Source organism: Cucumis melo, chromosome 11 (assembly GCF_025177605.1).
Source record: "Cucumis melo cultivar AY chromosome 11, USDA_Cmelo_AY_1.0, whole genome shotgun sequence".
In the NCBI taxonomy this organism is placed as follows: Eukaryota; Viridiplantae; Streptophyta; class Magnoliopsida; order Cucurbitales; family Cucurbitaceae; genus Cucumis; species Cucumis melo.
The window spans coordinates 27,844,482-28,131,950 of record NC_066867.1 but is presented as its reverse complement, the minus strand read 5'-3'; the positions used below and the strand labels follow the sequence as shown (position 1 = coordinate 28,131,950).

The following is a 287,469-nucleotide window of genomic DNA, read 5'->3' as shown; positions in this document are numbered from 1 at the left end:
TGGCAGTACGAACTATGTCCCCACTATCTGTGGCATGTCCTGGACGTTTCCGCTTAGACCCACTTGAAACATTTCTACGTTCACTGACCCTAGCGGTTCTTGTTTCCATCAAATCATCAGGCGACATGTTCAATCCCGGACTGTACGTTGGCGGAAAGTCCGTATCTGGCATAGCATCAGCAGCAAATGCGTCATACCCAGGAGGATCGTTTGACCCAATGTCCGCAAAACTCTCAGCCCGACCTCCTGTTGCACGATCTTTGCCAAACACGTACGACAGTTCGTCATAGTGGATAAACGACTTATTAAGGAGGCCTTTCGCCGCCGGATGACTCTGTATAAGTGCAATAATAAATTTTTAGTCCATGTATTCAAATAATCAAACAAGTGTTCAAATATCTAGTAACGCACCTTTACCCAATCGTCAAAGACTTCTTTCTCAGCGACGATGCATTTTTTTTCATCATTCCACCCAAAACCACTACAGTTTGGGCCACGCATCTCCGCAAGTGCGTGAAACATTCTCTTCATCAATTTGATTCGACTATCGATGGTTGAAGCATGGATATTAGAACCTGGGATCTTGAACGCCATCATTCTCGCCAGCTGATTTAAGTACCCGGGACGAAAGGTCCCATTGTCGGACCTCCACCCACCAGCATTTACCAACTCCACGAGGCACTCCACGAGGCCTGCCTCTTCCTCTTTAGTCCAAGTATGTTTAGGTAGTCTCGATGAACTTGTCATGCTAGACATAAAACGCAAAACATATTAGTTTCATTAAGTTCCGTATGATTAGATAACATACATACAATTAATTTCATAGTACAATGAACTCCTGCTGAAAAACAGTTTGGCAGTAAGTTAATTGGTTAACCAATACATTCAAAATAATCATGTTACAAAAACTGCGACATTTTAATTTTTCTATTGGTTACGCAACTCCCATTCAGTAAACATTTCTTCTGCAAGGTTGTCCCTCCATTGACTCCAGTCATTCGACGTCTCTATGTAATGTATGTCATCCGCGGCAGTAGTCGCGTGGGTGGAATCAACCTCATCTATGTTGTCTTCTATATCAAAGTTTGTCATCTCCCTATTGATAAGGTTGTGGAGGAGACAACATGCGAGTATTGTGCGACATTGAACTTCTACAGGATAGTATGACTTTCCCCGCAGTATCGCCTATCGACCCTTCAAGACACCGAATGCTCTTTCGATTACATTACGAGCAGAAGAATGTTTCATATTGAAGAACTCTTTGGACGTTGAAGGTGCATTTTCAAGGCCACGCCATTCTTGTAAGTGATAGCGTTGCCCTCTGTATGGTGCCAGGAAACCCTCCGCATTTGGGTACCCGGCATCAACCAAGTAGTAATAGCCTGTAATCACAATGCACGATTAAAATGTCGCAGTTGTTACTTCTAAAATTCCATTCATAGGTACAATGCCCTTGTTACTTACCCTTGGGCACCTTAAGCCTATTAGGTCTTGAAAGGGCATCACGGAGGATGCGTGAGTCCGCAGCTGATCCTTCCCAACCGGCAAGTACGTAAACAAAATCTCCTTTCGTGTCACACACGCCAAGTACATTTGTGGCCACCTCCCCCTTGCGTGTTCTATACCTAGCCCGGTCACTTGCTGGAACGTTGACTTTTATGTACGTGCCATCTAATGCACCTAGGCAATTCTGCACCGCATAACTAAAAATTATTGAGAAGAACTAACGTCGTTGTGTTGGAAGTACGTAGTTCGAGACAAATGTGTACCTCAAACCACCTCCATCTTTGATCTGTGTATTCATTAGGCACTGGTTGTGGTTTTTTCAACAGCTCGTCATGAAGTCGAATGACAGCCAACAAGACCATGTTGAAATGGCGGGAAATTGTCTCGCCCGACCGCATGAACTCTCGTTGAATGACACGATTTTTCACATCGTGCGCAAGAATATGGAGGAACATTGCTACCATCTCCTCAACATCGACGACTTCCGTCGACGTTAGTCCAGCAATGGTCCTCAGTAGGTGACACAGAATGGCGAAACATCTTCGGTCCATTCTCGTACTTTGGCGACAGACAAGGTCTGACCCATGAATCATGCGAAAGTAAGCTAACTGTCTAATCCTATGCCTAGTTTCATACGGGATGTGCGTTATCCTCTTCGTATCGTTCTTCAAAAGCTCCAACATTAGTAACAACTGTCGTTGGGATGCTATGAACGCATTTACAATAGACGCCAACTCATGTTCATCCATTATAAATTATAGATTCACACCCTGTTCGAAAATAATCCTAAGAACGTGTTAATTTGAAATGTTGTTAACGTAATCACCTACTACCAATCTAGGTTTTGAAATTTTGGAAATATCTTCAAAGGTAAACTAACTTAATATGTTTACAAATTAAGTAATTGACTTGTACTACTTTTTTGAAAATACGTTCCTAGAAACTTCATTACGTATATTTGGAAACCCATTTTTTTAAACTAATTATGTGTTCGTCCATTAGAAATGCATTTAGAAGCGACACAAATGCGAAAATATGTTTTGAAATTTTATTTAATTTCAAATTAATTGTAAATAGTTTGTAAAATTATGTTTATAAATATACATTTTTTTTACATTAATTATGGGAGTTTAAACTAATTTTTGTTTCTTAAAAAATAATAATAATAATAATAATAAACATAATTTATTTGAATGACATAAAAAAAAAAGGTGCTATTTGTAAATTAATTGAGAGATTTTGTAAAATTGGTTTATAAATTAATTGAGAGATTTTGTAAAATTGGTTTATAAATAGAATTTCTTTACATTATGTTTATAAATATACATTTTTTTTACATTAATAATGGGAGTTTAAACTAATTTTTGTTTCTTAAAAAATAATAATAACAACAATAAACATAATTTATTTGAATGACAAAAAAAAGGTGCTATTTGTAAATTAATTGAGAGATTTTGTAAAATTGGTTTATAAATTAATGGAGAAATTTTGTAAAATTGGTTTAAAAATAGAATTTCTTTACATTATGTTTATAAATATACATTTTTTAGGAGTTTGTAAAATATATTTGCCATTACTTTGTTGTAAAATAATTGAAGGAGTTTCTAAATTAAATTTTTTGTAAACCAAAATGTTTGTAAATTAACTAGGGAAGCTAGTAATTTTGTAACCCACTACATCTTACATAAAATAAAGTTAGTTCAAAAATATTATTTTGAATTCTATTTCCATTTAACATTACCACCCAAATTACATACATGAATATCTCAATAATATTGTTGAAACATCTTCGTTTATTTAATTTTCTATAGCTCACTATGTTATTATTATTCATTTACATATACAATCAACTTTTCTTAAATAATAATGTTAATTAATTTTGATGTAATGACTATCAAATTCATCGATAGTAAGAAAAATTCATACATACGGGCAGTGGCAAGTTTTGTTAATTTCAAAACAGTAGCTAACATACATACGGGCAGTGGCAAATATAGTATGGAAAGAAATTAATAAAGAATACTATAATTTAACATACGAAGAAAAATACAATTTATAACATATAATGCGAAGTGTTTGATACAAGAAACAGAAATGAATAATAAAGAAAGAAAAGAATTCATTACAGGACATATACATAAACTTCATAAATGAATGAGGTTTAAAGCCGTTGTACCTCAATTACGAATTCTTTAAGTAGGACAACCTGAAGATTTACACAACCAACCAACATTGTCATTACATATGCGTGACCGTAAAGATTATGTATTGTAAAAAATAAACGAAAAAACGCATATGAAACATACCTTAAAAAGAAACCAAAGCTTACAAATCCATGGGACCGTACCAAAAAAAAAGTGTTAGTACATAATGTATGGGAAAGAAAGTTGCCTCAGAGTTAATAAATACCATCAAAGACGTTCAAGAGAACGCATTTATGGTACAATTTAGTGCGGTGGACTTCGTAACATCACATGTAAAACACAAGCAACCAACGAGACATAAAATAGAGATCAACATGTTCATAAAAACGTCGGGAGTGTGAGAATACAGTGCGCAAAGGGAAAAAACCATAGGGAGAAAACAGACTACAACACCAAAAAGAGGCCATAGGGAGAAATCAAACTACAACAACCATATTTGTTTTGTAAAAAAAAATTGAGTACGAAAAATTTCAAGCACATAGCAAAAGTGGCAATTGTAAAAAACAAACAAGTGTGGTTTTAAAAGTTAGATTAAAGATTATTCAATCGTAAAGTAGTGAAAACAGTGGCTAAAGTGGCAAATGTAATGAAAAGCAATTAGAGGAAACAAATCTTATGAACATACCAAAGGGGACTGCAAAGTATAAGAAAACGGGAAGAGAATGGGGCATGTAATGCTGTGAGAACATCCAAATATATAGTAATAAATAGGTATACAAGAATTAATTTAGTCAAAGAAGAATCCCATAAAATAGGGGATTTGAGAAAAGCAGTCAAACCCTGTACACAACACAAGTACACAGGCAGCAAAAATGAAATTCAATGGAACAAATGAAATTTAAACTAAGAAGTTGTAAAAGAAATCCAGAGTTCCAACATAAATCATGACAGAGGAAGGAAAAATGAAATGAAATTTAACAACTTGTAAAAGAAATCCAGAGTTCCAACATAAATGATGACAGAGGAAACAAAAATCAAATGAAATCCAGAATTGAACATCAATAACACAATTGATCACAAAGATCAACAACAAAGAAATCCAGAATTTATTACATATGAACATCAACAACAACAGTCGGATGATGGTTAACAAAGTTGACAAACAAAGATTTAAAACAAAATGAACAGAATCAGTAATATATAATTGAACTCATCACTGGCAATATGAAGAACAAATGAATGCATAATCGACTGAAAATAAGAATAAACATGGAAACATGAAATCAGAACCACCACCACAATCCTCATCATAGGCACGTCATACCTTTGGTGCACACCGATAACCACTGCCATGCTCCCATGCCCCTACTCGAGTTCCTTTCCTTGATTTAGTGTAGAATCAATGACAACATACCCCTTCGGTTAAAGAAAAAAAGTGCAGTAAACTGGTTATACGATCGGCAAGAGTGGGGAGCGGCAATGGTTTGTTCGATGGACGAAATGGTATGAAAAAATGGAGAGAGGATGAGAAGCGTTTCGGAGGTCACGCACTTTCGTGGCAACCGATCAACGAAACAAAAAATAGAGAGGATGAGAAGCGTTTCGGAGGTCACGGACATTCGTCGCAACCGATCAACGAAACGCAAAATAGAGAGGGTGAGAGGCGTTTCAGGGAGATTAGGGTAAAATAATGGAACACGAACAGATCGTTTCGGGTAGAGGATAAGAGGAGCAAATGCGTTTCGGAGGTCACGAATCGGTGAAATATAGCAAACTTTCTCAACAAAATGGAGATAATCGAAGATAGGTAAAATCAACTTCAAGAGGAAGAGGAAGGGAGAAGAGATAGGTAAAATGGAGATAATCGAAGATAACGCGACGAAAAGGGAACGGAAAACACAGGGAAATCGACGGAAAGCGGCCGGAAAATAGTAGGGTTAACAGAGGCAGTCGGCGGCTGAATAGTAGGATAAAATAGGGGATATGAGGATTAGGGTTTTCCTAATACCCTTTTGCCATAACACTTGGGCCAAACAAGGTTTGGCCCAAATTTCTTTTCCTTTTCCCCCCATACCCGAGGCCCAAACACACCCTAAGTTTCAAAATGTTACAATTTTACTCTCTAATACTTGAGTTTTTATTCAATTTGATCTATAGATTTTATTATTTACATTTTTACCCTCAATCTTTCGCTAATCACTTATAATTGTTTTTAATGTTAATGTATGTTAATAATTTAAAATAATTAAACGAATTATTATTTATTAAATTTCACTATTTTCCATCTTTTTTAAATTAAAGTTAATGTTTTCTTTACAATTTCTTTAAATTAATTTTATACACCGACATTAATATTTAGAATATTTAATGAAAATTTAAAGTTAAAAATGTAAAAATCTCTAAATACAAAACTTAAATCTTAAGGATAAAATTGTTACCAGATACTTAGAAATTAAATTAAAATTAAAACAAAAACTTGAGGACAAAACATAGAAACAAAATAAAAATTACTTCCAAGTTTTTTTCCCACTCTTTTTAACTTTTGAAATTTTGTTTGCACAATATTTTTTTTCTTTTCCTTTAAGGAATAATATATATACTGACAAAAGAACTCCAAATTCAAAAATACGATGATCTCACCAGCAAGAACTTAGCTCAACTGACACATATATTTACGTAATTAGGACGACAATACAAAGTAGATGATCTCAATTATATTATGTACATGGAATAAATAATGATTTTAAAGAATGTTGAAGGTATTGAGTTGATTATTATAGTCTATGGTTGTTATGATTTGTGAGTTATAATAATTTGTATTTAAACATACAAATATATCAGCTTGAGTTATAATAATCTATGTTTGATATAAAACTATTTTAGTTTTGGTCTAAAATATTAAAGGACAAATATCAATTTATACCCTTGAATTTTTTGAGTTGTATCAATTTAAACCTTAAATTTAGGGGATGAATCAATTATTTAAACCTTAAACTTTGGGGGTTAAATCAATTTAAACCTTAAACTAATAGTTGTATCAATTTAATTCCTAAACTTTAGGGGTTGAATCAATTTAAACCATAAATTAATAATTGTATTAATTTAAACCTTAAACTTTTCATAAATGTATCAATTTAAAATTCCGAATTTTCATACTTTCATCAATTTAAATCCCCAACTTTCATAAATCTTGAATCCTAAACTGTAGTAGTATAACTTCCATAAGTGCATGCAAATCTAAAATATAATTGAAGAGTTTAAATTGATATATTTGTATAAGTTTAAGGTCTAAATTGATATAGTTGTAAAAGTTTAAGGTTTAATTCGATACAAAATTTTAAAAATTTATGGTATAAATTAAAATTTTCCAATATTAAATATTGTAACAAACAAGAAAATAATATTAAATTAAGTAATATCGTAGTTAACTATAAATTATCACAAATAAAGATAGTAATTTTGTTTGCCATAACTCATTCCACCCATTTGAAGTCAGAACCAAACACCATCTTAATTTCCTAGATAGTCAGTAAACATTTATTACTTCTCATTTTAGGACATCAACTACCACTCAAATTGTGTATATATATTGGAAACAATTTCAAAACTCAAATCTATATTTTAAATACATTGCAAAATTTTAGAGAGGTAATGGAAAGAGAATTCCAAGTTGTTACTCTAATTTAATTGTTAAATGACAAATGGTGTGTTTCTATAAGATCAATAATCATAGTAAAGTCAACAAGTATTTATATAAATGGTTGCTATATATTATAAGTTAAAATTTAATTATTTATTATTCTGTCGTAGGGAAAGAGGAATGATGTTGACATCTCAATCTTCCACTACTAATAGTTTGGCTTTAGGCACTCAATGGGTTCTTTCATCCACAGCCGTTCTTATTATTATTTATATTTTAGCTTAAATTTTCGAATAAATTCTACATTACATTAGATGTGACATTCAAATTTTATATTTTACTTTCTAGAAAACTTAAAAGATATTTGGGATATTCCAACAATGGTTGATTAAATAATTTTGATAAAATATTACGAGTTCTATAATTTTTTTTTCAAAGAATAATAAGGGATACACCGTTCTTTTGAGGAGTCATTTTGGAAAATTACAAAACCACCTATCTTTTTTAGTTTTAGCAAATGACATTTTTTTACATGTGTATAATGTTTTATAAAATATCAAAATAATTATTTTATCTCTACATTATAATTAATATATATTATTATTTATGAGCCTTTAATTATTTTTCGATGTGGTAAAGATAGAGAAACCCATATCTTGAAACTCAACTAATTGATTCAACATTTTAACAATTTTATTCAATCTTGCTAATCGCAAAATAAACAAATTATTATTTTGAACTTCGAATCTCAACCATTAATTTGTCTACCAATTAGCCCTACTTGAATTCAAAATAACAAGATTATTAGTTTTCAAAATTGGAAATTCAACGATAGATTTTATATCAAAATAACATTAATTAATCTCAAAATAACAAAATTATTATTTTGAATTTGGAAGAATCTCAACGATTGATTTTATTTCAAAATATGGAATTTCAAAATAACCAAATTATTATCTATTTTATCAATTTTCTTTTTTCTTGCCCTTTTTGTTTAAGTGAGAATTCACCTATTTGTTTCTCAACATTTCTTATTAAATTCAAATTAATTTATTCTAAAAATATAGTATTGTGTGTGTATATATATATATAATTAGTTCAGTACTATTAATTCGCATAATGGTAGAAATGAATTAAAACCAAAAAACTATAACATTGATTATGTTTAAAAAGACTTTTAAACCAAGGTTCATTTAATTGAATAACATTAATTAAATTATAATTTCTATAAGTATTGGTTTGATGTCTATAATTGGATGTTCATGTGTTGAAAGAAATAACATACAACTAATATGATTTCAAAATGTCACACATTCATGGTATTTTATACAATATCAAAATACTCACGCGAACTGTAATTATTTTAATATATGTGTTTTTATCAAAAGTCTCTCTATACACTGTAATTAATTTCAACGTGTTAATAAGGTATACAATCACTATCATAACCTCTTCCTAGATTAAAACAACTTTATTCATATTTTTTATTTCAAAATAACCATAGTATTATATTTTTTTATTGGCTAAATTTCTAACTCTTTTTTTTTATTTCGAATAACCTTGAATCCTTCGACCTTAATAATTTAGAAATTAAAATTAGTTATGAATATTTTGAATTTTTGCAAATTCTTATTTATCGTATATTTTTTTCATTTTGTAAAAAAAAAAAAAAAGCAATCTTACTATTTTTCAAAATGACTTTACTATTTTTCTAACCAAACATGCACAACTTTACTATTGTTAAAATGGATAGAATTTGAAAAATAATAATTTTGAAATGGTTAGGAAAAAATTATTATGTTGATAGTTAAAGTTAAAATTAATTTAATATATAATAATATTTTTCGTTTTTAGGGTTTAGTTTGAATGAGGTGCTAAAATAAAGGTGATTATTGTAATACCTTGAAAAATTAAAGGTAAGCTACCTGCCTTTTGCGACTTTTTGACTTCTCTTCCCCCCCCTTTTTTTCTATTAACAAATGATATTTTACTAAATTGCCTTTTTATATTCCACAGTTTCTTTCTTCATTATTATTTTAATACCAAAATTTTCTTTTTATTGTATTTGGAATTTTAAATTTAGTAATGAACAAATGGGGATTTGAAACTTCCGCCAAAAGTAGGAAACAACGGAAACGCGTATTCCCACGATTCCTTAATGGAAAATATTTCTTCATTCATCCATAACTCCTTATTATCATATTTTAATAAAAATTATATTACTTGAGTATATTCTATGATTTATTAAGGTTATTGTCTTTCTCTTTTCCCAGTTCTAGAAGTATTTCGTCATTCGTGTATGTTTATCTACCCTTTTTAAATATTCTTGTACTGTTAACATCAGAATTTATTTTATCTTTTATTGACGTTCATATGAACCAATAGGTGATAAAAAAATTAAGAATAGTAAAATGTGGAAATATCTAATTTGAATAATTCAAAACTTAGTTTACGTATTTTTTTTATGAATGTATTCATTATGTTTAGATTTAAGAATTAAGAGTGAAAATATTGTAAACATTCTGGTACTCTAGAAATAATTTTGGCAATTTTCTACACATGTTATCATTACTATTGATATTGTGATTATAGTAGAGAGCGCAAAGAAATATGTATCTCTTTTAAAATGAAAATAAGGAGTAAATAGACCAAAAGCTATTCACCGAAATGTCATTGTTGCCCTACATTCCTCCCTTTGCGGGAGAATCGGATTTGACAATTCCATGATTGCGGAATTCACTACCGAAAGATTCTAATCTTCTTATAAAGAAAGCTATTTAATGGAACTACACAAGAAAACCAACGGACTCAATTTGATGTGATCGCTACTTTACAATCCTTTTCAAGAGAAAAAACAAAGGAAACTACCCATTCTTAGATAAATCTAGAGCCTTTACACTTGAATTTGTCTATTTTGACATTCAGCCGTCTATTTTAGCCAAACCTTCTCCATAAGGATATTATCTATTTATTTATATAGCCCAAAAAGCTAAAAAATAAGAAACAAGGTTGATTGAAGCAGAGGGAAACTCACCAAAATTATTTCTTTTCAATGAAAACTCGTAAAAGTTGATCCAATTGATTCGGTAATCTTACAAATATCTAACGAAAGTTGAGAAAGCCTTACAAAAAAGCACATTCACATAACAGAGTGTTACCATCATCTTTGTTATTGTCTCGCTGTTTCCGATGAATGTGCGCCTTACCGCCAGAAGCTAGTGTTGATGATGACTATCTTAACGTCCTACAAAAGGAAGATGAGAATTCTCAGAAATTAAATGGTAAGGCCTTGTGGAGCAGCGACGGGTGCCTTGGGTTTGGGCTTTTCAACTACAATGGCCTGTGTGGTTAAGACCATTCCAGCAACTGAAGCAGCATTCTGCAAGGCACATCTGGTGACCTTGGCTGGGTCAATAACACCGGCCTCCACTAGATTCTCGTACTTGTCTGTCATTGCATTGTAACCGATTTCCCAGTCACTCGACTTAATCTTCTCCACTACTACTTCCCCTTCAATTCCAGCATTTTGGGCAATTAAGGATGCTGGTGCTACCAATGCCTGCATACAAAAGGATATAAGTTAACAACAAACTCTAATGCCTTCGTTAAATCATAGACCCAAAAAGGTGAAGACAATTTTAATATCATCTCATTAAACATTCCTCATTTGTTGAAACATGTAGAAGAAGACCTAAAAACCATTGGTAATCAAATATAAATTGAGGAGAATAATGACCGACCCAAGAACACAAAACTCTTCCGTTACTTGTGAGAGCTTAAAATAGGTAGAAAACCTGACCAGTAAAAATCTGTATTAGCTGGAAAAAGAATAACATTGCAAGGTTTGATGATTGAACCAAGGATTTCCATCCATAGCAATCGAATGCGGGTAAATTAATGCTATATAATTTAACCTTCAACTAGTGAAATGCTTAGTCCTTAGATATTATGACAATGAAAGGTCAACACAGCACGACCAGTAATCTCTACTAAGAGACCGAAGAGACAGCTCAATAAGATTGAGATGGTTACCTTTTGGACGATATCGGCACCTAGCTTCTCTTCTGCATCTTCAAGCTTGTCCTTGATTGCAGGAACTAGGGTTGAGAGATGGACCAGAGCAGCACCACCACCAGGGACAATCCCTTCCTCTATGGCAGCGAAAGTTGCATTCTTTGCATCTTCAATACGGAGCTTCCTGTCTTCAAGTTCGGTCTCCGTGGCAGCTCCTACCTTAATGACGGCAACACCACCAGATAATTTGGCAATTCTTTCAGCCAGTTTCTCTGTGTCATAAACAGAATCCGTCTCAGCCAATTCCTTCTTTAGCTGTGCAATCCTTGCTTGTAGCTCGTCTTTTGAAGCAGCATCAGCAATGATGGTGGTAGTGTCCTTAGAGATGGTCACTTTACGGGCCAAACCAAGCTGTTCGATTGTGGTGTTTTCTACGAGCAATCCAAGATCATTGGCTTGAAACTCGGCACCTAAAGAATAGCATAACAAGGAAAATGTTAGCTGTTCTCTGCACATCAACATATAAACAGACAGGATTAATAAAAATAACTGCCCCTCGTGAAACACTGATTAAATAATGGAACTTAACATAGTTGGATGAGACAGAGAATCAATGTATACAAAGTCGAATAACCTAAGCATGTAATTGCCCAAAATAACTTGAGTACCTGTCAAAATGGCAATGTCTTGAAGCATGGCCTTTCTCCTTTCCCCAAAGCCTGGAGCTTTAATGGCAGCAACATTTAGAATACCCCGCAACTTGTTCACAACAAGGGTAGCCAAAGCCTCACCAGTAACATCCTCTGCGATGATAAGCAAAGGAGCTCTCAATTGTGTGGTCTTTTCCAATATAGGGATTATATCCTTTATAGCTGAAATTTTCTGATCTGTAATCAATACTCGTGCATTCTCAAATTCAGCAATTAACTTTTCAGGGTTTGTGACAAACTGAGGAGAAATATAGCCTCTGTCGATCTGCAACATAGAAAAAAAGTTGAAGATAATAGTGTCAAGTCAATGCACTTTGAATTGACTTGGATTTAGACTACGAAAGATATTATAGCAAAGAGACAACAGTACACACCGCCATCCCTTCTTCAACTTCGACAGTGGTCTCAAAGGAAGAGGATGACTCAATGGATAAGACACCATCAGGTCCTACTTTCCCAATAGCATCGGCAATCATTAACCCTATAAGCTCGTCATTTCCAGCAGAAATAGAAGCAACGGCTGCACAAAATAAAAACAAAACATGAATCATAAGTAGTCGAAAAAACATATCGGTGAGCAAAAATGTTCCAAATTAAGGCAATTCGGGATATGGAAAGCAATCAATACCTTTGATATCATCTCTTCCTTCTATAGCCCTGGCCTTCTTCTCAAGCTCTTCAATCAATCCTTGAACGGTCTTGTCAATTCCTCTCTTCAATGATACTGGATTTGCTCCAGATGTAACATTGAGAAGGCCTAGTTTAATAATTTCCCTAGCGAGGACCGAGGCAGTTGTCGTCCCATCACCAGCAGAATCATTAGTTTTACTTGCGACCTTCATGACATATAGAATACTTGTCAACGCAATGTAAGAACTAATAAGACTTCAATAATCGATAGATGAGAAAATTTTGCTTCATAACAAAGTATAAAAAACCAACCTCTCTAATTAAAGCTGCACCAGCATTTTCCATGGGATCAGGTAACTCAATTGCCCGAGCAATTGTCACACCATCATTTACCACTTTGGGACTACCAAACTCATCCAACACCACATTCCTCCCTTCAAATACAAAATATCACAACAAGATTGAGAATTATGTGAAGAACCCAAATTTCTCAACATAACCATAACACGAATCTATAAATGTGATGAATATATCCTGTAGGGATTTCAATATTAGAACAACATCCAATACTAACCAATTCATAAATAAATATAAACAGAAAGTTACCCCTAGGTCCAAGAGTCAAACCAACTGCATTAGCAAGCTTATCAATCCCAGACTGAAGTGCAGTTCTAGAACTCTGGTCGAATGCTATCTCCTTTGCAGTGGCTCTCACAACAAATCTACTACCAGCCTGTCTGTAATTTACTCTGTTGTTCTGCGTTTGATTCACCTTTCTCAAGCTCTGCAACATTAGAAAAACGCAACGTAAGCTACTGGAAACGATATATTAGTATTCTCAGCCGCTCTCAGCTAACTCCACAAAATCTCTACCTAACATACAATCCCAACTACTACAATCTAGATATCATCATTTCCAAAGAGGAATTGTGAAAAATACAAGGAAGAAATGAGGGGGTTATAAGTGAAGTACCTTGTGAGAAGAACATAGAATAGAAGCGGAAGAAAGAGCATTGGCAGACGCCATGTTCAGGCAACAGAGGTCGTAAGTCGGAAGTGGGAGGTCGGAGGGGTTTTAGTTCCGGTAGAGCGTTGGTGAAGGTTTGTTGGGATAAGGTAAGCAAAGAGCTGAATGTAAGAGTTTAGGGTTTGATTTTTATTGTGGGATTGGAGGTTCCAGAAGATTCTTCTTCTTCCAGAACCGTTGAGGCTATTCCAGGATTTGTTTGTTTTGTGTTTCATTGGTTTACGGCCCAAATGCGATTTCAACACGAAAATGCAAATGTTTTGTGATGGCGCTGTTTAAGCTTTCAATTCTCTCTTCATGCTAACATGCGCCTTTGTAAGTCTCAATTTGGGCCTATTGGGCTTTGGGTTCCTTTCGTTGAAATTCATTTCGGCCTTACATAATATAGGCCCCATTGGGCTTTCGATTCGTTTTGCCAAAATCTATTTGAGCTCAATATAATGGCCTGACCCATTAGGTCATTGATTGAGATTGTTAGTCTGTTTAGAACTATAGCAATGAAGTGAACATTGTTTTGTAGCTTCAATTAATTAATTAATTATTACCATTATTTCAACGTCCTAATTTATTACCATATTTTATACTCTTATTGTTCATTTATTTTATTTTTTTTTACGATATTTACTATTTTCTTTCCCAACTAACATAATTTATATTTCAAACATGTACTATTATTCTTCAAATTAAAATAGTCTATACCCCACAAAAAATTATTATAATTCAATACTTATAATAATCAACTCATTGTCCCAAACACTCATTTAGATTTTGTAAAAGGTTATATTTACGTTCAAAATAATAATAATAAATTACTCAAGAATCTTGTAAATCCTTTTTTTTTTTTTAATTTAAAGATTAAATTGTAGATTTTAGAACTTAAAAATAATTAAACTCAAAAGTGAAAAGTAATTTTCTCATTATTTATTTTTGTATAAATGAATGGAAGATGAAAGGAAGAAGGGAAAAAGATTAAAAAATAAAAAAATAAATAAAAATAAACTTAAGTTTAAACAGTGATATCTTATCATTTCAACTAGTGGATTGACCAACAAACAGGATCACTCCACTGCTTGCAACATTGATGTTTCATGAAAGGAGCTAAGCATAATTTTTTATAATTCAAATATGGAATGAAATCAATCCCTTTTTAGGTCTCAACATTGAAGTAGCCTTTTGACAAATTCATTCATCTTTTTGTTCATATATCTTACTCTAAATATGAATTTTTTGAGTGACTTGAACCATCAAATTCTCGTTTTTCGAACTTATCACACTTTATGTTTTGTTTCTTTTTGTTTATTTTTATATTAGTTCACATTTTAAAGAGTTGCATGGATAAATTGATATCATATTTAACTAAAAGAGATCTCAAATATATGAAAGCATTGTTAACCTATCTCTTATACGAACAAGTTGCACCTTCTCTTTTCATAGCTCAATAATAGCAATTTCAAAGTTAAACATACTTTTGTTGAAGGAACCAATTTTATGTTAGATGCAAACTTCTAAAATTCTTTTGGATACATGTGGTTGAGACAATACATTGAAAGATCAAAGAATGCTTGAGTCATCTGAGTTGATTCCATATTTTGGATTATGAGCCTAAGGTGTTAGAATTGTTATGTTGCGAACAAATGAGATTTGTAATGTTTTTTAGTAATCATTTTGTTTAAAAATTAAACTTACTTTTCAGCTCTTTATTTTACCCATTTTATTTTTTAAAAAAAAATATTTGAAAATCAGTATTCCAATTTTAGAAGAAAATGTTTGAAAATTAGTTTTCCGAAAACAACTTTTTTAATTAAAAAAAGAATCAACATTGTCTTTTTTATAACAAATGTAAGGTGGTGAATATTTGAATTTTGAAACGTAAATGAATGCCGATCTTAGAAGTTACCTATTAAGTTGTATTACGAGTTTGTAACTTGGCGCTCATAATATTTTAAACCAATAAAAAAAATCCAAACTAATGTTGACATATAAAGACACAAATACCAAATTAAAACCGTTTGTTTCCAAGTGAAAGCAACCCTAATTAACACTTCATGCAAGTGATTTCATATTTGGAGAGTAGGTTTCAGCCAAGAAAGATCCTTCGAAGAACAACTCATACATTCCATTTCTTCCACTCCCTTTTTTGGTAACAAAATTACTATCACCAACCTGCCTAACAAAGTACTCTCAACCAAATCAATTCCCTTAATTACATTTTCTATCATTTCAATTTGTATTAACATCTATTACACTTTCAATCCATCACTATATATCCTAAGAAAAGAACTGTGCTTTATCATACATATATGCACTACATTAGCGTTACCCAAACCAAGAAGCATTTAAGTTTTTTCATACCACATTACTCCAAAATCAAAATTCTAGAAAAGGTAAGACCAAGAATTTGAACAAGAAAAACTCAAACTTTGTAAGGTAGCATTAACCTAGAACAATTATAAACCTTTCGATTATCGCTAGCACGTGCGAACACACACACGCATATGCCGATTTATATATAAACCCTAAAAGGACAGTTCATTTAATCATAATGTTTGGAATACTTCTCTTAAAGGATTCATGGGTTCAAAGAACATGAGAGTAAAAAAGCCTACATCTAACTCTCCAAGAAATGCACCAAAACTCAATTCACCAATTGCCTCAGAGTCTAAGCTCATCCCTTCCAAAGCTCCAAAAGATCGCCATGCCAAGGTTCATGGGCGCGATCGACGTATCCGTCTTCCACCATTGTGTGCTGCTCGTGTGTTTCAGCTAACTCGTGAGCTCGGAAACAAAACAGATGGTCAGACGGTAGAGTGGCTGTTGAAGAAGGCTGAGCCATCCATTATTGCCTTAACTGGTAAAAATATTGCTTCTGCTACCCTAGATTTGCCTGGCTGCAGCAAGCCTTTTGATCCATCTTCATCAAACATTAATTCTACTACTACAAGTTATTTTGAAGAAGAAACTCTTGGTGGAAACAACTATGCATTCCCAACGGTTAATGAATGCATACCTTTGCCAAATTATGAATTCGATTTGGTCTCGGATTTTGATATGGAACTTTTTGCTCATCACATTGCTACACTTCAAGAAGTGGCAGAAAACTCTGAGCAAGAAACCGAGGACGGCGATGACTGAAGATTTAGATTAATGGCAGTTTATGACATGTAATCGATAGAAATAATGGTATCTCTCTATATATGGCCAAGATGATAGAAATGGAGAAGTATGAACGTTATATTTGCTAGTGAAAAAGGAAAGTAACTAATAATCAAAGAATGAAAGAAAACTTGTTATGTTCTTTGTTATCAAAGGAAAGGAATTCAATTTATAGGCAGCTGGGCCATTTTGGTCGATGCCTAACCGTCCAAATCATATTATTGCTTGCCTGTCCTTATATGGCCTTGCAACACTTGCAAATTTACCAAGAACTCGTTCCATAGTTTCTTCCATCTTCATCTACGACTGTACGTTGAAGCCGCATTCATCTTGAATGCTAGCAACTACATTTGAGTCTCGAGGTACGAGTAAAAACTGCTAGTTATGGTATTATCCTCATTCTTTTCGATATACCAGGTTCTTTATTTTATTTTCTAATTTTTTTTATGATATCATCCTTATTACACTCTTATGGATCCAATTAGGAGTGAAATGTCCATACAACTTAGTGAAGACTGTTATTAGCAATATCTGAAAAATTGCTGTGTGCCGTCATTCCAGATGCTCGTTTTGAAGCATCCACCATCTATTGTTCCTCGTCTCAAACATGGTTACATCTGGAGAAAACCACATAATGAACAAAGTTCTATTGGCTTTACAAACCGTGTGGTACACGAGAAAGAGTCAAATTTCCATACAGATATAATCTTAAGAGTTAACAAATACCTGCAAGAATTACAAAACTTGTAAGATTGGCCTTATCCGAATACTAGGGAGAGAAATAAGAAGAGAAGAGGAGAAAGCAAACAATTGATGATGTCTGTTTTTCATGCCAAATTAATTCATCTAAAGTTTATCAACCACCATTAGTCAGTCATAAGAACAACATTTTAATTATTGTGAAGATTTTATTGGATAAATATGTAAGATGTGATTGAAGAGGTTAAGCACTACATCTTGCCGGCTTCATCACAAGCCCACGAATTCCTTGTTGAATTCTGATAAGTGTTTGTTTATTAACACAAGAAAGCTTTAAAACCTCCAAAATATTGGTTTAAATATACTTTTGCCCTTGTACTTTGGGCTAAATAGCCCAATAACTTCTGGAGAAGGGCTGCCTCCTCACAAAGAGAGGAATTGAACATGGTTCGTTTTGGTTCATGTAGTTTCCACTTTCATTCATTGTGGTCATGTACTTTTAATAAGTAGTCATTTTGGTTCTTTGTTTTTCATTTTTACCTCTTTTTTCAGTAGAAATTTTAGCATGACACTAAATTTACAAAATTACGTAAAACATAGTTCCATCGTGTATAAAATTAAAGTAAGGTTAAAATTTTGCAAATAGGGATTAAAATGACCATTTTCAAAAGTATGTACAATACCAAAACGGGCATGTTGAAATTACGAGGACTAAAATGAATAAAATGTGGAAGCATGATAGACCAAAATGAACTGAAGTGGCCAAAGTAGTATTGAAACCTACTTCAAAATGCAATTGGCAAAGTAGTAATGAAACCTATTAAACCTATCTTAAGATGCTATCAGTGCGAAAAAAACAAAATCTTGCTTAACAAAAAACATGGAATTAGGGAAGACAAATTCGTTGGGAAAGAAACGGGATTAAGACCTCATCAATTCCACCATTTTTGATGAAGACCCTCTAATATTTGAAAGATAAATCATCATATGGTTAAGAAGAGGTGACGGATCCGACAATTTAAGCATTCTATTGCAATTGATGAAGAAGTAAATGAAACAGTAAATTATAAACGAATGAATAATGGGAACTCACCTCCTTCGGGATATATTGAGTTATAGTGCACTTCAGCCCAAAAGCTCAAGCAAATAACTGCAAGTTATATCTCTAATTAGAAAATACTTTTAGTAATACTATCAAAACCTTAAGTATCAACAATATAATCCTTATTGCTGGCATCTACAAAATCCTTCCTAAAATTTTGGGTAACATATTGAAGATTTACTTCCCACTATCATTTTGGTGTGCTTATACTTTATAGAAACTGACAAATTATTGATCTTATCAGGAAGCACATGAATCTCTTATTACATCAACATATATGAGAAAGACATCATCTGGAGTGGGAAATATCATATTCATATTAGGGAGCATGGCTCATAATAATTGGAAGAGAGAATTAATGTCTGAGAAAGAAGTTGGCGAAAAATGCAGATCGAGTTGCAATGATTATGGAATTTGGAGAAAACTTTGCAGCATCGTGCTCCAAAATGTTGCAAGGATGTAGGTTGCCTCGGAAGATACACAAAAGGCCATCTTTGTTGGTCAATCAATTTATGGGAAACAGCCATATTACGTAGGAGAGGACCCAAATTTGTGGTTGTTTTGAGCAAAGAGGGGTTTTAAGGTTCACGGATTATTGGAGGCTGAAAAAACTATTGGAGGCAGAGCAGTGATTAGCTTTACTGCCAATGCTTTCACATTATATGAATGGATAGAAACTAGGAAAGACTATGTTAACCAGCTGAAACCTCAAGCAAAACGTTTCATTTAAGACCATTAAGGATGGGGTGTACGTGAGAATATTTTAGAGAATTACATAAGGAATGTGATCATCAGAAACTATTTGAAGTGTCACTGTGTCAGTAGCATCAGTGTCAGGGTTACAAAAGGAGGTATAAAAGAGTACCTTCTAAATGGGTTAAAACTCACCATTTAAGCCAAGGTCCACATGATCCCCCATCCCAACCTGCAGTCTTGAGTCTTTTGACAATCATTACACATGTTGGGAGAATTTAAAGATGACTAATCCTAAATTTCCTTTGAATGCAATGCCCATCCACCCGTTCAAGATTCTTTTGTTGGGCTTCAACCAAACTTCAAACAGGTTTGAACTGTGTGCCTATTTGATTATTAGACGCGATAATCTTGCAAAATTAGATGACCAAGTGAATAATGAACCTCAACTAAAATTAAGATGGACTTGGTAACTAATCTTGAATAAGGTGGCAGAGAATTGTAACTTTGAGAATTTTGAAGAACTGCAAGATATTCATTCGAGCTAGCTGCCTAGGTGGAATCAATTCTGCTGGTATGTTTCTGTTGAGAAAGCAATTGAGAGCAATTTCTCCAATTGGCATCTTTTTCGAGAGAGTGAGGTTGATGAGGATCATATTCTTCCTTTGGGGCCCTTTCACTAGCTATTTTCAATATAAAAATCTCACAATTTCGGTTTTTCAGTTTGTTGTCCTGAACTTCCATTATAAAAGTTTGAACACAAGATTCCCTACTCTCATACTATTAAATCACCATTGAATCCAAAAATTTAAACTAAAGAGTTAAAGTCTACTCTTATATCAAATCAATACTTCAACATTATATATTCTCACTACTAAAGGTCCAAGGTCAACTAGCATTTTTGTATTTAAGATAATCCACAATTGTACCGGTTGAAACTTGAGAGTTCATTAGACGATGGAAAATCTTGCTCGGAGAATCTCATTTATTAATTATTCAATGATATATTATTAAATATCAGAAAAACAAAACAACGTAAAGAAGAATGTACCTCTTTTGGATCTTTCAATATTAGGAAGGATCTCAATGTAGCAGGTATCTTTGAATGATGTAATCATGAAAATTTTAACACCATACTGCACCACCGTAAAACCATATGTTAGAACATAATGAACTCATTATTTACGTTGCTCTCTTGCCAGAAATGGTTGCAAGTACGAGGGTATAGAAGCTAAAGCAGTTCTTAGTTATACATTCGTTTAGTTGCAGCATTGTTTGTATAAAACATAGGCTAAATAATGCTTTATAAAGTAGCCAAGTAGCATTAACACAATAGCTTGTGGACCAGGCATACCGTATCAGCAGCAGCCTGCAAAGTGACATGATCGCCCCATTCCCCACTCCTGTGATCAACCCAAAGAAATTCCACGACCAAAGAGTCCAGTTAGATGTCTTACCAATCAAACAGTCAAGGGAAACAAATCGTGAAATGTTCAAATAAGTACTTGGACATCTTCTCCAGATAGTCAGTATAGGCCATGGGAACATATCCTTCATATATCTCTGGATATGACTTCAGCTGAGAGAGAGTTAAAATAGTCATTATTGAAGAAACTTCAACACTACAAAAGAAAAGGCCATAAAAGTATAGCACAAAAAAAAGAGTCAAAAGCAACATTTAGATACAAATATGCCAAACCTGAGTAACAACTTGCTCCCTCACAAATTTATGGTGCTCAGATGTTCGATAAATTTGATCTGATAGAGCACGAAACTGGAACCAAAATGAAAATAAGAATGCATGTCTAAGAAAGCTCACTTAGAGCCTTCAAATGTAAAAAACAGGTATTAAAGTAACCGAAGGTAATTCAAATAACGAAGGTAACAGCTTGAGCTGAAACTAAAGATCTCTAAAATATTGAAATAGCTACAATCCTTAATACTATAAACAAAACAAACACTTGCACTTGTGACACCATAGCTGACAGAGCTTCAGATGATAAAGTAGGACAAGCTAACCTGGCAGTTACCATCTCCTTGCACTTTTAACTCGATCAAATAATATAGCTGCAGTCTAAGGAGGGGAGGGGAGGGGGCAGATTAGTTCCGAACGATAGCACCAAATTGTAGCATGATATATTCTTGCCAAGCTACGACAAATAACTCTAGCAGCTATCCAAAACTATAGATGAGCGTGTGTGAGAGTGAGCCGGGGACAGGCAAGAAAAGGGGTGTCAGACAAACAGAGAAACACCACCTGTCCAATAGCCTTTGATGATCTAAAGCTTCTTCATCAACAGAAGGAATTTCTCCATTAATTCTTGGAATGTGCTACAAAAACTCAAAATAAGTGCTAAAAATATTGAATATATTCATTGGACAAAATAAGTGCTAAAAACATTGAGTATATTCATTGGACCGTTTTAAGTAGTCAGAAAAGCAGAAGTCATAATATGAACCATCCCAATCACCCTATATATACATGCATCATCTTAAGTTTCCCCTTTCAATTTATCAATTACACTATGACCATAGTTTAAGAGCCTCGGCCTAAGAGCTCTTGACTAGAATATAACCCATAAAAGAAAAAACCAAAAAGAAAGAAAGAGAGAAAAGGAAGTGCAAACTTCAACTTGCAGCGTCAGTAATTTAAACCACTAACTGCAGTCTAGCCTTTTTACAATGAAAAGAAGAATGTTGAACAGAGGTAAAAATATTTTAACGCATACAAACAACTTGAAAAAGGAAATCAGATTTTAACAGAAGGGCTCAAGTTCGACAGACAAACATGAGAAACAGAAGAGATTTCCAGTAATTGATCAACAAAAGGAAGGATCCTCCCAGAAATACAACTAACGGGAAAATCACCACCCTCGGCAGAAGAAACAAGCACAGTTTATATAGCACTCAAGAAAATAAGAGCTACATTCAATGCATAACTTACAGGAATTGAGATCATCTGATTCAATCTTTTTCCCACTTCTCCATCAAGGGTATACTCATCAGTCAGCTCTAAAGAGTATGACCAGTCATCCCCACTGTAGGATGTCGTGTCGGGCATAGTACATGAACTATAATCTTCCTCTTCCAGATCATTATTGTGCTCTGAAAAACATAATTAATTTTAACATAGAAAACAGAAGCTAAGCGTTGAACCTTGAATGTGTTCTACATTAAAATTATAAATTTTGTGTCACATACCGGAACCATAGGCATTAATGGACAGACTAAACCAATCTTGTGGACACGTGGGAAGTTGTACATTTTCTGTTCCTTGATCAAAGGATACTGGCTCTGCGACTGCAAGTTGTGAGAGTTCTTGGAGAGTTTGAGCAATAAGCTCATTGTTTTCTATGGTGCATGCCTTGTCATAATTATCTACATCAAGGCATTGTCCTTGATAGTATTGTATCTCATCATGAATGTTCCCACAATACCCGTAATTAGAAAATGGGTTTCCATCAAAGAGTTCAAGGCCCCATCGAACAACATCGGGATCTTGCTCGTGTGTAATCATCTCCAAATAAAAACTCCTATTTCAGGATATGCTAGTTGAATTACACAATCAAAACAAAATCAAATGAGAAATACTTCCCTCACTAATTCCCTCCCTCCAATAATTCAATGAACGTAATTTTCCAGCATCCAACACTTAGGATATACCTATAATGAGCACTCGAAAGTGCATAAGGAGATTTCCCTAATGGAAGGCAGAGAAATACAAAGTCATCCTTCGGTTTGTTGGAGCAGAAATTTTAAGGTAGCCTTTAACCTGCAGGAAGTCATCGTTAATATTCCATGCCAAAAGCAAATGAAATAACTAAAATCCAATCTACAAACACAGATGAAACTCGTTTATCCAACTCCAACTATCAAGCAATTCAATTAATGATTTGAAGATGGTGAATAATGCGTAGGTGAAGAGTGACATAATCTCCACCATTCTTAACAATCTATACGCTTCGAATATTCACTGAAAAAACAAATTAAATAAAAAACCATTCTAGGATAACATCTATAACAGCTAGAAATAAACAAATACTCCAACACCTTCATACATTGTGAAATGACAAACAGAATCGAAACAGCAAGCCAAAGTTCAAAGAAATTCATCAGTAAGAATTAGGAGAGTCAAAATTAACCAAATAACGAAAAATAAACTGAAGTAAACTAATCAACAACTGATAAGAACAACGAATACGAATGCAAAACCTTTTTTACAAAAAAAAAAAAAGCGATAAGAGATAATAGAAGTAACACAGTCACTGTATCGTGTTCCGAAGCAAATTGAGGCATGAATGACCTTCAGGTGCTTTGATTTGAAGGTCAGAGTGAGTTGTAGTCGATTGCAGAAGGAAAGGCATTAGTGATAGCTCCACATTTTGTTAGGAAGCAAAGATTGTTGTATATGCATTCGATGGAAACCGCAAAAAATAGAGAAGCTTACTAGCCGGAGGATTCGGGTGATTGCAAATTAAGAGTATGAGATAGAGTGATGAAAGTAGAGAGAAATGGACAGCATTGCACATTCACCTTGGATTGGATCGAGATACAACAAAGATGCTCCAAGTTCCATCGCTGCAGGGAGAGTATGCTTCGCGGAGTGGAATACAAAAAAATAAAAAATAAAAAATGTTATGTATATATTGTATTATATACATATACACACACAACGTTGAACGCGGGTCGTAAATGCCACGTAGATAAGACCAGCGGTCAAAAGGGAAAAAATAGTTTACATATGCTTGAAATTTATTCCGTTTTAGTCTTTATACCGGAGGTTTTGCTTCTTCTTTTAGAATTAAATTTCTTTTTCTCAATTTCTTGACACTCACATTTAAAGTATTGTTTTTATGATTATTTTTAAACCTATCCATATATCCTAATGTATTTAGGATGGACAACAATGGACCAATATCATAATAGACAAAGTCAATGGTTTAACCATAACCTATCACATATATATATATAATGATACTTTGTTATATTTATTGATATTTTTTTTAGATTTTTGTCACTTAAAATAATTGTCAGATTTTTAATTAAGATTTAGGCGTGAAATTGAGTCTATAAAAAGAATTGGTTTTTTTAAGAAAAAAGGTTTGTAAAGAAAAAAAATCAAATATTTTTACTTTTTATTGTTTTTCATAAATATCAAATTGTTGCTTAGTTAATTTTTATCAAAAATTAGTTAAATAATAACAATAATTTGTATGCATCAAAATATACGATAATAATGTTAACGTATAAGATAAGTAATTAAAATTAGACATTAAATGGTACATTAACTACATATGAACAAAAAATACCAACCAACATCAAATGGGTGTTTGTTGATTTTTAAAATAAATTATTTTATAAAAAAATTAGAACGAAGGACGAATATTCAAAATAACTTCTAAACAAAACTTAAGAGATGTTTAGCATAAGGGTTATCAGTATTAGGTTGGGTTATGGTAACTCGAATCTTGTTTTGGAAAAAGGTTATCATAATCTTTGTTTTAGGGTTATCATAACTCTATTTCCTCTCTCTCCTTCTTCTTAATTGGTCTTCAACTTCCACATGGTGATAAGCACACATGTCCTCTGGAGTACCCCTAATGAAATTCAAAATAATTTCACGTTCTCTCTCAAATACGGGTATTTCCAATATCAGTAGCAGTGTCAACAACAACAAGTAGATCATTGTCGGAGAGTTTCGATATGACTAACATAATCCAAGACACATGCTTATCACCAACAATCCGAATGAGGTTCGAATTGTTGCAATCAGTCCAGTAAATGGTCAACCTAGAGACAGAAAGTTATGAATTTGGAAAAAGTAAGTTGGATGCAGTTTACAAATTCTTGAAACGACGATGAAACTGGGTTCATATATTATATGAACTCCATAATGGATATCTGTTTTTCTTTTTTATGTAGCCCTTACGTTTTAGTGTAGCGTTCGGGTATTAAGAAGATATGGTAGACTAGGGCGAAGGAAGAAGATGTATATGTCATAATCTTATAAATCTAATCTTAGGAAGGTAAAATTAATGATTTTTCATAAATAATTTAGAAAATAAAAATGTTAAAAATTAAGAGAATATAAACTTAATTTATTAATTTTTTTGGTAAATAATTTAGAAAACAAAAAATGATGTTGATTATTTCCTATGTTGTTTCCTCTTAACAATATCCTTTCCTCCATTCTTTCTTCAAATTTTCATTTTGACTGTGAATATTGTTTTCCACACGTTGCTTCCCATCGAATCTTTTAATTTAGTTTCCTTTAATTCCGATATTTTTATCCTAGATAATTAATATTTGCATTATATTTGGCATTATTTTAAAGAGACTTAATTTTGAATTTAAACTTAATTAATTTACCAAAATAATTATTTCCATTATATTTGTCATGATTTTAGGGAAGGATTGGTATCTACGTGCCTAAAAATGTTGAATTTTGAATTTAAATTTAACTAATTTATCAAATATAATTATTTTCATTATATTTGCCATGATTTTAGGAAAGATTACTATCTACGTGTGTACAAAAATAGAATCTTTTAAATTATTTTTCGTTAATTTCTTAATGTTTATCCTAATAATTAATTATTGCATTATCTTTGCCATGATTGTAGGGAATGATTCAATTTTGAATGTATAATTCCAAAAAAGAAAAAATTGAATATTTAAAATTCTTTTTCGTTAATTTCTTAATTTTTATCCTAATAATTAATTATTGTATTATATAATTTTGGATCTATACTTCGAAAAATAAAAAAATTAAATATTTGAAGTTATTTTTCTTTAATTTGTTGATTTTTATCGGATAATTAGGGGATATTGAAACCAATTGAATATATTTTGTTTGATTTTTTTATCTCAACAAATACACTGTATTTATATACGAACAATTGTAATTTGAGGTAATTTCGGGCCAAAAAAAGTAGAAAATATTTATGGCAGTTAGGTTTGCCATAAAAAAAAGTAAAATTTGCTATTTTTCTATTTTGTATTCCTATATTTGCTATTTTCATGGATGCCTCTTTCAACAATTGATTACTCTAAATCCAATCATGTGCCCAAAACTATCTACTATTTATTACGGCCAAAAGTACTCCATTTTAAAATGTAGCAAAATTTTATATCTATCACCGATATAAGTCAGTGATAAACACTTTTACGTAAATTTATTTACAGATTCTGATAGAATTCTTTCAAATATTTATTATTATTAAAATATCAAATTTTGTTATATTTTATAAACATTTTCAAAAGTTTTCTCATTTATAATCCTTTTATAAAACACGTGCACGTTTTAGTTTTTCAACTTTAAGTTTGATATCTATTTAATGTTTTGGTTTTACAATATTGTAACTCTATTAGAACAAATTTCATGATTTATAATTTTAATCTCAAGTTTTCAATATATACATTTAATTTGAATAATAAATACTAATGTCTACCGATTAATTTAAAGTTTAATTTATAATTTAACTTTATACTTATTTTAAATCAACTCATACACCTTTGACACTAAATGTTAAAAGGAGTATCTACTTAAAAAAAATTAAAATTTTATATTTAACAAAAGAAATGATCAAAAATAAAATATTTGACAAAAATATTTATATGTTATAAAAAGATCAAATGTGATGAATTTTTCCTTTTAGTGATTTTGTTGGATGGATTATAAATAATTTGTTAACTTTTTAAAAACCTAACAGTGATAAATTTTTGAAATATAGTAACTAAAATTAAAACTACAGTCAATATTTAAGATTTAAAAATGTAACATCTATGATTGAAGGGCGAAACAAAGACTAGAACTCGAGATTGGAGACAATATATATACGTGCGCGTTGTATACATTATTTCAAAGACGGCATCCATTATTAGTTGACTTTTAACTTGTCAACACTTAAATTTCAACACGTTTATATATATGTTATCTATATTTTATTCCATTTACTTCACAATTATGGATAATTGTTGTCTTCTATTCATTGTGTTTTATAACTATGTGGTGACGCTTTCAATTCCACGTTTTCACTAAACTATTATCATAAAAACAATATTTCATGATTATACTATAAAACCCTAACATTATTTACAACAATAAGCGTCCTGATAATTTTATAAATTAAATATAGTTAAATAACAACATACATTGATTTATAAATAATATTATTGAGGAATTGTGTTTCTCTTACTTGACTTTGTTTACAACTTAATTTAGGTTTCTTGATGGGAAGAATAAACTATTTAACGAAATAATGAAATAATCAATATCTTAGGTTATATTTATAGTACCACTCATTATGCTCTTTAATTAGGACATTATCTTTTAATTTAATAAGCTTATTAATAATAGGTCCATAAATAATACATAATGCAATTGGATCACATTAATAATAATATATTTAAAAATAAATCTAACAAATATCAAATAGACAATTTTCCAAACTTCTTAATTATCTCCAATTTTCTTTTTCTTTAAATTTTCTTTAATGTACTCTCAACATTCACTAAATGTGTTTGTTTATAAGTACTTTACCATAGACATCAATGATGTATAAGTATGAGATACATAAGTAATATACTTCTACGTGAGCTAATAGGAGTTTGATAATTGTTGTCTTTAAAACATTAAATTTGGACGTCTACCTTACATCTAATTGAAAATATTTACAATAAATTTGAGTCTTATATTTTTTTAATTAGTCTAAGTTTTTCCTACTCAAAATTGATTGAAAAATTAATATTGTATTAATAGTATAGTTGACATTGTCTAACGTGAATCAACTATGATAGTTTGATGAGCCTTTAATTTTTTTGACTTTAGTAAAAAATAATATCTTATTGTAGTGTTCAATAATAAAAGCTAAACTAATTAATTATCATATGTAACAATATAGAGTGATCGACTTAAACAATGTAAGTTTTTTTTCTCTGATCACATACTAGTACGAAACTAAATAGTGTAAACCAGCAACGACGGTCGTTACGTCAATTACGATAATTGACATTAATTATTATTTTTTACCACTACTATTTATTTATTTTATCTTTTACACAAACACAATCTGTTTTATAAATCTCAAAAAGTATTTAAAAAAAAAACAAAAAGATCTTGGTTATTATTATTGCTTATATGAAATTATTAAAAGAAACAAATTGCATGTAACATGTGCTAACGAATTATTTATTTATCTTTTAAACACAATTTTCAATTTAATTAACAAAATTGTTGAAAATAAATAAAAATATAATAAAATATAATATTTAATTATGAATTAGGTTCACTATATTTTATTAATAGTTTGATTTATTTTAAAAATAATAGATCATTTTAAACCAAAATGAATAATTAATATGAAAACAGACAAGTATATATGGTTGACTTAGGTAACTTTCTAATAATTGAACCTTACAAAATCATAAATATAGCTGTGGATATCCTCCCCAATACTTTTCATACATAGAAGGTAGAAGTCTAGTGTGGGTATCTGTTATTTTAATTGATTTTTTACAGAGTCAACTTTGATGATGAATGCAATGACGTGATTATGTAACATTTAACATGGAGGGTTCAAGGTTACATTATATCAATATCAAGTTTGTTCAATTGGGAGTAGAGAGAATAAATGTTCACCAGATGGGGCCGGAGACAATTACCTCTTAAATTATGTATATATAATCTAAATTTAAATGATCTAATTTAGACATACTCACCATTTTGATTATTAAACATTCAGAGTTGAAACTTGAATATGATACTTATATAACAATAATGACATAATCCCAGTTGCAATAATATATATAGATTATATCAAAATTGGGTTGCAAGGAGAGAATTAATTATACCTTAAATTTTCCTCACAATTGGTATGTTGTTTGCACATTTGTTTGGATTAAGATGGTTGAACCGAAAGTGATAATATTCTTTTATGTAGGTATGAATGTGAATTTGTACCATAAATATGAAACGACATTGTATGATCAACTATAGGTACATATTTGAATGAAGAATCATATTTCTTTAATTTTCTAATTGTATTTTGGATTAAAATGATATATCTTTTTCCATGTATCGAAACCACAGTCGAAGATATATGAAATATACGAATTTAATTTTAATTTTCTTTTTTCTTGCTATGTAATGCATTCATTAGACTAATGAAGTAAAAGGATGCAAACAATGCACGATAATGGGATCTATGCATATCTCCATCTAAGGTACAAATAATTCTTTTCCACATTTTGGACTTAAAATGGAGAATTTGACAAGAAAGATGAAAATATCTATCGAGGAGCAAGTGACATTGACAAGTTGGCAAGGTTTACCAAATTATCAGACCAAATTTTTGACTCTATATACAACTTGGAAATCTTGTTTGCCACGTGGGCCATATTAGGCCGCTTAGCTGGATCCACGTCGACACATCGAATAGCCAATCGAGTAATCTTTTCCGCGACGCGTATCGGAAATGAGTCCTTAAGCCTACGGTCTACCCACTTTCTCAACCTCCCTTCCACGTCATCACCACCACCACCTTCTTCGATTACCGCCATGGCACTCTCAACCAAAGAAACCCTAACGAAATTCCCTTTCCTTCTATCAAATTCGAACTTCACGGGCTCTTCACCAGTCAACAGCTCTAAGATCACGACGCCAAATGCATACACGTCCGTCATCGGCGTTGCTACGCCGCTGGATTTGTACTCCGGCGCCATGTATCCTCTAACCCCTTTTATCTGTACTTTCTTCGATTTCAGCCGCAGTTGCTTCTCTTTCAACTCCATTTTCTTCTTTGAGTTTTCGAAAATTTCGCTAGAAGGTTTTTCAATTCTTTTATTCCAATCATCCTCATTACAGAGTTGCGCTACACCAAAATGACAAATTCTCGCGTTAAACGAAGGCTCTGTTACTATAATACTGCTACTCTTTATGTGATTATGCGTTAAACTGATGTTGATTCCTGATTTGTTATGGATGTAATCGAGTCCGTGTGCCAAATCTGTAGCGACTTGCATTCTGGAAATCCAACTGGATAAAACAGTGAAATTAGGGGTTTTGGAGCTTCTCAAACAATCGGAGAGCTTAGCTCCATTTACGAAATTGTAAACCAAATAGAGATAATCGGCAGAGATAGAAATGCCGAGGAGTTGAATTATACTGGTATGGTGACACAGACAGATCTTGTAGAAGCGATCTTTAAACTGTTGAAGGCCGATTTGAGGCTGGAACTTGCGTTGGAAGATGATGACATCCTTGCCATGAAGTGTGCAGCGCCAGGAGGGAGTGGAAGATGCGGTGGAGATTCGGTTGGTGAGGAAATTGTTGGTGGCGGCGATGATTTCAGAGAAATCGAAGACGTGAGGAGATTCGGGGAGAGATTCATGGAGGGTGGAGAAGGAGGTGGTTGAAGAAGAAATGGAAGGGAAGTTGTTAGTGTTAAATAATGCGGAATTATTCTTGGAAGGGGAAGATGATTTTCCATTGAAGAGTTTAGAAGGAGAGAAGGGAGGGGTTGGATCAATCTCTGCAACATCGAGCGCCATTGTTGGTTGGTTATACACATAAAAGGAATGAGGAAGAAGACGATAGTGAAGCCCTTTTCTCGTAGGAACGAATTACTCGTAAGGTATGTTCTACAATTTGGTACCTTCATTTTTATATAAAAGTTGCATGCATCATTCTTCAACTTCAAACCATTATGAATAATAAAATAACTAAATTAAAGTCTAATGTTTTGTTACGTGATAAATTATTTTATTTCTAATTATATTAATTATTTTTGGGTGATGCAAAAAGATTTGTGATCAACTTCTTTTGCATTGCAATTTGAAATTTATTTTAAGAAAATTATCCTTATGATCAAATTCTTTTCTCTAAATTGTTTCAAAAGATTTTTCAAAGTATAAAACTTGAAATTTGTATGTTATATAATACACACTTCAAAATAAATCATTTCTTATCTTAATAATATTATTGGTACTTATAAGGGTAATTATAATATGTAGAATAATTATTAAGTATGTAACAATATTTTTAAAAAATTGCAAATATAGCAAAGTCTATCAGTAATAAAGTCTATCGTTATGGTTTATCAGTGATAGACCAACATTTGCTACATGGTTTATTAGTGATAGATTCCTATCATTGATAGATTTTGACAAGTTTTGCTATATTTGCAATTTTTTTTAAAATGTTGCTGTATACTTAATTATTTTGAATATAATTGCTACATTTGCAATTATCCCTGATTATAATGACAATTTTCTGAATAAAGATGAAGTAAATAACAATATTTTAAAAAAATTGCTAATATAACAAAGTTTGTTATGATAGACTTTTAATAAACTCTTATCATTTATTAATAGACTAATATTTGCAATATAATGTATCACTAATATTTGCAATAAAATCTATAAGTTATATACTCTATTATTTATAAATTTTAACAGATTTTACCATGTTTGTAACTTTTTTAAAATGTTATATATTTACTCATTTTGAATCTAATTTATATATTTGTAATTATTACTAATATTATTTTGCATTTTAAGTTCTCCCGGTTCAACTGGAACAAAGTATTTATGGGCCACTCCACTTCTTAGAAACTTCTAATTTGTCAACCACAAATTTAGATTTTTGTACTTTACAGTTTGTGTAATCTCTAATCTGTAAAATCTTCAAAATTATAAATTTAATTGGCGAAGAGTTTTTCTTTTTTTAAACTTATGAGTTTACTAAATATAAAAATGAAAATTTAAGTTTCCATTTGACGTAAAATTTAAATTCATATGGATTAATTTAAAAAATTTGTTAGAATATCAATTCGAAGATATAAAAATTTCGAATGGTAAACATATTAAACTATGTTTAAAATTTTGAAAAACAAATAGATAGAAATTTTAAATTTAAAAGAGTTGAACTTGTAATTTAACAAACTTATATAATTTAAATGCATCCATCCATTAGAAGCTGGAAGGAGATTTTGTCTACAATAAAATAAACAACTATCACTTTAATAAATAAACAAATAAATGAAATAACTTGTACGGCTGTTTTGTGACTGTAACATATCCATTTTGACTAAAAAACAAAATTTATATATATATAAAAAAAAAATAGAATGAAAGAAAAAGTTAAACTGAAAGCTACAAATATATAAAATCAATTTAGATAATTCAACTTAACAACGAAGATTATGAGTGAAACAATTTTGATCACTTATTAGTAACCATTTTTAACATAAAAGTATCTGAGTAACATTGTTATTTTCCCTAACGACTATCCACTCGATTGATAATATTTTATCTAATGTTTACTTTTAATTGAGATCTTAGTTGTTTAGATTTTTAATTGGTTCAAAAAATAAAAAGTAAGAATTAAAGTGATTCTCCTTGTAAAACTCTCCTAAAAACAAACAGAACTTTCTTGATCATTGTAGAGTTCGGGCTAAAGCTTCAGAGTCCGGCAACACAAAATATATGGGCCGAGCCCGGGGCTTGGACAAAGCGGCCCATATAATTGGGGTAAGGTGAACAAAACTTCTTTTTTCAAAGTTAAAAGAAAAATGTGTCAAATTAATAATTTAGTCAAAGAAACTTTATTAGATAATCTACTTTAATCGTTTTTAGTTTTTAAAAATTAAAGTTTTACTCTCCCAAGTTTTTACTTTTGAAGTACAGGAATTCTAAAAATAAAAATAAGTTTTTAAAACTATTTATTTTCGTTTCTAGAATTTGGCTTTGTTTGTTTTTTAAAAATATTAGTAAGAGTATATTATAAAGAAAAATATATAGAATCAATTTTCTTTTTTAAGAATATTTTTCTTAGAAAAATCAAATGGTTACAAACGTGGAAATTTACAATAGTTTAGTCAGTGTGGAAAAACAACGTCAAATTTAAGTGTCATAACAAATTAATCTTTATAGTTTGCAAATGAATTTTGATTCTTAATTAGTTTACCAATTCATTAAATCATAATAGTAATTTTCACAATAGAGCTAAATTCAACTAAATATTAAAAAAACTAAATTGTTTAAGTCTACATTATTTAAATTTTAAAATAAATAAGTTGAGTGAAACATAATATTGTAAATCAAATTTTTAGCGACATATGCATACGATAGAAACAACTATATATTATTGTTATTAAATTTATATTGGAACTTATGTGTATTCGATAAATTAACTATTAGATAATTATCTTTTATATTTTCTATACACGCTATATATTTTTTCATTGTGTATTTAGATTATAGTTAAATTATAATATATGAAAAAATGTAAGAAAAAAAATACAAAAAACAAGAAAAAAATGTTATCAAACAAATTTTCTGTTTTTGTTTCTTTTTTAAGAAACAAAAATAGTTAACAAACTTGTTGCTTCTGTTTTAAATAAAGGGAGAATGTGATACAAGAAACAAAAAATATGGAACATAAAACAAAAACGTTTTCAAATGAATCCTTATTTGTTGAAAAATAATAACATGTGGTTTCATTAGTTTTGATTAAAAGCAATAGAAAAAGGTTTACAATATGAAATTTGTATAAATAAACAAGTTTCAATAAGGAGGTTTACCTAATTTAAAGTTGTGTTTTGTGTTTTAAATTAGGAGGTTTACCTAATTTAAAGGAAAAGAGAAAGAAATATTGCCTTTGTGTTATTTAGAATTTAGGGTCAAGGGTGATGTATGAATGAAGAGCAAAGAGGAGGACAAGTGGCCTCCAACTTGTCTTTGATAAAAAAGTTTGAATAAAAAGTTGTGTTTGATTAACCTTTTCCTTTGTTTAATTTTTTAAATCACTCAAACTGTTCGATAATCACTATTAAAAAATGATTTTTAAGTATTTAATAGTTGAAGGATGTTTGGATTGAATTAATAAAAATAGGGTTTTTGAATAAATTCATTTTATTTAAATATATTTGATAAAAGTTGTTTAAAATACATTCTAAAAAGATATTTTTATAATTTCTTTTTAAAATGGCCTTTTTGTTTTTAAATAATTGAATACTCTAAAAATGTATTTCAAAATAATCTCTTAGTCTATCTCTAATTAGTATATAATACATAAAATTAATAAAATACCCTCAACTAGTATTCTACCTTACTTTCCCCAATGAAATTAAAATGTTTTTAAATTATTAGTGCATAGTGTTTAATAATTAACAGTCCAACTATAATAATTTGACATTCAAAAGACTCTAATGTAAAAACATAAATAAAAAAAGAATTGGAAGGAAATGTAACCAAACACAGAGTATTTTTAGTCTAAACAATATTTATAAAAAGATATCGAAATAAAAATTACTTTTGTTAAAAAAACACTTTTTCCCACCAATCCAAACTCAATTTTTTTTGTTCCAAACATTTTCAATAAAAGTTAACAAGTTGAAAAAGGTGGAATATGCCCATCAAATAAATTGATAATTTGATCTCTCACCCCAACGGAAAATTAGAATTAGAGAAGATTAAAAAAAGTTTTGCAATCACTCCCATTCCCATTCCCATTCCCATTCCCATATTCCGATTGCCATTACGTTGATTGTATTGTGAAGTCAAAGGGTTGCTGGAGGATCAGTAGAGTTAGCTACAGAAAATGGGTATTCCAAAAATGTAGTTCACAATTATTTAACCATTTTCCCGTAAAACCCATAAGATATTTTCAAGAAAAACAATTAAATACAAAAAAGAATGGGGGAAAAAAAAAAAAAAAAAGGAAAAACAGACCACTCTTATTATTATTTGGTAATATTCTGATATGAAATTTATGTTCACAATGTTGTGTGTGTTCAAAGTTGAGTAGATGATGTTGATTACACATTCTGTCATACCCTCAATGAATGTGGCCGCCAAAGCCAAAGAGTTTCACACGCAACAAAACCGTTCCAAACATAAATGCAAAAAGAAACTTAGGTCTCCATAACTATTTTGCTTTTTTATCTTTTGATTTTCTAAAAATTAAGTATATTTCTTTTTAATTACTTATAATGGTTCGAGTTAAAAGAATGCAGTTTTAAGTCAAACTTAAACAGCAAAAATAACTTCTTTTTATTTCTAATGTTTTTAAAGTTGTATTAGGTAATAGGTTTGTTTTTAGTTTTTGAAAATTTTGCTTTTATCTTTTTTATATTCTTATTATACACCATTTTGAATTCTTAGCTACATTTTGTAAGCATTTTTCCTTTTATTTTTCAAATTTTTACGTAGCTCTTATACACGTCCGTAACAAGTACATCTACTCTAGTAATGAAAGTAGTTATAAATTTAATTTTCGAGAACTAGAAAAAAGAAAACGAAATGGTTACTACTGGTTGGGTTTTATTTTATTAACCCAAAATACCCAGGCTCACTGTACTGTGAATGGAGGGAAATAGAGCAGCTACATTGATAGACGCTTTACCACAGTACATGTAAACTTCAGTTTTTATCAGTTTGTTTATGTGAATTTGATCACTTCTCTTTCATTTCTGGTTTACATTACACAAGAAAATCTCAGAGCTAAGAAAATCTTTCTTCTCTTTTGCTCTCAGATGCTCGGTGTAGAACGTGATGAAGGAGAATAACACAGATTCAAAAAATAATATATATATATCAAAGAACGGATTAAAGGGAGAAAGAAAGCAGAGAAATTTAAGTGGTTCGGCCAAAAATGGCTACATCCACTGTGCAAGGGGTTTTTCTTTTGATCTCTTTATTGCCTTTAAATCTTGAGAGAATTAATACAAAGTCAAAAAACTCACTCTCTTCTAATTTCTTTTTATAGGCAGAAATAAAAAAGGATAGGAAACTGATGAGAGTTACAACTGAAAAAGGTTTTTTTTTTGGTATCAAGCCTTCTGTACAAATTTTGGATTGGTTTCTCTGCAAAGAATATTGATAAATATAGATATAATGAAGCAATGATTTTTAAGGATGAAATTAAGCTTTATAGACTTATTTTTAAAAAACGCAAAAAAAAAAAAAAAAAAAAAAAAGACCAATTAGGCATTTGGTAATCAACATTTTATTTTTTATTTTAGTTTCTAGATATTCCTTCGTCTAAATTTCTTGTTTTATTATTTATTTTTTTTACAATTTCAAAATCAAAGCTAAAATTTTGAAAATAAAAAAAAGTAGTTTCAAAATTTTTTTAAATATTAGCTAAGAATTTAAATATTTATTGGTCCAATAGATTTCGTCACCCAAATTTAAACTAAATGATTAATCGAAACAATCTACACAATAATTAATTTTAGTGGTCAACTCTGTCGAACCACATTCACGTATGCTGAATTTCTTAAGAAAATTATTTCAACTCAAAGTAATGGAGAGAAAGGGGTTTGTGATAGATGATTGGGAGCTAAGTAAATTGCATCGAAATAAAGGTGACAAATGAAAGTTGTAAATCAATGAAAAGCAATCTAGCTTGGGATGTTGTAACAAACTTTCACTATTCAAAGAATTTAATCCAAAAAGCCAATTAGGTTGTCCTAAACATAATCAACCGGTGCAAGAGATTTGATAAAAAACATACAAAATTCAATTCATACTAATTTGTATTAAGATCAAGGCTTAAATTAGGTCGAGAGTCTAATTTTCAATTGCCTAATTTAAATGATCATTTAGAACAATATAAAGTTTATAAGTGACAATACTGAATCTAAATAAATTAGTTATAGCTAACTTATTGTTTCTCGTAATATGTGTACAACTCCACCGTGCTAATTGAACATCAATTGAAAACATTATCGTAGAATCTAGACGTGTCGACAATATAAAAAGTTAAAATTAAAATAAAATATTTTTATTTTCATTTAAAAAGGTGGAACCATTTTGTTGTCGAAACAAATTGTTTGATTCTTAATATATTTAGGTCAAAATATGGGTTACAGGCTTATAGCTAACGTCAGATACATTATTAACTCTCAAGAGTTTCTTTATACTTTTGTTTCCTTTTTTTGTTGCAGCAGTATGTTTAAATCAAAGAGACGTGGCCATATTTTCTACCATATCATCTTCTTCTTCTGTATATTTGGTTTTTGATTTAATTCCTCTCTTTGTTGAATGGACGACTTTTCTACTGTTCACCATTTTGGATTCCATTCTTAGACATTTTTCCTTTTTCTTTTTTTCTCTTTGGAAACAGAAGATAAAGGAAGTCAAAATCAACTTCTCTACTGGAATATCTATGATGGTTGAAATCTAACCCTCACTGTAGAGGATAGTTTTTATTCTTTGAAGTTGTTTAAGACAGACAAATAAGAATGATGTTTATCCAGTTTTAATAATTACATCGAAAAATATCAAATTCAACATATGCCAAATTTGAATTAATATTAATCATACGTGTGGCAATAAGAATAGACTCTACGAAACTCAAACAAGATAAAAGTCAAAAGAATCGAATAAAGAATGGTGTATCGAGGACCTCACATTATAAAAACAAGGATACATCTTATCGATTCACTTTTTTCATTACTAATTGATTTTGAGATGTAGTTAAAAGTTTATCAAATGATTTGAAAAATCATTTTCGAGGAAACTTAGTTTCCTAGTAAGGATGTCGGACTGGTAGGAAATTTTGAAATACTTGAATTTATATATGTGCTAATTCTGAATTATTAAATGTGAATTTGTGATTTGTAGTTAAAACTTAAGTGATATGATTCTCAAGTGGTTGACGGTGCTCTTGACATTGAACGAGGATGATATTTTTGTATAAGTATTTCGGACCAAAGTAACAGGGACATATATATATTCCTGGTTATGGGTAGGTGTTACTCCTTTAATTTGAGTTGTTTGGATCATTGTCTGAGGAACAAATCATTTTTAGCGTTGCCTTAATGAGCTGTCTAATCGAACAATGTGTTCACAAATGACAAAGAAATCCTGAGATAGGATCAAATTAGAGAACTAGAAAACCGTTCTGAGGATATATTTCAAACTATGATGACATGCAGAGATTGATGAGTAAATATGCTTCTAGTTGATCGAGTGTCATAGTTTGATGTTATAGAATTTGGATTATTTTTGTGTGTAATTTTATAATAAGCTTACTTTCATCCATGTCATTGCTTAATTTTTCTATTTCATTCTTATACTTTGTAATTCAATGTAAAACAAGTAGATGAATTAATAAAAACATTTTGAGATTTGTCAATAAATGCGCTAAAAGGTTTTGCGTGAGGAATTTCGAACGATCTATATAATTGTTTAAATAAGTTTTTTTATGAAAACTTTAAAAAAAACCATTTGATAATAAATAATTTCGATGAATAGTTTGACAGTTATGGAAGGTATGTCATCATTGAAAAATAATAATTTTTTGAAGGTTAGTAAACCTTTGAAAATTGTTAATAAACTTCGATTTTTTTTTTTGACGGACCTATTTCGACACTTTTCAAAAGTTTAGATAACCTTTGAAAAAAGATATACCAATAATCTATTAAATATTTTTTCGAAGATTATGACTTTAAAAAAATGGTCGATTTTCTTGTAGTGCAACCAATCCAGCCAAAAATCCTAGTCAGATGAGGAATAGGAGAAGAGACGGAACCTATAAATAAGATAGAGAGGGACATGGATAAAGTAAGTTCTCTAACTATCAAATATTTTATTCTCTATTCAACCTTCTAACTTAAACATCTGAATGATTATGGCTTACATCGTATCAGTGTCTAGGTTTCTTTTTGTTTACATGTGAGCTCTATTCTCCTAAAATACAAATTTCTCATCGCATCTTGTTTGATCTAGTCATCAACATATATGATAAACAAATGTTATAGATTTTTTAAAAATGAAATTTATTTAATCTATTGAAAATAAACTAAGTTATAGATTTTTCTAAAATGAAATGGATGTGGAAAATATTATACTTGCTAATTTTACATGTATCTCTAATTTTTAATCAATAGTTATTGGAAACAAACTTTAAAATATATATCCTAACAGTTATTACGAGGGCTGAAGAAAGCAAAAATAATAAATTTTATGTATTCTAAAGTGGAATTAATTCTGTTTTTCTTTCCCTTTCCATTGATGTGATCATTTACGTGTTTCGAGTCATAAAAGAACTAATTAATAACAAATAAAGACAAGAGAGAGGTGACCAGATGAGAGTAGATATTATTGACAAATTCCACTCGAGGGCCACATAGCAAAAAAATGTTGACGAAGGACCAAACAAAAATTTGGTGCCATTATAAAAGACCCAACAATAACATTTTTGATTCATATATATCAGCAGAACAAACAATAAAAAAAAGAGCATTTCTCATTGATCACTTCATCAATCTACCTAGCTTTTGAACTTATTAATGGCCAAGTTGGGATGGTTGGTTGTTTCTCTTTCTCTTTTTGTACTTGTTACCGATCTTTGCGAAGCAATCTCTTCTTGTAATGGCCCATGTAAGACCCTAAATGACTGCGATGGGCAATTGATTTGCATCAGAGGTAAATGCGACGATGATCCTGATGTGGGTAGTCATGTGTGTTCAAACGGAGGCGGTGGAGGGGGATCTTCCCCACCATCAGGCAATAGTTGTCAACCTTTTAGCCACAAAGTTTGTAAGGGAACATCACATCCGCAGTACAAGTGCTCGCCTCCAGTGACTTCCTCGACTAGAGCTATTCTTACAAACAACGACTTCAGCCAAGGTGGTGACGGTGGAGGTCCGTCAGAGTGTGACGATAAATTCCATAGTAACTCTGAATTAATAGTGGCATTGTCTACAGGTTGGTATAATAGAGGTTCGAGGTGTGGAAAGAAGATCAAAATTACTGCGAGAAATGGAAAGTCTGTGTTGGCTAAGGTGGTAGATGAGTGTGATTCGATAAACGGATGTGATACAGAACATGCTCAACAACCACCTTGCCGAAATAATATCGTAGATGCCTCAAATGCTGTATGGGATGCTTTGGGACTTGACATAGATGTAGGTGAAGAGCCTATTAATTGGTCTGATGTTAATTAGCAGCAACAACCGTACTACTAGTAATAACAACAATAATAATAGTATGAAAGGATACAAATAAAAACAACTTTTGTCTCATCATCTCATGCGGTTGTAATTGTAACATCTGCTTGCATCTTTTCTCAAGAAAGTCGCCTTTTCTTTTTCATTTGTTTTTTGTTTTTTATCCTTTCATTTATGCTCTGATTTATATTCTATAGCATAAGTAACTCTAATATATCTTAAATTATCAAACTGAAGGATAAGATTAACTGCATAGAGATATCTTTTCATACTTTTTTTACTTTTTCTTCTGCTTATTTATTTATTTTCAAAATATTTTACTCTTTTTAACTAACTTTATGGGTTCTAGATCAAAGATTAAAAGATAGACGTAATCTTTTAATACTATATAATATTTATTCAGATTAAAAAGTTACATTTGGTTTCATTAAAAAGTGAACAGAGTCATAACGATAGAGACCGACCAAAGTAAGCTTTTTCTAAAAGTTTACGAAATTAAAATAGTTATTTTAAAAAGTTTAAAAGAAGAAAAGAATATGATTTAAACTATATATTAAATTTATACAATTAAATTTTATATAATAGACATCGATAGAATCTACGACGATTGCTATTTCTAATAACTAAGTGATTATGAAATTCAAGGCTAACGTCATAATATACTTTTAAGAGTCTTTGAAGATTTCAAAGTTTATGTTTCTATCCTCTTTCTTCATTTGAATTGATTATTACAAGACAGTTACTTCATCTACTATAGTTGTAATATTATTATGAGATAGTCCACATCATAAATCTAATTTTTTAAACAAAAAAAAAAAAAACTATAAAATGAGGTATAGTCATTAATTAGTTGCATTGTGAGGGATGCTAATTAATCTTTATTTAAATAATCTGATATAAGCGCTTTTAGTTTCTCTCTTCTTCTTACTCAAAGAATTTTATTTATTTATTTATTTTTGCTCTTAATGATATATATATATATATATATATATATATATATATATATATATATATATATATATGTGGTGGAAAGAACTCTCAATTTTCTTGACCACATTATCATTTGAGAACTTTCTAATTTCCATGGGCTGGATAGTTTTGCATGAAAAACAATATCTCTAATTTATATCTATTAATAATTATGTGAGGTATAAATTCTTAGAACAATTATTACAAGAGAACTACTTTGTAATAATCTAAAAATAAGCATGATTTCAAAAATCAAAAACCAATATCCAATTTGATTATAGCCTTTACAAATTAAGTTATAAACACTACTTCAATAGATCAGTTGTGTTTATATAAGTCTTTTAAAAGAACTTTATTTTAATTTGACAATTTAAATAGGAATTAAGTTCTTTTAATAAATATGAAAATTATAATTGAAAATTTGAAAGAAAAGCATACAAACCAAAGGATTATTTTTAGATATGACAAAATGAATCAAATATTTATAAATATAGTAAAATTTTACTGTTTATCAACAATATATATACTATGATAGACTACTATCCGTGTCACTTATAGATACAAAATTGCCTATAGTGATTTGATTTATCGATGATAGATATTTTTAACAGTTTTGTCCTTTATAATAATTTTTTTTTAAAAATAAAATCATACTTAAAAAAAAGTATAACAAAAAATGATCGAGAATAATAATTGTGTGTTTTGACATAGAGTTGTTGATAAATACATTTGACACGGCACAATTGTTATTATTATTTGTTCTTAATCGTTTTTAAATTATGATTCCAAGGATTCTTCCGAATCTAAATAATAACAAAAGTAAAGACAAGATGGCCAAACAAGAAGAACCAAACGCATACAATATTTGATGATAAATTTCCCTGGAGGATGAAAAAGCTACATTTCAGAACGTTGGAAAGACCAAACAAATAATTAATGGTCCCATTATATAAAGGCCAATACTCCTTCATTTTTTGTTCATATCACTTCTGGAAAGTTTAGAAAGTATTTGTTCTTCCCCATGGCAAAATTGGCTTGCTTGGTCTCTTTTTTCTTTTTGGTTCTTTCTCTTCTAAGCCTTTCTCAAGCAATCTCTTTATGCAGTGGGCCATGTCAAACGTTGAACGATTGTCAAGGTCAATTGATTTGTATAAATGGCCAATGTAGTGATGATCCTGATGTTGGAACTCGCATTTGTTCAAGCGGCAGTGGTAGCGGAGGAGATGGAGGAAAATTTCCACCATCTTCAAGTGATGGTTGTGAGGCATTTGGAAAATTACATTGTAAAGGCAAATCGTTCCCCCAATTCAAGTGCTCCCCTAGAGTGACTTCCTCAACCCGAGCTATCCTTACAAATAATGACTTTAGTAAAGGTGGCGATGGAGGAGATCCATCTGAGTGTGATGGAAAGTTCCATCATAACTCTCAACCTATAGTGGCATTGTCCACAGGTTGGTACAATAGAGGATCTAGATGTGGACAGAAAATTAGAATTACAGCTAGAAATGGACGGTCGGTTTTGGCTAAGGTGGTGGACGAGTGTGATTCAATTAACGGATGCGACAAGGCACATGCTCACCAACCGCCATGTCGAAACAATATTGTGGATGGTTCAAATGGAGTGTGGCATGCTTTGGGACTTGATATAAATGTAGGTGAAGAACCTGTCATCTGGTCCGATGCTTGATTGAACAATGATACTATATTTAAATTTTCTAAGTACTTTTAAATTTAAAAAACAAAATAATCCAGTAAGGATCTGAGTATAAAAATATATATAACTAGTCTTTCATTATCATTAATCTCTTACAAGGAAGAATTAATATAGTTGGTCTCAATACACCAACTTAATTGAGATTGTATAAGTTATTTCCGATATAGTTAATCGGAACCTAAAATTATATCAAGTTATGGTTTGTTTCATTTAAACCAGGTATTAGTAGACCTATACTAAAAGTTCTTGCATCTATCTATTTGGAATCCATTCCAATTATTCTAAAAAAGAAACAAAAATATTTAAGATGAAATGAAAAAAATACAAAGAAAAAATTATGATCTGATAAGTAGTTAATTGAAACACAACTTGGTGGATTATAAAATAGTGGGCGCAAACCAGGTCACAACCAAGAATATATTTCTTCTTTAGTAATCTTTTTATATGTTATGTTTCCAAAATCAAACAATACTGACCAATATACGAAGAAGCCTTGCCTCTAGAATTTGGTTGTAACGTTCCGAGAAATAAGATAATTTTGAAGTTAATTATCTTAGTTTTGTTTAATTAGATTTAATTTATTGGGGTTATTTTGAATTCATTTAATAAGAAGTATTTGATTTTGTGAGAATTGAAATTAATTTAATATTTGTTGGATGAATATTTAATTACGTTAGAGGTTTTGGCATGTACTGTTTGTTGAGATTTTGATTAAATAGTAGGTTAAGAGGATTAAGTGAAGTCGTGGATTTTTACTGTTGTTGAAGTTGAATTAAATAATTATGGATGTTATTTAATTAATTTGTAGAGTGGAAATTTTGTTGGAGATTTGATAATTATATGTATATGTGGACATATATATAATTATGGGAAATGAAAAGATAATTATATTTGTTGAAATATAATTATTTAAGGAAAAGATAATTTGATTTTAGAGAAAAGATATTTTTAGGAGAAAAAGGAAAATAATTATATTTTTGGTAAATATAATTATTTATAAAAGGATATATATTTTCGAGAAAGATAAATAATAATTAATTATGGTGGAAGATAATTAATTATTATTTATAAAAGGATATATATTTTCGAGAAAGATAAATAATAATTAATTATGGTGGAAGATAATTAATTATTTGGAAGAAAGATAAATAATAATTAATTATTGTGGAAGATAATTAATTATTTTGGAGGAAGATAAATAATAATTAATTATTGTGGAAGATAATTAATTATTTTGGAGAAAGATAAATAATAATTAATTATGGTGGAAGATAATTAATTATTTGGAAGAAAGATAAATAATAATTAATTATTGTGGAAGATAATTAATTATTTGGAAGAAAGATAAATAATAATTAATTATTGTGAAAGAAAATTAATTATTTTGGAGAAAGATAAATAATAATTAATTATTGTGGAAGATAATTAATTATTTGGAAGAAAGATAAATAATAATTAATTATTGTGGAAGATAATTAATTATTTGGAGGAAGATAAATAATAATTAACTATTGTGGAAGATAATTAATTATTTTGGGAAAAGATAATGGAAATAAAGATATATGTATATTTTGATATTATATATATATCCTAAAAGGAAAAGGAAAAGGAAAAGGAAAAGGAAATAATAATAATAAATATTATTGTTATTATTTGGGTTTATAAATAGCATTGAAATGCTTAAGTTGAAAAGAAAAGGAAAAAGAGAAAGGTTCTTCATCTTCTTCACTAAGATAATCTTCTGCCGCTGCCGCATCACAAGTTTTAGCTATGATTGGTTCCTTTGGCAAAGCTTGAAGAATTGATGAATTTTCTCGTCAAGGTTTAGACAATTTTTCAACCTCAATTTGGTTAAGTTTGAATCTGCTTTAATTGGGAAATTACTATCAGCAAAGAAATATTTTTAGATAATCTTCAAGTAAGAGATTCTCCTACTAGACCTTCGAACTGAATTTAAAAGATCACATGTAATTATGATTATGCATTGATAGTAGCTAAAATGCATAACTTGATACTATTGATAATGACTGTTATTATATTGATGATTGACGATGATGACTGATATGTTTATGATGTTCATGATACATGATATATTAATCACATGAATAAGAACGTTATGATTAATATTCATGTCATGTTATGATGTTTATGATGATGTTACTGTTGGAATTTGTGTCCTAAAACTCGTACTTTGTTATTTGGTTCAATATAATTTATTATGAATGCTATAATCATAAGACCAATAAATTAAGGTCCCGAGCCTATTTACTAGTTTGTCATATATACTTGAACTTTATGTAGAGACATAAACATGAATTAAGTTCAAGTTAATAGCCCAAATGGTATGAATAAGGTTGGGTAATTATTCTAGATAAACACTATGGATGCGGTCCGCTCCGTAGTAAGTACAAATGATGTAATCCTGAATCGTTCATATAGAGACATGAGAGTGGGGGCGTCCTATGTAAATGGTTTGCATAAGACTGGAACCACGAAGTAGTCATTTTTAGTTGTAACACTGTAAACTATAAACTGACTATTTCATTTATGATGACCTAGGTAACTTGATCTTAATCTTGAGCTAAATATGAACTTCTGTTCATTTGGTAGTATTCTTAGATCTGCATAGGTGAGGGCAGCTCAACATCGCTGGCTTAATAAGCCTCCCATTTTAGGGATAAGATCGAGTAGATAACTAGTGACATAGGGTGCAAGATGGAATTCTCTTCTACCCACTTTTGGGATAGTAGATAGGTTGTTCCCTTAAGAACTGAATCCAGGTCTTGAACAAGGGGCCTCATCTTCTCATTGACCCGAGAAAGATTCAGGTTTATAGGTTGGACCTTAAACCAATTGTTCAATGGTGGATCAGTGGGTCTTAAGGAACAATATGTAGTCTCGGAGGTAAAACGGTATTTTGATCCAGCCGAGATTATGAACAACCTGTGAAGGATCGACTTACTTATCATGGTTATATCAGGTGGACAGAAATATATCTATAGTGAGGGAAGTGCAACTAAAAGTCTTTAGTGGAATGACTCTTTAGTTAACGAATGTTGATTAACTTTGGTCTAAAAGAGTTTAGCCAGTTAATCTCGAATCGTTGGAGCCCATGATCTATAGGTCCATTAAGTTCCCTACTAGCTTATATGGATTCAACTAAGAACAAGTATGTTGAAGTAATTCGAATTGTTCGAATTAAGAAAAGAGAGAAACCGACAAATATATTAGATATAAGTCGGTAGATATAAACTTTAAGCTTTGTGTTTAAATATGTATATAGATTCATATTTAAAAGCTTGAAAAGTTTAGAAACGGTCAAAGTTGTAAAAGTCAACATGTTGACTTTTAACTTTGAACTTTGACCGGATTTATATTCAAATATGATTTGAATTTTAGAAAAATGAATATAGATTAATACTCGGGAGATTAGAATTAGTCAAAACGGGAAAATTAGTAAAAAGTCAAAAAGTTGACTTTTGACTAAGAAAAGTCAAAGTTTGACTTTGACTTAAGTTGGTTAAATGACCAAAATGCCCCTTTGACTAATTACTTTATTAATTAACGGTTAATGGAAAATGTGGCAAATTATTATGAATTTGAAGCCATTAATTTATTAAAGAGTTAATGAATTGATTAGGTGTTGATAAGATATGAAATAATTTACATGCAATTTGCATGTAAATTTCATATAAAACTTCTCATTACCGAATGAGAAAAAGAATGAAGATTTCTCTGAAAAACACCTAAATGATTCACTCCCCATCTCTCTCTAAAAAAATTCTCTTTGCAAACTGAGTCCCACAATTCTGTTCTTGGTCCTGAGCATAGTAGGTCAGCTTGATGGTTGTCCTTGTTCGTGATATTCAGGCAAAGAAGCGTTGGATTAAAGAAGAAGTTCAGAACTACAAAGGTAAGAACATCGTTTACCTTTTTGGTTTTTCGTTTAAGTCCATCGCATAGTAGATGCATGTTAACTTCTAAATCTTTTAGATGCATATAGAGTAAAGCATGATCCTTTAAATTCCGCTTCTGCATATCTTTAGTGCTTTGTTTTTTCCATCAGTTACATGCTTTGGATTGTGGTGTGTCTGTTAACTTTGTCTGTTAAGCTTTTTACCTCACATGTATTGTGGTCCTATCTATAGGGTCACTCGCACGACTAGGGGTGTACCTATGGGATCAATCGCACGATTTAGGGGTGTACCTACGGATCACATGCATGGTTAGGGGACAGTTATATTGTGTTTACGGGGTCATTCGCAGGACTAGGGGTGTTCTGACTGGACCACTCGCACGATTAGGGGTATACTATGTATTACATATATGTTTATGGAGTGTGTACCTGCGATCACTCGCACGACTAGGGGTGTTCCTACGGAATCACTCGCACGATTTAGGAGTGTTCATACGGTCTCACTCACTCAAGTGTGCTCCATTGGACACACAACGTTATGGTTATGTTTCTAACGGAAAGTTAACAGATCACCTAGCGGGACTAGTAGTGGGTCCCTTACTGAGTATATTTATATACTCACTCTTTCCTATGTTTAATATTTCAGGCTAAGGTAAAGAACTTAAGAAGCTGACGAGCGACAACGAGGGTTTCGTGGCATGCCATATGGGGACACAGTTCAGCTTCCGCACTCATTTATATGTTTTTAAGTATTTTTAAAATTTAACCATTTTACTTAAAAATTTTATCCTATTTATTTTTTTAGTTCTTTAAAATTGTTAAAACCCGCGAGTCACGTTTTCAAATTATTTTTGTTAATTTTTAAAATCTTATGTTTTTTGTGAACGTCTTGATATTAATTTTATAAAGATTTTAGTTATTCTCTTTTCCAAAATGTGTCTTTTGATGTTTATCTTTTGAGTAATAACCTTAACTTAGTTTAAAAGTTTGGATCGTTACATTAGTATTGAGATCACATCTCTTGGAAATATAGTTTCAAAATTCTGAATTCGAAATATATTCTTTTTGTTTGAAAAATATATACATATTCTTTAAAATAATGTCAATTGTCGAAATGATGATATCTTCTACCATCTATGATAAGAAGTCATGCAAATTATTATTGAACTAAGCTCGTTTTGACATATACATGAATTGGATTGAAATAAAATTTTTTGTCTATGAATTTTAGTTTGTAATATTCTAGTTCTATTAGATTAACATCTAATGATCTTTAAGATCTTACATTATTAAGTTAACTTTAAATTTTTTTATAAAAAATATTATTTGAGTTTGATGGATGAAGTTTTATTTTAAAATTGGTTTTAAAAATGAAATAAATTGTATATCTTTTAAAGACAATTTTTTTTTCAACTTTTTCAACGTAGAGTAGTGATTTTTTCTTTACAAAATGAAAATTATCCGAACATATACAATAACAATGTCCAAAAAGTACGTGTATTGTTCACTAAACCAACGATGGAGAAATCAAAGATGTTGAAAAAATGGAGAATTAATGCCACTGCCTAAGACAAATGAACACCTAATTAGTAATTTAGATGGGATTTTTTTTGGAGTACATATATAGAAACTATACGAAATTAAATTCTAGAAATTACGTAATTACTACTTTCATGACAGAAGAAAAACCAAAATTAAATGTCATTTTTCTTGAATTTTTTGATATAAATTAAACAACGTTTTAGTGTCTTAAGCTGTTATATATATATATATATAGGATATTTTGCATGTGTGCATGCATGTCAATTATTGCCCAAATCTATATCTATAAAGAAAAGCATAGACTTAGTCAATATCAAACACAAAAATGACATTTTAAAAATTTACGAGATAATCTCAATGTTCAAAAACTAAACCAAACACAAAAACTTGATATAGTAATTCAAAGGTTAAACCAGCTTATAACTTAACCTAAAACTAATTAATCTTTTTAAGTCAATAGATAATGGATATTGTTAGAGAATAACATATCTTCACATGTATAATAACATATCTTCACATGTATACCTTTATAATAGTATGATATAATTGTCTACTTTTTTGTATAAACCATCTTCTTAATTTTTAGTTTCGCACTAAATGTCTCGTACCATCGAAGATAGTTACCTTTTCTTATAAACTCATGATCACCATTCACTTATCTAGCCAATATGAAACTTTGATTATATATAATAACAATTTAAAGAAAAGGTATATATTATACCCACGCTTGTCTTTACATGACCCACTCTTATCATTTAACAATAGAAAACCTATAGAATGATGATAGATTAAAGTAATGATATATATAAATATAACAAATCAAAGAAAGTTATTCTCAAGAAGGGAAAAAAAAAAGACTATCTTATCTAATTGAGATTCAATTTAATTTAGATTCCCTAGAAGAAAAAGGGATCCAACGCTATAATGATTTCCAAATTCGATTAAAAAATGAAAGTAAGACAAACTTAACACCAAATTATTGGTAAGTGTTGCCACGCATGATGTGTAATTAAGTGTTGCCACGCATGATGTGTAATAGGTGCACCTTGTATGGGCAGTTCTTAATATGATTATTTGTCAATTGGTATATTCCTAGGCCAATAATCGGCATGAAATCAATCATAAACAATGACAAATCAACACCATTGGCACCATATACCATTAAAGAGAATCCATAGGCGGCTGAATTTCGGGTCCTCCCTCCTATATAAGAAGGTAAAGGGATGGGTCATATTTTCACTCAAACCACTTCAAAACATCAAACAAGTTTTTTTCTTCTCAATCATCATGGGAAATTTGAGATTGCAACTGTTTTCTTTTATTCTATCGATTATTATGTTTTTTCATCTTTGTGGAGCACTCTCTTCTTGCAACGGACCATGTCAAACCCTAAACGATTGTCAAGGACAATTGATTTGCATAAACGGTATATGCCTAGATGATCCCGACGTTGGCACACATATATGTTCTGGTGGAGGAGGAGGAGGAGGACCTAGTCCTAGATGTCAATCAATTGGCAATTTGAATTGCAAGGGAAAGTCTTTTCCCCAATTCAAGTGCTCACCCCCAGTGACTTCCTCTACTCGAGCAGTGCTTACAAATAATGACTTTAGCAAAGGTGGGAGTGGAGGAGACCCATCAGAGTGTGATGGGAAGTTCCATAGTAACTCTGACCCAATAGTGGCATTGTCCACAGGTTGGTATAATGGAGGTTCTAGATGTGGGAAGATGATCAAGATTACTGCTTCAAATGGTAGATCGGTGCTGGCTAAGGTGGTGGATGAATGTGATTCTGTGAATGGATGTGACAAAGAGCATGCTGGTCTACCTCCTTGTCACAACAATATTGTGGATGGATCAGATGCAGTATGGCATGCTTTGGGACTTGATATAGATATTGGTGAAATACCTGTCACATGGTCTGATGCTTAGAATTATATGTCGCTCTAGACTATGTATGCGTATGTGTCTATATTGAAATACAATATAGAGATATATGTGTGCTTTTTATGATAATAATGCAATAATAATAAATATAATAAAAACAATGAAATATGTAAGTGGGTGTTCGATCCATTGTAAAGATATGAATAAGTTAAAGGATAGTGAGACTTATCATCATTATCTTTTGTATAATATTGTTTTTTTTTGAATAAAAATCAATTTTTTGTTCAATTTTATTTTATGGGCAAACTTTTACAGCTTCTTTATGGGTTGTTTTTCGATATAATCAAAGCTGTGTTAAGAGATCCTACATGGTCAAGTCCCTTTTGAGATTTAGTTTGACAAATTCCTATAAATAAATAAATGAATAAAGAGTACTCAAAGAAGTCAAATATGCTTTGAATGCCAAGATGAGATTCTAAGAAAAAGTGAGATTGATGAACCCCTGATGGATAGTTCTCCATAAGTGATTTATTTTGTTTCAAAAGTAGATATTGTTTTAGTAATTTTAATAAAAGATTTTTAAACTATTAGTCAAATTTTCAATGAAAATACATGTTTGTGATTGATTTGAGAGGGCTAAAATCAATTTTGTCAAGTTTAAAATCGTTTCGAAACATATTTTTTAATCACTCAAGATTAATTTAATATTCTTAATTAAATGCGATTTTCCAATACTATTAAAATTTATTCGAAATGATTAAAATCATATCTAGAATAATTTTGAAAAGACAAAAATGATTTTAATCCTTTCAAGCTGTGAGACAAAATGACCGTCAAGCATACCAAAATTCAAATGAATAGAAAATCGTATGGTTTTAGAATGTTTCACACAAGGTACTTATTAGATCTAATAATTGATTAATTTCTTTTTTTTGACAATTTTAATTTATTAATTATTTAAAGGTTCATAATATGATCTTTTCTCAAATAAACTCAAACTTGCTCTCTTTTTTTCATCCTAGCAAGAAAGATGAGTGTTAGGTCTCTGTGATTAGTGATTACTCTCATAAAATATGATTTTTCTGTCGCTATACTTACAATTTGAGTTTTTCGTTCTTTAACCATTTTTTCCCTTTTTATGCCAAATGTATTTTTTTTAAAAAATTAATTTTTTTATTAGCTAAAAATATTTTCCACTGTTTTAAAAGTTCCATAAATATTGTTCAATCCCTAAATTGCATCATATGATGATGATATACTTAGCTTAGCTTTTCTTCATGGGTCTCTATAAACTTTTCCAATATTATTTGTAATAAAATCTTTGATTTTACCTTACATTAACTTAGATGAGTTATTATAGTCATAGCTATTACCTTTTCTTTACCACATAATATACAAATCATAATTCAACCTTATTCTTATCACTTTGATTAAGGGTATATGCAACTAATTTGTTCACAGCTACACTAATTAACCATTTCTGTTTGTGTGTATTTATATAAATGTATGGTATGTATTTGTGTATATATGCATGCATGATTCACCAAATCATATAGATGTTATCAGGATTCAATATATAATAAAATATATATAGTTTGATAATTAACTTTATATGTTCTTAACATTGTCATATATGTATATATTAAACTTATATAGTCAAGATCATGAGTGCAATTAAATTAATCTTTAATCTACCTACGTAATTGTGTCTCCTCCCAAACATGAAAGTCATTTTCAAACGGCCTATTTTAACTTTTAAGGAACCTCCATATTTATTCATATAAAAATATTCTATTAAAAGATCAAGATTGAGAACATCATATTGTAAGGATTAATATTGGACAGTTTCGACCGATGCCATCTCACAATAAATGGACCACTCAGTATTATTTGATTATTATCAAACTTGTACGTAATCTCTTATTTGGAACTGTTATTTTGTTTGTGTTTGGATCTTAATTATCTATGTTGGATGATGTTATAGATTTTTTGTCAACTTGACCTTCAAATTGCTTTCTAATGGTCTAGTCTCAAATTATTTCGAGCTTACATATGTAAAAGATCTTCTTATCAGAGTGTGATTGAATGGTGTGATGCAGAGTCTATCACATTTTAATGCATAAGTTAATACATAAAGTGCATAGTTTAATGCTAAAGCATATAAGACGGTTGGAATTCTGATTGAGATTAATTACATCTTCTCCTTTATTTTTGGGATCATCGAACAAGTTGTTTATAGTTTCAATATATATATATATCTTAAATTGTAACGTGTAATGTTGGCGGTGTTGAGGGTAATAATAAACACTCGAAGTTGCAAGGTATGTCAGACCGAACACATCTTGATTATTTTTTGATTGTCATATGTATTTATCAATTTGGTTATTGGTTGATCTAAATTTTAAGGAATTAATATTTTTCTTTTGAGACACATTTTTTGTGCCCCTCCAATACTTTATAAGCTTGGGTCCATGTATGTTGGCTTTTGGTCTTGCATTCAACAACCCTCATCGATGTCATTTTCCGATCCATTAATCTCACCCTAATTTACTAATACTATAAATTAAAAGTATTAGTAAATTAGTATTACTAATACTAATTTACTAATACTTTTAGGCATTTAAAAGAGTTACTTTTTCTTTTTTAATCTCTCTCAATTTGACGTAATCATTATGTTTAGTTTGAAGTTTTTTAGAAACAAATTTTAAATTGAAAAATGGTTTATATATATATATATATATATATATATATATATATATATATGTGATATTTTTCTATTTTTATACATATTTTGGTTTATAAAGTTATATTTTAAAACATCTCCTTTACAGATTGAGTATTAATTTTAATATTCATCTAAAATAAAAATGTAAAAAATATAAGTTTTCATTTTTATACTTTAGGTTACATTCCATGTAATTAGTTTTTATACTGATCAATTATCTAAGACCGGTCCTTATATTCTCAATTTATCTTAATTTCAATAAAAAGATTATCACGCGCCCCCATCCGGAATGCGTCTCTCCCTCGCGTTTCGACCTCGAATGCGACTTGGGTAGCTCCAACGTCTCTAACGAGGTATCAAAACGTTCGACCTTAAACTTATACTTAAGAGAGTGTGCTTTATAGAATGCATATCCCCTAAGGCTTCCTTCTTAAGAACTTGCAATACAATATAAGAACGCAACACTTAAGAACTTGAGGAACTTGTCAATTTTATTCCTTCCTTAACAAACTTAGTACATTTACAAAGCAATAATGCTTATCAACTTAAAGCTTCTAAAAATTTAAGTCCAACACCTTATACGACTCTTATCGCCTAGTCCAAATGCCACGTCTTTCCTTCTTTACATGGCCTCTTTACTTCGCTTACCTAGGGAAGGGAAAACTTGAAATGTAAACCTAACGCTTAAATGAGTGACATTTTAGGAAAACCTTTCGAGAATACAAGTACATGCTTAAATTCATTTTGCAAGATCAATTTTACAACGTGTCATCATTAGCTAAAAACATAAACACCTCATTTAGCCTCTACTTATTCCTTTCGTTAGGACATTGAACCATTACCACACATAGACTATTATGATGTCGTATCGTCATAAGCATCCCTTGGAGATTTCTAGGTTCAATCAAGTTGTTCAAGCAGTCAGCTCAAATGTGGGCATCTCAACACATATGGCCACACTAGTAGAAAAAGAGCCTACGATGACAGTTAAATAATGCTGTTATAGAAAGATTTCGTGATCGTTATTTGTAGTCATTGATACGACAGTCATGAAAAGTATTTTATGACAGTTCTAAAAAACTATCATGAAATGTGTTTTTCATGACAGAGAATAAATGTCATGAATTACTTAACTTATGACATATTATAACTGTCATTATTTAGATTTTATGACATATTATAACTTATGACATATAATAACTGTTATTGTTTATATTTTATGATAGATATGACATATATTAAATGTCATTATTTATCATTTATGACACTTATTAACTGTCATCATTTAATGGGAAACTTTTGTAAATGTAACAAAACACCAAACTATTTACAACCCATATAACAAAATCCATAAAGTTAGTCATTTTTTAAATATTCCAGATTTGTCCTTCCATCTTTCTTTTATTTCTCGCGATTCGTCTTCCTCCTGCGATTTTGTCTTTCTTCTTTCCTCTTTTTTTTTTTTTTTTTTTTCTTTTTTTCTGCAATTTCTTTCCATCATCTTTCTTATTTTTCAATTCTTATTTACGTCGTTTAATCTTTCCATCATTTTTCTTCTTTTCCTTTTTTTTTTTCGCTTTTTCGTCGTCTTTCTACTTTTCCTCTTCTTTTTTTCACTGCGATTTCTTTCCATTGTCTTTCTTCTTTTTTTTTTACGTCGTGTATAAAAAATAGCAAAATCTTAATGATCGTGTATAAAGAATCTTGAAAAAAAAATCATTTAGATTGGAGTAGCCAAATGTAAACTATCGTGTAAAAAAATAAACAATTGTGTAAAAAAAATAAAAGATTGTGTATAAAGAATCTTGAAAAAAATTATTTAGATTGGAGTAGCCAAATGTAAACGATCGTGTAAAAAAAATAAAAAATTGTGTATAAATGATCTTAAAAAAATCATTTAGATTGGAATAGCTAAAGGTAAACGATCATTAAAAAAAGTAAACGATCGTGTAAAAAAAATAGTGTATAAAGAATTTAAAAAAAAAATTATTTGGATTGGAGTAGCCAAATATAAACGATCGTGTAAAAAAAAGTAAACGATCGTGTAAAAAAAGTAAACGATCGTATAAAGAAATCTAAACGATCGTGTACCAAAAGAATTAAAAAAATCGTGTACCAAATTTTGAAAAAAAATCATTTAGATTTGGGTTTCCAAATCTAAACGATCAAACCTAAATGATCGTGTAACCAAATTTAAACGTAACCAAATTAAACAATCGTGTAACAAAATTAAATGATGGAATTGAAAAGATAAATTGTAGCCATATCTAAACGATTGCGTATCAAACAATAACCAAATCTAAGCAAATATATTATGCACACGTTGTTGACAGGGTATTTTTGGTATTTTATACGGTGGGCCTCTAGGCTTTCTTCGTTTTTGGAATTGTTTTATAGAGTGTAAATATTTTGCCGCTTTTTATATTTTTGAAAAGACCCCTCATTTAATCTACCATGAATTTAATTAACTATCAAGAAAACGTTTTTGATGACAATTTTTTTAGATTCAAATGTCATAATTGTATTTTCAGTCCCTGTTTTTTTTTGCCCTAATTTTTATTGAATCCATGTTTTTCTTGCCGCTCTGCCATTACACAAACCAATACAATCACAAAGTACTATACAACACACTCATATGGAAAGAAATAGTGAACACTTTAATAAATACTTTAATATATGTACACTTGTTCGTAACTCTGCCATTACACAAACCAATACAATCACAAAGTACTATACAACACACTTATATGGAAAATAGTGAACACTTTAATAAATACTTTAATATATGTACACTTGTTCGTAAAGTGTTTGTACAATGAAGAATGAACATATATGTTTTGGTATGAATAAACTATTTAAATAAGTTCATTTGAACCAAAATTTTGCTACCAAACCTACAAAAAAGTCTATAAATCAATGAATTGCCACAAATATGGCTTCACTGCTCCCATGGATTATTGCAAAACCTAGTAAGAAAAGAAAACGATGATTGTAGCTCAGAATAAGACTTGTTATAAAGATGGGAAATAGCGCAAACACCCACAATGGACAAAGCAACAGTTAAACTTTGAAGTCATTTAAACTGATAATAAAAAATAAAAAAATAATAAAAAAAACTCATAAGAGTAACATTAAACATAACAATAACTTGTTGTAAAATGAGACTCATAATTGTCGTGTAAATGTAAATCACTTACTTGGTAGCTTCACCACTATAGTAGATCAGATTCGTGCAAGACCTAATAAAAACACATAAGTTACACACTTTAAATCAATACTATCGATCAGCTGTAATCTACAATAGAAAGTTTTGAACTACAATAGCATACAATAAATGTCAAAGAAAATTCACAATTTCACATTGAGAGTGTTGAACTACAATATAAACCAATATTAACTCTATGAGAACAAGAACATTCCTCCATAGGCAAATAAATGGGCTTTGCATAATTTAAGTGCCACACCATATTTTTCACAAAAGTATTATGCAACAGAGACTCGGGTTTGCTAATCAACAAGAGTAAACCTAAAAATAAACTAAAAATAGCAATAAATTTAAAAATTCAAAACAAAAGTGTCATTCATTCTTGGCTTGCTACTTCAAGTTAAAACTATAACAAAAATAGTTTTAATTTTATAGCTTCTTCAAAGTTTTCTTTCTCAACAACCTTTCCATTATGAGGCAATAAAACTGAACTATGATCATCAACCAAGAAACAAATGAAACCTCACTTAATAAAATAAAAAAAAAATAATAAAATGAGATCGAGAAACAAAGAAAAAAAAAGAAAAAAGAAAAAAAGAGAAGGAAAACCACAAAAAAAAAAAAAAAAAAACAGAAAAAATGTATCAGTATCAAAGATGAACAAACCAAATAGGTATGAATTAAGAATGTCCCAGCCTGAACAAATATCTTGCATAAGATAACTGCCAAATAGCTTCGAAAGAAAACACCAATCAAAGAGAACGCCAAAAGCATGTCAGTACATATATTGGTTAAAAAATAGAAAACAATTTTGATATTAGTATACCAAAATTCCCATGATTAAATCCCAAGCTTCCCTTTAATACTCACGTTTTCTTTAATGTAGTTAAGACAACCAACATTTTGGACGAAGGCAACAACATTCTTTCTTTAATACTTGCAGTATGTAAAGTCAAAGAAGAATATGGTAAACATAAAAGTAGGGAAAAAGAAAACAATAAGAGTGACTAAAAGACGAAAATGGATGCTTACTGACTCCAAGTTGGTAAAAAATTCAAAACCTGCAAGCTTTTTCATCCCAAATATCAACATAAGACTTTGAGATAATTCTAACAAAAGCACCTCAGATTGAGGATAAAAATATCTTCTAGATTTGTGTCTATCAAGTTTAGCTTGGTACAATTATATTAACCATGCTAGATCGCCTCTCAATAAAGGATGTTAAAGAAGGAAAAAAGAAAGGACACAACAACCAAGATTCTAAATTCTAAGCTCTTTGTAATACAAAGTAGTCAAGTAAATACTTCATCGATTTATTTCAATGCCATACACCATTAGACTTTAAAATCTTACCATTCATTTTTCATTCTCTTTTTCTCAAAACTTCCTCCCATGGCCAGAAATCTTCCTTGGCCTTGATTTCCTAATTCGAACAAACAAAAATCAATTAAAAATCAACCAAATGCTTCACTGAGGCATTTCATCCAATACATTATAAGCTGATACAATTCTATCATTAATAGCAATTGATAAGAATCTACTAGTGTTCTTTTTATAGTAAAGTTTAACCAACTCTTCAACAAAACCAATTTGCTTTGCAGCAGCAACAACATGGAGTGTCGTATTCTCTTTTGTAGTTATCTTCTTAGTGATCCATGAGGGATCTTTGTAAAGATCAATAAAACTAAATAAACTACAAACAAACAAGCAAATCACCTCTAACTAATATTTTGTAAAGATAAATCTCTTGATAATCCTCAATTTTTCTCAATGTCGTTTTCTTTTCTCCCATAATCCTTTATTTCTTTGAATAACCTGCAAGCAAAGAAAGAAAATGTGAATTATCAACAAAAGGATATCAAGAAGATGAAATATGTATAGATTACAAGTACTAAATTTCGTGGTTGTTCATACTGTATCCATCTAACAAAATTCATTGTGGTATGGATAATAATCCATCTCGTCTTCACTAAAAAAAGAGCTATAGAACACAAATGGGTTCTCAATCATATCTTTCAAGATTAGGAGTCCATCATCACTATCTGCCTACAATTCACGACATCAATAATCTGTTTAAGGCCCTCAAAACTATGGTATCATTCATCGTGTGACCCTGAGAATCTAGAACATGAAGATTAATACAAGATGATAATCTAGAAACCTGTGAATCAAATTGTCTCGCACCTACGTAGGAGACATTTCCAAACAAAAATAAGTAAATAAACTACAAACCTGCCAGTATTCACATGTACAATAAAAATATTTTGGGAAAACCACATCATTTTAGAAATCCTCTTATTTTTCCCTCTCTTTTAATCAAATAACAAGACATACAACATAAGTACATCCATAACTATGATCCATTAATTTTTCAAGTTCCTTATAACTAAAAGTGAAAAAAAATTCAGATCCGAATGGATCACCACCAGCCATAAACAACATGTTCACATTTACGTTTCAGCCATCTAAAACAACATAACTATTCAACTCATGTAGCAAACTAACCTCGAATTTATTGACAACAATATGTGATTGCTGCCCCATCTCTTTCCAACTCATGTAGCAAAATTATTGAATATGACATTAGAAACAAAAGATGGTAATAACTTTTCAACAGATATAACACAAACATAGACAAAATAGTCAATTAAGAGACCAATCAAACCAAAACTGTAATTCAAATAAAAATCGAAAATATAAACATGTACAAGAAGATACATACTATTGTAATAGGTTCCTGATCATAAATATAAACACGTACATATTTTATTAAAGATAAACACGTAAACTCTTCAAACACAAACTATTATAACTCACCCTTAATAACCTAAAAATATAATAATGTGAGAGGTCAACTAATATGGAATTAAGGAGAAAACTAATGTTCAACAAACTTGCATTGCAAAAACCAATACAGTATTTTAAAATTTTAATTAAAAGAAAAAGAAAACGCCATTAGTTGATAGAAGGTTCTAAGAGTCAAGGTTGGGTTCTCCTCCTTCCTCCTCTCCCAATCTCAGTCTTCGCTCGCCATTGGAATCCCTTGCTCTTTCTCTCCATTTTTCTTTCTCCACAGCTCACACGGTGGCTGAGTTTTTTGAATCTAAGCTCTTCCAAAATTCCAAATTCTCCATTTCTTCTTCTTTTTCTTCTTCAACTTCTCTCACAATTCCAGACTATAATCATCATCATTTCTCCCATTCTCAATCTCCATCTTTCTCCAGATTTTCCTTCAATTTCTCCTATTTTCCCCTCTTGAGGCTTATTATTCCTCTCCCTTTTCCCTCTATGTTCTTAACCCCCTTCATTCTCTCCTTTTCTCTTCTCCTCTCTATCCCTATCCTTTTCCTTCTCGCCCCCCATTTCATCACTTCCCGCCCTCAATCCATCCTCATCCCCCCACCAGATGATCACGGCGATCTCTTTCTCTTCAATCGCGCCACCGCTGGATCAAATCCCAACAACCCATCTACGTTTTCCCTTCTTTCTTCCTCCTCCAACCCTAATTTGAAGATTGCTTTCCTCTTTTGCACTAATTCCGACCTCCATTAGGTGTAAGAATTTGATACAAGAGTTTTATTGAGATTGTATCTAAAGAACGACATTTATGGAAGAAGATACATTCTTAACTGTTTTAGAAAGCATGTCTTCTGAAAACCGTCACTCACTAAGTCTTTCGACTTATCCTTTCAAATCATTTCTCACTTTTTGGGTACAGATTGTGTATTCCCTAATGTTGGTCGTACTGTTGTCCGGCCCTCAATTATTAGAAATTGTGAAGTCATTTTGAAAGTTAGTTTTGAGTCTATAAGAAAAGTTTAGGATGAGCATGTCTATGTTTATTGTTAAAGTTTCAATGCTATAAGTTAGTTTAGTAGAAAGTTTATTGTCATGTTTAAAGCTTCCGTTGATGTATCACAATAGTTGCAACTAGTGGTCTAAGTTATTAGTAAAAGCATGTAGCTTGTATTGTTGTTCCTTTCGAGCATGCATTCGTGTAGTGATTGCTAGTTAAGTTAGACAGGTTAGTCGATTGGTTAGTGTTGCCAAGATATGGCAATCCTTGCCAATCCTAGCACCCCTTTCAGAGCTAGGTTAGGGGTTCAGGAAAGAAGCTCCGAGAGAGGGTATGACAACAACACCATCACATTGGAGTATACAATGATGATTTATTGCATTATAAAGTAGATGGTAGTTAACCTTGATGCCATAATTAGAAACTTCTCAGCTCTTGGATGGAAGCACCTAAAGTTGTCGTGTCCTTCCCCTACACCATTGAAGCTCTTTATCTAAAAGCAGTTTCTGAGCTTTCAGCTGAAGTTAGGTGCAACCATCAACTCTAAACCTTTAGCCATCCTACTCCCAAACACTCTCATCACCTCCTCCAAGATCCAAATCTTTAGTCGCCCTCCTCCTTATACAAAAGAAAGATGGTTTAAGATTGCTGCTTCAAGATAGATTGGAAATGAATTTAATAAGATTGGATGGTTAAGTTCAAGTGTTATTGAAGATGTGTCATTGTTTTAAAGATGACAAAAGAAGAGAGTCATTGTAACAAAGGAAGGCCTAAAGAATTTTTGAAAATTGGCTAAGTGTTGGCTAGGGCGTTGCATACTCTAGGCAGCCAAAAGTGTCGAGAGAACCTTTGAAAAGACAAGCCAAAGGTTGAGATGTGGTATGTTCCGAGTGGCATCAAGACAACCTTTATAGAACAAGGCTGGATGGCCAAGAGTATGCTAGGCAAGAAAGCTAGACATTTAGGAAATGTCAAGAAGCTCTAAAGAGGTTGGCATGCAGCCAAGAAGGAATGCCATGCGGCCAAGAGATGGGCTATGCAGCCAAAGGGGCAATTCGACAATATTCATGATTCACAGTCCTAATATTTCAATCAATATTCATGGAGTTTCTTTAGTTGTCAATAAGTCAAATGTGATGTGGGATCTAAAACTTTGGAAGAGAAAGGGCTATCAAATGATTTCAAAATTTAACAAGCAAAAAATAAAAATATGTTTTGAAAACTAGAGCACAATCTATCTAACTAAGAATTATTAGTTTCACAACATAATAAAATACATAGATATTAGGTATCACTTCATTAGAGAAGAAATTGAGATAAGAGAAATCGAAGTTATCAGGATCCATACCTCGAACAATGCTTCAACATTCTGACCAAGTCGTTAGAGAAAACAAAATTCATATGATGTCTTGATGTAATCGAATTTGAACTACTTGACAAATAGACCAAAATAGCGATTTCCATGTTACTTGTAAAGGTGAAGGACGAAAAGAAACAAAAACAAAAAACCTATTTTCTGATGTAACCATTAAGCTCATTGTTGAAGCATATCCTTTAAATTTCTACATACAAAAGAAGTTAGGAGTGAGGTTGAGAGAGAGTTATTTTGTAAAGTTCATCACAGATTGAAAAGCAACAAAGAAGATAAACCTAGCCGACAAGTTAACCTCTATAGTTAATTCTTCTTTCCCCAACCTTTCTTCTTATCATCTTCTTCTATTTATTAATCGTTCTGCCTTCTACTTATTAATCATTCCACCTTAAAACATCTTCTATCCCTTCTCTTATGTGCAACTGAAAGAGAAAGAGAGAAATTCATCTTCTTTGAATGCTTGAAACAAAAGAGAAATTTTTTTTTTGCAGTTCTGAGATTTGCATGACTGTAAAGCGGAGAGTTACTGAAGTTAAGTCCTTTGAATTTCAAGATAGAGCACATGTATGGTAAATAAAAAATTAGCGTAGAATAATCTCTTATACAAGAAGATTTTACTTTGTGTATAGACATTTGGGTTTTAGATCCAATAAGAAGAATGGTTGATAATCAACCAAGAAACAATCAAGAAGTTCTTGCGATAAGCCAAGCATGGGAACAATCAAGAACAACCTCAAGATTTTCAACAATGGCATGAAAACAAACAACAAAACCTATTAAGAAAGCAAGAATTACCTCAAAGTATCTTAGAATTTCCACCGTGAATTAAAGAACCTACAAGATTACCTCAAATGATTGGAAACCGAGAAGAAGACCTTTGTATAGATTCAGATTCTTCTAAGAAAGAGGAATTAATTTGTCACACCCCCTCTCGGACTACCTGCTACCTTAGACCGAAAAATGGTGTGAAGCCGACGAACAACGCTTTTCTATACCTGTATCTGTCGACTCTGCTTAAAACTTTCATGTGATGAACTTGCCAATCTAGTATATAAACTATTATACATTCAACAAAACACAGCGGATCCTAGGCTAGTCAAACACAGCGGATCCTAGGCTAGTCAAACACATACATGAAGTATCTATAACATACAAGGGTGTATATACATCATAACACAACAGACTCTTTGCCCAACTCAAAACACGTACTGGCAATCGATAACGAAGCTTCAGCAGACTAAGGCAGTCTATCAGGCACCGAGAACTCGATCTCTACCTGGAAAATGGGTAAAATATTTTGGAAAGGGTGAGCTATGAAGCTCAATGAGTGACTCAGTTTAAAACTATGAATTTAAAGATAAGAGCACGTGAAAACTTTACACATATAAATCTGTTTACACAAGTCGTAAATGTAAACGTGTAGTAGTAAGAATAGCTTCCTCAAATACTCAGCATGTTCGTCATTGAAATCTAGCAAGGTATATCAAGTATATCGAAGCATTTTAACTAACATGACAAATCTACGTTGTGCAGGGTACACCTAGTACAACAACGTTTACAAGCTCTACGATGTAGTGGGGCCCGCCCAACACTCACGACAGCATCGTTGTTACGGAGTACACTCAACGTCAACAATGAAATCTGACCAGTGCGCACACGGTAATCTCTAACCTCAGGCTCAAGATCTCAGTCATGTAGTTAATGAAAATTTCATAAATCATCTAAAAATATTAAAACATGCTTGCTTATAAATTTTACACAAAGCTCGAACTTTACTCAGCTCTTTCTTGGAAAACTGTAGTTCTTAAAACAAAACTTCTTACTAATTCATGCTTTGCTTAAAACATTGTGGTTTAAATACTTTCCAAACATTTAATATCTACATGCTAGCATAAATTTCTTTAAGAAATCTAGTCTCCAAATGTATACTTGAAAATAGTCATGAAATTCAAATATCTTTCATGGCTTCGTAAATAAACATTTATCGCATTCAATCATAATAACAGTTATGGAAAATATTCCAAAGTTGGTTTTGTCACTCACCGTCTTGGGCTAGATCCTTGGTCTATAAGCTCGGTTTAATTCTCCTCGGCCTGCCAACAACCCAACCGAGTATTAGAACTCTAAATATTCTGGTTTTCTAAAGATATACATAACATGTCGCACCAAAGATGACGCTCACGAAAACAAAGCTTAAGAAATAAAATCCTATTTCAACAACTCTCTGAAATTTCAAGATTTCTAACATAAACTTCAAATGACTATAACTTTCTCAATACTTAACCAAAATGAGTGTTCTTTATATCAAAATCTTCATTTTGAGATCTTCTAAAACTTATCTGAAGACATATAAATCTGATTCTCTGTGAATAAACTCAGATAACCCTCGAAACAGAACAACTTCCAGAATCGCGTGCACACGACCCCTTTAACTTGTCCCTACAATTTAACTGATTTGTAGTCATTTTTGGTTCACAATTTCTTCATGAAAGTTCTAGTAAATTGAATAAGCTTTCCAAATATACCAAATAGAGATCCTAACTCTACCAGTACACTCTGAAATACAAGAAAAATCAAAGACCTCTTGATTTCAAGTGAAAACCAACTGCCCTATTTTCTTCATCAAAAAACACCCAATGAATATCCGAATTTGCTCTAACTTTCTTGATAAAATTTGTTTAAAAATGAGTTAACTTTCAGTCAATGTAAACCTTACCTTTTAATTCCATTTGAAGAGTTCAAACCGAATTAAAAACCAGTGATGTGTAGAATGAACCAAGATTCAGCCATGGATACACTTTGCTTGAGTTCTCCTTCTCTTCTTCAACCTCAAAATTCTAGTAAAATTCCTCTTCTTCTTCCAAAATCTCTCTTAAATGTTCTCTGCAAATTGAAGAAGGAAAAAAATGGAAGTTGGATGAGAATTTGTTTATTAAATGTTTGGCGGTGAAGGGAAGAAGAGAAGAAGAAGAAAAGAAAAAATGAAATTTTCTTCTCTTTTTTTTTTTTCTTCTTTTTATCATTTCTTTTCTTTAATTTACTTAATAAAACCATTTAATATATAAATATATATATTTACACTTAATTTCCAGTTTCTTTTCTTTTTTTTTTTCCACATTTAAAGAAATTAAACCAAGAAAATATCGGGTTTACATAATTTCTAAATCCTCATCCCAACATTCCTCCAAGATTTCAGCCTCCAACTTTGTTTCAAATCATTCAACATTAAAGAAACATGAATCAAGAAAATTTCCAAGATTCAAAAGAAGAATTTGACTCAAACAAAAGAGAAATGCAATTTCATCAAAAATTTCATGTAAAAAAGACAGTTATTTGCATACCCAATCTCAAATTCAACAAACTTAAATTTCTTTTCCAGAACATTCCAGAAGAATTGCATGCAAAAGGAACCAAGATCGAATCTTATATTTGTATCTCTACTGAACCAACATTAAATTAAGGACTATATGAAACTTATTTTCATGAAGTATTCCAAACCTCTCAACTTAAACAGATTAACGTTACTTGTCAAGATCAACATTAACATCAATTGCAAAAGTTTCACAAATGGGAGCCATGGAGTCTCCCATTTCTCAACAAATCCAGTGCTCCTCTTGTTATGGTTCTTCCATTTCATGTTAGCTCACCTCCTTTTCTAGCCTACATCTTTTAGAAATCAAACTCAATCGTGCAATTGGAACCAACAAAATTTGAATTCAATTGAGTCAGTTCATTCTCGAAAATTTGACAACGAAATTACATATATATTCACATATATATTTATGTGTGTACTATTTTTTTCTTGCTTGTTAACATTTCCTTTTGTTATGTCATGTTTTAAAACTTGAAAATTTGAAACAATGTTCAAGCTAAGAAAGAAAACTCCATAAAACAAGCAAGCAGAAGTGATCAATCACATTTTTGTTCAAATAGAGCTCACAATTACCTCTATGCAAATTTGTCAATCGATGCTAAATTAAAAGCACGAAAGAAGAATAAAAGCTTCCTAATATCTAAATCAACATTCATGCAGGCACTTTAGTCAAATGTGATGTTGAGATTTCACACTTTGAGAGAAAAAGAGTTATTGAATGATTTCAAAATCAAAGAAGCAACAATCAAAATATATTGTGATAACTAGAGCATAATATATCTAACTAAGAATCACCAGTTTCACAACATAATATAACACATAGATATTAGGCATAACTTCATTAGAGAAGAAATTGAGAAAACAGAAACCTATGTTGTCAAGATCCATACCTCTGGAAATGCTTCGACATGCTAACCAAGTTGGTTACAAAAGAAAAAATCAAAACAAATACCTATTTTCTGACGTAACCATTAGACTGATTGTTGAAGCATATCCTTTAAATCTCTACATGCAAAAGAAGTCATAACCGGCTCTGATACTGAAGGAGCCCAACACATTCTACTTGACCTAACCGGCTGAACTCTAAAGGCTAGGTAGGCCAGGTTATTGGTTAGGCCAAAAGTGAAGAGTTCCCCACACAAGTTCTGATCTGAGGGAGCTCAACGCATTCTACTTGACCTAACTAGTTGAACTCTAAAGGCTAGGCAAGTCTTGTTTTGGTTAGGTCATGTTTTCAGCAGCACATGTTTTCAGCATATATTATTAAGTTTGTACAGTACTCACAATATTCAAAAAATTGATAGCGTGTCTTCTACTCATTTCTAAGCTATCAAAGTATGCATTTTCAACATATTTAAGATATTCAAATAATAAACATAACAACAAACTCGAGCTCCATGCTCAAAGGTTAGGCAGACATGTTGTTCTAAGCTAAAAAGCAAAATAGACATGGTATTTATTTTAAGAATAGAGAATTGACCATACAAAAATCTTTTTGTTTTGACAACCAATCGGAAGTTGTTGCTCTTTTTCATGTCACTCAAAATAAGGTAACCCACACTTTGTTATATATAAAACTCGATCGAAAATCTAAAGAAATAAATAATAGATGTTGTGTCCTCACCATCAATTTTGTCTCTTTTTAACTTTGCAAATTCTCAATGCCAACAAAGTTTGTATGCCCTTTCAGCCTTCTCCTTGGCCTTTCGTGCCAAGAAAACGCATCCAAAACCCAAAACCAAATGAAGACTCTTTTCTTAGGATATCATCTTAGATTTGTTGGGTTATTTCGTTTTTATTGATGTTTTTTAAAATAAACTTATAAATACTATTGTTATTTTCAAATTTTATTTTTTCACTTACGCTTTACTAAAGATTTAAAAGACAAAGTTCGGACTTGAAAACTAACAAAAAAAAATGTAACTTTTAAAAATTTGTTTGTCTTTTTCAATTTACCTAAAAATTCAACCATTTTGTTTAAAAACTTGCACATCAATTTTAAGAAATGAGAAGTAAATAGACTTAATTTTCATTAAAAAAAAAATGGTTAACAAATATGACCTTCAAGATTATAACAATAGCTACATATGATTGATCTCCTAATTTCTGAGTTGAATTTGATTATGATGATTGGTAGAATTTGTTAAGTTTGTTGCTCTCATTCTTTTTATTTATTTATTTCAATAGGTTTCATTTATATATTCTTCAATTGTCCTAGTATGTTCTGATGGTTTGTTTGGATTTGGCGCCTCTTTTGGTGGGCTGATGGGAACATAAACAAAATAAATAAATAAGTTATGTAAAAACAATTATTCAAGTTTGAGGTTAAACTGGATGCAATTATTCGAGTTTTAGGGTTAAAAATTGATATAACCGACAAAGATTACGGTAAAAACATGATTTTCTTCCTTTTTTATAACATCTAATTTGATTTTCTTTTGACATTAAAAAAAAGGATTACAACCTATTTGGGATGACGTTGGAAGAAATGGTTTTCAAAGATGATTTTCATTTTCTAATGTTCTTGTCCACATTTTCTAAAATTTACTTTTTTATACACAAGTGTGTGTCCGATTTGCTAGATACTTAAAAGAGTTTTATTGATGTGAATTATGATGTTGTAGACGGTTGGAGTTATTAGAAACATCGTATGGAGAGAGTTAACCAACTCAACTTCATCGACATTTCAAATGGATAGACCAAACATTATTAAAGATAGTTAGCTAAACACCACTTAAGGTTTTGAAAAGTAATATTTTTAGTGGTAAATCTACAAAAATTTAAAAGGGTATTTAAAAGTTGATTAATTTAAGATTTTAAATATATTATTTTGATGGGGATATGAATTAAAATGAAAAGTAATTAAGGATTGCAGCCATATATCTTAATGGTAGATTGTTCACTCTAAAGATATGGTCACATACATACATGAACTTTGAGTTCGAGATTTAAGACTTCAAGAAAATTGAATTTTAACAATTTTTAGAGAACATGTCAGGACTTCGGAGGAAAAGGTGTTTCATTGGAGAGGGAACATAAAAAACTTACCAATCAAGAAAGCAAAGTTTTGTGGAAGGAAAGAAAGCACACCTTTTTTAGACATTGCTCTATTCTTGCAAGCCATTGTTGTTGCTAGGTCCACCCTCCTCGTTGCTTCCTTTCCCTTTTTTTTCTTCTTTGATTTAAAGCAAGTAATATGCGAGCAACAAATCTAGAGGCATGAAGGGTTGTGGTGGCGGCTGCAGGTTGTGGATTCTCCAAGTCACTTCCGCCGCCGTTTCTCCTCTGATCAAGCTCAGCTAAGCCATCATATTCCACCTAACTCCTACAGCTCCATTTATTTTCCACTACTAGTTTGCTTTTTAAGCCCCTGCTGGTCCCCCCCAAAAAAAGGTACTTCCTACTCACTTACTTTCTTTATTCTGTTTGCTTTTTGTCCGCATCTATGGCTTTTATCAAACAACTACCCAAATCCTGCCAAATCGAGCAAAAGGAATTCATACTATCTTTGGATAGTAAACCAAGTTTCATCCGTATGTGGTTGACCGAAATGTGTCAACACAAATCTTTCTCAATGGACATCACACCTGACACGCTGGAGTGGATCAGAAACTGCTTCAAAGACTTGCTGGACACCTCAACAACTAAACACTTTTTTGCTGAAAAAAGGTCGGAAGACAACTGCATGTGGGTGAGAAAAACAAAAAACAAGAGCAAAACAAGTATTACTGTCGAAATCTTCAGAATCGACAACAAAGGAAGGAAATGTAGCATCCTTGTACCTGAAGGTCCTGACAGCTTTGGGTGGAAGTCTTTCTTAGCTTTGATTACTTTCAGACCTTCTGCTCCAACAAAGAGAATTTGCTCAGAAATAAGGAAGGAGTTCGTCTCAAAATACTCAGACTCATTCTCATCAGACTCTGACTCCTCCAGAAAATCATATGCAAAAGCGCTCTCAGACAGCAGTGAAGAAGAAAACAAGAAAAGATACAAATCTACTTCAGATGACAGTTCAAGTAGAAGAAGTTCCACGATTGGTTTTAAGCCTTTTACTCTCTCTGGGGACTCCTTTGAAAAAACGGTTATTGTCACCAGGCGTTGTTTCCATGATGACTGGAACAGAATTATGTTCTCCCTAAGAAAGCAATCAGAAATAGCTTTCTCATACAAGCCGTTCCAAGCTGACAAAGCGTTCCTTTTCCTGAACCCAGACCATGCCAAACTTCTATGTAGTAACAAAAGCGCAAATGGCTGGTCTACAGTGGGAAATTATCAGGTAAAATTTGAAAGCTGGGACCCAAATTTACACTCTTTTCACTCTGTGATTCCCAGCTATGGAGGTTGGCTTCGTTTTAGAGGGATTCTGCTTCATTTGTGGAACTACAATACTTTTCAAAACATTGGTTTGGCTTGTGGAGGATTCCTTGCGTTGTAAAGGAAACAATGCAAATGGAAAAGCTCATTGATGCCAAAATTAAGGTCCGTTATAATTATATTGGCTTTGTCCCAGCTTCGGTTTTGATCACTGATAATCAAGGCGAAAATTTCATCCTCACTACTGTTCCACCGACCAAAGCCAGATGGCTCGTTGAAAGAAACGTTAGAGTTCATGGTACCTTCAAAACTAAAGCTGCTGATGAATTTGATCAACACAACCCCTTAGCTGAAGCTTACACCTACAATGGCTTCCAAGCTATTCCGTTGGAATCAACAAGAACTCGCGGTGACTACAGTTTCCTTAACTCTGACAAGCACTCTGTCTCTAATCACACACAAGCCAAGAAAAATAACTCTTCAGAATCTGAATACGATCCTTTCGATCAACAGCTCAGTGAAAGAAGGAAAGAGAAAGGGAAAGTTATTCTCCTCATAAATGATCAAGATCATGGCCATTACTCCAAGAGATCAAAAAGGATCTCCAACAGAAAAGTTTCTTTCTTATCTCCTGGTTGTATCCAATCATACAGTTCAAATACTGAGAAAAATATTGAAGGAAAATCATTGGAGATCTCGACCATTAATGATCCTTTTGAAAAGAGATGGAGTCCGCGCCAAAAATCCAAGATAAAACTCACGTACAGAATAAAAAACGATCCTCATGAATTTAATGAAGATCAAAAGCTATCCTTAAAAGAATATGGCGAAGGAAGCAAACAAATGAACCTCTCGGTGGATATGGGCCCCATCTCTCCTCTGGACTCCATGTTACAGTCAGAAAACAATCATGGACAAGATTCTCTCAACAACCAGACAAAAACAAAAGCCAAAGGAGAAGTTCAAAATCAGACTGACTCTGTAAAAGAAGGAAATGATCATAATAAGTCTCCTTCAAGAAGCACAACAGATGGAATTTCAAAGGATGCAAAGACTGACAGTGAACTAGAAATTGACAGAGCCTTCAAGGAAAAACTTGTCATTTGGCTAAAGGAAAACGAACTCAAATTGTCTCCAAAATATACCAATGATGTACCTAGTTCCTCATATTTTCCTGTCCTTGTGTCTGATCAAAATGGGGATCTTTCAGGCCATGGGCCTTTGGGGGATAAGGGTAATACATGAAGGTCTTATGTTGGAATATTAGAGGGCTAGGTTCTCCCTAAAAAAGAGCCACAATAAAATCTCTAATTTCCTCTTATGACCCTGACTTTGTAATCCTTACTGAATCTAAAATAAGCAACCTTCAATTGCTTAACAAAAACATCTTATGGAATAAGCTTGGTATACATTGGCACGCTCTTCCTTCTACTGGCTCTTCTGGAGGCATTATAGTCTTATGGGATGACACCAAATTCAAAGTCAACAATATCAAAGTGGGCAGTCACTCCATTTCTATAAATGTTCTCAGCACAAATGGAAATTGGTGGCTCACCTCTGTCTACGGCCCTTACAAAAACAATGACAGAACAAACTTGTGGCTTGAATTAGAGCTTCTTCAAACCCTCTGCGTTCCTAATTGGCTGATAATAGGGGACTTCAATATTGTTAGATGGAAAACGGAGAGAAATGCAAAATCTCTCGATCGAAGAAACATGGCTAACTTCAACAATTTCATCTCAGTGAATGAGCTTATTGATCCCCCTCCTTTAAACAACAAATATACATGGTCAAATCTAAGATTAAATCCTACTTACTCTTGTCTTGACCGTTTCCTCCTCTCAAAGGGCTGGGAAAATACCTTCGGCTTACATACCTCTCGGACTATGGAAAGAATAGTCTCGGATCATTTCCCCATCATTTTGGAATCACCTCAAATCAAATGGGGTCCCTGCCCTTTCAGACTCAATAACTCCTCCCTAAAGGATAAAGAATTCCAGAAAAACTTCCCAGATTGGTGGAACAACTCCAAACAATTTGGCTTCCCGGGCTACGCTTTCATTCAAAGCCTAAAATCTCTATCAAAACTCATCAAAGAGTGGCAACATAACAAAGTCAATCTGTATGATGCCAAAAGAAAAGTCCTCTTGGAAGAGATTGACTCAATTGACAAGTTAGAACTTCAAGGAAACATGTCTACCATTCATCACCAAAAGAGAATTTCTCTCAAATCGGAATTGTTAAGCATTGAAAACAATCAAGCACTGATTTGGCATCAAAGATCCAGACAAAGGTGGAACCTATTGGGGGATGAAAACAACGCATTTTTCCACAGAGTCTGCACCATAAATCAAAGGAAAAATCAAATTAAATCCATATGTGACCCAAATGGTACTTCTCTAGACTCAATTGGTGATATCTCGAGGATCTTCATTTCTCATTTTCAGAATATATACACTAAAGAGAACTATGAAGAAATCCTTATTGACAATTTGAACTGGAATCCTATCTCCTGTTCTCACCAATCCGAGTTGTGCAAGCCTTTCGATGAACAAGAAATAAAAAGCACTATCATGTCCATAAGCAACGAAAAGGCCCCAGGACCAGACGGTTACACCATCCTCTTCTATAAGAAACACTGGACTGATCTCAAGGGAGACTTACTGAATGTTCTCAAGGATTTCCACAAGAAAGGCATTGTAAATAACAATGTAAACAACACTTTCATAGCCCTTATCAGCAAGAAAGAGAAGTGCACCACGCCTTCAGACTATCGTCCCATCAGCTTAACAACCTCCCTCTACAAGATAATGGCTAAAGCCTTAGCAAACAGACTCAAATCCACTCTTCCTGACACTGTTGCGGAAAATTAAATGGCTTTCATTAAAGGGAGGCAAATTACTGATGCAATTCTTATAGCTAATGAAGCAATCGACACTTGGAAACAAAGGAAAACAAAAGGTTTTGTCCTAAAGCATGACATTGAAAAGGCTTTTGATAAAATTAGCTGGAGCTTCATCGATTACATGCTTGCAAAGAAACACTTCCCACTTAAATGGAGGAAATGGATAAATGCCTGTATCAGCAATGTCCAATACTTCATCCTGCTAAATGGATCTCCTAAAGGTAGAATCAAGGCGGAAAGAGGTATAAGGCAGGGAGACCCTCTATCTCCTTTCATCTTTGTCATAGCCATGGATTACTTAAGCAGATTGCTGTCCCACCTGGAAACAAAAGGAGCTATCAAAGGGGTCTCTTTCAACAACTGCTGCAACATATCTCACCTTCTATTTGCGGACGATGTACTCATCTTTGTCGAAGACAATGAAAAGTACTTAAGCAATTTACAGATGGCGCTCTCTCTCTTTGAGAAAGCTTCTGGGCTGACTTTCAACCATTCGAAGTCAACAATAAGCCCCATAAACATATCTGCTGATAGAACGGATCAGATAGCTAGATTTTTCGGGTTTCAAACTAAATTCCTACCATTCAACTACCTAGGAGTTCCATTGGGAGGAAACCCAAGATCCAGATCTTTTTGGGGACAAACAATCGAATGTATCCATAAAAAACTAAACGGATGGAAATACTCACAAATTTCCAAACGAGGAAGACTTACCCTTCTAAAAGCTTCTCTCTCGAGCCTCCCCACCTATCAGCTTTCTACTTTCAAAGCTCCTGTCTCTGTTTACAAAGAAATTGAAAAACATTGGAGAGATTTCTTGTGGGGAGGAAGTGAGGACAAACAAAATGCTCACCTGGTCAATTGGAGAATTTGTACCTCCCCTAAGGAGTTGGGAGGCCTGGGAATTAGCAAGCTAAAGGACACAAACCAAGCCCTCCTATGCAAATGGCTATGGAGATACCACAATGAGTCAAATTCTCTTTGGAAAAAGTGTATAGATGCTAAATACACAAAAAACCATCAAGGCGACATACCAATAGTAGGTAGAAATTGTAGTGTAAAATCTCCCTGGAATGCAATCAAAAAATGGAAAGACTGGTTTGAATCAAAAATCAGCTGGATTCCCAACGATGGCTCCTCCCTATCCTTTTGGCACAGCAAATGGCAAAACAATATTCCTCTCTCCCACCAAATTCCTAGACTCTATGCTCTCTCGAATCTACAATCAGCTACTGTAAAGGAAGTTTGGGACCAAAGTACCGATGGATGGAACATTAACCCAAGACGACCTTTAAATGAGAGGGAAAACCATATTTGAGAGTCCATCAAAATGAGCTTGCCTCAAATTCACAGCAACAGAGGGATAAGTAAGCCTCTCTGGAAACCAAGTGACAGCAACGTCTACTCGGTGGCATCAGCAAAAGATCTTGTATTCAAGGAAACCTCAATTCCAAGGGAGACAAATTGGGATCTGGAGGTCTCACATTCCACAAAAATGTAAATTCTTCATTTGGACCATGGTTCATCAGAAGCTCAATACTATGGATAACATCCAAAAGAGGAACCCAAGCATGTGCTTCAACCCAAACTGGTGTCTATCCTGCCGATCCTCAAACGAAGACATGAACCATTTATTCATCCTCTGTCCTGCTCCACAGACTTTGGAATCTTTGGAGCTCCGAAACTGGCATTCCTATGGCCAACACAAATGTAAAAGACCTCTGCTTAAGCCTATGTAGGCTAACAGGTGGTAATGCAAAGAACATCATCAGCTTCAATGCAGCCATAGCTACCTTATGGACAATTTGGATACGAAGAAACAATCTTATCTTCACAGAAAAAGATTCGTCCTATCAAAACGCTTGGGAAGATATCTGCACTCTCACGGGAAGTTGGTCCTCAAAAAGCAAAACACTAAAAAATTACAGTCAAGCTACTTTAGCATTAAACATAAATGCCTTCTGTAATCTTCCTATGTAAATGAACCTTTGCAACTCCTTATGTTAATAAAATTTGTGATAGGGATGCTCTTCTCTAGCTCCCTTCACTGGTATCCTTTCAAAAAAAAATTTCAACCGACATCTTTGATAGTGTTATTGAAGCCTTTTAATGTCGGTCGGAGTTTATTGTCAGTTTAAAACTGACATTAAAGAGGCCAACAATGTCGGTTTACGACATTAAAGCCTTGTTTTTTGGTCCATTAATTTATATTTATTTAATTTTTGCATTATTGTCCATTTTTTATAAACCGACATTGGGTCTGTAGATAAATATTTTTTCTCATGACAACTAATCAATAAAATTAATATTATTTTAGAAACTATAATATTTTTCTTTTACATTTGTATACACAAAATGAAATTTTAATATTGTGTTTATATATATATACATTCTACAACAGTACATGAAAAAAGATCCTAATACAAGACTTAAATAAGAAATCCTAAACGCCTTCACAATCTTCAACCTTCAATGGCCGCCTGGCTATATATGTACACATCGCTTAGCTTTCAATCTGATATGACTCCAATCATTCTACAAACTATCATTACAGGAAAAAAGATCTATGATACATCACTAAAAACACTATTGTAGACATTTTACAGCGTTTTACCAAAAGTCATGACAGCCCACGTTATTAAAAGTTTAGATTTTTAATAGCGTTTTATAAAAGCTATAAAAAGTATGCATTTCAATAGTGTTTTGGAAAAGTTATAAAAACAACTTTTTAATAGTGTATATTCTATTTATGTGATTTATGATAGCATTTTTTTAATGTTATGAAAAACATTTTATAGCAATTTTAAAAGGTTGTTGATTGTTTATAAAAACATTTTTTAACAAATATAAAAGTTCAAGTATATTGACAAACTCTTTTGACAAACTCTTTTCTCAACCCCATAAAAAAGTCCTTCTTCCTAAGAAAAATATAAAAACATTTTTTAACAAATATAAAAAGTCCATTAATCAGTCCATTCGCCTTCGTCCTCCCGTGCAACCGTCGAGGCCAAACCCTATACTAAGATAGTCGGGCCAGAGGTTGTGCAGCAGCTTCCCGTCGAGCCTCCTACGGATCATCCGCTCGGTTGGGCTCAACCTCAGAGAAAGGTTGAGTGAAGAGGAATCCATATAATAAGGCCTTTCGCCGGCTAATCTCTTCCAAAGAGTATCAGGGGGGTGGAAGGGCAAATTCACCTTTTTGAGGCTCGCCCCAAAGAGCTAAAGCAAAAGGCCTTAGAGCTCCTTCATCCTCCTTTCATTCTAGTGGATGAAGAGTTAGATGTGGGGCTGGCAATCAATCTTCTCTTGGAGAAGAAGATAGGCGACCGCCCTGTGGGATTCCTCTCTAGGGGGATTCAGGCGATTAAGAATGGCAAAAGTCGCTTCGCTCCTTCCCTCCAAATCCCCGATACGCTCTCTGGTAGCACGAATGCGCCTTCTTTACTGGCAGGATCAACTCCTACGGAGCTACTCAAAAAGAGGTTTAACACTCTATGGCCTCATCTCATTTTTCAGTTGTCCCATTTTAGTAGTAATTGCAGAAAGCCTCTTTACAGCATCCATAGCCATACGTGCTAGTACTCAATTTCTTTGATATGAATTTGATGAGTAGCCTCTATTTATTCTAATTGATGTTGAGATCCGTGAATAGTACTTCTTCTTTCATCAGACTAGGACTACTTCCCCCTCCTCTTTCGGTTATCTTTCTCCCAGAGTTGTAGAGGAATCTCTCCATGAAGTAGGAATTGGATGGCTGGCCCGCCCAATTCTGACTACTATAACCACGCTTCCTCTAGAAGAAAGAAACTTTGCAGAACCCTTGAACCTAATCGATCGGGTTCAGTCAGCAATGGATTCGGTCGATCATCCACGTCACGAATTGGATGGCGGCCCAATTCTGATTAGTTGTCCCCACTACTTTTCTGCAGTGAAAATATTTTGATGCCTATTTAGTGAAAAACTGGCACGCTCTGGCTACCTTGCTCTACAATGAAAACCCAAATCACACTGCCTAGAAAAAAGGACGAACATTCTTTAAGCCTCCTATGGTCCTCTAGACTTGTTAATGGAACTGATTATAGTAGACGAAGGCAAGACTGAAAGGTGCGAAGCAGCTCAACAAAGAAGGCGTCAATGATGATAATAAGGGTTGAATCAGGGGTAAATCAGGGTCAAGACGACGAAGTGCAAATGTTCATTCCTTCATTTTGCTCTCTTGTTACGGGACTTGTGAATGGAACTGATTTTCATAGGACTTAATATTCTTTGAGCCTTATATGTTATCTAAAACTTTCTTCATCGTCTTTTCCCTTTTCATACCTGCCCTCAGATCGTAGGTGATGACTTCTTTCTTAGCTCAAACTCAGAAAATGCTAGTAAAAGTAAAGGCGCAAAGAATTTACAAAGGAGAGGATCTTTCGAAATCTTCATTCCACTGGTTTGATAAGACTGATTTTGACATATAAAATTTCTTCTTTTTCTTAGCGAAAATGAACAATTTGCTAGGTTTTGACATAAGTTTAAAGAATTTTCAAGTCAAATGCCTTGTTTTTCAGTCTATTATTTTTATATAATTTATCAATCTGATTTTTTCTCACATTTTGCAAGAAAAAAGTCGAGAAAACGTCAACTTTCTAGGACAAGTTGGATCTTTGAGAATTTGCTTAACACATGAAGTCAGTCCTTATCAATGAGACCACTAAAAGCCTTCTACGCCATAAATCAGTCCAAGAAAAGTGAACGTGGAATCATTCATACATTTTGATATGAGTCGGCTTTGAGTGGCACTAAGCTAGTCCGGACCCTTAATTTAATCCATATTCATCTAAAAGGAGAGGTTCAAAGAATTTGAATGAAAGCGAAACTCCTTCCTTATTCTTAAAAAAAAAGGAGTGCAACGAAGTTCATTCCACTAATATTGTCTGGAGGACAGATGAAAGTATAGGACAAGCCCGCGCCCCACTGGATCGACTCTTTCCCCTTTTTAGTAAGGAATGAAAAAAGAAAGCTCCAGATGAGTTGAGGACGCACCATCCGGTCTTTACCGAGAAACGAAAAACTCACTCGTTAAGAGGTCTGGTGGCGGAGGTAGAGGTAGCCCTTGTTCATTGAGCCGGTAAGAGAAGTAGCTTATCCTCTACCTGCCTCACTCCTTTAAGATAGATCAGAAAAGTGATGAGATAACCTAATTGATAACTTCTTTATTTGCTTATTTTCCTCTCCCTCTCCTTACAGTTGAGTCGTTTTCACTCCTTCTCCTTCCTCTGAAACTATGAATTCCTAAGTCTCAGGTTCAGGTCTAAGAACTCTTCGGTAAGTAAACTCCATCGTCCTCGCTCTTCGTCTTTCGTCCCAAGGCGTGTCTTTCTGAATTCATTTATTTCATGCTGAGGATGAACATTCCCCAAAATCTGATTTGACTGGTGGTTTAGATACGATTTGCACTTGAATCACTCCCAAAACCTGCAGATCGAACTAATCCACGGGGAGGAAGGAAGGAGTTACCCGAGAGGGCGAGGTGCCCTTCCAACATGAGTTCTTTTAGCCGTTGTTGATGGACGATAGGTAATTGGAGTGAAATCAAGGCTTCTCTCAAGGCCCACGGGAAAGGGCGCGGTGAACCAACTGGGGAATCCGCAGCACCCATAGCTGTTCTTGAAAAAGCCCGTACGAAGGACTTATTTATGGTCCTTTTGATAGGCTTTCCTTCCTCAAATTCTTTGAGCCTATTCCCACTCCTTTCTTCTGAAATTAAGAATAGAGCTCCGACCTGATCCCAACCAGACTCTGATGAAAGACTAACCCTATCCTTCTCCGGCCAACTAAAAGGCATAAAAAAAAATTTAACTAGGTCAATCTAGACTTGCTTCTGCCCCTACTCAATCTGATGAATGAAACTCAGCCAGTATCGCTTCCAGTTACACAGCCACTTTTGAAACTGATCATTGATCCCGATCCAAGAAAGAAGATCGGACACATCGAATTCACTGCAAACAGAAAGACCCAACTCCTCCGCAACTGCTCCTTCTTCGATCATTCTTTGAGCCTCTTTCGTCGTGAAGATGAGAGTACTAATTTCTTCTTCTTTTAGAACTTGTGACTCGGAGGCCTCCTTCCTTCGAACACCCACACTGGGGTTTCAATCTCTCCTTGAGATTCAAATACTCACTTCCTATTTCCCAGGGTTAAAGCTCGTTGATCTGCATACAATGTTGCTTTTCCGATTCCCCTATTTAGACCTCTTCTTAAAGAGTAAACTCAGATTAAGAGATCTGACTGTCCTCTCATCTTTGAGCTACTTCACGCCCCTCAAGCTCAACTATCTTATTCTGCCACAAAAATAAGAAGGAATTCCCTATTTGGTCCAGTGCCAAGGAGATGTTAATATGGTAGATTTCTTCACAAATTCTTTGCCCCTCTCCTTCTTAGACGAGCTGCTTCGCACCCTCAACCCTTGTTCATTGATTCAGCTTGAATCTTGGACTCCTTTCGTAAATTCTTTGCTTCTGTGAAGTCGCTTCTCAAGCCTTTGTTCATTGACTCCTTCTTAGTCGAGCTGCTTCGCACCTTGAAGGTGAATATGGATTTCTGACTCATCTGAAGCTTTCTTTTAGGACTCTTAACTACGAGGTCCTCCACCTTTCTTATTGAGAGCTTTGACCCTTTATTTTTAGGTCTCACTAACTATGAAAGGAGGACTAAGAACCTATCTCGGTTTCTATTTCTAGTATAGAGATTGAGAAAAGAGAGGGAAAGAAGTCAATGAACAGGGGCTCCTTCGCTCCTTTCTCCTCGGGATAGCTCCTACTCTCTCGCTACTTTCTAGCACTCCTAATTCTCGCTGCCTATTTAGGAATACTTAGAAGATCTCCACAATCCTTTTCCTTACCATGTATGGATCTTTGGTTCTGATTGGTCTTTCTTTCGAGTTGTACGCTCCTGGTCGAGTGACTAGGCTTTGATTCTTGAAAGAGAAAATGGGGTTTATAGTCAAGAAGTTGACTCAACTCTCATCCCAACCTTAAACTTGTCCTATCTATCTTGGTCGATCCGTTTGTGACCAATACACACATTAATATATCTACTCCGGAAGGGGAAAGATTTTAACCTCTATCTGATTCCGCCAATCCAGTCTTTGACTTCTTTCATACTACCGAGGTGGAAAGTGCTTTGAAAGAAGAAGGTACTCCCCCGATCCAGTCGAGTTCTTTCATTCTGATTCCTTTCTTTTCTTCTTCGATCTGATTCTGGTCCTTTTCTTAGCAGTCGGCCAGTTACCACTACCCGATCGATCCAATAAGAGATGGATTCAACCTCTCATGCTTGAGAAATGGTATTGACTGATTTCAGCTTAGACGGAAAGATGACCCCTTCGCTAGCTTCGCACCGACCCTCAATCCAGTCTTTCTCAGGCAAGGGATCCCGCAACTCATCTTCGTCATCTGACTTCTTTCCTTTCTTCAGTGAGACCTCCAACCTTGAATGAGAAAAAGACTGAGACTTCTCCGATGTGGAATAAGTCAAAAAAGAGTGAGATTGCCTCCCCAACTTTTGCTTGTTATGCTTCTCCCCGATTGAAAGACCCGAGTTGTTATGCTTCGTCTGTGTCTAAAGGGAGAATGAGTGAAGGTTGAGAGCTGGTCTTTGAGCTGCTGCGCACCGAGCGTACTCTTGAGCTACGTTTATCGCTTTGTCCTATTCCCCCCTCTTGTTCTGGCTGTTGAGCTACTTCGTCTGTTGACCCGCTTTGTTCGCTCTGATTTCGAGAACATGATGGGTGAGAAGAACGGATTCTGAGAATGAACTGACAATGAAAACCAGAATGAAAGATCTTGAGAATGAAAAAACACCTTGATCTGTTGAATTAGCTCTTTCAGAAAGTGATCCATGAGGAAGAGATCTTGAATGAACTAGAAATTTCACTCTCAGATTCCCAACAAACAAGATAGAAAGAAATTGAGATATCTTGAGAAATTCAATATATAATTTGAAGATAGTTGTTGCATCCGAAGGACTGATTTATCCATATTCACTGATTCTTATCTTTTAGAACCCCAAAAACAAGGAAGGAAGACTCTGTAGGAGGCCTGCTGGAGGTGATAATTACCATTTACTCATTCAAGAGCGGACACAGCTACTGAAAAAACTAGGACATTATCCCTTAAGTTGTAACCCGAAGAAAGAACTGTGCCTCAACCAACGACTTTGGGGTTCCCTTCTGACCACCTATTTTGGAAAGCTTCCAGGGTTAGGTAGCGCACTCACTTATTCCTATCTTCTGAGACTGATTAGTCTTTTTCTAACCTCCTTTTCGTCTGCTTTGCTCCTTTCCTACCTTGAATCAATGGAAGGTGAAAAGCATTCAAACTAGTCTTTTCCCAGACTCTACCCCTCCGTTAGAAGTATTAAGACCGAAGGACTCATTCATCCATATTCACAAACCATCTCCCGCTCCCTTGATCTTTCCTACTTATCTTAGACGAATCTTTCCTACTTCTCCGTCTTCTTCCTCTTTCTCTACGCAAATGGCCGATCCCATTGATGAGTATTCCAAAGATTACTATCCGGTTCAAATCCCTATCTCCCTTATACCGCATGGAGTGGGGAATTGAGATTCCAGGAGTGGATTTGAGGTGAAGTTCCAATTCTACTCAGCCCAGGATGGCAGATTTTGAGTACTCACATTTCCCTCGCTGTACTAAGAGACGAAGGCGAGGTTACGAAGGAGCTCGACGAGAAGAGGTTTAGTTGCCTCAGTGGCCTTCATGATAAAAGGTAATTGTCAACTAGAAATTTCTTTCGTACCTCGTAGTGGACAACCCCTCTTCCCACTCATACAGATATGTCTGAACCTCTACCAAAACGATCTTTTCTTGCGCGAGATCTAAGACAGCAGTCCCATAGAAAGTCCTTCCTTTGTTCATTTTTCATGAATGGAATCAATTAATAGAAAGAAAGCATTAACTCATTAAGGAGAAAAGGAATGAGCACATTCACTCATTCCCAAGCATGAATCATGAGAGATAAGAAGTCGAATTCATAATAGATAGTAGAAGTCGGTGGATTTCCCTCTCCTCTTCAGCTCCACCAATGAGTATTGTGATTAAGAGTTTCGTCATTCACGTAGGCCTTCCCTCTCTGTCGTCGGTGGGCGGAGTACCTTGGAGCAGTTGAATGGTTCTTCACTCATCTTAATCAAAAGAAAAGCGTAAAGTCGTTTTCGCAAATTTTTTGCTCGGGTCCAGATGTTATGAAATAGCGAGACTGAATCAATGAACAAAGAGAAGCTCCTTACCTTAACAGAAGTGCAACTAAGGATTCTGGAATATGAATATGAGGATAGGCTTTCTTCCTTGCCTATGGTCCTTTTAATAGGCTTTCTCTTGTTTTTCTTCATTCAGTGGATAGTCGGACTTAGAAATCTTGGAATGAATTTCCTTGTTCATTGACCATTCTTTTCATTCATGAATTGAGAATGAAACCTATGACTTTTTGTAATCAACGACGTTGTAATCCTTAGCTAAAATTCTCAATTTGCTAGGTTTTGGGTATGGTAGGCAACAAGAAATCATTCAAAATCAGTAAAAACAAGGTCTTTTATAGGTCCGAGGACTCAGAAATCCATATTCACCTTCGTCTAAAAACTCACATTTTGCAAGGAAAAAACCGAGAAAAGGCAATGAATGAAAGGAAAAAAGGATCTCAGGGAATTTGCTTAACACATGAATTCAGAGAAAGAGAAAGAGAAGAAGAAGAAAGAAAAAGCTAGAACTACCTCCTAATTGACTTCTTCTATTTCATTTAGAACGAGATTTCTTTCTCTTTTCTTTCATCCTTCTTCAAAGAAGATTGAGAAAAAGTCATGATAAAGCTTGATAAATAGGGAAAATCTCTTCTGACGCTAGGAGCAAAGAATTTTCAAATAATGTCTTATGGAACTGAATAAAGAGGAATTGAACCCTTGTTCATTGACTCGAACATTGATTTGACTTTTTTTAGGGAGGGAAATCCCACATTTAGTCACTTTTGGCTATAGCTGGCAGCAACTTTGAAAGTCAAATGGGTGGTTTTTTACTATATTTGGATATAATAAGAATAGGATCATAAATCGCTAAAATGGTCAAAATGCAATTATATGGATAAACGAGTCCGTTGGTTTTGATGATTTGCATTACTATCTCAAACCTGCGACACAACCTACGACATTTTAGTGGATAAATAAGTCCTTCGGACGGGTGGAAAAGTCCTCCAGACCGTACTCCTTCTACGCGGTCAAACGCAACTTTCTTTCTCTCTTTCATTTTCATCTTTTTTTGCTTAACACATAAATTCCATTCGAATGTTTTGAATAGTGATCCAAATCATCAAAATGCCTCCAATTTGAGTAGGTTCGTTCCCGTAAGGCCAATTGGCCTATTTCTGTTTTGGTACTTGGATTCTAGCCTCTTTTTTAAGACCCCATAGTAGGAGTCTTCCTTGCCCTAAATTCTGATGAGTCTCATTTTCTCTTTTTTTTCCTTCCAGCCTTACCCTAGGTTTTGAATCCGGTTCTTTCTCTCTTGCTTTCATATCACGATTTGAGTTCGTCGACCTCTCGCTTGGCTTCTTTCTCTTTTTATTGGGATTGTCATGATTGACACGTATTTCCCAGGTCAGATAAATGGAAGTGAGGCTATTAGCCGACAAGTGACCATCGTAGCGGTTGTAAAGGGAAGGAGGTCCATCTATCCTAATTCAACTACCCGAGTGAACTAGCCTCAAGCCTGAAAGTGGGATCGGACTTCATCTTCTTCTTACTTATGTAGTGGAATGCTCACTAAAGGCTAAAAAGGAAATCGATTGAGATCTAAATCAATGCATTTTTCTGATATTCAAGACCAAAAGAAAGCACCAAGAAGAATGGAAGAAAGAAGACCTTCCCTTTTTGAACTCTGACTGAGACTTCCGGAAGAGAGAATACTAATGGCTTTCTCTTTCTCTTATGCCTCCAACTCTCGCTTCTGCTTGATCTTACTAAGGAGTGCTTGCTCGACCTACTTGTGAGGGAAAGGATGGAATCGGAGGCTAAAGGAGTACTTCCTCCTTTTGCTTTCCACAGGGAAACTGACCACATGATCGACAATAGGCATAGACCCAAAAATCAGATTCACTCCTTCAGCCCTCACTTAGACCCCACGGAGCGAGAGAGACCCCAAAGATAGGATGAAAGGGGTAGGCGATTCCTGAACGGATAAGATGGAAAGAAATTCATTATTTCATTTATTATACTGTCGGAAAGGCCGATACGATAGGCCATGAAAGACTGAATTTAAGGATTCCATATTAAGCTTTCTGACAAATAGAAGGTTCTCAATATTCTCCTCTCTCATCTTAACCTCTTTTCTCGTCTTATTCCTTGCCCCTGGTATTAACAATGAGTCTGATTCCTTTAAGGCTTTCTCAAATTCTTTGAGCCTTTATATAAAGCTGGATAGAGGTTGATTTTGCAGTCATTTTACATGAGTGCACAGACTCCTACGTCCAAAGGAGAGGGTCGGAATCAATCTCAGTTTCATGATCAGGAGTCAAAGGGCTTGACTGTGTTGGAGAGAAAAAAGAAGAAAGGCAAAGAGAAAATGAGAGTTGATTTAAGTTTCAAAGAAAGAGAAAGAGGTGAGATGATACTCGACCTACGGGAGAGAGAGAGAGAGAGAGGGGAGATGAAATTGAGGAGATCTTGTGCAAGGTTTATGAACGAGAAGAAGAACGAAACAGAGTTCTTTCAGTTTCTCTCAAAAGCTCTCATTCATCTGAACCCACGGAGCGGTGTTCATAACTAATTTAGTTTCATGATCTCTTTAATGATCTCCTAATTCTCTCTTTCCTGTCTTCTTATCTTCTTACCGAGCAGGAAAGGGTTCGAGATGATAGAAAAGCATACAATTCAGCGGAAACAGATCGGATAATTACTCTAATTGCAATTAATTAACAAAAAACCCTAAATTGAAAAAAAAATTAAAATTAGGGTTTTTAGGAAAAACTTATGTTCGAAGTACTTATTGATGCTTGAACCATCACTAGGGTTGACCTACTATCCTCTAGACTCAAAACCAGGTTGTAGGACCCGTTGAATGAAGGAAATCGGGAGAGAGAAAAAATGGAAAAATATGGAAATGGGTTGGGTTTGATTTTTTTTTTAGGAAAAAATAGCCCAATTTTGTTCTTTAGAAAATAAGCCAACCTTTTTCCTTGAGGCCAAAAGAGCCCAATTTATAGAGGCTTTTAATGCAAAGTTGCATGTGCATGCAAACAGACCAACAACATATAACCCACTAATCATTAGTGGGCTTAATCTCATTATAGTTTGTTAACACCTAGCCTACTATAATAAGTAAGTCTATAAAAGTCAGTAATCTTGTAACTTAGATCTTGATCTTAAAGTCCTTCAATCTTGAAACTCTTCGTAAGTGAAAAACTATAATGGGTCTTATAATCTTGAAAGAGTGAATTTTCTTAGAATTGGCTCTCTTATGCAAGTAATAGTGACAAACATCCTATACTTTGCAATGCAGTCTTACTCAGATGGACGATACTTGGACTTCGATAAAGAAAGCTAGTCTCCCCTATATATTAAATTAGGGGAGACTACCCAATATGGTCTCTCCCCTAGGATCCAAAGATAAATACCGGGTTCTTCGACCTCCTCTCGAGTTTCTCTTCGACTTTTGTCAATGACATCCTTGTCTTTTCCAATAAAGCAAAGGGTTAAAGAATATTGAATGACTCGTCCGAAGTAGCTTATTAGGAGTGAATTCCACTCAAACTTATGGCGTCCTAAACTTCTAACATTTCTCTTCTTGTGTCTCTCATCTCCTTTCAGTCGATCCCTTTCTTCATCAACTCCTATGGAGCCTTACTCTCGATCCTTCTTAGTTTTTCTGTTCTACTCTGGATCCTATGGTATGGGGTTAGCATATTCTCCTCCCTATCTGGATAGACTACTTCTTTCCCGACTAAGAGAAAGAGCTAAGCCACTGAGAGGGAATTCTCACTCTTTTCATATAAATGACGGAATCAGAGTCTCACTGTACTCAGTAATAGGCTGATAACCTGCCACTCACTTAGAGGAGATTTAAAAGATCTGACTTATTCCTCTCTTACTAAATCCGGATCAGAAGCTTTGTTCGCCTCGCCTACTCTTGATGGGATGGATAGCTGCTGCCACCTATACTAATCAGACTGATTATCTACCCGATCCCTTTTGGCTTGGGATAGACTGATCTTTTGACTCATGAGAATGCCACCTTCTTCAATATTCAATGCCAAAACTAAAGTAGAAGAGATATTCACTGGCTACCCTAATTGGGGTTGGGAGCTTATTTTCCCGCCTACTCTCCTTCTACAACTCAGTCGACATCCCCTCTCCTCTGCCCGTAGGTCTGAACCTTTCTCCAGATAAAAGGCAAACTTTCAGTCCCTTCCCTTCGTGCCTTTCACTTCGGTAACATCTATAACTCAGTCAATCCTAGTAATCCCCGATCCCTATTCTCTTTTCCTACTCTTATCTTAAAAAAATGAAAGGGAGACTGCGAACGATTCTCTTATGTCTACTTTGAGAAAGAGATCTTCTTTAGATATTATGTCTCCTGAGATCCGTTTGGAGGCAGGATAATAGCCCATTTCTTCTATTGGGAGATTGCACTCTCCCTCGTTAACTCTAGATCTGACCTTTCTTAGCCATGAAGATGGGGAATGCCATAACTCAGGTTAACAGCATCCTAATCAAACTATCTTTCTTCAATAGAAAGAGAGAGAGATACAGATGCCTCCCCTGCAAGAGCGCATGAAAGAGAGACTGATTCCACTAACTGACTCTCGTAGCTCTGCCAAAAGAGCCACTTATCTTTCTTCAACCACAAGAACGGAAAATAATGCCTCAATGAGAATAAAGTCAAAGACTTTGCGAGGAGTTGATCGACTTCGTGAACTCCTATCTTGATATTTGCTTAGAACCTCGTAGCTCGAGAAAAGTTGCTTTCTTTGTTCTCTGATTGACCTGCTCATACGTCCAAGACCCACGTAGCTAGGCTTTCTTCTAAATAGTAGGTTCCTTTTAGTAGGTTCACTTTCTTTTCGAAGAAGAATTAGTACGCTTTCTTTAGGAGGGGAGTCTAGAAGCTGAGTTTGCTCTTTCTAAGTCTAAAGTCTCGAAAAGGTGTTCACTGGTCGAGACCGGTAAGATTCAGAGTGGGATCCAGTTGGGCACTTAGGTTGGGGCATCTACTGATGTTGCAGTCCTTTCCATCACTTTTCTTGTTCATTCATATCCCAAACAAACTAAGTTCAGAGGAAAGTGGACACGAGAGGCTCAACCTGTTCATGCATGCACTCGAGCCTTTAGATGAAGGTGTCCCCAGGATGAGAATCCCTTTGTTTTTGGTCTACCCTTGCATTGGCACCGCTACATGGGCTTGTGAACTTGTTAAAGCCTCTAAGAGCAGCACCCTAAGGACAAGAGAGAGGTGTGAGGCAAGACCAAGTCTGATTTTTTTATGCCTTCCATTTACTTTCTAATCTGAACTCCTATAAGTTTGAGTGGAATGAATGATCCTAGGCTTTCTATTCCATATTCAAAATAGGTCGGACTTTGATTCCTTAAGGACTTTGTATCATAAGAGGATATAGGAAGTTTGAATTTCAAGGATAGGCTTGAATCTTTTTAATAGGTTTCAAGTCCATACTTCAGCAAGAAAAATGAAAGAGAGGGCGATCGCACATGAACTTTAAAGTAGTCTCTTTCGCTCTGATGATCCCACATACTAAGAAAAAGAAGGGGAAGAGTTCTAAAGAGGTTAGAACTAGCCTCAAACTATCTATTTGTATGGATACAATTAGGAGTAGCTGAGTTGACGAGCTTTAGTGGCCTTAACCCTTTCGAAAGCGGAAGAGAGAAGGAGTCTTCTTTACTGAGTCTAAGAAGAAGAAGAGGCTTGGGTCCGAGTATCATAGGCTCGAGGAGGAAATGGCGAATGAGGAAAGGGTTCAAGAAGAGAGCTTGCCTCAATTCCTATCTGGAAAGGACCCATTGTTCATTTAGGAGGTTTTCCCTTATATGTAGATGGGGAGTTTGAGGAGTTCGCCTCGTGGGAGTTGACTTTCTCAGTCTAAAGTTTCCTCTAAACTTAGTTATTTTTTATGGTAGGCTTTCCTTCCAATCCATGGTAGATTAATTAAGGGCCTCAATGAACAAGGGATGATAATGAGATGAAGAATTTCTCATTAAGGAAATTGATGAATTAAGAAGGTGTAGATCGGCGTGCCCCTCTTAGGGGAAAATCCGTCTTAGACTATTTGAGTTCTTTGGCATGGAATTCATCCTTCTACTTTTTCTTCGATTCGGTAATCTTTGATCATTCACTATTTGATGAATTTTTCCACTAAGAGCATTTTTAGGTTGAGCTCCTTGATCTTCTATCCCCTGGGGTTTGCTGGCCCCGATTCTATTCTTCTTGAGTGCCTTCTCCCAATTCCCCGTACTCTTATTAAGAGAATGAAGCCAGTTCAATCTCTTTGAGTTGAGCCATTTCTTTCCTTTACCTCTACGCCCGTCAACGGATCTGGAATCTTCGAAACTAGATGGAGCGGCGGCTCCTTTCTTCTCGAGAGTGGATAGCCAGGGTGGGGCCTCCGTCCTTTCATTACATTCTTCCGAGCTCTTCGCTCCTCTCATTTCTCAAGCTATTACTACTACTTCCTTGTGGTCGTATTCACACCAAATCCGATTAGTTCTTATACAAGACAATATCTTTCTAATAATAGATAAAAGAAAGTTAACTTATCCACTGCACCAAGAAAAGGATCACTTGCTGGGACGATTACAAAAACCTTTAGGGATTCCATTAATGGGGGGACGACCCCTACCTAATCATGAAATCAAGACTTTCGAGCTAGTGTGACCTTCGATGAGAAAAGTGACTGAGAAACTTGTCTAGGACGAGGCTAATAACCTAATTTTGAGACAAGCCTCACTTGATTAGTACCCTAGCATAGGCCCCTTTTCATTTCACATTTGACCCCACTCCGCGGTTTGAGGTTCCATCCACCCACCCGTAGACCATTGAGTCAAAGGCATTCTCTCGCTGTCTCAGAAGAATAATAGCTCTTTCCGAGGACAAATCAGATGGATCGGTCGAGTCTATTCTCTTTGAAAGCTTTATCCTTTCCTCAGAGTACACGGGAAGAGAAGTTCATATTCTCTCTTGTCGAAACCTCCCCTCTCTCTTCCATCTCCAATAAAGTCTAATCAATCACTAAATCACCAATCCATTATGAGCATCTTTCTCCTTCTCCTTAAACAAAGGCAAGGGGACAGAGAATACCCTATTCACGTCGAATAAAGGACTTCCAAAGAGGTTTCTCAGATAAAGGATAGGTTTTCTCATACTAGGGCATTCAAACTAGTTGGAAGGGAATTTCATGTTTACTTACTGAACCAGCACACTCGCGAGACGACTGAATTTGCTTACGGCTTAAAAGGAGAAATCTTGGTCGAAAGAAAGAGGCTAGCAAGTACCAAGACAGAAATCAACCAATTGGCCTTACCAGAGATAGGGGAAGATAGGCATCGCGATTCAACGGCTGGAAGGGCTCGCCCCTGCTAACTCCTTCCCCGTGCCTTTTTCTTAAAGTGCGAATCTCACCATTGAAATAGGGGAGGAGTGATGTAGTATGAGTGGTAATTGAAATGGATAGAGAAAGCTAGAACCCAAGGGAGTATGACTATAGGGATAGGTGAATTAGATAAGAAAGAAGACCGACCTAGTAGGTATGAATTCCACTGAGTGTAGTTTAACCTTTGCGAAGATGAAGAGGAAAAGGTTCACAAAGAGAGGAATCGGTCTCGTAGAGGGGAGGATCGCACTAGGATTTCAGAGGCATAATTAGCTCTTGTGTCCGAAGAAAGGGAAAACTTGAGCCTAGTTCAATTGGATAGTTTTTATCCTCCATTTATTTTCACATAAAAAAAGTAAGGTCAAAGAAGATTTCAAAGCCGCTGCTCAAACTAAAGGAGAGGAATGTAGATCGGAATAAAGGGCTCGACTTCCATATAGAGAAAGATGTCCTCGCTCTTTCGGCAGGAGCTTTTCTTCTTGAAGTATTTGTTCTTGCTTTAGTTGTGGCTGTGGATGAGGCAGTAGCCTAATCTCTTGAAAGATCGGATGGATTAGGTAGCTCTTTCATGAGATTGTAAGGCCTAAGGCTTGAAACTCCATTTCCCATCCACGTCCCAACTTAAAAGTGAGAAGAAAAGACCTGACTGGAGTCTTTCGGATTGAGATCTTGCAGGGGAAGTGAGGGAATCAGCCCTTTTAGGAGAGGTTCTGAAATATGCTAGGGTCATTTAGTGGATAAGTCACATGGACCTTTGTTTTTGCTTCGGACTAGAAATCCATTTTTTTTAACTTCTTCTTCTTCTCTTTCTCTTTCAAATCTCAGAATTCATGTGCTAAGCAAATTCTGAGAGATCCAACTCATCCTAGAAAGTTGATGTTTTCTTGGCTTTTTTCTCAAAATGTGAGTTTTTAGAAGATTGATATTTAACGAAAAAAGAGAAAAAAATCCAAGTTTTTTCATGAAAAGTTGTTGCCCAAAACCTAGAAAATTCTTTATTTTTGCTAAGAAACTACTTATTAATAATGAGATCAATGGCTGAGTTATATCAGAAATTGAAAGAATCGATTCTGATGAAGGAAGTTTCATATAACATATAAGGAAGGACTCGTTCCTATGAAAAATGAAGGAATGAACATTTTTACTCCTTCTAATTTGAGGATAAAGACTTTTGCTTCTCGGCTTCGGACTTGTCCGCTAAGCAAAAATAAAGGCTAAAAAAATTTGAGATGAATAAGGAGGATTTTTGATGACTAGGGATGGATGCATGAATTCCACTAATATTTGACTCCGGATGTGAAGAAGAAGATCGACTTCAGTTAATGCTAAAAACAAAGGCTCAAAGATCATTGAATAAAGTCAAGTCTATGGTTTTGGTCTATACACTTTCATTAAAGAAATTGAAGAAATTCGGCCGTGTAGTGGGCCCACTCAAACCTAGGGCAAGGTGGGACCACCTACGAATAAGAGGAGAGAAGTTCGAAGAAAAAAACCTATTAAGCCTTCTACTCAGCAAGGAATAAAAGGAGAAAGGAGGGGAGTGCAAGATTGATTATCTTATCTTTCTCTTATTATATTTCAGAGTTTCGAGAGCTTTATCAACTACTTAGCCCGCGAGGCTAAGACAAGAGGCCTTCACCTACTTAAATAAAAGGAAAAGGAAGAAAAGTGAATATGGTAAATATTAGTGGATGCTATGGTGAAGGAGACTCCTAAAAAGAAGCTAGTAGCGGAGGCTTAAAGAATGTTTGTTTTATGCCCATTAATTTTAGGAAAAATTTGCAATACCTACTATTTCTATTTAGAAGAAAGCCTATCCAAAGAAAGCCTAGGAATCAACTTCAAGAGGAAAGCCTAGGAAGGAAAGAGCTACCTTTACCGCTCCGTGGGATTCAAGGGTGTCCGCCAAAAGATTACCATGGTAAATAAGGGTCCAAGTGACAGGTTCATATTCCCTTTCATTACCCTTTGTTCTGAAATATTCTTTTCACCCTTTATTCACTAGTCTGGAGGATCCTCAAATTCTTTGACCCTCCTACGCAAAGTTCATTTATAGGAAGACTATCAATCCATTATTTTGCATATTTCATAAATAAGGCGCGAAGTGTTGTAGTAAAGAAAAAAGAATGAGCCCGCCAAGCCTAGAGAATAAAGAATTCACAGATTTTCGCAAATTCTTTGGTCCTAACATGCAAATGCTTTGCGCCTCTCCTGTAAGTCGAGTTGTTTTCACTTTTCTTGACCCGCCCTTCGGAGTCTTCTGGTTGATTATTGCCGCTAGGAGTATTAATTCCACTAAATAAGTTCGGACCACTCAAAATTCCAACTTTCTCTCTGATGTTTGAGAACTTTCACTCTTTCTGACTGAACTTTCTTCCTAATAAGAAAAGCAAGCTTCTAAACCTACTCAAATATGGAGAAATCAAAAGCTCCAGATGACGGGTCTCGCTCCTTCTATCCTTTTGACTGACTATCCACTAAATCTCTCCTTGAGAAAAAAGAATAACGAAGATGAAAAGCGACTTCCAAAACTCTCAAAACAAGAGCAACTGCTATACAACACGAGGAAGAGCTTTTTTCAAGCAGCCATGAACAAGAGCAACTGTCCGCGGTTCCTTAGTCTACATCGAACCTCTTTAGCTCGAGCACGCCACTAGGCATGCTGCGTTTTATCTTAGCCTCTCTTCTTCTCTTTTATTTAGGCTAGGGCGAGAGTCCTACTCTCAGTTAGGTGATAGAACGATGTGATGTGTATGTCTTCAGAGAAGATGTGTAGGATGAAGAGAAAAATCAGCCAAAGGCTAAGGCATGAAAGAGCTTAGCTAGTGCCTACAACTGAAACAGTTGACTCTCATGTCTTCGAACCATCTCCTTTCTCTTTCGGGGGAAAGCATGAGTATGGATGGAAGAATTTCATACTAATGGATGAAAGGGATGAAATAAAACTGAGATTGACCTTGCACTATCTTACCTCTCAGAAAATGGGGAAGACTCACGACTCCTACTTTTGATCTACCTCTAAGGATGCATGCCTCTAACTCCTACAACACCCGAGGCCGCCGACTCAGAAAGATAGAAAACTCCTCCTTTTGATAGGCTTTCCTTTGATTCATTCCTTGCTTCTTTTAGTAGGTTGTCACTTCGCTTCGCTAGGCTTGATCTTTCTGAATCGTCTTGTTTTCTTTTTATTCACTTTGCATGAAAGAATTTCTCTTTGGTAAAGCTTTTGATTGAAACTGATAGAACTCCGTTTCCATAAATTTCATCGTACCATATGCTAGTGGATGGTCAGACCTCTTTTATCCATAATTTTCATTTTGACAGGCAATGAATAAAGTCAAAGACTTTGCGTAGTAGAAGGAGCAAAGAATATGCAAACCTGAATCAATGAACAAAGGTTTCAAAAGCGACTGTTATGTTAAAGAGTGCAAAAAAGAAAGATTCGATTTTGTTGAGAGCCTTTTATATCCATTCTTTCATAAGTACTCCTTCTCCTAGAGCTCCACTCGTTCTATTGCTTGATGTTTTTTCCTTTCAATTCATTTTAGCCTTTCTCAATATTCTTTGAGCCTTTATCTTGAACTTTCTTCTTTATGAAACTGAACTTTTTGGGAAGAAATGGTTCTTCCTTTAGGCAGCCTCCTTTAATTGGGATTGATGATAGAAAATGAAAAGAATGGGGGAATGTACGCCTTCCTCTTCCCTCTCTTTAACTCTCTCCTCATTTACATCTTTCTAAACTCAAAATCAGACTCGTTAGTTTATTGTATAGTTTTGTTGGTTGTTTGCTTCCTCTTCTTAACTCTCTCACAGCTTTCGCTTATATATTCTAATAGCTTTCCAATTCAAATCGCTACGTGGGCTGAAAGAGAAAAAAGCAAGGACGATGGATGATGGTCCATCCTATCCTTCCTCTATTGGTGGAGCAAGAACGGTAAAGAGCTTCTCAAGTGGCTCGAGAAGGCTTAAAGAATTATCGAAGAAAGCACTAAGAAGAAAAGCAAGCTTCTATTTTGATGCCTTCGTAAACTCAAAAGACGAAATTACATCTTTCCTTCTCAACTAATAAGAAAAGATATGAACAATAAGATAAAAAGACAGAGAGAACTCTTTTCAAAGAAATAATTAAGGCTAGGCTTTCTTCTTTAAGTAGGTTTAGAAGGAGGAGAGGAAAACAACATCTTTCTTTCTCTCTTGAGTTACTTTCTTCTTTCAAGATTCATTTCTCAAGTGTGAGTAAGACAGGTAGAACAAAGAGCAGCAGAGCAGATAATTCCCCTGCTATCTCCATTAGTCTTTCTTCTGCACCTCGCCTCAATGAACAAAGGTTGAGAGATCTTCTTCTTATTGAATTGTGAAAGTTCTTCTCCAACACATGAAGACGGTAGAAAAGCTTGATTTCATTCATTACACGGGGAATTAGGACAAGACGCCTTTCTAAGCTTCCACACACTAATTCTCATGTGGCTAACCTTGCAAACGATTGATAGATAGCCTTCTGATCGGATAGCGGCTTGGGCAAGCCTAACCTATTCTCGACTTGCTTTTCCTATTTGGTTCGGTCTCCCTACTTTCTCTTTAGTTGGGGAGGGTGCCTCTTATCTGTCGAGCTAGAGAAAGATCTAATTACCTTGATTCTCCTTCAATGCCTTAATTTCTCCTACTAATTGGAGGGAATATGAGTTTGTTCATCTATGAAAGAAAGAGAATAATATCCGAAACTGGAAGAATCAAATCGACTTCTTCTTCTTGCAATTGCTGAAAGCGAATTCCCCTCTATTATATTCTAGACTCCTTCTCTTTTTCTATCTTCTTCTAGAACTTAGCCGATTTAATTGAATCAAGTGGTCTTTCTATTCTAACTTCTTCCGTGTCTGAGACGGATTATGACCTCTCCTCTCTTGACTCTCGAGCCTTGATCCTCTTCTTTTTTCTTGAGCTATTCTGGGTAAAGCTGATCCTAACCTAACCAGGGGGTTTCAAGGAAGGAATCTTGGAACCTCAAATTGACTAAGGAAGGAAGATTGAGATCTTTCTTCCAGTAAAGTAAATAAAGTCAAAAGTCAGGCTATTTGCCATATCTACGGCGTTCAATGCCCTATAACGGATCAAGCAGACGGTTTATTTCATTCATAATAAGGAATAAATGATCAAAGAAGTAGAAGGATGCCAAACTAATGAAAAGCAAAGGAGTTCTAGAAGTCAAGAAAAAGAGCTCGAATAACCCTTTTGAATCAGTCGTCCTTTCTCTCTTTGTTCCAATTTCATGATCTCTTGAATCAGAAAGGTAGCTTGCAACTCCTCGATTTTCAAGAATTAGTAGGAAGAAAGGCCTTTTCATGAGAATGAAATCCCCCGCTCCCATGGGGCGGTCAAAATGAGGTTTTGGGTATGAGGTGAGATGGAAGAAATCACTGAAAAATAGCCTTTTTACACTGCTCCTTTGGACTGACGGCCCATGTTCATTGATTCTGAATAATTGCTTATAAAGAATCAAAGCTAGGAATTCCATTATTTCTACTATAACAACTATTTCTAAAGAAAGAACAAAAGGCATATAAACAGATCCATCCCTACTATCAACTGCGACTGCAACAGCTGGACGAACCGTAGCCTCAACAATGGGTGCTGCCTCTTAAGTGGGTCGATCCTGTGATTCCTCCACCATTGGGGCTCTTATTAAGCTCTTTGTTCCTCAACCTCAAGGGTCTCGACTTCTAACCTCAACGAAGGGGTGCGGGGAATCATACATCTGGTGTCTAGCTAGTTATTTTGTGGCTTTGACTTGAGTAAATGGTGGGTTCCATTCATGTGACGCCAAAAAGACTTGTGAATCATCCTTACCCTACCTAGGCTTGATTCTTTTCTCGTTTTGGGTTGAGGCAAGTGGGAAGGTCAAATTCAAACGGATTTAGTAGCTACGCTTAGGGAAAGCTGATTCAGTTTCAAGGAAAGCAGATGAAGTTGAAAGAGCAGATTCAGTCGCTACGCTCCAAGCCAAGAAGATTCAGTCGCTACTCTTCAAGCCAAACATATTTAGTCGTACGCTTAAGAGCTATCAGATCGATCTAAAAAGAAAGATCGATAAAAAAAGAGATCAAGAAAATCAATTAAGACAATCAATTAAGATAATTCAATTTTTAAAGAAAGATCAAATCGATAAAGGAAAGAGATTAATACAATTGATCAAAGATATCGATATTCACATATATAAACAAGAAAATCAATTAAGAAAGAAAGAGAAAAGAGATAGATTTTCTCGTAAGAAAGATATATCAAATCGATTAGGACAGATTGATTAGGGAGATCAGACAGATCGATTAAGACAAATTGATTAGAAAGATTCAGTCAATTCAAATAATTCCATTAAGAGAGAGAACAAATCGATTAAGACAGATTGATTAGGAAGTAAGTAAGGCAGATCAATTAAGAGAGAGAACAAAATCGATTAAGAAAGAGATCAATCAAAGCACTGAAAGTAGAAAAAGGAATTCCATGAAATCAGAGGCAAGCCCTTTCTTTGAATGAGATCTTGCTAGGGGAAAGCCAAGACCAGAGGCAAAAGAAATTTCCTACTCAAAGAATCGATACATGGTAGCTTAATTATAGGGTAGGTGCTATTTCATTCTTTGAATTAGACGTGAATGAGAAGATGAAGTCAGTGATCCACTACGCGGTTCAACCTTTCTCCTGTCTTTCAGAGGCACAAAGCGAAGCGACTGTGAAGAAGCCCTTAGATTATCATAATGGAACTAAAAGACTAGGCTTTCCTTCTGTATGTCGAATCCACGAATAAGGAGAGTAAGATAGCGTAGTCACTAAAAGGAAGAAAGTTGACAAAGAGTCAATTTTCATGGGATTCATCCTAAGGAGATTCTTGGTTGGCAAGACGAATAATATGATTGAAAGAAGAAAAAATAGGCAGCACAAAAAGCAAGAGGGCATATCGAAGAGGCATGAGTCAGATAATTCTTTCGGATCACGAGTAGATGGCATGAAGAAAGAAGTACACTGAGGAATCCCTCACTCAGAATTGAAAGAGTCCCACGTAGCGGTTCTTGAGCAAAGCTCGTCTTAAGAGTAGTGGGACCGCTAGAGGGTATCATAGGATCTTCTGAAAAGGATAGTTATGAAGATTATAGTCTTTACGAGAAAAAGAAAGGTGTGAATTAAGGAGACGTAGTTTACAAAGTGGAGAAGAGTTAAGCTCGACTGAGTTCTATCAGGATCAGATTGAAGGAGCTCTTCTTTACTTATTATATCTTGTTCATCTCAACTTCTTAGTTTCTCACTAGGAGGGATCCTTGTCCTATGTTGTGGTCCATAACGTCCTTACCAGATGCTACGTACGAAGGTACCTATCTTCTATGCCTTCCTCCACTCTTCTTAGTGCGGGGATCTTGTTGGCTTTCAAAATGGGAAATGTGCACTCTTGGAAAGAGCTTATCGGTCGGGTGAAAGACATTGGACATCATATAAGGAAAGGAAGTCTCCTTAAAGACCGAGAGCTAAAGGTGAGACTGATTGGAAGATCTTTCAATCTCATTTATCTTATCTGATTTTTGATTCGGAACATCAAAGCTTGGAACATAGAGGAGAAATCATCTGTTGACACCCTTCTTTGGAGTTCTCTTTCGTTTGAGACAACCTTTTCATTCCAGCCATGGCATATATAGAGAAGGGTACGATTCCTCTTAGAAGAGCAACGCATAGTGGGTTCACCTCAAGCCATAATGACTTTGGAAAAAGATTTAATTCATACTCTTATTCGTAAATACACTGATAAGTCTACTGTGAATTCTATCTGAGTGATAGCTGACTCTTGCTTCCTCAATTAATCATGGACTGGTATCATTCAAGACTTCTAGAGGAGAGCTCAGCGAGTTCAATAAGCACCATCCAGGTGTTTAATGAACAAGGGTGGGTACCTAGCTGTTTGGCTTCCTTTTTCGGGTTGTCTATGGATCTCATAGGGTTCACTCCCTCAAGTGATGTTCTTCGAGTCGTGATGCTGTGATTCTCGACTTTCTCATCTTGGATTTTTCTGGCATGAAAAAGATCCTGATTCAATAATAGAATCAAAGTCATAATCCAACCCTTTCTTGCTTGACTCAACCTATTGATAGAGTTCTTAGCCTACCGATGACCGACTTTCAAAAAAGGACCTTTGGGTAGGCTTTTTTCTTATCTCAACTGAAAAGAGAAAGCCTACCTTTCACTCCATTTCCATTGAATCTGTAGCCCTTTCTCTCTTTCTTGAATCTCACGATCTGAGTTCAAAGGCTAAAGCCAATTGATCGTCATCCTATCCTAGCACATCGTTTGAGTCTCTTAATTACGATTATTTGACATGAAAAAAAAACCCCACTACTAGAACCTACCTTCTTGCCTCAATCTCTATTTTTACGAGAGGCTTCTCCATGGGGACAACGATCATAGTTTCACTTTGAAATAGGAGATGAATAAGCAGGACGTGGAAATGCCACTATGGAGGTTCAACTCCTTCTGTCCTTCCTCGTAAACTGATTATACCGCTTGCTTCTTCGAATCGCTACATGGGCAAGGGGCTACTTCTTTTTCTTCAACAACGGATGAGCATCTAAAAGAGGAAGAAGAAGAAGAGCAAGAAAACTTCTTTTGCCAAAAGAGATAGAGATACGTCTTCAACTCAACTGGAGTTTCCTTTTTTTCATTTTATTTTGGTTCTCATGAAAGTGAAAGATCTTTAGCGAGAGGGACCATGGAGGACTCTTCCTCAACAAATAAAAGAAGCTTCCTTATTCACATTATATAGAAGTATTTCTTCTTCCGGTCTGTCGTAGTTTAATCCTTAAGATCTCATGTTATTCGGGCAATAAGCGGTCAAGCTGATCCCTAGGCTTTCCTGACTGAACTTTCTAGCTCTGTGGGATTCTGCACGAATAAGGTTACGTGTGTCAAAGATAAATAAGACATGATCAAGGCGCTTGCTTCAGAACACAAAGCGCGTTAAGAAGGAACTGAATTATGTGATTTCATTCCCCATACCCTTGAATTACACTTACCTTCAACATTTCCCAAAACGAAGAAAGCCATTACCATTACCAGTACGATCGAGATAGGGAACCGTGCGAACTAGGCTCAAAGAATTTGAGTGAAGCACTAGGTTGCGAACCTGAAGCATGCTCTTTTTATACCTTTGCCGGAAATCGAAGATTTGGGATCAAGAGTATTCCATAGTCAATGAGGTGACCTGAGTCAGTAGGAAAATCTGTCCTAGTTGTACCCAAGAAGCAGGGAAAGGAAAGCACTCGACTTAAGAGTGGCGTGGTGTGTACGGGGGTGATTGAATCAGTCTTTCGATTTGATCATGATAACCGTGAAATAGAATAATCCAATCACTCAAAATAATGATGTGATTCGCATCGAATTCAAGATTGTGCACTATGGAAGTCGTGGTCTAATTGGTCCTTTGATTCTTTAAATGCGGTCGAAAATGGACTCAAACGAGAACAAGAAGGGGTGAGACCAATCTACCTAAAGGCAGGATGGAGCTAAGGGTAGAGAGTAACTCCACTTAAAGGGCTCCCTTGCCCGGTAAGGCTTCCCTCACTCGAGCAGGGAAGTTGCGATAGCTAGACCACCTTCAATGAACAAAGGGGATTATGCATCAGTTCTTGGGGCGGTCTATTTCTGAAGTTCAAAAAAGAAAACCTCAAACCGGGGGAAATTGGTTGAGAATGTCCTAAATTCACCCATTATCATAAGTAGGGCACTCAAAATTGGTCGCTGGACAGAGTTTCATTCTTTACAAGGAGAGGTGTCCACTCGATTGTAGGAAGCTAGGCATTAGGCACAGAGTGGAGAGTGATTTGTAGAATGAGATAGAAAAAGGGAAAGGGTTCTAGATCTCAGGATTGGAGTTTCACACATCCCAATTCTCAGACTTTGTTAGGTGGGAGGATCATATTCTATTTTGATGCCAGTTCAAGAAACTTAAGGATTGCATAAAGATGAAAGGAAAAGGTGAAAGACTCAAATTCTTTGAGCCTACGCTTAAGCTAATGAGGTCTTCCAATAATATTGATGTGAGATTCAAGCCTATGATTAAGTTAAGGAAGAAAGATCAAGAAGAAAGGATAAAAACAAGTCAAGAGGATCAAAAAATTTGAGAAATCCACGGTTTTCCACTTTTTTTTTTTGAATTTGGAATTAGTTCTCGTTGCGTGGTATTGAAGTCTCAGATGTGTGAGATCGGTAGATGGCTTAAGGCTGATTTCTTCATTGATTTACCTGCTTGACCTCTTTACCTTTAGTAGGAAGGAAGAAAAGGAAGTATGATATGCAATCCTAAAGCGCTCACTTTAAGAAAGAGCTGTCCCCTAGTTGTTAAAGAGATGGATAGAGTACTTTTATGATAGGTTCAGTGAGTACTAATCTCAATTTTCAGATTTAGGGACAAAGTAGACCCCACTCCAATTTTTTACTTTATTTTGGTTTCCAATCACACTGTAAAAAGGATTGATGACGACTCCTATTTTGTTCTAAAACTAACCAATTTGAGGAGGTCGATTGCACTACGTCGTTTCTATTTGCTCAACCACCAACAGGATGACCATGAAGGTTGGCTCTTCTCTACTAAGGCTTTTTTTCAGTCGTAAGGCTAAAATCATTCTCACCCCACTCTGTTGTTTAATCTTAGCTTAGATCACTGTCATGTTACTGGTTGTTAGTACCATACACTGAGCCAGTGTCATGGGAATGGCTTTATATTGTAAGAGAAATTCCATGTCGACTACTACGTCAAAGTCATCCATACGAACCACGATTAAATCAATGTCTCTTCTCTATTCGCCTAATTTTAGAGATACCATTTTTGATACCTCAAACATTTGCAAGGCTTCGAAGTTCACACCTTTCATCTTGTCTGTGTGCTTCTTGATTTTCAACTCCAACTGATGTGCTTCTTTTTCATAAATGAAGTTATGAGTTGCACCTTAATCCACTATTGTGCTCTTTGCGATTTTGGAGTTTATGACTACGTCAACAAACATGAGTCCATTTTCAAAAGCATCCTTTTGGTGAGATGCCTTCTTTTGAATTACCGATAAGAGTTTTAACGCACCCATTCAATGGGTGTCCCCCTTATCTTCCCTTACTTCTTCTGTTTCTCCCTCTGAAACTTTAGATCACTGCAAGGAGGCTCGCAAAGCTATCAGCTAGCCTTAGTGTGGTTATTAAGTCTTGTCTGATTCGAATTTGACGGGTGTGCTCCTCTAGGAGTACTGGAGCTTGAGATATGTGGTTTTTTATCGTTTGTGAAATTTGTTGGGGGATTAGGATTTGAGATCATATTCTCGCGATTCAGTGTAGTCACATTCTTCTTTTGGGATCCTTGGTCGCCACAGTAGTCAAACAGTCTCTCTACGGTGGCAAGAGCAAAGGTAAGATCTTGAACTTTCTGTTCGTATAACTTAGTCCTGACTCACGGCTTAAGCCCCTTTATAAAGCAGAATACTTTGTGTTCTTCCGACATGTCTCGAAAATCCAACATAACATCGGAGAACTGTTTCACATACTTTCTGATGGTTCCAATGTGTTTGGGTTCCCGTAATTTTCTTCTAGCAATAAATTCAACATTTTCAAGGAAGAACTGGGTCCTTAATTCTTTCTTAAGATCTTCCCACGTGTCAATGGTACATCGACCATTCTAGACATCATTCACTTTCAACCTCCACTAGATTTTTGCATCATCGAACGAATGCATGGAGGCTTTCTCTCGAAACTCAAGGGGACGACACTTTTTATCTGTCCACTTCTACATTTACCTCGAGGCTTTCTCTAAGTACGCTTGAGCGATGTCTATCGTCTGTTTCCATTCCTTAATAAAATTATGAGTATGGGGTTCTTCCCCACATAAGGATGATCACCAAGGTGTGGCAATACAGGTTGCCTACTAAAACAATCTCAAACGGGCTTGTCCCAATTGATGAACACGTCTGAGCATTGAAATAGAATTGGGTCACATCCACAGCTGAACCCAATTCTTTTTGTCTTGCATCCACAAAATGACGCAGATATTATTTGAGCATACACTTGAATTGCTCGATCTGATCGTCAGTCTGAAGATGGTAGCTTGAGGAAATATTCAGACTTATCCCTAAGAAGGTAAATTATTTTACCTAGAAAGTGCTAATGAATCTACCATCTCTGTAGCTCAAAATGCTTGTTGGGACTCCCCATAGCTTCCACCACCACCACCGCTAGAAATAATCTCTCGTGTCCAACTCGTGCCCAGTTTTCGTCAAATCCACCACCGTCGTCCCTTCGTACCAAGCTCGTACCTTGTTATCATCGAATAGTCTGTTTTCGAATGTCGTGATGCTCGCCACCACTGTCGGGCAAGTCATTTTCTTCAAACCAAAGTTTAGTTACCCTTTTCTTCTTGTACTTTATCTTGTAGAGTCAATTGGGAAGAAGAAAATGAAAGCTAGAGCCAATGATGATTCTTTGAGGTATGTATATTTTTTTCATGGAAAATGGTGTGTTTTAACATCTTAATGGAAGTTGTTGTTGTTTGTAGGTTAATTGATTAGGTTGGTTGCTGCTATAGTTTCTTTTTCCATTTTTCCTTGGCCAAAGCTAGGTATTTTCATTTTCCCATTTTTCCACTTTTCCATTAGTTGTATACTCATAACTGTCTTGTTCTCGTTGTTGGATTTTCTTCTTTTTTTTTTGCGTAAAAACAAGTTCACTTTGCTTCTATTGTTGTATCTTGACATATTGTTTCAATTTGATGTAAAATAGTTTCCTCTTATGATGTAAAAGTGCAAGATGCCTTCTCATTTTAAGAATATTAATGTCCAATCAGCGTGGATTATAAGAAGAATATGGGAAATTCTTTACGAATTAAAAGTCTAGCTTTCTGATCCATGTTTGAGGAGCATGGCCTGATCTTCTCCCGTTCATTATAATCCAGATGAAGAATGAATTTGGTATTTTCCAAAGAAAACACTAGGTTGGTCTATTAGGTTATTTAGAGAATCTTTCAGGTGAAGTACCTTTTTTTTAATTGAAACTCATCTATGAACCTTAGTGGGAGATTTGTAAAATTCATCCACAAATTCTAGTAGGAATGTTTCTTTTTTCTCTCCATCAAGTTGATGAAATGACTAGTCTATATTTTTGTCAATGTTAGTATCCTCTTGGAGATCGCTTGGTCACAAAAGCAAACTTGTTTGCTACTCTATCATAATAGATTATACATGAAGCGATGGTGAGCAGTCTTTAGTAATGGATTCCAAGCTCCTCGTGATACATGCACCCATCACAAAGTTTGACCACAACATCAAGAATTTTTTGTATTAAGTTGTCCTGAATATTGAAACTTGAGACTTTAATTAAGTTAGAGACACCAAGTTCTTGCCTAGGCATAGCTGAGACTTAGTTATATAACTCCTTGATTCTTGACCACTTTGTTATTTTATATTGGAACAATATCATTCTTTAGAGTGTTTGTGGTTTCTGACGTTAATTACAAATCGGTTGCTCATAAATCATCACAAAGTGCTTTGGACACCATGGAGAAAAAGAGTACATATGTTGTTGCATCTCCTTCTTTCAAACGCAAACAATTCTAATGCATTCATCCAACTATGTGCTGTGTTAATATTTTGTTTCTTTGTTAAACTGTTTTGAATGCTTTTCGTGTGGTTTTTATTTTAAGCTTTTATTGGAACTTAACACCAATCTACTTCTATAACTACTATGTGCAACTGGCAGATTACTTTTCTAGTGTTTTTCACTTCTCTCTGTGTTCTTGTCCTATGAGACCTTTTGTAGATCGGGGAATAGTCTTTACCCATAAAATATCTTTAGCCAAGGTATGGATTGCATCTCTAGATGGTGTTTTAAAATTGAGACGCTTCTTGTTATACCGCTGCTCATAGACTTGTACCTTAAGCATTTGGTCTATGATGAGGAATTAAAAGTTGCCCATATCATTAATCCTCACGATGTTTGTAGATTGTTCTAGAGCGGAACAATTTAGATAGAGAGAGTAAAAACTTGATTTATTATTCTTGATTGCCAAGGACAAATATTGCATATTCAAGTTAAATGTGAGTGGCATAGGACATGCTTGTGTTAATGAGGTTTAATTTTCGCAACTGTATATGTATCGCTTAAAGCTACTTGATAAAATGTTGCTATGTAAACCTATTTTAAAGTGAAATTTTTGTATTTTGGTTTAGGTTGTGGAATCCAAGTTTGGATTTAAAGCCAAGTTCATCCAAGTCATTGAGTTTCAAGCTTCTTTAAGTAAGTTTGTGTGTCTTGAACTAGAATTTGTTGAGTATGTGTTACTTTATGATTTGGAGGGGGTTGTGGTAAAGGAAACATTTAAAGATGTTTTCATTAGTTGTTGTGTTGCCTTTAGAAATGTATGAGTTGTGTGTTATTAAAAAAGTTTAGGAAGTTACAACTTAGTATGTGTAAAGACCCAACCTCCTATACTAAGTTGAGGACTTTACTTTAAAAGAAAAGAATTAAAATTTATTTTATGTAAATAGAAAATAAAACAAAACTGATAATTATCGTTAAAATCATAAATAGAATGTACGGAAATAAATCAAAATAGAATCCTATCTCGGACCCTACTAGTTTTAAAGGGATGAACAAGGAAATGGGTAAAATAAAATAAAATGAAAAGAATATCGCCACTGAAATCTGACGCATGACGTAAGCGGAAGCAAACGTATCCATATGGCTCGCCACGGTCACTTCTAGTCATTCGCCAGCTTACCTTTGCTCTTACCTCTGCCTCTGCCTGAAAAATAGCAATAGAAAGAGTTAGTATAAAAATATACTCGTAAGGGACCCACTACTAGTTCCGCTAGGTACCTGTTAACTTCTTATTAAAGTCCTGAAAAGTGGTACCCTTAAACTGGCACGTTTCCGAACACGTGCAATCTGTGATCTCGTAGGAACAAGCTGGTCTTTGGTGAACGCAAAGGAACACCTAAGACGATCAGGCGGTGAGTAATCCCGTCGAATCATTCAAATCATGTCTATGTCAATGTCAATGTCAGGCTGGTGGTCTCGTCGGACTATGCAGTCATAAGTGTGAGCGATCCTGTCGGATCTCTCAAATCATGTCTATGTCAATGTCAATGTCAGACTCGTGATCCCGTCAGACTACACAATCATCAAAAAGAGTGGTGATCTCGAAGGACACTCATGTGGGTACGACTCTAATAGGTAAAGCTAACATACACCCTAGACATAGCATGCACATAACACATCATCAAATCGTATCATAACATATCGTGTCATAACATATCATGCCATACATATCCTATTATATCATATCATATCATGCCATATCATCATCAATCATAATATTGTATCATTAAAACGTAGGTGATGACATCAATGCATTATCAGCTCTAACCACAAAGTCATCCAACAGTCATATTTACAATATGAGTTTCTATCTGTCACCTCAAGTTCTGTAGCTAGCCATCAATGACAGTACATCATTCATACATATGGTCTCTTTAAATTAAACTCGAGGGTCTAGTAGTAGAATCTCTTACCTGGAGATTTGCTCAATCGAATTCTAACAATAAAATCACGCTTTCCAAGCAGCAACGTCCTAAATAGTTAGAAAACACCAATTTAATAACTTATCCTTCACAGAATTAAAGTCCACAATTTCTGTCGAAGTAACTTACCCAAGATCAAGGTTGAGATCAACTTAGCCTTAACCTGGAAATTTCTCAGTTCCACTTCTAACGATCCAACAACTCTTTAAGAAAAATAAGTTGATTTAACCCAAAATTAAATTATTTCAAGTCCAAAATTAAATCTTTGTGGGGTATGCCAAAAACTCAATCAAAACTTACCCAAAAACAGGTGGAAAAGGATAAAAATGGTCAGGTGGCTCAAAAATAGCTTGGCGGCTCGGCTGGGAGGCAGAAACAACTCGGCTAAGGTGGGTCGGCTGGGTGCACGCAGCTAGAAGGAAACGACTCGGCGTCTGCGGCAGGGTGGGTTAGAGGAATATTCATTTCTCGATTCTTCTGTTCAATAGACATAAAATTTAAATCCAATTCTTTGAGTCTGTTCATGAAAACCATATTGCGATATGAGTCTCTCAACGAGAGAATTTATCATTAATAGATTTTGTTATATTTGCATTTTTAGAAATGTTGCTATATGCTTAATTATTATATTTCATGTAACTTCCAAACAGAAACAAAAATAAAGGCATGGGTTAAAATAAAAGTTTTAAAGCAAAACAAATTCAAAAGTCAAGCCACACCTAACTAATCTGCGGCAAAAATGAAGTAAATGATCACAAGTACCTTCAAACTTCAATTCTTAACATTGACAACAGAAAATGTGCATATTATCCTTGGGGGAGTCTTTATAAGTTGGAAAGGTATCAAATATTTCAAAAACAAGTTTCTATTGATCTTTCTATTTCTCTTCCAATTTGTCCCAAGAATCATTCGACTCTATGTGTTTTGTTCAAGCTTTCCAAGAGTGCTGCTCCTAATGACATAACAGGAACCCAGTAATTCAGAGGCACATTCAATTTCATCCTCTTCATTTTTGCCAGTCACGTATGTTTTCTTTACCTTCCGTTTATCAAAAATGGAGATTTACCAAAGTATTTTTTGATAATTACTATTTCCCCTTGACATTATTGGTAATTACTATTTGTAGGGTTGCATACTTTACACAATGAAAGGGTTATATACTTATTGTCCCTTGACATCATTGGTAATTACTATTTGGTAAATTTATGTATGTATATTCTATATAGAGCATCAAATAGATATAAAACACTGTTAACAAAGTATTTTTGTTGCTGAAATAGAGAATTGAGGTTGAAAAATCGATAATTGATACTCTAAAATAGTAAAAATGATCAGTAGAAATAGGGAGGATTGTGTTAATATCATCTTTATTAATTGTGCAATAATTTTAATTAATAAGAAACTTAATATGACATGGTGTGGGAACCATTTATTGGGAACACATTTACTCACAAATCGTGGAGGAATCAATAAATCAAACATCAATTATAATAAGAACCAAACACCCAAAATCATTGATTCTTTGTAGCAAAAACCCTAATGTTATATATATCTCCCTTTTTTTTATTAATTGGGAAATTATTTCATATATCTTCCTTTAATTATTTATCAGTTAATTGGCATACCAATCACCAATGAAAAAAGCAACAAAAATGCCCAAACATTTTCCAGAACCTGCAGCCGTTGAAAAGCATAGTCGTTGAAAGTGGGAATCCACAACCTGCAGCCGCCACCACAACCCTTCATGCCTCTAGATTTTTTGCTCGCATATTACTTGCTTTAAATCAAAGAAGGAAAAAAAGGGAAAGGAAGCAACGAGGAGGCTGGACCTAACAACAACAATGACTTGCAAGAATAGAGCAATGTCTAAAAAAGGTGTGCTTTCTTTCCTTCCACAAAACTTTGCATTCTTGATTGGTAAGTTTTTTTATGTTCCCTCTCCAATGAAACACCTTTTCCTCCGAAGTCCTGACATGTTCTCTGAAAATTGTTAAAGTTCAATTTTCTTGAAGTCTTAAATCTCGAACTCAAAGTTCATGTATGTATGTGACCATATCTTCAGCGTGAACAATCTACCATTAAGATATATGGCTGCAATCCTTAATTACTTTTCATTTTAATTCATATCCCCATCAAAATAATATATTTAAAATCTTAAATTAATCAACTTTTCAATACCCTTTTAAATTTTTGTTAGATTTACCACTAAAAATATTACATTTCAAAACCTTAAGTGGTGTTTGGCTAACTATCTTCAATAATGTTTGGTCTATCCATTTGAAATGTCGATGAAGTTAAGTTGGTTAACTCTCTCCATACGATGTTTCCAATAACTCCAACCGTCTACAACATCATAATTCACATCAATAAAACTCTTTTAAGTATCTAACAAATCGGACACACACTTGTGTATAAAAAAGTAATTTTTAGAAAATGTGGACAAGAACATTAGAAAATGAAAATCATCTGAAAACCATTTTTTCCAACGTCATCCCAAATAGGTTGTAATCCTTTTTTTTTAATGTCAAAAGAAAATCAAATTAGATGCTATAAAAAAGGAAGAAAATCATGTTTTTTACCGTAATCTTTGTCGGTTATATCAATTTTTAACCCTAAAACTCGAATAATTGCATCGAGTTTAACCTCAAACTTGAATAATTGTTTTTACATAACTTATTTATTTATTTTGTTTATATTCCCATCAGCCCACCAAAAGAGGAGCCAAATCCAAACAAACCATCAGAACATACTAGGACAATTGAAGAATATATAAATGAAACCTATTGAAATAAATAAATAAAAAGAATGGGAGCAACAAACTTAACAAATTCTACCAATCATCATAATCAAATTCAACTCAGAAATTAGGAGATCAATCATATGTAGCTATTGTTATAATCTTGAAGGTCATATTTGTTAATCATTTTTTTTAATGAAAATTAAGTCTATTTACTTCTCATTTCTTAAAATTGATGTGCACGTTTTTAAACAAAATGTTTGAATTTTTAGGTAAATTGAAAAAGACAAAAACAAAATTTTAAAAGTTACATTTTTTTTTGTTAGCTTTCAAGTCCGAACTTTGTCTTTTAAATCTTTAGTAAAGCGTAAGTGAAAAATAAAATTTGAAAATAAAATAGTATTTATAAGTTTATTTTAAAAAACATCAATAAAAACGAAATAACCCAACAAATCTAAGATGATATCCCAAGAAAAGAGTCTTCATTTGGTTTTGGGTTTTGGATGCGTTTTCTTGGCACGGAAGGTCAAGGAGAAGGCTGAAAGGGCATACAAACTTTGTTGGCATTGAGAATTTGGAAAGTTAAAAAGAGACAAAATTATGGTGAGGACACAACATCTATTATTTATTTCTTTAGATTTTCGATCGAGTTTTATATATAACAAAGTGTGAGTTACCTTATTTTGAGTGACATGAAAAAGAGCAACAACTTCCGATTGGTTGTCAAAAGAAAAAGATTTTTGTATGGTTGATGAAATTATATTATTTAACAAATTCTCTCAAAATTTTAGTTTGGGAGATATTTGTTTCCTCCAATTTTGATGAAACTTTAAAATTTTCAGAATATTTTGAGATACTCTATTTCTCTCCATTTAAACGAAATTTCAAGATTTCAAGAAAATTCTACCTATCAACAAAAATTTAATTTTTATGACTAACTACATCATATCAAGATTTTTTTTTAAATCTATAGTTACGATACATATTTAAAATTCTATTGATTAAGTTTTTTTTTTATGTGTTATGTTTTTCTAAATTTTAGCTTTATTTTTTTACCCAAAACCTTAATTTCTAAAATAATTTATTTTGCAAATAACCACAAACAGAAAAAAACCTATTTTATTTTTAACATTATTCCAAATTTTTTCATGAAATTTTATCATTATTATACCTTCAAATATTTCTAAACTTTATATTATTTTGTAGTATAATTATTTTTCCATTTGTTTTAAATCATGTTCTTGTATACATTTACGCATCCATTTACAACGGACAACTAAATGTTGTCGTACTTTATGGAAACTGTGATTAAAAATGACAATCATATATAGTCTAATTAAGTCACAGAAGAGATTTCTTTAATTAATTATAACAACTTACATCATTTTTTTTTTGTTTTTTGAAATTTTCATAGAAATTAATATTTCCATGAAAGTGGGATCTCAAAACTATCGAATAGACTTCTATTTTGTAAATATTTTTAGCAAACAAAAAAAAGTGTTAATAGTCAAATATATTTTTATTTGACAATTAATTAACTGAGTTAACTACGACAATAACTATAAAAAAATGAGTTGTGTTTCTGATCAATCACTATATGTTAATAGTTAAATGAAATTAAGATTATGATAACTCAAAATTTAAGTTTTTATTTTTGTTAGTAAGAAAATTAGTATAAAATTTAAATTAAAAATAGTATCTTGAAATAAAAAGTCAAAGGGTTTCAAGTAAAAGTAATTGTTTTTGAATCATTTTAAAAGTAAGAAGATTTAGAATTCTTTATTTTAAATTAGTTCCTTCTGTACATTTTGAATTTAAATTTAAAAGTGTAATGGGTACAAGGTGTTAAAGATTATTAAACAAAAAAATCACAGAACATTTAAATTTATTTACGTTTACAAATAAATGTTTTATCTTTTATACGGTAAAAGTCGTATTACACTTTCAAATTTAAAAAAAAAAACTTCATTCTCTCTTCTTCGAAACCCTCCGTTCACCGCTTCTCCCTCAGTTCTAATTTCTTCGTCTTTCTTCTCAACGGCAACTCTCTCTCTCCTCCTCCCCTTCTCTCTCGCTCTCTTGTCTCCTTCGTCTTCCTCATCTCCACTCTTCCTATCTCTCAATTTCCATTCTCTAAAATGAAGCATTCACCCAAGAAACCCTATTTTGCTATATACCCATGTCGCCGATCCACTGCCATCTTCTATTCCTAGCGCTAACGACACCGGAATCAAGGGCGGAAGACCCCTCGGAAACCTACGTCGTCTTCCAAAGAAAATGCTTCACCGTCCGATCCCATTTCCATGGTTCCCGATTCCAAACCCTCGCCGACTAAGTTGAAGAGCCTGCTCCCTCTTCTAACCCACTTAAGCGGAAGCTCAGTATGGAGACCGTTCCTGAGAATTCCATCCCTGGGTTGTCTGATTCTATTGCGAAGGTAGTTTACGTGGTGTGATTATGGGGGTTTTGGTACATTTTTGTCTTAATTTGGGTGGTGAAATGACATTTTCCTGTAATATGTAAAATTAATTTGGTCTTTTGTTGAATCATCTCACAGATTAGAGAAGATGTAAAATCTGGTGTAGAAAATTTAACAGAGGAGTGTGTATCCACAATGGCAGACGTTACTCGGCTTCTAATGAAGGTTTTTATCTTCCTCGTGCTAATATGCGCACCGAAGTGTACCCCTATCCCTGCAACCGTGTACTAAAAAAAGTTGTTGCAGTTGTCCAAAATGTCTATATATAATTTGTATGCCATCCTTTATATTTTGTATATTGTGAATTTTGTAGATTGGTGGAACTGACTTCTGTATGCGGCTGAAATCATAAACTCAAGATTAATCATCAAGTCTTGGACCTTGTTAAGTGAAATTAGTTCTATTACTAAAGCATGAAAAAGATAAACTTTAATAAAGATTAAAAATTGTTTGACACTTTATAGTCTGGATTTGTGTCATAGACTTCTTAAAGCATGAAGTCTCTCATCATGATACTGTGAAAAATTGCATGCCTTTAGTAGTTCATGGTCTCCACTGTTCTTCCTTTTCATGGTTAACCTTTTAAAATGAATTGAATACACTTTTAAACACCATCTTTATAATCTCAGAATAATTATGCAGGGTTTGTCAGAATAATTATGTTTGTTTTTTCAGATATACTGAATATTACTTTGATTACTCATTCATTTTGATTTCTGTTTTTAGTCAATTATGGCGGCTCGCTTTGGAAATTTGTTACATAGCTACTGCCATAAGCTTTAAATTGCCTTCCGGATGCACCTCAAAATCAGCTTCATTCTTTGTGTTTTCTAATTTCTAGCTCACTCTATTCAGCCATGGAAGTACGGTGGTAAGTTAAGTTCCCTTTTGGAATTCAAGTTCTTCTGTACTTCTTGTTGGAGTTTAAGAGGCATTTTTGTTGTTGTTCTTCTTCTTGCATAACTGTGGTTTTGGAATTTGGGTTTTAAGTAGTGAAAGAACTTGTATTATAGTTTTCTGTGGTAAAAGGAATTGAACCCACTTGCCATATGTTCATTGAATTTGATTTTTTACTGTAATTTGAGTCAGTTATGGTCATTTTCAAGGGGTTCAATTGCATCTGGGAAGTTGGGAAGGAGTCAAAAGGGATTTTTAAGCCAGAACTGACTTCTCTCACTTTCTTTCTCTGCACTACTAACTTCCAAAGTTTTTGTGACTGTTAGAAGTTTCATCAAGTGTTTGTGTTTGTGTTTGCTACTTGGTTATGCTTCATAATTGCTTTAGGTTCACAAAAATACTATAACCTGTAGCCCTGTAATTCTATCCATTTCAGGAGTTTGAGACCTTTTTGTGTGTAGGAACTACAAATTGAACATTTCAAAAGTGAAAAGAAGTTGGGTTTATAGAAAATATAGTGCCATTTGGTTGAGTTATGACTACTTTTGAAGTTGGTTTTATTTTAACTATGACTGCATTCGCTAGATTGTTTTTTTGGTTCTTCATTCACTGTCCATTTTCTCTCCATGGTCGAGTTTCTAGCCTCATTTATTTTTTATAACATTCATTAGATCACTCTTTAAATCATTCAATTACAAAGGAAAGGCTACTTCAATTCATCGTCAGTAAACTATTTTTTTCCTTTAGTAACAATCGCTCACATCATATTGTCATTTCTCTATGTATTGTCTATAGACCAGGGTGAATTCTAGTTCTCTTCTAAGATTAAATAATTACCAGCTAATCATTTAGGAACTATTTCAGTTAAATGGCTCTTGGGTTGTCAACTATACTATTTTTTATATGTTTTCTGTGTGCGGTTGAAATTCTTCTGATGTCCCCCATCTCCTGTGATTCTCTTCTTCAAAATAAAATAGTAGAAGTATTTGTTGGTTCAATTTCAACAAGCTTTACTACTAGTTTTGATAAGCTTACGAGTTTTGGAAACATAAGATTTGATCGAGAAGTTAGGAGTGAAGGTTTGGGATATCTTAAAAAGATTGCATTCTTTTCTTGTATTTGAGGCCCCTTGAAATTTTGTTGTTTGTTGGCCTCTTGTTTTCCAGAGCTTCTTTCCTACAATGACTAAGATTGTTGGTACTCTGGGTCCTAACTCTCGATCTGTACAAGTTATTTCTGCTTGTTTGATGGCTGGAATGTCGGGTATGGTGGGCTTCCTTAGCAACTCTCCCTTTGTTTCTAGTGGGTAATGCGTTTGAGTTAAAGTAGGGAACTTTTGTTTTTCTATTCTTTCTTTGGTGGCTGCTAGTTGCTCAGTTTGACTTTTCATGGGGTAGTCCGGATTACCATCAAGTGACTTTGGAAAATTTGAAGATTGCTGTTAAAAGCACCAAGAAACTTTGTGCTGTATGTTCGTTTTTAATATGTTTGAGTGTATATTTTATCATTTGAACTTTCCTACCATTTTCTTAGTAACTTGGCCAAAGAATAAGTAAGATAATTCTTCTGCTTTTTTCAGGTTATGCTGGATACAGCGGGTCCTGAGGTGTTGGTTGTAACTAAAGTGAAATTTATCTCTCTTCAGAAAGATGGGTTTGTTGTTCTAACACCCAATCAAGAACTAGAGGCATCTTCGGAGCTGCTACCTATAAATTATGGTGGACTTTCAAAGGTTGGGAAATACTATAAAACTTCATACTACTTATGGAACATTTTAGATTAGGCCAAATCCACAGCTAAACAAGGAAAATCTGTAGCCCTGAAGTTCAGGAAAAACTTTCTATGAATTAAAGTTTTATTTTAAATTGATATTCAAAAGCCCCTCGTATATTTCTAGAAGTGGCTATTTGTTATACAAGATATTCAAAAGCCCCTCGTATATTCACATTGATCTTCTAACACTTACTGAGAAAGACAAAGAGTAACATTCTTCAGTTTCCTTTTTGTTATGCCTGTTAAGTCTCTCTGACTGCTTGCAATTAGCTTATACAACCTTAACATGATTGGTAGCTCATAGTATTTTTTGATCCTGACTGGTGACTTTAGATCATAGCTACGTGGAGAGTAAAAAACAAGATTGACTTCCTCTCTCTGTCACATGCTAGACATGTGGAAGATGTTCGACAAGTATTATTTCCTTGCATTGAGTCTTCACTTTAAACAAATGATTGACTATGGGTGATTTGACTATGTTGATTATTACAATAGAGGATATTGATTGCTAAATTAAATTTTTATGTAGGCTCGACAATTTCTTTCTAAGCTAGGTGACCTTAACCAAACTCAAATATTTGCAAAGATTGAAAGTGTAGAGGTAAGTCATTGTCAGCTCACTTTTTACTCGTATTCTTTACCATGGTTACCTTAGGATTGATTATTTCTGTTTTCTACATTGTTACAGGTGTTTTTGTTTCAGAAAACTGCCCTTTATAGATGTAATATGGCTGGAAAGCCTGATGTTTTAACTCGTGTGGTAGACAGCATGACTAACAACTTGAGACCTACACGTGCAGTAGCTACTGATGTTGCCAATGCTGTACTTGATGGTGAGCTATTCAATTTTTAAATCTCTATTGTTTAAAGACCGAAGATGTAGGGATTTTTTAAGTCATGGTTCTTTTAAATCCCTCTCTACCTTTATTATCATCATAAGATCATAACATCTATATCGTGTTTTTTCTTCCGGTACTAGGGTTTCCATGGAGACCTTGTGTTCTTCATTTTGTCTCTATTTTTGGATAGCAATTATTTTGCTTTTCATTGGTCATCCAATTATTGTCCTAATCATTTTAAGTATATTTGATGCCAATTATTGTCAGACCATCATAGCATTCTAAACGTGGTGCTAAATTCTCAGTTAACACCTCCCAACCCTAACCAGGAATATTCTTTTGTATGTACCTATCCGCATATACGAATGCTAGTGTTGGTTTACCACGATATTGCTGTACTGAATTTTTTTTTATAGAAATATTGCTGTTACTTACATTTACCACCCATAATGATTACTCGTCTGTTTGACAGCCCTGATGATTGGGAGTGCTTCCTACACTATCTCGGCTGTCTGCTGGAGGATGATAGTAACTGGTGCACTGAGCAGGGTGTCGATTCAATTCATCCACCAAAAAAGGTGCTTTGCAAGATTTCACCTTTGGCGGACGAATTGGTACTTTATCTACTCTCTGAAGTTCTCTGCTTATTGTATTGATGTTGCTTTAAGAGTAGGCAGCTCTACTTTCTTTCTGATTCGATTTATCAAATTTGGTGATGCAGTTTGACTCCCGTATATCAATTGCATCGGCTTTTATACAAAGATTACAAGAAGATAGTAACAATAAATTATTAAGGGGTCCATTCTTGGCCAATCTTGAAATTGAACGGAGAAAGCACATGCATGGCAAGGGTGATGATGAAAAGTTCTTGGGGGCTCTTACTGATTATTATGTCAGGTACATTTTACATTTGACTTCCAGAGTTCAAATTTCAAATTCTATTGTTTTTTTTTTAGGTTTTTTTTTTCCTTTCATTTTTTGTGTGTGTTTATTAGGTCTTTGTTCAACTTGACTGCATCTCTCTTGATGGGGGGCTGCTTTTTGTTACAACTCATTTTTAGATCCTTTTAAGATATAAAGAATTTAACATGATCTTCAATCTTATAAACTGCAAGTTTGCAACTGATATTATAATTCTAAATTTGACGTCCTCTGTTCAGTTCAAGCAAGTATGCGAGTTTGACTCCTTGACCTTGAGGCTGTTCTTTTGTCCATTTTCTTAATGTAGTCATTGTTTCAGGAAAGAAAGAAAGAAAGAAAGAATAAAAAACTGCTTTTGTGGGAACGATATCAATAACTTAAATGGCAAAATATTGCTTTTTATGTGTCATGACTCGTGAAGGAAAAAGTTAACCAACCTAGGGATAGTGAAATTTCAACCATTTAGTCAAAGTTACTCATGAGGTTATAGGATTTTTTTTTCTTTTTTTTTTTATTTGGGGGGGGGGGGGGTTAAGAAACGGCACTTTTATTGAGAGAGCTTATAAATTACCCAGTGATGGGGCTCACACTCACAGAGAGTAAAAGGAGTTCATAGGATTACCGATTATTTTTTAATTCCATCCATGAATGATATCATGGTTTTTATTCATGTACAAATGATGTTTTGTATCTGTTCTCAGATTTGGTCACCTAGCCTGCTTCCCTTCTGATGTTGGAATGTTCCTTGAGGTGTTGGCTCCTGATAAGAAGACTGAATTACTTGAGAAGTTAAAGAACATCACTCCCTCCACGTCTATCATCTCAACTAAGGCTCTCGGGCAGTCAATAACACTTTTAAAACTTCAAGTTCTGAGTGGAAATATGTTCCATCTTCCAGTCTCTGGTGCGTCCTCTGATTTCAATCCATTGATTCTTGTGATCTCTGTGTTATGTATTTATATGATGAGGCCTACAAGCAATGCACTAGGAGCTACAGTGGTACACTAACAATGTAGAATTATGAAAAGATAATTCATAAAAAGACTTGAGAGAAGTTGTTAGCTTTAATTTGTCTAATATCATGTCATTTCTTCAATGAATCCGAAGTACTTTACGGTGGTAGAATGTTGAATCGCTTGAAAATCTGGCCCATTTCGTATGTCATGTAACATGTTTCTGATGCAAACTTTATCATGGAGTTGTATTTCATGTCAAAAAAATTGACATATAATGCTTTTCATCCCCAGAACTTGAGCGTTGTGTAGTACAGATGGCAGAGATCTACTGTGAAAACCTCCCACTTTCAAAAGATTTAGATCCTCAAGAAAGTATGCATGGGGAAGAGCTTTTATCACTGATATGCAATCTGCTGGTTGAGGTTTGTTTATATGTTCATATTATTTAGTAATGTATTAAGTGATATCGGATAATTACCAATATATTGTGCAAAACTAATATAATTTATCAAAGATATGGATCAGCTTTCTTGTCTAAATAAGAGTACTCTCTTTTTTTTTTTTTTTTTTTTTTTTTTTCGTTTTCGTACTTTGGATACCTAGAATCTCGCCAGCCACTTTATGCTCAACAGAAATTTTTAGAAATAATTTCTTTGACCCTTTTAATTTCGGTAAGGTGGCCCAAGGGAACCCCATGGCCACTTACCATTTATCACCATGCCATCAACCCTTTTAGTTGAGCTACTCTATTGTGTTTACTATATTCTATATTGTTAATACATATTGGTTTTACAATGGTGTAGCTCTTTTGGCGTACACAAAAATGTGGCTACATTATAGAGGCTATTCTGGTGTTGGAGTGGGGCTTGACCATCAGAAGGTTTGATATTCTTATTATTTGAATCTACTAATAAAGCTTTTATCATAATTCATTCATTCATACATACATTTTTTTTTTTGGAATAAAGAAACATTTCATTGAATGAATGAAAAAGGGAAAACCCACGTACTTATAGGTGATTACAAGAAATCTCTTCAATGGAGAAGATAAAAAGATAGACTATAGTGTGCAAAAGAAGATTATAGGACCCAAATTTATACTAATCAAAGCATTAGTAAGAGCCGAATCCAAAAATCTATCAAAATAAGAGATTTCCCTGAAAATCTATTGTTATATTCATTCATACATACACACATGGATGCATATGTATATATGTACGAACGACCACAATGAAGGTTTCCATGAGAGGCAACAAGTCGAATCATTCTGTGAAGATATATATGCATTTGCCTTCACCATTGATATGGCTTCCTAATAAGTATCAGGCATATTATAACTGTATTTATGTTTTTTAAAATTGATAAACCATACATCCAAATATTGTTTTTATCCAATAAAATAATTGTTAGGGTTGGGTTCTAAAGTGCACTATGAACCAGCTGCCACAGTTGCAAGAAATCTAAGGGGCATGTTTTCCTTTTAATATGTAAGTAACACGTCAGGGCAACAAGGAAAGGACCCATATTGAAGTTAATACTAACACTGGCCCTACGCATGGGTATTACTTACAATTACAATTACTAGGATAATGATTATGCATTCTTATGGGCTTTCTCTCTCCCTCTCTCCCTCTCTCCTATATGAAAACTCTAGGATTTGAAAATAAGAAACCCAATTGGTGTATCCCTAATATCAAATTCTAAAACCCTCAAATCAATTTGACAACAACCCAAGGGAATGGATTAGAAATAGATTACCTTTTGACTGAAAACCAAGAGATAAGGAGAACTAATTCCTCTCTCAAGTTCGAACACTCCACAAGTAAGGTGATCAGACTTACCTAAATGTTTTGACATGCAACCCTGCGAATTGCAGAAGGTGGTGATGAGGCTCTGTCATCTATCAGAATACTTTTATTAATTGAAAATACCCTAAACATCAATTGTCCAAAAAATTACTTTGAAACAATCTAAAGGCAAGGCTTAAATAGCCTCCCAATAAAACCCTAATGCATTGTGAAAATATTAAATTTATCCTACTTAAATGTTATCACGAAAGATCAAATCGGGAAACATTAAAATGACATCGCAATTATTAAATAAAATCTAATTAATAATTTGATGCTTGGTCGGTTCATATCACACACACTCTCTCACACACAGTATGAGCTGATGTATTGGCAGATTCTAGTTCTCTTATCTAATTGTAAATCTAATTCTCATTTTTGGCAGATATGTTTGGCAGTACAAGATCTTATTGTTGCACGTGTATTCCTATTTAGGTGCCCTTTCGTCTGCTTTTGAATGGTCAGTATCACATTTGTTACCAAGTTATAATCATCTGATTAATAGTTTAGAAGGATTGAGGCTTATGCCTTGCCTCATGGAGGAGACTTGCATTTGTGAGGAAAGCACATTGAGGAAACTTTTTGGTCCAACATGGAGGAGACTTGCATGTGTGAAAATGCACTAGACCTTAAGTTTCCTCGGCTTGTATATTGACCAGAAAATAAGATTAATTTACCTCTTTTTCAAAAATATAAAGTTTTGAGTTGATAATTTTTGAACTATTAATATTTTTGCAACTTAGACTTTAAAGCATTGAAGCCAAGTTCATGCAACAAGTGAATCCTCAGTGATGAGAATAGTGATGTTAAAAACTTCTACGTAATTATAATGTTTTGCAATACACGAATCCATTCACATCTACAACTTGCGGAAAGTTTCTAATTAAAACTGAGGCTTACACCTCCACTCACCTCGTTAAGAGGAAAAACCTCTTTTAAACAGTGCATACAATAATACAGTGCTTTATATATATATATATATATATATATATATATATATATATATATATATATCCAGTTCCTCTTTGTTTAGCTATGCTAGGTAGAGAGTTGACCGTATTTCTTCTTCTAGGTATAAATTGTTGGATGTAAAAAATATTCTGGCGGAAACTGTTTCCCACCACATGTTACCCCAGATGTTAGCATCTCCTCTTTGGGTAGATCTAAGCAATCTTTTGAAGGACTACTTGAAGTTTATGGATGACCACTTCAGAGAGTCTGCTGAGCTTACATTTGTTGCGTATCGCCATAGAAGTTATTCAAAGGATTTTTTAAGTCATGGTTCTTTTAAATCCCTCTCTACCTTCTAAAGCCACATATCTCATAAAAGCCACAGACCTATACGTGCAGTAGCTACTGATGTTGCCAATGCTGTACTTGATGGTGAGTTATTCAATTTTTAAATCTCTATTGTTTAAAGACCGAAGATGTAGGGATTTTTTAAGTCATGGTTCTTTTAAATCCCTCTCTACCTTCTAAAGCCACAGATCTCATAATAACTGATGTCGAAGATTGGGTTGAACTTTTTAAAATTTATCTATTTTATGTTCAATTGTATCATTATATTTAGTGTGAATCAGGGTTCTTAGTTCCATTCCTGACAGGGGGTATGATTGTATGGCGTTTTTTATAACCTGTCTTCTCATGAGTGTGTAGGAAGTGATGCAATTCTTCTTGGGGCTGAGACATTGCGTGGATTACATCCAGTAGAAACCGTTTCAACCGTTAGTAGAATATGTGCTGAGGTAATTTGTGTGTATGAGATAGAAACACAGCTTTTAAACCTAGCTTTATGTAGTATAAGGTATTTCCATTCCTTCATTCGTTACTATTTCATTAATGAATTAATGACGGCACAACTTTCATTTGGAGAAGACTAACATTTAACGTGAGGTCATGGGTGCACTAAAAGGACTAGAAAAGGGCCCATTAAAGGAAAGTAGAAGGAAAACCATACATGAAAATAAAACACAAACCCTTGCCGGGAAAGGATAAAGTTACAAGTAAAACAAAGGAATATCTCTAAAAGTGGAGGCTGTTATGGCCAAAGAAAATGTTGCATGCTTTCCATTATAACCACCATTTAGTGCTGCATTCTTTTGTTACTGTGTTAAGTCTCTTTAGGTAAGTTTCTCCCCCACAAAAAGAACTAAAAAGTTTCTTTGATACTATTTAAAGTAAAAAGAGAAGGGAAAACATTCTAAAATCCTGTGCACTAAGGGGCTGGTGAGTTAGAAAAAGTTCACCAAACTTAAGGTGGAACCTTGACAGAGGCCAGACTTTGCTTTCAACTCCTAACAGAGCTTTTATGTTTTGAGTCGAGTTATTTCTAAAAACAAGGGCTCCTTTGAATTTGAGGATAAGGAGTTCGTTTTGCCCCTCTCCTTCCTAACCTTTTCGAGTGGCTTTGTTCCTCTCCTTTATTTAGAGTTGAGTTATTTCTAAATATAAGGGCTCATTCACATAAGAATAAGGAATTTGCTTCGCCCCTCTCCTCTCTTTCTTAGTCGAGTTTCTTCAAATGGCCCTGTGGGAGTCGAGTTCTTCCCTACTCTGCCTTCTATTCTATCCTTTTTAGTCGCTTCGCGCCTTGCCTCTTCTCTCAGGTTAGTCATATTAGATACTAAAGTGACTCGCTATACTCCGAACTTAGAATCGGGTTGTGGGACCCATTCAACGAAGGAAATAAAGAAATAATTGGAGAAGGAATTTTAAGGTTTGAGATTTGGGAGAGAAAAAAGTTTAGGTTAATTTGTAATTCAAAATTACAAAATGACAAAATCTTCTTCAATTTAAAAATTGTCCCTTAAATAGACTAATTACATGCAAAAATTGCATGTAATTGAATCACCAAAGTCCAACACCTCACACTCCACTAACCATTAGTGGATTTATTCACCATTCCATTATCTCTTAGTGGGCTTGGTGTCATCACCATAAGCTTCCACATAGCCCACTAAGAGTTAGTCGGATTATCCAACAAATAGTTGGATTTTTCCATTAACTTTAGTCAAGGGGCAAAATGGTTATTTGACCATTCTAGTTAAAGTCAAACTTTGACTTTTTAAGTAAAGCTATCAGCTAGCCTCGGTGTGGTTATTAAGTCTTTTCTGATTCGAATTTGACGGGTGTGCTCCTCTAGGAGTACTAGAGCTTGAGATATGTGGTTTTTTATCGTTTGTGAAGTTTGTTGGGGGATTAGGATTTGAGATCATATTCTCGGGATTTAGTGTAGTCACATTCTTCTTTTGGGATCCTTGGTCGCCACAGTAGTCAAACAGTCTCTCTACGGTGGCAAGAGCAAAGGTAAGATCTTGAACTTTCTGTTCGTATAACTTAGTCCTGACTCACGGCTTAAGCCCCTTTATAAAGCAGAATACTTTGTGTTCTTCCGACATGTCTCGAAAATCCAACATAGCATCGGAGAACTGTTTCACATACTTTCTGATGGTTCCAATGTGTTTGAGTTCCCGTAATTTTCTTCTAGCAATAAATTCAACATTTTCAAAGAAGAACTGGGTCCTTAATTCTTTCTTAAGATCTTCCCACGTGTCAATGGTACATCGACCATTATAGACGTCATTCACTTTCAACCTCCACTAGAGTTTTGCATCATCGAACAAATGCATGGAGGCTTTCTCTCGAAACTCAAGGGGACGACACTTTTTATCTGTCCACTTCTACATCTACCTCGAGGCTTTCTCTAAGTACGCTTGAGCGATGTCTATCGTCTGTTTCCATTCCTTAATAAAATTATGAGTATGGGGTTCTTCCCCACATAAGGATGATCACCAAGGTGTGGCAATACAGGTTGCCTACTAAAGCAATCTCAAACGAGCTTGTCCCAATTGATGAACACGTCTGAGCATTGAAATAGAATTGGGTCACATCCACAGCTGAACCCAATTCTTTTTGTCTTGCATCCACAAAATGATGCAGATATTCTTTAAGAATACACTTGAATTGCTTGATCTGATCGTCAGTCTGGGGATGGTAGCTTGAGGATATATTCAGACTTATCCCTAAGAAGCTAAATTATTTTACCTAGAAAGTGCTAATGAATCTACCATCTCTGTAGCTCAAAATGCTTGTTGGGACTCCCCATAGCTTCCACCACCACCACCGCTAGAAGTAATCTCTCGTGTCCAACTCGTGCCCAGTTTTCGTGAAACCCACCAACGTCGTCCCTTCGTACCAAGCCCGTACCTTGTTATCATCGAATAGCCCTTCGATTGTCGTTATGCTTGCCACCACTGTCGGACATGTCATTTTCTTCAAACCAAAGTTTAGTTACCCTTTTCTTCTTGTACTTTATCTTGTAGAGTCAATTAGGAAGAAAATGAAAGCTAGAGACAATGATGATTCTTTGAGGTATGTATATTTTTTTCATGGAAAATGGTGTGTTTTAACATCTTAATGGAAGTTGTTGTTTGTAGGTTAATTGATTAGGTTGGTTGCTGCTATAGTTGCTTTTTCCATTTTTCCTTGGCCAAAGCTAGGTATTTTCATTTTCCCATTTTTCCATTTTTCCATTAGTTGTATACTCATAACTGTCTTGTTCTCGTCGTTGGATTTTTTTTTTTTTTTTTTTTTTTGCGTACAAACAAGTTCACTTTGCTTCTATTGTTGTATCTTGACATATTGTTTCAATTTGATGTAAAATAGTTGAGTTATTCAATATAGTGAGCCAAAGAAGCTCTTAAATCACTATATGTTTAGAGTAAATAATTAATTTAGATGGTTTCGTAAAACTTTTGTCAGTTTTGTGTATTAACTTTTTTTTATCTCATATAACCACATTGTTATCCATTTTATCTCGTTAAAAATTGTGATTTCTTTATAAGAAGTTACACTATTATTAAGTTTTTTTTTTGTCTTATTTAATAAATAACTACTAATGTTTTAATGTTATTGACTTTTTGCAACTATAAAATAAAGAGTGGAAGTTTGCACCAAAAGGAAAAGTTTTTGTTAGAAAAAAAAATATATCATGGATAGTATTATACTATGCTCTTATTCCATCATTATATCTTTTTACTTGCACGATCTAACACTAAGAGTCATTTCATCATGATGCATTACAATCATATGTTTATAAACAGTACTTGTATGTATGTTATAAACTGTTGGCTAGTATTTTGTTTAAAAATCTCATTAGTCATAGCATTTAACTATTTCTTCTTGAAAATATTAGTAAATTTTATTCACTTTAGAATGATTGTTGCATTGTAGATGAAATTTCACATGCGTAAATCTCACACTAGTAAATAACTTCAAATAATTTTACCATTCTCTCTCTTTAGAAAGATTAAAATAGTCAAAGTTTTTACAAATAGTTCAAAAGATTTCACCCCTCATTCATTATTGGTCAAAGTCATGGAAGAGTTCCCCAACCAAGTGCAAGTAATCAGAAAGGATGTGTCAAAGTGTTAAAAGGACAAGTAGCAAAGGTTTTAAAGTCCCTCACTTAAGTTAAAGATAGACCAGTAGCAGGGGCATTCAAACAAGTGAAATTGGTTTAGAACCAAGCTCCCGATGATGTTTCTCCTCACCCACATGCTCTTACTTTTAAAAAGCTATTAGGTTTGTCATTGGTAGATTGGACGGCATACCTGATACAAGATTGTGGTCAAGCTCCACCATAAACAAGCCATTTGAATGACTTAGTCTCTACAACAAATGAGAATATCGATAAGAAGACCTTTGAAGACACAAATCTCGAAGGAAGATTATACCAAAGTTTCTAGAAGAAAGATTGTGTATAATAGAGGAAAAGAACATTTATGAAGACATTGAGGTGACACAACTATGTCTAGTCTTAGATGTCATTCGTTACTCCACCCAAGTTGAAGATGCCAAAATTTGGAAAGTATAATGGGGGCGACTACCTTAACAGTCATTTCATCATGTACGACTGAAGGATGTCGGTCCACTTCCAGGATGACAAATTTTTTCTCCACTTTCAAGAACACCTAATTTAATACTATGTGATCTCGTGATAAGGAATGTATTCTTTATTAGGTATGAGGTATGATGAGGGTGCTACGAAGGTGTCAACCTAGTTGAGATGTTCTAGTGCGCCAATTAGTTGTTCATAAAAAGATAGGCTAATTGGCTCAGTTACTCATTGGTACATGTAGTTGGATATCTCTCAAGTGCACAAGTCTTGAAATAGCACAAGGAAATTATTAATTTGGCTTAATACCGTTTTAATCTCCAGTTTATACAAAATGAGGCATTGGACACTTTTAAGGAATATGCCTAAAGATGTAAAGATAGTCGATCAGGGGCAACCTTCAGTTGATTGAGTAAGGATATTAATGTCACTAGTGTTTTATAAGTGTTATGAATGCTACATACTACTATAAAATACCCTTTACATTATGACAATGAGAGAAAGACTTGTAAGCGAATTTTAAAAGAGAAAGGATTACAAAGGATGCAGAAGTAGAAGTTAGCATCATTAAAAGCAATCCCACTAAATGAAAAGATGAAGTGCATGAGGTCAGCTCGGGGTAGAGCATTATCAGCCATGTGTCACTACCATCATTTAAACAGGTGATCTATGAAGAGGAAAAGTCAAATAAATGAAGCAAAGAAATGACAACAAAGCATTTGACCCTATCGTCTTTAGTAGTGCAATTCAATCTGATGAGTTGGTTTCTCCCTTCTTGCAAAATTTGGAGCATCTCAATTGGAAAAAAGAACTACCTAGGACTGCAAGAGAAATCAGAGATTATTTTCTATTGGAATAGGGCAAGACCTTTATAACAGGCACACCTTTTAATGTCTTGTTGAATTGGATGACATCTTGACAGTCGCATGTGTTCTATTCTCCAAAATAAAATGGATTATTGGTTTAAATGCTTTTTCAATATTATATTTATCCTCCCTATTTGTCTAACATGAAAGAAAATATATGATATTATTGAAGACTTTGACATCAAATTAAGGTTGGATTTCAAATCTCCATCTCTTATTCATGAGAAGAGGAATTAAAATATGTTGTGCTTGAGACGTTGAAATAGAGAACAAGAGGATTATTCAACTAACAAGTCAAAATCTTTATTTTGGAAGTGACTAAGTTGTAAGATATCTAATAATCATTAGTTTTGCTCGTAAAATGAATTTAACAGGAGTTTTCCTATTTTTATCAAAGACCATATTGGGTAGTCTCCCCTAATTTAATATATAGGGGAGACTAGCTTTCTTTATCGAAGTCCAAGTATCGTCCATCTGAGTAAGACTGCATTGCAAAGTATAGGATGTTTGTCACTATTACTTGCATAAGAGAGCCAATTCTAAGAAAATTCACTCTTTCAAGATTATAAGACCCATTATAGTTTTTCACTTACGAAGAGTTTCAAGATTGAAGGACTTTAAGATCAAGATCTAAGTTACAAGATTACTGACTTTTATAGACTTACTTATTATAAGACCCATCGGGCTGGAGGAACGACGGCCTGGGCCTGAACAGGGGCGGCCTGGTTCTGCTAGGCGGCGAGGAAAGGCGCCAAAGCAGCTTGCAGCATGTCCTGATAACGCTGCTCCATCGCGGCGAGATCTGCCTGGGTGACCGGTGCGTTAGGGTCGACCGCCGGTGCAGCAGGTTGCGCCTCCGGTTGGCCACGACCGGCTCCTCTGCCTCCCCTACCACCTCCTCGACGTGCACCTCTACGTGGCGGCATTCTCCCTAAAATTCACCAACAAACTTTTCACCACGAGAACTTAACACACCTATCTCTAGGTCTAGTCTATTCAGGCAAAATTGTAATCTTAACATTAGCAAGGCTTTAGACATACCTGGCGAGTGCCGAAGGACCGTATAGCCATAGGGTGAAGTAAAACCAAATCAAAACAATGACTTACATCGTAGGTCAGTCTACAGAACCTAAAACACTGTGCTCTGATACCAACTGTAACGACCCAACTCCTTATACTGAATCGAAGTCATTACTAAATATAGAACAAGTGGTTTAAGTCATAAGATTTAGTAAAACGCATAAGGTTTGAGGAATTTTATTTATGAAAATCCAAACAAGGTAGTTATGCAAAAAAATGAAATGCGTTCTAAAGTCCTACTCGGGCCCTATCTACATAAAAAGATGGTAAGTAATGAAGAATACTCAAACTCAGGTACTGAAGTCAAAAACAAGAATAAGCGGAAGCAGAAGTCCCTATGGCTCGCCACGGTCACTTCGGGTCGCTCGCCAGCTTGCCTTTGCCCTTGCCTCGTCCTCTACCTGAAAACATGACATGAAGAGAGTGAGTATAAAATACTCAGTAAGGGACCCACTACTAGTCCCACTAGGTGCCTGTTAACTTCCTGTCAGAGTCCTGTAACTGGTACCCAATCTCTGGCACGTTCCCGAACACGTGCAACATGCGCTCCCGTAGGAACGTAACTCTGGTCTTCGGTGCCTCGGGGGACACCTAGGACAATCGGGATGCGAGGACCCCGTCGAGTCACTCGAGTCATATCTATATCCATGCTAGACTGGTGTCCCGTCGGACCGCACAGTCCTAAATAGGTGGTGATCCCGAAGGACACCCATGCAGGTACGACTCTAACAGGTTAAGCTAACAGGTACCCTAATCGCAGTATACATACACATGGCGTCATCATATAACATAACAGATAAATCATCATTACACTCTCCATCTCGACACTCGTCGTACAGCCATAATAGTTCTCGTTATCACAACAACATGCTATAATATAACCATACCATCATTTGCATCATACTATCACTGATTTAATGCATCGTGCAGTCTAGTCCTCAACATGCACAATTGAAGGTATACGTGATCTCATAATTCTAAACATGGAGCTAGTAGTAGAATCTCTTACCTGGAGATTTACTTGACGAGTCCTAACCGCGAGGCAGTATGCTTTCTAAGCGACGAGGTCCTAACTGTTTAATACGCCAAAATTCGTAATTAGGTCACCAACGACTAACGGTTCAAGACTCATTTGAAATGACTTACCCTAGAAAGAGGTTGCAGTGCTCGAGCCCCTACTGAAGAAATCCCACACTGCAGCAGTTACTTGGTCCAAGACGTCCCTTAAGGAAAATAATTTAATTTAGTCCCAAATTAAATTAATTAGTGTCCAAAACATTGAGTCTTACTGGGTAATGCCAAAATAATTAATTTAATTACCAAAAATTAGGTGGAAGGAGTCAAATTAGGCTTGGCGGCTCGGCTGGAAAGAGAACAAGGATCGGCTCGGCTCGGCTTGGCGCAGGGATCTTGCGCGTGCGTCTCGGCTTGCGACAGCCAAGAGGCGCGGCTCGGCTTGCAGTGCAGGCGGCGCGGCGCGGCTTGCACGCGGAGAGGGCTGGGCACGTGTGGGCACGGACGCGGGTTCGGTTTCGGGTTCGGGCGAGCAGGCGTGGAGCGGTTCCGGGTTCGGGTTCGACGGCTGGAGGCGGCGAGGCGTTGGCTGCTGGACTTCAGTCGGTGCGACGGTTGGCTGACGGACGTTCCGGCTGCGCTGCGTCGGATCTAAGCGACGCGACGTGGCTGGACGTGTGAACGACGGCGTTGCGGACACGGCTGGCTGACGGATCGGCTGCGGCTCCTCAGCGCTTGATCGGAGCGACGCGACGCGGCTCGACTGCTCTCCTTAGATCGAAGCGGCGCGACGCGGCTCGGCTGCTCTACCTTAGATCGAAGCGGCGCGACGAGTTCCGGCTGCAGACACGGCGCGGCGTGCGTAGCTCTTCCTAGGCGTGCGGTGGCTTGACTCGGTTTAAAATCTCCGGCGCGGCTGGACGTGTGGCGTGGGTCGGCGGCTAGGGTTTCGGCGGCTAGGGTTTCAAGAAGGACTTTAATTGCTCCTCTCTCTTTTTTTTTGTTTTTCTTATACACGGGTCCCAAAGCTGCTTTATATAAGAAAATTATCTTCTTTTTCTTTTTCTATTTCCTTTAATTAATTTGAAAACCAACCACCTCCTATGTCTCCAAATCTCTTGAAATTTTCCTTATTAACCCCAACTAGGTCCCCACATTTCTCCCTTAACCAACCAACTTTAGTTTAATAAAAACTTCCCCAATTATTTCCAAATAAAAAAAATACTTATTAACTTAAAAAAAAAGATTCCAAACCTTAATTAATCGAAATTTCAAAATGATAAGGTTCTTCCAATAAATTTGAATTTTCCTTAAGTATATTAATTTACTCCTTTCAATATATTATGTTTGAAAAAATCTTGGATAGAGCTTACAATTGTATTAATTAAACTCCTAACCTTTAGTAAATCAATAAATTTAGATTCTTAGGCAAATTTTTATTTAGAAATTATCCATACATTTAGTTTAATCACCCATTTTGTAAAATTAACATTTAATCAAAAAAGTATACACATGTTTGAGAATTAGGTCATAGATACTTTTCATAAAGGTAACATAAAGAAAGTTGTAAGCTATTCTCTTAAGAAAGTCTAAACATTTAATTAACTAAAATTATAAGCAGTATGACTTTAGTCCAATTTAATTTAGGATAACGTAAATGATACTATTATGAAAGTTTAAACTTTAAATTGATACAATTATTTATTTGGGAGTTTTAATTTTATACAACCTCAAAACTTAGAAGTATAAATTGTTATTTTCTCTTAGATAATAATTTTGCTATCTTTCGTAAATTAACTTCATAAAATAATGAAAAAAGAAATAGAATAAAGAGTGAAAAGTTAATCGAAAGTGAAACTTAGAAGTTACTACAAATATGGATCTTTTTAAATAAGAATGGTTGAAAAAGAAAGATACCCACAAAAAAAAATTTCTTTTTTTTTTTCACTTTTCAGTTCTTATCTATATTGTTCTAATTCTTTTATAAAATATGAAGAAATAAAATTAATTTGTGTTGCCTATTGCAAAAAGAGGAAAAAAGTTATATTTATTTTTCAAAGTCAAATCCTTTTTAATGGCAAAAACTTACAACTTTGCAATGGCTGCTTCTTGTGATTTTATATTTTATTAATTATATGAAAACAAAAAAAAATTATAGAAAAAGTCATCTTATAATGTCACAAATATTTCTTATTAAATTGATGGTGACTCTCTTTTTTTTTTGAAAAATAAATAATAATATCGATATGTATTTGACAATTCACCTCCACCGTTGTTTTCATCATATAATACAAACTACCGTTTATCTCATCCATTTTTTCAGATTTTGTAGAATTAAATTTTTATCGATATTTCTACGACAACAATCTAATAGATTATCGATCGGTGAAACATATAAAACATGCAACAAAGATCACTAATAACTGATGTGAATATAGTATGAACTATTTCTTTTTTCTTTGATTGATTGAAATTTTGTAAAAATGTTTATTTATTAATAACATTTTTTATTTTTTATTTATAAAATATCTATTCTTGTAAAAAAGAAATATCGATAAATTTATCTGCATTAACTTGTTAAACTTTAGTAGTTGTATAGATTAAGATTTCGAACTATTAATTTGTTAGTTTAAACTTTAAACGTTCGTAGATATATCGATTTACACTCTTTTCAAATATTGTTTTGAAATTTAAAATTTTGTCTAAATTAAACTCCAAAGTTTAAAATTATTGATGTAATATAAATTTCATCAAAGATCGGTTTTACAAAAAGAAAGTGTATTGTTACGGCTATTTAGGGACTTTTTTCAAAGAAAATTGGGTCATGTTTAGAATTAAACAACCCCTAAACTATTTGGTAAAATAAATTATTTTTCCATCTACCAAATCACATTTTCATTTATTTTAACATCCAAAAACTATTTTAATGGACTAGTTGTACCAAACACAAAAAGAAAAAAACAACTATAAAGAAAACCTTAACATTCTTTTTATATATATATATATTTAAAGTTATATTTTAAACTTTTTGGAAAGTTAACAAATATTTTTTACATAGAACACTAACTATTTTAATCTAAAGCTAACAATAAGGCCTTTTTTTTAAACTCATTTTAAAAATTTAAGGATATTTTTTATATAAAATATAATGTTTATAAGCGTTTTTTATAATTTAACCAATAAAATAAAATGAAGAAGATAGGATAAATTTATACTTATAAATTAAAAATTATTATAAATAATAAAACTGCTAAGAGTATTTACAAAATATAATAAAATGTATGAATTTAGCCATGATAATTCTATAAATGTCACTAATGTATAAAATCAAAAATTTTAATATATTTTGTAAATATTTTATAAAAAATTTGGTTCATACAATTGAAAATGTGTCTAATAATTTAAGATTTAAATAAGTTAACGTGAGACTATAAATTAGTATTTTTTTTGTTATTAAAAATTTAATATTTTTCTTAATTTTTATTAAGAAACTTTTTTAAAAACTTTCATGTAACAAAACATCAAACTATTTACGGTTACAGAGCGCATAAAGTTAGTCATTTTTTAAATATTATAGGTTTGTCTTTCCATCATTTTTTCTTACTCGCGGTTTCTTTCGTCGTCTTTCGTTTTTTTTTTTTGCTGCGATTTCTTTCCCTCGTATTTCTTCTTTTTCTCTCTTTTTTTTTCTGCTATGATTTCTTTTCATCGTCTTTCTTCTTTTTTTATTCTTTTTTTATGTCGTTTAATCTTTCCATTGTCTTTTTTCTTCGTTTCCTCTAAAGAATCTTGAAAAAAATCATTTAGATTGGAGTAACAAAATTAAACGATATAATTGAAATGATAAATTATAGTCATATTTAAACAATCGCTAAACGATCGTAAATATATTACAACGCGTGGTTGATGGGTCATTTTTGTATTTTACACGGTGCGTGTCGGTGCTTTTTTTGTTTTCGAAATTGTTCTAAATACTTGCCACCTTGTTATACTTTTGAAAAGACCTCAAACTTTTTTTTTTAATAACAAAAATAAAAAGAAAAAAAAACTTTAAATGAGGTAAAAGGAATTTATTGTCTATATTCGAAAATAGTCTTTTTATTTATTTACTCCTTAAAAATTATTTGTAAAAGAATTAATTAATAAATATTTTGTTAATACTCCAATTGTTCTGTTCTCTATTACCGAAGAACTCAAACAAGGAGACGAAGTCTAACTCCGATGAAAATTCCTATTGAAATATCCTAAAGAAAAAAAAAAAAAAAAACAAAACGAAAGTGGTCATCTTCTTTTTATATGTACACTTATTATACAACCAACATTATGGTTATTCTCTGGTTACATATATGATATGTAACTAGTGTGTATTCTTTCACTTATGGACAAGAAGAAGTAAGATAGTAATAATAATAAAGAAACATCTGCTATTTACATTCCACCTAGTGAATTGATGCATGGTTGATCCGAAAAAATACAAAGAATAAACCAAATTTTTTTAGAAAAAAAAAAAACTGTACATAAAAAGAAGGAAGTAAGAGAGAAAAGAAATTTTCTCATTATTACACCTTCAAATATTTCTAAACTTTATATTGTTTTGTAATATAATTATTTTTCCATTTTTTCAAATTATGTTCTTGTATCAATGTTTAGGCATCCATTTACAACAGATATCTAAATGTTATTGTACTTTATAGAAACTGTGATTAAAAATGACAATCATATATAGTCTAATTAAGTTACAGTAGAAGTTTCATTAATTAATAATAACAACTTACATCACTTTTTTTTTTTAAAATTTTCATAGAAATTAATATTTTCATGAAAGTGAGATCTCAAAACTATCAAATAGACTTCTATTTTGTAAATATTTTTAGCAGTTTTGACATTATTATGAGTCCGACTACTCAACGATGTCCTAAACTTAAACTCTAATGGAAAAGGAAACCACCCACTACGATATTGCAAACCCTAATGGCTTTGATATTATACAGTCAATAATTTAGAGAAAAGTATTTCTTATTCATATAGAATCAGAGTAAATTTCCAAAACGAAAATTTTCCTTTAAAACATACTATAATTAGTCAAACAAAAAAGAGTGTTAATAGTCAAATATAATTTTTAGTTGACAATTAATTAGCTGTGTTAATTATGACAATAATTATAAAAAAATTAAATTAAGACTATGATCTTAACTTAAAATTTAAGTTTTTATTTTAGATAGAGAGAAAATTGGTATAAAATTTAAATTAAGAAGAATATTCTTGAACTCTTTTTAAGTTCTAAGGGTATTTTTGAAATAAAACTTCAACGGTTTTAATCTAAAAGTAACGGTTTTTGAATAAATTTAAAAGTTTAAGAATATTTAGAATTATTTATTTTAAATTAGTTCTACATTTGCTCCTATAAATTCTGAATTAAAATTTAAAAGCGTTTTATGAAACAAAAAAATCACAGAACATTTAGATTTATTTATGTTTACAAATAAATGTTTTGCTCTTTATACGGTAGAAGTCCTATTAACACTATTTCAAATTTCAAAAAAACCTTTATTCTCTCTCCTTTGAAACCCTCCCTTCACAGCTTCTCTCATTTATAATTTCTTCACGTTTCTTCTCAACGGCACTCTCTCTCCCCTCTCCCTCTCTCTCCTCCTCCCCTTCTCTCTCGCTCTCTTGTCTCCTTCGTCTTCCTCGTCTTCCTCGTCTTCCTCGTCTTCACTCTTCCTATCTCTCAATTTCCATTCTCTAAAATGAAGCATGCACCCAAGAAACCCATACCCATGTCGCCGATCCACTGCCATCTTCTATTCCTAGCGCTAACGGCGCCGGAATCAAGGGCGGCAGACCCCTCGGAAACCTACATCGTCTTCCAAAGAAAATGATTCACCGTCCGATCCCAATTCATGGTTCCCGATTTCAAACCCTCGCCGACTAAGTTGAAGAGCCTGCTCTCTCTTCTAACCCACTTAAGCGGAAGCTCAGTATGGAGACCGTTCTTGAGAATTCCATCCCTGGGTTGTCTGATTCTATTGCGAAGGTAGTTTACGTGGTGTGATTATTGGGGTTTTGGTATATTTTTGTTTTAATTTGGGGTTTTGGTATATTTTTGTTTTAATTTGGGTGGTGAAATGATATTTTCCTGTAATATGAAAAATTAATTTCGTCTTATGCTGAATCATCTCACAGATTAGAGAAGATGTAAAATCTGGTGTAGAAAATTTAACAGAGGAGTGTGTATCCACAATGGCAGACGTTACTCGGCTTCTAATGAAGGTTTTTATCTTCCTCGTGCTAATATGCGCACCTAAGTGCACCCCTATCCATGGAAGTACGGAGGTAAGTTTCCCTTTTGGAATTCAAGTTCTGTATTTCTCGTTGGAGTTTAAGAGGCATTTTTGTTGTTGTTCTTCTTCTTGCATAACTGTGGTTGTGGAATTTGGGTTCTAAGAAGTGAAAGAACTTGTATTATAGTTTTCTGTGGTAAAAGGAATTGAACCCACTTGCCATGTGTTCACTCAATTTGATTTTTTACTGTAATTTGAGTCAGTTATGGTCATTTTCAAGGGGTTCAACTGCATCCGGGAAGTTGGGAAGGCGTCAAAAGGGATTTTTTAAGCCAGAACTGACTTCTCTCACTTTCTTTCTTTGCACTACTAACTTCCAAAGTTTTTGTGACTGTTAGAAGTTTCATCAAGTGTTTGTGTTTGTGTTTGCTACTTGGTTATGCTTCATAATTGCTTTAGGTTCACAAAAATACTATAACCTGTAGCCCTGTAATTCTATCCATTTCAGGAGTTCGAAACCTTTTTGTGTGTAGGAACTAACACAAATTGAACATTTCTAAAGTAAAAAGAAGTTGGGTTTGTAGAAAATATAGTGCCATTTGGTTGAGTTATGACTACTTTTGAAGATGGTTTTATTTTAACTAATGACTGCATTCGCTAGTTTGTTTTTTTTGGTACTTCATTCACTGTCCATTTTCTCTCCATGGTCGAGTTTCTCTCCCCTCATTTATTTTTTATAACATTCATTAGATCACTCTTTAAATTATTCAATTACAAAGGAAAGACTACTTCAATTCATTGTCAGTAAACTATTTTTTTCCTTTAGTAACAATTGCTCACATCATATTGTCATTTCTCTATGTATTGTCTATAGACCAGGGTGAATTCTAGTTCTCTTCTAAGATAAAATAATTACCAGCTAATCATTTAGGAAATATTTCAGTTAAATGGCTCTTGGGTTGTCAACTGTACTATTTTTTATCTGTTTTCTGTGTGCGGTTGAAATTCTTCTGATGTACCCCATCTCCTGTGATTCTCTTCTTCAAAATCAAATAGTAGAAGTATTTGTTGGTTCATCTGTTCCACTTGCTTTGTCCCCTGTCCAGGAGTCCAGAAAGTTTTCACCTGCACACAGTGAAAGCAAACCTTCGTCTATCGAAGAAACACGCTCATGAGAACATTGAGATCAATTTCAACAAGCTTTACTACTAGTTTTGATAAGCTTACGAGTTTTGGAAACATAAGATTTGATCGAGAAGTTAGGAGTGAAGGTTTGGGATATCTTGAAAAGATTGCATTTTTTTCTTGTATTTGAGGCCCCTTGAAATTTTGTTGTTTGTTGCCCTCTTGTTTTCTGGAGCTTCTTTCCTACAATGACTAAGATTGTTGGTACTCTGGGTCCTAACTCTCGATCTGTACAAGTTATTTCTGCTTGTTTGACGGCTGGAATGTCTGGTATGGTTGGCTTCCTTAGCAACTCTCCCTTTGTTTCTAGTGGGTAATGCGTTTGAGTTATAGTAGGGAACTTTTGTTTTTCTATTCTTTCTTTGGTGGCTGCTAGTTACTCGGTTCGACATTTCATGGGGCAGTCCAGATTACCATCAAGAGACTTTGGAAAATTTGAAGATTGCTGTTAAAAGCACCAAGAAACTTTGTGCTGTACGTTCGTTTTTAATACGTTTGAGTGTATATTTTATCCTTTGAACTTTCCTACCATTTTCTTAGTAACTTGGCCAAAGAATAAGTAAGCTAATTCTTCTGCTTTTTTCAGGTTATGCTGGATACAGCGGGTCCTGAGGTGTTGGTTACTAAAGTGAGAAATCTATCTCTCTTCAGGAAGATGGGTTTGTTGTTCTAACACCCAATCAAGAACTAGAGGCATCTTCGGAGCTGCTACCTACAAATTATGGTGGACTTTCAAAGGTTGGGAAATACTATAAAACTTCATACTACTTGTAGAACATTTTAGATCATGCCAAATCCACAGCCAAACAAGGAAAATCTGTAGCCCTGAAGTTCAGGAAAAACTTTCTATGAATTAAAGTTTTATTTTAAATTGATATTGAAAAGCCCCTCGTATATTTCTAGAAGTGGCTATTTGTTGTTATACAAGAAAATAAAACAAACAAATAAATAAATCCAAACTATTATTTAATCTAAAATCATCAACTAAACTAATGTTAACTGACTATACTAATGATTTAATTACTTGTCTACATCGTGTCTGTTGCCTGATGCAATTTACTCAGTCAAAATTGCATCGTATCAAGACACGTGAGTTTTTCATTAAAAATTGATAAGAGGTTAAGATTTTAATATTCTTTAGTTTATGCAAATAAGATATTTTGCAAAGTCAAAGTTTATAAAAGATGGGCGTTCTTTCATTCACTGCATTGATTATACAATAATCTCCTTCATATTACTAAACTTGAAATTTTCTTATATAGGTCGTTAAGAAAGGAGACACCCTTTTTCTTGGTCAGTACCTCTTTACTGGAAGTGAAACATCTGTCTGGTTGGAGGTAATGGGGCATATTGGTAGGGATCTTCAAATTTTTTTTCACTGTAAGGAATCGTGGTAAATGATGTTATGCTGAGTTATGTCTGTCGGGGATTTATCAGGTTTTCGAAGTGAAAGGAGATGATGTTGGTTGTGTGGTAAAGAACTCTGCCACGTTGGTTGGTACAATGTACACTTTGCATGCTGCTGAAATTCACATTGATCTTCCAACACTTACTGAGAAAGGCAAAGAGTAACATTCTTCAGTTTCCTGTTTGTTATGTCTGTTAAGTCTCTTTGATTGCTTGCAATTAGCTTATACAACCTTAACATGATTGGTAGCTCATAGTATTTTTTGATGCTGACTGGTGACTTTAGATCATAGCTACGTGGGGAGTAAAAAACAAGATTGACTTCCTCTCTCTGTCACATGCTAGACATGTGGAAGATGTTTGACAAGTATTATTTCCTTGCATTGAGTCTTCACTTTAAACAAATGATCAATTGTGGGTGATTTGACTATGTTGATTATTACAATAGAGGATATTGATTGCTAAATTAAATTTTTATGTAGGCTCGACAATTTCTTTCTAAGCTAGGTGACCTTAACCAAACTCAAATATTTGCAAAGATTGAAAGTGTAGAGGTAAGTCATTGTCAGCTCACTTTTTACTCGTATTCTTTACCATGGTTACGTTAGGATTGATTATTTCTGTTTTCTACATTGTTACAGGTGCTTTTGTTTCAGAAAACTGCCCTTTATAGATGTAATATGGCTGGAAAGCCTGCTGTTTTAACTCGTGTGGTAGACAGCATGACTAACAACTTGAGACCTACACGTGCAGTAGCTACCGATGTTGCCAATGCTGTACTTGATGGTGAGTTATTCAATTTTTAAATCTCTATTGTTTAAAGACCGAAGATGTAGGGATTTTTTAAGTCATGGTTCTTTTTAATGATGCTGAAGATTGGGTTGAACTTTTTAAAATTTATCTATTTTATGTTCAATTGTATCATTCTATTTAGTATGAATCAGGGTTCTTAGTTCCATTCTTGACAGGGGATATGATTGTATGACGTTTTTTTATAACCTGTCTTCTCATGAGTTTGCAGGAAGTGATGCAATTCTTCTTGGGGCTGAGACATTGTGTGGATTACATCCAGTAGAAACCGTTTCAACCGTTAGTAGAATATGTGCTGAGGTAATTTGTGTGTGTATGAGATAGAAACACAGCTTTTAAACCCCAAGCTTTATGTAGTATAAGGTATTTCCATTCCTTTATTCATTACTATTTCATTAATGAATTAATGAAGGCACAACTTTAATTTGGAGAAAAAAAACATTTAACGTGAGGTCATGAGTGCACTAAAAGGACTACAAAAGGGCTTGTTAAAGGGAAGTAGAAGGCAAACCATACATGAAAATAAAACACAAACCCTTGCCGGGAAAGGATAAAGTTACAAGTAAAACAAAGGAATATCTCTAAAAGTGGAGGTTGTTATCGCCAAAGAAAATGCTGCATGCTTTCAGTTATAACCACCGTTTAGTGCTGCATTCTTTTGTTACTCTGTTAAGTCTCTTTAGGTAAGTTTCTCCCCCATAAAAAGAACTAAAAAGTTTCTTTGATACTATTTAAAGTAAAAAGAGAAGGGAAAACATTCTAAAATCCTGTGCACTAAGGGGCTCGTGAGTTAGAAAAAGTTCACCAAACTGAAGGTGGAACCTTGACAGAGGCCATAGTTTCTCCCCATCCCCTTTCTTTTAATAAGAACTCTTGCATTTCTCCCTATCCGCATTTGTCCCATTATTACCTTGATTCTTTTAACATCGAAACAGAAAATTTTTGTTGATCAAATGAAAATATTACCAAGGAACTAAGGAAGTTACGGAAAACTTCCAATCGAGGAATTCAAACATCCCAAAGATAGAAACAAATAATTACAATAAAATCTCAACACTCCAACCAAATGATAAAATAAAAACCATAAGCTACCCAGTTCTGAAGTTTCAAGGAGAGTAAATTCGAAGAAAGCTAACCTACCTAAGAACCATGAATTCATTTCCAAAGGAACATCTACAGTAAAGGCTATTTGCTGCGTTCAATCTCTTCCTTTATATGCCTACAAGCCATGTACGTTAATCGCCACTTTTGTGCTTGTTTTAGCATTTTCATCTTTTTTAGATGGATTACACTACACTCAAAGATTGGTTTAGTTAGAATTTTGTAAGAGAAAAGGAGGGAAGATACAAAATGTCATAAACATGAAAAAGCATAAGATCGATCCGTATTCTGGTTTCAAAAAGCAATCTTTGACCATGCTTCAAGGTGAGATAATACATAATGTCATAACCATGCTTATTCTTAATACTAGTTTATTCTTTCGTCTTTTATGTTACGATTCAGTTAGTAAAAAGGTTCATTGTCATCCTTTTGTTATGAAGTTCTTATCTTAGTGAATAGCTTTTCATGAAAATTTGGTATCAACTTCTTACCTGCTCAATTGATTATATGGCTTCCTCGGTCCAGTTTGGTTGAAGGGATTTGTTTGTTTTGCAGAACTGGGTTCAATAAATCTGGTTACAGCTTCGAAAAGGTCATTGGCATGTAGTTCAGCAACAAAGGTAGTGGTACTGGTGGGTTCAATGGCTTTTCTTTAGAATTCCTTAATGTTACAATATTATTGGTCACGAGGCCTTTCTCGTTTTTCATGCGTACATGCTCATTTATCTTGAAAACCTTTGTTGTTGTTGTTCAAACTTGGTTGAAGCTGTTGAAGACCTCGGTCAGTCTTCACTTAAACATATTTTGGACAACTTTGTGTGGATAATTGCAATTGTCTCTCTTCCTGGACGAATTTTAGCTGCTTTACGAAGGGGAAGGCAGGTTAGCCCTCTCGCTCCATTGTTTCTTGATTGTCATCTGTGCTTGTTCAACAATGATATATTTTGTTTGTGTTTCTTTTCTCTGTTTTTTTTTATCATAGGTTTGTCTTTGTGGAAAATATGTATAAAGCAAAATATTCTTCAAATTACGGTAGTAGATTTTTTATAGACAACATCTCCATGACTTTCATTTGCTTGCAAGTAGGAGTTAACTGAGTACTCAAACTACTTTTAACTAGTATGTTAGCCATAAATGGGTATGATATTAAAGTGAAAAGTTTGGAACGATCAAATAATTACGGTGTTTCTAGTAAAGATTAGAGAATCCTTAATATTCTAAAGCATAAAATATTACGTTAGTAAGTTGTTTAAGACTTCGAAAGGCAGAATCGTACCATTGAGTTCTTTGCAGCCTGAGTTATTGAACAATAGTTTGAACTATTTTACTTATTACCATCAGTTGGACAAGTGTAGTTCAACATTTTGTTTGTTCGTTTTCATTCATCAGTCTCAAGTGACTATAGTTGAAAGTTCATATGATTGACAATTGAATTTTCTCTGGTTACATGGGTTGGTGGCTTCTGGGAACTTTACTAGTTTCAGTCAATAAGTGATTGTAGTATTGGAGTATCACATAGGCTACTTGGACAGATTATACAAAATTTGTTTTTCCCTTTTTATACTTGATAATGGTTGATTTCATGCAGTTGCAACAATTTTTTCAATTTCTGGAAATCGAGTTTGATAATGTTTTGCTGGAAAGAAAGAGCTTCAAAAACAATTCCAGGCTGCTTTGAAGGAGCATAAGATGATGGAATTGATGTTGGACGAACTTGAAATGATACATGAAAAGGCAACCAACAAGATTGCACTCTTAGAAAGTGAGGTAATGGCCTATCTATCTCCTGTACTAAATGTTATAAATTACATTATGGATGGGTGGAACTGAGAGCAAGTATCATAGTTTTCGATAAGAAGGGGAAGGAGAAATTTATGCAATTGTTATAGGAGAGATTGAACTTTGACATAAAATTTGGTTTACTTTTTATGAGTTGAAAGTTTGCATGTTGGTTAAGAACCGAGTGATGAACTCCATACAGTGCATTAACAAATAAAATCTCTCTCTTTAAATAGGTACGTATATATAGACACACAATCTGCAGTCGTATGTGAATCTATCTTTTTAGACGTTAGAATGTTCAGCAACACTGTTTGCAGTTCTGTTGACCCATCATCCATGTGTAACCTCTCTTAGAATGATATTAACACATAATAGTGTTGACGAGTTCTATAAAACATTAGATATAAATTGATTCTGAGAAATGAATCCTTTTTTCCACTTAGGTTGAGAAACTGGCTTAAAAATACCAGAAAAGCTTCGCTCGTGTTGAATTGAACCATTATATGCACATTTGTAGGAAGGTCAGCATTCAATTAGTTATTGTAGAGGTTGAAAAGGGCTCTTTCGCAGCTCTTGTAGTGTTAGAAGATGCTTAAATTTTTATCTCTACGAATAATTTTTTCATTTTAGCTTTGATCTTATATTTGAATTTGATTTTCTTTTTCGTAATTTCAAGATTGTTCTTTGAGGACAGACCAAGAGCATAATGCTGTTGAGTGAAGGAATAGCGTGATAAGAGGTAAGTGTTTTCCTTTAACTGAAAATAAAGGAGTTTTTTGTTGTTCTTTTTTTTAAGTTATGTAAGATGATAGTATTCTAAAGCTTAACTATTTCTCACTGCATTAAATCATAAATTGACTTTGATGCTAGACTTCATTGCATTTTAGATAGAATTTAACTAGGTGATGGTTGGAAATAGCACCAAAAGTTCTTCATCTTTCACAGATAATACAATTTTTTTTACTAGACTATCTTCGAATTGGATATATCAAGAACAAAACAAATAAACCTTTTAAAAGTGACATGTTTGAACGATCAATTTTGTTCTTGGAGTAAGGACAATGCCCAAATAAGGACAAAGATAAGACTTATGGAATAAAAGTTTTGATGATTTTCCAGGTGAGGTTTGAAAGTATTTGAGAAACCTTTGGTCATTGATCCGGGTAAAATTAGGGAAAATACAGTTGCATGATCGATCTTTAACAATGCAAACTGCTTTCTTTCAAGTTTTGTAGAACTTTTTTTGTTTTAAATTTTTAGTTTAACCTCTTTAATGAAATTTGATAGAAGTTCTTGTTTTCTTTCCGTAGGAATAAAGGGAAATGAAGTATAACCAAACTTGGAACCTTTGCAAGCAAGGGGAGGTTTTCTGTTCCCTTTCTTTTATTTTTCCATCCTTAGAATCTTGCTTAACATGCTTTGAGGACAACTTTAAGTGGGGGTGGGGTTGTAGCTTTGCATGTTCCATGTTCTTTGGGAAATTTTCATTTTGCCAAAAATGCCTAAATTTTAAAAATTTTCAAATTCTCTATTCTTAGAATAAATATCATGCCTACTTTGTTTTTTAGCTTAGAAAACACGTTTGCCTAACCCTTAAGCATGGAGCTTGGGTTTGTGATTGTTTTATTATTTAAATATCTTAAATATGTTGAAAATGCGTACTTTAATAGCTTAGAAATGAGTAAAATGTATGCAATCTATTATATGAATATTGTGAACACTGTACATACTTAATAATATGTGCTGCTGAAAACATGACCTAACTAAAACCAGACTTGCCTAGCCCTTAGAGTACAGCCAGTTAGGTCAAGTAGAATGCGTTGAGTTCCCTCAGTATCAGAACTTGTGTGGGGAACTCTTCACTCTTGGCCTAACCAAAACCAGACCTGCCTTGCCCTTAGAGTTCAGCCGGTTAGGTCAAGTAGAATGCGTTGGGCTCCCTCAGTATCAGAACTTGTGTGGGGAACTCTTTGCTTTTGGCCTAACCAAAACCAGACCTGCCTAGCCCTTAGAGTCCAGCCGGTTAGGTCGAGTAAAATGCGTTGGGCTCCCTCAGTATCAGAACTTGTGTGGGGAACTCTTTGCTTTTGGCCTAACCAAAACCAGACCTGCCTAGCCCTTAGAGTCCAGCCGGTTAGGTCGAGTAAAATGCGTTGGGCTCCCTCAGTATCAGAACTTGTGTGGGGAACACTTCGCTTTTGGCCTAACCAAAACCAGACCTGCCTAGCCCTTAGAGTCCAGCCGGTTAGGTCGAGTAAAATGCGTTGGGCTCCCTCAGTATCAGAACTTGTGTGGGGAACTCTTTGCTTTTGGCCTAACCAAAACCAGACCTGCCTAGCCCTTAGAGTCCAGCCGGTTAGGTCGAGTAAAATGCGTTGGGCTCCCTCAGTATCAGAACTTGTGTGGGGAACACTTCGCTTTTGGCCTAACCAAAACCAGACCTGCCTAGCCCTTAGAGTCCAGCCGGTTAGGTCGAGTAAAATGCGTTGGGCTCCCTCAGTATCAGAACTTGTGTGGGGAACTCTTTGCTTTTGGCCTAACCAAAACCAGACCTGCCTAGCCCTTAGAGTCCAGCCGGTTAGGTCGAGTAGAATGCGTTGGGCTCCCTCAGTATCAGAACTTGTGTGGGGAACTCTTCGCTTTTGGCCTAACCAAAACCAGACCTGCCTAGCCCTTAAAGTCCAGCCGGTTAGGTCGAGTAAAATGCGTTGGGCTCCCTCAGTATCAGAACTTGTGTGGGGAACTCTTTGCTTTTGGCCTAACCAAAACCAGACCTGCCTAGCCCTTAGAGTCCAGCCGGTTAGGTCGAGTAAAATGCGTTGGGCTCCCTCAGTATCAGAACTTGTGTGGGGAACACTTCGCTTTTGGCCTAACCAAAACCAGACCTGCCTAGCCCTTAGAGTCCAGCCGGTTAGGTCGAGTAAAATGCGTTGGGCTCCCTCAGTATCAGAACTTGTGTGGGGAACTCTTTGCTTTTGGCCTAACCAAAACCAGACCTGCCTAGCCCTTAGAGTCCAGCCGGTTAGGTCGAGTAAAATGCGTTGGGCTCCCTCAGTATTAGAACTTGTGTGGGGAACACTTCGCTTTTGGCCTAACCAAAACCAGACCTGCCTAGCCCTTAGAGTCTAGCTGGTTAGGTCAAGTAGAATGCATGCAATTCTTGTGGAATGTTCTTAAAAAAAATTAAAGTTTGTTGAGTTTGAGATTGAATATGGAAATAACTGTCTTTTTTAACTTAAAATTTTGATGAAATTGCATTTCTTTTTTATTTGAGTCAGATTCTTCTTTTGTATCTTGGAATTTTTTTTAATTCATGTTTCTTTAATGTTGAATGGGTGTGAAACAATGTTAGGGTTTGAAATCTTGGTGGAATGTTGGGATGATGATTTAGGAATTAATTCCTCTTTCTTAGAAGGATCTGAATCTATATAAAGATCTTCTTCTCTGTTTCCTTTCATTTGTGGTATCTTGTAGGTTCTTTAATTCTTATTGGAAATTTTTGGATACTCTGAGGTAATTCTTGCTTTTTTTAATAGGTTTTGTTCCTTGTTTTCATGCCATTGTTGAGTATTTCTTGGTTGATTATCAACCATTCTTCCTGTTGGATCTAAAACCCAAATGTCCATACCCAAAGTGAAATTTTTTTGTATAAGAGATACTTCGACGATAATTTTCCATTTACCATACAAGTGCTCTATCTTGAAATGCAAAGGACTCAACTTAGTTACTCTCCACCTTACAGTCATGCAAATCTCAAATCTCTCAAAATTTTTCCTCTTTCGTTTCAGTTGTACATAAAAGAAGGGATAGAAGATTTCTGAAGACAGAGCAATTAATTAGTAGAAGAAAATGAAGAGAAAGGTTAGTGAAGGAAGAAAGAACACAAAGGTTAACTGGTTCTCCTAGGTTTATTTTCTTTATTGTTTTTCAATCTATGTGAAGAATTTTACCAAATGAACTCTCTCTCAACTTCATTTATGACTTCTTTTGCATGTAGAAATTTAAAGGATATGCTTCAACAATGAGCCTAATGGTTACATCAGAAAATAGGTATTTTGTTTTGATTTTTTTTCTAACTAGCTTGGTTAGCATGGCGAAGCATTGCCAGAGGTATGGATCTTTACAACACAGGTTTCTGTTTTCTCAATTTCTTCTCTAATGAAGTGATGCCTAATATCTCTGTGTTTTATTATATTGTGAAACTGGTGATTCTTAGTTAGATATATTATGCTCTACTTATTACAATATATTTTGATTTTTGCTTGTTTGATTTTGAATCATTCAATAACTCTTTTGCTTTCAAAGTTTGAAATCTCCACATCACATTTGACTTATCTGTCAACTAAAGAGCTTGCATGAATATTGATTGAGATATTAAGAAGCTTTTATTTTTCTTTCGTGTTTCCAATTTTGCATTGATTGACAAATTTGCATGGAGGGCATTGTAAGCTCTATTTGAACAAAAATGTGATTAATCACTTCTGCTTGCTTGTTTTATGGAGTTTTCTTTCTTAGCTTGAACGTTGTTTCAAAATTTCAAGTTTTAAAACGTGACATAACAAAGGGAAACATTAACAAGTAAGAAAAAACAGTACGCACATGCATATATATGTGAATATGTGAGTCTAAATTCATGTAATTTCACTGTCAAATTTTCAAGAATGAACTGACTCAATTGAATTCCAATTTTATTCATTCCAATTGCATGATTGAGTTTGATTTCTAAAAGATGTAGGTTAGAAAAGGAGGTGAGCTAATATGAAATGGAAGAACCATAACAAGAGGAGTACTGGATTTGTTGAGAAATGGGAGAGAGACTCCATGGCTCCCATTTGTGAAACTTTTGCAATCGATGTTAATGTCGATCTTGACAGGTAATGTTAATCTGTTTAAGTTGAGAGGTTTGGAATACTTCATGAAAGTAAGTTTGATATAGTTCCTAATTTAATGTTGGTTTAGTAGAGATACAAATATAAGATTCGATCTTGGTTCTTTTTGCATGCACTTGTGAAATGTTTTGGGAAAAAAAATTAAGTTTGCTGAATTTGAGATTGAGTATGCAAATAACTGTCTTTTTTACCTGAAATTTTTGATGAAATTGCATTTCTCTTTTGTTTGATTCAAATTATGCTTTTGAATCTTGGAAACTTTCTTGATTCATGTTTTTGTAATGTTGAATGGGTTTGAACAAAGTTGGGGTTGAAATCTTAGAGGAATGTTGGGATGAGGATTTAGGAATTAATTCCTCTTTCTTAAAAGAATCTGAATCTATACAAAGGTCTTCTTCTCTGTTTCTAATCATTTAAGGTAATCTTATAGGTTCTTTAATTCTCGGTGGAAATTCTAAGATACTCTAAGGTAATTCTTGCTTTCTTAATAGGTTTTGTTGTTTGTTTTCATGCCATTGTTGAAAATCTTGAGGTTGTTCTTGATTGTTCTCCGACTAGGTTTATCTTCTTTGTTGCTTTTCAATATGTGATGAACTTTACAAAATAAATCTCTCTACACCTCACTTTTGACTTCTTTTGTATGTAGAAATTTAAAGGATATGCTTAAAAAATGAGCCTTATGGTTACATCAGAAAATAGGTATTTTGCTTTTGTTTCTTTTCGTCCCCCACCTTTACAAGTAACATGGAAATTGCCACTTTGGTCTATTTGTCAAGTAGTTCAAATTCGATTACATAAAGGCATCATATGAATTTTGTTTTCTCTAACAAATTGGTCAGCATGTTGAAGCATTGCTCGAGGTATGGATCTGACAACTTCGATTTCTCTTATCTCAATTTCTTCTCTAATGAAGTGATACCTAATATCTATGTATTTTATTATGTTGTGAAACTAATGATTCTTAGTTAGATAGATTGTGCTCTAGTTATATCACTAGAACCTGACTCTTCGCCTTTGGCCCTTGTCCTTGTACTGAGGCCAAGCGTAGGATAATTGCTTTCCCTTTCTCTATTTCATTTCTTAGTTATTCATTCAATCTGCGAACGCTTAAGATAATCTGTCTAATACCTCTACCGCTCTGTGGGATATGTAATTCAAAGGAAAGAGAGTTTCAAGAGGCCGACGACCACGTAGTAATATTCTTTAGTTTATGCAAATAAGATATTTTGCAAAGTCAAAGTTTATAAAAGATGGGCGTTCTTTCATTCACTGCATTGATTATACAATAATCTCCTTCATATTACTAAACTTGAAATTTTCTTATATAGGTCGTTAAGAAAGGAGACACCCTTTTTCTTGGTCAGTACCTCTTTACTGGAAGTGAAACATCTGTCTGGTTGGAGGTAATGGGGCATATTGGTAGGGATCTTCAAATTTTTTTTCACTGTAAGGAATCGTGGTAAATGATGTTATGCTGAGTTATGTCTGTCGGGGATTTATCAGGTTTTCGAAGTGAAAGGAGATGATGTTGGTTGTGTGGTAAAGAACTCTGCCACGTTGGTTGGTACAATGTACACTTTGCATGCTGCTGAAATTCACATTGATCTTCCAACACTTACTGAGAAAGGCAAAGAGTAACATTCTTCAGTTTCCTGTTTGTTATGTCTGTTAAGTCTCTTTGATTGCTTGCAATTAGCTTATACAACCTTAACATGATTGGTAGCTCATAGTATTTTTTGATGCTGACTGGTGACTTTAGATCATAGCTACGTGGGGAGTAAAAAACAAGATTGACTTCCTCTCTCTGTCACATGCTAGACATGTGGAAGATGTTTGACAAGTATTATTTCCTTGCATTGAGTCTTCACTTTAAACAAATGATCAATTGTGGGTGATTTGACTATGTTGATTATTACAATAGAGGATATTGATTGCTAAATTAAATTTTTATGTAGGCTCGACAATTTCTTTCTAAGCTAGGTAACCTTAACCAAACTCAAATATTTGCAAAGATTGAAAGTGTAGAGGTAAGTCATTGTCAGCTCACTTTTTACTCGTATTCTTTACCATGGTTACGTTAGGATTGATTATTTCTGTTTTCTACATTGTTACAGGTGCTTTTGTTTCAGAAAACTGCCCTTTATAGATGTAATATGGCTGGAAAGCCTGCTGTTTTAACTCGTGTGGTAGACAGCATGACTAACAACTTGAGACCTACACGTGCAGTAGCTACCGATGTTGCCAATGCTGTACTTGATGGTGAGTTATTCAATTTTTAAATCTCTATTGTTTAAAGACCGAAGATGTAGGGATTTTTTAAGTCATGGTTCTTTTTAATGATGCTGAAGATTGGGTTGAACTTTTTAAAATTTATCTATTTTATGTTCAATTGTATCATTCTATTTAGTATGAATCAGGGTTCTTAGTTCCATTCTTGACAGGGGATATGATTGTATGACGTTTTTTTATAACCTGTCTTCTCATGAGTTTGCAGGAAGTGATGCAATTCTTCTTGGGGCTGAGACATTGTGTGGATAACATCCAGTAGAAACCGTTTCAACCGTTAGTAGAATATGTGCTGAGGTAATTTGTGTGTGTATGAGATAGAAACACAGCTTTTAAACCCCAAGCTTTATGTAGTATAAGGTATTTCCATTCCTTTATTCATTACTATTTCATTAATGAATTAATGAAGGCACAACTTTAATTTGGAGAAAAAAAACATTTAACGTGAGGTCATGAGTGCACTAAAAGGACTACAAAAGGGCTTGTTAAAGGGAAGTAGAAGGCAAACCATACATGAAAATAAAACACAAACCCTTGCCGGGAAAGGATAAAGTTACAAGTAAAACAAAGGAATATCTCTAAAAGTGGAGGTTGTTATCGCCAAAGAAAATGCTGCATGCTTTCCGTTATAACCACCGTTTAGTGCTGCATTCTTTTGTTACTCTGTTAAGTCTCTTTAGGTAAGTTTCTCCCCCATAAAAAGAACTAAAAAGTTTCTTTGATACTATTTAAAGTAAAAAGAGAAGGGAAAACATTCTAAAATCCTGTGCACTAAGGGGCTCGTGAGTTAGAAAAAGTTCACCAAACTGAAGGTGGAACCTTGACAGAGGCCATAGTTTCTCCCCATCCCCTTTCTTTTAATAAGAACTCTTGCATTTCTCCCTATCCGCATTTGTCCCATTATTACCTTGATTCTTTTAACATCGAAACAGAAAATTTTTGTTGATCAAATGAAAATATTACCAAGGAACTAAGGAAGTTACGGAAAACTTCCAATCGAGGAATTCAAACATCCCAAAGATAGAAACAAATAATTACAATAAAATCTCAACACTCCAACCAAATGATAAAATAAAAACCATAAGCTACCCAGTTCTGAAGTTTCAAGGAGAGTAAATTCGAAGAAAGCTAACCTACCTAAGAACCATGAATTCATTTCCAAAGGAACATCTACAGTAAAGGCTATTTGCTGCGTTCAATCTCTTCCTTTATATGCCTACAAGCCATGTACGTTAATCGCCACTTTTGTGCTTGTTTTAGCATTTTCATCTTTTTTAGATGGATTACACTACACTCAAAGATTGGTTTAGTTAGAATTTTGTAAGAGAAAAGGAGGGAAGATACAAAATGTCATAAACATGAAAAAGCATAAGATCGATCCGTATTCTGGTTTCAAAAAGCAATCTTTGACCATGCTTCAAGGTGAGATAATACATAATGTCATAACCATGCTTATTCTTAATACTAGTTTATTCTTTCGTCTTTTATGTTACGATTCAGTTAGTAAAAAGGTTCATTGTCATCCTTTTGTTATGAAGTTCTTATCTTAGTGAATAGCTTTTCATGAAAATTTGGTATCAACTTCTTACCTGCTCAATTGATTATATGGCTTCCTCGGTCCAGTTTGGTTGAAGGGATTTGTTTGTTTTGCAGAACTGGGTTCAATAAATCTGGTTACAGCTTCGAAAAGGTCATTGGCATGTAGTTCAGCAACAAAGGTAGTGGTACTGGTGGGTTCAATGGCTTTTCTTTAGAATTCCTTAATGTTACAATATTATTGGTCACGAGGCCTTTCTCGTTTTTCATGCGTACATGCTCATTTATCTTGAAAACCTTTGTTGTTGTTGTTCAAACTTGGTTGAAGCTGTTGAAGACCTCGGTCAGTCTTCACTTAAACATATTTTGGACAACTTTGTGTGGATAATTGCAATTGTCTCTCTTCCTGGACGAATTTTAGCTGCTTTACGAAGGGGAAGGCAGGTTAGCCCTCTCGCTCCATTGTTTCTTGATTGTCATCTGTGCTTGTTCAACAATGATATATTTTGTTTGTGTTTCTTTTCTCTGTTTTTTTTTATCATAGGTTTGTCTTTGTGGAAAATATGTATAAAGCAAAATATTCTTCAAATTACGGTAGTAGATTTTTTATAGACAACATCTCCATGACTTTCATTTGCTTGCAAGTAGGAGTTAACTGAGTACTCAAACTACTTTTAACTAGTATGTTAGCCATAAATGGGTATGATATTAAAGTGAAAAGTTTGGAACGATCAAATAATTACGGTGTTTCTAGTAAAGATTAGAGAATCCTTAATATTCTAAAGCATAAAATATTACGTTAGTAAGTTGTTTAAGACTTCGAAAGGCAGAATCGTACCATTGAGTTCTTTGCAGCCTGAGTTATTGAACAATAGTTTGAACTATTTTACTTATTACCATCAGTTGGACAAGTGTAGTTCAACATTTTGTTTGTTCGTTTTCATTCATCAGTCTCAAGTGACTATAGTTGAAAGTTCATATGATTGACAATTGAATTTTCTCTGGTTACATGGGTTGGTGGCTTCTGGGAACTTTACTAGTTTCAGTCAATAAGTGATTGTAGTATTGGAGTATCACATAGGCTACTTGGACAGATTATACAAAATTTGTTTTTCCCTTTTTATACTTGATAATGGTTGATTTCATGTAGTTGCAACAATTTTTTCAATTTCTGGAAATCGAGTTTGATAATGTTTTGCTGGAAAGAAAGAGCTCCAAAAACAATTCCAGGCTGCTTTGAAGGAGCATAAGATGATGGAATTGATGTTGGACGAACTTAAATGATACATGAAAAGGCAACCAACAAGATTGCACTCTTAGAAAGTGAGGTAATGGCCTATCTATCTCCTGTACTAAATGTTATAAATTACATTATGGATGGGTGGAACTGAGAGCAAGTATCATAGTTTTCGATAAGAAGGGGAAGGAGAAATTTATGCAATTGTTATAGGAGAGATTGAACTTTGACATAAAATTTGGTTTACTTTTTATGAGTTGAAAGTTTGCATGTTGGTTAAGAACCGAGTGATGAACTCCATACAGTGCATTAACAAATAAAATCTCTCTCTTTAAATAGGTACGTATATATAGACACACAATCTGCAGTCGTATGTGAATCTATCTTTTTAGACGTTAGAATGTTCAGCAACACTGTTTGCAGTTCTGTTGACCCATCATCCATGTGTAACCTCTCTTAGAATGATATTAACACATAATAGTGTTGACGAGTTCTATAAAACATTAGATATAAATTGATTCTGAGAAATGAATCCTTTTTTCCACTTAGGTTGAGAAACTGGCTTAAAAATACCAGAAAAGCTTCGCTCGTGTTGAATTGAACCATTATATGCACATTTGTAGGAAGGTCAGCATTCAATTAGTTATTGTAGAGGTTGAAAAGGGCTCTTTCGCAGCTCTTGTAGTGTTAGAAGATGCTTAAATTTTTATCTCTACGAATAATTTTTTCATTTTAGCTTTAATCTTATATTTGAATTTGATTTTCTTTTTCGTAATTTCAAGATTGTTCTTTGAGGACAGACCAAGAGCATAATGCTGTTGAGTGAAGGAATAGCGTGATAAGAGGTAAGTGTTTTCCTTTAACTGAAAATAAAGGAGTTTTTTGTTGTTCTTTTTTTTTAAGTTATGTAAGATGATAGTATTCTAAAGCTTAACTATTTCTCACTGCATTAAATCATAAATTGACTTTGATGCTAGACTTCATTGCATTTTAGATAGAATTTAACTAGGTGATGGTTGGAAATAGCACCAAAAGTTCTTCATCTTTCACAGATAATACAATTTTTTTTACTAGACTATCTTCGAATTGGATATATCAAGAACAAAACAAATAAAACTTTTAAAAGTGACATGTTTGAACGATCAATTTTGTTCTTGGAGTAAGGACAATGCCCAAATAAGGACAAAGATAAGACTTATGGAATAAAAGTTTTGATGATTTTCCAGGTGAGGTTTGAAAGTATTTGAGAAACCTTTGGTCATTGATCCGGGTAAAATTAGGGAAAATACAGTTGCATGATCGATCTTTAACAATGCAAACTGCTTTCTTTCAAGTTTTGTAGAACTTTTTTTGTTTTAAATTTTTAGTTTAACCTCTTTAATGAAATTTGATAGAAGTTCTTGTTTTCTTTCCGTAGGAATAAAGGGAAATGAAGTATAACCAAACTTGGAACCTTTGCAAGCAAAGGGAGGTTTTCTGTTCCCTTTCTTTTATTTTTCCATCCTTAGAATCTTGCTTAACATGCTTTGAGGACAACTTTAAGTGGGGGTGGGGTTGTAGCTTTGCATGTTCCATGTTCTTTGGGAAATTTTCATTTTGCCAAAAATGCCTAAATTTTAAAAATTTTCAAATTCTCTATTCTTAGAATAAATATCATGCCTACTTTGTTTTTTAGCTTAGAAAACACGTTTGCCTAACCCTTAAGCATGGAGCTTGGGTTTGTGATTGTTTTATTATTTAAATATCTTAAATATGTTGAAAATGCGTACTTTAATAGCTTAGAAATGAGTAAAATGTATGCAATCTATTATATGAATATTGTGAACACTGTACATACTTAATAATATGTGCTGCTGAAAACATGACCTAACTAAAACCAGACTTGCCTAGCCCTTAGAGTACAGCCAGTTAGGTCAAGTAGAATGCGTTGAGTTCCCTCAGTATCAGAACTTGTGTGGGGAACTCTTCACTCTTGGCCTAACCAAAACCAGACCTGCCTTGCCCTTAGAGTTCAGCCGGTTAGGTCAAGTAGAATGCGTTGGGCTCCCTCAGTATCAGAACTTGTGTGGGGAACTCTTTGCTTTTGGCCTAACCAAAACCAGACCTGCCTAGCCCTTAGAGTCCAGCCGGTTAGGTCGAGTAAAATGCGTTGGGCTCCCTCAGTATCAGAACTTGTGTGGGGAACTCTTTGCTTTTGGCCTAACCAAAACCAGACCTGCCTAGCCCTTAGAGTCCAGCCGGTTAGGTCGAGTAAAATGCGTTGGGCTCCCTCAGTATCAGAACTTGTGTGGGGAACACTTCGCTTTTGGCCTAACCAAAACCAGACCTGCCTAGCCCTTAGTGTCCAGCCGGTTAGGTCGAGTAAAATGCGTTGGGCTCCCTCAGTATCAGAACTTGTGTGGGGAACACTTCGCTTTTGGCCTAACCAAAACCAGATCTGCCTAGCCCTTAGAGTCCAGCCGGTTAGGTCGAGTAAAATGCGTTGGGCTCCCTCAGTATCAGAACTTGTGTGGGGAACACTTCGCTTTTGGCCTAACCAAAACCAGACCTGCCTAGCCCTTAGAGTCCAGCCGGTTAGGTCGAGTAAAATGCGTTGGGCTCCCTCAGTATCAGAACTTGTGTGGGTAACTCTTTGCTTTTGGCCTAACCAAAACCAGACCTGCCTAGCCCTTAGAGTCCAGCCGGTTAGGTCGAGTAAAATGCGTTGGGCTCCCTCAGTATCAGAACTTGTGTGGGGAACACTTCGCTTTTGGCCTAACCAAAACCAGACCTGCCTAGCCCTTAGAGTCCAGCCGGTTAGGTCGAGTAAAATGCGTTGGGCTCCCTCAGTATCAGAACTTGTGTGGGGAACTCTTTGCTTTTGGCCTAACCAAAACCAAACCTGCCTAGCCCTTAGAGTCCAGCCGGTTAGGTCGAGTAGAATGCGTTGGGCTCCCTCAGTATCAGAACTTGTGTGGGGAACTCTTCGCTTTTGGCCTAACCAAAACCAGACCTGCCTAGCCCTTAAAGTCCAGCCGGTTAGGTCGAGTAAAATGCGTTGGGCTCCCTCAGTATCAGAACTTGTGTGGGGAACTCTTTGCTTTTGGCCTAACCAAAACCAGACCTGCCTAGCCCTTAGAGTCCAGCCGGTTAGGTCGAGTAAAATGCGTTGGGCTCTCTCAGTATCAGAACTTGTGTGGAGAACACTTCGCTTTTGGCCTAACCAAAACCAGACCTGCCTAGCCCTTAGAGTCCAGCCGGTTAGGTCGAGTAAAATGCGTTGGGCTCCCTCAGTATCAGAACTTGTGTGGGGAACTCTTTGCTTTTGGCCTAACCAAAACCAGACCTGCCTAGCCCTTAGAGTCCAGCCGGTTAGGTCGAGTAAAATGCGTTGGGCTCCCTCAGTATCAGAACTTGTGTGGGGAACACTTCGCTTTTGGCCTAACCAAAACCAGACCTGCCTAGCCCTTAGAGTCCAGCTGGTTAGGTCAAGTAGAATGCATGCAATTCTTGTGGAATGTTCTTAAAAAAAATTAAAGTTTGTTGAGTTTGAGATTGAATATGGAAATAACTGTCTTTTTTAACTTAAAATTTTGATGAAATTGCATTTCTTTTTTATTTGAGTCAGATTCTTCTTTTGTATCTTGGAATTTTTTTTAATTCATGTTTCTTTAATGTTGAATGGGTGTGAAACAATGTTAGGGTCTGAAATCTTTGTGGAATGTTGGGATGATGATTTAGGAATTAATTCCTCTTTCTTAGAAGGATCTGAATCTATATAAAGATCTTCTTCTCTGTTTCCTTTCATTTGTGGTATCTTGTAGGTTCTTTAATTCTTATTGGAAATTTTTGGATACTCTGAGGTAATTCTTGCTTTTTTTAATAGGTTTTGTTCCTTGTTTTCATGCCATTGTTGAGTATTTCTTGGTTGATTATCAACCATTCTTCCTGTTGGATCTAAAACCCAAATGTCCATACCCAAAGTGAAATTTTTTTGTGTAAGAGATACTTCGACGATAATTTTCCATTTACCATACAAGTGCTCTATCTTGAAATGCAAAGGACTCAACTTAGTTACTCTCCACCTTACAGTCATGCAAATCTCAAATCTCTCAAAATTTTTCCTCTTTCGTTTCAGTTGTACATAAAAGAAGGGATAGAAGATTTCTGAAGACAGAGCAATTAATTAGTAGAAGAAAATGAAGAGAAAGGTTAGTGAAGGAAGAAAGAACACAAAGGTTAACTGGTTCTCCTAGGTTTATTTTCTTTATTGTTTTTCAATCTATGTGAAGAATTTTACCAAATGAACTCTCTCTCAACTTCATTTATGACTTCTTTTGCATGTAGAAATTTAAAGGATATGCTTCAACAATGAGCCTAATGGTTACATCAGAAAATAGGTATTTTGTTTTGATTTTTTTTCTAACTAGCTTGGTTAGCATGGCGAAGCATTGCCAGAGGTATGGATCTTTACAACACAGGTTTTTGTTTTCTCAATTTCTTCTCTAATGAAGTGATGCCTAATATCTCTGTGTTTTATTATATTGTGAAACTGGTGATTCTTAGTTAGATATATTATGCTCTACTTATTACAATATATTTTGATTTTTGCTTGTTTGATTTTGAATCATTCAATAACTCTTTTGCTTTCAAAGTTTGAAATCTCCACATCACATTTGACTTATCTGTCAACTAAAGAGCTTGCATGAATATTGATTGAGATATTAAGAAGCTTTTATTTTTCTTTCGTGTTTCCAATTTTGCATTGATTGACAAATTTGCATGGAGGGCATTGTAAGCTCTATTTGAACAAAAATGTGATTAATCACTTCTGCTTGCTTGTTTTATGGAGTTTTCTTTCTTAGCTTGAACGTTGTTTCAAAATTTCAAGTTTTAAAACGTGACATAACAAAGGGAAACATTAACAAGTAAGAAAAAACAGTACGCACATGCATATATATGTGAATATGTGAGTCTAAATTCATGTAATTTCACTGTCAAATTTTCAAGAATGAACTGACTCAATTGAATTCCAATTTTATTCATTCCAATTGCATGATTGAGTTTGATTTCTAAAAGATGTAGGCTAGAAAAGGAGGTGAGCTAATATGAAATGGAAGAACCATAACAAGAGGAGTACTGGATTTGTTGAGAAATGGGAGAGAGACTCCATGGCTCCCATTTGTGAAACTTTTGCAATCGATGTTAATGTCGATCTTGACAGGTAATGTTAATCTATTTAAGTTGAGAGGTTTGGAATACTTCATGAAAGTAAGTTTGATATAGTTCCTAATTTAATGTTGGTTTAGTAGAGATACAAATATAAGATTCGATCTTGGTTCTTTTTGCATGCACTTGTGAAATGTTTTGGGAAAAAAAATTAAGTTTGCTGAATTTGAGATTGAGTATGCAAATAACTGTCTTTTTTACCTGAAATTTTTGATGAAATTGCATTTCTCTTTTGTTTGATTCAAATTATGCTTTTGAATCTTGGAAACTTTCTTGATTCATGTTTTTGTAATGTTGAATGGGTTTGAACAAAGTTGGGGTTGAAATCTTAGAGGAATGTTGGGATGAGGATTTAGGAATTAATTCCTCTTTCTTAAAAGAATCTGAATCTATACAAAGGTCTTCTTCTCTGTTTCTAATCATTTAAGGTAATCTTATAGGTTCTTTAATTCTCGGTGGAAATTCTAAGATACTCTAAGGTAATTCTTGCTTTCTTAATAGGTTTTGTTGTTTGTTTTCATGCCATTGTTGAAAATCTTGAGGTTGTTCTTGATTGTTCTCCGACTAGGTTTATCTTCTTTGTTGCTTTTCAATATGTGATGAACTTTACAAAATAAATCTCTCTACACCTCACTTTTGACTTCTTTTGTATGTAGAAATTTAAAGGATATGCTTAAAAAATGAGCCTTATGGTTACATCAGAAAATAGGTATTTTGCTTTTGTTTCTTTTCGTCCCCCACCTTTACAAGTAACATGGAAATTGCCACTTTGGTCTATTTGTCAAGTAGTTCAAATTCGATTACATAAAGGCATCATATGAATTTTGTTTTCTCTAACAAATTGGTCAGCATGTTGAAGCATTGCTCGAGGTATAGATCCTGAAAACTTCGATTTCTCTTATCTCAATTTCTTCTCTAATGAAGTGATACCTAATATCTATGTATTTTATTATGTTGTGAAACTAATGATTCTTAGTTAGATAGATTGTGCTCTAGTTATCATAACATAGGCTGCCCGTCTTGGACTTCCAATAACTCATCCTTATATCTCTGGAACCTGACTCTTCGCCTTTGGACCCTTGTCCTATTACTGAGGCCAAGCATAGAATAATCGCTTTCCCTTTCTCTATTTCATTTCTTAGTTATTCATTCATTCTGCGAACTCTTAAGATAATTTGTCTGATACCCCTACCGCTCTGTGGGATATGTAATTCAAAGGAAAGAGAGTTTGAAGAGGCCGACGACCACGTAGTAGGGGTGTTGATTCTTAAAGAGAGGGATGAAAGGAAACCTTTCATGCCTTCGAATGAAGGAAGGCCGGACGATGAGGGCGGAAAGATCTAAACTCCTTTTCTTCGTGATCCGTCTACTGATTATTCCTCAAGACAGCTAACTCCTGTCTCGGTCCTTAGCTCGGGTCCTATTCTATCCACCTTGTGAACTCGGCGGCTTAGTCTGATGCTTTGTCCCACTCTCGCATTTTAATGAATGTTACTTCTTCTTTTTATCTCTCTCTTTCTTCCTTCTCTCCTGCTCTGGGAGAAGAGAAGCCTGGGGTAGAAGAGGGAGAGCATATGATCAACCTTTTCACTCAATTAGATTACGTCCTTATTATTACATCCTTCTCATGCTAATTTCTATCTATGATTCCGAGCTATTTCTTCCCTCTCTGCATCGATCTGTGGTAGTTTAATCTACAGGTCTGACCTTTCGTCCTCTTCCTGTTCTCGCTGAGCCTGACGCATCGAAATCCTACAGATTCCTGTCAATATAAAGAGTTCACCCTTGGTCCAACTTTCATTTGCAAGAAAGGATGTGTCGAGCAAGGTAGTCCAATAGTGAGAAAAGTCTACAAATACTAGCATAGTACTAAGGAATGAATACATCATGGCTGAATAGGTGGGTGCTCAGGCTATCAGGCTTAAGGCTATAGGGTTGGCAAGAAGGGGGAGCTTCTATTACTGAATTACTTTTGTGATTCCTTCCTCAGCAGCCAGCACTACTTCAGCTACAGCTAGAACTGCTGCAAGAAGAGCTACGTGGGCATCGAAAGAGATCGGCTGCTGTCTTCTATTTGAGCTACTAATCTCTGTCTCGCTCAAATCAATCCTTTTCCATCTGGTTGAGCTTATTTCCTACCGAACTGAGAATGAATCTGACCTATTCTTCTCCACTCTCGTGGCTTCTCTTGATCCTTCTTCTCTAGACTCTGTATCGATCAGTATGATAACCTTTCTAGGCGAGTGTGCCCTTGTTGGGGATGAGGATGCCTCCGAATCCATTAATAGAAAGGGGACAGATCCTATTCAAGAATCCTACCTACTCTGCCTCTTTCTTCTTCTTCTTCCGATTCTGATTAATTCATCATCCATGAATAGGCAAAACCTCTATTTTCTTTATCTGCTTCCTTAAGTCGATCTTTCTCATAATGCTAGATAGAGTTCTCCTTCTCATTTTTGACTATCGGATACTTTTTATTTGAGAATGACCGCTCCGTAGGTGAAGAGGCCAGACTACTCTTCCTGCGACTGCAACCTCCACTTAGAGAGATTCCCCAGCCGCAACCTCCACTTAGAGAGACCGACTATCATCTATGAAAGTGGAAAATCATGATTCCGAAGGGGACCACATTCTAATGCATGCCTATTTATAGCTGAGTATAGCAAGTTCCTAGGGAGTGAAATTCAAATCTAGACTAGACCTCTCATCAACAAAAAGACTACAACCTAAAAGTTTAGGGCTAGCCCTTGATCTTCCCTCTGACACCTGACTCCCCCCGTCCGCCATTGGAAAGACCAATTCTCGGCTGCTATGTATGCTAGAGATTGAATGCCCTTGCCTCTTCGCGACCCTTTGGGTCGACCGAGTGCCTTTCCTTTCTACTGCGCTTTGGGTACAGATTATCAGATTGATTCTTTCGTAGAGCTATTTCATCCATTCCTTCTCATGCATACATTCTATGCATAATAGCTTTGAGAAAAGCAACTTTCTCATCTGCTGAAACCCTAACATCAATTTCTGAGGGCAACTAAACTGAAACTTCAGAGTTTCTACACTCACTTTTGCCTGGGAAAAGAAGAAAAATCAAGCGCATGGTACGTAGCCGACTCTCACTCCTGTACGGGCTTCTGCTTCTCAAATTCTTTGAGCCTTTGTTCATTGATGCATTCTTCTTTATTAAGAACACCTGGAACACAGTCAAACCGTGAATTTCGTGATTCAACCCTGAAGTCCATTGGTCAACAAAGCAGCCTCATAGCTATCCCTTGACTTCTTCCATTCGAGCTACGAGACCAGAGGTCTCTTGCCCCACTATGCGGTAAAAGAGCAAGGATATCGAACCATTCCTAGACTTAACCTATATAAAGACCTGCTGCACTAAAGACACCTAAAGCAGCTCAGCTCGATGAAGAAATCGACCTAGTGCCTCAGGCTGGGAAGGAGGAGAGAAATTTGAACTAGCTTTCCAGAGGAACTAAAAGAGGAAGAACTCTTCTCTGAAAGGTGCAAAGGACCAAGTCGAATTTATCGCCTTAATGAACAAGAGGTCGACCTAGACCGCAGAGTGGGATCTTGTTTTTGAAGTTAATAAGGCTCTACCTTTTATACGAGAATACTTGGTGCGATAAGCCGATGCTTCAGACGCTGCTCTTGTTCGATCAATGGAAAGATGCCTTTCCTTTTTTTCTACTAGGATTCCCAACTCGTTTTTCTAAGTAAAAAGACCTTTATTTGACACCTCGTACCCCCTTTGTCTTTCATCTTTTGTTAACAATTAATGAACAAAGGTGCGAAACTCTATGAAGGGTAGCAAGGGGCCGTGGATAAAGATGTGCTTCCAAAAGCTATTGCGGAAATGAGATACTATAAATAGTCTATAGTATATAAATAAAGGTTGGGCGCCTTATTCAGAGATATTATGGATGCGACTCGCTTTGTAATTAATACAAACGATGTAATCCTGAATCGTTCATGTAGAGACATGAAAGTGAGAGCATCCTATGTAAGGGGTTTACATAAGACAGAACCATGAAATAGTCACTTTTGCGATATAACGTCGTTTACTGTTCAAAACTGACTATATCGATTATTAATGACCTAGGTAACTTAATCTTAATCCTAAGCTAACTGTGAACTCTTGTTCTCACGAGATTATCTTTAGATATGCATAGGTGAGGGCAACTCATTAGCGTTGGCCTAATAAGTCTCCCATTTCAGGGGTAAGATTGGGTGGATAGATGAGAACATAAGGTGCAAGACGAAATTCACTCTTACTCGCTTTAGGGTTAGTAGATAGGTTCTTCTCTTAAGAACTGAATCCAAGTCTTGAACAAAGGGGCCCCACTCTCTCATTGGTCCGAGAGAGATTCGATTTACAGGTTGGACCTTAAACCAATTGTTCAATAGTGGATCAATGAGACTTAAGGAACAAGACGTAGCCTCGGGGGTAAAACAGTATTTTGACCCAGCCGAGGTTATGAACAACCTATGAAGGATTAACTTATTGATCATGGTTATATCAAATGGACACAAATATATCTATAGTGAGGGAAGTGCAACTACGGGACTTGGAATGATCCGTTAGTTAACGAATGTTGATTATCTCAGTATAAAAGAGTTTAGCCTGTTAATCTCGGATCGTTGGAGCCCATGATCTATAGGTCCATTAGATTCCTCTGCTAGCTCATATGGAATAAACTTAGAACAATATGATGGAATGAGTCGAATTGTTTGAGGAGAGGAGAGAGAAACCGACAATTATATGTGATATAGCCGTTGGTTTTAGATTACTAATAGAGCTTCATGCTTAAATTAGATTTAAATATTAAAGATATGAATGTGAATTTATATCTGGAAGCTCGAAAAAGATGGAAATAGTCAAAGTTGTAAAAAGTCAAAATGTTGACTTTTGACTTTGAAAAATCAAACTTTGATCGGCAATATATTCAAATCTGATTTGAATCTTGAGAAAATAAATGTGGATTCATGCTTGGAAGGTCAAAATTAGTCAAAACGGATAAAATTGTAAAAAGTCAAAATGTTGACTTTTTGGTTTGAAAAGTCAAAGTTTGACTTTGACCAAATGACAATTTTATCCTTTGACTAAAGTTAGTGGGAAAATCCAACGTTTTGTTGGATATACCTACTAACTATAGTAGGCTAGGTGTTAACAAACTATAATGAGATTAAGCCCACTAATGATTAGTGGGTTATGTGTTGTTGGTCTGTTTGCATGCACATGCAACTTTGCATTAAAAGCCTCTATAAATTGGGCTCTTTTGGCCTCAAGGAAAAAGGTTGGCTTATTTTCTAAAGAAAAAAATTGGGCTATTTTTTCCTAAAAAAAAATCAAACCCAACCCATTTCCATATTTTTCCATTTTTTTCTCTCTCTCCCGATTTCCTTCATTAAACGGGTCCTACAACCTGGTTTTGAGTCTAGAGGATAGTAGGTCAACCCTAGTGATGGTTCAAGCATCAATAAGTACTTCGAACATAAGTTTTTCCTAAAAACCCTAATTTTAATTTTTTTTTCAATTTAGGGTTTTTTGTTAATTAATTGCAATTAGAGTAATTATCCGATCTGTTTCCGCTGAATTGTATGCTTTTCTATCATCTCGAACCCTTTCCTGCTCGGTAAGAAGATAAGAAGACAGGAAAGAGAGAATTAGGAGATCATTAAAGAGATCATGAAACTGAATTAGTTATGAACACCGCTCCGTGGGTTCAGATGAATGAGAGCTTTTGAGAGAAACTGAAAGAACTCTGTTTCGTTCTTCTTCTCGTTCATAAACCTTGCACAAGATCTCCTCAATTTCATCTCCCCTCTCTCTCTCCCGTAGGTCGAGTATCATCTCACCTCTTTCTCTTTCTTTGAAACTTAAATCAACTCTCATTTTCTCTTTGTCTTTCTTCTTTTTTCTCTCCAACACAGTCAAGCCCTTTGACTCCTGATCATGAAACTGAGATTGATTCCGACCCTCTCCTTTGGATGTAGGAGTCTTTGCACTCATGTAAAATGACTGCAAAATCAACCTCTATCCAGCTTTATATAAAGGCTCAAAGAATTTGAGAAAGCCTTAAAGGAATCAGACTCATTGTTAATACCAGGGGCAAGGAATAAGACGAGAAAAGAGGTTAAGATGAGAGAGGAGAATATTGAGAACCTTCTATTTGTCAGAAAGCTTAATATGGAATCCTTAAATTCAGTCTTTCATGGCCTATCGTATCGGCCTTTCCGACAGTATAATAAATGAAATAATGAATTTCTTTCCATCTTATCCGTTCAGGAATCGCCTACCCCTTTCATCCTATCTTTGGGGTCTCTCTCGCTCCGTGGGGTCTAAGTGAGGGCTGAAGGAGTGAATCTGATTTTTGGGTCTATGCCTATTGTCGATCATGTGGTCAGTTTCCCTGTGGAAAGCAAAAGGAGGAAGTACTCCTTTAGCCTCCGATTCCATCCTTTCCCTCACAAGTAGGTCGAGCAAGCACTCCTTAGTAAGATCAAGCAGAAGCGAGAGTTGGAGGCATAAGATAAAGAGAAAGCCATTAGTATTCTCTCTTCCGGAAGTCTCAGTCAGAGTTCAAAAAGGGAAGGTCTTCTTTCTTCCATTCTTCTTGGTGCTTTCTTTTGGTCTTGAATATCAGAAAAATGCATTGATTTAGATCTCAATCGATTTCCTTTTTAGCCTTTAGTGAGCATTCCACTACATAAGTAAGAAGAAGATGAAGTCCGATCCCACTTTCAGGCTTGAGGCTAGTTCACTCGGGTAGTTGAATTAGGATAGATGGACCTCCTTCCCTTTACATCCGCTACGATGGTCACTTGTCGGCTAATAGCCTCACTTCCATTTCTTTGACCTGGAAAATACGTGTCAATCATGACAATCCCAATAAAAAGAGAAAGAAGCCAAGCGAGAGGTCGACGAACTCAAATCGTGATATGAAAGCAAGAGAGAAAGAACCGGATTCAAAACCTAGGGTAAGGCTGGAAGGAAAAAAAAGAGAAAATGAGACTCATCAGAATTTAGGGCAAGGAAGACTCCTACTATGGGGTCTTAAAAAAGAGGCTAGAATCCAAGTACCAAAACAGAAATAGGCCAATGGGGTCTTAAAAAAGAGAGAAAGAAAGTTGCGTTTGACCGCGTAGAAGGAGTACGGTCTGGAGGACTTTTCCACCCGTCCGAAGGACTTATTTATCCACTAAAATGGCGTAGGTTGTGTCGCAGGTTTGAGATAGTAATGCAAATCATCAAAACCAACGGACTCGTTTATCCATATAATTGCATTTTGACCATTTTAGCGATTTATGATCCTATTCTTATTATATCCAAATATATTAAAAAACCACCCATTTGACTTTCAAAGTTGCTGCCAGCTATAGCCAAAAGTGACTAAATGTGGGATTTCCCTCCCTAAAAAAAGTCAAATCAATGTTCGAGTAAATGAACAAGGGTTCAATTCCTCTTTATTCAGTTCCATAAGACATTATTTGAAAATTCTTTGCTCCTAGCGTCAGAAGAGTTTTTCCCTATTTATCAAGCTTTATCATGACTTTTTCTCAATCTTCTTTGAAGAAGGATGAAAGAAAAGAGAAAGAAATCTCGTTCTAAATGAAATAGAAGAAGTCAATTAGGAGGTAGTTCTAGCTTTTTCTTTCTTCTTCTTCTCTTTCTCTGAATTCATGTGTTAAGCAAATTCCCTGAGATCCTTTTTTCCTTTCATTCATTGCCTTTTCTCGGTTTTTTCCTTGCAAAATGTGAGTTTTTAGACGAAGGTGAATATGGATTTCTGAGTCCTCGGACCTATAAAAGACCTTGTTTTTACTGATTTTGAATGATTTCTTGTTGCCTACCATACCCAAAACCTAGCAAATTGAGAATTTTAGCTAAGGATTACAACGTCGTTGATTACAAAAAGTCATAGGTTTCATTCTCAATTCATGAATGAAAAGAATGGTCAATGAACAAGGAAATTCATTCCTAGATTTCTAAGTCCGACTATCCACTGAATGAAGAAAAACAAGAGAAAGCCTATTAAAAGGACCATAGGCAAGGAAGAAAGCCTATCCTAATATTCATATTCCAGAATCCTTAGTTGCACTCCTGTTAAGGTAAGGAGCTTCTCTTTGTTCATTGATTCAGTCTCGCTATTTCATAACATCTGGACCCGAGCAAAAAATTTGCGAAAACGACTTTACGCTTTTCTTTTGATTAAGATGAGTGAAGAACCATTCAACTGCTCCAAGGTACTCCGCCCACCGACGACAGAGAGGGAAGGCCTACGTGAATGACGAAACTCTTAATCACGATACTCATTGGTGGAGCTGGAGAGGAGAGGGAAATCCACCGACTTCTACTATCTATTATGAATTCGACTTCTTATCTCTCATGATTCATGCTTGGGAATGAGTGAATGTGCTCATTCCTTTTCTCCTTAATGAGTTAATGCTTTCTTTCTATTAATTGATTCCATTCATGAAAAATGAACAAAGGAAGGACTTTCTATGGGACTGCTGTCTTAGATCTCGCGCAAGAAAAGATCGTTTTGGTAGAGGTTCAGACATATCTGTATGAGTGGGAAGAGGGGTTGTCCACTACGAGGTACGAAAGAAATTTCTAGTTGACAATTACCTTTTATCATGAAGGCCACTGAGGCAACTAAACCTCTTCTCGTCGAGCTCCTTCGTAACCTCGCCTTCGTCTCTTAGTACAACGAGGGAAATGTGAGTACTCAAAATCTGCCATCCTGGGCTGAGTAGAATTGGAACTTCACCTCAAATCCACTCCTCGAATCTCAATTCCCCACTCCATGCGGTATAAGGGAGATAGGGATTTGAATCGGATAGTAATCTTTGGAATACTCATCAATGGGATCGGCCATTTGCGTAGAGAAAGAGGAAGAAGACGGAGAAGTAGGAAAGATTCGTCTAAGATAAGTAGGAAAGATCAAGGGAGCGGGAGATGGTTTGTGAATATGGATGAATGAGTCCTTCGGTCTTAATACTTCTAACGGAGGGGTTGAGTCTGGGAAAAGACTAGTTTGAATGCTTTTCACCTTCCATTGATTCAAGGTAGGAAAGGAGCAAAGCAGACGAAAAGGAGGTTAGAAAAAGACTAATCAGTCTCAGAAGATAGGAATAAGTGAGTGCGCTATCTAACCCTGGAAGCTTTCCAAAATAGGTGGTCAGAAGGGAACCTTGTCTCGTGGAAGGGTATTTAGTAGCATTCTTTGTGGAAGTTAACCTCATCGGCTGCTCGCCCCAGAAAAGGTTTCCTCCCCAGTTGACAAGATTTGCCAGTCCAGAGGACTCAAGGATGGAATATGAAAGGATAGGTTGCCATTGGTCGAGTATAAAGATAGGAAAGGTCTTCTCATCACCCTATGAGAGAGTCAACTCCTTTAAAGCCTTGTTTATCGCTCAGATATGGTCGTCAAGGTCAAGGCTGATTTTAGAAAGGAGTCCTCCTACAAAGCCATCCCTATCTCTCTAATAGAGCGAGAAGGATTCCACCCTTCTCAAAACCCGATAAGTTGGTCGATTGATAGGTAAAGGAGCTCTCAATTGGTTATGAGCGGATGCCCAGTGGTCACCTCATGATGTATGCTACGACGTTTAACTGTATCAAGAAGAACCCTCACCTTCTTGGCTCCTGCTGCGTTAACGTCAACTACTTTCTATTTTGGAGGAGCGGAAACTTGAGATTTCTCCTTACGAATAAAGTCTCATAAAAGAAATTCCATACCTCTACTGAGAAGAAGATCGGCGAAGGGAAAGAGCTTTCAACCTTCTTTCGTTATAGGAATCCCTCCCGGTTTCCTAGGTTTCTGCTCCCGGATAAACACGAGACCAAAGTCAATTGGAACCAGCAGCGTAGGTCCGTTCCCTCATCAGTCGGAGATGAGGCATAACTGAAAGAGTCCGTCTCCGGATCGAAATCAGAGGCAGGGGTAGAGGAAGCCGTTGGTTGAGGCACAGTTCTTTCTTCGGGTTACAACTTAAGGGATAATGTCCTAGTTTTTTCAGTAGCTGTGTCCGCTCTTGAATGAGTAAATGGTAATTATCACCTCCAGCAGGCCTCCTACAGAGTCTTCCTTCCTTTTTTTTGGGGTTCTAAAAGATAAGAATCAGTGAATATGGATAAATCAGTCCTTCGGATGCAACAACTATCTTCAAATTATATATTGAATTTCTCAAGATATCTCAATTTCTTTCTATCTTGTTTGTTGGGAATCTGAGAGTGAAATTTCTAGTTCATTCAAGAATCAAAGCCTAGTCACTCGACCAGGAGCGTACAACTCGAAAGAAAGACCAATCAGAACCAAAGATCCATACATGGTAAGGAAAAGGATTGTGGAGATCTTCTGAGTATTCCCAAATAGACAGCGAGAATTAGGAGTGCTAGAAAGTAGCGAGAGAGTAGGAGCTATCCCGAGGAGAAAGGAGCGAAGGAGCCCCTGTTCATTGACTTCTTTCCCTCTCTTTTCTCAATCTCTATACTAGAAATAGAAACCGAGATAGGTTCTTAGTCCTCCTTTCATAGTTAGTGAGACCTAAAAATAAAGGGTCAAAGCTCTCAATAAGAAAGGTGGAGGACCTCGTAGTTAAGAGTCCTAAAAGAAAGCTTCAGATGAGTCAGAAATCCATATTCACCTTCAAGGTGCGAAGCAGCTCGACTAAGAAGGAGTCAATGAACAAAGGCTTGAGAAGCGACTTCACAGAAGCAAAGAATTTACGAAAGGAGTCCAAGATTCAAGCTGAATCAATGAACAAGGGTTGAGGGTGCGAAGCAGCTCGTCTAAGAAGGAGAGGGGCAAAGAATTTGTGAAGAAATCTACCATATTAACATCTCCTTGGCACTGGACCAAATAGGGAATTCCTTCTTATTTTTGGGGCAGAATAAGATAGTTGAGCTTGAGGGGCGTGAAGTAGCTCAAAGATGAGAGGACAGTCAGATCTCTTAATCTGAGTTTACTCTTTAAGAAGAGGTCTAAATAGGGGAATCGGAAAAGCAACATTGTATGCAGTTCAACGGGCTTTAACCCTGGGAAATAGGAAGTGAGTATTTGAATCTCAAGGAGAGATTGAAACCCCAGTGTGGGTGTTCGAAGGAAGGAGGCCTCCGAGTCACAAGTTCTAAAAGAAGAAGAAATTAGTACTCTCATCTTCACGACGAAAGAGCCTCAAAGAATGATCGAAGAAGGAGCAGTTGCGGAGGAGTTGGGTCTTTCTGTTTGCAGTGAATTCGATGTGTCCGATCTTCTTTCTTGGATCGGGATCAATGATCAGTTTCAAAAGTGGTTGTGTAACTGGAAGCGATACTGGCTGAGTTTCATTCATCAGATTGAGTAGGGGCAGAAGCAAGTCTAGATTGACCTAGTTAAAATTTTTTTTATGCCTTTTAGTTGGCAGGAGAAGGATAGGGTTAGTCTTTCATCAGAGTCTGGTTGGGATCAGGTCGGAGCTCTATTCTTAATTTCAGAAGAAAGGAGTGGGAATAGGCTCAAAGAATTTGAGGAAGGAAAGCCTATCAAAAGGACCATAAATAAGTCCTTCGTACGGGCTTTTTCAAGAACAGCTATGGGTGCTGCGGATTCCCCAGTTGGTTCACCGCGCCCTTTCCCGTGGGCCTTGAGAGAAGCCTTGATTTCACTCCAATTACCTATCGTCCATCAACAACGGCTAAAAGAACTCATGTTGGAAGGGCACCTCGCCCTCCCAGGTAACTCCTTCCTTCCTCCCCGTGGATTAGTTCGATCTGCAGGTTTTGGGAGTGATTCAAGTGCAAATCGTATCTAAACCACCAGTCAAATCAGATTTTGGGGAATGTTCATCCTCAGCATGAAATAAATGAATTCAGAAAGACACGCCTTGGGACGAAAGACGAAGAGCGAGGACGATGGAGTTTACTTACCGAAGAGTTCTTAGACCTGAACCTGAGACTTAGGAATTCATAGTTTCAGAGGAAGGAGAAGGAGTGAAAACGACTCAACTGTAAGGAGAGGGAGAGGAAAATAAGCAAATAAAGAAGTTATCAATTAGGTTATCTCATCACTTTTCTGATCTATCTTAAAGGAGTGAGGCAGGTAGAGGATAAGCTACTTCTCTTACCGGCTCAATGAACAAGGCCTACCTCTACCTCCGCCACCAGACCTCTTAACGAGTGAGTTTTTCGTTTCTCGGTAAAGACCGGATGGTGCATCCTCAACTCATCTGGAGCTTTCTTTTTTTCATTCCTTACTAAAAAGGGGAAAGAGTCGATCCAGTGGGGCGCGGGCTTGTCCTATACTTTCATCTGTCCTCCAGACAATATTAGTGGAATGAACTTCGTTGCACTCCTTTTTTTTGAAGAATAAGGAAGGAGTTTCGCTTTCATTCAAATTCTTTGAACCTCTCCTTTTAGAGGAATATGGATTAAATTAAGGGTCCGGACTAGCTTAGTGCCACTCAAAGCCGACTCATATCAAAATGTATGAATGATTCCACATTCACTTTTCTTGGACTGATTTATGGCGTAGAAGGCTTTTAGTGGTCTCATTGATAAGGACTGACTTCATGTGTTAAGCAAATTCTCAAAGATCCAACTTGTCCTAGAAAGTTGACGTTTTCTCGACTTTTTTCTTGCAAAATGTGAGAAAAAATCAGATTGATAAATTATATAAAAATAATAGACTGAAAAACAAGGCATTTGACTTGAAAATTCTTTAAACCTATGTCAAAACCTAGCAAATTGTTCATTTTCGCTAAGAAAAAGAAGAAATTTTATATGTCAAAATCAGTCTTATCAAATCAGTGGAATGAAGATTTCGAAAGATCCTCTCCTTTGCAAATTCTTTGCGCCTTTACTTTTACTAGCATTTTCTGAGTTTGAGCTAAGAAAGAAGTCATCACCTACGATCTGAGGGCAGGTATGAAAAGGGAAAAAGACGATGAAGAAAGTTTTAGATAACATATAAGGCTCAAAGAATATTGAGTCCTATGAAAATCAGTTCCATTCACAAGTCCCGTAACAAGAGAGCAAAATGAAGGAATGAACATTTGCACTTCGTCGTCTTGACCCTGATTTACCCCTGATTCAACCTTTATTATCATCATTGACGCCTTCTTTGTTGAGCTGCTTCGCACCTTTCAGGCTTGCCTTCGTCTACTATAATCAGTTCCATTAACAAGTCCAGAGGACCATAGGAGGCTTAAAGAATGTTCGTCCTTTTTTCTAGGCAGTGTGATTTGGGTTTTCATTATAGAGCAAGGTAGCCAGAGCCTGCCAGTTTTTCACTAAATAGGCATCAAAATATTTTCACTGCAGAAAAGTAGTGGGGACAACTAATCAGAATTGGGCCGCCATCCAATTCGTGACGTGGATGATCGATCGAATCCATTGCTGACTGAACCACGATCGATTAGGTTCAAGGGTTCTGCAAAGTTTCTTTCTTCTAGAGGAAGTGTGGTTATAGTAGTCAGAATTGGGCGGGCCAGCCATCCAATTCCTACTTCATGGAGAGATTCCTCTACAACTCTGGGAGAAAGATAACCGAAAGAGGAAGGGGAAGTAGTCCTAGTCTGATGAAAGAAGAAGTACTATTCACGGATCTCAACATCAATTAGAATAAATAGAGGCTACTCATCAAATTCATATCAAAGAAATTGAGTACTAGCACGTATGGCTATGGATGCTGTAAAGAGGCTTTCTGCAATTACTACTAAAATGGGACAACTGAAAAATGAGATGAGGCCATAGAGTGTTAAACCTCTTTTTGAGTAGCTCCGTAGGAGTTGATCCTGCCAGTAAAGAAGGCGCATTCGTGCTACCAGAGAGCGTATCGGGGATTTGGAGGGAAGGAGCGAAGCGACTTTTGCCATTCTTAATCGCCTGAATCCCCCTAGAGAGGAATCCCACAGGGCGGTCGCCTATCTTCTTCTCCAAGAGAAGATTGATTGCCAGCCCCACATCTGACTCTTCATCCACTAGAATGAAAGGAGGATGAAGGAGCTCTAAGGCCTTTTGCTTTAGCTCTTTGGGGCGAGCCTCAAAAAGGTGAATTTGCCCTTCCACCCTCCTGATACTCTTTGGAAGAGATTAGCCGGCGAAAGGCCTTATTATATGGATTCCTCTTCACTCAACCTTTCTCTGAGGTTGAGCCCAACCGGGCGGATGATCCGTAGGAGGCTCGACGGGAAGCTGCTGCACAACCTCTGGCCCGACTATCTTAGTATAGGGTTTGGCCTCGACGGTTGCACGGGAGGACGAAGGCGAAAGAAAAAGAGAATGGACTGATTCGCCTTCCTTGCTAGCCTGAGCTTATCGTCGGATCTTGCATTAGATACATATAGAAAGCATTTTCTTTGACTTATGCCTTGGTGAAGAAACTTCTTTCTTTGAGTTTGAAGTCCTTACCTTGTAAAGGGCTTAAAGGAAACTTAAGAAAGATTTAGATAAAGGATAGGCTTAAATCTTTTTAGTAGGTTTGGAAGCCTCCTTTTAAGTCTTATTCCTTAGTTTCTTCTGGAGTTTTCTTGTCTTCATTTTCTTCCTCTCAAATTCGTCAATATTCTTTCGGCTATTTTTGGTCTCATTGATAAGGACATATTCATATTCCCCTTCTCTCTTTATTGAATGAGCTTTGATCCTTTTACATCTGAAATCCATATGTACTAAGACCATATTAATCTATGGAAAAACAAAGGTCCAGGTGACTAATATATATTCCAGAAGACTACTCGTCCTCCGTAGTTGAATCTAAGGATGCCTTACTGAGACAGATTCCCTTTTATTGTATTCTATAAAGACCCCTTTCTCCTCGACACCTCTCCCTTGCTTCTTAGTTTAGTGACTGATGAAAGATCTCATTCCTCTATCTGACGGCTAGTTCTAATCTAGTCTACTAGTGAATAGTGATAACTTGACCAGCTGCTTCGCTCTCCAACTATGCTGCCTCAGCTGCTCCTCGAATGAAGCTTCCTATTTCGTTATACCCTCTTCTCTTCTCTCCAACTCTCAAGAGCTACTTTCTTCTTCTTCAAGTCTCGCAATATTTACACCGTTCATTTCCAGTGGAGCTCAATGAAATCTACCATATCTACAGAGCTGGAATGGGGCCCAAACCAAGTCTGACTCTTCCTCTTCGGCTTCTAACCTGCACCGATCGGGAAAGCTTTCTATTTATCTGACCTCTCAAACTAGGTAAAGCCTGCTTCATATCGATTTATGGTAGTTTAATTCCAGCAACTGAGATTGAATTCTTGGACTTCCTCTTGTCTCCACTTCTTCCTGCGATTCCAAAGTCTATCCTTTGATCTGCGATATTGGCCATTTCGGGCATATTCACTTGTTCTACTTTCATCCTATATATTAGCCAACCTCTGAATTCCATTCAAACTTCTTCCTTTCACTTTGATCCTATTAAACTGGGACTGAGACAGGGCATCGGGGAAGGAAAGCTGCTTCCACTCTATTCTGAATTAGGGCCAGTCCTCCTTTCCCTGGCGAGATCCTAGGCTTTCTCGGTCCGTGGTAGCTTAATTAGTTGCCGATGCCTCTGATTATGGTACGATTGGGGAGCTCCCTTCTGTTTGGGAGTTTCTTTCTTCTGCTTGAAGGTGGGAACTCTTCGTACCGCTACGTGGGTAAACTACTCGTCTGATGAATCAATCCGTAGTGAATCCACTCCTCGTCCTACTCGTTCTCAGAATTACGAAATATTAGCATCCTTAGCAGGCACAAGAACTTCAACCTCCACTTCACGGCAACATCGACTGCCTCCTCAACTGCTACGATGACGGAAAGGACACCTTCAAAAGGTGGGGTTCGCTTCCTCTCCAGGCGACCACTTTATATGCTTTCCTCTTGAGCGCCTCTCGATTGAATGAGATCACGTCAAATCTCTCTCCCTTCAGACTCCTCCTTCTAAACCTACTAATTAAAATTATTAAAGGAAGATCAAGTCAGAGGAAAGCGTAGCCTCCAAGTTTGAGTCATCCACAAATCTTAGTGGAATGAACAAGTCCATCAATGAACAAGGTTCAAAGAATTTGAGAGGAGTTGACTAGGCTTTTAGTGGTCTCATTGATAAGGACAGGATATAAACAAATCAAGAGGATCAAAGAATTTGAGAGATTCGAACCAGTCAAAATACTATATTCATCTGAGTAAAAAGAAGCAGAGTTTATTTGGATAGGAATCTGTCTTCTTGAGACTTCTATGGAGGGATAGAAAGGGTAAAATAGGACGATGGCTCCATACTGGAAAGCGGATAGGTTAAAGAAGAGATCATCCTGGAATGTCTAAACTGAGTTAACAAATCGGGATAGGAGAAAGTTTGATATCTTTCCGATCGATCTTCTTATCATTTGATATGCGCTCGACCGTCAGGGGTCTTTCTCTTCTTGAGTCAGAGTCATAGTTCATCTGAGTCAGAAGTATCCGTTGCGAAATAAGTCAGGGGTCGAGAACGAGAATCAAGGGAAAGCTATTGAACTCGACTAATTAAGCTACCATGAATCGGGTTGGTCGGGTCTCCTTATTCTTTTTGGTATTGATAGGCTCGCAAAATACTTTCTTTCTTTAAGCCCGAAGCTAAAAAGTTCATAACATCAAGAGGAAAAAAACACTATGAATCATGAATCTTATAAAGCGAGTAAGCTGTCTCATAAGAAAAAGAAGATCATTCTCTTGAGAATAGTTCAAGAGCGAGACGTCTCTCCTTTCAGTGGAGACGTCCGAACGTCTTTCATTTTGAGCCCTCAGTCCTCTGAAATCTACCATATTAACCTCTCATTGGCACACGTAGCGGTAGAAAAGCCAAGTCTTCAGTGGGGAGTCAGTGCTCTATCAAGGGCTGGTTCGAAATGAAAGACGTTCGAACAGGGCGAAGGAGTTTACATCGATCGATATTCTCGATCGAAGGAGTGGAAGAAGTTGATGGTCAATCTTTCTCTTTTTTAAGGTCTGAGATCGAATCGTGAATGAATGAGTGAGGTCATGTCTTTTGACTCGGTATCCTTGGATTGTATCCATCCCTCTTCTTTCTACCGTGAAACCTCTAATTTCTAACCTCTTCCTAAACTCTGTCAACTACAAAAGTGAGAGCAACTGGAACTAAAGCGGAAAGGGAAAGAACCAAGGACTGCTATCATGGGCGCATCTTTCCTGTCAACTTCCTGAACATAGAGTTCATTCCTCATCCAAAAGGTTGAGCAAGTCAATTCCTCTTCCCTATCGGTTTATCATTTCTTCCTCAACCACAACCACCACGGGTGTCTGACCCTAGTTTGAGTCAATGGGGGGTTCATTCCTTTATCGAATCCTCTATCCTATTTCTTGGAAGGTTAAAGCATTTGGCAGGGAAAGGCACTACGCGCTTTGAGAAAGACCTAAACCCTTTCTTATGGCGGTATTTGACTGGGAAGGGTTGAAGGTGGAATCCCTTGAAAAGAGATCAATGACTAATTAAGCTACCACGGACCGGGACTGGGAACCTACTAACAAGAAAAGAAAGCTTCTCTCAACTCCTACGGAGCCTAGGCTTTCGTAGTTTATTTTGTCTTGTCTTCTTTCTTCTTTCTCTTCTTGAACTTCTTCTTTCTTTTCCGAACGAATATGAGATTCCAACTTTGGGAAAGTGGTCCAGCAGTTTAACCCTTATTAACCTGCCTCTTTAGCCGGGCCCGTAGGTAATTGCTTTGCTTTCTTTGTTCTTCCTCAGATGAGTAAACTCGAAACAGATTCGTCTCAAGGCTATGCACTATGTGTCCAAGCTTACGATTTCTTCGATTAAACCGCCTCAATGGATCTGGCTTCGTAACTCAGAGCCACCTTGTCCGTCTGCTTGTTGGCGAGAAACTGTGTACTTGTTAAGACTGAGTTTGGAGAATGTGAATGAATAACTCACTTAATGAGTGAATGAATGATAAGGGGCTTCTTTCAACTATTACGTATTCTACCGCCTCATCTACAAGACCGAATGATCTCACATTCTCTTCAGGAAGAACTCAAAGAAGAAGAACTCAGACTGGCACTACCTCTGGGAGAACTACCCCGTATGTAGCCCTTTTTCTCGAGGTGAGGATTGAAGTGTCCCCACGGAGTGGTCCCAAGCTTAGCTCTGAAAGGCATGAAGATATAGCGCCTTATCTTCTGAAATCCGAGCCTCGTCCCTCACGTAGCGGTAGTTCCACCTGTGTTTGGAGAAAGTCAGATAAGGCTTTCTCTCCTTTCAGTCGAGCCCTTGTTTATTTCTTTTTGTTCTTGAAGGAATGCTTCTTCTATTCTTTTCTTCTTTCTTTTCTATTATGATCAAGGAGAGGTTCAGTGGATAGTCAGTAGGATGAAAGCCATATCACAACCCAATCCGGGTATACAAATTCTTTGCACCTTCACCAGAAACACAAGTAAGAAGGAAGGGGAACTACTATTGAAGTCGCTACGCTCTAAGGGGAACTACCTTTTCGGGACGCTCCAAGGGGAACTACCTTTTCGGGGTAGCTCTATCTTTCCAAGCAGTAGATTCAGTTGTTCCACTCCAAGGGGAAAACTGGTAGCTCTATCTTTCCAAGCAGTAGATTCAGTCGCTACGCTCCAACCAGCGAGGGAAGGTTTGCTTTTATCATATATTGATTGATGAAAACAAAATGGTGTATGCCCGAAACCGAAAGATCGCGACTAGGGACATCATTGAAAACGGGCATCAATCGGTAGGCTGTTTTTAAAGCCCAGAGATCGAGGTTATCAGATCGCTAGACTAAGTCTGCTCGAGCTGCCGTTTTCGTAGCAGAAGTTCTTTCTTTTCTGAAAAGCTTATATAGTATATTCACTTATATATATATATATATATAATAGATAATGATCTTCTCTATCTCGAAGGAGAAGAAGTAGAAGGATTCCAAGCGTCAAGACTGATTCGACGGACGCGCCCGCACATGACCTATTAGCTTTTTCTTTACTCAAAGATAAGACCTGCTTGGTCGGCCTAGAAGAATTCTCTTTCATAAGAGTTTTCGAGTATTGAAGAGAATGGCTATGACGCTAAGCCGAGTTGATGACGAGCTAGACCACTGCCCTCAGGTTGTGGAATTCAGTATCCTTGTACTCAGGTCGTGGTCTAAGCTCTGCCCTCCAAACCGTCTACCCTGGTTTGCATCCAAGAACAATTTGGCATTGAGTGGAGTCTTTCAGAGACGAATTGGTGGGACATTATATCATGTTAATGCTTATGTTCAGCCTGATGTTCATCCTTAGCTTGTCTTTGTGAGAGAGATTGATGACTCCCCCTGCGTACGAATGAGGCGCATCTGATAAAGGTGCCCTTTTCTCCCGCCTCAATGAACAAGGGGTGGTGGAGTGCTTCTACTGAATACGTGGATCACTGACATAATCTTCTCATGAACGTCCAATTACACCAAAGAAAAGAAAAGAATGATCGAAAAAAGAAAATCACTAGATGAATTTACGAAGGACTCTCTTCACTAACAAGAAAAAAAAAGGCTTTTATCAAAAGCAAGGCTAAATAGGAGCAAAGAATTAGCAAAGGAGAGGCGATTGAAAGGAGAGCGAGGCCTAAAGAATTTGTGGAATGAAAGCGAAAGGACTTATCCTTCAAATTCAATTCAAAGGAGTGCAAATGTTCTGTTCTTCATTTTGATCCACAGGTTCATATGGATTTCAGATGACTGAGGATGGACTTCGAACCACTCAAACTTCTGCCTCAATGAACAAGGGCTTGCTCGCTAGGCTGAATTCCTTTTGGTAGGTTCCTTGCCTTCCCTCTGGAGGATAGACTTTCTTTCTCCCCAAGCTGACTACGCGAAAGACCGAGCGGCATCTCAAATTCTTTGAGCTTTTTTCTTGAACCTTTCAGTGATAATAATCTTTTTGTTAGATTCAAGCCTATCTTATGAATTGATGAAATTTCATTCGCCATAAAGATAGGGGGCTTTAGTAGGTTCTGAGTAGTCTTGTCTGAAAATATCCTCTTATTCTACTATTAGAAGAAAGCCTATCTTCCTTTACCACTAAATCCTGAAGTTTCTTTATGGACAAGAACATCTCTCAGTGTCTAGATGAGGTATTCTCAATAGCGGTAGCTTGCAAGAAGAGGGATGAAGTAAGTTGACCTACTACAGAGGAATAATTAGCTCTTTCAGAAGAAGAAAGTGTTCGAAAGTTTAGGTAGAGTTTGCTTGAGGTTAGACAACATCCACTGCTCATGCTTTAGGGACTGATTGATGAGATGGAGGTCAGAGCTAGTTTGCAGAACCTAATACGGTAGATAAGAGCTACTTTCTGACCCTGCTAAAAGGGTTGGTGGAGGTTAAGACACCGTTAATCTATTGAAGTGACCTTTTTCTCGTATGTGGAGTGACTTGTGAAAGAGTTATGCTTCCAACGGATCGAGTCGAGATTGATGAATTTGCTTCTTCAACAGTTATAGTGGTAGCTTGACTCAAGATCTAACTTCTTTCCTTTGATAATAGTTATCGATCGCTTTATTTAGCTCGAGCCTATTTCTACTTTCATCCCCCATTTGTTAGGAGTTTCAAGACCGAAGGACTTGTTAATTCCACTAATAGATAGTCGGACCTTCAGTTTGAGTTCCATGGATGAGACATTCAAAGGCAAACTTTTAGTCGCTTCTCAAATTCTTTGAGCGTCTCATTGATAAGAACATATGAACTTCTTTAGGCTTTCTTCCTTTTTTTTAGTGGCTGATCTTCCCGTAAGAAGATAAGATGAGTGATTTAACTCCTTATGGAGCATCTTTCTCTCAATATTAGGAAAGTAGCTTAATACCTACCTAGCAACCTATCCTTCTCATACAAACTGGAACTCTGATGAATGATCTTATGCTGCCAACTTAGTCAAAGGAAAGGAATGAAAGAGAAAGATAGCGCTTGTAGGCTCAATTAAGAAGCTTGAGGCTGGTTCTTCCCTCGTGAACTAAGTATATGATAGCCTTTCCAAGATAGACTACTTCTACTTACTCAAGCCTATTAGCTTCTGAAACTGACTCAGACTCAACCGCTACGTGGGCTCCAAGGGTTCAACAAGAGCTCCTCTTGCCATGAAGTTTCATTATCTCTTTTTGTATTCCGATCTGTTGATCTATGGATGTTCATTGATTGCCCGTAGGCTTTGTTTCTGACGCTCCTTTATCCTCTCCTCGAGCTCCTTCTCTCCTTTCTTCGGCAAGGGATCAGTGACTCAGTCTCTTGAAGTTCACTTACCTTTGTGGACTTCTATAGTTACGGGATAACGAGGCTGTGGAAGTCTTCAGTTCTGCTTCCTCGTAGACTAGGTCGAATGACTACGCTCCAAAACCTACTCAATCTGCTTTCCTCTTGAGCGCCCTACTTAAGAGTTCTTCCTAGAGGCTAGTCTTACTCTCATGAAGTTACCTCCCCAACTCTCCTAACTCAGCAGAAAGAACGAAAGAAGCCTACTCAGACTCAAGATCTTAGCCTTTCTGCTTCAGCAGCAAGGGGACCCTAAAGACCTTCTCTATATTGGTCAAGCTCTTCCATTCCTAACCCTATGATCTGCTTTAGACCGAGTAAACTAGGAAAAGATCTCATGAAAGATCCCTTTTCTAAATTCGTGGAAGAAGATCGAAATACGAAGAAGACATATGAAAGAGAAAGAGCTAAGCCACAGACTCAAGGTCTTAGCCTTTCTGCCTACCTTTCTTGAAGCTCTTTCGGAATATGATTCTTTTATGTTTTTGTTGAAGTAGCCTGATTTTTGTGTAATGATCAATCTTGCTTAGTTGGTCAGTAGATCGATCGTATCGTTAGATCGTCAAGATTGCCTGCTTTCACTATTGATTGACTCCAAAACTGCTTTCACTTCCGCAAGTTCTGCCACAGCGAGAGCCACTTCCTCTGATTCATGCCACCACGAGGAGAGCTTACTTCATTTTGCCAACTAGGTACCCTCGTTTCTTGGAAGGGGAGTGGGATGAATAGGGTTCTCGTTCGAGACCATAGGCTTGACTTCCAAGAATTTTCGCAAAAAAGCCTTTCCCCTATGACTGCTGCCGATGAATGCCTCTTTTTTGATTTACCTCCTTTAGGAGACTCCCAGAAAGAAGAAAGCCTATCCTCAAAAGAAAGTTCAGTCAGTTTAAGTGGACATTATATCTCAAGAAAAATAATGAAATTTCGAGTTTTTAGTGGTCTCATTGATAAGGACTGGATATAAACAAGTCAAGAGGTGGAGTAGGGGCAAAAAATTTGCGAAGGAAAGAGGCTTAAAGCAAATGAAAGACGTTCAGACTCACTTCAATTAGTAGAAGTTCTATTACAAGAAGGAGCTCGAGCCGGAGAGGTTAGAAGCTACTTGACCGCAGGGACGAATACGACTTATTGGCCTGAAAAGGTCAGAGATAGCTCAAACGTCGAATCCCTGAAGAATTGCTGTCGATTGAAGTTGATCAGACAGGGAAGTGGAGTCCGTATACTTAGTTGTTCCAGCATCCGTTTTAGTTCTTATGGCTGGAGAAGCTTTCGTTGAATCAGTAAGCTCGGATCGTAACATCGCCTGTCTTCTTTCTTTCTTGACTGGGCTTTCTACGAAATGAATGTGTTAAGGAAAGAATGAAACAAGAAAAGAGAGAAAACAGAAATGAAAAATCAAATTCAAGGTTTTGATGATTTATTTTACTATTACTTTGAAGAGAAGAAGACCTACTAAGAAGAGACAAAGAAGAAAGACAACTCCTTCTACGCGGAAAGGCTCCGTAAGGAGTTGATGGACGTATGCGAAGCCAAGCTTCATTGGTTTATATAAGAGAAAAATAAAGGACTCCGTAGAACTTAGCGGGAGCGGAAAGAGGACGAAGGACGTATGCGAAGCTCCGCTTGACCTAAAGCAAGGAATAAGACTACTCTGTAGGAGTGTGGGAGTGGGGGAGCGCAAATCGATCCGTAGGAGTCCTTTTGACTCGTTCATTCCTTGCCGTAGGTCTCTTATATATAGTCGCTTCTTCTTCTCTTCCTTGTTCATTGACTTCTTTGTAATAGTCTTCATCAACATAAACACCGAAGGACGGCTCATAAGTAGCTTTGGCGACGAATAGGTTCTTTCCTCTTCTGACTCCCTAGAGGGATCGAGGAAGATAGGCAGAGAGGCACTAATACTGGCTCGATATCGGCTTTCCCTTTTCCTTCTTTATCTAGGAAATAGCCCAACACCTTTTTTAGCTGTCTTCGTATCTCTATCGGAGGGAGAAGACTTGGATGCTTGGCTTGAGATTTGGCTTTTGAGATTTCCTGTTGGTATGGTTCCTTCCGCGGAGTTGTTCGGTTTTCGGCTTTAGCAGGGAGAAAAGCTCATATTTAGGGAGGTTCCCTCTATGTATGGTTCTTTCCTCTTCTGACTCCCTAGTGGCGAAAGCAAAGCGTTCATTCCATATTCTTCCTCTTAGTCTTCAGGCCCGAAGGAAGGCCTCTGTAGCTCGGGAACGAGATCCGGGAAAATTCCCTAGACCTTTGAAGGATTTAGGGCAAAAAGCAATTTTGGAAGTTCCTCTTTTCCAATTCCAAATCCGACAGGCATCGACAGACTTAGGTGTCACACAAAATACGACTTTCTGGTTTCCGCCTTTCTAGCTTGGTACCTATTCCTTGAGTTAGCTCCGAGATTGACAGGTTTCACCCTTATGACTACCCCATATTATTCTTAGGAGGGACGGGGAAGATAGGCGGCCTAGAGCCCATACCGCTCTGTGGGAAAGGACGATAGACACACTTCTGTCTCAAACCCTTGTTCATTGATTCAGTCTCGCTCTCCTTTCAGTCGAGCCTTCGGATATAAAGGTTAGGACTCAGAAAGCGAAGGACTCATCTTCTCTTCTTTTCTTAGAGAAATGTGCTTCGCTAGTCTTCTTCTATTTCTTCCTTTCCTTCTTCTTCTTTGTCTCCGAATAGGTAGCTTTGATGGCAAATAGGTTCTTTCTTTGTTGTCCGGTTTTCGGCTTTAGCAGGGAGAAAAGCTTTTGAGATTTTCTCTAGCTCTTAGATCTGTAGGGCAATGACTCCAGTATTAGTCCTTCGGGCAATGCTAGAAGTATCAACCCCTTTATCTCTCCCTTTATTTCAGTTCTCTTAATACGACAATGACCTTAGTATCTGTCCCTGCCTCCTGGCCCCGAAGTAAAGCCAACCTACTACCTAGCAGCCAATAAAACAAGTTTCCGAGCCTAACATCCCTTGCGGAGGCGAGGGCCGTCTCTCCTCTTGTTGGTCCTCCCTAGCTTAATTGAAGAAGAAAAAAATACCACTCTTGGTTTGATTCTCTTCTCATCCAGTGAAAAAACTAACTTCCTTCTTCTGAATGAGTGCGCGCGAAAAGAGAAATACGTACATCCTTTCTGTAATGAATGAGCACGCATGAGAGGTTTTCCTTAAGGAAATTGGAGAGGAGATGGTCTTTTTCTTGCAATACTTCAAGGGAAAAGGCAGAGAAAAGGTTGAATTATTCGCTGCCCCTTTCCTGGCTTGGATAATCACAGTCTTCTTTTCTGCTGTATGGATATAGGTCGATTTGCATGAGAGATCATGGGGTTATTGGGGTCCACTACTTCCCAACACCTACCATACCTTCCGTACGACCTCTTTATTTATCCTAAGCTCGGCTTTATGCCCGCTAGATTCTAATCGTCAAAACTATACGATATAACCTAACTTCCCTACCGAGGAGGCTTCCATTCGGATGTAGCCATGCGCCACCCGTAGTGTGTAAGTGTGACCTTTGAGCAAGGTGTGAAAATGGCAGCCAGTGATGCCATTCTTTCTTCTAAAAAAGCTGCCACTACCTATATACTCCCGAAGGACGTCCTCTGGACTTCTTTATCCATATTCACTGTGCTTTCGGGGTGTAACTGATCCGATTTGGTCGCACAATCTCTGCCTTCTTGTATTCTTATGGACGGTAAATCGAAGATGCTTTACCCTTTCCCTCTGTCTCGTATAATACATGCCCTATGCAGTCGTGCCGCTTGCACGTTCGAGGAAATCTCTCCGTTCTGACATAAATATGGTGCCCCCTTGCATGTTCGAGAAGGGTGTAGGAAGGTGGTTATCGTCGTGCGTGTAGTACATGCATGGACCCACCTTGGGATCTTTGATACCTTCTCGGGATGCATTAATCGAATTGGTCTTCGACCTCTTTGTTCGTAGTTTGTGTATCGTCCAATAAAAAGGTCAGTCAGATGTTCACTGACTACCAACAAGAATCGCAAATCGAGAAAAGAAAGGCAGCCGATAGACATACAAATATAGTAGTAGGATGATTCTTTTTCATAGAAGTTTTTTTTGGCTTTTTTTTGTTAGAAATATGCGTATTTAGTGCATACGAGGAAACTGACGATTCAGAGCAAAGATAGGTCTTTCTATTCCGAGAAAAATGGAAATGAGAAATTAGCATGTATTTTCAAATGCGAAATCCTCTTCCAAAAGAATACTCAAACTTGATGAATAAATGGAAGAACTGAGCAGCTCTCTCCTTCACTCATTTGGAAAAAAAAGCTATCCACGGTCTTTTCCTTGCAACCATTCTTCTAATATAAGAGAGAGGTGCGGGAGTACGACTGCGGTTACTATGTAGAGATGGGTCAAAGAATCTCTTTCTGCCAGGATCAGTGGCGAGGTATTTACTACCTCTTCTGTCTGGATGATCTTATTCACTTTCTGGCCTGTCTCAGCCGGGACTTGCTAGAGTAGACTCTCTCTACTTAATTAAGACTTGAATTTGACTAAGTTCAGTCTTCCATGAGGGAAAAGGAAAAGGCTGAGAAAAAGGTTTCCTGGCTTGCTTTAGTTGGTGAATCTATGCCCTTCGACTTCCAAAATGTTAGAGTAGGAAACGGTTGTGCTATAATCCGCTGACAGCGTAGTAACTCTGAATCCTATCTTCCCTTGACGAGTCGCTGAATCTTCTGGTTCAAGATAGTCCATTCTCACTCAGGCTTTGGGAATCCTCTGTGATATCCTAATCCTCCTCTCTAGCTTAAGAGACTGAAGCAGATTCAGCCAGCACTTTCCTTTAGGTGCTGTAGTATTTGATGTAGTGGAAGTAGAATCCCTGACCGGTGCCAGAACCTGCAGTGGTACCCTGAATTGAATCAGTCTGAATCTCAATTAATTGTTATCGCCTTCTTTAGTCAATGACTAATTGGCTCTGAAGCAGTCCATAAAGGATCAGATTGAATTTCCTTGTACCTAGAAAAGAAGGTTAGAATATGCTTGACCTAGCAATAGAGATTATTATATCAAAATTCTTCAGCCTCCAAGGAGAGGGGAAGGTTAGAAGTAAGGCCTATTTCCGAGTAGTTTACAAGGTACGAAGACAGGAGACGTACGGGAAAGGTGCAGGAAAGAAGGCGGATCGAGGCTTATTCACTCTTTTCCCTTTCACTATTACCTGTAAGCGCATAATACCTCTTCTCTTCAGAAATGTGAACTCTAAACTAAATAAATATTGGAAAGAAATTGGTAGGGAAACCCACGTAGCGATCCCACCCCTCTTACCAGAACTCCACTCTGATATGACTCCGGCTGGACATGGGACTGACTTCTTATTTGTTATTTACCGAGGATTAGAATTCTCAAGGTTGGCTTTCAATAAGATAAAAGAAATCATAGATCACTAAAAGAAGGGTTACTGCCCTGCTTGCAGTTGATAATTGATGGGCCGACCATTTGTCCTCCCCTACACCAAGTAGGGCTCTAGATAGGTCGAAGCGATGTAATCCCCAAGATTGGAATAGTTTGAGGGTTTATAATATGAAAAGTGAAAGCTAGATTACCTCTCGCCTTTTGGCTAAAGATTGACCAACTTCCCTGGCCGAATAGAAGGGCTTCCATCTAAGGTTTAGTATCCTCTGGGTGGTTGATCTTTATCCTATCCCATTAAGTACTATAAAGGAAAGGCATGGTTTTTCTATCAATCTTCTGGCCGAAGTCAATCTTGTCTTCAACTCTGCGGGTTAGTAGAAGGTAGGACATGATAGGAATTGCTCTTATCTATGGTTGAAAATGAGGATTTCCAAGACGAGTAGACCGCTCCGTGGGTTACCCTAAAGCTAGAACTCCTCATCATAGGGGGAGGCTCGTGAATATGGTAGATTTTAGACTCAAAAGGACGGGTCCTTATCCTGAACATCAGAGGCAGAAGAAGATCTTTCAGTGGAATAGGACCGTATCGGTTGAGTAAGAGGTAGGTAGGGGCATCCGTCCCAGAATGAATTAGATCTTTAATCACTTCTAAAAGTCCAAAAGAATATATTCCATAAAAGGAAAGCCTATCTTGCAACAATTCGACAATCCGAAACGGAAGAAAAAGTCAATGGAAGTCCTCATTCTCTGGCGCAAGAATGAAATTCCATATATCAATCGGCTTTGAGTGGTCCGGAGGCTGAATTCATATTTGTCATTCAATAGGTTCGGAGGTTATGAAATAACTCGACTCCAAATAGAGGAGAGGGGAGAAGCGAAACGATTGAATTATAATAAAAGAAGGAGTGCATTATGAAATTACTCGACTCAAAATAAACAATAGGGTTCGAAGAAAGTTGAGTGATAAGGAGTCAATGATGATAATAAGGGTTCAATCAGGTGAAACGACTGAATTATAATAAAAGAAGGAGCCCTTGATTTTTAGAAATAACTCTCCAAATGATAAGGACCAAAGAATTATCGAAGAATTTGAGGCGAAACTCCTTCTTCTATTCTGGAGTGCAACTCACGAAATTCCACTAATCTAGCTACGTAGGACGAGTCAGAAATCCATATGAATATGATAAGGATCAAAGAATTATCGAAGAATTTGAAAGCGAAACTCCTTCCTTATTCTTCAAATGTTAAGGCTCAAAGAATGATTGAAGTCTTAAGCTACGTAGGACGAGTCAGAAATCCATATGAATGGAGGTAGGCCAAGCCCAGACTTGTGCGGTTAAGGTTGTTATACTACACTCAAAACAAAAAAAAAGAAGGAAGAATCATAAGGACGATTTGATTTGGGACCCTCAACGAGAAAAACAACATTTTTGGGGAATAGCTGATCCTATGCAAACAAGAACAAGAACAAAACCTCGTCCTCGCCTTCCCTCCTTTCAATTTCAAAAGGAAAAAAATGGACAATGGACTTCTAATTAATCTAAAAAATCGCGCCAGCGAGGAGCCCTCAAGATCTTCCAAACGTAATAGGACTGATGTCCATGTTTGTGGTATAAGCTCCCTTAGAGATATGAGCTACTTTTTTGTGGTATTTGAACGAGCAAGTAGGGGGCAGCAACTAAAGAGGTAGTGAGACTGACCGCAATTGCAGGAATAGGTTGACTTTCTTTCATTTTGGTTATGGGGAAAGTGCAAGTCCTTTCGTTTAGTACGAGATCGCTGAACACCTCGTACTAGGGTTGGCTCATCACAGTTTTGCCTTTCACATCAACGGTAGATAGGAACCGAACAGTCTGACAACGTTCTAAACCCAACTCATGTACCACTTTCATCGACAAACAACCAAACCCTTGAGACCTTCTTCAACCCCAGGATGTGATGAGTCGACATTGAGGTTCCGAACGACTCCGTCAATAAGAGCTATTGGGAGTCATCAGCATGTTATCCCCAACGTACCTTTGATCTGTTGAGCAAGAGCCCTTCCACACGGAACTCCAAGATCACTATGGCTGACTTTCGTCTCTGTTCGACCAGTCGGTCTTACAGTCACGCAGGCTTCTACCATTACCCTCACGAGCAGAATCTCAGCTTGAGCCTACCTTCGTACACATCCGTTACTCTTTAGGAGGCATCCACCCCAGATAAACTACCCACCTTGCAGTGTCCCCCCCCCTCTCCCCCCCCCCCCCCGAAAACTCGATGCAGCGGTTAGGCATCCTTAGACGAAAGAGTGGTCTTTCAGGACTAGTCGTTGTTTGTCACCACCTCCCACTTATTCTACACATTCGATCAAGGTTGTCATTGCGAAGCTATAGTGAAGGTGCACGGGGTCTTACCATCTAGCCATTGGTACTCTGCATCTTCATGGAGAATTCAATTTCACTGGGTCCATGTCGGAGACAGAGGGGCAGTCGTGACACCATTCGTGCAGGTCGCTACTTATGCGACAAGAAATTTTGCTACCTTAGGACAGTTAGATTTACTGCCGTTGTTTATCGGGCCTTCCATTCAAAGCTTATCACACTTCTCCTTTTGACCTTCCAGCACAGGGCAGGTGTTAGACTCTATACATCGTGTTACCACTTAGCAGAGTCCTGTGTTTTTAATAAATAGTTGCTACCCCTTGGTATGTGCCTTTTTCCTAAGAAAAAGATAGGAGAGCACCCTTTCTTCCGAAGTTACGGGGTCATTTTGCCGAAGTTACGGGGTCATTTTGCTGAGTTCACCGGGAGGATCGCGCTCCCAAAAAGAAGTTTTTTCCTGGAAGTTGAAACCTTGTTCACTATGACAAGAGTCACGACTATAAAAAGACTCACGACTATTGCGGTATGCTCTCTTGGGACCCCTAACCAAAGGCGAGCACTGGAATGAGAAAGGCTTGTAGACTCGTGAGGCTGAACAAGACATTAAAAAACGAAAGTGCACACTCTCAAGTGCTGAAAAAGGTGTCGGTAGGTGCGTCGAGCCGGAACCCGCCTCGCCCGCTGGGTCGAGTCAAAGCCCACTTTAGAGTCAATGTTTTAAGATAACAAAAAAAGGTGTTCGCCCCCCACGTAGCGGTCGCCAAAAAGAGACGATAGTTTTGCCTTTCGGTCGGCTAGTTGTGTAGGGCGACCGTACCAGGCCGAGTCAGAAAGGCTTTGATGACTCAAGGTGAATCCCACGGAGCAGGAAAGCAGAGTGAGGGGAAAAGGGGGAGCCCTTGACCCGATCATCCTATTCGCTCCAACAAACAGGCATGGTTCTGTAGTCAAAGCTACTTCGTCACTTTCGTGTACCCATCGGACGACAGCCCTTTCGGGGGTTCCTTAGGGACCGATTCACTCTGTGTAGATTGACTGAACACGGAAAGTCTGCCACTGGCAGGCAATCGTGTTTTTCACAGGATTTCTCGTTACTCATGTCAGCATTCTCACTTTTGATATCTCCAAGTCTTGTCACCAAAAACCTTCCCCAATTGACAGAACGTCCCGCTACTGACACTTGAAAAAGTTGCTTTCAAGGTCTCATCGCTTCGGTGATTCACTTGAGCCTTGAGACACTTTTGGTGCCTTGGAACTAGACCAGTGAGCTATTACGCTTTATTTAAAGGATGGCTGCTTCCAAGCCCACCTCCTGGTTGACATCGCTCGAGAACTTCCTTTTCCACTAAGTGATTGCTTAGGGACCTTTGCGTACGATCTGGGCTGTTTCCCTCTGGACTTTGGATCTTAGCACCCCAAAAGTCTGTTTGTACAAACGATCTAGGCCTATATTCGGAATTTTTCTGGGGTTGGTAAGGCGAAAATGGGGCCACCCTAGCTTATTGAGTGCTCTACCTCGGGCCATCGACATCATACACTCTACTGAAATAGATTTCGCAGGAAACCAACTATATCCGATCTTGGTTGGCCTTTCACCCCTAGCCACAAGTCATCCATGTATTTTGCCACATACGTGGGTTCGGTCCACCAAGGGCTGTTAGAGCTCTCTTCAACCTGCTCATGGCTAGAATGATCGGTTTCGGGTCAAATAGGAAGAACGAAAATCTTCCACCTCTGAGAAGTGCCTACACCTAATGGCTTAAGCTGTAGTTCCCATTTTCTCACTGACCCGTCAAGCAAAAGGTACCGTTAGAGTGAGATAGCTTGACTAAGAGGTTTTTGTAGTTTTACCCTCCCCTTTCCTCTAGAGGCCGAGGAAAGCTAGAAAATTGGGGGAATACACTGAAAGTGAGAGAGTAAATCAGCCCCAGTTGAGAACTTCATCACCTACAACGGCAAAGGCTCAAAGAATTCGAGACGCATTTCTAAGAAAATCAGAGAAAATGAGTCAAGAAGACCACATAAGGTTCATATGGATTTCTAAGTCCAAAGGTCTCGAAATGAAAGACATTCGGATGTTATGAAATAACTCGACTGAAAGGAGAGGTTCAAAGCTCATTGAATAAAGACTTATTCTTCCAATGTGAAGGAGTGCAACTAAGGCTCAAAGAATTTGAGCTCTTTTAATTCACTTTCTTTATTGAGGGATTTGACCCCCTCTTCTTTATTCTCCACTAAAAAAAGTTCGAAGGAGGGATAGAAGTAGCTCGACCATAGGAAGAGGGATGTAAGACCACTCAAACTTCTGTCCCCACTCCTAGGTATTGAGTAAAGGACTTCGGATGGAGAAGAAAGGGGAAATTCAGCCCACTCTGTGGGTCTTCCTGTCCCAGTGTAGGATGCATAAGTGGTTGCTGGTTGAGGACAAGCAAAGGTGAAAATCCTTCTTTCCGCTTGTAATATCTCGAGGCAAAGAAAATCAATCTTTGAACGTTGAAAACATGTAATGAAACGGTAGACTTTAGTGGGGAATGCAATTCAGTCAATAATCAGGTAAAGAGAAAGATCTCAAACAGACGTCATGACTATTAGGATCCGAAGCTAAAGGGCTACCTTGAAACCAAAAGGGAGAATGAAAGAGGCAGGCGTGGACAAATAGCGTGGGTGTCGTTTCTGCCATCCTTACTCTTGTTGTTCCCTGTTGGAGTCCTTTCTTTTGAAGCAATTTATACGATTAATGAGTAAGATAGTCAACTTGTTCTAGTCCCAGTGCCGGCAGAGGGAGAGAGGCCCCAGCAAGAGGAAGAAGATCAGTTCTGGAATTGAAGTTGTGGCACTGAACTTGAAAAGAGAAGTTGGAGAAGTCGGAACCTTTAAAGCTCGAGACTCAGTTCTCCTTTCTTTCTGGTCGGCAGCTAGATCTTCGCGGAAAGGGAACTAAGATTAGGAGGCCTATAAAAAAGAGAGCATTGATTTATGGAATTTCATCCCTCCCTTGTCTGTTTACGAAGCAAGCGTTGGGGAAAGCCCCTAATAGGGGTGGTTCGCTTTCCTCAGTCTCTCTTGAAGTTGGAAGATAGACCAGACCACCTTCTTTACCGCGTAATGGGGAATTAACCTGAGACCGATAGCGCTAGGGTGCGCAGTGCGAGATTTGGCTTGCCGGACCCTTGAAAGCATGAAATCAAATAACCGCTTGCACTCCCTCTCGTCTTCTTCCTTTTATTTAAGTAGGTTCAAGATAAGAAAAATGAATATGGTAGATTGAATAATTAAGCTACTGAGGTCCAAAGAATTTGAGAGGAGTTGAGGGTCCGGAGGACTCATGAAATTCCACTAACCTAGCTACGTAAGACGAGTCAGAAATCCATATTCACCTGAAAAGATCAAAGCTCATTGAATGAGATCAAAAGCTCTAGATGAGGGATCAGAACCCAACTCAAGAAACCTATCCAGATCCACTAACAAGAAAAAAAGAGCTTTTATCATCAGAAAAGTAAGGCTCCGTAGGAGCAAAGAATTAGCAAAGGAGAGGCTCGAAATTAAAGACTTTCGGACAGACGCAAAGAATTTGTGAGCGAATTTGAGATGAAAAAATGTTCGTTGAGTTGAATCTCATTACCAATTCAATGTGAACCTACTATTTGGTCTATCTTCCATAAATCAGTCCCGCAACAAGGTAAGTCTAGTGGAAGGAAAGCCTAGCCTTCTACTTAAAGCGTAGTAGGACCTTTCAGGTATGTCGGAGACGAGATTACCCCATTTGACTGTATACGTCTCCACAACCAAGTCTGAAATCAAAACTCTCATTCCTTTTCGATACGGGCCAAGGATCCTACTGTAATACGGCTGTACATGTCTTTGTTTTCAGTGTCCAAGTTGCGGCTCCCATGACAAAGGCCACATTCACTACTATTCTCTCTCCCTCTGACCTTAGATCTGTGAGGGCGGTGGTTGATAAAATTCCTCCTCTCTTCCCTTCTTTTATATATAGCTAGGTATGTGCCGGTTGTAACCTCTATCCCCATGGAAGAAGGTTTAGAGTTGACCCCATCCGTCCCAACGGCTCCTTGGTATGCATGGTTAATGCCCAGAGATGATTCAGTCTTCCTTTGCCAAGAAGAGCTCCTTCTATCCTCTCTGCCCCGTGGGTGTCGAGCTTCTGATCTCAACTACTACAACTCTTCAAACTCCTAGAACTTTGACTTTCCTAAATTACGCCTAGCCTAATCTTTTCTCTCTATTTTGATGCTCAGTTAGCTTTTAGCCTTTGACTTCTTATACATGCTACGAATAGGACAAGAGTGCTCGCAAGGTGCTCTTTGCTACGCATCCTTGGAGCATTCTTAATGAATGAAAGGCCTTGATTATGATCTTCTTCAATCTCTCATCCTTTGAAGGCCCATATAGAAGCCTGTGTTATGAAGATAAAGCCTATCCCTAGGCTGATATCTTGTGCGTTTACATTAAAAGAAGTTCAAGCTTTTAAGCCCACTACGAAAAAGCTACTACCCGAAAGCCTATCCTTGAGTCTGATTCCTTATTATAACTGAAGGCTCGACCATAAAGACATAAGAAAACCTAAGAGTTTGATTCTGCCCTGTGGGAATCTCCTATGTCTTCCGCTTTCTTCCTTTCATTCTTCAAATATCCTCTTATGATACTCAAATCCAAAAAATAAAAAAAGAAGAAGAAGAAGAAAGCCTATCTTCGTTAACCTCCTATTTAGTCTTGAAGGACATAATATCTCAAAGAAGAAGAAGAAGACAAGACTAGTCCTACTTTTCTAGAAGGGGTAAAGGTTTTCAGACTATGACTGAGGACGGACGGAAGTAGCTTGACCATAGGAAGAGGGAGCGGGATAATCAAGAAGAAAGCTCATAACCTCAAATTAAACTAATCTGGACCTTTGCTTTGATCTTTCTTCCTAGGCTTTCCTCTTCTCTCCTTTCAGTCGAGCCTCATATGACTTGAAAACCACTTAAATGAAATGATCTTTTTGTAGAAATCAGTCTCTTTTCGTAGATTAGTATGAAAAGGGGGAAGAGGCTAGGAAAGATCCTGAGTCTGAGACCAATTAGGTTATGCAATAGCGAGACTGGAAAGGAAAGAAGGCTCCCCCAGATAGTAGGGAATAAGGGCAAGTTTCATTTATTAGTCGAGTCAGCAGAAAAGTATGAATTAGACCTAGTTTTCTCGGGAAGAGAAAGAGGAGCCCACGTAGCGGTTGGGAGAGGTGCGAGACTTGGGTCTTCTCTTCTTCCTTATCTACTTAGTTGAACCCATGGAGCTGTATTCAACCTAATCGGAATATCCCACCCAGTTTCATAGGAAGTGAGAAAGTCTCAGATGAAAGGCTTGGCCATTGAATAAGAAAAATCTGTCAATCAAGAAGGCAGAAGGAAGAAAGGTCAAACGGAGGAGGAGGTCTTATCAAGGAATTGGATAAAGAAGAAAGCAAGCTCGACCTTTTAAACGGAAGACCGAGAGCTAACTATCGAGACTTTGGGCTATATGGACACATACTTCGTGAAATCCTGAATGCATCCAGTCTTCTTGCAGTAGCTGTTGAAGTTGATACAGGTAAACACGTGTCTAATAATAAGTGGAAGACTTCCCTATTGATAGGTTATGAGCTAAGAAGAAGAAGAAGCTATCCCAGAATAGGGGAGGAATACTGAACTCAGAAGCAAGATGGAAGGCATTCCTTGACGTAGGCTTTCCAATTTAGCATTCTCCAGATTCTTGAATTGGTTTTAGTCATGATAGGATGAAATACAGATGAATAAGAAAAATCTGTAACCCACTATGCAAAAAGCACGAGGCATAAAGGAATCGAGGCTCGACCCACATGCAAAGAGGAAGAAGCGAAGCCCCCCAGATTGACTATATGATCCATATGATCGCTGATCAGTTTCCCAAGAGAGAGGGATGAATAAGCACTCGAGAATTCTCATTCATTCTCAGTTTACGAGCGAGACCAGAATTAAACTACCACGAACCGGGAGAGAGCGACCAGATAGCATTCTCCCTTTCTGCAGCTGATCCTTCCTTATTCGATCGCTCATGAGAAGTTTTTGACTTCCCAACTAGTTCTGGATAGAGGTTAGAGTCAGGAAGCGCTAGTAAGGTCTTCAGCGAATACGAGTCTCTCTTATGCTCCGTGGCTTTATGGTCTTTTTTCTGATCTCAACTTCTACAACCCCTACAACTTCTTAGATCGAGCCTCTTATACTACCCTATTACGTAGTGGAGCAGCTTCATTCCAGGGTGTGCCCGTACTCTTTGATGAGATGGAAGAACTGATCGCTGGCTCGGGTAGCTGGGGCAATGAGAAGAAGAGGTGCGTATTGAATACCGGCCCCATTCTAACAGCTTCCACAAAGGTTGGCTAGTTCTACTTTCAAGAAAAGAGCTCCTACTCTCTCGCTATTTTCTTCCACTCCACTTGGGTTAGCGGCATTGGGTAAGCCCTTTCGAGGAGGAAGGATTGATGGACCCCACTCAATCAGGATCAGAAGGTTCCCCGACGACCTGAATTTGATGCTTGGGTTCCTCGGCTATCTAGAAAGCTCTTACGATCCTGACGGGATACCTTTTAGATAGAGTAGCTCGACCTAGCCCTCGTCTATATCCCTGTAACCCGTTCCATGGGCTCTTTCCTCGTCAAAATTTAAAGAACGGGAGAGAGCGGACTCTTACTCATACTTATTCCTCCGACCCTTTCTGTCTCCTCCGACCCTCTGGTCCTGCTTTGCTATACAGTCTCGCAATAACCTTCTCCTGGATGGGCCTAGCCAGACCTCGAGCATATTCCCTACCAGATCGATCCGATCTTTGCCTCTGCAAGATCAAGAAAATTTCATTAAGAGACTCGCCCACTTCTTCTTCTACTTCCTCTTCTATAATTTCATCCTCAACTATTCCCCGACGGCTTCTTCCTTAACTCAGCCAGAGCAAAGGCGGCTCAGTCGACTTTCTTCGCTTTGCTCTGCTCCGATTCGCTTTGGTCTCTACTTTGTGGGAGGGACGAATTAGTCTCCTTACCTCCCACCCGCGATTTTCTTTTCATCTCATTATGCATGGAAGACTCACCTTGGCCTTGACTTTCCTCTCCCTTCTTTCGAATCCAAAATACTCTACTACTAAATCATGAGAAAAATCAATGAAAATCAGTGAAATCACATTCTTGAATCTTGTCAGAGGATTGGTGGATATGGATAGGAAATCCTTTCATTAGCCTATCCTCAGGCCTTAGGAAATCCTCATCAACAGTCAAGAGAGAGAAGAACTTCCGAAAAAGGCTTTCTCTTCAACCGAGACTTTGCCCCTTTCAGCCCTTTTCAGGTAAACTAGTTTAGCGGGTTCCGATCTGCACCGCAGAGTTGATTAATAGTTTTCACTTTACTTAATCTTTGGAATACTCTTTCTCAAACCAGACGAATGTGACAAGGAGATTGAAAAAGAGAAAGTGGCGGGCTGAGGTTCTCGAACCAGACGAATGTGACAAGGAGATTGAAGAAGGAGATAGACTATCTAGAAGAGGCATAGGTGGCTCGTGAATTGATGTCCTTGGCGATCTCCATTCATTTTCATCCCAGTTGACATAGCGATCAGGGCCAGTCTCTCATAGGAATTCGTAGTTTAGACATAAAGGTTCCAAGACCGTGTGATAGCTTTTAGAAGTACCAAGGTAGGACTGATTAATAGGAATCCAGAAGAGAGCAAACTCTTAATAAAGAGAAAGGCTTGGACGTGAATAAAAAGATGATCTAATTCTTCATCAATTACGAGGATGAAATAGGGATGAGGAAAAAGTCCCCAGTAGTTTCATTTCACTCGACCCAAGACATCGGCAGAAGCTAATAATGATCGTAGAAGAGAGGCCCACCAGCACATCGAATGACGAAGGAGAAGGAGCAAAAAGGGTTCAACTGTAAGGAGAAGGAGCGAAAGCGGCTCGACTGTAAGGAGAAGGAGTTAGCTGTGAGAGTGAGTTTACAAAGGAGAAGGGAAGACTTGCACCTGACCCCGCCCTTCGTACCTCTGCCTTAGTCCAAGGAAGACTGCCACTCCCTCTGCCTCTTTCACTTGAGGGGTTTTAGACCTTCGCCCCTCCCCTTTCTTTTCAGTAAAAAAAGAGATAATAAATGGACGGAGGATGTCTCTTAGCCCATAAAAAGAATACAAGGTGCGAATCAAGAAGACGAACCGAGGGGACCCAGAGATCACCCGTGGAAAGAGGGAGAGTAATCAGCTTTGCGAATAGGATTGATTACTAGGGACCTCGCTCTTCTTCAAAGTTGATGGCCGAACGGTTGAGAAAAGGTCTTCTCCTTGGACATCATCTTCACTCTTTCATGAGATCCCCACTACACGGCCAAGGCCTTATCATTCCTTTGAAATAGATTCAAATGTGAATGTCCCAAGTCTCAATTTGATTTACCCACTCAGAATAAGGAGAAAAAGAGAAAGAGAGGCGGAATAAGGCACGAAGCAAAACGACTTTGAAGGAGTACATTATGAAATAACTAAACACAAAATAGAGGTTCGAAGAAAGTCGACTGATAAAGAGAGGAGAGGGGCGAAGCGAACTCATTATCTTCTTCAAAGGAGTGCATTATGAAATAACTCGACTCAAAATAGAGGAGAGGGAAGAAGCGAAAGTTATTATCCTTATTAGGTGGGAGCCCTTATATTATGAAATAACTCGACTCAAAATAGAATCACTCAATTTCTCGGTAGTTCTAGCTTTTTCTATCTTTCTTGTTCTTGTCTTTCTCTTTTGGATCTCAGAATGAATGTGCTAAGCAATTAATGAAATGTAGGCCTAGTTTGAATTGAGATTTTCCCCTATTTATTTATGGATGTCATTGATTTTAGTGGAATCAGACTCCTCATACGCTATATACTCGTTCGGACGTCCTCTGGACTATTCAACCTATTACTTTGAGCCTCGCCAAAGGTGAATGAATGAAATTAAAAAATACATAGATAAGAAAGAGTACAGATGTCCCACCAATTCTGATCCAAAAATCCTTTGAACTGAAAAAGATGAAAAGAAAGCGCCGAGATTCTCATATTTGTGTCACTCTTTCTTTGCTTAGTTCGAGCAGCTTCCAATGAAGATCTTTCCCAACGCTAAGAATAAGTGGATTTCTTCACTTACTAAAGACATCTCTCACAATCCCGGGAAATCCCCTTTTCTTTAAAAAATTCCAATCCGCCCCAGTCAAACAAGAAAGGAGTCTTTTCAATTTTTTGACTTTTTCCACTGGACTTTCCAAAGGTCTGAAACAAGGTCTACTCAAAAGAACTTCTGCCCGGATAACAGAATCGAGAAAGCCTCTACTAATGCCATTCCCGAGAAAAAGCTTGCTCGCCTATATTGCCCTTCCCCGTGCGGTACGGGGAATCGTCTTATCATTCGCCACCGGGTCACCGTGCTCTTTCGGACAGTCGATCAAAATCTCTCCTTCTATTTGGATGCTCAGCGTTTCATAGGATTCCTTCGGCTTTTACATTGGACATGGGCCCCACACCTCGTTTTCTTTCTCCTCGTGACAATCCACCCATACATGTCAAAAAGTCTGATTTTGGTAGCAGTTTTTTCTCTTTAGAAAGAGAGGCCAAAGGGCCCCGACGTCTCCCTCGTCCCATTTGTCTTGGATCCATTTGTCGAAGAAAGAAATTCCATTAGAATGTAGCGGAGTCCTTTCTACAAGGGGAATATATACAAACTGTAACACATTCATGTCCATTTTCCTCAATCGGGAGGCAGGAATTCTCTGTATATCTATTCTTGGATTTTCGTCGTTATGTAATAAATAGAGGTCGCACTCTTCGGTTACCTCAATGAAAAGGACGGATTTCCATTTCTTGTTCCTAAAAAGATGTTTTTCTATAACTTTGAGGGAGTTATAGTTTCATTTTGGATTGGGCCTAGGCCCTATCTCCACGAAAAATAGGTTGCCCTTCGACACTTGCAACCATACATGGTTGAGGCTATTCTATCCTCTTGTGGATCTTCACAATGGGGGGAGTCGAATGCTAAAGGTATAATTCTTATACCCCTTTCTTTCTTTCTAAAGCTTTTGGGTGAGAGTTTTCTAAAACTTTTAGCCGTTTTGATCAAAGTCTTTTCATATTTGGCATCTAGCCTGCACTTCTGCCCATCAAGAAGAGGGAGAAGGTCCCTCGCGGAGGAGGGCTACTTGCGTTCATCATATTCATTTTCTTCGATGAACTTGTCAAAGACCCGTCCGAAGGACTCATTCATTCCACTAACCCGATTTGAATATGGATTTCTGAGTCAATAGGATGGACCCTTATTTTTGCCTTCTTTTTCTGACGGAGTAGATCCTTAAGCCAATCTTTTTCAGAAGACTGATAAGGAGGGTTTTCTGCGTATTTGATCTTCAGTAGACAAAGAGCAGCCTTGTCTTTATTGGCCGCTCGAAGAGAAGGTTGGTTGCTGTCCAATCCCGCAGAAGATGCTTGTCTTGCAAGAATTCGTCAGTGTATTCTTGGGACCGGCCTTTCCTTTCTAGATAGTCTACGAGAATCTCCATAGGGGATATCTCCCGCATCTTGATGCTCTGGGAGTCCTCCCAAAGATTCGTCACACTATTCTAGTTTATAGTTCGATTTTTTTTTTTTAGTGGTCAAGAGTATGAATTCGTATTCGAAGGACTAAATAGTCCGATTTCAGACTCCTTCTATGGAGTCCTCCCTAAAATCGAGAAAGTTGTCATATTCCTTTCATTTTTTGAATATGCGTTCTGCCCTTTTTTTTCGAGAATTCCCCCGGAGCAGTCTTTGTCTTTCTGTGGCTTTTGACAGTTTTAGCCTCTGCCAAAATCTCACTTAGCGGGAACTTGCCCCAGACATAGAGATTTTTGTTCTTTTTTGGACACATATCCACAAAGAGTCCCCCAGCCTGTTTGGAAGGTGACGTAGCTCAACTCATTTGGAGCTTGATTTTTCCGGAAAGGCTTCTCATATAAGGTTAGTCGTCGAATTCTTTGAAGCACTTTCATTAAGCACAACAATATGATGATATCACTCTCCATCTTGATGCCTTTCTTGCGAGATAATGATACTGGTACACAGGAAGAGTTTCCTCAGTCTCGCTTCTCAAAGTAATAGGTTGAATAGTCCTCCTTTGTCTTTTCAAAGTCAGAGCTATCCCGTAATGATAAAGGAGCATCTGGACCCTTTCTAAATGTAATAGCTATTGATAGTCCTCCTTCTAAAAGGGGAGGAAACGACTCAAGAGGAGCAGAGCGGTTCAAAGAAGATTTAAAAAGAATGATCAAAGGCTCAAAGAATATTGAGAGGACTATCCATTAGACTTCCAGATTGAGACAAAGAGATAAGAATCAATCTCCATAGTTGACTGGACTGCATGGTTAGCTTCCTCTATTTTTAAGCTCTTTGCTACCTCAGATTATTTTAGGTAACTAAGATTTTTGCAGGTTGTTAATACCTTCATAGTTTTGGGAGAAAGGTTTGGGAGAGGAAAAGTTGTATATAGGTCAAATCAGTCTTTTTGGGACATATCATCAAATAATCAGGTAGTAGGCATCAAAGTCGCACTCTTTTCTTGCTTTGATTGAACCTTATTAAAAGAACTTTGACTGACGGACTTATGGCTCCAGACGCGGGTAGTCAAATTCTCTCTACTATATATAATGAAATAAATGAGAAGACGATTCGGAGCATCCCCAACAGAGCTATTGCTCGGGCCCAGAACGCGAACGGCTAGCACATCTACCTACTTATCCGAGACAAAGCCTAAAGGTTGTGCGTCGCCGTGCAAGGATATTCCTCTTCTCCTTGATGCGTGCCTCTTCGTCGGAACCCGGAATTCATAGACTTGCCACTGTTCATCGATACCGCCCGCGGTAATTAGAATGAGTAAGGTTTAGTTCGATTGAGGTCTAGCTCGAAAAGGGTAGTAAGATCTTCACTGCTTATTACTTACGAGAATGAAATCCTAATAATCCCGATTTCTTTATGGAGCCTTTATATAAGGGGTTCAGACTTGTAATCCAGACCTCCTTCTTTTCTGAAGGACGTAATTGCCGGCTTAGGAGCCCTGTTCAAAGTGACTGGCCTTTCATCTCCCTTTCTGGTCCTAATACTGACTCGGTATCGGCTTTGCCTTTATTCTTGATTTAGGGGTCGAACTTCCCTTCTTAAAGGGAATCGCATTCCCCTTTCTTCTTTCTAAAGTTTTTTCTTCCTAAAGGGGCCGAAGGATGTAATGGCCGACAATGAGAGTTTCCGTATTTAGGAAGCAGATTTTCTTTTCAGCTTTCGTGCTTTCTAGCTCGATACTGCTTCCTTCTTGACTTTCTAACTCTTTAATTCTTCCTTTTGCTGCTCTTGTATTGGAATGGGTCATTCGCAAGGGACAGGAGAATTGGGATTGAGGCTATATACCCCTTCAATAAGATAAAGGTCGATAGGCACTGCTCAATCTAAGAAACGTCTTCTTGAAAGCCGACAACTAATTTCATCAATTCAGAGACAAGATTATAACTAATATAGTATATTTCGTATCATAACTAACGAGACACCACTAACAAGACAAGACTGAAGAAGAAATTCAACCAGAAAAACAAACAAAAAAGGCTCAAAAAATTTGAGAGTCCTTCGTCTACTATAATTAGTGGAAAGCTAAAAATAGAAGATGAATATGATAGATTGAAGAGGACTGAGGGCTCGACTAAAAGGAGAGAACAAGGCGCAAAGAATTTGTGAGGGGTCTTAAAATAAAACTCTAGATGATAAAAGGAAAACTTTCAGTCGCTTCGATAATTCTTTGAGCGTCGTCGAACCCCGTAGCTATGAACAAAGAAATTGCGAAAGGAGAGAATCAAAGAGAGGAGCGATTTCCAAGGATAGAAGCAAGGAAAGGAAGTAGAGAGAAGAAGCTTGACCCCTATGTGGGCTTAAGAGAAAGATCATTGAACAAGAAAAGAAGAAAGAGAGAATCTTGATCTCTAAATTTGAACTTCATGATCTCTTTCCCTTGAAGAAGAAAACGGAGCCAGATGAAACTACGGAGGACGAGTAGTCCGAAGGACTCATGAAATTCCATAAATTAAATTTCCATTTCAACTAAAACAAGTCCAGAGGCGGAGTAGGGAAAAACTCGACTCCCAGTTTGAAGAAAGTCGACTAACAAGAAGGAGTCAATGAAGAATGGCGACTGAAAAAGTTCTTAGAAGGAGTGCATTATGAAATAACTCCACTCAAAACAATAAGGTCAAAAAATTTGAGTTGAACTCAACTGAGGTTAGAAATGAGAGGCTCCGTTAGGAGTTGAAAGTGAAGTCCTTATCCTCAAATTCAAAGGAGCCTCAATGAACAAGGGCGACTCAAAATGAAAGGATACAAAGGTTAGGACTTTAAAGGGAAATTCCTTATTCTTCCAATTCAAAGGAGGCTCAATGAACAAGGGTGACTCAAAACGATAAGGAGATGCGCAAAGAATTTGTGGAATGAAAGCCAAGTCCTTATCCTGAAATTCAAAGGAGCGCAACGAAGTTCATAAAGGGTGAAAAGAAAATTTCAGAACAAAGGCTCAAAGACTGGCGTCGAGCTATTTTTCCGTAGGACCTCCCATACAGTATCGTCACCGCAGTAGAGTTTCACCACCAAGTTTGGGATGGATTAATGTGGTTCCTCTACACCTAGGACACCAGAATATCGAACCATAAACGAAGAAAGGCATGAGAGAAAAGCATGTTGGCTAGTTATTGTGAGGCCCCAATTCTTGACTGGAGGGGACACCAAAGGCCTCTACCCTTCCATCCCTTGGATAGATAGAGAGGAAGGGCATAGTTTTTTTTTTGGTTTTTTCATGTTGTCAAAGAGTTGAACAATGGTTTTTTCGTGTTGTCAAAGAGTTGAACAATGAAAATAGATGGCGAGTGCCTAATCGAATTGATCGGGTCATGTAGGAACAAGGTTTAAGTCTACCGGTCTGTTAGGATGCCTCAACTGCATACATCATTGCACTTCCACTTGACACCTATCGTGATGATAAACAGCTCATCTCACTGTGAACCCATTGCTGTCTTGGCTATGCTACCGGAAGCTCTGGGGAGTTGGAATAGGAGAGCACTCCTCTTGGGGTGGGCTTACTACTTAGATGCTTTCAGCAGTTATCCGCTTCGCACTTGGCTACCCAACCTTTACTGTGGGCATGATAACTGGTACACTAGAGGTGCGTTCTTCCCGATCTTCTCATACTATGGAAAGGTCCTCTCAATGCTCTAAGGCCCACACCGGATATGGATCGAACTGTCTCACGACGTTTTGAACCCAGCTCATATACCGCTTTCATGGGCGAACAGCCCAACCCTTGGAACATACTACAGCCCCTAGTGGCGAAGTGCCGACGTCGAGGTGCCAAACCTTCCCATGTGAGCTCTTGGGGGAAGATCAGCCTCTTATTCCTAGAGTCACTTTTATCCGTTGAGCGATGACCCTTCCACTCGGCACCATCAGATCACTAAGGCCGACTTTCATCCCTGTTGGGTGGGTCTTGTAGTTAAGCTTCCTTCTGCCTTTACACTCGAGGGCCAATCTCCATCTGGCCTGAGGAAACCTTTGTACGCCTCCATTACCTTTTGGGGAGGCCTACGCCCCATGGAAATTGTCTACCTGAGACTGTCGCTTGGCTTGTAGGTCCTGACACAAGGTTAGAATTCAAGCTCTAGAAGAGTGGTATCTCACTGATGGCTCGGGCCCCCCCGGAAGGGGGCCTTCTTCACCTTTCACCGCTCCATGGGCTGTGCAAGAAAGGCCCAAAGCCAATCCCAGGGAAGAGTGAAGCTGAATAGGGTCTTTCTGTCCAGGTGTAAGTAGTTTGCATCTTCACAGACATGTCAATTTCACCGAGCCTCTCTCCGAGACAGTGTCCAAATCGATACGCCTTTTGTGTGGGTCGAAACTGACCCAACAAGGAATTTTGCTACCGCTCCATGGGGATCGTTATAGTGACGGCTGTCGTTCACTAGGGCTTTGGTCTTAGGCTCTCCTATCGAAGTTACGAGACTATTTTGTCGAGTTCCTTAGAGAGAGTTGCCTCGCACCCCTAGGTATTCTCTACCTACCTACCTGTGTTAGTTTCGGGTACAGGTACCCTTTTGTTGAAGGTCGTTCGAGCTTTTCCTAGGAGTATGGCATGGGTGACTTCAACGTTGTAGCGCCTGGTACTCGAACATTGGCTTGAGGTATTTTCTCTACCCCTTTTGACCGTAAAAAAATAGGGGCACCTTGCATCCTTGAACCGATAACCATTTTTCTGCTAACCTAGCCTCCTCCGTACCTCGGGACCAACAAGAGGTAGTACTGGAATATTCACCTCTTGTCCATCGACTACACCTTTCGGCCTAATCTTAGGCCCTAACTCACCCTCCGTGGATGAACCTTGCGGAGGAACCCCCACAAAGCGATTTTCAGAGCATTGGATTCTCACCAATGTTTGCCTTAAAAAAGCTGACATTCCCGCTTCCGCCTCTTCCACCACTACTCGTGCAGGTGCTTCCCTCTAAGGCGGAACGCTCCCCTATCGATGCATTTTGACATCCCATAGCTTCAACAGATCGCTTAGCCCAATTCATCTTTGGTGCAAGTGCGCTCGATTAGTGAGCTATTACGCACTTTTTCAAGGGTGGTTGCTTCTAGGCAAACCTCCTGGCTGTCTTTGCACCCCTACCTCCTTTATCACTGAGCAGTCATTTAGGGGCCTTAGCTGGTGATCCAGGTTGTTTCCCTCTCGACGATGAAGCTTATCCCTCATTGTCTCACTCGCCGACCTTGACCCTTGTGATTTTGAGATCGTATCTAATATTCAGAGTTTGCCTCAATTTGGTACTGCTCTCATTGCCCGCACCGAAACAGTGCTTTACTCCTAGATGTCCAGTCAACTGCTGCGCTTCAATGCATTTCAGGGAGAACCAGCTAGCTCTGGTTTGAGTGGCATTTCACCCCTAACCACAACTCATCCGCTGATTCTTCAACATCAGTCAGTTCGGACCTCCACTTAGTTTCACCCAAGCTGCATCCTGAAGAAGAAAGGTTCGGGTCCATAAGCAGTGAGAATTGCCCCATTCTGACTCGCTTTCGCTATGGCTCCGGTGGGTTCCCTTAACCAAGCCACTGCCTATGAGTCGTCGGCTCATTCTTCAATAGGTACGCGGTCAGAGTCCTGGTCTCCTCCCACTACTTGGAAACTGATGGTTTCATCTTCTATTTCACTCCCCGATGGGGGTTCTTTTCACCCTTCCCTCACGGTACTACTTCACTATAGGTCAGCCAGGAGCCCCGTCAGAGGCTTGCAAGGTGGCCCTTGCTAATTCACACGGGATTCCACGTGCCCCATGCTACTCGGGTCAGAGCGTAAGCTAGGGATGCTTTCGGCTACTAAACTCTCGCCATCTAGGGTGCAACACTCCACCGCTTTGCCTAGCGGCACTACGTTTGCATTGCTCTCCCACAACCTCATTTTTACGGTTTAGGCTGCTCCCATTTCACTCGTCGTTACTACGGGAATCACTTTTGCTTTCTTTTCCTCTGGCTACTAAGATATTTCAGTTTGCCAGGTTGTCTCTTGCCTGCCCATGGATTCAGCAGCAGTTTGAAAGGTTGACCTCCTGATCTACGCTTATTTGCAACTCTCTGAAGCATTTCGTCGCTAACTATGCCCTTCCTCGTCTCTGGGTGCATAGGTATCCACCGCCAGCCTTTCTTCATTTGAACCTGACCCTTCACTTTAAGGCTATGCCATCTCCACGTAGCGATGCTGCTAAATGGAAGGATCTTATCAACGTCTATGTATTCGAAATCATAGATCGAGCTGCCGAATCAGAAAAATTGATTTCTCTCTCTTTGTATCAGCTAAGTGAAAGAGTTGGAGATAAGCGGACTCGAATCGCTGACATCTGCCACAGGGTAAACCAACGCCTCTCAGGCCCCCGACTAATTCTACCATAGAGGCCAAGGATAGACAAGAACTCCCCTCGAAGACAGCTTACAACTTTTATCGTACTGTGCTAAAGAGGAACTCTTCTCTTTATCTCAAAAGGTACCGCGTAGTGGATTGGAATCCCATTCTAACTAAGGATTCTTGTGGTTTCGGAGAATCCAACTACAGAAGAACCAGGAAGGGAGAGCTTTTCCCCATGCCTAGTCCCAGTGGAGGTGAAAGACCTAGAGCGGGCTACGGATCTATACCAAGCCCCTGACGCCATAATTCATTGAGGTTGATCCCGAACACATGTAGCGGTTCGAGACCTTCTTTATTTATTCACCCCAAGAATGAACGAGAGTTTCATGGGATGGATTTCATTAACACGTCTCGACCACCACCTTTCTGTTCTGAAATCGGTAGCGATTTTAAGGAAAACTACCAAGCTCCACTATAGATAAGCGTCTATCATCTCTATGCTCATTTTGACTTTTTCTTGGACTTATTAGTATTAGCGAAAGCTCGCTCGACTTAATCTGTCTTACTCGACTTGCTTACTAGTTGCCTTTCTGACTAATATCTAAATTTGACATGTGAATTGAGAGTTTTAAACTGAGTACACTAGGAGAACTTTTCCTCTTCTTTCCTTTTTATGAAGACGGAATGATCAGCATTCCTTCTCTAGAAACCCATCTTCCTCGTAACCAAACTGAATATCTCTTTTAAATTTAGCTACCAATGACCAAAGAATTTGTGATTCAATTGAGAGAAGTTTTTTCTTTTTTTTCACCTTCTTTCTTTCCCTTCCTCCCCCAGAGCTTGAAAAGTGGAGGAAATGTGATCGACCTACCATGAGGTCTCCATGAAGAAAGACATTTTTGACATCGAGCTGATGCAGTGACCAAGATCTCTTAGCTGCAACTGAGAGAATGACATGGAATTTTATGGAATTTGGCCACAGGAGCAAAGGCCTCGAGATAATCGATGCCATAGGTTTGTGTGAAACCTTTCGCCACAACACTGGCCCTCTGGATAGAGCCATAAGCTTTGTCTTTCAGGGTATATACCCACCCGTAGCCAACCCTACCTTTGCCTCTTGCTAAGGCCCACGTAGCGGTGATCAGTTCCCAAGTCTCCTTCTTCTTTAGAGCCTCTATTTCTTCTATCATAGCATAGCCTTTCTTCCAAAGAGGATGATTAAGGGCTTTTTGAAGGAGGGTATCTTATCGCTGAAAGGAAAGCTTGAAAGTCAGAAAGCTAATATGGATATAACCAAGTCCGACGCTCAAAGAATTTGAGTTCAAGATTGAATCTTTCTTCTCCTAACCGCTTCTTTTATTTTGAGTCGAGCTGCTTCGCACCTGTGAAGTTGCTTCTCAAACCATTTAGTGTGGAATTCGAAAAGAATTTGAGAATTCTTTGATAAGGATTCTCATATTACATTGAGTCTCTCCTTTCGTTTTGAGTCGAGTTATTTCTTTAATGTGCTCCTTCTAATTGGAAGAATAAGGAATTCGCTTGAAAATTCTAAGATAATTATTCTCACCTCTCCTTCTTAGTCGAGCTACTTTGCACCTTGAAGATGAATATGGATTTCTGACTTGTCCGGAGGTGAATATGGAATTGACTGAGTTCCACTCCTTTGAATTTAAAGAATAAGGAAGGAATGAGCTTGAAAATTCTTCTCAACTCCTACGGAGCCTCTATTTTGAGTCGAGTTATTTCTAAAAATCAAGGGCTCTCATAAATTCGGTAAGGAGTTCCACTCTCAAATTCTTCGATAATTCTTTGATCCTTATAATTTTCAGTGGAGTTATTTCTAAAAATTAAGGGCTCCTTCATAGTCGTTTCGCTTCACGCTGGAGGATAGGTTCATATGGATTTCTGACTCATTCGCAAATTCTTTGCTCCTTATAATTAAAGAAGAAAGAAGAAAAAGGAAAATCGGCTTGAATCTTTTTAGTAGGTTTGAAAGAGGAAAGCAGGCTCAAAGAATTTAAGTTGATAAAGGATAAAGGTTTGAAAATGTGAAAAAAAGCATCAATCATATTTCATTGATCCTTCCTTAAAGTTTCTTAACCTTGGACGTAGTAGAAGTCCTCCAGACTGACGACTTTCTTCTTTTTTCCTTCTTTCTTCTTATATCCTCTTATGATTTGAAAAATACTCGAGCTTTTCCTTGAACTTCTCACTTCCTTTACTTACCCGATTTCCTTTTTCAATAGTAGTTTCTGAGAGTCCTTCAGACCTAATTAAGCTAGGGAGGACCAAAGAATTTGCGAAAAGAAATGGAAAAGTCTGAGATGTAGGCTTGGCTAAAGCATCTGGAAAAGTTAGGGCTCTTAACCAGAATCGATAGAAAGATAAGGGCTGCTGCTATTTCCGCTCTTAGTCTGTTGAGGTTTCAGCCTCAATCCCAGTCTCACCCTATCTTTTTTATTTTGATTAAGACAAGATAGTCTCTCTAGCCTGAATCTCTATACCTATACTTACTAAAGGATGAGGATGCGAACCCGTTCGGAGGCTCCGAAGGAGTTGAATTGAGTTCCATCTTTTTCGATAAAAGAGGTTTGACCGCTAAGTGGGAATATGTAGGCTCAAAGAATTTGAGAATTCCACTAAAATGAGAAACTCTATTCTTTTTTTCTTCCTTCATCTTGAATAGTCAAATAGAGAATATACGACATGCTAAAGTTAGCCTTTGCTTTGACTTTCTTTTTTTTTTTTTTGGCTAAGAAGTCAGTAGGTTGTGCGCCAGCCATACATAGCTTGAACTGTGGTGGCCACAATGCTACGCTATCGATCCTCAAGACGTCTTTGCTTTCATCTTCACATCTGATCCATCGTTTGAACTTCCTACATTCACTCCCGAAATTGAAAGAGGAAAACTGGAATTGTAACCTCCCGGTCTGCTATAAAAGTCAGCCTCACGGTGTGCCTGATTGTCGAGTCTGCCGTCTCCACGGCTTTCCCTTTTGCAAGCATCTCCTTATCGAGTGTCGATCTTCACTTGGGTTGGCTCTGAGGCTCTACCCTAGCTTTTCATTATTTGCTTCCTCCCACTCTTTTTTTCTCATATCGCGCACGCATCTTGAAGAGTGGCTTAGAGTACATAGACGAGGCGGTCCCGATATTGAATATTGAATAACCTCCTGCTTTGGAACTCCTTGACTTCTGTTGAACAAACAAGGTTCAATCTTCTGAAATCGTAACATAGGCGAAACCCGGCAGCCCGCCCAGAGTTTGACCTTCTCCAATCCTAGAAGGAAAAGCCACTGAACTTTCCTTCCCCTAGCGGGCAAGAAACCTGGAAGGAAGATGATTAGGATCTCATGTGTGGCAGCTGTTGGAACAAACTCAAAATCCAAGAGGTACCTAAAGAAAAAGGAAACTTACCACTCACTGGTGAAAGAGGAGAAAAGACAATTTTAGGCCCCAGGGCTGGAATGCGGTAGGGTCTTCAAGCCATTCCAACCCCACGCTCTTATCTCGAGATTCATGGGTCGTCTCGCGAAGAGAGAAGATTTGAACCTTCGCATCGACTTTTTCTCTCAGTCTCAATCACGCCTTCCTTATCGCAAATTCCTCTTTGGTCGAGCCGCTCAGCTGCTTCGCGTATTATTATGATAGTCTTGTCGGGGCATGCTGCAAGAGCATAGGTGAGTGGTAAGTGTAGGAGGCATGACCAAAGGGCAGCTTATGTAGTTCCACCTCGCATCATTGAGATCTGCAGGGTGGCGGTGAAGAAGCGTCACAAATAGGGTTCAGATAAGGGGTCGTAGGCTTAGTAGGGCTCAAACCTACAATATCACCGTTATGAGCAGTACATTTCAACCAATTAAACTATAATCCCTCATAAAAGTCGAAATCAAAGACATCAATGAACAAGGTAGTGGAAGGATCATATTCTATTTTGATGTCGTAGGACGGGAAAAGCAGACAGAGAAAGAGAGAATGAAAGAGAAAGAGAAGCGAAAGATGGAGCGGGAAAGAGAAAGATAGAAGACTAACAGAAAGATGTCTGAATGATGATGCTTTGAGTACTCTCATGAAACAACAAAAGGAATGAGAAAGAAGACTGACCGAAAGATGATCTTTCTCATTTCATGTGTCTTGCAAAGCCTCTCCTTTGAATCTATGAAAACATTGCTTTTTTCCCCTATAGAACTCCTTCGATCATTCTTCTCAACTCCTACTCCACCTTGGACTGATTTATTCCATCTAATTTCTTGGACCTAAAGTGGATAGTCGGACAGAAGTTTTAGTTCCCTCTTTTCTTTAGTGGATCAAAGAGGTCCGAATGCTAAGTGGGAATATGTAGGCTCAAAGAATTTGAGCGGAGGCCTCATTGATTTTCTACTTTCAGTGGATACTACGAAGGAGCTTTCTTCTTAATTATCCCACTCCCTCTTCCTATGGGCGAGCTACTTCCGTCCGTCTTCAGTCGTAGTCTGAAAACCTTTGCCTTTTTATTCGCTACGTGGCTTTCAATTCAAACCTTGAATTTAGTGGGTTTCGTAGGTTTTCGCTTCTTTTTTAGCCTTTATTCATTGATTCAGTCGAGACCTCTGAAGGAGTCATGAAAAGGAATATGAACCTGTCCGGAGGACTCATGAAATTCCACACTAAAAGGGGTCCTCAATGAAGAAGTCGCATTTCTCAAATTCTTTAAGCCTTTTAAGAATAAGGACTTTTGATTTCATTCAACTCCTTCTACGTGGAATATCGAGTGGAGTGGAATAACGAGGTCCTTCTACGTGGAATATCGAGTGGAGTGGAATAACGAGCACATGGTCTTGCTCTCAATACAGTAAGAGAGAAAGGGGTGCCTCTTCAGTCTCACCTTTTGCCTCTTCCCAAAGGTCTCACCAAGACCAAGGGCGACTTCAAAGGCAGGGTGTGTCCTGTACGAGCAGTCGATGCCTCATCAAGCTTCTTCGACCCTTTCCTTTGTCCTCGGACTGATCCTAGTTGGCGCCTACCCTACCTTTCAGCCTCTTCCCATCCTCTTTTCTATATTGATTTTAGAGTAAAAAACGAGAAAGATAGTGGTTCAATCTCATATTTTGACTTTTCCTTTGGAAGCCCCCACGTAGTGGTAAAGAGGAATGTTTTCACGGATGAGAAGCCCTTGTTCATTGAGGCGGTTGAGTTCTAACCTCTTTCTGAAATTAGTCATTTCCACTCAAAGTCTTTGACTTTATTCTCATTGAGGCCAACTTTCTCTCTAATGTCTGAGAAGTCAAAATACTATATTCACTTTCTGACTAAACTTTCTTCTCTTATGTATGGTCTAGGTGATAGCTTAATGTGAGCCCTTGTTCATTGCCTTGATAGGCTTGGAGTTGATTCCACTTTTGTCTCTTCTTCAGGCTTGATTTTCTTCTTCTTCCTTGCCTCATGGTTGTCTTTTCATCTTTTTTTTTCAATCAAAAAGTGTGAGGATCAAACAATTTAAGATGTTAGAAGGTACAAAATCAATGGGTGCGGGAACTGCTACAATTGCTTCAACGAGAGCTATTATTAGTATTGGAAACATCTTCAGTTCTTTGATCCATTATGTGGCCCGAAATCCATCATTGGCTAAACAATCATTTGGTTATGCAATTTTGGGCTTTGCTCTAACTGAAGCTATTGCATTGTTTGCTCTAATGATGGCCTTTTTTATCTCAAATTCGTATTCCGATCGAAAAGGTTTCAGTCTCACATCTTGAACATTAGAAAGTCGTCCCTCTTCCTATGGTTGAGCTACTTCCATACCTCATCTGGAGCTTTTGATTTGTCCATATGAACCTGTGGAATTCAAAGCTCAAATTCTTCGAGAATTCTTTGACTTTATTCATTGATTCACTCGAGACCTCTAGAACTCCTTTGGAGTAATTGAATTGTCCTTATTAATTTCAACTTCTACTCCACCTCTATCTGAACTGGTTCTACGTAGCTTAATTAGTCCGAATGACAGGTTCATATGGAATTTAGATTCCTTCAGAGTGGTTCGAATGCTCAAAGAATTTGAGAAAAAGAAAGTCACTAGACTTGAAAGAGGAGGCTCGACTGAAAGGAGTCCAAGATTCAAGCTGAATTGATGAACAAGGGCTCGACTAAAAGGAGAGAAGGAGGCTCAATGAAATATGAGTTCGTTTGTCATTCCACTAGAAAAAAGGATTCCACATTCAAGAGCACTGAACAATAGCCTGAGTCGAGTATGGGAAGCGGGCTAGTCCCAAAAATGCTCATTCCTCTGACGTTGGGGCTCACAATGAACCTTATGACTCTAACTCTTCTTAAAAAAAAGTGTCTCTATATATATAGATTATTCTTGACTTATCTCAAGCAATGTCCATCCCATGCCTTTCTTAATTGGTTGGACCAACCCAAACTGCGATTTTCGACAAGTCTTTCTTCATTTTTCTTGAAAGAAGCAGAACTACAGGGATGAAATGAAAAGTGTTTCTGACTCTGACACCCAACAGCCCACTTGAGCAATTTTCCATTCTCCCATTGATTTTTATGCATATAGGAAACTTTTATTTCTTATTCACAAATCCATCTTTGTTTATGCTGCTAACTCTCAGTTCAGTCCTACTTCTGCTTCATTTTGTTACTAAAATGGAGGAGAAAACTCAGTACCAAATGCTTGGCAATCCTTGGTAAAGCTTATTTATGATTTTGTCCCGAACTTGGTAAATGAACAGATAGGTGGTCTTTCCGAAAATGTGAAAGAAAAGTTTTTCCCTCGCATCTCAGTCACTTTGACTTTTTGTTATTTCGTAATCCCCAGGGTATGATACCTTATAGCTTCACATTGACAAGTCATTTTCTCATTACTTTGGGTCTCTCGTTTTCTCTTTTTATTGCTATTACTATAGTGGGATTTCAAAGAAATTGGCTTCATTTTTTCAGTTTTTTATTACCCGTAAGAGTTTCACTACCATTAGCACCTTTTTTAATACTCCTTGAGCTAATCCCTTATTGTTTTCGCGCATTAAGCTCATGAATACATTTATTTGCTAATATCATGGCCGGTCATAGTTCAGTAAAGATTTTAAGTGGGTCTGCTTGGACTATGCTATGTATGAATAATCTTCTCTATTTCATAAGAGATCCTGGTCCTTTATTTATTGTTCTTGCATTAACCGGTTTGGAATTAGGTGTAGCTATATCACAAGCTCATCTTTCTACGATCTCAACCTGTATTTACTTGAATGATGCTACAAATCTCCATCGAAAATGGTTATTTATTTATAATTGAACAAAAGCGAGGCTCCGTAAGGCGCAAAGCAAAACGACTGTTCAGGAGTGCATTATGAAATAACTCAACTCAAAATTAAGAATCAAAGAATTATCGAAGAATTTGAGAGCGAAAGTCACTATCCCTTATTATTCTTAGGTATGAGTGCATTATGAAATAACTCAACTCCAAATGATGAGGAGAGGGGCGAAGCGAAAGTAATTATCCTTATTAGGTGGGAGCCCTTTCTTTTTTGAAATAACTCGACTCCAAACATAAAGGAGAGACTTCGCTAGGAGTTTCAAGCGAAATGACTTATTCCTTATTCTTGAAGGAGCCCTTGAGTTTCAAGCGAAAGGACTCCAAACATACGCTTCTTGAACTATTCCTACGAGCTTTAGTAGTTTGAACACGTCCATGGTAGCTTATTTAGCCATAATGAAATAAGTGACTACTATCTATGATTGGCCAGCATGCAGTATAGAAAAAGGATAAGCAAGGCACGAAGCGAAGCGACGGAAAGTTTGCCTTTTAATGTCGATTCTTTCAACCAAAGATTCAGGCAGAATGTCAACAGATGAAAGGATAGACTCTGAAGAAAGATAGAAAGCGAGATAACTGCTCCGTGGGAAACTCTCTTTCATTCTAATACCTTTTCTAGTATCGTTATTTCATTCGTCTTCTCGCTATTTCCAAGCGAGAGTTTTTCCTCTAAGAATTTGGAAATATCTGATGATAGAAAGTCTTGCATTCTTTTGCTTCCTTCTAGATTTCGATAGGGACACACCCATTTTCGAAAGAGAAGGGTATCGAAAGTTCTTCTTAATAGAAAAGAAGAATGAGGTCATGATCGAAAGCGAATGTGGTCCTACTTTTTTCATGGTGACGTCCTGCAAATGATCTTCCCAATCTGAGTTGATTAGGAGTCTGGATTTCCATTTCCTTCACTTTTCTCATCTTAGACCAGTGAGAGCTCTTTGTCAAGATTGGAAACTATTCCATTAAGATAGGTGAAGGCTATTCAGCTGCTCAAGAAGACTAGCTTTGAGTTGTTGAAGGAATTCGTAAAGCACTCAATTCCTAATGCAGGCACATGACCCTCTCCTTTTAGTCTCGCTACTTTGTCCCCCTCTCCTCACTCACAGGACTTGAGAATACTCTTATTGGTGTCTGCCCTTTGCTTTAGTAAGCCGCACCTGCCTTATTACGGTCGAAGGGCATGACACTGTCAAAAATCTAGAAATTATATCCTTGGCAAGGCTATCTTATTATATCCATTATTAGAAATGATAGGTAGATTCAAAAAATAATGAACAAGGCTAAAAGAATTTAAGAAGATGGAATTAGACTGAATTCATTCTTTAAGTCAATCCTCTATAATATATCTACCCTTCCCATTTCTTGAAGATTACTATAAAAGGAATCAAGACGATTCTCCAATTGGTATCCTTGGCAAGGCTATGCCTCACTAAATCTTCCTACTTATCTGCTATGATTCAAAAGATTTGAATGAGAGATAGGAATCATGATATTTGTATCATCTGGTAAGGTATTATATCAAAATGGAATGAGGTTTTCTTTTCCGTAGTGGGAATATATTAATTCTTAACTATTTGATCCTTCAATGGTATCTAGATAAAGTCAAAACCTCATGAATTTCCATACTTCTAGACTCAATCAATTCGTTTAGGAATAGATCTTTGGTAACTGGCAAAGAATCTAATTTTGATATTTAGAAGATTGTAGTTAGAGGAAGGAGAAAGGAATCAAAGCCAAAGTGTTTATATTTACCTATGATTCTCTATCTTCTTTCTCATTCTTCTTATGCTCAAAATCTCCTAAGAATTTGCCTCTTTGGTCTCTCTACCTTCTTTCATTCTTTTTTCTCTTTTATCTTCCACATCTAGACTTCTTTTTTCTGATACTTTACCTAAAATCTCTATTCACGACATCTTGGCTTTGCCTTGGGATTTTTCTACTCTCTATTCCCTTTTTCTGACTCCTAATGATTAGTCAAGGAGATGGTTATTACTCTGATATATGCGTCTATTCTATTAAGATATATCTAATAGATCGAGTATATGCTAATAATACCCAATATGCTTTGTCTTGGAAGGTGATATAGTAAGATAGCGGAATACTCCTGACTTAGGAGAGATGAGGCATGTCATGGGATATCTCAAGTCCCCTTTGACTCTTGCAACTATCTAATCCCTAGTCCAACTTGCCTCATACAAGGCTGCTTAATGCCTCCGCTTTGTCCTAGGTGAATAGGATACCTTGCCCAGGCTTGCAATGGCTTGCGAACATTCTACTTCCTTATTTTAAAATATTTGAAAAGGATTGGCTGAGAAGTCAGAAGGAAAATCATAGGTGGGGCTAAGAAGAAGACTGAGAAAATAGAATTATGGAAGAAAATCAATATGATGCCCGTGAAAAAAAATATTCTATTGGTTCGAGGCTGAAGACTGTAGCCAAAAGATGCCTTATCTATCACGAGAATAGGTAAAAGATCTTGACCAAATATCTTGAGATTGCAAAGTACCAAGCCAATCTCAATTTGGAAAGACGAAAGGAAACCTGTAAACTAAGAGGAAGGGAAGAATAGCTCGGGTAGCCTAAATCTAGGCTAGGCTACCATTTCCTTTTTTAGAAAAAGATCACTCCGCCAGAAAGAGAAAAATTCAGTTGACTACCAGTTCTTTATTAGTAAAAGCAAGTTATTGTATCGGCGATCTCTTTCTCTCTTCCTTTGAAAAAAAAGGTAAACCTTTCTAAGTCAACCTATGATCCCACTCATATAGTCGTTCAAAGTGTGTGGTGTCGTATTTGCTGGCTAAGAAAGGGCGAAGGACTGATACACAAGTCTCACTTGGCTGACCCAAGAAAAAAAGGTGATAATCTATTTTGACGAAGACGGAAAAAAAAAAAAAAGATGAAGATGAAGAAGGACCTTGGCTGATTTCCTAGCTTGGACCAGATTATATGGAAAAGACTGAAACTGGATAGGGGAGTAGAGGAAAAAGTACTCGAATTGGCTGCAAAAAAGTGAATGAAGAAAGAAGCAGGAGTTGAAAGGAAGAAGGAACTAGAAGGCAATACGACCAGACCGTCCTCTCACATATTAAGGATGTACTGATTCCAACCTAAAGAGAAAGCTCACTCTAGCTTCACACTTGCTGTATTTTCCTGGTCAGACTGAGACCATACCACTATTTCACTAAGAGCTCTCATTCTTCAAGAATCGAATTCGAATAGGAGTTAAAGGAATTAACAATTTTTCCATAGGGTAGACACCGCTTGACTTTCTTTCTATTGCCTTCATGACATATAAAGGGCCCACGTAACTGCTTTTGAATTCTTTTTCTATGGTTATAGATTAGGGGAAAAAAGAATAAGAAATATACATACCACGCAATCCTAAGCTGATTATTTTGAGCTAGAAGACAAATCTTCTCAAGAGGAAGAGGCATAATAGCCATCAACCTCTTAGCCCCTACCTTTTGTCTTTACTCCTTTCATTTCATTCCTTTCCTTCCTCTAGAAAAGGACTACTCTCCTACCTCCACCCTTAGCTTAGACAGAAAGCAATAGCTAGCCAATGTACTAAATGTGCAAGACCAGAAAATTTCTGTCCTTTGCAGGTTTCCTCTAGTAGAAATAGGGGAATTTCTATGAAATAAAATTAGAAATATTGAGGAGATCCCAAAATAAAAATAAAGAGACCGAAAATCTATTTTCAAAAAAAAAATGAATAAGAGGAACCATGGGAATGGGGCCTTCGCGAGTAGGGAGCTCACTTCCAGGCCGGCTAGGCTGACAAGCCAATTCTCCTTAGGCAACTTTCCTCTCCTTTCTCGTTAGATAGGCAGATTGGGTGACCATAAAAATCGATCTGTGAAGGGGAGAGGAAGAATGGAGTAGAAAGTTCTTCTAGAGGAAATGGAAAGCCAAAAACTTGAATCTGTCTTATCCTTTGAATTTATAATACCTCTCTCTCGGATCATGAGCTAGGAATTCCCCATGTCTGTAAGAGTGAGTTCAGGGTAGCATTCTCTCTCTTCTCGCTTATCTTATTCTATCGTCCCCACATCTAATTTTGTATATGTATATGCCCTCTGTCTAAGCCCAATTCATTTCCTTCTCGTGCCAGTCTAATTCCCTAGTAAAATGAGTTGATTCCCCCTATTCGTCACTCCCTCTTGTATTTCTTTTTTCTTCCTTCTCGTTATCCAAAGACTAGAAAAGAACTTTATACCAGAGTCAGATTTGCGCTCCCTTGATCTTTCTTCCTTGAGACTTTCAGTGGGACTCATATAGAAATAAGGAATAATCCAAGCAATAATCAAATGTCATCTCCTTATAGTCGAGCTGCTTTCGCTCCTCTCATTGACCTCTTTATTTCTTCTCTCGTCTTCTTCCATAGGTTATTTAGGTTCTTGATTTCTTCCTTTTTGTAATGGATGAGAGACTAAAATTGGAAACTCGAGATGAAAGGTCAAGTGCCCATCCCATCTCAAAGAGGTTTGAGGTTAAATCCATGAAAATTTCCACTATGTGAATAGGCAGGCGGAGTTAGAATTCTCTCTTTCGAATCCCACTCTAGGGTGCAAAGCTGCAATAGGCTTCACCAAGTCTGGAAGACAAGATCCAATTGAGAAAGTCTATCCTCACGAGACAGGTATTTCTCATATCAAAAGAAGTACGAAGAGTGATCACTCAAAACTCGACCAATCTTTCTCGGGACAGAAGCCTCCATGGTAGGGGCAAAGAGATTCTTTTCAATAGTAGAATTCAGTATAAAGTAGGATAGCCTCACCGCCTAGCGATAGAGTAGAAGAATGATAAGGCAAAATGAGAGAACGAACATTCCTAGTAAATGAGTACGAAAAGCATTAGTGAAAGACCCAGACCCATTGAGTAATCCTAATATGTGGAATAATAGGATCTCAACCTTCCTTTTTCTAATGAAGACTAAACCATAAAGGTAGCCTTCAAAATTAGTATATGTGGATTCTCTCTATCTTGTTGTCTCGGTTTTGGAAGACTACTTTATATCAGAATATCTGATTAAATTGCTAGGTCGGGCATCCAAATCTTTTCGGACTAGACTACTAGAAAGCTATCGCTTTCATCATATGAAAGACGAGGCTAGGTAAGATAATGGAAATGTATAGGACTGCAGAGCAAGCGAAAATAGATTAAAGAAAACACATGTTAGAATTAAATAACATTAGCCTTAAAAATTAAAATTTTGAGAACGATTATTTGAAATGCTAAAAAATATGATCAAAGTATAAAAAAAAAATTGGTAAAAAAAAACCTATAACTTTCATTTTTGTTTCTTCAATTTATTTGTGTGAAACAACGTGCATATTATCTTTTTTATAAAGTTTTAATATTTTGAAAGTTATATTAAAAGAGGCAAATATTTCCAAGTAAAAAATCAATCAAAGAAAATAATGAAAAGATTTCACTTTTTTTTTCTCAATTTTCTTAAAGTAAATTTGACATTTTACTTTGTAACGCCCGAAAATTTAGGAATTTAATTTTATTATCTTAAGTATAATTTTGAGATTTTGGGTGTTATTTAAATGTTGAAGATTTTATCTTATGGAGATTTGATTCTATTGAATAATTGAAAATATCAAATTTTTGTTAAGTTGAAATTTATGTTTAATTTGTTTTGGTTATGTATGTTTGGGGATATTTTTGGACGTAAGGACTTAATAATTGTATTGTGAGAATAATGTAATGATTTATGAAAATATAGTTTGATAAGATAAAGATGATTGGTTGGTTGAGAAGAGAGATTATGTGATTTATTTGGGAAAAAAAGAAGATAAAAAGGGAGATTTGGTGGGTTTTAAATGAGGAGAGAAAATTTGTTTTATTTGGTTGAGTCTGGAGAAAGAGGAAAAGGAAAAGAAAAATAATAATTAATGCTATTATTTTGTTTAAATATGGCATAGGAAGTTGTGTTATCTCCTTCATTGGAAAAAAAAAGGAAAGAAAAGGAGAAAACCCTAACCCTAATCCCGCCGTCGCCACCCCCTCTTGCAAACCGCCACCGTCGCCGCAACCGCCGTCAGTCCGAGCTGATCGGCTTCATCAGGTGTGTCGCCTCCGTCGTTTGAAGTCGCGCTGCCGCCATAGTCGAACCGTGCGCAAGCGTCAGCCGTCACGTGGAGCACATCACGCACGACAACGCTCCGTCAGCCATCGCCTCCGTCTTCAGTCGTTCGCAGCGAATCGAGTCGTCCGGCTTGCAGTAGCAACATCGTCGCCATCTTCGTCGTTGGTCTTATCTGTCAACGAACCATCAGCAGGCGTAACCCGAGTCAACCTGACAACAGCCGCCTGAGCCGTTCGAGCCACGTGTGCGAGTTGTGCCTCCAACCGCCCGCAAGTGTCAAGTCGAGCCGCACGCGCGTTGTTTTGCTGAGTCGTGCCTAGAGTTTACCCGAGTGGAGCCACACGCGAGTCCTTAGCTGAGTCGACTAGCCAGTCCCTTCCTCCAGCTGAGCTGCCAGTCGGTTTTCCCCCTCCAGTCAAGCCAGTTGAGCTGCCAAGCTTCTTTTAACCCTATTTTTGACCCATTTTTCTTGGTAAGCCTTGGTATGCTTGATTTGGTTTAGTCTACCCAGCTAAGGTTTCTTTTGACCTTAACTAAGTTAATTGTTGGATTAAATTGACTATAGTTAACTGGAAGCCGAGCTGGGAATTTGTCCAACTAAGTCTAAACCGAGTTAGGCCTTGATCTTGGGTAAGTTACTTCAAATGGATTTTTGGACCCTTAATTCTTTAAAGGTTAAATTATTAAATTTAGTTTTTATAACTATTTAGGACATCGCTGCTTGGAAGGCGTGATTTTACTGTTAAATTTTGATTGATCTAATCTCCAGGTAAGAGATTTTATTACTAGACCTACGAGTGGAATTAAGAGATCGCATGTATTTTTAGTTATGTATATTGATGATTAGATTGCATAACGGCATGACAATTTAATGATGATATGATATGACATGATGATATGGTATGACTTGATGATGTGATGATGATTTGTTACGTGTATGTTATGGTTACGGTGTATGTTAGCTTATCCTATTAGAGTCGTACCTGCATGGGTGTCCTTCTAGATCACCACCTTTTTAGGACTCCGCAGTCCGATGGGATCGTCAGTCTGGCATTAACAAAGACATGATTCGAGTGATTCGACGGGATCGCTCGCAGCCCAGTGTTTCCTCCGGGTACACTACAGACCAGTTTATCCTGAGTGTTCCTTTAGGATCACCGAAGACCAGTTATGTTCCTCCAAGATCACATGTTGCACGTGTTCGGGAACGTGCCAGTTCTTGGGTACCACTTTTCAGGACTCTAATAGGAAGTTAACAGGCACCTAGCAGGACTAGTAGTGGGCCCCTTACTGAGTATTTTAAACTCACTCTTTCCATTTCTATTTTTCAGTCAGAGGCAGAGATAAGAGCAAAGGCAAGCTGGCGAGTGACCAGAAGTGATCGTGGCGAGCCATAGGGATCTTTTGCTTCCGCTTTATGTCATAGTTCAGATTTTAATGTTTGCATTTTATTTTATTCTTTATTTGTTATTTTATTTCTTTAAAACTAGATAGGGCCCAAGTTAAGATTTTATTTTTGTACTTATCTCTAATCACATTTGTTTATGCTTTTAAATGAAAATTTTGAGGTTTTGTTTTATTTTTACCTAAATTTTACAAATTTTATTTATCTTTTAAATTAGTAATGGCTTCGACTTAGTATAAGGAGTTGGGTCGTTACATACTTGATCACAGCCAACAAATTTGACTAATTAATCAAAAGAGAGAAGCTCTTAAATCACTATATGTTTAGAGTAAATAATTAATTTAGATGGTTTCGTAAAACTTTTGTCAGTTTTGTGTATTAACTTTTTTTATCTCATATAACCACATTGTTATCCATTTTATCTCGTTAAAAATTGTGATTTCTTTATAAGAAGTTACACTATTATTAAGTTTTTTTTTTTTGTCTTATTTAATAAATAACTACTAATGTTTTAATGTTATTGACTTTTTGCAACTATAAAATAAAGAGTGGAAGTTTGCACCAAAAGGAAAAGTTTTTGTTAGAAAAAAAAATATATCATGGATAGTATTATACTATGCTCTTATTCCATCATTATATCTTTTTACTTGCACGATCTAACACTAAGAGTCATTTCATCATGATGCATTACAATCATATGTTTATAAACAGTACTTGTATGTATGTTATAAACTGTTGGCTAGTATTTTGTTTAAAAATCTCATTAGTCATAGCATTTAACTATTTCTTCTTGAAAATATTAGTAAATTTTATTCACTTTAGAATGATGATTGTTGCATTGTAGATGAAATTTCACATGCGTAAATCTCACGCTAGTAAATAACTTCAAATAATTTTACCATTCTCTCTCTTTAGAAAGATTAAAATAGTCAAAGTTTTTACAAATAGTTCAAAAGATTTCACCCCTCATTCATTATTGGTCGAAGTCATGGAAGAGTTCCCCAACCAAGTGCAAGTAATCAGAAAGGATGTGTCAAAGTGTTAAAAGGACAAGTAGCAAAGGTTTTAAAGTCCCTCACTTAAGTTAAAGATAGACCAGTAGCAGGGGCATTCAAACAAGTGAAATTGGTTTAGAACCAAGCTCCCGATGATGTTTCTCCTCACCCACATGCTCTTACTTTTAAAAAGCTATTAGGTTTGTCATTGGTAGACTGGACGGCATACCTGATACAAGATTGTGGTCAAGCTCCACCATAAACAAGCCATTTGAATGACTTAGTCTCTACAACAAATGAGAATATCGATAAGAAGACCTTTGAAGACACAAATCTCGAAGGAAGATTATACCAAAGTTTCTAGAAGAAAGATTGTGTATAATAGAGGAAAAGAACATTTATGAAGACATTGAGGTGACACAACTATGTCTAGTCTTAGATGTCATTCGTTACTCCACCCAAGTTGAAGATGCCAAAATTTGGAAAGTATAATGGGGGCGACTACCTTAACAGTCATTTCATCATGTACGACTGAAGGATGTCGGTCCACTTCCAGGATGACAAATTTTTTCTCCACTTTCAAGAACACCTAATTTAATACTATGTGATCTCGTGATAAGAAATGTATTCTTTATTAGGTATGAGGTATGATGAGGGTGCTACGAAGGTGTCAACCTAGTTGAGATGTTCTAGTGCGCCAATTAGTTGTTCATAAAAAGATAGGCTAATTGGCTCAGTTACTCATTGGTACATGTAGTTGGATATCTCTCAAGTGCACAAGTCTTGAAATAGCACAAGGAAATTATTAATTTGGCTTAATACCGTTTTAATCTCCAGTTTATAAAAAATGAGGCATTGGACACTTTTAAGGAATATGCCTAAAGATGTAAAGATAGTCGATCAGGGGCAACCTTCAGTTGATTGAGTAAGGATATTAATGTCACTAGTGTTTTATAAGTGTTATGAATGCTACATACTACTATAAAATACCCTTTACATTATGACAATGAGAGAAAGACTTGTAAGCGAATTTTAAGAAAGGATTACAAAGGATGCAGAAGTAGAAGTTAGCATCATTAAAAGCAATCCCACTAAATGAAAAGATGAAGTGCATGAGGTCAGCTCGGGGTAGAGCATTATCAGCCATGTGTCACTACCATCATTTAAACAGGTGATCTATGAAGAGGAAAAGTCAAATAAATGAAGCAAAGAAATGACAACAAAGCATTTGACCCTATCGTCTTTAGTAGTGCAATTCAATCTGATGAGTTGGTTTCTCCCTTCTTGCAAAATTTGGAGCATCTCAATTGGAAAAAAGAACTACCTAAGACTGCAAGAGAAATCGGAGATTATTTTCTATTGGAATAGTGCAAGACCTTTATAACAGGCACACCTTTTAATGTCTTGTTGAATTGGATGACATCTTGACAGGCGCATGTGTTCTATTCTCCAAAATAAAATGGATTATTGGTTTAAATGCTTTTTCAATATTATATTTATCCTCCCTATTTGTCTAACATGAAAGAAAATATATGATATTATTGAAGACTTTGACATCAAATTAAGGTTGGATTTCAAATCTCCATCTCTTATTCATGAGAAGAGGAATTAAAATATGTTGTGCTTGAGACGTTGAAATAGAGAACAAGAGGATTATTCAACTAACAAGTCAAAATCTTTATTTTGGAAGTGACTAAGTTGTAAGATATCTAATAATCATTAGTTTTGCTCGTAAAATGAATTTAACAGGAGTTTTCCTTTCTTTTTGATTTCACAGGAATCAATAAAAGAGAAGAAATATTTCAATCCGGTTAAATTTCATCCAAATGTAGTAGGATCAGAATGAAGAGAACTATTCTGATTTCAGCGAAGTTGAAGAAAAAAAGAATTTTATTTATCTGACTGGGGTAATTCTAGAAGTTTTTTGATTGAATTATGATACAAAAAAGAGCAAAAAGAATCGAATAATCATTCTATGATTCATAACTTGTGACTAGATATATGTATGGGATAAACAGTTGTTGGTGAAAAATCGAAAACTGTAAAAGTCGAATTTTTAGAAAAAAGGAATCATAGTTTAAAAAACTAAATAGAATCATGAGCGACTGATCGACCCGGTTCGTATTCGTGAAAGCCTCGAGAGGATTCTCGATCAAGGAAGGTTAGATAATCACTATCCTATCTCACTCGGTTAAGATCGAGAGAGCGGGTTCGGGTCAGAATAAGTATCTATGGCAGTCTGCAACCTAAGTTTATGCTTCGAATGCATGCAAACTTAATTAGAACGTCCACCCCTCCGTTAGGAGTCTGAAGGCGAAGGACTCTCAAATCTAGAGGAGTAGTCTTCTGGAATATTAGGGTAGATTTCAGACATAGAAGGCTAAAAATGATTGATGGGGAACCGAAAACATACCTTCGCCCCTACAACTGTGCTAAAAATTAAATCTTGCTAATTTAATAATATTTTAGCGCAATAATTTTCAATTAATTATTTTCACACATTTTAGATAATTTTGCCAATTTTTCCAATTATTTTCACTCACTGAAGATTTGAAGGTACGAGACGAAAGGAACTATTTTCTTTGAAAAAAATTTAAAGAACTCACAAAAATTTGAAGAGTTTGAATCGCTTTTGAAGGAAACAGTGAACGGCAGAAAACGTTGAAGATACGATGGTCGTGGTCTGCGTACGAACGACAGAAAACGTTGAATCCCTTTTGAACGAATGGTAGAAATCCCCTTTAAAGATGTTTTGAATGGAAGCGAACGAACGAACGCATATTTATGAAGGAAAGCGAATAGACAAACATTGATTCTTCAAACTCGAAGTGAAGGGAAGCGAAAGGAAACAAACGAAAGCAAACTCAAAGTGAAGTGACGAAGGCGAACAGACAAGGCTAACAGGACGAAGATTTGAAGATGTGAACAGACGAAGTGACGAAGTGAAGGAGATGTGACAAAGGCTCGAATGGACGAACGGAAAAGTGAAGGACAGACGAAGATTTGATGGGTTTTTTTTTCTGTTTTGGGGGAAAGTATAATATTCTATTGTGGATGCAAAGTAATATTAAATTATAGAGTATTTGAGAATTAATAAACAACTGTATTTAGGAATCACATTTGTCATTTAGGTAGGGGCATTTAAGATATTGCTTCCCCAATTTTTATTTAAAAATTTTCTGTTTTGCTATTTTGTTATTCTTAGTCCAATATCTTTCTACACCATAGAACTTAGAGTTTCAATATCTCACGACAAGATAGAACCTAGAAGCCCAAGTGTGAAAACTTGGATTTTTATGTTATTGTAATTTGTTGTTTTTTTTTTTTTTCAAAAAATCTTTGTGTTGTTTTTTCTTCTTGCAATTGTACTTTTTTTTCCTTTTATTTATATCTGATTTATGTATATTTACAATGATGATTGAGAGAGAAAATACATTATTGTAATTTTTTACCTCTTTCAATTTGGAGAGGAAGTGTACTTGTTGCATTTTTTCCATTTTTGTTTCCAGTGTTATTTTTATAATGTAATGTAATTTATTGTTTATTTGATACATATATTAGGTTTTCTTTTTCTCTTTCTAATTTGTAGACTTAGATATCACTAATATATTTCTATTATGTTTTGATATGTATGTCTACCTTCAAATAATTTCAATATACGTTGAAACATATGAAAAAAATTGAGTGTATATATTACAATATACAAAATTAAAATGAAACATTGATAGACGTATCATTTGCACAGAAAAGAGAAAAATAATATTTTGTATGGGGAAGAGAGATAATTACTATTGTGTGTATATATATATTTTATTTATTTAAATGAATGGAAAAACAAAGTCTACTTTTTTCTTTTTTGAAATGTTCCATACAGGTATTTTCTGATGAGAATCTTACTTCCTAGCTTTTTACTCATTCCCTTTTCATTTTAACCCATACAATAATAAATACTTTATGAACCATTAAATTTAGAAAGAGCAGCAGCAATCATAATAATGGTCCCAACCAAAAATAATATTGCATATGCATACAAGCCCAAAACTTCCTTAACTTTCTTTACAGCAACATACAGTAGAAAAGATAAGAGTAATTTAGATTTGGCAAAAGTTGATGACAGTCAATTGATTACAAACCAAACCATAAAAGAAAAAGAAGAAGAAGAGATAATGATAATACTACTAATAATACACAAGAACAGAGGCCACAGAACAGTGATTTTTCCACTGACAAGTCTCAATTTATAGGAAGAGGAGTCCCATTCCAACTCTCAAGGCATTCAAGCAAAGGATCAATGATTTTCCCTTCACAAATTGCACTAAAAACTTTGTCAAATTCTTCTCCAGGAGATTTCACTTTTTCACCGGTCAATATATCAGTTTCCAATTCTTCTCTAACAAATTTGTAAATTGGGTAAGATCTGCAATCCTTTATCTTATTCGGAATTATTGCTTTTCCTTTTGAAATGGCTTGTCTTCCACTTTCTACTTCTTTGGGCAAAAGGGTTTTTAGTTCTTCCTCAAAAGCTCCGATCTTTAGAAAGATTGAGGAGTTTAAATTCTTCAGATCATCATTGTTCTTCAATGCATGTTCTACAAGAACTTGCCTTAGTTTTTGCATTAATGGATATGTCATGCTGCATGGATCATCAATGTAAGCAAAACAATATTCTCTATCTATGACTTTCAGCAAATCTTTCTCACAGAATCTTGATGGATGAAGCTCTCCGTTTACTCCAATGGTTAAAATTTTCTTGGCGACTTGACTCACTGTGTTTTTCACTGTGCTTTTCAGATTCTCCTCTATGTGTCTCAAATCTATGGCTTGGCAAAGAGCCACTAAGAACGTTGTGCTCATTAACTTCAAGATATCTATTGCCTCAGCTGTTTTTCTTGATGAGATTAAACCCAATGAGTTCACATCTTGGTTGTGTTGTTCTGCACTTTGAACATGATTGGTGACCGGATTTGCTAAGTATTGTAATTCTGAGCAATAGGAAGCCATGGCAATTTCGGCCCCTTTAAATCCATAATCCAAGCTTGGATTACTTCCTCCTGAGAGATTTGAAGGCAATCCATTGTTATAGAAATCATTCACGAGTTCGGAGAATTGAGCAAACAAAAGCTTTCCAATAGAAGCAAGAGCCAATCTAGTATTATCCATGGACACTCCAATTGGAGTTCCTTGAAAATTGCCTCCATGTAAAGCTTTATTCCTTGAAACATCAATCAATGGATTGTCATTTACAGAGTTGATCTCTCTCTCGATCGATTTTGTTGAATGTCGGATCACTTCAATTTGAGGGCCTAACCATTGAGGTGAAGTCCGAAGAGCGTAACGATCTTGTTTCGGCTTTTGAAGAGGGTCCAACTCATGTAACCTCTTAGCATCTTTTATGAAAGCGCTTCCATCCAAAAGGTGTTCCATAATAGCTGCTGCTTCGATTTGACCAGGATGATGTTTTAATTTGTGAGTCAAATGATCAGTAAACTCAGGCTTCCCTTGCATCACTTCAGCAAAGATGGCTGAAATAACCTCAGACAACAAAGCCAATATATTGGCCTCAAACAACACAATAGACGCCAAACCAGATCCAACACCCGTCCCATTAACAAGTGCAAGACCCTCTTTAGGCTGCAACTCAAAGAATCCACTATCAATGCCAGCGATTTTAAAAGCTGCTACAGCATCAAGGATATCACCAGTTGGGCCGACAGCCTTAGCATTAGGACGACCAGTCAAAAAACCAGCGATGTAAGAAAAAGGAACCAAATCACCAGAAGCTGTGATAGTGCCTCGCAAGGGAAGGCAAGGTGTGACATTGTGGTTAAGGAGCTTGGTAATAGATTCCAAAATCTCAAACCTAATACCGGAATAGCCCTGAAGAAGAGTGTTGATTCTGACCAACATAGCAGCTCTCGTAGCAGTGTGAGGCAATGTGTGGTTGGACTCTGTTCCATTCCCAAATATCCCAGCGTTCAAGAATCTGAATCACAAAACCATTGCAATTCAAGGATTTATTCTTCGATCATTGAAACAAACACATATACAAAAGGTACACTTTAGAATAAATCCAAACTAAAGAAACAAGACAAAAATGATATTTTAATAAATAAAAATGAGACAATGGACCTGCCCTAATCCTCTACGTCTTTGTTTATTTTTTTGTCTACTTTTTGTTTTTTTCTTTTCCCAGAAACGGTTCATTTCTCTACTTGTTTCTTATAAGCGTTTATTTGACCAATTAGCCATGCATTTGCTGTGCTATTTTTAGCCTTTTTCTAAAGCATTATTGTAGAATTTAATATTGAAAAAAAAATCTAGACAAAGTTATAATTCATTAGCCAATCAAATGACTTACTGTTTGCTTTCACCAAAATAAATAAATAAATGTATCGATGCTAATTTTATTTGGACTAAGATTAAATTAAATATGGTCATTATGTGCTAATCCTAATTTATTGAAGAACATTCTAGACTTAATAAATCAATTGGTGCAGTATCATTTCATTAAGATAATAATCGTCAACTTGACATGTAAATAGAAAGAATATACATATATAGAGAGAAAAAACTACCAATTTTGATTTATGGAAATTAAGTATATAATTAACCCAATGACCTACTTTATTTGAAAAAAGAAAACACAAATAAAGTAAAACTTGTTTTTTTCTTTTTCTATTTCATTAGTATTTGTAGGTTTACGCTACCAAGAATCGATATTTTTTTTGTTAATATCATTTTTATCACACATTGATATTGACAGATAATTCGTCAACGTCTAACTCTTTTACCCACGTGACCATATATTGCTTCAATTTTATTTATGATGTAATATTCTCAATTAAACTCCAAAATATTAAATTATTTCCGGAAATTTTCCTTAAAAATAAAAAAGAATTATATCTGAAATCTTATATAAATAGCAAATCTAACTGTTTTCTCAAGAGTTTCTCTTTAAAGTGCAACCTCACATTATAAAAAAAAAATAGTAATAAAAAAACTTAATTTTAATAGCACTAAATAATTTCTTTCTTATTATGATCTTTTTTTTTTTTTTTTTTTATGGAGTAGAAGATATTTAAGACACTAGCCATCCAAAATATTGAGTGAACTCAGCAATAAATTGATAACTTTAACGTTAAATATCTACCAATTTAATTATTAATAATATTCACACTATCCAACCCAACCCCTTACACCTTTTACCATATATATTTATTCTTTTTATAAAAAAATAATATTAAAGTTGAAAATATTCAATACAATTAATTAATAGAATAATTGATTTATTAGAGGCTATCATCAATATGACAATAACATTATAACATTATATTAAAGTTACGGTATACATATATAAATATATATTATTTAAATCAAAATGGATAGATAAAAATTAGCAAAGGAGAAAAAAAGGTAAATAAGAAGAATATGAAGGATTAAAGGGGCAAAAGAAAATATACCGAATAAGCTCCTTCTGCAAAGCAGCTCCTTGATTTGTTCTCCGATGGGACGTAGCACCGAATCCAGTAGTAACTCCATAGCTATCCGTACCTCTCTTCATACTGTCCATTACCCAATCACTGCTCGCCTTAACTCCCTCTCTCGCCGCCTCATTCAGTTCCACCTTAACTCCACCGTCGTGCAACGCCACCGCCGCGACCTGTCCAATCGTCAAACTCTGTCCGCCGAGGCGCACCACCCCACGCCGGTACTCCTCCACCATTTTCTTCACCTCGTCGAGGTGACTCCCTTTAAGGCCATCGGCAGCGGCGGCCCAGTACAAGGGATCCGCCATTGAAGCGTGGCCATTGGTGTAGCAAGTGGTGGGATCCATTATTGCTGAAAAATGGAGGGAGGGAGGGAGCGGTGGGTTGGGTATTTTATTTGATTTGATTTTATTATTTTATTTTTCCCTGGAAATTGAAAAAGTAAGAGAAATTGTTTAAATAGAGGAAACTAAAATGCGATGGGTTGGAGGATTACAAGAAGGGGTTAGTTGGAGGGGATTTGTGGCCGTTGGATGTTTTTTTTTGGTTTTGGTATAGCTTTGTGATTGTAACACGTATGGAGTGTGAGAGGTCACATGATTGAGTTTTGCCAGAGGTGTGGAGGGGGTTGGTGGAGTGTATGGTGTATGGTTGAACACCTCTTGTTCTAAATTACCATTTCCTCCTTTCTCTATCTCCTAAACTACACCCCCTTTACCAACCAACCCTTTCTCATTTATTCATCATTATCAGTAACCTCACCTTTTACCAATTCCTTTATCAAAGTTAGCATCTTTTATGTAATTCAATTAAGATCCAATATTATTGTCTTCTTTTCGTTACTATTTTAGGGTTAAAATTCAATTGAATTAATCATTTTTAGCTTCACAATTTGATTGTGTTGTTGATTATGGTTTAACTATGGATCGTGCTAGTTTATATTTTACAAAAACGACATAAAATTTTTCTAATTTTTCGATGTAAATATCAACCGTTTTAATAATAATAAATAGATACTAATTATTATTTAGTTTGTAGTACGAATAAGAATGGAAGACAATGAGGTTAATCGGAGTCCACAAATCTTGTTGGTCCTATGCAAGTAGTAAATAAGAGTACGAGTTTGCTGTACAATGAAGCATCTTTGGATGTGTTCATGGAAGTATTTTATGGTAAGGGTCTTCTTTGGAATTTCCCACTCTATACAATATAGTTTATTAATGTTTATAATATCGAGAGTACATCTTACTTAATTCTTTTTAATATCAACCATTTAAATAAAATTAAGGAACATTTTTAAAAATAGCAAATATTGGAATATATATTATTTAATATCCAAATTTCATATATATATATATATATATATAAATAAAGTAATGTCGAATTTTAAAATATATGTAGATAGATGTATTTAATGGAAATGCAACTTTAAGATGTAGAAGTAGGTATGTTGGACGTTCGAGATCTTCTAAACTTTGATTATAAGTTTTAAATTTATATATATTTTCATTGACAATGTTTCTCCACCTAAGTTCAACTCTCTCCCTCTCTCTCTCTCAACTACGATATGTTTGAAAATTTCTTCACATAACTTTATTGTATTATTTTAAATAATTATATAATTTTTAAATATGTTTTTTACATACGAATTTTTTAAAAATAAAAAAAATTGTCAAACTATTTAGACTTTATAAAACAAACCACTAAACGATAAAATTTGTTACATTTAAATTTTTTATAAAATAGAATTTGTAACCACCTAATTTTGTCCGACCTTATTTAAAATTAATTTAATTGTTAGATTAATGTTTACCTTAATTTAGCTTATTTTGAATTTTATGATTAACTATCTTTTTCTTTAAAAAAAATTGTTATTTAACTACTTTTTAAATTTTATAGGTGGTTTGGTTAATGTAACAAAATCATTTAGTTATAGTAACTAAGGTAGGTGGAGAAATATAAAATATGATATCTTTTTTAAATTGATTTTGTTAATAAAGGCTTCGTGCCATTTTCAAGTGTAAGCCAAACATAGCATTATTTCAAATTCAAAAAAATCCCACCATTTTGAATTTTTAGCCATTTGAATAAATGATTTTGGCTATAAATATTCTCTTGTTCTTCATCCAAAACACAACATAACGAAAAGTTCACACAAAAAAACCTTAGAAATTTTTATAACATTCACATCCTCTCTTCTTCATCTAAGTCTCTAACCTTCATATACTTCTAACCTTCATATCTTTTTTAAAAAAAACCAAAAGATCTACAACATCCATTTTATATTCTCTAAATATTCATTTATCTCCCTACAATGCCAATAATCCAACACACACACACACAAAAAAAAAAAAAAAAAAAAAAAAAAACTCTAACTTAGTTGGAGATGTATGGTAAGGCTTGCTTTGGTCTCAATGATTCACAGCTCAAATAAGTGAGTTTAGTATGTTGGGATTTCAATATCTCTCCTTTTTTTTTCTTCTTCTTATTATTTTGTTTATTTTTCCTTCAAAATTCTTTATTTTTTTTTCTTATTCTTACTATTCTCATTATTTTATTTATCTTTCTTTAAACTTCCATAAAAAGATTGAAAAAGAAAAGAAAAAAAAAAAGACTAATTGATTAAATTTTTGCTTATTATTCTTATTTTTATTTCTCTATTTTTTTTCTCTTGTAATTATTTATTTATTATCTTGTGAGCTTCATTTTTATAGTTTATTTATTTATTAAATATTTCTTTATACATCTTTGTTTATCTCTTTTTTATTTATTATTATGTTCTTCTTTTGTTAATTTATTCTTAAGTTTTATTCTATATATATTGTATATTTAATTATTTAATTTAATATCTTTCTTTTGTTGTTCTTCTTCCAGATTCTTTAGTACACGATCGTTTATTTTGTTTTACACGATCGTTTATTTTTTCAAAATTCTTTAGTACACGATCATTTAGATTTGACTAGAAAATTTTTTAAATTCTTTTGGTACACGATCGTTTAGGTTTGTCCCCACGATGATTTTTTTTTTACACGATCATTTACATTTAGCTACTCCAATAAAAATGATTTTTTTCAAGATTCTTTATATACGATCTTTTAGATTTTTCTATTCTTTGTATCGTTTTGATTTGGTTACTCAAATTGAAACGACGTAAAAAAAGATGAGAAAAAGAAAAAAAGAGGTTGGAAAGAAATCGGAACGAAAAAAAAAAAGAGAAAAAGAATAAAGACGATGGAAAGATTAAATGACGTAAAAAAAATAATAATAAAATAAGAAACATGATGGAAAGCAATCCAGCAAAAAAACAAGAGAGGAAAAGAATAAAGACCTTGAAAGAAATCGCAGCGAAGATGAGAAAAGACAAAAGGGCAAAACTGAAATATTTAAAAAATGACTAAATTCATGGACTTTGTTACAATGTTTTGTTACAATTATGAAAATTATTCTATACCAAATTTTTTTTTTAATAATTTTCCTTTATAAAATATATTCTCATCCACGTCTTTAAATATGATTTTTTCTTAAAAAAATGTCATTTAGAGCATGTTTGGGGTTAGGGTTAACACTGGACTTAGGTTAGCCCAACCCTAACCCTCGTTTGGACCAAGATTTATGGAAACCCTAGTTTTTGACCTTTCTTCTTTCAAATCTATCCGCAGAAATCCCCCATCAATTCGCGTTGCGCCTCCCTTCCATTATTGTTTCTATTACATTCCATTTAGATTTACACATTCGATTCCCCATAATTTCTCTCTATTGTTTTTTCCGAAATCCACTTCGAATGGAAAATCCCTTCAACCCGTGTTTCTTCTTTTCGGCTTTCAATTTTTCTTTGCTTTGTTGTTCTTCGGATTCACTTCTATGTTCGATTTTGGTCGATACGGGCCTTGTAGGATAGTTCGGCCGGTCTCAGAATTTTGGCCGAAAATCCCCTTTTATTTATTTACTTTAAGTACTCATCTGCTATTCTTAAAATAGTACACTGCACTGCCATACTATACTTCTCCAAGCTCCATTGGCGGCCTTGTAGGTTTCCCCATTTCATCTTCTTTTGCTTTGATCCCTTTTCCTCTCCCTTCTCTCTAACTTCGCCCTAAAATCAGCCGTCGCCGCTGTACCACCCAAGAAAATAGGCAATGAGTACCGTCTGATTTCCGTCGATGATGCTCCCGATGGCGGCATTCTCGGCATCCTTCAAGTCAACACCAAAAGCCAAATTTACAGTCCCGATATACCTTTCTTGCTTCACTATGTGAAGTACATTGAAGTTCTTAAATCCCATTTTTACTTTAATTTAATTTTCTACCGACTTTTGATCATTTTAAATATACTTTAGGACATTCTGTTAGGTTTTTTTAGAATGTTCTAACCAACTATGAAATATATTAGGATTTATAAATTAGAGATTAACTCAATGTTTGACATAAATCACAGTATAAATCAATACATGAAATTAATATATACACATCTCATTTACATCACAGTATGTATAACATATTTACCATTTAGGTAGTCATGAATCACAACAATCCAATTTTGTATATATCATAATACATGAAGTCTAAATAAAATTATATATAAAAAAAATCCTTGTTTAAATAAATGAATACATTATATCACACCCTATATAAATTTTGCTTAAAAAAAGAGCAAAAGCACATATATATATATATCACAATATATATAGCGTTCGCCATTGTAGTCGTTCGTTCCGAGTCTGCTAACATCGTAATTCGTTCGCTCCAAGTCCACCATTATTTCGCTTCAAATCAGCTGTCGTCGTACGTTTGCTCTGAGTCCACACCATCGTCGTTCATCCACTTTGAGTCGATTGACCCCACGTCGTTTGTGTCGTCCGGGCTCGGCCTTTCGCCAAATCGCCCCACATTTTTTGTCTCCCACCTATAACTCACACCGTTAGAAGGAGAAAAGAGAGGGAGGAGGAAGGATGAGCTTGAAGCATAGGGAAGTGGAACATATATGCATGGATGCGAGAGAAAACGTAGATGGGGGTTAAATTGTAAATAGCCACTAATATTATTGAAAAGAGGGAGGCCAATAGGTATTTTTTAAAAAAAAAATGTTCAAGATATTAACGTAATATAAACCTATTTTTAGGGACTTTTATGTAAAAATTCATTATTTTTTATAAGATTCCGTAATTTTGATCTTCTTACTTTGTAATTAGAACTTAGACTTTATAGCTTTTAATTAAATCTTAGTATCTATGGCTAAATGCAGTATCTATAAGTTTGATAAAATTTTCATGTCTTTTGGAGACAAAATTATTTTTGGTGATTTTATCGAATCATATAAAGACTATTTATGAAATTTTATTAAATTATAATTTTCTTTATTTATCTTTATGTTCTAGACATCTTCCGGAAGAAAAAAAAAAGTAATTTTAAATCGGATTAAAGATTCATTACGTGAGTGCTTCGATTTCTTTTAACATTTTTAATGCAAAATTTTAATATTATTAAAATTAACTTATAATAACATTAAAAATAGAATTTAGCCCATATCACAATCACTTACGAACATTTCATGTAAAGACTTTCTAACTTCTTAAAAAAGGAAAACAACCAAGGAACAATGAATGAATGAATACCAATTTGAATCTCATAGCTAAGCCTACGTGAAGATGAGATGAGAATTTGAGAAGAAAGTTGTTAAGTTCCATTATGCATTCAATGCTTCTCACCAACCTAAATAATCTACCCAATATCTCATCCTCTTTCCCCCGATGTAATTTTAATTTATATATATTTCATATCTTACCAAATCAAATTAATAATCACCATAAAAAATAATATATATATATATATATATATATATATATATATTTATTTATTTATTTATTTATTTATAATTTAATTCAAGCATTCACCACTAAATAAGTATTTTCTATGGACAGGTTTTTTTAAATATGTATATTTTAAATTCAAGCAAAACTTTTATAATTTTTTAAAATTTGAATTTTAAATATCGATGTCAATTTAATAAATGATAAGGTGTCATATAAATTTGCTTGATAGATATGTTTAAAACTTTTGGACTTATTAATGTGTTAAAAATATCCTACATAGTTCTCTAACCATTTTTATCATGTGGCGAAAGTTACATCAATTTGATATATATGATAAAATAGAATTTATATTATTGGAGAATTTTTTTTAACAAAATTTGTTAAAATATAATATTTGACAAAATATTTACTCTTGCAATAAATTTCATCTTTTGGTAGTTTTGTTCGAGTGTAAATAGTTTATTTGTTTTTCCTATTTTTGAAAAAATCTCATATTTTAATACCCTGCTCTCCCCTCAAGTTAAAAGGCTCATCTTGGTTAATGTGTTAAGGTGGAGATGAATTTCTAAAGGTTTAATTTATTAGTGTTTTCAAATGCAAACCATGTGTTTATAAACTCTTATGTTTTACATAGATTACAACTTTGATATAAATAAAAAAAATGATAGAAATATGATAATATGGTAATTAATCACATGTATGGACCATGTGGAAAAGTTTAATACATATATATATTTATATATACATGTATTAAATAAAATATAAATATTAGGTATAGTCATAATATTTAATAAATAAATTTTAGTTTACTTTTCTATCTATACAAAAAAATAGGGAGCATTTAGATTGCGAAAATAAACGTCGTTTTCAAATGTAGTAAAATTATCGTAATATTTATCAATAAAAAATTTACTATCTAAGTTTATTCTGTCTATCATTTATAGAAAATAAAATATCATTATATTTATAAATATTTTTAATATTTTAGTCCATTAGAACAATTTCTCAAAAATAAGTTTTTTATTTAACTATGTGAAATTGTTAGAGCTTGTGGATAAATTTTTCTGTAAAACATAAGTTGAAAGGTGAGGTGGGGAAAGACAAGTTTAAAATATCGTTTTTTTTTTTTTTTTTTTTAATTTATACTTTGAAGTTTGTTGTGTTTGTAGAAAACTTTTAATATTATATAAAAGGAATATATTAACAAACTGAGTACATCTCAATTGAAACAGATATATTAAAAAAACTTTTGTATACTCAAATTATAGTCAAGATACGCTTATGATAAGCGTTATTCTGAAGACAATTACTTCCAAACATACTAGAACGATTGTCTCAGCAATGCTATAATGACTAACTCTCATTGAACTACAACTTCAAACTACCTCGATCTGACAAAACTCAATAACAAAGGAAATAAATAAAGATATATATATATAGGAGAGAACTTTTTAATTTTGGAATGAGATGTGTAGAACAAAGTTGTTCTTTATAAGTTAATAACTTAGTAACTCTAAAAAGGACAAAATAAATTCAAATAAAAATAGGAAGCAAAACATATGTCAAATTTAACTCAATGTAATTGTTAATTATTTGATGAAAATCAAATACAATTCATTCAAATTGAATAAACTTTCATTAAACCGGCGGATTTAGCATAGGTCCAGGGGGCGAGCCTCCCTCAACTTTCTCGTCTTTATATAAGAAATATAAATAAAAGTATTTAATTATTAATATTTATCATTAGCTTAGTGACTATTTTGACTGTCCTTTTAGCCTCCGTCAATATATTTTCTAGATCCACCACTGCTTTCTTACATGATCAAATTTGTTCAAGAAACATATCTTAATTCGATGGTTTAACAAATGACTTTAATTTACAAAATTAAATCCATTTTTCTTATTCAATATTCAAAACTTTTCCTTTCTTCCCTGGTATGTATCCAATATATTTAATTTTAGTCTTTATATTTTCAATTGTCTAATTTTTTAATCATTATACAGTAATAAATTTTAAATTTAATCAAAATTATTGTTAATTATTTTTCTTTTCTTATATACAACATTTTTACTTATAAATTTCAAAATTAACATATCCATATATTTTACTTTCTTGAATAGAAATTAATACTATTATTTAATCAATTACAACTATAAAAATGAACTCATATTACACATTTGTATACTCTAATTGGGTATTCTTAATTTAACTTGAGACTTAAAAGTAATTAAAACCCTACTCAAATTATGTCACGTTTAACACATTCTTTTTAACCACTTCTTTATCCTCATTTTAATAGGGAATTAGCTAATGAGCTTTAAAGCATTCAGATCTTATTGCTTAAAATAATACTAATTTAGAAAGAAAAATAAAAATTAGAATGATCTATGGATATTTGGAAATAAACCTAAAATGTTTAGTGTATAATTAAAACCTATCTTAAAATGTAACATAATTTTATACATCACTCTCGTGTAATTATTGTTCATTTGAATTTAGCCGTCTTCAAAATTGATATCAAACATGTTTTTAATCCTTATAATTTGATGATTTGAAAATTATATTTTAAAGTGTAAAATTTAACATTAAAAGTTGATTTTAAAATGATCACAAAAGTGATATTGAGGACTTTTGGTTTAATCTCAAACATGTACACTACTAAATGTATTGTTAATTGAAACTCTTTTTTTTTTTTTTTTTTTTTGAAGTTTGAAGATGTTTTTGTACATATTTTAAATAATTATTCAGACAGAATAATATCTATTTACACACTGATATTATATTAGAAGTAGTAATATTATGGTTTGAACTTTTTATAAATGCTACAAAATTATAATAGATAGAAATCTATTATAGTTTTGGACAAATTTAGAAACCCTCCTATGAAAATGGGATGCAAATTAAACATAGTAAATAATACCATACATGTTTAATATTTTTACTTTTCTAAAAAAAATAATCTAGTGATCTATTTATAAACATTTTTGTCTTTTTGTGATATAAATATAATTTTAAATTTAGAATGCACTTAAAAAAATAATGTTGTTTTAAACCACAAAAATCCAAAAACACTTTTAACAATAAAATTAGACAAACAACACGTGAATCTAACAATGTAAAACAAAATTCGATTTCCCATTATACAAGACCTTATAAATTAATAAAACATAACATTAACCTTTTAATCTAAAAATGTTGTTTTTACTTGAATTCTCGTTTTTAAAATTTAGGAGTTACTCGTTGTTTCTACTAAAAAAACCTAACCATCTTTAAAAAGATACATAGTAAAATGAATCAAAATTTTATAAATATGATAAAATTTCATCATTTATCTACAAAAGATCATTTGTGTCTATCTTTGTAATGATAAATACAAATATAGTTTTGTGATTTAAAATTAAGAAAAAGATTATTGGATATACCAATTGAGAAAATGATTATCTCTAAGGCCAAGTTTGACTTAAACCAAACTTGTTTTTAGCCATAAATTATGGTGTTTTCAAATTTTGAATCTAACGTAAGCTCAAATATCAAACACACGATTTTCCGTAAGTTATAATTTTTTTTAATATTAAATCTAATGTGTTTGAAGTGATGAGTCGTTAGTTATTATTTTTTAAAAAAATTAAAATATTCGAAAACTATAAAGGTAAAATCTATTTTATTTAACGTTGAAAATAGCGAAAAGTTTATAACAAATAGGAAATAGGGAATAGGTAAAGAATAGCAAACACGATAAGGATGAATAATTTGAAATATCAATACATATTAGTTAATGGTAAGTCAGAGTACTTTGAAACATTGAGGGTCATTGTTTAAGTTCTCCAGGTCCACTCACCCATTGGACTAAACCATTCTTAAATAAAGGTTTCTTTTAAGTTAGCTCACACACTTTATTTATTGTAATATTTTCAATCTAAATATTAAAAGAAAAAAAAGAAAAAGAAGACACGTATGAGTTGATTAGACATGCATGCTTATATATTTATTAGAGTCCGAGTTAAAAGTTTCGGGCAAAAAGGAAAGAATAAATATGAAGGTAAGTTATTTCATCTTAAACATCTCCTTCCCCTTAGAAAATAATAAAAAGTAATTTTTAAAAAATCCACTTTTATTTTGAGAATTTGATTGAAAATTTAACTTATTTACTCAGAGAACAAGCAAAAAAATAAATAAATAACATTGGTAAGAGTTGGAGAAAAAGTAAACTTAAGGTTAAGAAATTCAAATGATATATTTTCTAAAAGCTAATTTAATCCTGTAAACTTTACTTTCCATCTTTTCTTTTTTCTATATTCTCACGTATTAAAATATTAGAAGTATTAGAACATCTAATTTACTAAGGACTAGTCGAACTAAATATATTATGAGGAGAGTAAATAAACCTTTTTTTCCTTTTTGTTTTATTGATGATGAATGAGGGCATATAAATAGCCACTTGATACAAAGTTATAAGAACTGAATAACAAACATCATCATAATAGCATTAAAACTAACAACTTTATGAAATCTAATAAATACAAAACTCCCTATTTCTTTCCAATCTTGATATCATCTACCTTGAAAAAAAAAAAAGTAGTTATAAAAAAAGTTACTTTTGCTTTTGGTATTTTGTTAATAACTCATAACATTTATGTAGAAAAGATGAAGAACATGATGAATAACATAAGAAAAAGAATCGCAAATTTAAAAACGGAATATCAAATAATTACCTAAATTGAAGGAATTAAAGAGCACCAACAAAATACATATTTCCATTAATTATTTGACTTATTATTATTTTTATTTTAGTGTCAATTGTGAATTAATCCCCTCTTTGTCGTCTTCCTTCCTCCAATTTCCATTTTGACAAAAAATTATAACCTCCATAAAAAGTTATTTTATTTTTTATTTTCTATTGCTTTCTTCACCATTTTAATTCTAACTTCACAATTACACTAATAAATCTTCATATTTAATTCTATGTAACTTTAATTATCTGTATCTTAATTTCACATCTTACAACTGTCTTTATCATGACCATGTGTATTATGATATTTTCCTTTAGGTCTTATAACATTCCACGCACCTCTCATCTCTTGACTAAGTGTGTATATATATATCTAATTATATGGCCGTCAAGTGTTCAAGATTAAACCACATTAACATACATAAACTTAAGTTTAATTCTTTAATCCTTTGTTAAAATTAATAAGAATAGGGAGAAATAATTAACTTAAGGTTTAGTTTAAGAATGTCGCGACTTTTTAAATAACTGTTGACTAGCATTCTTTTGAAAAAGTAAAATGGTGTTGTGGTAAATTTTTTAATTTTAAATTCTAAAAAATAGTTACATTATTTGATAAATAACATTAAATTACTGTAATTTATTTATATAAAGCAAAGTTAACTTATTGTTTCAATTATTTTCATATCAATAATTAATTTATAATAGACTATAGTACATATTTTCTAAAATCGATAGGATTTGAATTTGAACTAATTTTACTTTAATCTAAACCGTTTGATAAAAAAAATTAAGAAAAATAATTCTCATAAAAAATGGAAACAATTAAAAATTGAAAATAGATGTGACAACATCTATACCATACCTAAAATGGGCTATGAAATGAAAATATTTACATATAATTGAGAGTTTATGTTTTTTTTAGAGTCATTAGAGTTCGAACCAGTTTGTAATTACTTTGAACGAGAGAGAGGAGAGGTAAAAATTTGAAGAAAAATCACATAGACCCCAGAAGGCCCTCTCAAACTCAAAACCCGACCCAGATCCAATTTATTAGTGATAGCATACTATCAACAATAGTTTGTTATCACTAATAGATTGATATGTTTATTTGATAAAATTCTATTTGTGATACAAAAATATTGATGATGATAGTATGGTATCAATGATAAACTTTTATAAAAGGAGTCTATCAATGATAGGTTGGTATCTGGTCTATCAATAATAGACTTCAAAAAGTAAAAATTTCATGTCTTCAAATAAATTTTTATATATTTTTTGTGTACTAAAGATTTAGAGACAAATTTTTGTTATATTTACGATTAGTTTAATAAAAAGAGTATCAATCATAAACTTTTATAAATACAGTTTATCAATACTTCTATGAATGATAGCAGTGAAGTCAATTAGTGGCTAATAAACTTAAAAACGGATAATTTCTTACATTTAGCACATATTTTGGTGTCTTTAATAGACTTTCTAGACATTTTAATTAGGTGGAAGGTAAGTTTGGCTATAGTTGCAATTAGTTTTAAGTTTGGGTAATTATAATGAGTAGCAATTTTTAGAATAATTATTAAGTATGTAGCAATATTTTAAAAAAATTGCAAATATAGCAAAATCTATCGGTGATAAGCTTCTATCGATGATAGACTCTTATGGTTTATCAGTGATAGATCAACATTTGCTACATGATCTATCGCTGATAAACTCCTATCATTGATAGATTTTTATAGATTTTGCTATATTTGCAATTTTTTTAAAATGTTGCTATATACTTAATTATTTTGAATATAATTGCTACATTTCCAACTATCCCTTTAAGTTTTGCCATTTTCTCGGAGCCCAATTTTCAACTCACCAACAAATTATTGGGCCCATTTATTGTTGCAGAGACCATGGGCTCAGCCCAAACCCATTTCAAATCTGCCCCCACAAAGGATAGTTTGAGTTTCTTAGGTAACAATTTCAATTTTAGTATTTTATTTTTGAAATCATCTTTTATTCTTTTACCATCTCTTTGCAGCGAAACCATAATATTTATATTCTTAGTCAATTTCAATAGAAAAAAAAAACATAAAACCAATTAATCATCAAATGGAGCATTATATTATATATAATTTAAAATTTGATTCGATTTTATTTGACTAACCAATATCTATTCCAATTTTTAAAAAACCATAAAAATATACTAATGTTGGATGATCGTGAATTGATAGATGCTCTATTATTATTAGTACAAGTTGGATGAAAATCTCTACACATAACAATTGAACTAAGCTCCACTTGTAGATTATTTTCTATTTTTACCTATTCATTAATTTAAAAGAACACAACAAAGTAAGGAATGTTCACATACAAAGTCTAATATATTTTGGAGAGACCAACAATAAGAAAAATGAAAATAGTTTTTATGTGTAATGATGTACTATATCATGCAAGTATTTGTTTCATGCAAAAAAAAAAAAAAAAGAAAGAAAGAAAGAGATGAGAAGAAAGTTTCAATTTTATATACAAAGTTGAAATTTCCTTAAGGAGTTAAATGTTGTTACTAACTATTTCCTCCTTTGGAATAAGACATGTCAATATTTAATAGTATTCAATAACATATATTAGTTTAAGGATAGAGTCGCCGCAACATAATCATTAAAACTTCAAACAAGCAAGAAAAAATAAAATAAAAAGAGTTTGACAAACTACTTTAAATAATTAACATACCAAACATTATTGTTTTATTTAATTGTTGGATGTCACTATTAAGATGTAGAATCAAATATTTGAAAGTGTATAATTATACATTTTGGATGTAATCAACTCTTTTAAACTAACATATAATTCATTGACAGGACATTTAAGATATCATATAATAATAACAATAATAAAATTGTTCTGTTTGTTCACATTAGAAAGAAAAAAAAAAAAAGGAAAAAAAGAAGTTGCAAATTAGAGTCTACGTTCAACTATTTTATTTAAATGCAAAATTTTAGTCTAGAGATGAAATACTTTACTATACTTCTATCAATCACAATCAAATTTTGTTATATGTCATGAATATCTTAATTTATTTTTCAATATTTATATATATAAAGAAATTATCATAATTTAATGTAGGGAGGGTGCAAATAGTAATGATTAATAAGAATGTGAAAGGAAAAAGAAACAATGAATAAAAGAGGGGTGAGATGGGGTTTAGGGTCAAAAAAGGGTGCGATTGAATCTGTCCATTCCAAATCAACACTGCCAGCCGAAATCCTTTAACAAAGCAACCTTTCCTTTGAATCACATTTATTGTTATCTTATTTTATATATATATCTATATATATATTGAAAATTAAGTTATTTTAAATTATAAAACTTTACTCTAAGAAAAGTATATCTTACTTGAATATATTTAACAAAGTCGTATGTAATGTGAGATAAAACTTTTTGTTTCCATTTTATTCTTTTATTTTAAGTTTATACACTATTCTTCATTGGATGGTAATTTTGTCGTTCAAATATAATTTAGTTTGTATTGTTATTTGGTAATTGGTTTTTTTATGGACAATATAATTTAGTTTGTATAGTTATTTGGTAATTGGTTTTTTTATGGACAAGAATTGATGAAATTAAATTTACTTCTTCATATGGTCATCACGGTTGAAAATGTATCAATAAAATGAAGAATTAGTTCAATAATTTCCTTAAAATCTCTCGTTTTTGTTTTTGTTTTTTTTATCCAACATATTTTAATCGTAAATTTCATTGATTTGTTTTTAATGTCTTAGACGTCGTGCACATTTCATAGTACATAATTAAATTTTTAAAAAAAGAACGTATCACTTTCCTTCTCAATTTTGAAAGTTATAAATCTTTGTTATTTCCCTTCCATCTTTGATCACTTTCCTCTAAGCTTTTTCGTGACTCTTATTTACGCTACACATTATTATCTCTCAAATTTTTTTCTTCTAAGATATCTTCCTGTAAAAGGAGATGTGTACATTTCTTCCCTCTCTTTTTGTCTTTCTTTTGCAATGAAGTAGAAATTCATATGAGAATTTGGTGTAAAAGGAGGTGTGTACCTATTTTTTTTGGCTAATTGACATAGAGATGTAAGTGGCCTTTAGCTTGCCCACAAATCTTTTAATATCTTTGTAGTTCTCATCAAATCTATCATACACTACATCGTTACTTCCTTTATATGTATATTTGCGTTTGATTCATAAAAATTATGTTTTTTCTATGCTTTTAATTTTCTCTACACTCGGTTCACCATCTCTCTACTCTCTTTTTTCTTCTCTCTTAATCTAGCACCTAATTATCTTTAACGTTTAAAAGATCTCACAAAAACTAAACAATTTTTTTCTTTACGAGAGAAAGAACTATTTTAAAGCAATTTAAAAAAGAAAATTAAAGTTGGTTAGAATATGTTTGTATTACTTTTTACGGAATGTTTTTGGAGACGAAGGGTTTAGGGTTATCTTTTTCCAAGATTCTGCATTGAAAAAGTTTATATAGAATAATGTAAAAAGAACATAAATATAAATTACAATTTTATTGATGAGTAATCTCATAAGTACTTACAAAGTTATTTATTAAAATATGTAACCTATTTTTCTATATTAAAAGTAGAAATATAACATGCAAAAACATTTGCTAAAAATTAGTATGTTTCTGACATATATAAATAGGCAATAAATGCGAGAGTTTATTTTACAATCTTTCCAGTCAACTAATTATTCTAATTATTAGAATAAAATAAAATTAAAAAAACGAGTCAAGAAAAATGATTTGTTTTGAATTAAGAACATTTTCATTTCATTTTGGAGAAACTTTACCTTAATCATATCTCATATGGTTTCACATAATTTTATCACCATTTTTTTCGAAAAGAAAATGTTGTAGGTAATTAAATCAAAATAAAGCTTGGTAAAGAAAAAACTTTACTTTGTTAATTTGATATAATTTTAAATACAAAGAAAATTCGGATATAATTTCTAAAACCAAAAACTATAGAATTTGTATTCCACAGTACTAAGGATGGAATAGATGTTACGTACTTAACATGGTTTGACATTTTTCTATTTAACTACAACATTTAATTAATTACAACACATGATCTTTGTCTTTAATCCATTGGAAAAAATGAATTAATTTAGTGGAAAGAATAACTAGCTAATGTAATGGAAAATGAGTACAATATTTTGAAAATATTTTCCTAAAGAACTATTTTTATATAGAAATTGGTTTTTAATAGCATTGTTTCGAATACGTACAGCCAAAAGACATAAAGAAAAATAACGCTGTAACTAATTGTAAAATAATTAATTTTCCTATATCAGAATTTCTTTTAATGAAAATTTTAAGCATATAATTCGAAAAACAAATGCTGAACAAAATTAACTCAAAATAAAGCTTATTTTCTTATGAAATATACATTTAGAAATGGAGCTAATTTGATTTTTTAAAAAGAAGCAAAAAAAGGTGGACTAAAAAACAGTAAAAACAACAACAACAATAATGATAATTTAAACTAAAATCATGGAAATTAAACTAGGTAATATTATTTAACTTTGAAACAGCCAAAAATGGAAGGAATGTTACTTAACATAATTTAAACAATTTTTACGTTTAATTATGGTATTTTTGTCACCCTTTGACCAACATTAATCATATAGTAATGAAGATAATTAATTTAATTTTCTCATATTTAACTCCATTTTCTACATACACTATAAAATCACCACTTCCCATTTTACATTTTTGCATAGACAAAGAGTGAATTGGTTAAAAAGAAAACTGATGGCTAACTCGTTCAATAATTTGCTTTTTCTCTTGGGTTTTGTGGCCATTTTTGGCCAAGCCATGGCTTCCTCTAGACTCCTTTCTCCTTCTCCTTCTCCTAATCCTATTGATGTTGAAAAGATCGACACTACATGGTACGATGGACGTGCCACTTTCTATGGTGACTTTAGAGGTGGTGAAACTATGAGTAAGAATGAAAATGCTCCCTAAAAACAATACTATCTATTAATTATTATTTCTTTATTGATTAATTATTATTTTTTTATTGATTATTATATATAAGATATTATAGAATTCTATCATTTACTTGTTTTCGTTATATTGAAAAATATTTGAGCGTTCCACAAGTTGCATCTATCTCTATACATACTAGGAAGTTGTCATAATAAGAAATTGGCACGTAACAATAATTTTTGTATTCGGTCAAGAAAATAACATTTAAATTCTTTTCCTTTATGTGTACAAAAATTAATAGTATGAGAAAATATAAATGTGATCGAGAAGAATTTTAAATCTTATAATAAAAGAGTATATGAAATTTTATATATCTAATATGTGATTAACATGTGTTAGTATGACTTCATCATTATATTATTTTGCTCATGATTTGTAGATTAAATATATTGGTTATTTGTGGCAACAGAAGGAGCTTGTGGATATGGCAATCTATTCCAGCAAGGTTATGGGCTAGCAACAGCAGCACTAAGCACAGCATTGTTCAACGATGGTGGAGCTTGTGGAGCATGTTTTGAGATAATGTGTGTGAACAACGAACACAATTGGTGCATACCAAATGCAGGCACAATCAAAATAACAGCCACAAACTTCTGTCCTCCAGACTACACAAAAACACAAGACATTTGGTGCAATCCACCACAACGCCATTTTGATCTATCTCTCTACATGTTCACCAAAATGGCCCCTTATAGGGCTGGGGTCATCCCAGTTCGTTACCGTAGAACACGTTGCCATAAACTAGGAGGTATACGGTTCGAGTTGAAAGGGAACCCGTATTGGCTTCTTGTTTTGCCCTACAATGTTGGTGGTGCTGGTGATGTTATTGATGTTCAGATTAAAGGCTCTTCTACTGGGTGGCTTCAAATGAAAAGGAATTGGGGCCAAAATTGGGAAGTTGGTAGCTATTTGGTGGGGCAGAGTTTGTCTTTTAGAGTTACTACTAGTGATTGGAAGACTAAAGAGTTTGATAATGTTGTGCCTAGCTCTTGGGAGTTTGGGCAGAACTTTGTAGGAAAATATAATTTCTAACACAATATGTAGGTTTTCTTTCATGTGATTTAGTTGAGTAGAGTCAAGTTGGATTTATTTTATGCTAATTGTTGCAATAACCCAATTAATATTATCAATCTAATTTTAAATTTTCAAATCTTTACGCTTTAAGTTTGTGTGCAATATATTTTGTCGCATATTTTCCCATAAGCTTTAACCAAATTATATATTATAGTTGAAAACTTAGTCAAATTTCAAAAACAAAATCAAAATCAAAATCAATTTTTTAAAAACCAATTTTTTTAGCTTTCAAAACTGATAGGAAAAAAAAAACCAAAAACTAAATTTGTTAGAAATTAAAGGAGACTTTAATGAATATAAAATTGGAAATTTGAAGACATATTTTGAGAAAAACAAAAAAAGAAAAGTTGGGTAAAACTTGTAATGGAACCAAAAAAGAGTTAGGTGGAGTTACATGTGGTATTAGAATTAGATGGTAGGTTTAGAATTTCTTTTACAAGACATGTTAGTATTAAATTCTTGGTGGGATTTATTTCATAATATAGCTGTGAGGCGTTGTTGAGGAGAGAGAGGCATTCAAAACCTTATACCAAGTTGTTGTTTAAATGAGTATTTTTTATTAAAAAAACTTCTACTTCTACTACTAATAGAGTATGCATATTTCTTCTATTTATGTACTGTCATACCATACATCGTTTTAAAAACATTCAAAACTTCATCAATATTAAAAAATATTTGTTAATTTGTTTTATTGGTTTTGACATATATAGACTTTTATTTAAGCTTGAAAGTTTGTTAATGCAAACTCAAATCCTTTCCATCTTATATAAAATTGTCACTTAACGAAGTTCGCTTTACTATTTCAATTAAGACCTAAAACCAATATAAAACATCAAAATGAGATGAGATATGTCAAATTCACCCCAAAAACCTTGAGAAGCTTTCTTTCTTATAATCAATCAAATATTTCAACAAACCACTTTCCCTTTCATTATTATTCATTCTAAGCTATAGATCACTCTATTATCGTTTTATTATGCCATATGTCCTTTTCACTAAATATCTTTTTGTTTTTTGTTTTTATCACAATTAAGATCGATGGAGATTAGAGAGACTCAAACTAAAAAAAAAACTTGTGGTTTAATATTAAAACACCTCTATGGCAATTGAAAATTATGTTTCCTTTACCTAAATATTCACTATTTATTTCTTCTTCTTTCTTTTCATCCACCACCCACTTGGTTGCTCAACCTTCTTAAATGAGATCACAATCTTCTATCTTTTGTACAAAAAAGAAAGAAAGAAAGAAAGAAAGAAAGAAGGAAGGGGTAAATTAAACCCTATACACTACACACCTCTTGATCATTATGATTCCTTCTAAGAGAGAAATTCATATAGGGGTGGTTGTTCCAAAGAGAAAAATGTCTTTTATTCAATTGATTAATAACTATTTTTTTTTCTTTAATAAAAATGCATGGAACTTTTTTACAATGTTATTACAAAATAGGACCCATTTGAAATCAAATTAGTTTTCTTTTCTTTTTTATTTTCTTTTCTATTTTAAAAATTAACATCTAAACATCTCTTCAACCCATAAACTTATCGATTTATTATTTATCTTTTATCGATGTTTTAGAAAAAAAATCAAATTTTATGACTAGAAGAAGTTATTTAAAAAAAATTATCATCCATTTTTATTAAGAATTATGAAAACTAATAAAAAAATAGAAAAAGTAGACTTAATTTCTAAGAAAACAAACATGAACGAATGAAAACTTAGATAGTTATCAAACATCAAATTACAAATTTAATACGTTCTTTTATAAATTTGCAAAAAAAGCGTCACAAACTTTCACAAATTAAAGCCTATAAATTTCTTAGAGAATTTCTAGAACTTTAATAAATTGGTGTTAGAGATACAAACTTTTTTAATAAGGTTCCTTATCATTTTAACTTATTCAATTCAAACTGTTTTATATTTTGACAAGAATTTTATTTAATTTTTATATTTTGAGATTATTTTTCAAAAGAATTGTATGATCCAAGATTACAATATTTTAAATTTTAGGAATTTATTGATCTCGTAGTTGATAAGCTTTCTCAAGATTTCGTTAGACGAAAATATTTGAAGATATAAATCTCCAAATCATTTATGAATATCTTTGACCAAAACACTTTAACATAAGATTATTATCTCAAAAGAAAAGAAAACAAGAGAAACAAAACTACACAAATATTTTAATTTATATGTAATGTTAACATTTTTAGAAGGTGGATGCATAGAAAAAGAAATAAAAAGATCAAAGAAGGCTTCGACAATTCAAAGATTAGTCGACCTCTTTTATAAAAACATAACAAATTACCATATATTATGAATACAAATAGTAATACCAAACCAACATCAATAATTTGTTTGAAAGTAAAAAAAAAAAATATTTACATAAATACATATCCATCCATTTTATCTAGAGATATATATGTTCTTAAAATTAAGATAAAAATTAAAATTTGGAATTCAATATTAAATAAAAAAATGTGTTATTTAATGTTCCTATACGAAAACAAACCATAATATTTGTTTTAACGATTTGTAATTTATAAATCTATCCTGACCGTACAAAGAGGCCGGTTTAGATATTGAGACTTAAAATTTTATTATTTGTTGTGAAAGTCAAAAGAAAAGTGGATTACATTGTTATTTATTTATTCATTACATTCTTACTTACTTTATTTATTTATTTTTTTAACAAAAGAAAATCATATATTATTACTTTTGTAGGGGACAAAATCTGTTTGTGAAACAGATAAGAGATATATAGTTATCAAATGAAATACTAAAAGTGATTTCGAAACTAAATTTTTTAATACGAATAAACAAAAATCTCATCCCCGACTACAATTTTTAAATTTAAGAACTTATCAAATACGAAATTTTATGAGCTTGGTATATATGGTTTATTAAATATTGTCAATAAAAAAAAAAGTTGAAAATTGATGAGAGCATTTGAAGTGTCATGATATGTATTTTATAAGTGGATTTATTTGACAAATGGCACCAAAAATGACTCCAACTATTCTCCACTTCATTCTCTTTTTTTTTTTCTTTTTCAATGGGAACTTTGATTCGAATGAAGGCCGACAAAAGGAAAGAAAAATAGGATCAAATGCCATCTGTCAATATATATTATATATATTTTTGAGCATTTTGCTCATTTCCCACCGAACTTCTATGCATAACCATATCAACACATTTTCTCACCAAATATTGTATATCTCTCGAATTATGTCAAACTTTATAACCTCATCTCTACCTATTTATAAAAAGAATTATGTCAAATATTGTATGTGTTTGTTATGACATAAGTTGTTTTTAAACATAGGTTACAATAGATTATATTTATATTTGAGATATAAACTACTTTAACTCGAGTTGATAAGAAAAAAAGAGAATGGATAAAAAATAATAAATACTAGACAAAAAGATATTTAAAATAAGAAACATTAACTCTTAACAATGAGTTGGGTTGTATAGCCTACTTATTTCAACATCGAATAATAGAAATTGTGGGTCGTAAACTTCTAAATTTACAACTTAAATTATTACGGTAATATGGAGGAAAAGAGGTGGATAAAAAAGTTAAAAGGGTAAGGGGGTGTAAAACTTATAGATAAATCAAATGTGTAGAAGAAGGTTTGGTGCATGAATTAACCAAAAAAAAAGAGAAAGAAAAAGTGGGTATACACACATTTGTTTTTTTCTTTCCTCTTCTCATATTGGTAATAGGCTATTGTATTTATTGATTAAGCTGCCGAATTTTGTATTTTGGATGGTTAAGTTTAAAATTTTAGAATAATAAATTTCGAATGGACCAATAAAAGGCATTAAGATATAAAATGAATTTGTGGTAGGCTAAGGCTAGAGTGAGCCAGAAATGGTGGAGGTGAAGAAAGGAAATAATTAAAACGAAAGCAATGGCTACGGACTCACCTAAGTTGGAAAGCAAGTTTATTGGTAACTCACGTATACTAATCAATTTGTATGTTTATTGTTGATGTTAAATTTTGAATCCTTAGCTAATATTTATTTAGATTTCATATTCACGACATCGGTAAATGACTTAAGTCCTTCTTGATAAGACGGAGGTTGAGCACTTTCTCTTGAATCCATTTTGATCCATGGGATGATACTTTAGATAGAGGCATGGATGAAACATACTCAATTAAGTACTTTGTTTGGCTCGACTTCAACCTTGAGGTCAAGCATTGCTTGAGCACTTTCTCTAGGTTCGTTATCCATCTTGGTCCATAATGTCACTTTTGAGTCTTTGACCTTGTTATCTTATTAATTTTGTTGGTCTAAAATCACCTACACATCTATAATTATTTTTACGACAAAAGAAAAACACACGAGAGTGAGAAAGAATGAGTGGAGTGAACAACTAAATTTGATTTCTTTCCTAGTTTTTCGTTTTTAACGCCATGTAAAAGATATGGAATGAAAGCTTAAATTTTAAGGTTGATAATTGAATAATATTAATCTCAGGTCTAATTTCTAGTTTTAATGTCACCATATTTGGTGAGTTGAATTTTAATTCTAAATTAAATACGATGATTTTAAAGAGTATGATTGGAATTGAAATATTTAGTTTTAGAATAGATATATTTAAGGCAATTTGTAGACACAAATTTGGTGAGCAATTAAAACCTCATATTTATAATGGCACAGATTTAAATGGAAACTAATAATATTAGTCTATCAATTTTGAATGCATCTAAATAAAATCAAATTTGGCCTTTGACCTTCTTTTTTTTTTTTTAAATTTTCTTTGGGCAGCCAAAGAAAAATCAACTATGATTTATTTATTTACATTAAAAAAACTTGAGTTCAATTTTCACTAATTCACAAACTAATTTGAACGAGTGCAACAAAATTTGAAAGCAATTCATTAATTTTAACAAAATATTTTTTTTTGTACAAAAATACCTTTCACCAATATAAAATTCAATATAACTTTGTCAACTTTCATAAATTTTAACATAATTTTTCTATAATGCTATTTATCTCTAAAATTTTACGAGTAAAAAATTATGTTTTTTCCCGTCAAATACAACAACTAAATTGTAAATTATCTTAGTATATAAAAAAGATAATTAAATTATAAAATATGTTTGTGGTTCAAATCTCTCACTTTTATTTACATTGATATTAATATATATATTTTAAAAATTCGATATTTTAATAGTTCTATAAATTTGTATTTGAGAAGATAAATATTCTCAAGATCCTCTATATTTCCCAAATATAAATAAATCACATGACCCACAGATTAAATAAGTCAGACGACCAACAAAGTCCACAAGTAGTTAACAAATATAATCAAATATTACAATCTAAATATTAACCCAACATAACAACAAAATCTAAATAAATATTAGGATTCAATTTTATCAGTAATAAAATAAATCAACCAAAATATATAACATTATTTATAAATAGGAATGAGCCCCGTAATGATACATTGGAAAGTTTTCATTAAAATTTGAATACAAAAAGGAGTTGGAGTAAGATAATAAACAAGCAAGCAAAATAAAAGAAAGAAAAAGGTTAAAAGAAAAAAGCGTCTTTCCCGAGAGGGATCAAAGATTTCAGGAATTATGACTCTTCCTCCATCCAACTTCCAAGGACAGGCAGTACCCTTCGCCCTTCCCTTTTAAATTAAATAAAATCTAATGGCAATTCATGTAAATCATTGAAATAAAAAGGTTGAAACTTGAAAATTATAGAAACTAATATGGTATGAGTGAGACGTACACGTTCCCAATTCAATTAGCCATTGTTTTTTTAGCAGTTTATAGTATTAATACTATGGATTAGGAATAAATTAGATTTTACCAACTTAACCAAGAAGAAACCAAAACAAGCAAGAAAGCTAAAAAAGCCTGCTCTTTTTCTCTGACCATTCCCCTTCCCCTTCCCCCCCTTCTCTTCCGGATTCTCACCAATTTTCCTTCTCCTAAATCCATTACTATTCGCCATTGCCATTGCTTCTCAAAAAACCCCTCTTTTTCTTCTTCTTCTTCTTCCTTTTTTTTTTCCTCTCTCTCTCTCTCTCTTTGCTTTTACAACCCCCCACCAAAGAAAGATTTTGGCTTCTATCTACCCCTTTTTGCTTTTTCCATGGATTTCTGTTTCTAGACATCCCCACTCTCTGTTTCTGTTACAATGTCAAACAAATGGAGGAAGGTGAAGATGGCTCTTGGCAATGGTATGTGTCTTCATCTTCCTCAAGTTGCTGGAGATTCCACAACCTCTACTACCCAATCCTTTTCTCCTTTGCCTCCTACTTCTAATTGCCGCCAATCCACGCCGACCCATTCAGTCTCTAGTCCCCGCGTTTCCAAATCAGGATCAAGGTCTTCTAAGGTCTCTCTCTCTTTCTGATTCTGAATTCCCCTGTTTGATGTTTTTTTTTATTGTTTCTTTTGTTTTCCTGTTCTGGGTTCTTTTCTTTTTCTTCTTCTTTTTTTTTGTTTCTAGTGATCCTCTTAATTATTAGATTTCAAGAAAATTTCAAGAGGGTTTCTGAATTTCCCATTACCTATTTACTACTATTTTTTAAAGATTTCTTATGATGTTTCTTGTGGGTGGCTATTGGTGTGATCGTGTTGAAATAAGTTTTGATCTAGCTATTGGTATTTTCTGGTCTTGTCTTGATCAAAATATTGTTACCCTCTTTCGTTATTCTTGTGGGGTACAGTGTCCCTACAGTGATTGGATTTATTAGAACTTAGTTTTTGATTTGTGAAGAAGGCTATTTCTTGTCGGGTTATGTCTCTTTGACTCTTTATGTTATATTGCCATTATCTTTTCTTTTCCTATCTTTTAACCTTTGATCAAGTGGTGGGGTGTCTGTTTGGTGAGGCTGTTGTTTTGTTTTGTTATAGGGTAGACTGGGTAGTGGTTTTCTTTGTGCTTTTGATCATTTGTATGACTTAAAAGTGCTATTTTGAACTATATCTCTTAGAGAAAAGGAAAAAGTAAGATTTGATGTTAATATTTTGGAAACAGTGATTCCCAATGGTTTTTCCCCTTTTCGTGGTGTGTTTTTTGAGACCCTGTTTGACCATCGTTGATTTTGAGATTTTCTTGTAATAAGTTTTTGCTAATTGTAAAGTGCCAACTGGTTGAGGAAAGAGGGGGCCAAAAGAAAAGTCATGGGGATATTGAAGGGATTGGTAAATAAAAAAACTACATAGGAAACACAAACACCTCATAATTTCCTCCTTTTAAAGTTCATACTGTTAATCCATCTTTCCTCCGGATCTCAACAGTGGGCACCAATTTGCAGTTAAAATACATTGTCTTAACCCATCTTACTGAAGCTGCCAATTTTGAAACTGTTATATGGAGAAAAGAATTGGAATCAATGGTACAATTGGCTTGAACTTTTTTAGGGATGCTGAGTTGGTTATAATAGTTTGTATTTGGGTTGTAGGCTATTTTAGTTTGTGTAAAAAATGAGTAGGAAATAGTAAACACTCCAACAAAAAAAAAGAAAAAGGAGGATGAGGAGGAAATTGTAAACGCCGCAACAGAGAGATAGTAAACTAAGTAACAAAGAAGAATTTGATATAGTAATACTGTTGTTAACTCTAGACTATACCAAATATTATAATTGGAGCCTCTATCATGGAGTGAGCTAAGTTGGAGCCTAAACACCCCCTAGAATTTTTAATACACGTAAGCCATTTACTTTTTACTACTTTATTGATTTTCTCGCTTTCATGACTTCATGCAAGACGTGGCTTTAGAAGCCAGTCAATGAACCCTTTGTTCCTTCCAACGTAATCTGTAAAGTGCCAAACTTTAACGCCTCTTCATGCTGGCCCAGAAGATTCTCTTCTGTTGAGGAACATCTAATCATATGAGGCAGTATTTTTGAGTTAGTTATGGTATCTATTTGCATCTGGACTTGCCCGTTTGATAGAATATTCATATTCATATAAATCTTCTCTCAGCAATGTATTTTTCTAAAATGCAGAGGTCCTGTGCAATATGCTTGACCACCATGAAAGCAGGAAATGGGCAAGCTATTTTCACTGCTGAGTGCTCTCATTCTTTCCACTTCCAGTGCATTACCTCAAATGTAAAGCATGGGAACCAAATTTGCCCTGTTTGCAGAGCAAAATGGAAAGAAATCCCTTTTCAAAATACCAGTTCTGATTGTGCTAGGCCTAGAACCAACCCGGCAGGATTGGCCCCCGATGATCCATGGATGACGATTGTTCGACGGATGCCTCCTCCTCGCAGCAATACAACTAGACAAATCACCTCTCTTTTTCATGGCCCTGAACCTGTAGCTTATGATGATGATGAAGTTTTAGATCAACAACCTCATGCCACAGAGAGAAACACATCAAGTAATGGTGCCAGTGTTCATAGTTGCACTGATAAAGTAGAGGTCGAAATGTACCCAGAAATTTCAGCTGTTCCAAGATCAGTTTCTCATGATCATTTCTCTGTGTTAGTCCATGTCAAGGCTCCTCTCTCCATTGCAACAGTAAATAACTCCAGAAATCAGGCTGTATTGCCTCCATTGAATCAACCTTCTCGTGCACCAGTTGACCTCGTAACTGTGCTTGATGTTAGTGGCAGTATGGCTGGCACCAAACTTGCTCTACTCAAACGTGCAATGGGTTTTGTTATCCAGAATCTCGGCCCTTCCGATCGACTTTCTGTTGTATCATTCTCCTCGACTGCTCGTCGCCTTTTCCCACTTTGTCGAATGACAGACCTTGGACGACAGCAGGCATTGCAGGCTGTTAATTCTTTAAGATCAAACGGTGGGACAAACATTGCTGAAGGCTTGAGGAAAGGTGCCAAGGTGTTGGTGGACCGCAAGTTGAAGAACCCTGTTGGTAGCATTATATTACTCTCTGATGGGCAGGATACATACACTTTTAACGGTCCTAGCAGTGCTCGTTCTCAAATAGATTATCAATCCCTCCTTCCAGTTTCAATCCATCGCAGTAACCGATCTGGAATGCAGCAGATTCCGGTGCATGCGTTTGGCTTTGGCGCCGACCACGATGCTGTGACGATGCACACAATTTCTGACACATCCGGTGGCACGTTTTCATTCATAGAAACTGAAAGCACCATCCAGGATGCATTTGCTCAGTGCATTGGTGGCCTGTTGAGCGTGGTGGTGCAGGATCTGCAAGTTGAAGTGAGATGCATTCACCCAAGTTTGCAGCTTGGCTCGATACGGGCAGGAAGTTACCAAGCCAGCATCTCAGAACGTGCAAGACTAGGCTCCATTTTCTTTGGAGACCTGTATGCTGAAGAAGAGAGGGATTTTCTGGTGACACTCAACATTCCGGTTGATGAGTTTGGAGGTGAGATGCCATTACTCAAAGTTAAATGCAATTACAACGACCCCATTACCAAAGAGCCAATTACTTTAGCAAATGAAAGTGCGGTTCAAATACTGAGGCCAGATACTGTAGGCGAACAAGTAGTGTCATTGGAAGTAGACAGACAGCGAAATAGATTCCGTGTGGCAGAGGCAATATCTAAGGCCAGAGTTGCCGCGGAGCGTGGTGATTTAGCCGGTGCAGTCTCTGTGTTGGACAATTGTTACAGAACTGTGTCTGAATCAGCATCTGCTCAAGCTGGTGACCAATTATGTGCTGCTCTTTGCGCTGAGCTGAAGGAAATGCAGGAGAGAATGGCAACTCGCCACATCTATGAGTCCTCTGGACGAGCTTATGTGCTGTCAGGATTGAGCTCGCATTCATGGCAGAGAGCAACTGCTAGAGGGGATTCAGTGGACATGGGAAGCGCAGTGCAAAGTTACCAAACGCAGTCGATGGTAGACATGGTGTCTCGTTCTCAGACCATGATACTAGGGCCGCCACCGTCTCAAAGAACACTTCGTCCCGCTCATTCTTTTCCGGTCAGAGCACCCCAACCTTCGCCACCACAGTAACTTGTAATGATGAATGATAAGGGGAAGCTGAGCTAAGCTCAAAAGGCCCTTCAATTTCAACCAACGTTTTGCTTTTTCTTCATGGTTTTAAGTAATATTTTTTTAGCATTTTCTCTGAATTAGTTTTAGAGAGATGATATTTATTTATTTGATTTTATAATGTTCTTAGGCTTTTCATTCTTATGGATGGATGGCTTTGAAAAGAAAGCAGAATAAGGCATGATGAGGGTGCCATAAAAAAAAGGAGCTTGTTTATATAAAATAGTGTGTGGGAAAACAAATTCTCATATTATTTTCTTTTTCTTTTTCTTTTTGGAAAGATCAATTATTAGGTAAGAAGAAGAGAAAGTTAAAATGATGAGTGCAGAATAGTTTTTTAATTTGGAGTTTGCTTTCTTATTTATTTTATTTTATTTTTCTTTTTATAATGTTCTTCTTTTACTTTTGTTGCAATTACTAAAATAGTGTTTACAATGGTCCAAATTATTATAATTTTCCCAACAAAATTTAGAAAAGGAACATATAGATTATTTGATTTGGATTGGATAATGTTCATAAAGATTTATTTAAAGACGAACAAATTTAAAGCTTAAAGCTTAAAGTTAAAACTGAGAGTTTTGAAAATTTAGAGTTATAATTGAAATTTATCATAAAGTTGAGACATTTGGAATAATTTATTATTTTCTTCTCTCTATTCTTTAATCTTTTCTTTTTCTTTTTCTTTTTCTTTTTCCTTTCTTTGTCTTTTTTCCTCGTCCATATGATTGTCGGCAACAATAATCTTTGAGTATATTTTAACATTTCAAAAATAAAAAAGATGAATTATGAATAAGATTTGAAATTTTAAGCTAAATATGGAACTTATGAAAACAATCTCATTTTTCTAAGAACAATGGAAGAATTTGATTAATTGAAAATAAAACCAAATCAAAATTTAAAATTATTAAGTGGGCGAAGCTTAACTATTATCGAGAACTACTTGACCTCAAATCAAATCTATTTGTTAATTAATTTTGAGTTGATTTGAAAAATATTTGAATGCTTCTTAAGTTGTACTCACCTATTACTAATCTTTTATTCAGGTATCACTCAATTGATAAAATATTTCTCTACTAGTCATTTTACCTTAGTATTCTAAAAAATTGATACAGATTATATAAAAATAAATAGAAATATAGCTAGTAAGGTAATAAATAAAACACAATTTATTCATATGTCTTAATTCTATTATATCCAGAGCTTCGAAAGATTAAATATATATCCCTTAAAGTTAAATTACATATAGATTATAATTTTGCTTGTTTCTTTTTAGTGGATAGTTTAAAAGGCTACCAATATAATCTCTTTAATCTAAGTAGCTCATCTACATTGGTATTATATGATATTCTATCTCAGACTACGGACTTGTTCTCCCTCCACTGCCACCATAACCAACTTAGTGTCAATGAATTGCATAAATTAAAAATTTTGGAACGAAAGCTGAAAAAGTAATAAGAGATTAAAACTTTACTTAACTCAAAACAAAACTTATTATAAGTAATATTTAATATGATTTATCCAATCGAAGCGGCTTTGGAGTTCCAAAGAAATCAATTCCCAAAAAATGTAAATAAACCCGACATGTACTGCCACGTCACACCTAGCCGACGATAGCTGGGGACCACTGACCATAAAATAATAATAATAATAATAATAATAATAAATCATAAATCAATAAAGAAAAGGGAAAAAGGAAAAAGGAAAAAGGCCCCACGCAATATATTTCTGATTTCTGACCCCTTGGCCTCGGCTCACTCCCGGTGGCGCCTCCTTCGTCCTTTCGTTTTTCTCTGAATCTCTTCCTCTCCCTCACTCTCACTCTGAACTTCAAACATCTTACAAAGAAACCAAGTTAACAACCTTCTTCAAATTCTCCTTTATTCTATTTTGTTTCTATCCTTCCATCTTCTTTTTTTCTTTCAATGCACTTCAATCAAGCTCCTTTTGTGAAGAGCTCGTGCCGTCTTCTTCATCAGTTCTTGCTTTGTTTCTTTATATCTCCTCTAATTTTGGCACCCCTTTTAGCTTGATTGAAGAATCATTATCTTCAAATCAGTTAATTTCCGAAGTGTGGGTATTATGGTTTTCACAGGACGAAGCCACACAGTCTAAGACACAGTATTATTTTACTGGGTAAGCAGAATCTTCACTGTTTATTAGATTTCTGTTTATGATGTAGCTTAACGTGTATGTTTCTTGGTTGGAAGAAGCTGGATTTTCCTTCCATGGCCATATTTTGGCCATATCTGAATGTCCGTTATTTGGACGCTCCAGATTATTCCGATCAATCGTGATTGATGCACGATTGTTGTCCGCAATTTGGCGGTCTGCATAGCCGACACAAGGTTGGTGGGGATGTGGGTCTCACTATCGGGCCCTGTTGAAAATCGAGGCTATGATTTGTTTATTTTTCTATTCACCCTTTTTTCCTTTTCTATTTCTGGGATAAACGTTGGAACTCCACTTTACATTTCGGTTTGCTCTAGTTTTCGCATGTCTTTGAAGCCAAGTTTGGTAGTCTTGTAGCCGTTGTTTATTTGGCTCCTGTTTTTTCTTTTCCCTCTTTGAAGATGGGTTTTATCCGTTGGTAGAGATTGTGTTTTCGAAAAAGTAAAATGTAAACAATGTCAGGGAAGGTAAGACAGTATGTGATTAGTAACTTGTTATTTGTTGTATGTTGAGCAGTCCCTTTCGAATTCGCAAATGGGTCACTTTCAGAGTGGTGGTCGATGGGCTCTGTTCTGTTCTGTTTTCAACCTGATTCCAATTCTGAATATATCCAAACTATTAGCGGTCTCTGTCCACCGTAATTCCCTATCTATCATGGACCTTTTCTAACTTGCCAATTTTTCTCTTCCACTTCCTCCCATTTTTTATAATTTGTAGTCGGCGTGCTCAATCCACTGTTTTGGTTATCTGGGTATGTCTCCTTTTTCTTATTTTACTTGATATGGTATTTAATTATTAATGCTTAAGTTGGAGTTTAACGTATCAAGGGTAGCATTACAAAAGCACTTCCACACCTGTGGTTGCTCAATTATTTTTGTTATTTGATTAGAGCATTGAAGATTTTCTGTTTCTGGTTAAATGTTCAATTCCTTTCTTGGGTCGTTCTGAATAATCTCAATAAAGCATGTACATTATTGCGAGATGTAAAGAGATGTAGTTGTCTTATATGTCTTCCTTTGATTTTTATCGAACTTTAAATGTTCTGTTGGGGGTAATTGATGATGTAGGGGGCCGTTAGTTACGGAAATGGCGTTTCATATGGCTGGCAGGTTGTCCTAGTTTATGATGCGACTTGAATTGGAAGTTTAAACCACTTTATTTCCTGGTTCCACATGTCACTCTGTAATCAGACAGTTGGTAAATAAATAAGATTTTGGGGTTCACTTTCTTGTTTGGTTTATCTGGTTAAATGTTTTAACAGTTAGTAATAAAGGTCTTCAAAAATCATTGTAAAATTATTTTTGGAAAATAAAAAAAATAAATTTTTTTTACAATCTAACTTTTCTTACAAGTATAATTGCTTAAATATGTAGTGTGTTGATTTAAATGATTTGAAAATTTTAACAGTTTGTTGACCAACTCAGGAACTAATAAACAATTTTCCCCAAATTGTATTTTTCCTATACTGCTTATGTATTTGTTTTTCATTAGGGAGTTGAATCAGCAATTCCTATGAAAATAATTGAAGACTACTTGGAAATAAGAACAACTGTGATACTCCTTATTTCGTAATTAATCATTTTAGAACCGATCAAAGGAGAATTTTCAGTGGCAGTAACCTGTAATGTTCCTTGATGCCATTAGATAATGGTAGCTTGTCTAGATTGTAGTTATCATGAAACAATCCAGGCATCTGATTTGTGGATTGTCTTGATTTTCTTCTTTATGATTAATCATTAGTTCAGTGTGGACTCGGTAGTTTTATGTTCAATTGGCATTCTGCTCTCGTCTAGTACAAATCAAGAAAAGGAATGAATTTGTAGCCAGTAAGGTTTAGGAAAAATGAACACTGTTGAAGGTTATAACAAGATAATTCTCATCTCATCTTGGATTCTAATGTTTCTGCTATGCCGTCAATAAATAGATTGAATAAAATACTTTCATGTATTAAGTATGACTGATATGGCTCATCATCATTTAGCTATTGCATTTATTTTTCTTGTTGCTGGTCATATGTGCCATGAAATAAATATTATGCAATTGGCGATTTTTAATCACATTTTGGAAAGCAAGCACCTGTTTGTTTCTTTTATTGTTGGTAAGTTTACACTATTCTCTTCTTTTTATCAATTAGACCAAATTATGTTCTTTATAAACACTCAACATGAAGTAGAAAACAAATTGCCATATTTAACTTTTGTTTGGTTTCAATTCGTTTTCTTCTTTGACTCAGATAAAATGAAGCACCAAGTGGCAGCCACCTTCCTTTCTTTAGTGGGTTTTATCTTGTTGCAACAAGTCATTTGTGGTCAGTATATCCGGAGAAATATATGTGATCTAACTTTGCCTTCCATGAGTTGGTCAATGTTTCATTCGGTTCAGGTCTTCCTCTCAGATATTATCAGGCTTACCCTATGTTTATGTTTTTGTCTCAGCTGATACTTCTGATTTTTCTACCTCTGGCAACTGGACGTGTAGATGTTTTTCTCCACACCAAGAAAATCAGGGATTAACACTTGGTGCAAATTGTTCTACATCTTGTTCATGTACACAAGGTATAAACAGCGCCCTTACATGTTCTAGACTAGTCATCTTGAGTCCTCAAAATATTATCTTTTGTTGCAAACGATGTTGGAAAAACTATGACGTTCTGTTGGACTTGATGGTTTTTGGCATCACATCCTCCAAAAACGATGCCTTTACTCTTTTTAAAACGATGCAATATTCTTTCAAAAGCTCTACTCAAGAAATTGGGGGGGGGGGGGGGTCAGAGTTGGTCATATATGAACCATCTACTCATTTTTTGCTTTGATTTGTGTGATATATTGATTACATTATCAACTTAATTTAGATGCTGAGGGAACTGAACTGTGGACATGCATGTGTTCAACTGATGGCTTCCCAAAAGTTGTAGCCGATAACCGTGATTCCAACTGTTTTACGTCATGCAACTGCACTTATGGTATACATCAATCTTTTAACTTCGTTGTTTGATTGTTTTTAGTCCATGTGTATCTTAACAGTTTCTCAATTTGTCATTAATCAAGAAAGGGTAGAACCAATTTTATAAATGCAATTGAGTTTATGTGTATGGATATATACTATTTTTCGTAATTGATATAAATAGCAAAGATCATTTAATAATTTCGTCAACTATTGAATCCCATTTAGATTGTTGTCTGAATTATTATTGATATTATTATTGAATTCTACTCAAGAACATTCCTTCAATAATTTAACTTGTTCATTTTGTTTTATACTGCTTTTGATACTTGCCTGGGCATCCATTGCAATTTCGTCGTTGTCACTTCTTTATTGTTTAATTTTGAAATTTGGCAGCTATTTAGGCTTCTCAGCTTTGGATTTGATTGTGGATTAGTTATGTTTTATCTTAGTCTATTGCACTAATTCTATATTCGATCTAAATATTAATTTCACTTTTACTTTTGCATGGCTTGTGAAAATGACTATAAAATTCATATATTATTACGTTGGTCTCATAAAAAAGTCTAGTAATGATAAAGAAAATTAAAATCTTCCTATTATAACATCTTCATTGCTTCTACAGGACTGCTTCCGGAGTTTCCATATTCTAAAAGGCATATTTCAAGCAATGTGGTTGTGATTATTCTCTCACTATGTGTAATAATCATAACACTAGCATTCTTCATCTTAGTGGTTTGCTATCTTTGTCAAAGGGACAAGTGCCGTGTTCGAACTCCAATAATTTCGTTAGATAAGCAAATGAGCTACAACAGCTTGACTAACCTAATTAGTCACAAGAGTTCTTCAACACCAGATAGTAAGGTTATGATGGATTCTCCTGTGAATAACATCAAAGGTGTGCTTCAATGGGTTTCTACTTAGCATAACGACCTTGCATTCATATGCCTAAGTTTACTATTATTGGTCGGGTATATGATTATCTTTAATTTTTTTAGATAAGAATTGGTCTGCCATATTTCTCATTTTGTTAGTATCTCATAAGTGATAATGCAATTTTCATTTAATTGTTCATCTATACTTCACTTAGCTGCTACCCTTGTCAATTTGCAGGGTGCTTTTTCATGAACCAATGCTTGTTGAGAACTAAATCTAGAAGTTTGTGTGGGATCATTATCCAATTCTCGTACTCAGAGTTGGAAAATGCAACAGAAAAGTTTTCGAGCTCCCATCTTGTGGGGCGTGGGGGAAGTAGCTTTGTCTATCGTGGTGAATTGAGGGATGGTAGAACAGTGGCAGTAAAGCGGCTCAATATTCAAGGAGGACCAGATGTAGACTACTTGTTCTTAACAGAAGTATCAGTTCCACCGATCCCTTTATCATCAGTTGACACATTTTTCCTAATATCTCTGGCAGAATAATATTGTTATCTTATTTTCTTCCATATTTTGCCGTTCAGATACAATTGTTATCAAGACTGAATCATTGTCACGTGGTGCCTCTAGTTGGTTACTGCACAGAATCAAGAGGGAAACATACTGAAAGGCTTTTGGTATATGAATACATGCCAAAGGGTAATCTAAGAGACTGTTTGGATGGAGCTTCAGGGGAGAAAATGGATTGGAGCACTCGGGTTACAATTGCTTTAGGAGCTGCCAGAGGCTTGGAGTATCTTCATGAAGCAGCTGCTCCCAGAATTTTGCATAGAGATGTCAAGTCAACAAATATTCTTTTGGATAAAGATTGGAGAGCAAAAGTAAGATGTACTTACAATCCACAAAATGAACTGCCAACCTTTTGAGTTTTGATGATAAGATATGCTATTGTTACAATACAACTCAATTATCCCAACCAATTTGATATGTAGATTTTCTGGATCTCCCTAGGGTTTACTTTTCTTATGTACTTTGGTTCATGTTTGTAAGTATTAGTATTACTTCTATTTTGCAGCTGAAAATATGTAATCAAAATTTACTTCTATGGATGCATAGATAACAGACCTTGGTATGGCTACAAGGTTAAGAGGTGATGATCTTCCTAGCTGTTCAAGTTCTCCTGCTAGAATGCAAGGGACTTTTGGTTATTTTGCACCGGAGTATGCAATTGTTGGAAGAGCCTCTTTGAAGTCTGATGTCTTTAGTTTTGGAGTGGTTCTTCTTGAGCTTATAACGGGTCAGCATCCCATCCATAAGTCAACCGGCAAAGGAGAGGAAAGCCTTGCAATATGGGTAGGATAAACTTAATCATTTTGTTTACTTTAATAAATATGGCTCTCATCTCTATTTCATGAATAGCCATATTGAGTGTATTATCAGACATCCACTTTCACAAGATAAGATAAGCTTCTTAAATATCTAGTTCATCCATCGTTCACGTAATTACTCTCAAAAGGAATAATTGTATGCTGGATTCGATTACCTTGGAATCAGTTGCTTATGCAGAATTGGATACTCTTTTTGTCTTTCCTAGGCTGCTCCTCGGTTACAAAATAGTAGACGAGTTATAACGGAGTTACCGGACCCACATTTAGATGGAATGTTCCCAGAGGAAGAGATGCAAATAATGGCTTATTTAGCAAAGGAGTGCTTGCTGTTGGATCCTGATGCTAGACCAACCATGACTGAAGTTGTTCAAGTTCTTTCAAATATAACTCCAGATAAATCAAGAAGGAATAACATTTCCGCAAATGTTTTTCAGGTAAGTCAATGTTAGTTATATCCAACTTTGCTTCGATTGGTGTTTCTTTTTTGAATAGTACTGATCGTTCGTGCTGCTATAACTCATTGTCACAAGGGAATTAAGGACCATCTTGAGTTATTAAGTTGGCCATTCTTTAATTGTTAACTTTTGTAGCACCCTTGTAATGAATTACAGCTGAATCCTTCTTTTTTACTCAAAAAGCTTACCTCTTTCTTTAGTTCTATGGGGGTGAGAGAGTATTATCCAAATTAACTGCTTTAGTTGCAAAATTAGAGGTGTTAAGCGAGGAGTTCGTGGGCCCATGACTTAGAAATACCAATTTTAAGATGGTTAAAGCGTTTGTGTGCCTTTTGTTGCACAAGGCTTCTATATTTGATGAGCACTCTGATATACAAGGGTCATTACTCACACCAGATGACTGTTTGATCTTTCTTTTTCGTTTGATTTATGAAGGAGAGGATGTCAGCCTGTAGTGTGGAGAGTGAACCAGACATTGCAAATCACAACATGAGTCCTATAGGGAAACAAGTCCATACAGAGGTGATTGTCATGGATGAGATGATGGAAAGACAAGCTTCATCTCGCAAATGGCTCGACCGCTATTCACTACCATTGGATATCGATCGTTCACTTTGTGCTGACAACTACGGCAACCAAGATATTGTTTCTTTTGAGAACATGAAAACACTCATACCCTTTACTTCAATGGGCAACAATCTCCAAGTTCAAGCCACAGATGACGAAACAGTAGACTTGACTGAGCCACGGTTCGAGTCATTCTGCATTATGAATGTCAAATCTTCCTCATAGAAGGCTAAAGGATCAGAGGCTCAAGACACAATCACAGTTTTCATTAACTTTCCGAAATAGACACCACAAAATGATGAGGTCCCAATTTGTTCCTCAGGTTTCCCCATCAACCTGCATATAAATTACAAGAGGAAAGGGAAAATCTGGGTGCTTTTGCAACAGCATTGTGTTCTAGTGCTGTAACATGTATAATTTTGATAATGTACAGAGATGGCTAGGCAAAAACTATTTAGAAATTGAGTCACACAGTTTGTTTTTTGTTCTATCTTGAATATTGATATCAATGATGTATTAGCTTTCATGGAGATAAAACTGGTTTATATTTATCACGTCTTGTAATTTCTGTTGCCTCTCCCCTTCAACCCTCACTTGTTAAATTTTTATTTTTGCTTCTTTGTTGGAACGAACAATTTGGACAACAATTAAGCTACATTAAAACTTATAACCAAATCTTTTTTTAATCATTATTTTGTAGATATATTGATAGAATGTGGTTATTTAATATTTTAATTCAAGCACAAAATTGTTATTTTAGTTTCATGTTTCTAAATATTATGATTTTTTTTTTTAAATATTATGATTTTTTCAAGTTTTATTTCAATTTTGACTTTCAAGATTTGTCCTTCTAACCTTCATTTTTTATTAAATATTCACTTTTTAGGTGTTGATATCTAATAATTATTTAAAAATAATTATAAAATGAAATCTTAATTTTAATTTTAAGGTAAAATTATATAACTTAATTAACTGTAATTCTTTTAATTCTTCTAAATTAATTAATGAAAATTGTTAAAAAAAATAGTGAAATAGATAATATTTACTTTTCATACAAAAATTAGGTAGTATGAATTTTTGTCTTCAATAATATTTTATATTAAGTGTAAATAGTTTGTTTCTATTATTATTATTTTTGAAGGAACGCCTAAAACACAAATTTTATAGGTAAAATTATGACATTTTAAAACTTAAGACTAATTTGAAACTAAGAACCAAATGTATAAAATTTTAGAACTTAAGGACCAATAAAAACTAACCTAAATCTTAGGAACCAAAAAATAAAACTATTTTATTGTATAAAAGTTACATGTATATTTGTTTCTATTAAATAATACAACAAAGATGAGATTTAAATTTAAGTTAGAGAGAAAAATATACCAAAAAAAGATTAAGAAAATACTATTATATAAGCTCAATCGTGGATGATCTGTTTTTGCTTAAGTCATACTTGCTTGGAATTATAGGACCTCATGCAACTAAATTGACTTTTCGTTGTTGTTCTCTTTGTGTCGATAACCCGAAGTCTCATGATCTTACTCCCTCTTCTTGGTCTCTTATTTCCCATTCACTCTTGGATTCTCTCAGTCCACAACATTCGATGCTTGGATAGGCAGGCACATTCGCAATATTCTGATCATCGGTGACAAATGGAGAATGGGGGCAAGTAGAGGAAATGGATATTTAAAAGAAGTGGAAGAGAAGAAAAACCGATGGTAGTGTTATAACTTTAGAGCAAAATCATGAGTAAATTATTTTAAAAAATGCTCATAAACTTTACACTTTGTGACAAAAAAATGTAGTTGAAGTTTCAAAACTTTCGCAACTATCCTTAAATTTCTAAAACGAATTAAAAAATACATTTAACATTATTTTTTTTTTTATGGAAATCAGTAAAAAATACTTTTAACACTTTTTTTTAACATTCAAAATCATTTCGGAGTTATTGCAGAATTAACCCCTTGTCTGGCGCCCTCACCGGCTTCCAAGGTTCAATTTCCCAATCGTTGGCTCCTCGGTCTCTACCAAAACACACATACTCCTTTCAATCTCTTTGAACTCTTAATAGAAACCGATCGATTCTGGGTTTTGTGTTCATTACCTTCACGGCCTCAGGTACCATTTATTTTTTAAATTATTTCTAGGTTTTGAACCCTAAATTCTGATTTTGATTGCCAGTTTTCTTTTGTCAAAATGTAGCTTTTTTGCTTTTTTTTTCTTTTCTTTTTTTGTGTTTTTTCATGGACTGAAGCCCTTCCTTGTGTGCCAAACCTCAGGAAATTTGTGGCGGAGCCTTCTAACTTGTCATCGGAGTCATTCATTGAGGTTCCGAATGGCCAAAAAAGCGACACCAACTACCACCACAACGTATTCTCCGTCTCCTACTGTCCACAAAACCAGGCCACCCCTCTTCAGAACCGACGACGTCAACTGGGTTCGCCCCGATGGCCGTGGCTTCCACCAATGCCGGCCTGCTTGTATAGACTTTTGCCCGTTTCTGCTTTTCTCATTTGCTCTGTCTTGCTGCTCCTCACCAATATGTCGTTAGATTATTGTTTCATTTAATGTCTGTTTGAGGTCATTGTTTCTTGTTGCTGCTAGTTTGAGGTTATTGTTCTCGATCAGTTTATCCTAAGTACCGAGCAATCTCGAGACCACGTAATCAAATTTGCTCTGTATTTGTATGCTTATGATGTCTTTTCCACCATGATGGTTCTGTTCAGGATCCCTCGTGGAGATAGATGAGCTACTTTTCCCACTGTCAATTTATTTTGAGATGGAGCCATGTTATCTAATAGGCTTGAGAATCTTAGTTTATCTAATAGCTATGTTATCTTAGTTTATTGATGGAAAAATTGGTTGATGCCATGATCTTAATAAACAAGCATCGACTGAGAAGTAGGAAATGACATGGTTAAGAATGTGGTGTCTTGACTCTCGACATTGAAGTCTAACTGGAAGGTTCTCCCTTTGGGGCGTGATTCAGTTGAGTTAGTAGTTGATCATAGAGTCCTCGAGGGTTTTGAACATATGTTACTTTACTTGGTGGTTTTGACATTTTTGTTGTTGAATCTTGAAAAAATATCATCTGTTTAGAAACTGAAGTTGTCATTCCTTTGCAGTTTTCAGGACTGGAGCTGTAAATGCTGCTTCAGGATCTGCTTATGCAGAATTCGGTAATACCAAGGTCATTGTTTCTGTGTAAGTTCTAGCTTACCTCCGACTCCAAGTATGTGCTCTTTGTAACTTCTAGGTTTCTCTTTGATGATGAGAGTTTGAGCGCCAGTGTCTAATCCAATTGGTTGCCCATTTGATGAATTTTCTGTTCCTTTTCTTTTATCATTTAAATCATTTGCTGCTTCTCTGTGTCCAGTTTCCTTTCTTTATTCAAATGCTGTATTCTTTGCATCAGATTTGGCCCTAGAGAAAGTAAGAAAGCAATGATGTACAGTGATATTGGCCGGCTCAATTGTAGTGTTAGTTATACAACATTTTCCACTCCAGTTCGTGGACAGGTGTGAAGATACCCCTCTTCTTCTATATAGTTTATAATTTTATACTGCTGTCATTTGACTATTTCCTTTTGTCTTGACTTCATTTGTTAGGGATCGGAAAACAAGGAGTTCTCCTCAATGTTACATAAATCTTTGGAAGGGGCAATAATATTGGAAACATTCCCCAAAACAACAGTGGACGTATTTGCCTTGGTGTTAGAATCTGGAGGCAGTAAGTATAGAATTTTTTCGATGGATAATCTGATCTATAAGATGACTTTACCGTGAAGAAGATGGACTATTACGGTTAATGAATATGAACAGTATTCAAAGCTTATTTGCATGTGGGGGTACGATGACTTGTAATTTTGAAGTAGAACAAACTAAGACCATTTTGAGAAGATTCAAAAGTTACATATTTTAATCTCATTACATTATGGAAACTTCAGTTGCTGGTTATTCTTTCTTTAAAACAATGGTCCATTAGCTAAGTGGAGAATGTTGGTTATTTTTTTGGGCTGCATGACTATTTATTATCAATGGCTTTCATGCCAAGGTATCCATGATGTAATTTCTGTCCGTACCGGCATCAAGTTGGATCCATATCCAACCATTTTTCTCCACAGCTCCCTGCATTACCCTCAGATTTTCTACTTTTTATGTAAATTACAGTATGCAACTAAGGTTACCTTTTCTCTAGATTGATATTCTGTTGTTGCAGGTGATCTTCCTGTTGTAATATCATGTGCCAGTCTTGCTCTTGCTGATGCTGGAATTATGCTTTATGATCTCGTTGCCTCGGTTTCTGTGGTATGCATGTGCACATTCTCAAGTTTCCGGTTTCTTCTACAACTAATTTTGTATTTCTAGGCTTCTAGCATTAAACCTATCCTCAACAAGCATTTGATTTTGCTAAGTTTATCATGCGTTCTCTTTCCATTCAACTAGCTCTTTGATTACAAAGGGGTATGAAAGTATACAGTTATTCAGGTTGCTGATGATTGAATCCTAAAAGTAGGAAAATGTAGTTCTCTGTGTTCTCTGGCCTATTTTCTCCTCTCTGATACCGAGGAAGATATTTTTCTGCACAAAATGACCTTTCGCATCGGCTGTCTTGATGGCAGAACTTCATTTTTTATTTTACTTTTGGGTTCTGTTTCCAACAAGCACTGATGGATCTTTATTCTATCGTGATATGTAACTGTTGGTGTCTACCATATGAATTACTATTTTAAGTTCTCATACATTTCTCTCATATGTTAACTAGAGCTGCTTTGGCAAGAATCTTCTTATTGATCCTATATTGGAAGAAGAAAACTACCAAGATGGAAGTCTTATGATAACTTGTATGCCATCTCGTTACGAAGTCACTCAGCTCACAATTACAGGCGAATGGACAACTTCTAAAATTAATGAGGTAAAGCATCAACTTTAACTTCGCATTTCTTCTGAAGGAAGTTTTTAGTACTAAAACAGCATCCGATAATGGTCTTTCTTGTTTGTTTGTTTTTACCACAAAAGGGTATGCAACTTTGCCTTGATGCTTCATGTAAGCTTGTGGAGATCATGAGATCATGCTTGAAGGAATCGGCCGCCACCATTTCAGAGGAATGAACAAAAAGAGTAATGTCTAATGTTATCTCTTTTTAGTTTTAATAGAGAAATCTCAACATCCCTTCCCCTTCCATCCCCAATTTTGATGAGAATGAAAAATATGTAAAATCTTTGGAAAATGGTTGATTTGAATTTTGCATAAAAGTAAAAGGTAGCAGAGAAGTTTTCATTTGGTTGGTGGCTGACCACAGAAAAACAATTCCAATGGTTGAAGAAGCAAAGTTGACTTGAAACCTTTTTTTTTTTTTTTTGGTTTTTTAGTGTTGGTAAGTCAAGTCAAAGCCTTATCCTCCTACTTCTACGGTTCTACCACGCTCCATTTTGAAGTCTATTCTCTAGTCAAAGTCAATTTCATTCTTTGTATATTTTTTTTACTTTTTTTGAAATGTTTAGATATGATCCTTTTAACACATGGATTTGATAGAGGCAACATAGCCAGCCATTGACTATACGCTCTCGGTTCTTGTTTTGCAAAATCCTAGTACAAGTTAACATGGGATTCCAAATGTTATGTAAGCTTTGAATTATTCCTTGAAAGATTTCTCTCTGCCTTATCTTCTCTAAAACCCACTCTTTGTAATTTTTACACGGAAAATCATCTTACATATCATATATTTCATTTTCAACTATTTCATTGGGAGAAGCTTTAATTTGGACTAACATAACTTATTTATTTGTCATTTGAAATATTTTATTCTTCTTTATTAGTATCATTTTCAAAATTTTATTTTTGTTTTTGTTATTTATTAATTTTGGTTTAATATTAATATTTCAAGCATATGTTGAATATATTGATTTTGATTGGCACCACATTTTAAAATTTTGTTTGCATATATCTTTAAAATTTTATAAACATGACACGAAAGTCGGAAAACATTGCTTATATTTACAACAGATTGGACATGTTTGAAATTGAGACATTGAAGTTGTGAAATCCATGGGAGAGGGGAGGGAGTGAGAAATTAAATAGTATTGATACCTATTGTAAATAGTTTTTGATAGATAGAGACGTGACACTAAACATCAAACTTTCATATTATTTTTTTCTAAAAAAGCAACAATAAACTGTTGTCCATTAAATCATTTTTATAATCATAAGAAAAAAAACGCGTTAATAATGCAATTAATAAATATAAATTAAAAGAAAAAGGGTTATCTTATCATCACGGCACAATTTATTTGATTTTCTTTAATGTTGGATTTCTATTTACGTATTTACATACATCAAAGTTTCATTTGACTAAAAATAAGGATATAATATTAGTGTAGCGTAAGTATGAATACAGATGTTCACTGTAGTAGTAGGTATGTTTATTGGATAATTATCGGGATCAGTTTTAACCACAAATTGATACCAAACACCATGTTGGTCTTGGTTCGACCAGATGGATTTTCAACACTCATGAACATTAGAACATTCCTATTCCACGGGTGAGGCGAAGCTGAGGATCGCTTTTCTATCCCTACTTCCCACTTTATTCTTCATCTCTACAAAAAATTTCACGAAGATCGGAGATTTTTTTTTTTTTTTTAATTTAAAGAGAAATTACTCAAATCTTTTAGCAAAGAAAATAATTTAGGAAAATTTGAAGATGAACCTTGCGGTTAATACTTGAATGTCAGTAACACTAAGTTATTCTTGACGATCATTTTCAATTAAATTATATATAATTTAAGTAAATGGTTAATTGAAATATATTTATTATCTTAACCATAAAACAATAAAACTTGTAATATAAATATAATACTTATATAATAATAACACGACGTTAAATTATTATAATAAATAAAAATAAAAATAAAAATAATAAAAGCTAAAGGAGTAGGAACATAGGTAATGCATTTTCCGTTCCTATCTCTATTTAGCCCATTTACCTCGTAAACGTTGAATTTTTATCCGGTTTGAAAAGGGTTTCTACGTAAAAAACGGACATCTATAAATATGAAACTTCAAAATGCTAATCGAACAAGAAACTCGTTCACTTTTATTGTAGATACGAAACATGAATCATGATCATTAGTACCTGAGTTCCCATATCTCTAGGCTAAAATCACATTGCAATATTGTGACTAACAGTAAAGAAATAGTGTAACAGTCCAATTCATTATATATAATATATACACACAGTAAATGCCAAAAAAAAAAAAAAAAGAGAGAGAGAAAAGAGACAAACTATAATGGAGTGATTGAAAATGATTAATGGGAAGAATTATTTTGTATATAAAAATGCATGCTTGGAGAATATATAATGAGAAGAGATCATAGAGTTATTAAAATTGGAATTTGAATGGACCCAATGCCAAATCAGAACAGTCTGTAAGCAAAGGGAATAGCAAAAAGCCAATATGGGAAGGGGAAGGGAAGAGAAAACAACAAGAAATGGGTGTTTTAAATGATCCCATAAGGGGTGTCTCAATATTATGTCCCCAACCACAATCACATCTTTCACTAATGGCCCCCATTTTTAGTCCCTTTTTTGTACTTCCCCCATTCCCACTGCTTCTTCTAATCTATTCTCTAACTACTATTATACGATCCAATAGACTAAGATTGTAGTTTTGATAGACTGGAAAGAAACATTTAATAAAAAAGAGATTGGTATATAGAATAACATATATATTTACTAATATAATTGTATTTGAGATTAACTAAAAATCGATATGTGTCTTAAATTAAATTTAAAGACAAATTGGACAATTCTAATGATGTCACATGCATTTATTATAATTTTAACGATGTCACATGTATTATGACAATTGGATCAAATTAATTATGAAACATTATTTACTTGCGTTAAAATTCAATTAACTTAATTTAGTCCAAAATTAAATGACCCAAATCTATGTGATTGAGTGCATGGGTATGGTTCCAAAGATCAGGTTCAAGTCCATATCAGGTAACTCTATAAATAGAAGAGTTCTGATCCTAGAAGGTCTAGAGAGAATTTTCCAAAGAAATATAAGACTCTTCAACTCATGAAGCATAAGCATACCAAGATCAAACCACATCGCATCAAATCAACATAAATACAACATCAACACAAGTTCAATTCCACGAATCAAATTGAATCAAATTTATTTGGAAATCTTGTGTGAACAAATTGGCACGTCTAGTGGGACATCTCTACCTCTCATCTCTCTCGTCATCCAAATCTACAAGTGACTCTTACACTGGACTTGTCACCCAAAGTCACTTAAAGAGAACCATGCAAGAATAAGAACAAGGTTCTGTCCTCAAGAAGAAAAGTTTGAAACAACTGATAGAATCTCCTAAAGGCAGGATCATCATCACAGAGAATCATCTGTTCAACAACTCTGTGCCTGCTTCTAATCTATTAGACAAAGAACCACACCTTGAAAAGTAGTGTCTGTCATGATGGCAGATGTGACAGCTGAGGCAACCATGGCAGAGATGGAGAGGAAAATAAATTTCCTAATGAAAGTTGTTAAGGAGCGAGATCATGAAATCGTTGCCTTGAAATATCAAATAAAGGCTTGTGAAACTGCTGAGTCGAGCAAAACTCCTGCTGTCAAAGCTAATGATAAAGGAAAAGTTGTGTTGCAGGAAAATCATATGCAACAGTCTATGTATGTCACCTCCCTGTCAGTCCAACAGCTACAGGATATGGCCGCAAATTCCATTAGAGCTCAGTATGGAGGACCGCCGCAAACTTCTTTCATGTACTTTAAGCCATACACCAAGAGAATTGACAACTTGAGAATGCCGCTTGGGTACCAACCTCCAAAATTTGAGCAGTTCGATGGAAAGGGAAACCCAAAACAGCACATTGCCCACTTGGTTGAAACATGCGAAAATGCACGATCAAGATTAGACCAACTAGTCAGACAGTTTGTTCGAAGCTTAAAAGAAAATGCTTTCGAGTGGTATACTGATCTAGAGCCAAAAGTAATTGACGGTTGGGAACAGCTGGAAACAAAGTTTTTCAATCGCTTCTATAGGACTAGGCGTGTCGTCGGCATGATGGAGTTGACAAACACCAAACAACGGAAGGGAGAGCTAGTCATCGACTACATAAACCGATGGCGAGCTCTAATCCTAGATTGCAAAGACAAGCTCACAGAATTGTCTGCAGTGGAGATGTGCACCCAAGGTATGCATTGGGAACTTCTCTATATTTTACCGGGAATAAAACCTCGCACGTTTGAACGAAAATTGGCAACTCGCACCCATGATATGGAGCTAAGTATTGCCAACAAAGGAGTAAAAGATTTCTTGGTTCAAAGAACGAGGAGTGACAAGAATGAAATCAATGATACTAAAAAGATCACAAATAGTATCCTAAACAAGTCTATGGTTGTTCAAGAGACTCCATTAAAATCTTTCTCTAAAAGAAAAGAAATAAAACATGAAATAAATCATGATGACGATTAAAAGTGATGCCCAACTCTTAGAGAAAGACAAAAAAAAGTTTATCCCTTTCTTGACTTTGATGTTGCAGACATGTTGGAGAACTTATTTAGTTGCCAGAATGCAAACGAGAGAGCAAGCAGGAAAAGTAGAAGATCCTAACTACTGCAAGTATCATCGGGTCATTAGTCACCCAAGTCCATAAAAAGCCCACCAGGGAACTCTATAAATAGAAGAGTTCTCTTCATTTGTGGAGGGAAAAAATATTTGACTCCAGAAGGTCTAGAGAGGATTCTCCCAAGAAATAGAAGACTCCTCATCTTATGAAGTCAACCACCCTTAAAGATCGAAGCTCCGACCACCCTCGAAGATGGAAACTCCTTTGAAGATACAAGCTTTCTTCCAAGACTTCAACTTCAAGAACATCACGTACTTCGCTTTCTCAAATCAAGCGTAAGCATCCAACCGAGAGAGAATCAGAGGATCAAATTTTAGAAATCAAACCACATCGCATCAAATCAACGTAAATACAACATCAATACAAGTTTAACTCTACGAATCAAATTTCTTTGAAAATCTCGTGTAAACAATGAGTTACAAACTAATTGGTATCATAAAAGTCACCAAAGATAAAAGATTATATTATATAAAATATGAGTTATGCATATTTGCTTTAGGTGTGGAAGAACACCAAACTCTTTTAAATTAAACTTTTGTGTTTCATCTCTCAATTGATTTGAGAAGGTTCATTCGTAAATGGTCTAGGGAGGTATTATATTCAAATCCTTGCATCATTATTTCAAGCACACAAATGAGGAAAAATGTTAGATATTATGTTAAATTTATTTTCATTCATTAACTTAAACTTTTAAGTTGAGTTGGTGATTAATTAAGATGGACGTGACTAGAGGCATAATCAATTTAGGGAGCTTGCAAACTATCCGACTGTGAAACTCAAGCTAGAAAATCCCACCTTAGAACCTAATCTAACATGAGAAGAGAGGAGTTTGGTTAAGACCCAAATTGACATATCAGGCCTTAGCCTTGGTCTTGAGATTGACACTCCTCATTTGATGAATAAGGCATCTAATTAGACTTTGAGAAAATGATAGTTTGATCAAAAGTTTAAATTAATAGGTATCCTTGTCCTCGACCTTACTTCCCTATTATGGTCCATTCTATACTCGAGAAATAACCTAATATAACCGAAACCTCCAATTTGGACAACATATACCATAATTCTCCTATACATACATCATCTTTACTTCAAAAGAAGTTAAGTTGATTCTTGTGCTTACAAACCCTTGCTACAACCAAAATTCTTCCAGTGACTTTAAGCATCAAAGTCATTGTATATACAAACTAATGCTCAAAATCTTCTTAATTTATAGGTTAAGTTTTTTTAAAAAAAAATTACAAATTCACTGTTGTTTTTATCCAAATTTTAGCATAGACAAATATAAATATATCCGTTATTAAACAAATGGAAGATATAATTGAATAGGTTCGAATGACACATATTTTGATAAAAGTAAGTTGAGGGAAAATCTAGGTAAGTAATGTGGTGAGAGGGAAAGTTATTAAAGTAATGGGGGTGAATATTAATTATAGGGAAGAAAATGCATAGATAGATGGATAGATATGTTTGAAAAATGGAATTGGATTGAATGAAGTAATTGTATATTATAAGAAGTGATTGTGAAGGCAAATGAAATATGTAATTAATGTTGCCTGTTGAGTGGGGGAGAGAAGAGACGTGAGATGTTTAGGGACTTTTGTTCATTATATATTTACAAATTAATTAATTTACTATTGCTGAGCTGGCATCTTGCCTTGTCGGATTTCATTGGCTTCGCCCCAACACCGTGGCATTTTACTATTTCTTTTTTTTTATTTGTTTTGTCTTACTCTCACCCATCACGGCCGGGTACTTTTAGTCTCCCTCTTTCCCTTTTTCTTTTTTTATTTGTCTCATCCTCCCAGAAATGTAATCAAATATTTTATTTCTAAAGAAAATACTAACGTTTCCTTTTAATAGTATTTAAGAAGTTATATTTTGTAAATATTTTCAATCATTTTCTTTAAAATATTTGTAATCTAACTTGTAGATTTGAGGACTGACTTTGGTTTGTACTTAGTTTCAAGTTTCTAACGTTTGCTATTCAATACATCAATTATAAACTAAAAATATGTGAGGGTGTGTTTTATTGGAATTGATAAAGAAATAAAAACGAAGGGGTTTAGTAAGAAAATAAGAAAAAGTAAGTGAATAGATAGGGGGTTAGGTGAGTGGAGGAGGGGATACCATTTACCAAACTAAATAAATATTTTTTACTTTTGGGAGTGATCGGTTCATTCTCACCGCTAAATCCCCATTTTTTTTCTGTTTTTAACTCTATAAATCATCTTTCTAAATAATATTCCATATAATTACTTTCTTTTTCTTTTTCTTTTTTTACTCTCTCGATTATACCATTTGAAGGGGTTATTGTTGTTTTAGGACAAATTGGAAGGTTACTAGTCGAATTCTTGATTATAGATATCAATTATAAAATAATCTACTTCTGTTGGATCTTGTGCCTAATAGTCTTGAGCAATCGTAGACGTAAATTATTATAAACATTGTTGAAGTTATATGTAGTGATAGTTAGAAAAAAAAAATTATATATAGCTTCATTTGATAATCTCAGCCAGAAATAATAATAATAATAATAATAACAAGTAATCTAAGGAAAACATGGTCCTTCCATGGCTTAACTAATTTTTACACTATTTATACTAAATTATACATTAAAAGTATAGTAGACTCCACATCACATTAGTGCAAAAAACCTTCGTACAAGTTGGCTTGAAAAGTGAAATTAAATCAAGAAAAAACGAACAAGATGTTCGAGTTATAAGAGACCCACAGCGATAACTAGCACTTGCAAGATCCACGCTTCAACAATATCAACATTTTTGTTACACATGCTCCAACTTACTTATTATATATCTCAAGTAATAAAAAAAAATTGAAATTACAAAAATCATATTTTAAAGTCGTAGAAACAATGTTTTGAGTATATAAAACTACGGTAACTATTTTAAAAACGAGTCAAAATAAATAAAATTCAGTGAGATAAAATGTAATAAGGTAAGAATGTTATATTTACATAATTTGAAACTAGAAAACAATATTTGAATTTTAATTTGTAATTAAAAAGATCCAGTATTGTGGAAGAAGTTCATTAAATTATTCTAATATTTTCCTAGAGAAAATGGGGAGACCAAACCACAAACATTAAAAGTATACTTTTAATAAATAAGTCCATTTAGTAATTAAGTTGCAATGAATTTTCACTTGAAAAATTCCCTATCCCCAACTCTCTCTCTATATATAGAGAGAGAGAGACAACAGAAGCATAAACACAACCACATAATATTACATTTATTTTGTTGTCCATCTCTTAAAATACAAAACCATAGAAAAACCCACTAAAATTAGTTTGGCTTTGTTGGTGCAGAGGCAGTTAAAGAATTGCACAATCTTTCATAAGGTATTTCATTTAATTAATTATTTACACACATCTTTTAAATACATTCCCCAAGATGCAATCTTAATCTTGTTTGTTAATACTAAAACTCTGGATCAACCTAAGTTTATGGCATCTCATATATTTTTCTATATATATAATTATTTTGATAAAATATCCATTATGTTTTATTTATCTTTTAACTTCCAAATTTTATGTCTTTACGAAGATATATAAGATTCGAGTTGTAGACGTTTATGTATGCATGAATCTAATACAAAGTGTTGTAGTTGAATCTTATTGAGTTTGTTGTTTGGTTTGTTCTCTTTATTAGTTCGTTGATCCCTAATCTCAATCAAATTTAAAATATCCATTTAATGTGGTAAATTGTCTTCTCTATCAAATTGAGAAAAATGTAATTTTATATTTTATTGAGTCATTAACTTCAAATTCTTAGTAATTCATTTAAATATTAGTTAAATTTTAAAATAAAATATTGTTTATGTTCTTATTTGAAAAGTTACATGATTAAGAACTTTTCATATGCATTTCAAAACATCAATGAAGAAGGATGTTAGAATATTGGCAAAAAGTTGATATGTCTAAATTTAGAATTTAGTTTTTTAGAACTTAACGCAAGTATGTAATGGTTATTTTGTGTTGTTCCATATTACCACATGTCATTTTTCATTCAATATTCTAAAGGATTTCTATTTCAAAAGTACTTTTACAACATGTATCAAATGTGGAACGTAGAATATTGTGATATCCCAAATAATAAAAATATTCTTCTAATAGCATTTTTAGGTATTGGGTAGTCATTTGATCTGATTTTTTTTTTCTTTAACAATAAGTTCATTTTCTATCAACTTTCTTACAATAATTTTCATTTGTCTGAAGTATTTGAGTTAAATTCTTAACAATTTAAAAAAAAATTAAAAAAGTTTTTTTTTAGTATTCAAAACTTAACTTAGTGTTTGAAACTTAACTATCAAAAGGTAAAAAAAATAAGAATTATAAATACAACCTTAATAACTTAGTCATTAATTTATTGCAAAGACTACACATCGTCTCTTTTCAGAATTTTATCATTTTGAGATACAATTATATAAATGGAGAGTATTAAACAAAATTTGAAAAGTGCACACACATTGATTTTGTTTTTGTTGTTATTAATTTTTAAGATTGTGTTTATTTCAAAAGTCGCAATAATGGTAAGATGAAGTACATATGTAATATCCCAACAAAAAAGCCAAGTGTTGGTTTCCTCAAAGGAAAAATGAAAAGGAACAAGAAAAAGAAAGTCAGTTTTTGGCTTTTCTTAATTCCTTGATAGAATATAAAGAGTCAACTCCTTATGATCATTACATCAATACACAACAATGGCTGCAGCAGGGTAAAATGGGAAAAAAGTTCCTTTCTTTTTTTAAAAAAAGAAAACTTTAAATTATATTTTCTTAGAAAAAAGTCCAAAAGAAGCATCTTTTCTTCTGCCATCTTATGAAACTTCTTTAGACCCATTCTCTGTTTTTGGATTGTCTCTCTCTGTCTCTTTCACAGACTCATGGAAGCGCTTCTTCTTGGTAACCATTTTTTTATTTCATAATTTTTCAGTGTCATTCTTCTCTTTTTGAACTCACATACTAACCTTTTCGTACTCTCTCATTTTTCTTTTCCCATGTCTGTTTCATTGAATATTTCAAACCCCATTTCCCCATTTCATTCATATTCTGATTTTCAACTTCTCTTTTGGGCGATAACTACAATAAATCCTTCTCTTTATGCTTTGAAACAGGTATTCCTGCAAAACCCATCACCAGTTTTTTACTTGTTCTTATTGAGATGCAATCTTACTGTTTTTCCCCTCTTTCTCTTGTCGGTGTTTTTGTGAATGAGGGAGGAAAGTGTTTGGTTTTAAAGAAATTGGAATTAGTTTAATGAACTTGGTTTGAGATGCAATTCTCTTTGATAGCCTACTTGGAAAGTATTTGGTTGTTGAAAAGGGTATTATAATACAAAATACTCACATGTCCAACTTGTTCATTTGGAGTTTGAGAGGCTTTACAGCTTTATCCTTGCTGCAATCTTTTAATTCACATGATTCATGGTTACACCAGGCATGGAAAAACCTTCCTCTTTAGTTTATGTGGCCTTGAATTCATGCCTTGTTTTTTTCAGTTATTATGAACTTAACATAATTTGGCATTTGCTGACTTCTGACCTCTACTGTTATTTCCTTGTGTTGCAGGTTAACTCCATTAGAACTGCAGCCAAAGTTTTCATTTGAGAAGATCTTTATGGCTTATGGTAGTTCTAGATCCGTAAGGTTAGTTACCTTTTCAATCTTAGACCTGAGGACACAATTTTTAATACTATTTTTGTTCTTTTCTCTATCATTGTATTGTATTTGATTTGCACTTAGTAGGGATTTAGGCATCATGACGTTTATGATTCGAAGATGTTTTTTGATTCAGGTTCCAAGACGATCTTGAATCCTCTGCCCTGCCTACTATCAATGGTGGTGGTGTGACAAAGATCATATACAACATTGATGGCACACAAATACCGGAATTGAGTGGCAAGAGGACAGCCGCTTCTAGGAAGTCTGGACGATCCCTGAGAGCTAAAGTCTTGTCTAGAGTTTTCTCAGAGGATTATGAGAGAGTACAAAGAAAAATACTGGATCCTAGGGGGCAAGTCATAAGGCGATGGAATAAGATATTTTTAGTTGCTTGTTTAATCTCTTTGTTTGTAGACCCTCTTTTCTTTTACTTGCCTGTGGTCAGGGATAAGGTGTGTATTGATATAGGAGTAAGTCTTGAAGTCGTCCTCACAACTATAAGATCTATAGCAGATGTTTTCTACACAATTCAGATTTTTATTAAGTTTCGTACAGCTTATGTTGCGCCCTCTTCTCGTGTATTTGGGAGAGGAGAGCTTGTTATAGATCCTTGTAAGATAGCAATAAGGTATCTACGCCATGGTTTCTGGATTGATCTCATTGCAGCCGTGCCAGTTCCCCAGGTATATGTGGTCCATCAGTTGCTTTTCCATAGGTGTTCTATGTGAGATTGTCAAATTGTTGATCTGAGCGTTGGGCCTTGGGTCTTTGTAGGTACTGATCTGGATTGTCATTCCCAACCTTAGTGGTTCAACAATGACTAACACCAAGAACTTTCTAAGGTTCTTTCTCATATTCCAGTACTTCCCAAGGCTTTTTCTCATATTTCCTCTCTCAACACAAATTGTTAAAGCCACTGGACTTGTGACACAAACAGCATGGGCTGGAGCTGCTTATAACCTGATTCTTTATATGTTGGCAAGCCATGTAAGTAGAAGACTATTGCCTATTCTAATTGTCTCTGAAGTGGAAATTAGGGTTTAAAATGAAAAGGAATAACTTATTTTTATCTCACTTCCCCTACTGTTTTATCCTTTGAAAAGGTTTTAGGAGCCTGCTGGTACCTTCTTTCAATTGAGCGACAAGAAGCATGCTGGAGAAGACTTTGTTATTTTGACAAATCTTGTAAAGATGGATTTTTTGATTGTCATAAGGTTGATGACCCTCAAAGGGATTCATGGTTTAATACGAGCAACATTAAAAGCTCATGCAATCCAAATGGTTCCTTTTATCAATTTGGTATATATGGTGATGCAATAACTTTCCATGTCACAACCTCACCATTTTTCAACAAGTACTTCTACTGTCTTTGGTGGGGCCTGAAAAATCTCAGGTGAGCTACGCCTGCATTTTGATTATGTTAGCACAGTTTTATTTTTATTTTTTTTCTAATAAGAAGGTACAATTTCACATTATGTTATTTTTCGTATGATTTAGAGAGAGAGAGGCCTCCCATGTGATCAGGGGCTCCATAGGCCAAGTAGAAATTGTTTTTCTCAAGGAAAAATGTTCGTTGAACCATTAAATGGTTGAAGATCAGGAAACGTACCTCTGAAAAGTTTATTTTTAAGGGAAGAACATTATGTTGTTATGAAGCTTGTGGACGTTAGTCGTTTCCATTTCTATGTCACTCACTATCGTGGCTGTTTAATGTATTCTTCTGGTTCCTAGAAAAAAATGTGTTCTGGCTTACTAGTGACCCTTCAGTCCTTAAATAGTTCAATACAAAAAATTCAACTTCCTTCCATTTATATGTGCAGTTCCTTGGGACAAAATCTTGCCACAAGCACTTTTGTTGGGGAAATAATTTTTGCCATTATTGTGGCAACTCTTGGATTGGTTCTGTTTGCATTGCTCATTGGTAATATGCAGGTAAGCCCTTCATATAATAGCTATTGCAATTAACCAATAGTTTATAATCACCTTCCGCTTAAATCTAAATCACGCACTATATTATGCAGAAATATCTCCAATCGACAACAGTTCGATTAGAAGAGTGGAGAATAAGGAGAACTGATACAGAACAATGGATGCACCACAGGCAACTACCTCCAGAGCTCAGACAATCTGTCCGCAGATATGATCAGTATAAGTGGGTAGCAACTCGAGGAGTCGATGAAGAAGTGCTGCTTAGAAGTCTTCCCTTGGATCTCCGAAGAGACATAAAACGTCACCTTTGCCTTGACCTCGTTCGAAGGGTAGGTTTCACATATAAATTTACATGACATATGGATATGGAGGAACAGTGTTGGAAATGACTGCTTGCGAATTACAATTTGTGGCAAATTAAACCGATTCATCTCTGTGCACCCGCTTCTTGATTTTGGCAGGTTCCATTGTTTGATCAAATGGATGAAAGAATGCTAGATGCAATATGTGAGAGACTTAAACCCGCCTTGAGCACAGAAGGCACATTTCTTGTGCGAGAAGGTGACCCCGTCAATGAAATGCTATTCATAATCAGAGGTCATCTTGACTCATACACCACTAACGGTGGTAGAACTGGATTTTTCAACTCCTGTCGTATTGGTCCGGGTGATTTCTGTGGTGAGGAGCTGCTGACTTGGGCTCTTGACCCTCGTCCAAGTGTTGTGCTTCCTTCTTCAACTCGCACGGTCAAAGCCATCTCCGAGGTAGAAGCATTTGCTCTTATAGCTGAGGACTTGAAATTTGTATCCTCCCAGTTCAGAAGACTCCACAGCAAACAACTGAGACACAAGTTTCGATTCTACTCACATCAATGGCGAACATGGGCTGCATGCTTTGTTCAAGCAGCATGGCGAAGATATAAGAGACGGAAAGAGCGTGCTGAACTCAGGGCTAGAGAGAGTTATCCAGCTACCAAAGTCGAGTCCCCACGTTCACCACCAATGACATCAAACTTGGATTCACGCTCAGGAAATGCTAGAAGGGGATTGAATAAGCGTTGTGTTTCGGATGCTGGGGTCGTAAGCTCATTGCAGAAGCCAGAAGAGCCTGACTTCTCCATTGTTGAGGAGTAAAGTGACAATGGAGCTTGGGCTGAAAAGCCAGCAACTGAGTCTATACAGGTGGGGTGTGGATGGTGAAGCTATACTACTACTGGTTGTTTTGTGTAAAATGAAAGTCTGTTGACTTTTTCTTGTGTTAGGTAGATTTGAAGGATGTGGTGTAAGTGTAACACCATGAAGAAACAAGGGGAAGTAGTTCAAAGAGATGTATGAATGATGTAAAGCATCACAATAAGTTTCTATAATTTGTATGTTAATTATAGTAATTGGGTTTGATTTACTTGAGAACTCCATGTTTGAGGTTTTTATATTTTACTCCAATTTAAAATTTATATTCTTCTAGTACATATATATTTTTATATTTTTTCCTTTTTGAGTTCTAATATTTTGCAATTTTGAAATGATAATTGGTGGTTAATTTAATAAACTAAGCTAATTAATTAGCACTTAACTTGACATTGAACTCTGGCAGTCATGGGATCAGAAGATGGATCAACAAACCTAGAGGTATGCAAATTTTATACTGTATATACCCTTTTGTCCACTATGTCAACTTTTGTGTGAGTTGCCCGTACCAGTGTAGTGTAAAGCCTACCACTCTTTTCATGTCTTTTTTTTTTTTCTTATATTTGTGGCGCAAGAATTTATGCATAGATGCTTTTGTTAAGAAAACACCATGAGAATAGTTATAACTTATACATGTACGTTACGTTAAGAGGAATGGGAGGAAATGGCAAATTTAGAGGGAGCGTGGACTCATTTGATGCACAGGGCCCAAGGTGGAAAATGGGCTCTAGCTGGAGATAAATCCAAAGGCCCACATTCCACTTCAAAGTTTCAAACCTCGTACTAAATGGGCCCTTTTCTTTTTAGTGGAACCAACTAATTGCCCCTTTATTGTATTGGAAAAAACTTAGAACAACTTTCAAATTTAGGAAGGATGAGTCGATTTCACATTCCCTCTAAAGTTGGTCATTGAAAGTTGTCAATTATAAAATAAAGCATTTGAAGTAAATGATTTATAGCCTCATTTTAGACATTCACATTCATGACTTCTATATATTAAATCTCAGCTTACACTTTTAGGGTCCAACAAAATAAAGTTGTGCATTAACTTTTTTTTTTCTTTCTTTTTTTGACCATATGACAATCTTATTTAATTAAACTAACAAAAATCAATGATTTATTTTAATTTTTAAATTGAATTTCATATAGGATTAAAAAAAAAAAACAACCATAAAAAAGACTTAAACGGTCCATTTATTCTCATTTTATTTAGATTTCATACATCAAAGAGTGAGTATGTGGTAGACAACATTTAACCCTCTAAAGTTGATTAGGGCATTGCTAAGGGTTATGAAAAATGAAGCTTCGTAATATGTGTTATTTACATTTAATGTTAGATAATATATTATTTTGTTAAATGGGGTTCCATAGAAACTAAAATGTAATATAAATTGATTATAAGATTGTAAATAGTAAAAAATTGAGAGTGTAATGGAAGATGAGGGTGATAGTAGTTGATCAGTATGAATTTAGTTGGAAAAAGATGATTCTTTTGACCCAAATTTCAAACTCTGTAATTCATTATAGTTTAGCAAAAGTTTGAAAGAAAGAAAATGGAAAAAGAGAAGGAAAAAAGTAAAACAAAAAGGAACGTACTTTACTTAAAACACGTTTAGGACTTTTTCTTGTAAAATGATAAAATAGAAGGGAGCAATGAGAGAATTTGCATAGAGTTGAGGGCATTATTGAAACGACAAAACGGAATTGAGTAATTAAAGCCAAAGTTGTTGGGATTGGGAACAATTGCTGAAAGACCCTTCTCTTCTCATCTCTTCTCTTTTCTTCTTTTAAAAATAAAAATGAAAATGAAAGAGAATGAATTTAATAAGGAAGTAAATAGTAATGTTGAAAAGAAGAGGAAGATGATTCGGACAGTGCAACAACTGAAAAAGAAACAAAATTATGGTTGGGGTCCAAATAGAAAGAAAAACATTATTTGGTTAAGTCCCCACTCCTATTTGTGCGACCATGTGAAGTTTAGAACAAAGTCCAATACTCTTTTCTCCTTCTTCTTCTTCTTCTTTTTTTTTTTTTTTTTTTATCTCATCCAATTTTATATATCTATGCTTAAAATACCATTTTAGTCTCTTTCAATTTTGTAGTATATAAAGATCAAAATGTTTGATTTTTTCTTTAGTAGAAGATTACAAATTTAATGGTAGCCGAGTGAGTTACTTTTACTTTTATTTTGCAGCTTCATATGCCTAAATTGATCTTTTTATACTATACATTTTTTTAAGGTACATTTTCTTTTTCCTTTTTCAAGTGTTGATAAATTAGAGAGGAGAGAGAAGAGTGGTTATTTGCAATTTTGGGAGAACATTAACAGAACAAGAAAAAGGAGATGTGATCAAATATTTTGGTTGAATTTTTCATCTCGTTGCTTTTTCTTTTTCTTTTTTTCTTTTTTCATGCTTATTTGGCAACAAAAACAATAATATAAAAAAAATATTTGCTCATGTGAAATTAAGAAAACCCAAATGTTAACAACAGCTTAAAACATTTCAACGTGAACAACGGTAAAGTGAAGGAGGAAGAAGATGACATTTAGCCCCCTCTTTATTCATCTTTTAGTCAAAATGAAAATATTCTAATTTTTAGTTTTTAAAAGTTACACAAAACTATTAGAAAATATCTATTATTATAAGAAAATATCACAATATTTTACGTCTAATTTATCCTCTAACTTTCTAAAAATAAAAATATAATAACCTTGTATAAAGTTTATAGTTTAAATTTACGACATAGATTATTGTCGCATAGGCTATATTATATGTTAGAACACATTTGAAAATAAAATAATTTACCGACAAATATTCCTGTTTAAGAAAAATTAGGGTAAAAATAAAATAAAATAAAATGGTTAATTAACAGTAATAGAGTAGGGTTAATATTTCAAATTTCGTACAGATTAGGTGGAGATGTTTTATATCATTAGGAGAAATCAATAAAAATGACAAAGGAAAGTAATTATTATATGTTTGTACATATTTGGAAAATAAATATATGGAAAGTAGGGACATTAATAATCTAATTCAAGTAAACTTGGAATCCAATTCTAATAATGCCATGGCCCTTCAAGTACCTCCCTCCCACACCTAACATAACTTCAATTAAGGTTAAATTATAGAATTAACACTAAACTTTTGATCACCCCTATACTTAGTTTTATATTTGTAACGACTCAACTCTTTATACTAAGCTGAGGTCGTTACTAAAAAGGAACAATGACAAGAGACACTTTTTGAAACGAGGGAAGAACAAATTTTCATTAAAAACGGAATATTAAAACACTGAAACATAAACGCGGAAGCAAAACTGAGTCCCCATATGGCATGTCACGGATCCTTCTTTGTCGCTCGCCAGCTTTCCTCTACCTCTACCTTCGCCTGAAATGTTAAACATAGAAAGAGTGAGTATAAACATATACTCAGTAAGGGACCTACTACTAGTCCCGCTAGGTGTCTGTTAACTTCCCATTAGAGTCCTGAAAATGGTACCCAATCTCTGGCACGTTCCCGAACACGTGCAACATGCGCTCCAGTAGGAACGAAAATCTGGTCTTCGGTGTCCCGGGGGAGCACCTAGGACATGCTGGTCTGTAGTGAACCCGGGGTAACACTAAGACAATCGGGATACGAGGACCCCGTCGAATCACTCGAATCATATCTATATCCATGCTAGACTGGCGTCCCGTCGGACCACACAGTCCTAAATAGGTGGTGATCCCGAAGGACACCCATGCAGGTACGACTCTAATAGACAAAGTTAACAGAACACCCTATCCATAGCATGTAGCATAACATAACATCATAATATGGCATGAGTATTAATCTTAACATCCTTAATCATGTGATTAATATATCATGCATTAACAATCATCAACAGTCATCAACAACATACTACCGGTCATTAACATAACATCAGTCATCATCATCAATCATCAACATAATAATCTCAGTCATCATCATCAACATTAACTATCATCATAATCTCAGTATAATCATTATCCTCAAATTATACATCTTAGCTACCATCAATGCATAATCATAATTACATGCGGTCTCTTGAATTCAGTTCGAAGGTCTAGTAGGAAAATCTCTTACCTTGAGATTTTAGCCAAACAAGGTACTCCCTAGTTGACAGTAAAAATTCTCCAATTAACTTGATCCTAATCATAAAAGGAACACTTAGTATCTTAATTAATGAAATTAGCAATTGGCTAACATCCAAAAATCCTCTCAAATTAATTAACTTTCTAAAAATTGGGTTGAAATCAATTCAACCTTGATTGGGAAAAATCCAAGATTTAGATCTTAAAAAGTTTAGCCAATTGAACCTTTACAGAAACCCTAAATAGATCCAAAATTAAATTAATAAAATATTAATTTAATTTTATTGGCTTACCAAGGTTACTCAAATGGAGGTTGAAAAATTCTTTTATCCTTGATGAAAAAAATCATCACTTTAAATCCTCAAGCTTCCAAAAAGACCAATCTTAACTTCAATTGAGGCGGCGACAAGGGTTATCTTAGAGAAGAAGATAAAAGAACCTTTTTCTTTTTCATTTATTTCCATCTTAAGCATTCTAATGCTATTTATAGACCCAAATAATAACAATAATAATAATTATTATTATTATTTCCTTTTCCTTTTCCTTTTAGGATATATATATATATAATACCAAAAAAATATACATATATCTTTATTCCCATTATCTTTCCTAAATAAATGCCTTAATCTTAGACATTTATAACCATTAGTAATAATAATAATACTTCTTTATTATTATTATTTTTCTCTCACCAAAATCTACGATAAATATATATTTATTTAAACCATTATTATCTCTTATAAATATATATCTTTTTCGTCCAATCAAATCAACCATCTCTTTCCTCATGGATTATCTTCTTTTCCAAACAAATATAATTATATTCTATCATATAATTAACTTCACTTTTCCATATTATAAATTAAATATATATATCCACATATATATACTCAATTAATTACAATTCCACCAAAACTAACTTTTCCCTCCAAAATCTCAAATTAACTTAAATCCTCAATTAATTTAATCAATCAAATTTTTTTCCCAATAAATCACTTATAACTTCCAACATGAATTATCTTAACTCAACCATAACAACTTCACTCCATAAACAATATTTATCTTTCTACATAATAATTAATTATCTTCCACAATAACTAATTATTATTTATCTTTCTTCAAAATAATTAATTATCTTCCACAATAATTAATTATTATTTATCTTTCTCCAAAGTAATTAATTATCTTCCACAATAATTAACTATTATTTATCTTTCTCCAAAATAATTAATTATCTCCCACAATAATTAATTATTGTTTATCTTTCTCCAAAGTAATTATCCTTTTACAAATAATTGTATTTTTCCAAAATATAATTATTTTACTTTTTCTCCTTTAATAAATATCCTTTCCCCAAAATACAACTATCTTTTCCTTAAATAATTATATTTCAACAAATATAATTATCTTTTCCTTTAACATAATAATTGTATATATATTTCCACATATACATATAATTATTAAATCTCCAACAAACTTTTCACCCAAAAATTTAATTAAATAACATCCATAATTATTTAATTAAATTCAACTTCAACAACACTAAAAATCCACAACTTCACTTAATTCTCTTAACTTACCATCTAATCAAAATCTCGACAAACAACACATGCCAAAATCTCTAATTAATTAAATATTCATCCAAGAAATATTTATTTAATTTCAATTCCCACCTAAATCAAATAATTCTTATTAAATGGATTCAAAATAACGCCCAATAAATTATCTTAATTTTTGGGGCGTTACAATATTACACATAAAATTGGCCAAAATAATAATAATAATAATAATAATAATAATAATAATAATAATAATAATAATAATAATAATAATAATAATAATAATAATAATAATAATAATAATAATAACAATAATTTGTTCTTCTAGGGGGACTGATTGCGATTGCTCAAAGCAACTTCCATGATAATTATTATTGATCACACTTGCCAACTCAAATTTAAATAATTATATTGATTTTTTATTTGTGTAAATGAATAGATTTGTTTTAAATTGTGCATCAATATCAATAAACCCTAGATTATATTATGAAATAGAATATGGTCATGCATGATCAAGTCCAATTTATCACATAGAATTGGATGATACAGTACTAATGATAGAATTGTCAAAATTAATGAATAGCATAATGACATGGTAGAGTTTTAATCAAATATATACATTGATCATCAATTACCATCACGATTCATGATTTCGAAAATTATATGTTTTTTTTTAAATTTTAATTATAATCATGTGTCATTTGTTTTTTCAATCATACAATCATGATTTTCATATAATTAAGATTAAATGATTTGAGATTGCTTTAAGTTTTTTCTAAGACATAAATTAAAAGTCTATACAGTAGTAGACAAAATTGAGTAAATTATTATAGGTAGAAAGAAGATCTATTTTTTGTTTCCAAAGGTAAAATTAAAATAAAAGAAGAAGATGAAGATTCATGGCATTGAATAGTTATTATTTAAAAAGGAGATTTCAAAGAAATGGCCTCTTGGACTCGAAAAGGCATTAACAAAAATATCTTTACTTTTTGTCAATATTTTTTATGAAATTATATTAGTTTTAGAAAGTACATTAAAAAAAAAAAAAAAGCCTAAATCTTTGTCCATATTACATTACGAGAACAAATCGAAAAAAATTTAATTGCGTAAAATTTTAAAGTTTTACTAGGTTAAAATTGAATCCTCAAATTTACTACTATAATGGTAGAATTTGTATTTCATAAGTAACAAAATTAAACTCTTAAATTTATATAAATGTAAAAATGTATAAAACTTTTGAAGATTTAATTTGATTTAATTTCAGTAATCATATGAGTTTAATTTGTTAATTTGAAAGTTTAAAGGTGTAATTGATTTATATCATTTATCTTGTTATTAAACTATTTTATTTGATAGGGCTTATTTTTAGATTAATTAGAATTGGATCTAAAATTTTAACTAAACCAATGTTTTATTTGCAATGAAACATCATTATTTTAGCGCTCGTTCCAACTCAATATGATTGAGATTGAGAAATTATAATGAAGAAATATAATGTCCACATTTTTCTAATGTAATTGATGAAACATTGTTCATATAGAGATAGAAATGTGTTAAATGAAGTAATGAATAATTTGGATGATTATCATAATTGGGTAGGGACAATAAATGATGTGAGATCATATTTAGCCCAAACAAGTACACATATTTATGAAACATTAATTATATTATTATGTTACAACTGTAACCCTTAATAAAAACCAAAAACCAATTTATCTAAAAAAGAATACAAAAATTATTTTGAGATGAATATTTTAAGGATTGAAATTTTTAAAAATATTTATAAATATAGTAAAATATCATTAATTTATTTTATTATATTTAAAAATATTGAACAAATACTCCATTGATACATAGGCAAATAAATTGAGTGCTTTCGTATCAATTGGTCCATCTAGACTTAGCCACACATTATTAATTATTTAATTTATTTTCTTTTTCAAAACAAATTCATTTGTTATTTTACTTCATTAATTTGACAATCGACCAATAATTAATGATGGATGTGTGTGGTATTTGTAAAATTATGAGTTTTGTTCTAACTCTTTAAATTTTTGTTAATAAATTCTTAAAATTCTAATTCAAAGCTAACACAGTAATATAATTTATATATAAGGTTATGTTTCGATGAAGGAAAAGAAAAGAAAACGATTATATAGTTTTTTCCATGTTCGGGACAAAGAATAAAGGAAGAGAAAGAAATATATTTAATCCCCCTTATTGCTTCTTAATTCTTTTCTATCTTCCTCTCAGTCTTTTCTTGTTCCTTCTCTTTTTTTCTTAAAGATGTGTGATATTTTTATTATTATTATTTTAAATTAAGAATTTTATTATTATTATTATTATCATTATTATAATACTATATTTGAGTTGTATGATATAATTGATGTTCATCGTTAACTGCATTCGAGAAAGAAAACATTTATTTCTCATATTTCATTTCGTTTCAATGTTATTACGTTGGTCGTCATTCTTTTAAATCGATTGTTAACGATACGTAATTTTTCGATAATGTACTTACAACATCAATTTAAAAAAAAAATACATGTGATTTCTTTCGCAAGTAATGCATCAATTAATTTTTTGGCATGAAAAACTTGCGTACAAAACGTTTAAAATTAACCTCGTATTTACAAAAGCTAATGAAACATGTTTTCCAATAAAAATTTCAAATTTCAGTAAATAAATATATGAATATTTGTATATTTGATTTACAATACAAATTAAAAAAAATATATATTTGTACGAATTAAAAAAATAATGATAAAATTTTTTAAATCGATTCTTAACGATATGCAATTTTTCGATATTGCACTTACAACATCAATTTAAAAAAAATACATGTACTTTCTTTCACGTGTAACGCGTCAATTAATTTTTTTGGCACAGAAAACTTGCATACAAAACGTTCAAAATTGAGATCGTATTTATGAAAACTAATGGGACATGTTTTTCGATAAACATTTTAAATTTTGTGAAATAAAATACGAATATTTGTGAATTAGATTTACAATATGTATCTTTTTTAAAAAAATAGATTTGTACTAATTAAAAAAATAAAAAAATTGTTATATTCTTTTCCCCAAACAAGGATTATAAATAATTTCTCGTAATTCTCTTACTTATTCCTTCTCACAAATAAGGATTATAAATAATCCTTCCACTTATTCCTTTCCCAAATAAGAATTATTATAATCATTTCTTTTTTATAATCCCCATTTTTCTTATTCTTTTTCCCCTTATTCATTTCCTTCCCCTAAATATTAAGGTTTTGATTTTATGAAAATATCACAATTGAATTTTTAAAATTTTTATAGAAATAGCAATGAAAATTAATTGAAAATGTTATAATCAGACAATGAAACTTTAATTATAATTTAATTACATTATTATAATTTTTATGTAATGTTTCAATGTATATGGTAAATATTTTTGTAAATATAGAGCATAAATTTAAAAAAGAAATGAAAAAAGTTACAAACTCATCGACGGATTTAGTATAGGCTTAAGCCCCCTCAATTTTATCGTCTTTATATAATATATATAAAAAAATTATTTAATTTTTAATATTTATCGTTAACTTAATGGTTGTAATTTATTTTTCATATTTTCTTCTAGTCTCGTGTCAATATATTTTCTATAATATAAAATATTGGTAACTTATTACAAAATTGAAGGACATGAAATTAATATATGCATGCAGAATAATTGTAAATTATTTATTATAAAATGTTCATATCTAATTAAAAAAAAGGGAGTTCGATGAGATCGTGAAAATTCAATATAAAAAGTTTGACTAAAGTTAAAAATGAATAATTTTTCTCCGATTTGGTTTCTTAAAAATTTTAGATAGTTAAACAAATAAAACTCAAATCAATTCAACTCTGCGATAAAACGATATAAAATGTCAATAAAAAAGTTTAAATGAAGTTAAAAGTAAAATTTGGATTGTAAAATATCCAAAAAAAACCCACATTAATTTAATTTTGAAGTGAAATTATATATCGATGTATGAAGCTATGCAATTCGTATAATCAAGATGAATAAAAAACTAAAATTGTTGGAATAAATGGTGTCTGATCGTTCATGTAGAGTTGCATTGTTTCATAATGAACATGTGATTTCGAATCACCACAAATAGTCTATAAATACTCCTATTTTTTCAAGTTTCTTTGAAGAACTTGTTCACCATTATTTCTGCTCGTAAAATGTTTCTTCCTTTCTTGTGAACATGTTCAAGTTTGATTCATTTTCACAAAGTATGATTAGTTGGATCTTGTGGACGAAGTGCTACACTTTCATGAGAAAGTTAATTTGTTCTATCTAGAAAACAATTATTCATGAAACTCAAACATTATAATGTGTAAAACTGTCTTAAGAAGACAATGTAAAAATTTTGATAAAAATAATGAAATTTCAGAAAACGGGAATAAAATAGAATTATTTCATATTAAAATTTGAAGATCGTCTATTTCAAAATTTTAAACTATGCAATAATCTAGCTCAATATTGTTTAGAAAACAAAGGGGGAAAAAGTACGTATGGGCCAACAAATTCTAAAAAATAGTCTAACCAACATATATGTCTTAGGCATTTGGTATAGGCCAAGGACCAAATTGTATGTTTAAAATCATCGACTCCCGTCATCAATACATCATTAAACTTTTAATTTTATAAGTATTAAATTACGATGATTCATTCTTTAAAACGATTGATAAATTATTTATTAGATATAAAATTAAATCTATATTTGATAGATATTTAAAATTTTAATTTTACATTTATTAGTTACACATATTTTTATATTAAAAAAAATAATAGGTCGAGAACTTGATAGATACAAAATTAAATTTCTTAAATCCTATGTAGGAACAATTTTTTTT

The 287,469-nt window shown here is 34.8% G+C and overlaps 14 protein-coding genes, 2 long non-coding RNA genes and 1 pseudogene across 48 annotated transcripts; 12 read left to right on the top strand and 5 right to left on the bottom strand.

Moving 5' to 3' along the window:
• Positions 1 to 10,303: 10,303 nt before the first annotated feature.
• On the bottom strand, positions 10,304 to 13,896 carry LOC103503001 (ruBisCO large subunit-binding protein subunit alpha). Its single transcript, XM_008467141.3, has 8 exons — positions 13,618 to 13,896; positions 13,251 to 13,428; positions 12,957 to 13,078; positions 12,643 to 12,850; positions 12,389 to 12,534; positions 11,973 to 12,279; positions 11,323 to 11,774; positions 10,304 to 10,849 (listed from the first exon to the last, which is right to left on the bottom strand). The coding sequence occupies exons 1-8, from the start codon at positions 13,669 to 13,671 to the stop codon at positions 10,565 to 10,567; spliced, it is 1,752 nt and encodes a 583-aa protein (XP_008465363.1). The 5' UTR covers positions 13,672 to 13,896; the 3' UTR covers positions 10,304 to 10,564.
• A 2,346-nt stretch (positions 13,897 to 16,242) lies between these two features.
• On the top strand, positions 16,243 to 17,034 carry LOC103503003 (transcription factor TCP7). The gene has a single exon (XM_008467148.3). It carries the CDS (start codon positions 16,243 to 16,245, stop codon positions 16,801 to 16,803), a length of 561 nt encoding a protein of 186 aa, XP_008465370.1. The 3' UTR covers positions 16,804 to 17,034.
• Positions 17,035 to 17,187: 153 nt separating this feature from the next.
• LOC103503002 (OVARIAN TUMOR DOMAIN-containing deubiquitinating enzyme 12-like) lies at positions 17,188 to 23,924 on the bottom strand. 6 transcript variants are annotated; one of them, XM_008467142.3, is made up of 12 exons: positions 23,852 to 23,924; positions 22,982 to 23,090; positions 22,520 to 22,866; positions 22,263 to 22,423; positions 21,576 to 21,649; positions 21,338 to 21,392; positions 21,018 to 21,092; positions 20,824 to 20,897; positions 20,673 to 20,721; positions 20,370 to 20,454; positions 18,617 to 18,673; positions 17,188 to 17,441 (listed from the first exon to the last, which is right to left on the bottom strand). In XM_008467142.3, the coding sequence occupies exons 3-12, from the start codon at positions 22,833 to 22,835 to the stop codon at positions 17,377 to 17,379; spliced, it is 1,011 nt and encodes a 336-aa protein (XP_008465364.1). In that variant the 5' UTR covers positions 22,836 to 22,866; positions 22,982 to 23,090; positions 23,852 to 23,924; the 3' UTR covers positions 17,188 to 17,376. The 6 variants fall into 6 exon arrangements, with proteins under 6 accessions (XP_008465364.1, XP_008465366.1, XP_050947714.1 ...); XM_008467144.3 differs by having other exon boundaries at positions 22,520 to 22,851; XM_051091757.1 differs by lacking the exon at positions 23,852 to 23,924 and adding an exon at positions 23,622 to 23,831 and having other exon boundaries at positions 22,520 to 22,851.
• Positions 23,925 to 29,407: 5,483 nt separating this feature from the next.
• LOC103503004 (lysM domain receptor-like kinase 3) lies at positions 29,408 to 30,967 on the bottom strand. The gene has a single exon (XM_008467149.3). It carries the CDS (start codon positions 30,866 to 30,868, stop codon positions 29,609 to 29,611), a length of 1,260 nt encoding a protein of 419 aa, XP_008465371.1. The 5' UTR covers positions 30,869 to 30,967; the 3' UTR covers positions 29,408 to 29,608.
• Positions 30,968 to 34,421: 3,454 nt separating this feature from the next.
• LOC127151721 (uncharacterized) lies at positions 34,422 to 36,154 on the top strand. Its single transcript, XR_007824882.1, has 2 exons — positions 34,422 to 35,733; positions 35,854 to 36,154. It is a non-coding gene; the product is annotated as an uncharacterized LOC127151721 (long non-coding RNA).
• A 3,377-nt stretch (positions 36,155 to 39,531) lies between these two features.
• Positions 39,532 to 40,423, top strand: LOC103503005 (kiwellin-like). The gene has a single exon (XM_008467150.3). It carries the CDS (start codon positions 39,619 to 39,621, stop codon positions 40,273 to 40,275), a length of 657 nt encoding a protein of 218 aa, XP_008465372.1. The 5' UTR covers positions 39,532 to 39,618; the 3' UTR covers positions 40,276 to 40,423.
• Positions 40,424 to 42,268: 1,845 nt separating this feature from the next.
• LOC103503008 (kiwellin-like) lies at positions 42,269 to 42,934 on the top strand. Its single transcript, XM_008467153.1, has one exon. The coding sequence runs from the start codon at positions 42,269 to 42,271 to the stop codon at positions 42,932 to 42,934; it is 666 nt and encodes a 221-aa protein (XP_008465375.1).
• A 6,757-nt stretch (positions 42,935 to 49,691) lies between these two features.
• LOC103503006 (kiwellin-like) lies at positions 49,692 to 50,351 on the top strand. The gene has a single exon (XM_008467151.2). It carries the CDS (start codon positions 49,707 to 49,709, stop codon positions 50,349 to 50,351), a length of 645 nt encoding a protein of 214 aa, XP_008465373.1. The 5' UTR covers positions 49,692 to 49,706.
• A 5,423-nt stretch (positions 50,352 to 55,774) lies between these two features.
• LOC107992153 (uncharacterized) lies at positions 55,775 to 64,432 on the bottom strand. 2 transcript variants are annotated; one of them, XR_007824881.1, is made up of 8 exons: positions 64,121 to 64,326; positions 63,448 to 63,497; positions 61,381 to 62,680; positions 58,742 to 58,782; positions 57,953 to 58,051; positions 57,590 to 57,659; positions 56,229 to 56,270; positions 55,775 to 55,997 (listed from the first exon to the last, which is right to left on the bottom strand). It is a non-coding gene; the product is annotated as an uncharacterized LOC107992153 (long non-coding RNA). The 2 variants fall into 2 exon arrangements; XR_007824880.1 differs by having other exon boundaries at positions 55,780 to 55,997; positions 58,742 to 62,680; positions 64,121 to 64,432.
• A 44,368-nt stretch (positions 64,433 to 108,800) lies between these two features.
• On the top strand, positions 108,801 to 214,107 carry LOC103503100 (pyruvate kinase 1, cytosolic-like). 22 transcript variants are annotated; one of them, XM_051091751.1, is made up of 18 exons: positions 109,343 to 109,404; positions 109,525 to 109,611; positions 110,173 to 110,317; positions 111,510 to 111,606; positions 111,713 to 111,810; positions 111,923 to 112,075; positions 134,267 to 134,341; positions 134,894 to 134,965; positions 135,053 to 135,197; positions 135,433 to 135,521; positions 146,933 to 147,009; positions 147,144 to 147,259; positions 147,966 to 148,143; positions 148,835 to 148,897; positions 152,170 to 152,242; positions 152,379 to 153,255; positions 153,701 to 153,739; positions 213,916 to 214,107. In XM_051091751.1, the coding sequence occupies exons 4-11, from the start codon at positions 111,525 to 111,527 to the stop codon at positions 146,945 to 146,947; spliced, it is 729 nt and encodes a 242-aa protein (XP_050947708.1). In that variant the 5' UTR covers positions 109,343 to 109,404; positions 109,525 to 109,611; positions 110,173 to 110,317; positions 111,510 to 111,524; the 3' UTR covers positions 146,948 to 147,009; positions 147,144 to 147,259; positions 147,966 to 148,143; positions 148,835 to 148,897; positions 152,170 to 152,242; positions 152,379 to 153,255; positions 153,701 to 153,739; positions 213,916 to 214,107. The 22 variants fall into 22 exon arrangements, 19 of the variants coding, with proteins under 19 accessions (XP_050947705.1, XP_050947708.1, XP_050947709.1 ...); XM_051091752.1 differs by lacking the exons at positions 134,267 to 134,341; positions 134,894 to 134,965; positions 135,053 to 135,197; ... (6 more) ...; positions 153,701 to 153,739; positions 213,916 to 214,107 and adding exons at positions 112,646 to 112,717; positions 112,805 to 112,949; positions 136,878 to 136,954; ... (2 more) ...; positions 138,781 to 138,843; positions 139,415 to 139,468; XM_051091754.1 differs by lacking the exons at positions 134,267 to 134,341; positions 134,894 to 134,965; positions 135,053 to 135,197; ... (7 more) ...; positions 153,701 to 153,739; positions 213,916 to 214,107 and adding exons at positions 112,646 to 112,717; positions 112,805 to 112,949; positions 118,336 to 118,424; ... (3 more) ...; positions 138,781 to 138,843; positions 139,415 to 139,468.
• On the top strand, positions 205,090 to 206,469 carry LOC127143973 (ATP synthase subunit a-like; annotated as a pseudogene).
• A 4,873-nt stretch (positions 214,108 to 218,980) lies between the features above and the next one.
• LOC103501962 (phenylalanine ammonia-lyase) lies at positions 218,981 to 222,911 on the bottom strand. Its single transcript, XM_008465747.3, has 2 exons — positions 222,445 to 222,911; positions 218,981 to 220,967 (listed from the first exon to the last, which is right to left on the bottom strand). The coding sequence occupies exons 1-2, from the start codon at positions 222,816 to 222,818 to the stop codon at positions 219,218 to 219,220; spliced, it is 2,124 nt and encodes a 707-aa protein (XP_008463969.1). The 5' UTR covers positions 222,819 to 222,911; the 3' UTR covers positions 218,981 to 219,217.
• Positions 222,912 to 238,851: 15,940 nt separating this feature from the next.
• Positions 238,852 to 240,057, top strand: LOC103501970 (expansin-A23-like). Its single transcript, XM_008465755.1, has 2 exons — positions 238,852 to 238,978; positions 239,435 to 240,057. Exons 1-2 carry the CDS (start codon positions 238,852 to 238,854, stop codon positions 240,055 to 240,057), a joined length of 750 nt encoding a protein of 249 aa, XP_008463977.1.
• Positions 240,058 to 245,947: 5,890 nt separating this feature from the next.
• Positions 245,948 to 250,411, top strand: LOC103501961 (E3 ubiquitin-protein ligase WAV3-like). Its single transcript, XM_008465746.3, has 2 exons — positions 245,948 to 246,463; positions 248,082 to 250,411. Exons 1-2 carry the CDS (start codon positions 246,263 to 246,265, stop codon positions 250,029 to 250,031), a joined length of 2,151 nt encoding a protein of 716 aa, XP_008463968.1. The 5' UTR covers positions 245,948 to 246,262; the 3' UTR covers positions 250,032 to 250,411.
• A 1,396-nt stretch (positions 250,412 to 251,807) lies between these two features.
• LOC103501960 (receptor-like serine/threonine-protein kinase NCRK) lies at positions 251,808 to 259,021 on the top strand. Of its 5 annotated transcripts, XM_051091734.1 has the most exons (11): positions 251,808 to 252,203; positions 253,307 to 253,436; positions 254,473 to 254,547; positions 254,675 to 254,794; positions 255,091 to 255,201; positions 255,808 to 256,080; positions 256,296 to 256,537; positions 256,642 to 256,938; positions 257,174 to 257,410; positions 257,652 to 257,879; positions 258,336 to 259,021. In XM_051091734.1, the coding sequence occupies exons 2-11, from the start codon at positions 253,412 to 253,414 to the stop codon at positions 258,690 to 258,692; spliced, it is 1,965 nt and encodes a 654-aa protein (XP_050947691.1). In that variant the 5' UTR covers positions 251,808 to 252,203; positions 253,307 to 253,411; the 3' UTR covers positions 258,693 to 259,021. The 5 variants fall into 5 exon arrangements, with proteins under 5 accessions (XP_050947691.1, XP_050947693.1, XP_050947694.1 ...); XM_051091736.1 differs by lacking the exon at positions 253,307 to 253,436; XM_051091737.1 differs by lacking the exons at positions 251,808 to 252,203; positions 253,307 to 253,436 and adding an exon at positions 252,281 to 252,990.
• A 1,352-nt stretch (positions 259,022 to 260,373) lies between these two features.
• Positions 260,374 to 264,112, top strand: LOC103501959 (exosome complex component RRP41-like). The gene is made up of 8 exons (XM_008465737.3): positions 260,374 to 260,582; positions 260,744 to 260,944; positions 261,590 to 261,668; positions 261,880 to 261,982; positions 262,073 to 262,193; positions 262,683 to 262,771; positions 263,229 to 263,378; positions 263,483 to 264,112. The coding sequence occupies exons 2-8, from the start codon at positions 260,800 to 260,802 to the stop codon at positions 263,573 to 263,575; spliced, it is 780 nt and encodes a 259-aa protein (XP_008463959.1). The 5' UTR covers positions 260,374 to 260,582; positions 260,744 to 260,799; the 3' UTR covers positions 263,576 to 264,112.
• An 8,841-nt stretch (positions 264,113 to 272,953) lies between these two features.
• On the top strand, positions 272,954 to 277,192 carry LOC103501958 (protein CNGC15b). Of its 2 annotated transcripts, none has more exons than XM_008465735.3 (8): positions 272,954 to 273,039; positions 273,705 to 273,782; positions 273,931 to 274,480; positions 274,572 to 274,784; positions 274,901 to 275,190; positions 275,618 to 275,729; positions 275,819 to 276,055; positions 276,188 to 277,192. In XM_008465735.3, the coding sequence occupies exons 2-8, from the start codon at positions 273,754 to 273,756 to the stop codon at positions 276,857 to 276,859; spliced, it is 2,103 nt and encodes a 700-aa protein (XP_008463957.1). In that variant the 5' UTR covers positions 272,954 to 273,039; positions 273,705 to 273,753; the 3' UTR covers positions 276,860 to 277,192. The 2 variants fall into 2 exon arrangements, with proteins under 2 accessions (XP_008463957.1, XP_008463958.1); XM_008465736.3 differs by lacking the exon at positions 272,954 to 273,039 and adding an exon at positions 273,120 to 273,251.
• The last annotated feature ends 10,277 nt before the right edge of the window (positions 277,193 to 287,469 follow it).

Coding starts and splice junctions, on each gene's coding strand:
- LOC103503001 (XM_008467141.3), bottom strand. CDS start 13,671: ATGGCGTCTGCCAATGCTCTTTCTTCCGCTTCTATTCTATGTTCTTCT. Junction 13,429..13,617: donor TTCTATGTTCTTCTCACAAG/GTACTTCACTTA, acceptor CTAATGTTGCAG/AGCTTGAGAAAGGTGAATCA. Junction 12,535..12,642: donor AGGAAGAGATGATATCAAAG/GTATTGATTGCT, acceptor TATTTTGTGCAG/CCGTTGCTTCTATTTCTGCT.
- LOC103503003 (XM_008467148.3), top strand. CDS start 16,243: ATGGGTTCAAAGAACATGAGAGTAAAAAAGCCTACATCTAACTCTCCA.
- LOC103503002 (XM_008467142.3), bottom strand. CDS start 22,835: ATGATTACACACGAGCAAGATCCCGATGTTGTTCGATGGGGCCTTGAA. Junction 21,393..21,575: donor CATCAAAGGCTATTGGACAG/GTGGTGTTTCTC, acceptor TCCCCTCCTTAG/ACTGCAGCTATATTATTTGA. Junction 20,455..20,672: donor TGCAGGCTGCTGCTGATACG/GTATGCCTGGTC, acceptor ACGGTGGTGCAG/TATGGTGTTAAAATTTTCAT.
- LOC103503004 (XM_008467149.3), bottom strand. CDS start 30,868: ATGGCGCTCGATGTTGCAGAGATTGATCCAACCCCTCCCTTCTCTCCT.
- LOC103503005 (XM_008467150.3), top strand. CDS start 39,619: ATGGCCAAGTTGGGATGGTTGGTTGTTTCTCTTTCTCTTTTTGTACTT.
- LOC103503008 (XM_008467153.1), top strand. CDS start 42,269: ATGGCAAAATTGGCTTGCTTGGTCTCTTTTTTCTTTTTGGTTCTTTCT.
- LOC103503006 (XM_008467151.2), top strand. CDS start 49,707: ATGGGAAATTTGAGATTGCAACTGTTTTCTTTTATTCTATCGATTATT.
- LOC103503100 (XM_051091738.1), top strand. CDS start 140,031: ATGCGTTGGGCTCCCTCAGTATCAGAACTTGTGTGGGGAACTCTTTGC. Junction 141,020..150,408: donor CTTAGAGTCCAGCCGGTTAG/GTCGAGTAAAAT, acceptor CCAGCCGGTTAG/GTCGAGTAAAATGCGTTGGG. Junction 150,853..151,074: donor CTTAGAGTCCAGCCGGTTAG/GTCGAGTAAAAT, acceptor CCAGCCGGTTAG/GTCGAGTAAAATGCGTTGGG.
- LOC103501962 (XM_008465747.3), bottom strand. CDS start 222,818: ATGGATCCCACCACTTGCTACACCAATGGCCACGCTTCAATGGCGGAT. Junction 220,968..222,444: donor TTGCAGAAGGAGCTTATTCG/GTATATTTTCTT, acceptor TTTGTGATTCAG/ATTCTTGAACGCTGGGATAT.
- LOC103501970 (XM_008465755.1), top strand. CDS start 238,852: ATGGCTTCCTCTAGACTCCTTTCTCCTTCTCCTTCTCCTAATCCTATT. Junction 238,979..239,434: donor TAGAGGTGGTGAAACTATGA/GTAAGAATGAAA, acceptor TTGTGGCAACAG/AAGGAGCTTGTGGATATGGC.
- LOC103501961 (XM_008465746.3), top strand. CDS start 246,263: ATGTCAAACAAATGGAGGAAGGTGAAGATGGCTCTTGGCAATGGTATG. Junction 246,464..248,081: donor CAGGATCAAGGTCTTCTAAG/GTCTCTCTCTCT, acceptor TCTAAAATGCAG/AGGTCCTGTGCAATATGCTT.
- LOC103501960 (XM_051091732.1), top strand. CDS start 254,193: ATGACTGATATGGCTCATCATCATTTAGCTATTGCATTTATTTTTCTT. Junction 254,548..254,674: donor GTTGCAACAAGTCATTTGTG/GTCAGTATATCC, acceptor TTTTTGTCTCAG/CTGATACTTCTGATTTTTCT. Junction 255,202..255,807: donor GTCATGCAACTGCACTTATG/GTATACATCAAT, acceptor TTGCTTCTACAG/GACTGCTTCCGGAGTTTCCA.
- LOC103501959 (XM_008465737.3), top strand. CDS start 260,800: ATGGCCAAAAAAGCGACACCAACTACCACCACAACGTATTCTCCGTCT. Junction 262,194..262,682: donor GGTGTTAGAATCTGGAGGCA/GTAAGTATAGAA, acceptor CTGTTGTTGCAG/GTGATCTTCCTGTTGTAATA. Junction 263,379..263,482: donor CAACTTCTAAAATTAATGAG/GTAAAGCATCAA, acceptor TTACCACAAAAG/GGTATGCAACTTTGCCTTGA.
- LOC103501958 (XM_008465735.3), top strand. CDS start 273,754: ATGGCTTATGGTAGTTCTAGATCCGTAAG. Junction 273,783..273,930: donor GGTAGTTCTAGATCCGTAAG/GTTAGTTACCTT, acceptor TTTTTGATTCAG/GTTCCAAGACGATCTTGAAT. Junction 275,730..275,818: donor TGCTCATTGGTAATATGCAG/GTAAGCCCTTCA, acceptor TATATTATGCAG/AAATATCTCCAATCGACAAC.